General features: G+C 38.4%; 8 protein-coding genes and 1 long non-coding RNA gene across 11 annotated transcripts; 8 read left to right on the top strand and 1 right to left on the bottom strand.

Moving 5' to 3' along the window:
* Positions 1–35,038: 35,038 nt before the first annotated feature.
* On the top strand, positions 35,039–40,842 carry ripply2.1.L (ripply transcriptional repressor 2 L homeolog). Its single transcript, XM_018263427.2, has 4 exons — positions 35,039–35,497; positions 37,019–37,100; positions 38,502–38,569; positions 39,871–40,842. The coding sequence occupies exons 1-4, from the start codon at positions 35,427–35,429 to the stop codon at positions 40,019–40,021; spliced, it is 372 nt and encodes a 123-aa protein (XP_018118916.1). The 5' UTR covers positions 35,039–35,426; the 3' UTR covers positions 40,022–40,842.
* Positions 40,843–59,640: 18,798 nt separating this feature from the next.
* Positions 59,641–64,009, top strand: ripply2.2.L (ripply2 homolog, gene 2 L homeolog). The gene is made up of 4 exons (XM_018263426.2): positions 59,641–60,024; positions 60,940–61,003; positions 61,673–61,740; positions 62,776–64,009. Exons 1-4 carry the CDS (start codon positions 59,735–59,737, stop codon positions 62,948–62,950), a joined length of 597 nt encoding a protein of 198 aa, XP_018118915.2. The 5' UTR covers positions 59,641–59,734; the 3' UTR covers positions 62,951–64,009.
* LOC108716889 lies at positions 61,459–67,125 on the bottom strand. Its single transcript, XR_001935786.2, has 3 exons — positions 66,484–67,125; positions 65,600–65,738; positions 61,459–61,733 (listed from the first exon to the last, which is right to left on the bottom strand). It is a non-coding gene; the product is annotated as an uncharacterized LOC108716889 (long non-coding RNA).
* A 14,850-nt stretch (positions 67,126–81,975) lies between these two features.
* LOC108716888 (DNA damage-regulated autophagy modulator protein 1) lies at positions 81,976–84,918 on the top strand. Its single transcript, XM_018263424.2, has 7 exons — positions 81,976–82,106; positions 82,191–82,258; positions 82,341–82,483; positions 82,613–82,790; positions 82,950–83,008; positions 83,704–83,790; positions 84,048–84,918. Exons 1-7 carry the CDS (start codon positions 81,976–81,978, stop codon positions 84,150–84,152), a joined length of 771 nt encoding a protein of 256 aa, XP_018118913.1. The 3' UTR covers positions 84,153–84,918.
* A 15,089-nt stretch (positions 84,919–100,007) lies between these two features.
* Positions 100,008–125,325, top strand: cyp3a4.1.L (cytochrome P450 family 3 subfamily A member 4, gene 1 L homeolog). Its single transcript, NM_001090039.1, is given in 13 exon segments — positions 100,008–100,111; positions 103,427–103,520; positions 107,868–107,920; positions 112,152–112,251; positions 112,813–112,926; positions 114,063–114,151; positions 115,224–115,372; positions 117,027–117,154; positions 119,727–119,802; positions 122,193–122,353; positions 122,647–122,873; positions 123,441–123,603; positions 124,537–125,325. Coding segments are annotated over 13 exon segments (1,515 nt in total). The 5' UTR covers positions 100,008–100,040; the 3' UTR covers positions 124,627–125,325.
* Positions 125,326–140,263: 14,938 nt separating this feature from the next.
* On the top strand, positions 140,264–165,929 carry cyp3a4.2.L (cytochrome P450 family 3 subfamily A member 4, gene 2 L homeolog). 2 transcript variants are annotated; one of them, XM_041562021.1, is made up of 13 exons: positions 140,264–140,414; positions 142,610–142,703; positions 143,793–143,845; positions 147,508–147,607; positions 153,300–153,413; positions 155,603–155,691; positions 156,830–156,978; positions 158,721–158,848; positions 160,524–160,599; positions 161,840–162,000; positions 163,727–163,953; positions 164,504–164,666; positions 165,608–165,929. In XM_041562021.1, exons 1-13 carry the CDS (start codon positions 140,365–140,367, stop codon positions 165,695–165,697), a joined length of 1,494 nt encoding a protein of 497 aa, XP_041417955.1. In that variant the 5' UTR covers positions 140,264–140,364; the 3' UTR covers positions 165,698–165,929. The 2 variants fall into 2 exon arrangements, with proteins under 2 accessions (XP_041417955.1, NP_001091350.1); NM_001097881.1 differs by having other exon boundaries at positions 140,323–140,403.
* LOC121393716 (lamina-associated polypeptide 2, isoforms alpha/zeta-like) lies at positions 147,641–152,972 on the top strand. 2 transcript variants are annotated; one of them, XM_041563043.1, is made up of 2 exons: positions 147,641–148,520; positions 148,598–150,091. In XM_041563043.1, exon 2 carries the CDS (start codon positions 148,598–148,600, stop codon positions 149,879–149,881), a length of 1,284 nt encoding a protein of 427 aa, XP_041418977.1. In that variant the 5' UTR covers positions 147,641–148,520; the 3' UTR covers positions 149,882–150,091. The 2 variants fall into 2 exon arrangements, with proteins under 2 accessions (XP_041418977.1, XP_041418976.1); XM_041563042.1 differs by having other exon boundaries at positions 147,643–148,520; positions 148,598–152,972.
* Positions 165,930–171,983: 6,054 nt separating the features above from the next.
* Positions 171,984–176,983, top strand: LOC108716173 (cytochrome P450 3A27-like). The gene is made up of 4 exons (XM_041563040.1): positions 171,984–172,115; positions 174,801–174,894; positions 175,885–175,937; positions 176,839–176,983. Exons 1-4 carry the CDS (start codon positions 172,045–172,047, stop codon positions 176,945–176,947), a joined length of 327 nt encoding a protein of 108 aa, XP_041418974.1. The 5' UTR covers positions 171,984–172,044; the 3' UTR covers positions 176,948–176,983.
* Positions 176,984–179,286: 2,303 nt separating this feature from the next.
* On the top strand, positions 179,287–180,670 carry LOC121393092 (cytochrome P450 3A30-like). The gene is made up of 2 exons (XM_041563756.1): positions 179,287–179,396; positions 180,348–180,670. Exons 1-2 carry the CDS (start codon positions 179,287–179,289, stop codon positions 180,508–180,510), a joined length of 273 nt encoding a protein of 90 aa, XP_041419690.1. The 3' UTR covers positions 180,511–180,670.
* Positions 180,671–265,166: the final 84,496 nt, after the last annotated feature.

Below are 265,166 nucleotides of genomic sequence, written 5' to 3'. Positions count from 1 at the left end.
TTTGTATGTAACAATGTGTAAATGGTTATTTCAAAAAGCCACTAGGTGGCAGTAGAGTGTTATAGTTAGCAGCAGTTCTGTGTTCCAACCCCTAGAGGGAATTTCCCCAAACTGAGTATAAAAGGGCAGCCACACCCATAGTCAGAGGCTTTTTGATGGGAGGAGGCAAAGTGATGCAAGAGTGTCGCTAAGAAGAACAACACCAGCCCGGAAACAGGTAGTTTACTAGATAGGAAGTTTCAGTAATAGCTGGCACTAGGTGTCAGAGATAGGGAGCAAGAAAGGGTAGTCTTTTGCCCCGACAAGGAGCGTAGTCGGATTAGGATCCGGGGAATAATTCCCAAGATAGGGTAATAGTGCTGAGGTTGTTAGGCAAGAGAGGGTGGAAGTAGAAGACTTCAAGTCCAGGTGGATGGTACCCGCCGGAGTGGTCAAGGGGCACTGGTCGAGTGCCGGATGATCGAAGCGGGGGACTGGTGGAATGGTGAAGGGGTGTAGTGGTACGCCGGATCACCGAGCCAGACCGATGAGGACCAGCAGGTTGTGAGTAGAAAAGTAACCCTATTCTAAACGCTGGGTAGTAACGCACAGACTACTAAGTCGGAAAGCAATCGAAAGTTTAAAGTGGAAACGGCAATTGAAAAGTCTGTTGGAATTTGTATATGACTGCCAGTGACGTATCAGAAAAATAAACAAAGTTCATTTTTTAAGAATTGGTGTTTCCGACTTCTTATGTTTGGGGACTGTGTCAAGAAATTCCCCTTACAAGATTAGGGGTTGTCAAAAATTATCCAGCAGAAAATGAGGTTTGTCTGTAAAATAAGCTGATGCTATAGGGCAGAGTATTCAATTCTGATGCTAATTGCACTGGTTTCTGTGCTGCCATGTAGTAATTATCTGTATTAATTACTAATCAGTCTTATATTGTGACATTTATATTCTATGTGTACTGTATATTGTGAGTGGGTCCCTAAGCTCAGTAAGTAACAGCAGCACAGAGCATGTGCAGTGAATCAGCAGAAAAGAAGATGGGGAGCTACTGGGGTATATTTGGAGACACAGATCTTTACTGCTAAAGGATTGTGGTTACCTTGGGCTGGTACAGAATCACAACACATAATGTGCAATTTGGTCTAACCAAAGTTAAAGTATGTCCTGCTGGCAACTTGTATGTTTGAGGCATACTACCTGCCTTCTTCAGTTCTTTACTAACTTGCCAATTCAAGCTTGCAGCCTTTGGGATATCTTTCACAAGTGCTTCTACCTATAAAATTTGATCCTAGATTTCTTTGAGATGCAACTGGATGTAATTTATTGTGGGGCACTGGGGAGACAAAGGTAGGAAGGTCTTTCAGGCAGGAGCTGTTTGTGCACACAGGACATGGAGAGAAAAGGACAGGATCAGGGTGATGAGGGGAAGGGTCAGAGCCAGGAACAGGACTGGAGTGGCTGTAAACAACTTGATGGGATGGAGCAGATGGAAAACTGAAGTGGGACAGTGTGAGTGAAGTGGCAGGAAAGGTGGAGAACAGTGGCAGAACAGCAAGGGATAGAGCAGACAAAGACTCTGGGACAGGATGGTGCAGATGTAAAATAAGGTCAGGATGGGGGTTGATAAGCAGACAGGACTGAAGTGGGAGCACTGGAGAGCAGAGCAGAGCAGAGCAGAGAGGACTGGGGCTGGAGGACTGCAGAGCAGAGAGGACTGGGGAGCAGAGCAGACAGGACTAGAGCAGGACAAATGGAAAACAGAGCAGAGAGGTCTGACAAGGCAAGGCAAGGTATAGGTGATAGATAATGAGCAAGCCTGCTAGCTGGTCACCTGGCCAATGATTAAACCATAGAGCTCAAGACCCAAAGGTCCCTGACTCGAATCCCAGTAGAACCATACAGGGCCGCCATCAGGGGGTCACAGGGGGGACAGTCCTCCCGGGCCAGGAGGATTCTGAGCTGTAAGGGGGCCCGGCTGCGACGCACGTAACTGGATCGCTGGACCCCCTTTTCATTGGCGTCTTCTTATAGGCTGTGTCCCGTGCGTACGCATGACGTCAGTACGCATGGGCACAACTCTATTTAAACCACCGGAAGCCTGCGCCTGCAGTCAGAAGACAGAAGATGTCACTGGAGAAGGGCCTGCTTCCTGGAAGTCCCCGCCGGAGGAAGGAGAAGACCCTGCAGGAGAAGACGCCGCAACTGGAGGAGAAGAAGTCGCCACTGGAGAAGAAGGCCGTGGAAGATAGACCCCCTAGTTGCAGGTAAGTGCCACTGACCACCAATGCGGCCCCTCACCCCTGACCACCAATGTTTACTTTTTCTATGCTTGTCCGTGTGACCTTTGTACTGGTGGGAGGGGCCTGGTTAGGGGAGGGGCATTTTTAGGTTGAGGGGCATGGTTAGGAGAGGTGTGGCAAGGGGCCCCAGAAAATTTTGTTGTGTGGGGCCCCGTGATTTCTGATGGCGGCCCTGGAGCCATACATTTAAGACAAATTTGTGCCATTCTATAAGGTTCTTGCACCTAAAGCTGCTCCTTGCATTTAAAGAGATACTGACACCAGAAATAACCTTTTTCATATCTATCATAACATTGTCTTTGGATGCTATTTTATTTATAATTTTCCCATAAAAGTATTTGCCTGATGGTTTTATCTTACCTTTCCTACCCCCATGATCCTCTATGACGGGGCTGCCATATTTGTGCAGCAGGAGCATTATAAACTCTAACTTCCAGGTTAAGGGACAGTCAGGTTGGCAAAACATAGTTACATAGTTACATAGTTACAGTTACATAGTTAAATTGGGTTGAAAAAGACAAAGTCCATCAAGTTCAACCCCTCCAAATGAAAACCCAGCATCCATACACACACCCCTCTCTACTTTTAATTAAATTCTATATACCCATACCTATACTAACTATAGAGCTTAGTATCACAATAGCCTTTGATATTATGTCTGTCCATAAAATCATCCAAGCCATTCTTAAAGGCATTAACTGAATCAGCCATCACAACATCACCCAGCAGTGCATTCCACAACCTCACTGTCATGTTCTTTTCTTCTAGTCAGGTTTAGAAACTTCAAGTAACAATTACTTACAAAAGCAGAACTATCAGTGAAAAATGACCAATGTGACCTATAGGCAACTTTTAATGTATATTCAATTTTTATTTCAGTATCACTTTAAACATAGTTGTGCTTGGCACTACCACGTCTGTCCCTCCTCCTCTTGCAATGTGCCAATTGATGCAGGGGAGCTGGGCTGATGAGAATCGTCTTAGGCTGGACCCCATTGGGCCTGGGCCCACTGGGATATCACTCGGTAATCCAGTCTGACCCTGAACTGCTAAAATGACATTGAAAGCTGTTATTGTGTTTGCAAAGGTAATAGGCAGAATAATAATAAACAGTGGCGTAACTAGATGTTACTGGGCCCAACAGCAAATTCATTTTATGGCCCCCAACATAACCACATGTTGCCCTTTTTTACCAATATATATTGAAATTGCTCATTAATTAGGGCCTCATGGGGCCCTATACCTCCTGGGCCCCCCTGCAGCCGCAGGGTCTGCTTCCTCTGTAGTTACGCCCCTGATAATAAATAACCATCCTTTATGTTAATAAAATCCCACTCTATCTGCCATGAGGTGAGGTGAGTCAGGTGGAACACCTGCAGAGGAAGCAAGAAGCAATCCAACAGTGAATAAATTGTCTGGAGTACATGTACCTTTCATTTCCTTAATATTATATCTTTAAATTAGCCACCTACTTAAATTGTACTTTTTATGGAGCAAGCAATTTATTACTCCTGTGTATCCTAACACATGGCGCTGCTTATATTTGTTATTGTTCCTATCTGAACGATTAATGTGTTGTATGAATATACAATTAGGACTATAGAAAAATATGCATACATACACTTTTAAAGGAGCTCACCAAGTATATTGAAAGACACCAGTGGTCTGTGCCAGTCGTGTGGCCGCCACATTTAGGCACAGCCTGGATCACCCTTGGTCGCACTTTATATGATAATTCTCCTTAACTGGCCATTTTCAGAACTCACCATAGTCTTGTTGCTTACAGTTGAATTCACTAGGTGGCAGCACTGCTCTGCTATATATTTTGCAAAAATATCTAACCACCCAAAATGGCTTGTTTTTTTTTTAAAGAAATGTACATGAAGCAGGTATATTTAGAAATGTATTGAACAAAAATGTATTGTACTTTATTTCCAAACTTTTATTACTGCTAAAATGCTGTAGAACTGGTAAAGGACCAGTAACATCATAAAACAGGATGCATGTAAAATTTGTATGTGTCCAACCAGCACCTACAAATACAATATTTCGTGGCAAATAATGTCCTAGTCTATGTGTATAAAAAGGTTTTAATTCTATATTTCTGTAGGCAGAAATTAATTACATTTGACCTCTGTTTATCTCCATGGCTATGGGTTAAACCATTGCAATCTACAGAACCTACCCATTATTTACTATAGTAACGTACCCTCTTGCCCTATTTCAAGTTGAAAGGTAATCATTCTGTCCTTCCTATATTTAGGCTTATTTTAGTAATCTTCATATTGTACCCTCTTGCCCTATTTCACGTTGAATGGCTGTCCCCATGGCTACAAAGCATCTTTGTTATAGGAACTACGTAAATGGGTAATCATGGGCAGGGCCGCCATCAGGGGGGGACAGGGGGGACAAGCGTACCGGGCCCGGGCATGAAGGGGGGCCCGGCAGCGCTGCATTTTTTTGAAGATCCGGGCCCCCCTTACGAGCGCCCGAGCCGTACGTCTTGCCTCTTCAGTGCCGAATGCGGAAGTGCCGAAAAGCCGAAGCCGATGCGACGAAAAGACCCGAAGTCACGGAAAAAGCCGAAGTCCCGAAGTCACGAAGCGCCGAAAAGACCCGAAGTCACGAAAACAGCCGAAGCCGAAGTCCTGAAGCAGCGCAAAGACCCGAAGTCACGAAAACAGCCGAAGCCGAAGTCCTGAAGCGGTGAAAAGACCCGAAGTCACGAAAGGAGGCGAAGTTGAAGTACTGAAGCCATGAGTTCAATTCTACTGAACACCAGTTTGTGTTTTTTTTTTTTTTAATCCCCTGGCCACCAATGTATTATTTTAATATTCTATAGGCCCCTGCCACCAATCTTTTTTTTAAAACTTTTGTTTTTGGGGCCCCAATTTTTTTTTTAACTCGTAAGGGGCCCCTTGCCACCATTGTTTTTTTTTGGGTTTTTTTTTTAAAAAAAAAATTAATTTTCTTTTTGGTGGCCCCAAATTTTTTTAACTTGTAAGGGGGCCCCTGCCACCAGTTTTTTTTTTTTTTTCAAAAAAAAATTATTTTTTTTTTTAAATTTTTTTGGGGCCCCAATTTGTTTTTAACTTATAAGGGGGCCCCTGCCACCAATGTTTGTTTATTTTTTAGTTTTTTTTACATTTTTTTTGTTGGGGCCCCAAGTTTTTTTTAACAGGGGGCCCCTGCCACCAATGTTTTTAAAAAAAAAAAAAATTTAATTTTTTTTTTTTTGGGGCCCCAATTTTTTTGATAAGGGGGCCCTGACCATCAATAGCTTTTTACAACTTGTGTGGGGGGGGGGTTACTTTTTTAGCGCTGATGTCTGTGTGGTCTTTTAAACTGCGATGTGGGCGGGATATGGGGCGGAGCTTGGTCGTCAGTGTGGGCGGGGCCCAGGGGGCCCCAAAAATTTTGTTGTACGGGGCCCCGTGATTTCTAATGGCGGCCCTGATCATGGGTAATCATTCTGTCCTCCCTATATTTAGGAACTATTTTAGGTAGTTTTATATTGGCCAGGGGTGTTGGGAGGGAGTTGGCAGTGCCAGAGACAAGAGGCATCAGCAGAAGATATGAAATACAGGAATAGATAATATAAGGCCATGTTCTGTTGCACATTAAAGGAGGGAGAGACAGGCTGAGGATAGCTTGTAAAGAAACCAAAGGCTCAAAGCATCGCGTGGCAGCGTAGAGACTCATCAGACAGGATCACGGATATAGAGATAGCAATAGACATTGTTCTCTAGAGACTGAACACCTGTTAGTGAGTTAAACTGCTGGCTATAAACATCCTGAAATAACATCTAAGAGCCTGTTGATGAACAAATAGTCAACTGTGTTGAGTAGGACAAGGAAAGTTCTATAATGAGGGGGTCCCAATTTGCTATGCAACACCCAGTGAATATAATTGCTATTTTGAATATTGGCCTTTCTCTTGCTTTGTATACACTGCCCTTTCCATCAGCACACTAGTACTGGGGGTCATTTATCAACACTGAGCAAATTTGCAACTAGACAGTTACCCATAGCCAGCAAAAAATTACTGGAGTTTTGTATTGCTACCTCTCCTTCTCCTTTAAGTGTATGAATAGATGCTAGACATTTCTGCACAGCAGCACAGTAGTAGCAATGTCGTTTGTGTGGATAAAACTAGTACATTTTCATGAACTACTCATTACTAGAGAGAATTCTAAGAAGAGGGGAACATGATATGCATAGTAACTTAACTGCAAGTGATAAAATATTGGGCATTAGTGATGTGCAGGCCAGCCCAGGACCCTCAGGTTTACTCGTGGGTTGGGTGGGTTCGGGCCAACTCCTGCACCAAATCTTCTGGTCGTGGGTCGAGCTCTTCTCCTGTTCTCCCCGCCCACGACCTAGCACTTCTGGCGCCTAAATATATAGACTTGAGGCCGCCCCTGCCCCTTTTGTGACGGGAGGGTCGGGTGCGGGTCTATAAATAGCGGGACAATAGGCCAGGCCGGGTGCAGATTGGGAGGGGGTGGGTTAGGGCCGGGCATGGTTCAAGAATGTCTCGACCCGCACATCACTTTTGGGCATAATGCTAAAAGTGCACCAATAGAGGGCATCAGTATTTCACTTTGTATACAATCTGTGCTCTATTTATGTGATCAGTTAGAATCTAATTGAATTCCAGCTATCCTTTCCCTATAGCAATATACATATGAAATATAGGTGTTCTAAACTATAGCTGTCTAGAAATATTTTTTCCAAAGCTCCTTTTAAAGATCTCTGGTGATTGCTACTTCTGAAGTGGCTACATTTTCAATTGCAAATAAATGGCTTACCGGCTAATCCTCCTGTGTAAAGAAGTATTGCTCCCTGTTATCAACTCTTTTTTGTTTTCACTGTTGAAAAGGAGATGTAAATTTAATTGGATTGCTCAGAAGAAGACTTTGTGCATATTTACTGTACTGTACTTATATTTTGAACGTTTTTCTACCACTTTAATAGGAACTGGTTTATGAATTTGGAAAACCATTGTTATATACCCTTTCTTAGTAAGTAAAAGAAGGGTACATATATTACTCAGAGATATTTTATTCAAACGTGAAAGCTTGTTAAAGCTAAACAAATATATATATATATATATATATAAATATATATATATAAATGTATATATATATATATATATATATATATATATATATATATATATATATATATATACTCAAGAAAGATGCTGCTGCACACCAGGGTTTATTGTGAAAAAGTTAGTCCTTTATTTGATCGACGTTTCGGTCCTCACCTTGGACCTTTATCAAGATCTTGATAAAGGTCATCTTGATAAAGGTCCAAGGTGAGGACCGAAACGTCGATCAAATAAAGGACTAACTTTTTCACAATAAACCCTGGTGTGCAGCAGCATCTTTCTTGAGTGAATATTGCATCTCTGTATTGCACCCAGGTATGTAAACTCCTTATGTGTGTGCCCTAGCCTTCCCGTTGCATATATATATATATATATATATAACTTTTATTCATTTTCTTTATAGCAAATTGGAAAACGTTTCCTCTAAGGACAGCTCCCTCTAAATATGGGCAGTGCAACCTAAATCAATATGACTAAAAACTGTAAGGCCCAGGGCCGGGCCAAGGGGTAGGCAGAATAGGCACTTGCCTAGGGCACAAAACTGAGTGGCTGTCAGGCTCTGCGCATGCCCGCACGGCGATTCACGCTTCCGTGCATTCACACACGCTGATGTGCGCGAGCATCAAGTACCAGTTCATGCATTCGCACGCTCAGCCTGTGCCAGGCTGGCCAGGTTGCCTAGGGCACCTGTCCGGTCTGGCCCAGCTCTGGTAAGGCCTGTGGCACAAAATGCATTGATGGCTATCTCAAGTCTCTTACATGCTTTACTTGCCTATACATGGGCAGATTAGGGACAGATTAAGTCTGCAGTTTATTGCCCAGTATATGGGGCACAAGATTTAAAGCACTGCGTATCTTGACAGCGCTATATAAATAAATGATGATGATGATGAAGATCGGATCAGCCTGATATCGCCCACCTCAAGGTGGGCATATCGGGGGGAGAGATCCGGTAGTTTGGCGACCTCACCAAATGAGTGGATCTCCATATGTATGGCCAGCTTTACACCAAAACTCCAGCAGCAGGAGAGTACACTGCAGTTTTACACAGAATGAAGTGTGAAAAGGAAAATCTAAGATTTGGTTATTGTAAGAATGGCCTTGATAATGTAATGCATAGAGAAGAGATTTTCTTACAAATGGTGCATGGCATCAAGGTCAGACATATAATTATGTATATGATTAACCTGCATATAGCAAGGATAGCTTGCTGAATGCATATCACTTTACGAGGTTAGGTGGATGCCTCAACTGATGACTTGAGTATTTATATACAGTGAATATACATGCAGTGAATGACCCAGTGGATGAACTGGAATAAATGGCCAGCCTCACCCCATTCCTTTTTAGGGATTTTTTAAACCTGTCTTTCTGGTCTAGATGAGAGACAGTAGAGAAATTCTGCAGAGCCATACCAATACCCTATGATAAAACTTTTTCCCCGAAGTGTTGTGTTTCCTGGGGTGCAAACTCAGTCTGCAGACCCTCGGCAGTGACAATGGAACAGTGTAAGCCATGTTGCTTTTCTTTGTGAAAGTATGTGGCAACCAGATTCCCTGCCAACATTTGTACCCCCCAAAATGGAATTCATATAAACCTAAGGAGGAACCCAGAGAAAGCTTTATAAAGCATTAAAAAAAACAATATAAATAGACACAAGAGAACACTTGTAACGCATGGTGTTCTGACTGCTATAAATACTGATAAGGAAAAAACTAAAATGGGTACAGGTATGGAATCTGTTATCTGGAAAACCTTTTATCCAGGTAGCTACAAATTATGGCAAGGCCATATCCCATAGACTCCATTTTAATCAAATAATTACATTTTAATGATTTCCCTTTTCTCTATAATAAAATTCTGCCATGAACTTGATCCTAAATAAACTATAAAGAATCCTTATACATTTCCCCAGCAAATGTGGGCTGTGACCCTCTCTCAGACTAGTTTAAAATTTGCTGAAAAGTTGTGAATGTGATCTGGGCTGTGAATTTAAGAATTACAGGAAGACTTCACTTGCTAATTCTACATAACTGGGAATTTTTGGAAATCATCATAGTCTGGTTGCTTACAGATGAATTCACAAGGTGGCAGCACTGCTCTGCAATATATTTTGCAAAAATATCTAACCAGTAACCACCCAAAATGGTTTGTTTTTTAAAAAAGAAAATGTATGGAGGGCATCAGTATTTCACTTTGTATACAATATGTGCTCTATTTATGGGATCAGATAGAATCTAATTGAATGCCAGCTTTCCTTTCCCTTAAGCAATATACATATGGAATATAAGTGTATATACCTGCCTAGAAATCTTTTTTCCATAGCTCCTTTTAAAGATCTCTGGTGATTTCTACTTCTGAAGTGGCTACATTTTCATTTGCAAATAAATGGTTTACCAGCTAATCTGCCTGTGTAAAGAAATTTTGCCACCTGTCATTCTTTTTTGTTCACGCCACTTCATCAGGAGCTCCTGATGAAGTGGCGTGAAGCCACGAAAGGCGTTGAGCACATGGCCCCTATCATGTTTGGGCACACTACATTTGGATTTTAAATATGCCTAATAAATATCTACTTTTTTAATGAACTACTTCAGGCCTCCACTGGTGCTCCGTATTCTACAATCGCTGGCTCTAGGGCCAGCCATCATATCAGCCTAATTTGGCCCTCTGTGTAGGTGGACAAACCATTCCCATATATGCTTGTTCGGCCAACCTTGCTAAATGAGCTGAGCTGCCAGTGAATGGCCATCATTACAGCTTCTGGTAGTGGGGGAGGGTAAACAGCCTGATGTTAGCATATGGGGCAAATTTACTAAAGGGCGAGGTGGCGAATGCTAGCGAAAATTCGCCAGTTTGACATCATTTTGGAACTTCGCCGATTTACTAATGGCCCCCGGCTTAAATTCGCTAGTGAAGTAGACAGACTCTAGCGGTACTTTGCACCCTTACGCCAGGCAAAGTTGCGCTCTGGCGAAGGGACGTAACTACGCTAATTCACTAAGTGGTGGATTTTACTGAATGTTACCTCTTGCGCCAGACTTGACTTTGTCAGTTCAGACCAGGCGAAGTGCAATAGAGTAGATAGGAGTTTGTCAAAAAAAAAAGTTGAACATTTTTCAAGTCCCAAAAAACGCTGGTGTTTTTTACTTTTTACTGGGTGATTGGCTGAAAAAGATCAAAAAATTTTTTTTAGGGTACCCTCCTTCCCCCTTACATTTGGCACCTAAACTATACAGTGGGCACATGTGTAGGGCAAACCTCTACATAATTTTATTAGGTTTCCCTGGCCTTGAGTAGAGTAATGTAGTTGCTGCAGCATACACGTCCATTGTACTTTAACTGCACGCCATATGCTAATTAGGCATCGCTAGCGTAACTTCGGACTGCTTATCGTATTATCGCTAGCGCAACTTCACAACCATTCGGTAACCTGTGCGCAACTTCGGATCTTTGTGAATTTGCACAGCCCTGGCGAAACTACGCCTGGCGAAGTGTGGAGAAGTGTGGCGAAGTGTGGCGAAGCCGGCGCTAGCGCATTTTCGACCAATAGTGAATTTTCCCCATAGACTTTCTGCTCTATATATGGTGTATACCAAAATATAACTATTGCACAACTTAAATAAAAAAATAGTTGTGGGTTCTATATAGATTTTAATATAATTGAAATAATAAATAATAAAAGGGTTCTATATAGATTTTAATATGGTTGAAACAATAAATAAAGACTTTTTTTAGTTATATTCTGGTACTGTTTTTTTAGTACCCATTTTGGTCATTTGGGGGATTTAATGCACAATATCTACTCAATATGTAAATTGTGGGACTCTCTGTGGTCATTATTTGGGGTCTGGGCCAGCAGGGCCCACGAGGGCTGGGGCCCATCAGGTTTTTTCCCAGCGCCCCGCCGGCCCAGTCCGACGCTGTATGTTTATGGGTTAATATGCCCAGTCACAATCTCCCCACATGTTGAATAATGTAGGCACAAGATACAACAATATGTATAACACTTCTGTTCTATTGTTCTAGTCAGTGCATCCAATGGACTCCAGCACCTGTATCATTCCCCTTACACAAAAAGCCTGTGAAATTGTATGCATTATTTCAGTGCTGAGTTATGACATTTGGGGGTCATTTATAAACACTGGGCAAATTTGCAACTGGGCAGTAAACCATAGCAACCAATCAGATGATTGCCTTCAGCGTTCAACCTGCAGCTGGCTAAGAAAAGCTAATCATTGATTGGTTGCTATGGGCTATTGAAAAAGTCAATATTTTGTACCATAAAAAGACACATTTAAGCATAGCTTGATTTTCATTCACCCTGCGGTCTGATTAGTTGGTGAGTCCCCAAACATAAATATCACCTCCACCTATGATATTTTGTACGGCAAAGCAGTTTTTAATGCATGTATAAATCATTAATAAAATCATTAAAAATTATTTGACTGTATACCTTTAAGGATATTATGTGTATTTATAAAGTGAAAACTGAAGAGAAAAGGAAAAACAAATGTTATTGGTAAAGTGTTTTTGCAGCAATAGCTATATAATAGGATAAAGAGTAATGGAACATACATGAATACATTGAATGCGGGCCCATACAAAGTTCAGTTTTTAATGCTGCATTTACTGTACATTTGTAGCACAGTTATACTAGTTGAAGAGAAGTAATGCAAAGTTGATTATGAGATAAAGAGAGATAAAGAGCCCCACAAGTGGCTGTTCAGTGCAGAAGATTTACGGTAAGTATTTTTCTCCAAGGCTTCAGAAACCTTTAAACAGTATTTACTATATTCCCTCCATGAAGTACCATTACAAAAATTATAATTAGGTTTACAGGTATCTGCAAACATTAACAGCATATACATTTTATTTCATTTTTTCTTAGAGAAATTCAAGGCCAATTAGAATGCAAAGTTCTGTTCACCTACTTCCTTGTGTTTATTTAGCATTTTACAGTTTTCTTCTGGCAGGTGGACTCTGTTTCAAATAGGGACTATGGGATATGAGACTTATCCTGCCTATGGTGGTGGACACATGTGACATTGCAATTTAACTTCGTTTTTAGGGGCACCAAATGTGTCCAATTCAAAGGTCATCCTCTTTGGGCAATACTTCCTATTAAGAGAGGTTGTTGTTTCTGTACCTTATACGCCTGTGATTTTTTTTTATATTTCTGTGCTTCTAAGCTTCTGTTCCTGCCTATAGGTATTTGGTGTATTTATATAATGACAAAGGGCAAACAATATAACAAAAAGGTGGTATAAAGGTGATACCTTGGCTACCTGGTCTATGTGAGCGGACGTTCTTCTGAGGGACTCCGCTGCTCCGGACCCTTTTGCTCATGTTATTTGCCTAACTACCTGCTAAACAGGGGGCTTTTGGCTACCTTTTCGCTTGGCTGTCTTCAGTCTATAATATGGGACCAAAAAATGCCATGGAAAATGCTGCTAAGTTGGAAAAGTTCGCCAGAGAGGAAAAGCCCAAACACGATGGCGCAGCTCCGCATCGCGCCCTTTCCTCAGACTCGTCACCTCCCGAGGGCCCTGCCGGTAATCCGGAACCTTCCTTAACCGATTTGCTAATGGAAATTAAGGCCAACAGGGATATTTCGACAACTCTTATTACGACGAAAACAGAGGAGCTGAAGGTGGAGTTCTCCATATTAAAGCAAGACATGCAAAGGCTGCATGAACGTACTGTGGAAGCTGAGCAGCATATTAACGTGCTGGAGAATGCCTGCAATCCTCTTCCACAGCAGTTACATGATTTACAGCGCACAGTTTCGCAGTGGCAGTCTAAGGCTGATGACTTAGAGAACTGCCTAAGGCGTAATAATGTACAGCTAGTCGGCTTTCCGGAACGGACCGAGGGTGACAACGCTGAGCGCTTTGTGGAGGAATGGCTGTGAAAAACTTTTGCTGTAAATAATCTCTCCTCTACTTTTATTATAGAGAGTGCACATCGTATTCCTATGAAGGTCCCTATCCCGGGGGCCCCTCCTAGAGCCTTGAAAGCCCATATTCTGAATGCCAAGGATAAGGATGCAATACTTTCAAAGGGAAACTATTTAATGAGAACATGAAAATTGCAATTTACCCTGACTTCTCACTTGAAGTGCAAAAACAACAGCCAGATTTCAGTAAATCAAGCGAAAGGTTCTGGATCAAAAAATAGTTTATTCTATGCTCTAGCCAGCGTGCCTCAGGGTTCAGGTGAATGGAACTACGCATTTCTTTACTACGCCACAAGATGCCTCTGCATGGCTGGAAGCCGCAAATGTTTAAAGCATTTCTCTGTCGGCAGGTTGGATGGAGCGCTGCCCACCTGTCACATGTTTATACAAATTGTTTTGGAAAGCTTAGCTGCTCAATTGGATCGCCATAATTGCCTTTAAAGGTTATTATATCATACCAGTTGATGATTGGTTCTACGTGTGTGCTACCTTGTGGGCAGAAGTATAGCAATTGCTCAATTCTTCTCTACCTACATGGAAGTTTCTCTATGATAAAGGCTGCAATTTGTTACACCGAGCTGTGCTTATTTTGCCAGCATTTTCTATGGTCTACTTGCCTCACAAGTTATTGGGTTTCCTTGTTTTTTCTATGCCCATGATTGTTCGTTATTCTGAATATAGATCCTTTGTTGTATATGGGGACTTGTTTTTTTTTTAGCTGTTGCTATATATGTATGTGTTGGGTCTACTGAATATTCACAATGCTGATATTGTATGTATATATTGGGCGATGTGTGTATCTATATGGTTCTGGTTATAGTGGTTTTGAAGCAGCAGAGCCCCACCCCTCACGATTCTACCTTCTCGACGCCTGTAACGGTGTCCCTACCCAGGTTTGCCTCCCCCATTGCTTAATACAGCATTATTGTTGCTACTGTTGGGTTTTAGGGTTTAATTCTGCTCAAAGTTGGGTCTGAGCGGAAAGGGTGGTAATGTTTTCCGTCATTTTGGCAGTTGGCATGGGCAGGGCTGTAAATAGTTCTGTAATTTTTTCCTCAGGTAGCTCAGGCAGCAGACACGTAATGGTCATGAAACTTCTGATAAGCTGTTTAACTCATAGGAACAATATAGATTATGGCTAAACCTTTCAATTTTAACATGGAATGTTCGAGGCCTTTAATGACTGTTTGAAACGAAAGCTAGTGTTAGATTTTGTCAAAAAAAATACATCAGAGGTAATTATGTTATAAGAAACTCACCTGACAGGGAGTAATGTGTTAACTCTAAAAAGACCGTGTGTTGGTTGGGCCTTTCATTCCTCCTTTTCTACATATATGGGGGGGGAGTAACTACACTTATCAGAAAGTCAGCGAATTTTCGACTCATTTCTGTACGTTCAGATCCACAAGGGTGTTTTGTTTTTATTCACTGCTATCTCAACATGAAGGAAACTATCTTGGCTAATATTTATCTTCTACCACCCTATTCTGACAAATGTATTATTCAATTATCCGAGGGCCCAAGTAATAGCCTTGGGTGATTTTAACGTTGTATTGGATGATTGTATGGATAGACAGCATATCCGGGGTACAATCCAGGAGATTAGATCCACTAACCTCTCTACGTTAATGTTTTTCATGTTTTTCAGCCTCTCATATGTCCCTATTTAGGATTGATATGGCTTTTGTCTCTAGTGACTTACTTTCTAACATACGTACGGCCGTTTCAGACCATGCCCCATTGCAAGTGATTTGGGATACTGGGACCCTTTTGCATCCTCAGACTCAGCCATGGTACTTTAATCCTATTTGGTTGGACATTATAAACAATGATGAGGGATTAGAATTTAAAATAGAGGATTTCTTTCACCATAATTTAACTACAGATAATATTGAAATAGCTTGGGATACCTTTAAGGCCTATTTGCGAGGCTTACTACATTCTGAAATCACTGCAATTAGAAAAGCTTCTGCACGGGATGAAACTAATTTAGAGCAGCGAGTTTGTCAATTGACTGTACAGAGTCATATTGATCCTAGCCCACAGAACCTCCAACTTTTAAGACAGGCTGAAGTTGAGTATAATTCCCTGTTGCAACAAAAAGCTAAGAGAGGTTTATTGTTTAATAGAGCAAATTATTTTGAACATAGTGAAAGAGCAGAAAAGTTACTTGCTTATCTCTCTAAAACACGACACTCCTCCTATAATATCTGAACTTTATGATGATCATGGCCAGCTCATCACACAGACTAGTCTAATTAAAGAGACCTTCGCTAATTTCTATAAAACACTATATATGTCCAATTTGCAAAAAAATTTCACAATTTCTGAACGAGGCCCAGCTCCCGCAGCTCTCACAAGAACTAAATCTTTCTTTAGGTCAGGATATGTCTGAACTGGAAGTATATGAGGCCCTTAAACTCTTCCCCTCTCATAAGGCATCCAGACCTGATGGTCTCCTGTTGGAAATTTATCAAAGATTCCATAAAGCCCTAGTCCCCTATATGATGAAACCTTTTAATAAAGCCATAGCTACAGGTCTTTTGCCACCTTCCTTATATAATGCTACAATAGTGCTGCTTACTAAACCAGGATCATAAATACTGTGATGCCTATAAACCCATTTCCCTGCTGACAGCAGATATAAAAATATTTGCCAAGTTATTAGCGCTCAGTTTAGGGCGGGTCATTTTAAATTTGGTGCATGAAGATCAAACAGGGTTTATGCCGGATAAATCTACTGCTTTCAATATCAGACGTTTATATGTGAATTTGATGCATATGCATGATAATCCTGGTCAACATACAGTAGTAGCCTTGGATATTGCCATTAATATGGTCGAGTGGCCGTATCTTTGGTCGGTCTTGGAAAAGTTTGGACTAGACAAGAAATTTATCCATATGGTGCAGTTGCTGTATAAAGCCCCTAAAGCTTCTCTTAGGATAAACGGCGAGCTCACGGACCTCTTTCCCTTAGGACGGGGCACTAGGCAGGGTTGTCCCCTTTCCCCGCTTTTGTTTGCACTGGCTATGGAGCCGCTGACACAACATGTTAGACTACACGCAGATATAATGGGCTTTAAGTTTGGTCATTTGGAAAAACGTATTCAGGTGTACGCTGATGATACTCTTCTATATGTAGGGGATAAAGGTTCCACTATTGGGAAGATAGATGAGCTGTTACATCGATTTGGATATAATTCTGGGCTAATCACAAACAATTCAAAATATATGGCCCTTCTATTAGACCTGGCCAGGCCCTGATGAAAAGTTGTCCTTATTTCCCTATAAAATAGTAACAAGAATGACTTATTTGGGCATAGTTGTAGCACTGCCTGTTACTGACTTTGTAAATTTAAATATAAGACCTATGCTATATTGGCTCCAGTGGAAAGTGAGTTCCTGGGCAGTACTTCCTTTGGGCCCAATGGGACGGGTACATATGGCCAAAATGTTAATATTCCCTAAACTTTTATACACTCTGCAACAAGCCCCGGTTTGGGTGCCGAAAGCTATTTTTACGCAAATTAACTCCAAATTTAAACAACTGGTATGTGCTAATTCTAGGTGTAGATTGAAATTAGTAACTTTAATGAGATCTAAAACCAATGCCGGGATATCATTTCCTGATCTGTTTTTATATTATTTGTCAGCTCAGCTGTATCATTTCAGTACTTGGCTAGATATCACACACCACCAAACTTTAAAAGATAAAAGAGGAAGCTTGGTGTTGCAGGTGGAGAGGAAGTCATCTTCTAGTTTTGCCATGAAGAGATTGGCATATTGTGGTGCAAAGTGTGTACCCATACTGGTTCCCATCCTCTGCAGATATATTTCTTGTTTGAATAAGAAGTAATTGTGTGTTGAAGTAAACTCAGTTGTATAACCGTTTGGGATGGTAGGCCATGCTTATCCAGAAATTCTTTGCAGGCAGCTATACCATCCTTGTGTGGAATTTTTGTATACAGTGATGCCACATCCATTGTTGCCAAAATGGTGCCCTCTGCTTGACCCAGCCTGATATGCCCTCTGTCAGAGTGACTATTAGTGATGTGCGGGACCAAATTTTCTGGACTGCAAAACCAAGCCTAACCCACCCTCACTCAACCCGCACCTGGCTCCTCCATTTAAAGAACTGCGCCCAACCTGCCCAGCAGTGACATCACAAAAGGGGCGAGGCAAGCAAAACTAGAAATGGAGGAGCTGGAAGTGTTAGGTCGCGGACGGGGAGAGTGGAAGGAACCACTCAACCCAAATCTGCCCGCCACCCAAAGACTTGATGTGGCAGCCGTCCCAAACCCACCCGACCTGTGGGTACATTACTCGTACCTATCACAGATACAACCAGTCATCCAGGTTTACCATCTTGTGAATTTTAGGAAGCATATAGAAGTTGCCTATTTTGAGAGTCTCTGGTAGCAAATCTAACTGATGTGATTGTGTGGCTGGGAGCTTCTTGATTAAGTTTTTCTATAGGCCATTATGGGGTCAGTATCTAGTTTAGTGTAGTGGTTGGGGTTTAATAACTGCCCGTGGACCTCTGTAATGTAGTCTGCAGTATTACTAATGACCAATGCATGCCCTTTATCAGCTGGTTTGATGATGATGTCCTTGTTGTTCCTGAGGCATTTAATAACATAATGGGTAATCAAATTGTGGTTTTGCTTCTTCTGCTTGGCCAAGATAGTTGATCTAACCCTCTCCCTAAATTAATCTATGTATTGATCTAGTTTGGGATTAAGGCCTGCAGGAGGTGTCCACTGGACTTTTTTTCTTGTAATTTGTTCCTGTTGTATGGAAGTGTTAGAATCATAAAGACAATGCACATTAGTATGTGTTTCAAGCCCCTTTGTCCTGAGAGCTTGCAGAAATTACTAATTTATTTAGCTTTTAATGTATCACATTGAGAACATATTGCAGGATTCAAATTGGCCCAGTTTCTCTTAGCTCACCGAAATAGGCAACCCTAACTTTTATCAAGTTATCAAATGAGTCCAATGTCACTTTTTAAGTTTGTTACAACTGATTCTATTTTTTTCTGGAAGGACAGGACCCCCCCCCCCCTGCCGCCAGCAGAACCTTGTTACAAGGAACTTGCCCTAGTATTAAATAATGATTTCTAACATTGCATGCTCAATGTGTATATCAGTATGTAATGGTGAGACATTTATCCCCTTGATATTTTAATTTTTGGTGTGATAAAGCAGGTTGGTGGATAGTGAGGTCATTTAGACAACACAGGCCTTAAATTGCATAAAGTAGGACAATCCTTAACCTACAATCCCATTGTAAAGTCAATGCATCTGATGCTTGGGGAAGAGGATTTCTACCAGGGAGTGAGTCACCAGAGTCTATACAATGTACCAAAGAGCATATTTGAGCAAATAACATTGTATACAAAAACATTATTTTTTTATTTTCATAAAATTGTTTAATTTCAGTACATATGTGCATGGAAACACAAACACATTCACACATGTACAATACACACAATACACTAACAAGCACACCAGATAAGTTCTAATTTGCATAAAGCCCTTCTTTTCATTTAATACAACTGCCATTGGCTGTCCTTTAGTAGGCTGAGATAACCTTGGCTTTAAATATGTAAATCAGGGTTGAGATATACCCTCTTATTTGATCTAATATATGTGGAAAAATTCAATATTCAATCATATCTGAAAATGATGCATTTGGTGTTTGAAACAGTTCGCTGCTCATGATTATTCAGCAACATTAAGCCTGTGCATCTGTTTCTGAAATCTCAGGCCCACTTTGCATAAATATATGAAAATATAACCTATTTTTCATTAGTGAGTATGTTCAATTAACTTCCTAGAAATCTTTAGTAAAACATATTCCAGATGGTTTTTCTGCCTTCTTTTTGTCTAAAAATCTAAAATATCAGTGATTTTCCAAGATGATTTTAATTCTTTCAGAACCAAGTTAGTTTATAATTTTGTTAAATGTCTTTCATTATGCCTTGCAATGCTGAAGAAAACTAGCTAAAATTAACCAGGTTTTCTAAGTTTTTGATGGACAAGGATGTAAAACCAGCTCTCTAACTACCCACTAGCCATCTTCTCCTGGGTAAGGAGACCATCTTAAAGTGAACCCAACAAAAACTAAACAAATAATCTGTTCACCTAAACATGTCCCTTATCCGTCCCTGTCACGAACTACCCCCATGTGTGAGGTTGGCAGGTTGGAGCATGTGCTGTGTAACCAATAGTGATGGGTGAATTTGGTTGCTTCGTCGAAAATTTCCCAAATTTCATGCAAAATGGCGAAAAATTTGCGAAACTGCGTCAGCGTCTCGGTGTCCTAAACAACGGACACCAGCTTCCTTTTTTTGACGCTGGCAAATTTTTGCATTGAATTCACGCCTGGCGAATAAATTCGCCCATTACTAGTAACCAAGGTTCGATAAAAAGCCAGAGGCCTTATGATAGTGAGCAAATATATTTAATGTAATAACAGAAGATGAAAATAAAGCCAATACTGACCAGTGATTAGAAAACTAAAGGCAAAATAACACAAAGTCTTTCAGTAGGCGAATATCAGGTAATGGGCAACCAAGAGCGGATCCGTGAAGCAGGTGGTGGTCAAGACAGGCAGCAATCCAGCATAAGTCCATGGAACAGGCAGAAGTCAGAGCCCGGAAATCAAAAAGAACAAGGATTTGGGCAGAGAGGGAACCTAGGCTGAAGCAGGAACATAAACCTTTTTACCCGTGAGTCACATTCAAAAATAAAAAAGAGTTGGGGAGCAACACAGGCATGCAAAAGTTCCAAAGGGCTGTGATTGGCTATTTGGTGGCCCCTATGTGGACTGGCAGACTACAGGAAACTCTATATAGCAGTACACCTGGTTTTTATGCAACCAAAACTTGCCTCCATGCCAGGAATTCCAAACTAGGCAACTGCTTTGAGGCCACTGGGAGCAACATCAAAGGCGTTGGAGAGCAACATGTTGCTCGCGAGCTACTGGTTGGGGATCACTGATCTATATGGACAGCCTCAAAGTGTGAACTCTGAATGCCTCCAGTGGCTCAGCAGGAGAGTACACTCTCTGGTTACCATTCAGACCAGGGATTGAATCGCAAAGAGTCAAGCAAAATAGTATTTCTGTCCAAGGCATATGACTTGGCCCTGTGCATTGTCATATGCCTACCACTACTTCTGGTCCTGCTTTCATCTAGAGGAGAGGTTGATCCCAATTTAGGAAAAAAAATCCTACAATGAAAAGGCCTTTTTTCCAGGTGTGCAGTCTGTGAAACTTTGGAAAAATGTATCCATCTATTCAATGGTTAGACTATCTGGATTCAAGTCCATTGGGATTGAGTTGTAATATGAACAACATGTTGCTACCAGTTTAAACAGACTGGTGTCCGATAGTCTGGAAATATAGAACCCCCCCCCATTCTTTGGGCAAGGACTCCAGTGGCGTGTTGATGCGGTCCTTTATCAATGGATCTCAATGGGCCCAATTTATGATATGATTGTTATTCAGGTGCCAGATGATGCCAGTTTTGGCTCACTGCCTTGGAGACCAAGTCGAGTAAAGATTTGCTCATTTGGCTCACCAAACATGCAGATCTCACCTTGTATGCCCCACTTATGGATGCATTAAAGGGGCAATTTAACACTTTTCTTTCAGTAAAGTACTATGAATAAATGCTAACTTGAAAATGATCACTATGGTTATGTATGAATAGTTGCCAGATATCACATGACCTGTCAGAGCAACACTGACTGCTAGGCTTTGCAAACCTGTGAATGTGTCATAAATGGAAAATGCATGAAAAGTTTATTCCCATATCCCAGCAACAAACAGATGGGTATTTTAAGTTTCCCTGGGCAATTTAATTTATGTGCATTTTTAAACACAAGTGTATTATACAGAATAGTATGCACGAGGATTGCAATTCTGTGTTAAACAGACAATTACAAAGAGAAATAAAAGACAAACTAAGAATTAGTTATATCTTAGTTTAGATCAAGTACAAGGTACTGTTTTATTATTACATATTATTTTAATTATAAGATTAAAATGGAGTCTATGGGAGATGGCCTTACCATAATTCAGAGCTTTCTGGATAACAGGTTTTCAGATAACGGATCCCATACCTGTACATTTTGCCGTGAGTATCAATTCATATTAACTTGGCAAAACCTGCAGCCTCTGGAAAATCTGACTTATATGATGTGATATTATATCTTAAAAGGGTTGTTCACCTTTGAGTTAACTTTTAGTATGATGTAGAGAGTAATATTCTGAGACAATTTGCAATTGGTTTTCACTTTTTATTGTTTGTGTTTTTTGAGTTATTTAGCTTTTTATTCAGCATCTCTCCAGTTTGCAGTTTCAGCAATCTGGTTGCTGAAAAACATATTATACTTGCAACAAGCAGATTTTAATTAAGGCTAGGGGAGGCTAAGCCTCCCCAAATCTTAGTCCTTTGTAAATGTACCCTAACTTTCCTGATATATTGTGCTGTAGAAGGCTTCTAATTAAATGCAGCAGGGGCACTGGCTGGTTCTGTAGGAAGGGTGTGAGAGAAGTCATGTGCAAGAGTAAGACAGTAATAATCCATCCTGTTCAGAAAGCATTTTAGGACATCCTCAGGGGAAATTTCTTTCCTGCATGCAATCTCCTACAGCAGAGGTATGCAGCATTGCCTGCTTTTTCTCTCACCCATCCTGAAAGGCTGCAGTCGCACCTCCGTCCTGGGTCCTCCATACTCAGCCATCAGCTCTTCCTCCTCAGGCCTCCCTCCTCAGGCATCAGTCGTCAGCCCTCCCACCTCGATCCTCAGTACAAACGCTCTCCATCCTCAGCCCTCCCTCCTCAGCCATCAGCCTGGCTGAGGAGCTGAGGTCTGAGGCGGGAGAACTGAGAATGGAGAGCGTTTGTACTGTGGGCTGAGGAGGGAGGGCTGAGGACTGAGGAGGGAGGGATGAGGAATGAGCCACGAGGAGGGAGATCGCAACAGCATATGTGGGCAGCACGGAGTTGTGACTGCAGCCTCTTGGGATCAGTGAATATAATAAGAGGCAAGTCTGCATACTTTTTCGTTAGGAGAGCGCACGCAGGATTTTGTGTTCTTCCTTGGTCCCTAGGCTCAGAATCTACTGCTCTTCCCTGTCCTGCTTCTCAGAGTATGTGCCCGGTAAGAAGGGGGAGGGTCTACACGGAGCTTAATCTGCTGTGCAGAGAACAGCAGGTGTGGAGTATATCCTATAATAAAAAAAAACACCCTGCTATTAATTTATTAAACGTGGCTGCATTTCAACATATAGAATTTTGTTGTATATTGGAGCTGAAGGAATTGTTTTCTTTGCAAGGTTTTGCATAGTTGTAATGAATCGTGGATTTATATAAAACCACCTACTGTACCAATGGAGAGACAAGACTGAGGCTGAGACAGTGGGCGTTTCATGGCTTTAAGAGTTAAGGTGGCCATAGACGAAAAGATCCACTCGTTTGGCGACATCGCCAAATGAGCCGATCTTTCCCCGATATGCCACTAACGGGCATATCAGATTATGATGAGAGCGCAATGGGCTCTGGCGGGATCGACCAAACGACCGATCTCCGTCGGATGAAAAATGTCGGGACTCTCCACACACGGTCCGAAAATTGTACGAATCCTCGATTCGTACGATAGGATCTTTGTGTCTATGGCCACCTTTAATCTTGCTAGAAAAGGAGTGTTGGGTAGCAGGAATATGAATTCAACCGGGGCTCATGGGGGTACAGTTTAGCTGGATGGGGTTATTTTGGGGGGGCTTAAAAAGTTTTGTAACTGCAGCAAATAAAGCTGAGAGAGATGATCTGTGGGATAAAAAAAAATGACATACTGGGAGCTGAGTGTAAGCTAGCTGTAAGCATTGAATTTATCTAACATTTAGGGGCCGATTCACTAAGCTCGAGTGAAGGATTCGAATGAAAAAAATTCGAATTTCGAAGTATTTTTTTGGTACTTCGACCATCGAATTGGTTAAATTCGTTCGAATACGAACGAAATCGAACGATTCGAACGAAAAATCGTTCGACTATTCGACCATTCGATAGTCGAAGTACTTTCCCTTTAAAAAAAACTTCGACCCCCTACTTCGGCAGGTAAAACCTACCGAAGTCAATGTTAGCCTATGGGGAAGGTCCCCATAGGTTTGCTAACCTTTTTTTGATCGAAGGATTTTCCTTCGATCGTTGGATTAAAATCCTTCGAATCGTTCGATTCGAAGGATTTAATCGTTCGATCGAACGAAAAATCGTTCGATCGATCGAACGAACGTTTACCGCTAAATCCTTCGACTTCGATAGTCGAAGGATTTCAATTAGAGGGTCGAATTTCGAAGTATTTTTTACTTCGAAATTCGACCCTTAGTGAATCTGCCCCTAAGTGCTCTTACAAAAAGAAAGCAATACTAATGAATGAAGATGAAAAAATATATTTTATATTAACCTGCACTGCTACAAAGTACATTTTTCTTTTAAACATTTCTTTTGTAACTTTTAAAGTTATGAACATTTTTCCATGACACAAAACTATAAAACAATTGTTAAGTCTATTGTTGACTGCCATTACATATAGATACTTAGCCTTTTTTTAGCCTCCCCAAACCAAAAAATCACCATCCGCCTATGCTGGCAACCATGCACTGATTTGAATAAGAGACTGGAATATGAATAGGAGAGGGTCTGATTAGAAAGATGACTAATAAAAAGTAGCTATAACAGAGCATTTACTTTTTAGATGGGGTTAGTGACCCCCATTTAAAAGCTGAAGAAGAAGGCAAATAAAAAAACTATAAAAAATGAATTTGGTTAGAATTGGTCATTCTATAAAATACTAAAAGTTAACTTAAAGGTGAGCCACTTCTTTAAAGGAATAATGAACCTGGAAAGACATCTCTTTATGGCTATATTAGAAGAACAATTATGAAGCGTCTTAAATAGGCATAGTCTTACATTATACAGGATGTACATAATATAAATATGGAATTAATCAAAAAGATTGTCCATCAGTATGTGCAATATTCAGGTGCATTAAGTCCTTGCCACAAAAGATGACGTTTTGGAGTCTGTTGTTAAAAGCAGATGGCACTGAGCATGCTGGGGAAAGCATCTTTACTCCACTGGGTTATTTCAGCAGTGCTAAGGACACAGCAGGGAATACAGAATGCTACAGAGCGTGACTCTTGTCACATACGCTTTGAAGGCGATATACTTTTTCACACACATCAAAACTTGGCACCCGGTCTACTATTTCATAGAGGTGACTGTAATATACAGTATGTTACATTCTTTGAATTCTGCTGAAATGCTGACCTTAGTTCAAGAAAATTGCTTGACTTTTACCCAAGGAGCTAAAAGATTATTTTGTATGGGATCCAGCTTTAAGACAAGGGTTTTTCCAAAACACAAAGCAACATGCAATAAAGCTGCTAAAAATGTTTAAAATAGCATTGATTTGTCATCATCATGGATTTAAAAATGTTTAGGAGTATCAAAACAAGATACAGGTATGGGATCCGTTATATGGAAACCTCGTTATCCACAAAGCTCTGAATTAGGGGAAGGCTGTCTACCATAGACTCTATTTTAATCAAATTCAAATTTTGAAAAATGTTTTTTTTTCTCTGTAATAATATAACAGTACATTGTACTTTAAATGTTTTTTTTTGTAGACTTAAGGTATGAAGATCCAAATTACAAAAAGATCCCTTATCCAGAAAACCCCAGGTCCCGAGCATTCTGGAAAACAGCTGCCATACCTGTATTATATTTTAGCAAAGGCAAAGCAGATCAGGACCTTTTTTAAAGGGGTGGTTCATTTATAGGTTAGCTTTTAGTATGTTATAGGCAAGTTTTGAAGTTACAGGCATGTTATGAATGGGCAAGGCTAAGCAACTTTTCAATTCTTCATTATTTATTTTGTATAGTTTTTGACTTCTGACTCTTTCCAGCTTTCAAATGGGGGATCACTGACCCTATCTAAAAACAAGCCTACAAATTTATAGTTATTGCTTTTTTACTGATTTTTCTATTCTATTCATATTCCAGTCTCTTATTCAAAGCAATTGCCTGGTTGCTAGGGACCCCAGCAACCAATTTGCTGAAATTGCAAACTGGAGAGCTGCTGAATTATTAAAAAAAGAAAATCAATTGCAAATTTTCTCAGAATATCACTCTCTACATCATACTAAAAGTTAACTCAAAGGTGAACAACCCCTTTAAGGTTACCTATGGGAAATAGCAATGAGAAATCGTGGAGTTAACACAGTTAACTGTGGCTCTTTAGTGATCTGTGTGTACTTATCCTTACACACGTCTTTTCCTTAAAGGGTTAATGTTTGTTTATAAGAAAAGATAATGGATAAAAAACATTTTTGAGTTGAAAGAACAGTGATTCTATTGTTTATGTTTGCATAGTTGTAACAATAGCCACTGGCTGTTGCTAAACCAAAGAGAGATATGAGAGTACTTAGAAGTGTAAAAATCAAAATGGTGGAAACCCAGTTCTCTAAAGTGCTTTAGGGGGTGCGGACAAAGGGGCTCCTTCCTGCACACCTGGTGGACCTGTACAGTAGCTCAGGAATTTTGGAATATGGTGGCAATGTTGCTCTCTGAGTTTCTGCACTGCACTAAACAAGCAACTCAACACACATTTCTCTTAGGAATGAAGATCAGAGCCATACACTCAAAACAAACCCGCAAATTAGCCACTCACATCCTCACAGCAGCAAGATCTCTATTGGCAGCAAACTGGAAAAGACCTAAAATCCCGGGCTTACAATCACTAATAACAAAGGTAAATTGGATCAGAGCAATGGAATCCATACAAAATAAACTTCAGGATAGAAGCTATGAGGGGGAGCTGGAGTGGTATCTGTGGGCCCAGCACCTGTAGATACTGCAAGCTAGAGGTACCATGCACTGAGCGGGAGAAACAGTGTCGGACTGGGACACCAGGGGCCCACCTAAAAACCTTAGACCAAGGGCCCACCAAAGAATAGACCAGGGGCCCACTCTCAGTACTATGATTTTTCTTCTCCTCACTCAACCTCTATTTTCCTAGTCTCTATTCTTTACATACTATAATCTATTATTCCATCTATTTAGCCTCTCTGTTCTCAAAGAAATAGGAAATGGCCATGAAATATACCAAATCTTTTGCAGTACAAGGGCCCACTGACACCTTGGCCCACCAGGAGTTTTCCTGGTATCCCGGTGGGCCAGTCCGACACTGGGGAGAAACCGTGTCCCCAGACCTAGCCAAGACCTGACCATTCTTCTTCTTCCTCCCCCCTTCTCTTCTTCTTACCCCCCTGTCATACCCTTCCCTCCCCCACTTACCCAAAACTCCTTTCAGATGCACAAGGATTCAATGTATTTATGATATAATGAGACATACCATAGCATAGACGTTAAGGAATTAACAAGCAATACATTACGATACCGCCTGATAAGGAGCATAGACAATGGTATTTTCTGCTGCATCTTTGTTGTACTTATTATTCTTCTTTGCAAACGAAAATCAATAAAATTTTAAATTTAAAGAAACAATCTAAATGGAAAATAGTATTGTTATATTACTTTTTATAAGTGGCTTGATAATATTTAAAATCACAGTATTAAAAAAAGCAATGTATTTTACTGAGACAAGCAAAGGCTTGCTATTGTGTCCCAGCACCCACAAATCTGACCCAGGGAAGTAGAAACATAGCAGCCATTATTATTTTTTTATTGAAATCATTCTTTATATGTTCTGATAGAGGTCACAGCAGCAGGGAAAAATAGAAAGGGTAACATGAAAAAACTGTACATCTTTAATGCAGTTGAAAAGGAATTGCTAATGTGATTTACTAAAGAAGTTCTTTTCAATCATCTGTTAATTATGAGCTAAAGAATAGGCAAAATGTACTAAGTGCCGTCCAATTTGTATCATGAAATGGGCTGGGATTTGAAATATTACTTCTGTTAAAATTAAAACATCAAATAAAGAAGTCTATGGAGCCTGTAGAAACTAATGATCATTTGTAGGGCCACTTCCAGCTCATGGGATGGAAAAACTTGGAACAGAACTTAGTAAATCATAGGTATACTTCACATAGTATGATTAGAGTGGGCAGAGCTGAGCTACAGTGAGGCATGCTCTGAAATACAGGAGGAGTCATTTACTTATCGCAGTACAGTTTGCAAAGTGCAATTTCAGCCATAATCTCCATGGTTTTTTCCCACAATGCAGTTTTCTTTTTTTAAAGAGGTAGTTCGCCTTTAAGTTAATTTTTATTACGTTTATAGAATGGCCAATTCTAAGCAACTTATAAAACTGGCCTTCATTTTTAATTTTTCATAGTTTTTTAATAATTTGCCTTCTTCTGACACTTTCAAGCTTTTAAATGGGGGTCACTGACCCCATCTTAAAACACAAATGTTCTGTAAGGTTACACTTATATTGCATTGTTACTTTTTTTTTTAGCCCTCTCCTATTCATACTGCAGGCTCTTATTCAAATCAATGCACAGTTGGTAGGGTAATTTGGACCTTAGTAACCAGATTGCTGAAATTGCAGAACTGGAGAGCTGCTCACTAAAAAGCTAAAAAAAAACCTCAAACGCACAAATAATAAAAAATGAAAACCAATTGCAAATTGTTTCAGAATATATCACTCTCCACATCATACTGAAATGGCCTGAATATAAAAATAAGTAATAAAAAGTATCAATAACAATACATTTGTAGGCTTGTTTTTAGATGGGGATCAGAGATCCCCCATTTGAAAGCTGAAAGGAGTAAGAAGAAGAAAGCAAATAATTTAAAACTATAAAAAAATTCTGAAGACCAACTGAAAAGTTGCTTAGAACTGGCCATTCTATAACATACTAAAAGTTAACTTCAAGGTGACCCACCCCTTTAAATAGCAGATAACAGATAATAAAGGGTGGAACTAGAGGTAGATAGAAAAGGCATGTGTCTATGGCACAATGGTGCTAGGCATATACTTCTTTCTCCCTTAAATGGAGTAACAATAGTAATGTTTCTGAAGCAAATACAGTTGTTTTACCAGTGCAGGGCAACAATATATTATATTTTGGTAAAACACACATTTTTTTGCTCTTTGCACCAGAATACGATGGTTTCCTGGGCTTGTTCTCAGTGACAGGAGGATTACAGTCCTGTCAGTGTCCACACAAATGCTGCAAAGGGGGAACTAATCAGAGTTTTCTCCCTAAGGTTGGAAGCTGAAGTCCTACTACATCAGGGCTGCATTCTTAAACGGGGTGAACACACTGTTTGTGCAACCAATCTTTATACAAATGTAGAGACATAATGCAAATGGGCCAGGCCCTCTCTCCACAAAGGATATTCCCAGCTCCACCACTTGAGCACTTGCCCATTGATTGTCAGTGAGTGGCTATAGAGAAAACTAATTCTGTAGAACTCCCCCCCCCCCCAATTCCCCGTGTGTGCTTCCTCTAAGGGCAGTGGACGACGGAGAGATTTGTCGTCCGCCATTATTTATGCACGACTGTGAACACATCTTCAGAAAATGTGTCTTCATTGGATACAACTTACGGTAGTTGTTTCCAACGGAGACGCATTTTCAGGAGATTTGTCGTTTGCTGAAGCGCTTAAATAATTGCGTGCGACAAATCTCCCCGTCGGCCACTGCCCGAAAGTTACGCCACTGTCCAAATGATGCTGGACAACAAATCACTGTATACACCTACATTTAGAGATGTAATCTAGCACACAACTTCTCCAGTCTCCGGGGAGCATTTACGGTAAGGAGAACCTTGTTCCTGGTTTGTGTAAACTTGGCTCTTGGTTCTTTCATCATTAAAGTAGGCATTTACATTTCAGATAACAATGCAATATCAGCAGCCAGGCAAACTCCTCTTCTTCTTCTTAAAAAATAACCAGCACAGGGAAATGTATTAGTTCTACTAGGAGTCCCCTGCTCCTAATCAGATGGAAGTGTGGCACTTAACAATCAGTATCTGCTGGACTGGTGCATTTATTGAAGAAAGGGATATACCACTTGGGGAAGAAGGTAAGGGACTAGAACCACTCAGGGGGATCTAATAACTTGCCCCACACCAGTGATTTTATCTTTCCTTCTCCTTTAATTCTAAAAGTCGTGGTGACCTTTTCTGCTTCTATGGCAAAGTGTATTTAATACACGTTTAGGCCCACTCACTGCTCTGTACATTAAATACTGCCATTGCAAACAAAGCCAAAAATAAATCCGAGGGAATGTTTCTGCCTTGCGGCTATTCTGTATACTATACTCAAAACTGTCTGCTTAAAGGGGTTACTCACCTTCCAACACTTTTTTTCAGTTCAGTTGTTTTCAGATTGTTCACCAGAAATAAAGACTTTTTAAAATGACCTTCTATTTGTGACCATTTTTCTAATACTGAGGTTTAAAGTTTCATATTTTTGGTGAACAATCTGAAAACAACTGAACTTCTAAAAGTGCTTGGAGGATGAATAACCTTTTAAAACAGAGCAAGTGAGACCTGTATTTTTTACATGCATAAAAACTGAATATTCTATGTCACAGAAAATAGCCTGAGCTAAGTATTACATGTGCTTATTAAATGGAAGAATGGAGAATGGAAAGACATTATCCATTTAACCTATCAAACCTACATACATTTTTTTTAAAAAGTTGTGTAGATAGAGCAAACATTGGTGATGACAGTTGCCTTTTTAATTGAAGTTGCCCGTTACATACTCCTCTGTGCTGGTATTTTTCTCTCATTAGACACATGTGGAACTAATGATCTTTAATATATTTGCTTATGCCATCTTGTTATTTGTTTTTGGATTTTCTCTTGATGAATCCTGATGACTACATGCTGACAATTCCCGGTGAGTGTTAATAAGTGTATACTCAAAGCATTAGTCCTGCTGGGGCAGTCTGACAATGCGCAATGGCTTGTGGAGGTGACAAATGCCCCTGAATCTATTAATTCGGGACATATGTGATGGACTAGTCTTCCAATCTGTATATAGACAAATTACTAGTTTTGGTGCCCCTGGTAACCTGTGGTCGCTGCTGTCTCAGGCAAGGTTCTCACCCACACTTTTCTACAACTGTCATTCAATCTGTTGAACCTCTAAACACCCTACACTGGAGTTTATTCTTGCACAGAAACAGCCATGTAAATAATTTGTTCATTGGGGAAACACTGTTGGTGTTGTCTATGAAAAGCTCTTATTCTAATGCAAATTGATATAGAAAAGGAATTCTCTGTGCACGGTCCATACCTGGATTGGCAATATGTGGATTCAGTCAAATGCCAGGGGGCTGCTGTAATGCAGAGAAATGGGTATTGGTGCATGGGAGTTTATGTGCCATATGTTAAGAAATGTAGGGGGGAAGCCGGTTACCCCCCAAAAAAAAATTACGCTCTTTTGCAGTCTATCCCCCTGAAAAAAGTAAAAGACGCTAGCGTTTTTTGGGGCTTAGAAAATTTTTCTTTTAGGAAGTCCTATCTACTCTATTGCACTTCGCCTGATCTGAGGTGGTGAAGGCAAGTCTGGCGCAAGAGGTAACGTTAAGTAAAATCAGCATCTTAGTGAATTTGCGTAGTTACATCCATTCGCCAGAGCGTAAATTCGCCAGACATTAGGGAGCAAAGTACCGCTAGAGTCTATCTCCTTCGCTAGTGAAGTTACCCCAAAGTACCGAAATGACGTCACGCTGGCGAATTTTCGCCCGCGTTAGTCACTTCGCCCTTTAGTAAATTTGCCCCCAAGAGAGGGACAATTCCATAAATACACCAATTTTAGGAAATCTAGTGTTACCTGTGGGATCGTGGTAATCAATTTCATTTCACAATCCCTTTCTGAGAAAAAATGTTTTGCCCCCCCCAGCTTATTAATTTCATTGTTATATTTATTTTCCATCATATCAACCAGAAACACTGTCAGACATTGCATATTAAATTACATTATGTTTGTTAGGAAAGCAATCTCCTGTAGGCGGATGGCAAGTGGGCTCAAGAACAGTCGCAGGCAGATCTAACAGAAATGCAATTGCAATATAGTACTCATGGGGATGGTTTCTCCTTTAGGCATAATAAAGGTACAATTGCTTTGCAGTACAAGTGGATTTCATAAGGGATGACACTTGCTGAAACCATGTCTGATATCTTTCCTTTCTTTCAAACTCAGGGCTGGGATTAAAGAAGTCTAATCCCAAAAAGTCCAAAAGCAAGTATTTTAGGACCCCATCCCTAGTTTTTGGTGAACCACAACTCCCAGAATCCTCGAACAGCAGTATGCAATGAAAATGCTTACATTTAGAAATATCAGATTAAGAATTTGAGATTTATATTTCAAGGTAGGCAAGGGTCAATAAGCTACTTCTCTACAGCCTTTAAAAAGCACTGAATGTAACTGAAATGCTGTGAATGGCCCCTTTGCTGCCTTGTTTTGCATGTGTTTCTGAGAAAAGAACTCATAAACAATGGAACGTTCATGCAACCAAATGCTCTACATCTCCCAATGATGTCAAAGTGTTCACATACTGTAGGCTTTATTTAGAGCTTTGGAAAACAGATGTGAGAGAAGACATGGTCTTTTTCACTTCTGCACAGATCTGTTCCTTCAGATCACTGCCCAAATAGTATGAACAAAGCTAGTTGGCACTATAACTGACTGTGCAGCCCACAGACCTATTCTTTAGGAAGATATAAAGCCAATAGCATATAAATCAGTAGTTCGCCTTTAAATTAACTTGTACTATAATGTAGATGTTGTTATTCTGACTATTTGCAATTTGTTTTTTTAATTATTTTGCTTTTTGTTCAGCAGTTCTGTTTAGGATTTCAGCAGCTATCTGTTACCACCGCCCAGTTGCCTTAGCAACCAGACAGAAGATGAATAGGAGAGAGTCTGAATAGAAAGTTAATAAAAAGTAACATTAACAATAAGATATCAGTTGTTTGGTTGCAAATAGTCAGAATAACATCATCTACATCATAGTACAATTAAAGGTGAACTACTGATTTATATGCTGTTGGCCTTATATCTTCCTAAATAATAGGTCTGTGGGCTGCACATTTGGTAAATTAAGATGGAAAGAGGCTATTCTACAACAAAGGTGAACTACATATTTAACATGTAGCCATAGAGATAGAGGTTATATGAAACTTCTATGAGGTTTAAATGTTCTCCCTGTGTTTGTGTGGGCTTCCTCCAGGTACTCTTGTTTCCTCCCACACACCAAAAACATACAGGCAGGTTTAATTTACTCGAGTGTGAATGTGATAGAGGGACCTTAGACTCAAGGACTTAACTACAGAGGAAGTATAGAGGCCCCATAAGGCCAGAATTATTATACAATTTCAATACATATTGGTAAAAATCTAGACATTTTGGGAGGCCTGAACAATAATTTGCTGTGGGGCCCAGTAATATCTAGTTACGCTACTGCTTAGACTGTAAGCTGCACTGGAGCAGCACTGATGAGAATGATAGATCATCTCTGTACAATGTCAGTGTTATAAGAATAAATGATAATAACTTTTTAAATATTCCCTTATTATTATAGATCTCTCCAAAGTTGCGGTTAAAATCATTCTAGCCCCCGTTGTCTGTGATTGTCAGGCTACATTTTTAGTTTTTTTATTATTATTATTTTCACTGCTAATTTTCTGCTCAGGTTCTGCCTCATCCATCCGTCATTCTGACATTCAAACAAATGCTCTGTAATAACAGTCATTGTGCCTAGATAGTAGGCTATGTCCCAAACTGCAGAGCCAAAGGTGAAAAAAAAAACAATAAAAAAGGAGGCCAACTGCTAAGTATAAAAAAATAAATGTCTTTCTCTCTTCATTTTTCTATCAGTAGCAAATGCTTTAAATTTTTGTAATAAGACAGTGCAGTCACCATGGGAAAGAGATAATTTCGTACAGCGACACTGTTATTCCCATGTAAGTACCTCGCATGCAGAAGTACTTTGGCAACTTCCCTGACAGACATTATTATAAGGTACAATTTCTCCTTAGGGGTGTTATGAGAGTTCCAGAAATATAACTGTGTGCTTCCCGATTGACTTTTATTTTTGCATTCGTCAGAATCTGCTATCATACATTCCAGCAAAAAGATTTTCAAAGCATCACAGTTAAGACTTTCTTTCTCAGGCCTGAGGTGTTATTAACACTCCTCCATTAGGCACCTTTGTGGCCCATTAGCAGGGGCAGATTAAACTGTGTTTACATTAGCACTTACAAACTTGGTCCTGAGCTGCATTCAGATTTTATTGGGTGCATAGACATCAGGGCAAAGTGTCAGTGTTGACTGAATCTGCCCAATGTACCCTAATGGACTTCATTTTCTTCATTATAGTTCCCAGCATTTTTCACACTCGTACTTGACAAGCAGCAAAGTGTAAGCACAGAAACAGCAAATGCAACACTTGCTGGATGGGTTCCCATGAAAAGTAGCAGGTAGAAAGATGAGCAATGGGCTGGGTAATATAAGGATGGTGGGAAAGTACATGTAAGTAGCACATAAACTCAAGGTTATGAACCCATAGTGACCCTTACATATGTCCTAATACAGCCAGTAAGGGTATAGGATATTTATAAAATATAACCATATTGATATTGTATTTATAATACATAAAAGCCATCTTATAAATGATATCCTTATAAATGGTGAGTTCTGATGTCATCAGTTATAAACGGTGAGTTCTGATATAATTTCTGTCACATGGCTCACTGAAATTTGTGTATTATAATAAAAAAAGTACCCCCTGCTGCAAAATATGAGGATATTAGAAGTTACCTTGGAGTTATATGACCTGGACCTGGAACTCCTCTGTAACTTTTAATATCCTTATAATTTACAAGAGGAGGTACTTTATTCACTATATACCCACCCGTGTCCATTACAGATTAAAGTTGTTGTTCGCCTTAAAATTAACTTTTAGTATAATGTAGATTTGTAGAGAACGATATTCTCAGAAAATTTGCAATTGGTTTTCATTTTTTTTATTTGTGGTTATTTAGCTTTTTATTCAGAAGCTCTCCAGTTTGCAAAAGTACCCTAGCAACCTTTCCCCATTCTTAATGTCATACTGGAATATGAATAGGAGAGGGCCTGAATAGAAAGATGAGTAATTAACAATATAAATAATAATGCATTTGTTTTTTTAGATAGGGTCATGAAGAGTCAGAAGAAGGTGAATGATTAAAAAACTATAACAAAAAATAGATAATGAAAACCAATTGAAAAGGTGCTTAGAATTACTATAACATACTCAATGTTAACTTAAAGGAGAACCACTCCATGACTGTGAAAGAGGTGTTGGCACTGAACTATCACAGTAATGATAAAGGTGATATTTCTATTCACTTCCCACAAGGTTAAAGTTCTGTTTTTGTACCATTAGGTGAGTTAGTGGTGGGCACAGAGCAGCTGGCACAGGAGTGGTAGGGGGAGAGAGAAAGAATGGTTTAACGATGACCCCCTCTCTCATGAGACAAGGGGTACTATGGTCAAATATTATACCTCATAGAAGGCTTGAAACAAAATAGTGTGAAAAGCTCTGTCCTACGCAGTGACTGCAGTGATATCGCCTATTTTATGTACCCCCTTAACCATTTCACTGCTAGCCGTCAATAGCATACGTCATATCAGGGACACAAAACGGTCAAATTCGGCAATACTGCAATTAATCTAATACGACCATACTATGAAAACAACAATCATTTCTTGGACCGTGCCAGTAAAGAGTCGCGCCAGATTAGCGTGGGGACTGGGAGGGTGAGAGTTAATGGTGGCAGCAGGAGCGCAGTCCCCCCCCCATCTGTACCATCTGCCGCGGCAGCAGCACGTGTCCCAGCTCTGTGGGTGCGCACATTCACACCTGCCCATGTGTACGCAAAGGTTACTTTGTCACCTCACTGATGTCGTCCTCGGTCGCAAGGGCATTGCATTCCAGTGCTCTTGATAAAAGTCCCAAGTTCCTGAGGACAAGTTGCAGAGAGTCGGTGAACTCAAGACGGAGATAAGACCGAAAGGTTGTACAATGGAGCCAAACCAACAGAGGAGCTGCGCGTCGGCGTCAAGTACTAGTGCGTCAGGCGCTAGTCACAGCAGGTTTGTCTGCGCTGCTTATTATTGAATACAAGGACTGCCTAGGGTAGCTAAAAGTCTTCCATATGGATGTCCAGTAGTACACATGGGATTGAGTTTGAGCCAATAGCTTTGTGTGTGGGTCTGGGATGATGGATCTCTTGGTTACAGGCCACTGTTATGTTATTAGAGGTGATTAACTTTTATTATGTTATAGAACTGCCAATTCTAAGCAACTTTTTAATTGGTTTTAATTATTTATTTTGTATAGTTGTTTGCCTTTTTCTTCTGACTCTTTCCAGCTTTCAAATGGGCGTCACTGACTCCCTTCTAAAAAACAAATGCTCTGTAAGGCTACAAATGTATTGTTACTTTTTATTACTGATCCTTCTATTCAGGCCTTTTTCCTATTGATATTCCAGTCTCTTATTCAAATCAATGCATGGTTGCTAGGGTCATTTGGATATACAACATTCGGGAGTTGTGGGAGCACTCTAAAGGCTAAATTAAAGTATATTTAAGTATAATGGAAGTGCTACTTACGATGCACTTCCCTGGTCCCCTGTCTAATAAATAATTCAGTATAAATGCAAGTGCATGTGTTTACAAAACAGGGGTTTTTAGTTACAAAGTTATGATCATAAAGTTGAAAAGTCACCATACTACGTCAAGGTAAACCCCATATTGCGGTCCCTAACTTGTTTACCTCAGGTCCTAGTATAAAAAGACTTAAGGTGGCCATAGACTCAAAGATCGCCAAACGAGCGGATCTTTCCCCGATATGCCACTAACTGCATGGCTATATCGGGGGTAATGCGAACGTTCGGCCGTATGGCCGAACGATCGAATTACGATGCGCCAAGGGGCTCCGATGGGTCAGTCGGGTAAAAATCCAACCTTCCCGATCGATATCGTGGCCAGATATCGATCGGGAAGACCCGTCGGAAGCCCCCATACACGGGCAGATAAGCTGTCAAATCGGTCCAAACGACCGATATCGGCAGATTTATCTGCCCGTATATGGCCACCATTAGTTCTCTGCATAATAGCATTACCTGTATTCAGTGTGTGTATACTAAAAACCCCTGTCCTTAAACACATGCACTTGCATTTATACTGAATTACTTATGAGACAGGGGCCCAGGGAAGTTCATTGTAAGTAGCACTTCCACTATACTTAAATATAATTTAATTTAGCCTTAAGAGTGCTTCCACAACCCCCCGAATTTTGTATAGGGTAATTTGGACCCTAGTTACCAGATTGCTTAAAATGCAAATTGAAAAGCTGCTGAATGAAAAGCTAAATAACTCAAAAAGCCTTCAATAATAAAACCTGAAAACGAATTGCGAATTGTCTCAGATTATCACTCTCTACATCATACTAAAAGTTATCTCAAAACACAGTGGCTGCCAACTGTATTATAGGGTTTCTATGGTTTGCTTTGTATGGCTCATTTAAATATGGCTTTTATGTTAAAGTGTATCTCTGTGAAACCACTGGTTTTACCAAAAGGAATCAAATGTGCTTATTGTACTTTATTCCAGTCATGGGCCAGTGTGGAGACCTTGGCATGATGCTCCTGGGACACATGTGAATGTGCAGAACTCACCAGTAGTGCTGCAGCAGGTAACCCATTTCTTTCCATTTCAATTATTTTGTAATGCTAGCAACGTTTTGCTATTATTGGTACAGGTATGGGACCTATCATCCAGAATGCTCGGGACCTGGGGCTTTCCAGATAACGGGTCTTTCTTTAATCTGGATCTTAACTCCTTAAGACTACTAGAAAATCATGTAAACATTAAATAAACCCAAAAGGCTGGGTTTGCTTCCAATAAGGATTATTATATCTTAGTTAGGATCACGTACAAGGTACTGTTTTATATTATAACAGAGAAAAAGGAAATAATTAAAAAAAAATTGGATTATTTGATCATAATGGAGTCTATGGGAGATGGTCGTTCCGTAATTCGGAACTTTCTGGATAACGGGTTTCCAGATAATGGATCTCATACCTGAATATGATAGCAAAACAACCTCAGGTGGTGTCTTATCCTTTTCTAGTTTTCATAGAGTGTTTGTTGTGTCTTGTAAAAAAAACAACTAACATTTCTGTTTAGCTGTAGATGAATTACAGAGCCTACGGTATTGGGGAAAATTTTTTTAAAGTATTTTATAAGTCATTGGCTGTTTTTGTATGTAATACGTATGTTCCATGTATACACCCATGTATTAGATATCATTGCAGAATATTTTAATAATAATAGTACAGTGAAACCTCAATTTTTACGTTTCCTGTTTCTAAGCTTTCCTTCATTTTATATTTTATTTTTTCTTCCCACCTACAGTATATATTATGCATAATACATTTCCCTGATTTCCAATTTTCCCGGATTTTATGCCATTTTTGTCTGGTCCCCTGAAAAACGTAAAATGGGGGGTTCTGCTGTAATAATAATCTGTCGCTTTTTCTCACATAACCAGTTTATCTGCTACATGAACATGTGCCTTTTTGCCCCAATCAACTTCAATGGTTGCCCACAGGGCCACACAGCATCTTATGTCTATAAACTGTAATTAGATACATGTGCAAAATATAAGTCAAATATATGCAATGGAAAGAATGACTAGAAGATGATCTCCCAATTTTTACTGACATCTGGTCACATTAGATATTATGAAAGGCCTGGTAACATTTTTCTTTGCCCCTTTTTCTTATGTTTTTCCTTTTCTCTCTTCTTCCTCTTTGTTTGAAACTTCTGGATCTTGTAATACAAAATGTTGGTTGTCTTAATCTGTGAAAAGTTAAGAATAAGGTAAAAAAAAACAAACATATGCTATCTGCAGTGCATAACATAGGTGCACAATCAGTTCTTTGCCATTTGTTACCCACTTGTAGTAGGCTGTTCAAAACAAATTGCCAGTTAGTGCTACTGGCAAATGCAAATGCACATGTGCAAGTTAGTACGTCTGGTAAAAAATCATTTTTTCTGCCATATTTATTAATGTATCTGTTCATATTTCTAGTTCTACAGTGACAACCAGTCCTACATGAATGACAAAGGGAAACTTCCAGCTTTTCAACATCCCGTTAAGTAAGTACTTGTGAAATTTAACTCACACTTCAAAACTTTCCCAGAAAAAAGTGTTCTGAGGCTAATTGCAGACATGTTGGATCCTCTTACAGCATTTAAACATACACATAACATTGCCTTAAAACCAAGAGCCTCTCAGGGTATTTTGGTATAAGTCTATGGTGGGCTGTTTTTTGTGCTGTAGCTCTTCTTTTTTTGGGCTCCTTAAAGGACCAGTAACATCAAATTTTTTAAGTATACGACAATAAAAAACCACAAAGCCAAATGAAACTTTAAAATTGCTAAGTCTTTATCAATAAATTACTTACCGAAACTCTGCTTTCCCTCCTCTTCAGAAAAGGCGTCAGGGCTACAATCCATTGTGCTGCACTCAATTTATCCTCCCTGCCTTCCTTATAGGAGATAGCCAGGGAGGAGAAATTGAGCGCCACACGATGGATCGTCGCCCTGTCACCTTTTCTGAAGAGGAGCGAAAGCGTAGTTTCGGTAAGTTATTTCTTAATAAAGACTTAGCGATTTCAAAGTTTCATTTGTCTATACTAACGAATTTTAAAAAAAAAATTGATGTACTGGTCCTTTAAAAATGTGATGATTATAGCACTCATAACATCTCTGTGTGCCATTACCCTTAAAGGGGTTGTTCACCATCATGTAGAGAGTGATATTCTGAGATAATTTGCAGTTGATTTTCATTTTTTATTATTTGTGGTTTTGAGTTATTGAGCTTTTTATTCAGCAGCTCTCCAGTTTGCAATTTCAGCAATCTGGTTACTAGGGTCCAGCTTACCCTAGCAACCATGCAATAACAATAAATATGTAGCTTTAAAGAACATTAGTTTTTTAGATGGGATCATTGACCCCCCATTTGAAAGATGGAAAGAAGATGCAAGAAGAAAGAAGGCAAATAATTAAAAAATATATTTAAAAAAGAAAAAGTGAAGGCACATTGAAAATTTGATTAGTATTGGCTATTCTATAACATAATAAAAGTGAACTTAAAGGTGAACCACCCCTTTACGGTGTCCATACAGAGACTGACCAATATTTAATTCTTGGCCCATGTATAGGAACAAAATGAACTTAATGGGAAACTGACTGGTATACAGATTAAGCAGAAAAAAAACTTTCAGATGAGGATGCCATCTTTTGTCCAAGACACTAAAGGAAACCACAGACTTGTAAATTAACAATGAATTATGTATGTAACTGTTCACTGGGAATGAAAACTAGGATAGTGAAGGTATTGATTTAAGCTTTGGTTACTTTGTACAAGGGTAACACTTTTTCTTCTTCTCGTGCAGGTTATTTTGGCCCAAATCAAGGTGCTATGACTTCATGTATCAGGAAGCCGAAGAATTATTGAGACATTTCCCTGTTCAAGCTACAATATCTCTGTACCAGGAGACAGACAGCGACAGTGACTCTGAAGAGGAAGAAATTTGTGATAATTAAAACCTTTACCGTCACAGATCATAGTTTAATGCAGTGGAGGAGAACTAAATGCCTTTTATGTAAATTACAAGTTTCATGGTTATTTCTACTCAAGTGAATTGATGCCTTCAATGACCTGTTACCTCTCACACTGGACTTTCTTAACAACTGAAATTACCTCCATGTTGGATGCAAATCCTTACAACTTTATATAATTTTCAAACCTTTGAGGTCTATAAAGCTGTTGCTAACTTATGAATGAACTAAAGCCCTCTTTTACAAATCTATAATGGCGACTGACTGTATTTTCAAGAAAAGCACTTTTTTCCTTCAGAGAGATTAATTTATTTCATTTGTTTAATTTGTACTGCTGTAAGATACTATTTATAATAAAAAGCCCAAATACATATTTATAACCTTTCTACTCTATCATATAAGCCTTCTTAGTATTAGGAATCACACTCTGTATATTCAGAGGGTTCTCCTACCTGTCTTTATTAGCCTTTTTTATACTATATACTGTAGGTCTATTTCTTATCCTTAACTGGAAATACATTTATGGATAGCAAAGTGAATGATGTCCATTCCCAACAGTAGGTTTTACTATGGCTGCCATCAATTGTACAAGGGTATTTCAGTCAGGGGTCTGTGGGAGGAAAAGCACAGGGTTTGGGTGGTTCATGGGCAGATTTTTCGACATAACTTGGGTATGGCCAGGCATTTTTTTACATTGTTGCCCCAGTTTACTTGTTGGCAGGGCCCACCATTCAGGGGGACAGGTTGACTGATAAACTAATAATTGTGACTCCATGGGGGATGGCCCTGCTAACTAGATTACTGATGGTGGCCACAAGCTGTACACAAAATCATCTGTATAGTCTGTATAATGAAAGGTATTTTCAAATTTGTGTTTTGCATTGGTGAACTTTTTGTGAAACTGCAATATTTTGTTATTTGCATGGGAAGCAACTTCACACAAAAGACAAAATGTCCCCTGTGACATTACACTTGCAAACAACTCTAAAAACATTTAAATGTATAATGGAAAGTTGTTTATACAGGCATGGGACCTGTTATCCAAAATGCTCAGGACCTGGGGTTTTCCGGATAGGGGATCTTTCTGTCATTTGGATCTACCATAAATCTACAAGAAAATCATGTAAACATTAAATAAACCCAATAGGCTGGGTTTGCTTCCTATAAGGACTAATTATATCTCAGTTTGGATTAAAGGCGTGGTTCACCTTTTGAGGTAACTTTCAGTTTGTTATATAATGTCCTATTCCTAGCTACTTTGCAATCGGTCTTCATTATTTATGTTATACTTTTTTAATTATTTGCCTTTGTCTTCTGATGCTTTCAAATGCTCTGTAAGACTACACATTTATTGTTACAGCTTCTTTTTATTACTATTTTTTCTATTCAGACCCTTTCCTATTCGTTTTCCAGTGTCCTATTCAAATCAGTGCATGGTTGCTAGGGTAATTTGGACCCTAGCAACCAGATAGCAGAAATTGCAAACTGGAGAGCTGCTGAATAAAAAGCGAAATACCACAAAAACCACAATTAAGGAAAAATGAAAACCAATAGCAAATCGTCTCAGAATATCACTATCTACATTATACTAAAAGTTAATTTAAAGGTGAACAAACCCCTTTAAGTACAAAATACTGTTTTATTATTACAGAGAGAAAGGAATTGCCTATTCTGGCATAACAGATCCCATACCTGTAATTACAATTTTCAATGTTTTTGAAAAAAATATTGTGGTGCCGTTTTCCTGTAGGTTCATTAACTTGCATGGAATACCCTCTTTCCTAGCAAGCTGTTTTTGTTTACTGACTGCTCCTTTTTATAGTGTGACAAAAAAACCTCCATCTAAACAGAAAAGAATCCTCTCACTCCTCACAACGACTGCCCTTTTCTAGCAGAATACAGATAAAATGGGTTTGTTTTCCCTGCTATATTTCTGCACTTTTCTATATATGGTTGGAACAACATTTTTTATAATACTGCTAATGAAGAACATATTAGAGATGTAATGCTCTGCTAATGGGCAGCTAATGGGTTTTATTTCTAGGTTTTACTGGATCAACCTAATAGTTTTTCTGAGGATTGAATGTTATTTGCAGTTCTGTACATTCCTTTATAAAGAGGTAATGTATAAATATTATTGTTATAATGGTGTAAAATTAGCCAATTGTCAGTTTTCTTGAAATGTACAAAGATAAAAGGAAAATGTACACTATTTATAGTTTTATTTTTCCATTATGTGTAAGAATACTGCCATCACATAATGTCCCTTACATTTTTTTAATCCAATTTCAGTTTTAGCACCAACTTAGAGACCTTTATTAGATATCTGCAACTGTAATAGAACTGATCAGCCCATCACAGACAGCCCAACACACATTTCCGATGGTGCAAATCACATGGATATAATTTGGATCTGCCAGCATAAGGTGAAGGCCATGTATATCAATAGTCTTATTAAGAGAGAGGGGCACGTAAGATAGGTGAACTGAAAAACAGAAACATGTTGCACACAAGGGCATGTTTACAAACACTGGGCAAACTTAAATCTGGGAAGTAACAACCAATCAGCCATTATCTTTTTCAGTCAACTGCAGGTATAAGTTTAAGGTTTAAGGCATAATTAGAAGTGAATCCAACAAAAAACATGCAAATGTCTTCTTCCTTATGTGACTAGCTTCCAACACAATGAACTGATAACTGTAGGTTTGTGATGGACTCTTGGAGATAGCTAAGCTGCCCAGTAACCCCTACACTGATGGGGCCATTTACAAAGTGAGGGCCAGGTTGAATAATGCAAAATATGGCATGCAAACAACCATGTTTTTTGCACGTTTGCACTCTCCCCCATATTTTTCAATCTTGACGCAGAGTTCCTGCATTTCCCCCTTAATACAGCATTTTCAGGGTTTGGCAGCAATGTTTACATGAGGGCCAGGCTTGAAGAGTCACATAGGTATCCTCTATCCTTCCTCCTTACATTTCTTTTAGGAAGCTCTGTCCTTACTTTCTGCTCTATAGCAGGCACCCCCAAGAGCTATGCTCTGCACCTCACGGCAAATTTTGAATCTGGTGACTAGAACAGAGCATAGCAAGGTCCTGAACGCAAGTACTTAGTGAACGAGCACTACGAGCCACGATTTTGCACCCCTTGGTGCTATAGCGCTTGGGTTAAAGGCCTTCATAAATGAACCCTTGACCTCATTACTGATTGATAATTGGGTAGATGGTAGATGGCATTAATAAGAAATGGGGATTAGCATCTTGTTGTGAGAAGAAAGATAAAGATTCCTCCCTTAAAATAGCTACTTGTTTTTTGAGCTCTGGCTATCATGAATTCTGTATACCTTCAAGGAGGCACAACTTGAAATGATGTATGATGGATGGAACGGATGAGTCCTGGCTCATGACTTGTGAAGCAGCTCTGAGTTGCCAGCGATCAGGCCTCACTGGCTCCGTCTGGTCCCAGTACTGCAGAGCATTTGTTTACATGAACTTTATTGTAAAATAACTCTGCTGCTACCGCTCCTTGGATCTCTCCCATCTTTCCCACATAACTGCACAGCATGTGTTTATGCAGGGAAGACATGTAAATTCCATGGACTGTCACCTCTGTGGATCTGGTTAACACATGCCATGAAGATAAGAGACCAAATGTATAAGCTCTGCCGTCATACCTTCCAACCCCTCGGGACTCCTATTTTACCTCACAGGGGCAAACAGGATTTTTTCAGCACAGTTTTTCCCCTCAATGTAAAAAGGGCAAGCCTTGGAGTAAATGTACCTTATTTAAAATCTTAAATGAGACAAAACATAGAATATTTTTTACAGTGAAATATCTTTGCTTTCAGGACCTATTCACATACTGATAATAACATCCTGTAAGTCATATGTATTACAGTTGTATAAAAGGGGAAACAATGCTCAGCATGCCAGGTAGAGAGCAACCTGAATAGATATAGTGAATGAACCAGGGGTTAGTTAGAGAGGTGGCTCAGGCATTGGAATGAAACAGAAAATGAATGTGTGTGTGTGGCCAGCTTTACTGTTATTGTACCCTTTGGTTTGGTGTCCACACTCTCATTAGCTGAGTAATCTAAACATCTTCTGAATAGGATAGATTACTCTTCTGCAGAATCCCCACAGGAGAAAATGTATCAATTAATTATCCAACTTCATTACATCAGTTTTTTAAGTATAAAACCCTAAAATGTTAACTATATTTCTGTATTTGAGTCTCTTGCACTCAAATCATTTTGATGTGGTATAGGACCAAGTAGTGGAAGTTTGGACTGATTTATAAAGGTTGAAATAGTATTGCTTATAATGGGGTGCACTCCAATGGTTTTTGTTGATGTTGGAATTGCATTTTAAATAGGGATGCACCGAATCCTGGATTCGGCCGAATCCAAGCTATTTTTATAGCTGAGCCAGAGATAAATAAAAAAGGTTAGTGAAATCTGCTTCTGAATACTGTTATCCACAAAATAAGAAAACACTTCATATTTACCCTTTTATTGTACATAATCCAGGGGTGGAGACTGATGCAATTATAATTTATGGACAATTCAGGCATGAATTTGTGAACAGTGCCACAGCTGAAGCTTTATTCTTTCATGTAACTAGTTTTTTTTTTACAGATTTATGCCCTCCTCTAGTAACACACGGTTTTGCCTATTGCTTCATATAATTTGATCATTTCTAATTAAGGATTATTATCACCAATCTGTGGAAGCAGTTTCTCAAACGCTGTTGTGCACTTGGTCAGTGACCTAAAGTAGAATAATAACCATCTGCCATAAATCTGCCTTTTACTACTGTTTAATGTATTTGACATTGTATTTTATTCTTATAAAGTCCTTTTCGAAAAGCTTACACATATTTGGTCTCCAAGCTGTAAATTACAATATTTTCTTGTGGCCTTGAAATCCAAATAATACTGCCACTGTCATTTTCAAAAATACACCAGCTAAAGTGATTTTCAATTTACGTTACTATGTCAACACTTAATGAATAACTAGCTAGCAAAACAAATGGTTTATTCAATTATTGTAACATCTATCATTTCACAAACCCTTCATCTTACCTTTTTACATTTTCATATCTATTGGCATACTTGAATACACTTTAGGCACTATATAACTGCAGTTAAATGATATGTTCTGCTTCTGAGAGGGATTAATCAGCATCTTATTTATCTCTGGCTCATTAAGTCCAATATAATTGTTAAATATGTATTTTCTTGTGTCTAATAACTTGTATGGTGAGTTTAATAAAGAAGGACAAATGCTCCCAATTAATCAGATGTACCATTAACGTTGATTTTTTAAGATCTTTTTCATGTTTGCTCATAAGGAAATCAGCCGGTATTGCATGTTTTTCTATTGTGCTTGGTAGCTACAATTCAAATAGAATTAACCTGGAAATGGTGTGGTTTTAAGATAAATAAACCCGTTAAGGTCTCCTTTAATTAGGGTCAGCAAACAAATAATACTACAGTTATGCACTGGCACAGTTAACATAAATTATAGGAAATTAAATGAATACAGTATGCCTTACAAAAAATGTGTCAAATTATTCTGATTAACCTTAATGATCAGGGAAAACTAAATCAGGGAAATGACATGGATGTCACATATTCAGATTTCACTAAAAGATTTAATGTTATTTTGCCAATCCCTTTTTAATTCTTTGGAGTTTTGTTTATCATTGGCTGAGCTTTCAAAGTAGCAACTTCTTTAATTATATAACATGCCTTATGGAAACAGTAGAATTTCAGGACTGACACTAAATTTATTGGATTAACAGAAAATATGCAATATGCATCGTAACAAAATTAGTGTCGGGATCCAGAAGATCTGGCTCAAGCTGAGCCGACATCTCCCCAGGCCTGTGCTTCCACTCCGGCGTTTGTTGCGGTTTCGAGCGCGTGTCCTGATGCGCGCGTGTGTTTGGACGTGGGCGCGCATTTACGTGCGCGCGCGCGTTCCGACGCGGGCGCGCGCTCTGACGCGGGCGCGCATTCACGTGCGCGCGCGCGTTCTGACGCAGGCGCGCGTTCTGACGCCAACATGCGTCCAGGGGTTAAAAGGTCACTCCGACCTAGGCCCAGTGCGAGGTGATCGTCTTACTGACACTAAGCGTTTATTACTGATGTTATTCTGATTTCGACCACGGCTTGTTACTGACTACTCTTCTGATTGTCCCTGGATTCTGTATTTGCTCGTCTGACTTCGACCTTGGCTTCGCTGACTACTCTTCTGGATTTCCCTCAACTGGTACCTGCTTATTGATCCTTCCCTGTGTATGACCCGGCCTGTTCCTGACTTCGCTTCGTCTCCTGCAGATAAGTGCTAGCCCTTATTACGAACTGTTATTTTGTGGGCTCATCTAGCACTCCTGCTATTCCTTATCTGGGAACGTCCTGTCTCAACCCTCAGGGCGTAACTCAGTGGGAAGCGTGGGGGAGGCTCTTACCTTCGGACTCGCCTCGACTCCTGACAGTATCACCTCGCCATGGAGTCCGAAGAACCAGCTCTTTCCCCTTTAGAAATTGTTGCTCAGCAATTAGCTGGTCTTACTCGGGCTGTTCGTGATTTACAAGGGGGCTATCAACAACTACAGACCCAGATGCAAGACATGACTGTTGCTGCCGCTCCTTCTCCTGGCCCCCCAGTGTCGGTTGCTTACCCAGGAGTAGTTTCTTCGTCCACACATCTGACGCCCGAGCCCAAGATACCACTCCCTGAACGCTTTTCTGGAGATCGAGCTAAATTCAGGGCTTTTGAAAATGACTGTCGACTCATGTTTTCCTTGAAAAGTCAATCTTATGCTACTGAACAAATCAGGGTGGGAGTGATTATGTCCCTACTATCCGGAGAACCCAAGACTTGGGCCCATCGTCTGTTTGAAACCCAAAGCCCCCTATTGGCGAGTGTGGACATATTTTTTTCAGCTATGGCTCAAATATATGACGATCCTAAGAGGTCCGACACTGCTGAAACTATAATCCGGACTCTAAGTCAGGGCAAACGCCCAGTTGAAGATTATGTGACTGATTTCCGCACTTATGCCACCGACACCGAGTGGAACGACAAGGCCCTCAGACATCAATTCCGCTTGGGTTTGAGTCCTACTCTGAAGGATGAGTTAGCCAGAGTAGGAATACCTAATTCATTGGAGGCCTTGATCGACCTGTGTGTGCAGATTGATCGTCGTTTAAGGGAGAGACGCGCAGAGAGAGCTGCAACACCTTCTTTTGGAGCTTCCTGGGTACTTCCTAAAGCTCCTCTGTCTTCATATGTCTCTGCAACTTCGTCATCCATTTCCTCCCCTGCTTCTATAACAACTGTCCCTGAACCCATGCAGATTGGACTTATGAGAACAGCTATCTCTGCCCAGGAGAGGTCCCGCAGAAGGGAGAACAATTTATGCCTCTACTGCGGTCTGTCTGGCCATTTCTTGAGGAACTGTCCTACCCGACCAGGGGGTAAGCATATTCTTCCGACTTATTTTCCATCCTCATCCTCCTCCTCTCGAGAATTGCCTATGCTCATTGTCCCTATTTCTCTACAGTGGCCCCAAGGGTTCCTAGAGAGTAAAGTCGTCATAGACTCAGGAGCCTGTGGTTGTTTTGTCGATAAAGAATTTATTAAAGCTCATAATATTCCGACCCGACCCAAGACTCAACCATTTCTGGTGAGGACAGCAGATGGCTCCCAACTCTCCTCCGGACCAGTGTTGTTAGAGACCACACCACTGATTGTTATCACTGACTCTAATCATGTTGAGACTTTATCTTTTGATGTGGTGTCCTCTCCTCTTTTCCAGTTAATTTTTGGGTTTCCATGGTTGAAATTGCACAATCCTTCAATAAATTGGAGCACTGGGGTACTGCAATTTTCGTCTGTGGCTTGTGTTTCTCATTTCTTCATGCCCAAAACCACTTCTAAAGCATTTGCTTTGTGTTCATCTCAAGATCCTCGTTTACAGGCCATCCCTTCATTTCTTCAGGACTACATAGATGTTTTTGATCAAAAGGGAGCTGACACACTACCTCCTCATCGAATTTATGATTGTCCTATAGATTTGCTTCCAGGGGCTCCAATTCCTTTCGGACGTATCTACCCTCTGTCTGAGCCCGAACTTTCGGTCTTGAAAGATTATATCAACGAGAATGTGGAGAAAGGGTTTATTCGTCCTTCCACCTCACCTGCAGGGGCGGGTATTTTCTTCGTAGAGAAAAAGGATCATTCCTTATGGCCCTGCATTGATTACAGACACTTGAACCAGATCACTGTAAAAAATCGTTACCCGTTACCCCTCATTCCTGAATTATTCCAAAACCTTCGTGGGGCCAAGATTTTTTCTAAATTAGACTTACGAGGGGCGTATAATTTGGTAAGGATTCGGCAAGGAGATGAGTGGAAGACGGCTTTTCGAACCCGTTTTGGACATTATGAGTACCTCGTTATGCCATTTGGTTTATGCAACGCTCCTGCGACTTTTCAGCATTTTGTTAATGATATTTTCCAAGATTTTTTGGATCAATTTTTGATTGTCTATCTAGACGATATTCTAATTTTTTCTTCTTCCAAACAGGACCATGAGATGCAACTAAGGAAGGTTTTTAACCGTCTGCGAACTCATCTTTTATATGCCAAACTGGAGAAATGCGAATTTTGCAAGTCTTCAGTGGAGTTCCTGGGGTTTGTGATCTCTTCTGACGGAGTTTGCATGGACAAGAAGAAGGTGTCCGCTATTCTTGATTGGCCTGTTCCTTCTTCTCGGAAAGCAGTACAAAGTTTCGTCGGGTTTGCGAATTTTTATAGAAAGTTTATTAAGGACTTTTCTAAGATTATTGCACCTATCACTGATTTAACCAGTTCCACTAAGCACTTTCAGTGGACTACACAAGCTCAAGAAGCATTTGATCAATTAAAACATCTGTTTACGTCTGCTGCTGTCTTAAAGCATCCTAACCCTGTTCTGCCTTACATTCTAGAGGTTGATGCATCTGAAACTGCTATTGGTGCTATTTTATCCCAAAGGACCGGCGATAACAACGCTCTTCATCCTGTGGCTTTCTTTTCTAAGAAACTCTCCACCTCAGAGAAGAATTATGATGTTTCTGACCGAGAACTCTTGGCCATTAAAGCAGCATTTGAAGAATGGCGTCATTTGCTGGAAGGAGCATCACACCCGATCATTATTTTTTCAGACCATAAAAATCTGGAGTATTTACGAACCGCCAAACGTCTCAAACCAAGACAAGCCAGGTGGGCATTGTTTTTTTCTCGTTTTAATTTTCATATAACCTATAGGCCTGGCTCTAAGAACAAGAAAGCTGATGTTCTTTCACGGTTACACAGTCAGGAAGAGGAACCTTTTCCCCCGGATACGATTCTTCGTCCCCAGAATTTCTTTCTTCTTCAGAGTGAACTTTTTTCAAAGATCAAGGAGGCATCCTCTTCTTTATCTCCACACGGGGAGATGCAAGCTTGTGATGGGTTATTTTTTTTGAAAGACAAAGTCTTCATTCCAGAAACACTTCGCTTAGAGACCCTAAAATTTCTTCATGATCACCCATTGGCGGGTCATATGGGATATGTTAAGACTTTAGATCTTGCTCAAAGGTTTTTCTTCTGGCCTCACATGGCTAAGGACTGCAAGGATTATGTATCTTCTTGTGAGACTTGTGCTCGGTTTAAAGATTCACATGTTAAACCCCTGGGGCTGTTACGTCCTTTACCAGTGCCTACTCGATTGTGGGGTTCCATTTCCATGGATTTTATTGTAGAGCTTCCTCCCTCGCAAGGATACAATACAATTTTTGTAATTGTGGATCGACTCTCCAAGATGGCACATTTTGTTCCCCTCTCCGGAGTACCTTCTGCACCTTCTACGGCTGAGGTGTTTATTAAGGAAGTCGTCAGACTCCATGGAGTGCCAGACGAGATTGTGTCGGATCGGGGAGTACAGTTCACATCTAAATTCTGGAGGGCTTTGTGCAAAGCTTTAAAGATCAAGATGGCTCTTTCCACGGCTTTTCATCCACAATCCAATGGGCAGACAGAGAGGACTAACCAAACGTTGGAACAATATCTACGTTGTTTTTCATCTTTCCTCCAGGACAATTGGAGTGAGCTGTTACCATTGGCTGAGTTCTCCTACAATAATGCCCTTCATTCCTCCATCAAGCAAACTCCTTTTTTCGCTAACTATGGTTTCCATCCGCACGTGCTTCCTAATCTTCCTAAAGGTATAGAGGTGCCCGCGGTTCAAGAAAGACTTTCTTTTCTTCTGGATAATACCCTAAGAATTCAGCAAACAATGGCCCAAGCACAGAGCAACTTCAAGGATTTTGCTGATCGTAAGAGAAGGAAGGGTTCTGAGTTTCGAGTTGGAGACCTGGTGTGGTTGTCTACCCGGCACATCAAACTTCCGTGTCCGTCTAAGAAGCTGGGTCAACGATTTCTGGGCCCCTTTCCCATTATTCGTCGTGTGAATGAGGTAACTTTCAAACTTAAATTACCTGCTACTTACAGAATTCACCCTGTTTTTCATGTAGCCTTATTGAAACCTGTGGTGAAGAACACCTTTTCGGGAAGAGACCACAGTCCTCCAGCTCCAGTAACTATTGAAGGTGTTGAGGAATTCGAAGTGGAGGCCATCTTGGATTCTAGGTACCGGCGAGGTCGTCTTCAATATTTAATCCAATGGAAAGGTTTTCCTCCAGAAGAGAATTCATGGGAACCCGTGAGTAATTTACATGCTCCTCAACTTATTGAGTTGTTTCATAGATCTCATCCTAACAGACCGGCTCCCACATGCACCCGGAGGTTGCATTTTGAGGGGGGGCAATGTCGGGATCCAGAAGATCTGGCTCAAGCTGAGCCGACATCTCCCCAGGCCTGTGCTTCCACTCCGGCGTTTGTTGCGGTTCACGTGCGCGCGCGCGTTCTGACGCAGGCGCGCGTTCTGACGCCAACATGCGTCCAGGGGTTAAAAGGTCACTCCGACCTAGGCCCAGTGCGAGGTGATCGTCTTACTGACACTAAGCGTTTATTACTGATGTTATTCTGATTTCGACCACGGCTTGTTACTGACTACTCTTCTGATTGTCCCTGGATTCTGTATTTGCTCGTCTGACTTCGACCTTGGCTTCGCTGACTACTCTTCTGGATTTCCCTCAACTGGTACCTGCTTATTGATCCTTCCCTGTGTATGACCCGGCCTGTTCCTGACTTCGCTTCGTCTCCTGCAGATAAGTGCTAGCCCTTATTACGAACTGTTATTTTGTGGGCTCATCTAGCACTCCTGCTATTCCTTATCTGGGAACGTCCTGTCTCAACCCTCAGGGCGTAACTCAGTGGGAAGCGTGGGGGAGGCTCTTACCTTCGGACTCGCCTCGACTCCTGACAATTAGACAGGTGCATAAATGTAGGCACCCCAAAAGAGATATAGCATGAATACTTAGTTGAGCTTCCTTTTCAAATGTAACAGCCTCTAGATGCCTCCTATAGCCTTTGATGAGTGTCTGGATTCTGGATGGCAGACCATTTGTCCATACAAAATCTCTCCAGTTCAGTTAAAATGCAGTGCATGGACTGCCTGCTTCTAATCATCCCATAGATTTTCGATGATATTCAAGTCGGGGGACTGTGACGGCCATTTCTATATTATTGTACTTCTCCCTCTGCATAAATGCCTTTGTAGATTTCCAAGTGTGTTTAGGGTCATTCTCTTGATGGAATATCCATCCAACCTCTGTGTAACTTCAACTTTGTGATTGCTGCTTGAACATTATCCTGACGAATCTGATGATATTGGGTTGAATTCAACCAACCGTCAACTTTAAGAAGGGCCCCAATCCCTGAATTAGCCACACAGCCCCACAGCATGATGGAACCTCCACCAGTAGTAGGAAGCAGGTGTTTTTCTTGGAATGCGGTGTTCTTCAAATTTTTGTCTCATCAGTCCAAAGCACTTTGTTCCAAAATGACTGTGGCTTGTCTAAATGAGCTTTTGCATACAACAAGTGGCTCTGTTTATGGCATGAGTGCAGAAAGGGCTTCTTTCTCATCACCCTGCCATACAGATGTTCTTTGTGCAAATTGCGCTGAATTGTAGACCAATGTACAGATACACCATCTGCAGGTCTTTTTAGATGGCCTGCCAGACCTGGGTTTTATAGCAACTGTGCCTGTGGCCTTCCATTTCCTGATTACATTCCTTACAGTTGAAACTGACAGATCTTTTGAGAGTTGCTTTGAGGATCCCATATTGTCACTCTTCAGATTAGAGTCAAACAGAAGCACAACTTGGCATTTGGCTAACTTATATACCTTTTTTCATGATTGAACACACCTGCCTATGAAATTCAAGTCTTAACAAGCCAATCCAACCAATTTGGTGTTGCCAGTAATAAGTATTGAGCAGTTACATTCAAATTAGCAAAATTACAATGGTACCCAAATTTTTGCACAGCCAGTTTTTCACATTTGATTTAATTTCATACAACTGAATACTGCTTCACTAAAAATCTTTGTTCAGAAAACACCCCAGTACTCAGATTTTCCTGGGAAATGAAAGACATACCACTGTTATCTTTTTTGTTGAAAGTGGAGTAAATGGTTATGCAGGCTGAGAGGGGTTCCCAAACCTTTTTCATATGACAAGCATTTAGAGGAAATAAGGTTTCACATTCAGTATAAGAAAGCTTTTCTACACTTAGAGGGTTTTGACCAAAAAAAAAGTAAAAATTTGAGTTTGAATTTTCACCTCGACCCTTATTAGTATGCCCCGCACTGTTATCAAGTAAGCTGGTTGAAGTGATAGCTATAGAGCACAAGGAGCCCTGAGTGGTTCTTCATACCATTCTAGCACTGACTCCTGATATGTAGCTGGGTTTGCCTGAAAGTTTTAATATGCTCACTTGGAAATTTTTAGGACGATATATTATTATTATTATTATTAACATGTATTTTTAGAGCACCAGCATATTGCGCAGTGCTGTAACTGCAATATGTATAACCGATGATCTGGTATATTAGCTATTTTGAATTTTATTATGATTTTGCTATCATGTGAACTGCATATTTTTACCTTTTGCATTTTTAAGCCAGGGCAAAGAAGAGGCTTTCCCCCTGTGCTATTTCTAGAAGTGCCTTGAAATGTTCTGATTGCAATGCTGAGACCAGACGGGCGAGCGTCAGCTGAAACACTTGCCGGGTTGCCTTGTTGGTTGCTTGGGAAGCACCAAAATCCAGTGTCCACTGATGTCCTCTTGTTAACTCATGAAGCTTATAAGTACACTGTAATAGTTAGATGTGCAGCCAACTGTTTTGATCCTTACCATGATATCAGTATTGACAAAACCAACAACCAAACTCAGTGCTGCTTGCTAAGACTAGGCATAAATATATTCTGTATGGGGTGGGGGTCAATTTTGTGGCACTTAGCTCTTCCACACTTACTGTACCTAACACTTGGGAGATTTTTTTCCTCTAAAAATTCAGATTTTTCCCCTTAAAAATCAACCAGAAAACTTTGAGGCTTAACAAATGTATGTTAAATAAGGCCTTCTTATTTACTAAAATGTACATTACAAATCTTCCAGCCTAGTTTTTTTCCATCCTGTTCTTCAAACCACAGCCTGGTTTCTAGAGCTATTTTCCTAAAAAAGAAAAAAAAAAATCAAGCAAAAAGGCACCGTATTAAAAAATGAGAATGAAATGCAACACATAGAAGATAATTATAGATGGGACAGTGGTGATTACCAAGATGTCCAGAGGTGTCACCCTGTCCAGAAGAGAAGTGTGTTGCATGTTGTGCAGAGAGAGAGGTGCCTCATTCTACACCTTGGCTTGTGACCCGAGTCCCCTGGTGATTTATTGATGATGTGTCCATTTGGCAGGGACAGACAGGTCAACCTCGGTCAGACTGTCACCTAATGTGAAAGAGAGTGAGGCGGCTTGCTCATTATGGACATTATATATGCATATGAAATGTTTCACTGACCTTATCAACAAATATACTAGTAGTAACAAAGTACTACGTTTTATCATACACACATCATCATCAGGCTGAAGATAAATTTAATATTTACGAATCATATAAGGATCAGATCACCTCTGGTGATTCTTGGAGTGCCATCAGTGCTGCTTTTGCCGTGAGACAAGCTAGGGTGAATACCAGAAATGGCCTTGTGTGGGGTGGATCACCAATTTTTTCCTTCTTTATAGATTTTGAATTATTTACCTTCTGCTGATTCTTTCCAGCTTTTAAATAACGCAAAAACTGCTAATAATACAAAATCAATTGCAAATGGTCTCAGAATATCACTTTCTACATCAAACTAACAGTTAATTTAAAGGTATACAACCCATTTAAAGAGGTCCAGTTTTGCACTGGGCCTTTGGCTTCCTAAAATATTTTTTTTACTCAAATCAGATGATAGATGGCCATAGACATGCAGATTATGCTTTATGTCGGACAAACGATAGTCCGGGACAGTCTTCCAATCAGCAACTATTCAAGCATTCACATTAATATGAAGTAGTAAAGAGAACAAATTACACAATGCTTGGACCATAAACAGATAACAATTGTACGAAAGTTGTGTCCATCAAATAGTAGTGACAATTTCCCATTAATATAGGCAGAGATTTTATTGGTAGCTACTATAAATCTTTTAACCTGTCCAATCGACTAAACGAACATTCGCCATGGTACGTAAAATGTCAGGACGATCCACACACGGTCCAAAAATCATACGAAATAAATAATATCTTTGCATCTATGGCCAACTTAAGGAAGGCCCTAGCCCATCCTTTAGTTTTATCATTGACTGCTAGCAGTGAGTAGTTGGTGGGAAATTTTTATATTGCTATCTCTGCTAAGGTAAATTTAGAGCATCCAGTGGCCAGTTTTTAATTAAATGAAGCTTGCCTGGCTTTAGACAACATTAAGAACATCATCAATTCCAACTGAACCCTGCCTAACAATGACAACACCATGTCTGATCTGAGATTTGACACAAAGACCCAAATAATGCACACAGACCCAATATAAATCACTGTCAATAGAAGCTGACAGCAACCCCACAGGAAATTGCCAAAGGGGTAAAGGATTGATAGCCAGTCAATTTCCTAGTAATTTAAAAGGGATATATATGTGTAGCCAGGGAGACGGGCATATTGACAAACGCAGTTCTCATTGGGAGGAATGCTCAGTCAAAATGCTCACTGTTCCATAGTCTATAGAGCAATGTCACATTGTGAGTATCGCAAACCACAAAAAAAATCTACAGTGCTTGCTCCCCTGAAATTGGTCACATCATTGTTTTCTTTTAGGATACAGTCTCTCTTACAATATTCTCTGTACTATGGTTAGGAGCATTCTGTGAAGCTGTAAAAGAAAGACAGGAGCACTTTATTGTTTACTGCAGTGCTGTCAATTAAGGGCTTGTGTTTATTCAGTTAATAGAGGGGCAAGCGGACGACAGCAAACAGACACAAGTCAGTCATTAGAAAACAGAAAAACATACATTTGCATAACATTTAGGCAAATGGAGCATTGGTGGTTCTCAATCTGAAAATGTGCATTAAAGGCTATTTAGGCTGATAACTACCTGTACTCTCAATGTCTGGAATGGGCAGTTTCAGCTGTTTCTCCACTATCTAAAAAACACCAGAGGTTGATCTGGCATATGGCATTTCAAGTAAACAAAGGCCCAAACAGCCCCACACTGACCCAATACACCGTGTATGGCAGCTTACAGTAGTACTTCCAGTGTTTTGCACTGTTTATTCAGACACTTGACCAGTTCTCTTTTTTTACTGGATGATATACACTGTAGTGCTGATTTGTGTCATGTTTTTATTTCAAAGCACTGAAACACAAACATTTTGGGGGGAAGGAGTTCCCACATTCCAAAAATCATGATAAAATTTGATAAAATGAATGCTCATGATAAAATTGACAATAGTGTTTGAATGTGATAGCGACATAGACTGTAAGCTCCTTTCGAACATGGATTGACGTGAGTGATGTATAATCTCTGTAAAGCATTGAATAACTGATGTCACCAGGCCCAGACGGGCAATCTGTGGATTCTGGCTAATGCCAGAGTGGTTGCAGTAAGTTGCCATAGACAAACACTATTTATTGAGCTGGTGGGGGACTGTTTGGGCCTCTGTGTACCTGAAATGGCAGAGCCTATTTTGATTCTCAGACCAGACCTGCATGTCACCACTATATATAATAGGACAATAACAAAAATGTGATATTGCGAGGACCTAGTGTACCTTGTGCAAGGGGTGGGAGGCATAGCCACATAGGTGTCCCCTCTCCTGCTCCCTAACTTATTTTGAATCAGGCACAATGTTCAGGGTGCAGATATACTGTATCCTGTATGCAAGTGCTTCTTGAATAAGAAAAGAGAGACTGCCACCAGAAATTAAACTTCTTTTTTACATCTATCATAACTTTGTTTTTGCATGCTACTTATAGTTTTGCCATAAAAGTATGTGCTCAATGCTTTTATATTACCCATTGACCCCCCATGTACCTCTGTGAGGGGGCTGCCATATTTGTGCAGCAGTAGTCTGTTAGCATTAGAAACTCTAACTGACAGTCTGAGAAGGGACAGTCAGGTTGGCAAAACAGTCAAGTTTAGGAACTTTAAATAACAGTTACTTACTAATGCAGAACTATTATTAGCAGAAAAACTGTCAATATGACCTATAGGTAACTCCCTACACTCCATAATTTATTAAGAATTCTACTGCTCTATTATACATTTTTTCACAGGGAGTCTTCAAGACTCTGAACGAGTTAGTGTCATAAGTAAGGGCAATGGAACACAAGGAGATTTGTTGTCCTCTGTAAAAACATGTTTTCCCATCAGTGATTTACATTCTTGCAGGTGGGCAGGGCTGGGACTGGGGTAGGCAGAAGAGGCATATGCCTAGGGAGCAAAGGTGGAGGGGTGCCAGGCACATACTTGTTCTGCTGCCTTCCCCAGTTCCGATTCTTGTGACTCCCATCTGCGGCAGCAATTTATGTATCCTGGATTTGTGCGCTCTTCCACACATTTACTCGCGCTTGTTTGTGCGTGCACACAAGGAGGGGCAACTTAGGGTTACCTAGGGTTTCAAGCCGTATTGGCCCACCACTGCTGATGGGAAACCATTTTCGGGATTTTAGTAGCCTGCAGTAGCACTGTTTGAACACGGGTGACAAATCTCCCTGCATGCCATTGCCCTAAAAGAGTGGCAAAAGCATCCCCCTGCATAGCCTCAGCTCTGATGCCCTTCAAGCTGAAGCTATAACTAGACACTGTAGATTTAGAGAGACATCCATAATAATTCCCTGCCTGTTTAATGCAGCTGTGCAATAGGTCAGATAGATAGACTATTCTGACAGACAGACAATAGCATCAAGAATGGAAAGGCTAGATTGGACTTTGCTAGATTTAGAGACCATCATATGGTGCCTGAAAGTCTTCTCTTTGGCCATGGTTAAAGGCTCTATGTAACTACAGAAATAAGCAATACACTCAGAATTACTGTGTGGCTATTATCGGCCCAATTCTACAGGTAACAAAAGAGATTGAGCTTGCATATATATACTAATGAGTCTGAGCTTCATAAAATGACCTACCTCCAGTGATAACTCCTTTTAACAATGGGAAAACAAAAACAGAGTGTGAATTGATCTTAATGAGTTCATTAAGATATTTACATAAGAACAATGCCAGGTGAGTCCCTCACAGTTACATATTAAAAGCATAAAAACCTGTACTTTAGAGATAGAGGATGAGAGAGATTCCTCCATAATAAATCTCTGCCTGTTTAATGCAGTTGCGCAATAGGTCAGATCGACAGAATATTCTGAGATGACTAATTGATAGATGATTAGACAGATAGATGATATGATAGTTAAATGGATAGTTAGGTAATGGATGGATACATAGATAGATGATAGATAGATGATACAGATAGATAGATAGATAGATAGATAGATAGTAGATAGATAGATAATAGATAGATAGATAGATAGATAGATAGATAGATAGATAGATAGATAGATAGATAGATAGATAGATAGATAGATAGATAGATAGAGGGAGGGAGGGAGGGAGAGAGATTCCTCCATAATAATTCCCTGCCTGTTTAATATAGTCGCACAATAGATAGATACATGTAGATAGATGATAGATAGAATATTCTGATTGATGATATGATAGATGTTAGATAATGGATGAATACATAGATAGATGATAGATAGATAGATAGATAGATAGATAGATAGATAGATAGATAGATAGATAGGGAGGGAGAGAGAGATTCCTTCATAATAATTCCCTGCCTGTTTAATGCAGTTGCACAATAGTTCAGATAAATAGAATATTCTGAGATGACTGATTGATAGATAATACAGATGATAGAGATAGATGGATGAATAGATGATGGATGGATGAATAGAGGGAGAGATTCCTCCTTAATAATTCCCTGCCTGTTTCATGCAGTTGTGCAATAGCTCAGCTAAAGGTCTGCACACGCATTTACTCCATGCTGGGGCAGAGGCAAGTCATTTTGTGCTGAGCTAACCCAGAGAAGCCTGCTGGGAGTCTTGCCTGAGAAGTTCCCAGGCCCAATTGTGATTAGCACTGAACTGCCAAATCTCTCCCTAAGCCATTTGTGTGCACATTCCTACTCTGCACTCCAGCAGGCCCAACTGATAAGGATTCCCTATTTGCTTTGGCAACTCCCAGACATCATGGGGAGGTGAGAAAAGAAGAGACACAAACCTGTTTCACAGCTCCCACTTTATGCCCTACTATAAAATTGTTAGCTAATGGGGTTGGCATTACAAATAGTCTGAGCAATAACCCGAGTTTAATGAAAATAAAATGAGTTACATGTATCTGGTTGACATCATAAAATGGCACAAAGGTAATGACATGTCACATGCGATCCTGATCTTTGTGTGTTGCATTGCAAATACCTGCCTCGTAGTTTACATATCTACCTTATTGATACTCAATTTCATTCCCATAGCAGCAGGCAGTGAGCCCCCCATGAAGCTTGATGACACCATTCATTAGATAAATGAGTCTTTAGATAAGCCGCGGTACTTTATCACACATGCAATCTTTTTCATTAGTATGTGTTAAGCTAAAGCCTAGATGTATGTTTAGTGTTGTTTTGTTTCAATGGCTTATTGTTTATACCCAGTGAAAGGTTATCGGGAAGGACACATCAAAACCTCAATGGTTTGTAGGCAGGCTGCCCCAGAAGCACTACTCTAATACATAGCAGCGCCACTGCCACATGTAGCAGAAGACTTCATTCATCTGCTGCCTATTGATTGAGTTTATAGGCAGTAATTATAAAATATTATACAGCACAAGTAAAAAGTTTGAAAAAGCATCAGGCAAAGGACTGCTTTTAATTATAGCGTCAAATTAGAGGCAGTACTTGCGATCTATGGGGGCCCATCACCTGTTAAATGTTCCCATGGGTTTTGTAGGGTAGGGTCGCTTAGATATATTGGAAAGGGATAGGTGAGAGCCAGGAGTGTAGTGTTTCATACACAAATGCGGTGCACAGGGAGCAGTGAAGGTGTCATTAGCACCTACTTGTTACTTCTAACCCCAAGCCATTTGCGACAAAGCACAAGCCTACACATTGCATGAAGTCCTCATGGCTGCTCATCCCTAAAGTAAACATTGGCTTGGGCCGCCTCTGCCCAGGGATGGCTATAAAGCCTGGGACATACCAGATGAGACATCAGTGCAAAGAACCGTGCAGAGATAATCGCTTGTTGGGAATGGAGAAGATCAACACTATGGACATTGGTGGGACAGCTAGTGGTTTGCTTAGTTCGGAGGGCTCCAGCTGCAAGCACCTCAGGCATCGCAAGTCCTTATCTGAGAGGTGGAAGTGTGAGCCCAGAGGACCAGCCAAGACAGAGTCTCAGCGGTAATTACACAGCTCCATTCTGCTTATTATGGGATGCCCCAGGCAAAGGCCAAGGGGAGTCTATTGGAATTGTGCTGCCCAGTACCCATGCCCACAGCTCTTAACTCCTGAGCTTCTTGGTCTGCCTCTGTCACAATTCGTGTTCTTAATTTCTACAAACTGATGACATTGCTGCATTTGAAATTCCAGAAATTGATGTCCCCTATCATACATTTAGTATTGGCCAACTTACAATATTAACATACAGTAGGACTGCAATGAAAATGTGTTTACCCTACAGTTCAAGCTCCAGTAATGATCATGATAATTTCATGTGCCATGTCTGCAGGATGCTGCCAAATTAGATAATGTTTCCTAATGTTACAGCAGTGCATTGGGGGCCATCAGAGCTAATACTGTATGGTGTAACAGTGGGATCAAGGAAAATAGACCATCTTTTTGTTGTGTTTTGTAAACATGTGTTAGAATTAATTTTCAAAACCTGCTGGTGTTGTAATACTACAGCCAGCATTATAGTGAGCTTTGTAGTTCTACAACAACCAGAGGGCTACTGGTTCTACACTTGCACAAATTACAGCTCTTCTTTTATATACAGTACTTAGACTTGTATCAGCTGAAGTCATGAGAAAAGTATCAGCAATAACCATGTTGTGTGTGAGCTGTATAAATGTTATAACACTGTTATGTTAGTAATCTGTAAAATAGAAATAAACAGGGTTATGTCAGAGAAAAAGTCAGTGATCTGTTGCTGCACTACTACTCCTACAGCTCCCACAACATTTATTGTTTCAGCAGCAGCTAATGGGGTTCAGACAAACCTGTCGTTATCAGAGCCAATTCAGGGGTATCAGGAGCTGGCATTGCTATGCAGGGTATTTTCATTACTCATCTGACTGTCTCCTTTCATCTCTGCAGACCTCACATGTTGTTCTGGAGACCTTGGCTTGTTAAATCCCATAAACCAAAGACCCATATCCATGTAAGTACCATCAGATATTAGCAGACATATATCTTGTTTTTTTCTCTAGGTAAAGGGGAACTATAGAAAGACTTAGCCAAATTGTGCTTAGCTTGCTGCTGGGAGACAAAAGTTGAAGGATTCCTTGTCCATATGCTGTAAATATCTGCAGATATATCATTGAGAAAATAATAGCTTTTATGCATGTGCGGGATTTAAATCCTATCTGCTAAGCTGTGCAGGCTCACTTTCAAGAAGGTTATGACATCTCCCTTTCAGGTGGCATTCACTGGTCATTTAGTAGTTAGGGTTTAAGGAGCAACCAGCTTGGGGGTCTTTCAAATCTTAGCCAGTGTGAGAACACAAGGAAAGTGACCAGTGACAGGCAACAGATGATTGGCCTCTACTTTGTCTTTATTTTTTATTTATTATAGGCATGTTATTGTGCAACAAGATTAAATACATCCAGTCGTTGGTGCCTGTGAAATTCTCAGACATTTTAATGAAAATGATTTGCTAGATGCATTACAGAAAATATATTGTACATGATCTCCCTTTGATGAGGCCGGTGCTAAAATGTTCCCTGGGAATCCAATATCCATTGGCAGTGACATGCTAAATGGCACAGAGGCAGCTCTGTAATGTAATAAGCAGATCCTCGGCGGTAACCGTTCTCTTTCTTTATCCTAGCCATATGCCAGAGGCTTGTGTGAAAATCCTCAAGTACAGAAGCCTGTGGAGTACAACCATCCTGTGAGGTAAATGTGTTACAGTGTTAGTCGTAGTAAAGCACAGTTTATGAAATAAACACAATGGAAACCAGATGTTAATGGGCCAGCATAGCCTTCACTTATACCCAGAGCTTTTGTGCTAAAATGGCTTCAAATGCACGCTGGGGTGTGCAATGTGTTATTCTTTACTAAATAGGAGCATGATCCATTCCACACATTAGGGCTCATTTAGTAACAGGAAGGCAGTGTGTAAATTGCAAACATTCTGTCTACCATTTTGCACTTTGCACACTGATATACTGTATATATATATATATATATATATATATATATATATATATATATATATATACATACACACACACACATATATTTAATATTATATGTGGTTTGGTTTTACCCTGAGTTCTTGTACAGCATCTTATAATGTACGTGTGCCAATGAGCATTTACCATATAGATTATTCCAACACCCAGAAGACCACGTGCTCACCTTCACTCCAGATATGTTGTTCCAATTCCAAAGCATTAGGTATGTAGGTAGTAGATAGATCCCATTCCAAGAAATACATTAAAACCTACAGAAAAAGTCTTTGCTGCGTTTTGTAGAATATAAATGTAATATATGTATGTACAGCTGCAATGCTTTCTTCATATATAATCATTTGTGAATTCACTATGAATAAATAGCTTTGTCAAAGGTTAAACGAATGGTCTTGTAATAGAATTGCAGCCATACAAGGCCATATCATTCAGTCATATGTATGTATAATAATGTGTGTGTACATATATATATATATATATATATATATATATTTTACAGGAAAGATCCATTTATTTGCGTTAGGCGAAAGTTCAGTACGTCAAGTCTAAAGGGTGGCATTTTGTCCTTTACTCTTTTTTTCTTTTCCATGCTTGTTTCTTTTTTATGTTGTTATACACTGTAATTATATACAAGAATAGCAGATACAGTATAATGCAGTGTAGGTGTCAAAGATTGAAGTTGTATGTTTAATGCCTGTCTCCAGAAGCCATGAATGCATTGTTTTGTGTTATTTTTCAGATTATTTTGGCCCAAATCAAAGTCATTGGCTCACACCTACCAGGAGGCAGCAGATTTGCTTAGAAACTTTCCTGTTCAAGCCACAATATCTTTCTACAATGACTCAGAGTCAGACACGGACAATGAAGAGGACAGCAGTGAGGAGGAACATGACTCAGGATTTGAATCAGAATAATAGCCCACATTATTTTGCAGAAGAACTATTGGACTACTACTTGTGTATATCTATACATTTGTACACAGGTAAAACCGAAGCTTGCAGAATGCCACTGAAATAAATACAGTCCAGACTCTGGCCCTCAAACTCCAGCAGTTTAGTATCTGTTGGTCCTTGGATCAGAAAGCTGTTATATGTATGGCAATGTTAAATTTGGACTTCAATGATGTTGGGGCCCATGAAAATGAACTTTTGGGGGGTCACACTATTTATATAAAGTAGAACTGTCATATTGATGGCCCTTTAGGAGTTTCCAAACAGCAGTGCCCAGCAATCCCAGGATCACCAAAAAGTGAAAGGCTTTAGGATAGAAACAGTAATATAAAGTGGTACCTTCATCTTGCTCTATTGTTTCTACTATATCTTCTGGTTATATATATATATATATATATCTGGCAGCCTCAATCTCTTTCAAGAGGCTAATATCCTCATGAGCTGCTACAATGCCTGCACACTGTAGAGAAACATTTGTAGGGTTTTCAGTCTTACTACCTTCATCTTCTGCTGTGTGGTAACCCACAAGGGGGCTCCATGCAGTTCCTCCCTGTTTGGATACCCCCTAAGCACCGTTCTAAGTGTGCACTTTATGTGTAGAACTAGAGAACATTTGGCCCATCTGATGACTTTGATATACATTTGTATGGCCACTCATACAGAGTAGCACATGGTTTGACCCCCGTACAATCACCTTTACGTTACATATTGAACTGCCATGTGAAATGTATAATGAAAAGCTTCAAATGACAGATGAAGTAGGGGCTTAAAGCAGGAAAGGTTCTCAACCAGAGCACTTTTCTTTTAAAAGAATGAAAGCAGCAAGGGTGTTTCTGCTCTTGCAACGAGATGGTTGAGCATCATTCTCTAAATGGTATGTGGGAAAATTTGAAGCACCTCTTTAATATATATAATGTAAAAATGTAAGATATGATATATATATATATAAGTGAAATTATTTATTTGTATGATATGGTATGGCATTTTCTATGACTTATTAATAAAGTTGTAATGTTAAACGTATATATGCTTTGCAATTCATTCCATTGTGTCAATGATTTACATATCTGGTGCCATTTATATTGGATGGGATCAAGGGATTGAAGCTGGCCATAGACACAACGATCCGATTTTCGGGCCGTGTGTGGAGAGTCCCGACATTTTTCGTCCGGCAGAGACCGGTCGTTTGGCGAATCGGGCGGGTTAGAAAATTTCTGTCGGCTGCCGATAATATCTCAACATGTATTGCTGATCGTGGGAGACTGTCACCGGCTTTGTCAGACATAACTATCGTACGATTGCTGTCAGGGGCAGAACATTGGCTGATCTGTTCTTTTTCTACTTTATTTGATCAGAATGGTAAGATTTTGATCTGAATGGTTAGTAGGGGTCGGGAGATAGGAAAGTGATTTGTACGATCGGATCTTTGCGTCTATGGCCAGCTTTATCCTCCTCCTATACAATTTTTATAGACAGAAACAAATGCACTTTTGAAGAGTTTAAATTGTTCATTCTACTGCTTGATTATGCATTTTACCTATGAATATAAACAGCACTGCACAGATCAAATATAAACCTGAGCACCTAGAATCTATGGGGCTGGCACACGGGTAATTGCATGTAATTGCATGTCAGTGCCGTAGATTCTATGATCTGTGATACATAAAGAATTAATTATGACTTGAAATGTATTCCAACTGTGCCTTTCAATAAATTTTAATTAATTTGATTTGTTCAAGATATTTCCTCTGCTTGATGACAGATATAAGCCCAGACCAATTAGTATGAAGGGAATGGGAACATGCATTTTATTCAATCACATTTTAAATGATATTATAAGAACTATCGTGGGCTGATTACATTTTATACTAGGGATTGAGAGTCTGCAGAATTTAGGCTCTTAGTATCTAACTACAGCTTATACTTTATTTACAGCTGGAGGAAAAAGTTGGGCCATGCCTAGTTATTTTCATAACTGTAGTTATTTCAGAGTGGTTTGCAGCAATCAAAAGTACGTGTGTGCAGTAACCATCAACAGCTATTCTTTTAAATACAGACCAGCTGTGTGGTGTAATAAGGGCTTCATTTCTCCAGGAAACCATTTCATAATAATATGAATATGGTTCAATATTCTTACTTGATACCCCCTGCCTAATGCAAATATCTTCCTCCTAACATGTTTCTGAAGGCAGCCTGGAACAAAAGTCACTGGGAAAATGCAGAGTTACTAAAATCTCACCCATAAGCTGGAGAGAAGGGTAATATAATGAGGGTAAGATTACTCACAACACAATGGAATAAAGGCAGCGCACTCCTGGGTTTCAAAAATTGATCGCTTGTCTCCAGGTTGGTTAAAAAAACGTTATACTTTATTTAAACATAGTATCAATCTAGTAAACATAGCGTCTGAGGTCTGACGCGTTTCGTGATACAACACTTCCTCAGAGACCTCATTTCCTGTTATGACACAATAGATTTAAATACCCCCCAACACAACTGTGTATTAATTAATTAATCATACAATTTCATGTTACATATTTAAATACACATCTGTTAAAAAATCACGTCAGTTTTATCAATTATGAGAAACATTTAAAAACAAAGATTACTCACATGCAGTATTGGAATAGCAACGATGAGCTGATGATTTCTCTTTTCTCCTCACTATAACAGACACAAATGCAGCTTTTTTTCCAATTGCAATTTACATCAGATAGTGTCACATCAGGCAGTTACAGTTACCAGTGTAGTCCTTTTAAGGATAAAAGAATATTGTGTTATTACAGAGGAGGGAATGGTTGTCTTAATTAATTACAGTATTTCAATGTTCTGTTTTTTTGACATAACTTTATTTATTGACATTTAATTGTGTATAATGAGCCTAATACGCTTTGTGTCTCCTTTTACTTTCTCCTCTGCAAAACACACTGCTTTGCTAGATATATTATTTTAAAAGATTTTACACTTGATATCAAGGAATTTTAGCTTAAAGTGTCTGTTAAAAAATAGGGTGTTTAATGCAAGAAAATGTAAAATCCAGGTATATGAAAAGAATCGTTCAACAGGGGACAAACTAATGAGCATCAGAAGGGTTATTGTCCTGAGATCACAAAGAACTGTGGGTGTTAATATGGCTCTCAAGACCTGGCTTGATTTGTTTCACAGTACACTATACTGTGCAAATGGGACATGTTTTTCCAGTTGTTACATGAATATGAATCAGGAGAGTATTGCCATTCACTCATAATTGCGATACAGCATGTGAGTCAGCAGGAACACACAATTCCAATGTTATTCTATGAACAGAAACTTTGAGGCGCTTTGTCTCTATTCCAAGATTACAGGTATTACATATCTAATTTCTTTATGAACAGGAACAGCTGGAAAATATATTATTAGTCATGGGACCCTTGTCCTCTCTTTGGCCTTACATATGGATCTTATTGAACAGGGGAAAGGGAATGCAAAGACATATGTCATAGAGACAAAATACTCACCTATCCCTCTGGTGTCAAGGCCATTTGTTGATTTGTCACTGACTTCATCTGTTTTCCTTTGTGCTAAGTATTCAGGCTTTCTCCATGTACAATAAGTCAGCAGATTAGATGTTGTGTGTTACTCCCTATGGTCCTACACACTTTCTAATTTGACTTGTAGCTTTTACTCTGGTTCCACACATTTCCTTTATGGTGTTTGACTGTCTAAGATGTGCGATCTACGCAGTATGAAATCATTAAAGGGGATGTAAAGGCAAAAAATTTCAATCCAATTTTTACTTTCTTTAATGAAAAAGAAATCTATCTCCAATATACTTTAATTAAAAAATGTGTACAGTTTTTACAATACACCTGACTGTATGCCGTGAAATCCCCACCTTGGTTTTACTTGCTTACTAGCTTTGTTTGTTTCCCTGTAGAGCAGCCAGTGACCACGTAGAGATTTGTATCCACAGGTCCAGTGCAGTTTGCATATTCTGATTATTAATCAGTTTAAATGTATCAGCTACTATAGCAGAAATTATTTGGCTTGTGGTGTCTTGATCATTTATGACGATCCCTTAGCTTAACCTCCCAGCAAACGTCCAGACCACAATGAGCATATGTGTGGTCTTGCAAAGATGTTTAACATAGTCAGGGGCGATCCTGGCCCCTCCGCTGCCTGAGGCAGCAGCAGTTGCTGCTGCCCCCCCTCCCCCAGAAATTCGCTCTTAAAGTACCAGGAGCAGCATTTTTGCTGCCCCTGATACCTAGTGGGGCGCTGCCGCCTGAGGTGATAGCCTCAACTTGCCTCATTGGTGAAGCACCCCTGAACATAGTCACAAGATGATGACTCTCTGCAGGCCAACTTTGAAAGCATAAATCGTTTGTTTAATTAGGCTTCTGGTGCAGTAAGTTCATGTTTTATGTTTAGCATACAAAATACAGCATTTCCAGCATTATTCTATTTTAGACTTTAGTGCTCCTTAAATTAATAAGCATATATATATATATATATATATATATATATATATGTTATTTTAAGCATAAATAAGCATATCCGAGAACTAAAATGTGCATTTTGCTATGTGCTATCTTTATTAGACAATTATTGCAATGCAAATATTAAACGCTGGCAGGGCATTTTCAGGACCTTCCTGAAGGTGGCATATGCTTTCTTAGTAAGAAATGTAATTGCATGTATTGTATAGCAGAGCAATATAACATTATAATATTTGCAAGGTTTGCAAACCCTATATCGAATTTTTTCAGAGGAAAACCTTTTCACACTACCCATATTTTATCAGCAATTACTATATTACCGCGCAGAGTCGCTTTACTCTTGGTGCACCCGTTCCTAGTGTTCTCAGCTTGGTTGACTTCTGCCTGATTCTGGCCAAACTTCTATCTCCTACCCTGACCTTTACCTGATCCTAACCACCCTTCTGACCTTTGTCCATTTATTGCCTACACTTCACTCCAACCTCAGAGTGTTCACTTGTGTGAAAGGGGAGAAAGGGGAGTGAAAGTGGTCATCCTCAGCACTGTGGACTCCAACAACCTCCTGTTCATGGACCTGACACTCCATATGAAACAGTTGTGGGGAATTTGCAGTTGTTGGGTCTTAAATTTAAGCTAATGTCACACTGTGCATTTTCTTTGCCAGCAGAGAAAGTAGTAGCAGTAGTAGTAATTGGCATGAAGGGTATTTGCCTGCCACTAAGTACTTGGGGCAGATTCCTATTTCCTACAGAATAATGCACTTGAGTGTTTTTTGGCTGCAATGCTGCCAAGCTAGGCGTGACTACATTGATTTCTTTGTTACAATTTAAGCCACTGAGAAAGGTCATTTAGCAGAGATGTCTAATAGGTTGAAATGGAAAGGTTGTGTGGTTGGGTATAATAACAGTTATAAGACGCTATGTGAACTAGTAACATGGGTTAAGGCGACTGATGAGCTGTCATATCAGGGGAACTTGTGTTTAAATTATTATTTTCATCCAGTCTTCCTACTTCAGTTCCCACAATGCCTTGTGTATTCTGTGATTAAAGGGGTAGTTCACCTTTTAGTTAACTTTTAGTATGTTATAGAATGGATAATGCTAACCAATTTGTGAATTGGCTTTAAATTTTTTTCCAGCTCTAATTTGGGGTTAGTGACCCTATCTAAAAACAAATGCTCTGTAAGGCTACACATTTAATGCCATGGTTACTTTTTATTACTCATCTTTTTATTCATGCCATCTCCTATTCATATTCCAGTCTCTTATTCAAATCAATATATGGTTGCTAGGGTAATGTGGACCCTAGCAACCATATTGCTGAAAATGCAAATTGAACAGCTTCTGAATAAAAAGCCAAATACCACAAATGATAAAAAATACTCATACTAAGGGGCAGATTTACTAAGTAGGAGTGAATAGTTCGAATCAAAAAATATTCGAATTTCGAAGTAATTTTTTGAGTACTTCGACCATCGAATTGGTCAAATTTGATCGAATTTGATCAATCGAATGATTCGAAGTAAAAATATTCGACCATTCGACAATTCGATAATAAGTACTGTCTCTTTAAAAAAAACTTCGACTTCATACTTCGCCAAATTAAAGCTACCGAAGTCCAATGTTAGCCTATGGGGACCTTCCACAGCACTTTTCTAAGTTTTTTTTGGTCAAATAAAAATCCTTCGATCGATCACTTAAAATTGTTCAATTCGAACGATTTTATCATTCGCTCGAATGATTTGTATTCGATCGTTCGATTGAACCTTTTGCGCTAAAATCCTTCAAATTCGATATTCGAGGGTCGAATTCGAGGGTTTTTTAACCCTTGAAATTCGACCCTTGATAAATCTGCCCCTAAAAGTTAATTTAAAGGTGAACAACCCCTTTAACAGATCTGTAAACAGGGAAGATCACAGAAATGTGCAAAGAATTGTGGGGATTCAATTAGAAGTACATTTTCTTTGTAAGGCAAATTTGTATGTGTTTTGCTTGCGTTGTGCTGATTTCTAGACCAGGTCACTAAATTGTTAATTGCAGATAAAAATATAAAGGCAGAAGGAAATATTTCTACTAATATTATGCTCAGGTTGAGTATGATGAAAGGAAGCAACTTTATAATTGCTCTTCAATTTTGGAACAATTTTATTTTTCATACTTCTATTTATTCTCTTTTATTTATGCACAAGAACATTTTATTTCCATAAAAACAGGTACAGTCAGTCATCCATTGCACAATCGTGTTATAATAGCATCTTAGTTTAAGATGACAACTGGGATTACAACATTAACATAACAATTTGGGGATGGGGAATATTAGTAAAGCTAACCAAAGGAGATTTCATGAATATTTAACATTAACCCTGACAACACTGTAATGCTATAAATGTATTGTTTTTATTGTTTTTGTCTTTTTATTTTGGCCTAGCAACCACTTGAAACTGAAATTCCAAACTATGCAGATACAGAACAATAATGTTGATTCTAAACACACTAAAATAAATGAACACTACTGAATGTTGTTTGAGAACATTATTGTTTAGAACCCTACTTCATTCTGAGAGCTTTGCCATTATACGCAATTCTCTGGTATATTTTTTCACTTATTGCAACTTATTATGCCTTGCTGATCCTTGGAGGGGAGTCCATTAGTATACTTTACTGATCATTATTAAAACATTCAGTTTTCCCCCAGTTTATAGTAAGCTGGAGGCAGAGAGGAAATAGGGGGCTTATAATGCTATTTGAAGTTACATGTACCACTAATGTGCCTTTTATTCCAACTGTTTCTGCCATATGGGAAATTCCATTAACTTCCATCAAGTGTACATAGTTAAATTCCTTTTCAGTTTATTTAGAATAAAAGCGTAAACGTGGTAGTTGTCATAATGCAGATCCCCCCTCCATTCCCAACAAAAAATACAACTCGAAAACTCAAGTAACTTTATTAAATCTGCCCAAAAGTGTGTTAAAGAATGGCTAATTATAAGCAACTTTTCAATTGGTCTTATTTTTTTCTTCATAGATTTATTTTTAATGATTTGCCTTCTTCTGACTAGCTTTCTAGCTTTAAATAGTGGTCACTGACCTCATTAAAAATGCTCTGTAAGGCTACACATTTATTGTTTTTGCTTCTTTTATTACTCATCTTTCTATTCAGGCCCTCTCCTATTCATATTCCAGTCTCTTGTTCAAATCAATTCATGGTTGCTAGGGCAATTTGGACCTTTGGAGAGCTGCGGAATAAAAAGTGAAATAACTCCCAAAACCACAAATAATAATAAAAAATGGAAACCAATTACAAATTGTCTCACTCTTTATATCATAATGAAAGTTAAAGGCGAACAACCCCTTTAACTTTGACAGATTGGGTGCAATTGTGGTAGGCACAAATCATGCTGTGGATAAAAACACAAGGCAAATTGCATTAAAAATTGCACTTTGCACACGGAAGTTTGGTTCATAAATGACGCCAGTTAGATAAAGTACTCTCTTGCATAAGAGAAAATCAAAGAAAACAGGAACCATACCTTTAGACTTGAGGAACTAAATATATATAAATGTGATCTGGGGAAATTTGCCTTGATGCGTTAACATTAATCTTTCTGTAAAAAAATAAACTTAACTTTTGTCCTATGCCACAAATAATTGGCAGATTACAGAGACACAGGGAAAATCACTTCTCAGGCACCACCAATTTCATTCCTCACCAGGGACATGGATTTTCCCAACTGCTGTCTTGCTGCTCATACAGGCATTCAGCAAGCTTCAAATTACTGGAAGGCCATCTCCCATAGGCTCCATTTTATCCAAATCTTTTTCTCTGTAATGATAAAACAGTACCTTCTACTTGATTCAAACTAAGATATAATTAATTGTTATTGGAAGCAAAAGCAGCGTATTGGGTTCATTTAGTGTTTACAAGATTTTCTAGTAGACTTAAGGTATGAAGATCCAAATTACACAAAGACCCATTATCCGGAAAACCCCAGGTCCTGAGCATTCTGGATAACAGGTCACACATCTGTATTAATATTTGAGAGAGCTCTACTAGTATATCATAGGTCTAAGGTTCTATAAATCAATAGCCTTTTATTTTATATATTTACTCACGATTTCTGTCATGTATACATGTTTATTCTAACAATGTTCAGCTTAGTCTAAACTAATAATAAAAAGTGTCAGCACAATTTTAAGCCCAAGGCGTTTTTACATTACAAGAACAAAAGATCTAATCATTATCCTAACTTGATGCTTTTGGCCCACAAAAATTGTAAGTTGCGTTCAATCTCTAAAGCCCTAGGGAATGTAGTTTATTGTGCACACACTTACTAAAACTGCCCATCAGATTGAACATCCTATACATACAGCATCAACTCTCTGTCACACCACCAAAGGAGGTATTGAGTGTGTCAAATCTAGCTTCTTTTTACCTTTTTTTCAATTAAAAGGGTAACTATTTCCATTTTATTACGCCAGACGATTACTTCACGTTTTCCCAAAGCATTGAAAAGTATAATTATCCCAAACTATACTTCTTTTAATTCAGGGGCAGATTATAATGAATGATTGGAGAGGCTAAGCTAAACAAAATTTGTTTGAGTATAGAATTTTGTTCCCAGTAAGCAAAAAACAAAAGACACCACTATTCCCCACAAAACAACTGGAGAGATCACATTTCGAAGACTGAACCTCCTACTACCTTCAGATTGGATAGAAAGCAGAAAAAAGGCAGAGCATCCTCATGCTTTGCAATTGGCTGGGCATCGAGAGAAACAACCTTTTTACTGTTGCTGTTTAATCGGAGTGGGGTAGGAGGGATTTCGTTTCTTTCTGTTGCCAATCCGAAGTAGCTTTGCTTCTTTACTAAGGGAAGCCAGATACCGCTTGTATTGCTGCAGCAACAATGGATAGACTACTGGTAAAGAAAGTTCGGGGCAACTTGTATTGGCCACCAGCAGTTTGTTGTTTTTTGCTGAACAGAAATCATCTGTGCCAAATAGTCACCACTGCAGGACAAAGCCACATATAGTGGGATGCACTGGGCAGAAAAGTGCTAAAGCCCACTGCAATTCTCACAATGAATGCATGGTTCACCCGGCATTTACTGTATATGGGGCTTATGAATCAGTTCGTGCCTGAGAGATGTGCTGTTCTGGCCCCCACAGAATCATTGCCTTTCCCTAGGACAGCTCACCCATTCATTAATAAAAAGCCCAGAAAGCTGAGTAAGTAAAACTTTACAAGATATTTTGTTTTATTACTTTATTTGGCTTTTTTTTTTTTTTAAATGAATAACATAATTTCAGTTTCTGTTCTGGGGGTCCTATTGCTGCAGCCAAGTGTAAAAAAGGATAACATAAGCAGGACTGCCATCAGAAATCGCAGGGCCCCATACGACAAAATTTCCTAGGTCCCCTGGGCTGCAACCACCGCAAGCCCCACCTACAGGTCCGCCCTCCCCACCCCACAGGTCCGCCCCCCACCATACAGTAAAAAAACAAAAAAAATATTGGTGGCTAGGGTTCCCACATGTTAATAAAAAGATATTGGTGGTCAGGGCCCCACATAAAAAAACATTTGTGGCCAGGGCCCCCCCATTAAAAAATATTGGTGGCTAGGACCCCGCATGAGAAAAAAAAAATTGGTGGGCAAAATTGGTGGCCAGGCCCCCCCCCCCCCACATTATGAGAAAATTGGTGGCCAGGGCCCCTTAAACGTCCTTGCCTTCCCGAAGTCAGCAGCTCTCAGAAAGATGGGGGGCCCGGCTAATCAAGTAAGTGTGGCATGGCCGGGCCCCCCCTTACCCTCGGGGGCCCCCTACAACGCTCCCCCCTGATGGCTGGCCTGAACATAAAGCAGATTACATGTTCGATATTCGAAGTCGAAGGATTTAACTTCGTTAGTCAAATATCGAGGGTTAATTAACCCTCGATATTCGACCATAAGTAAATTTGCCCCTTAATTTCTCATATGCTCTAATGCCATTATGCATGGAATTGGTATTATATTTTTTTCTGCTATTTGCCCTAGGTATAATATTCAATATATGGTTATGATGGTCTTATTCCCAAAGTTTAAAGGGGTTGGTTGTTCACCTTTAAATGAACATTTAGTATGATGTAGAGAGTGATATTCTGAGACAATTTGCAATTGGTTTTAATTTTTTATTATTTGTAGTACAGGTATGGGACCTGTTATCCAGAATGCTCGGGATCTGAGGTTTTCCGGATGACGGATCTTTCCGTAATTTGGGTCTTCATGCCTTAAGTCTACTAGAAATTAATTTAAACATTAAATAAACCCCGTAGGCTGGTTTTGCTTCCAATAAGGATTCATTATACCTTAGTTGGGATCAAGTACAAGCTACTGTTTTATTATTACAGAGAAAAAGGAAATCATTTTAAAAAATTTGGATTATTTGAATAAAATGGAGTCTATGGGAGACAGCCATTCCGTAATTCGGAGCATTCTGGATATCGGGTTTCCAGATAAGGGATCCTATACCTGTATTTTACTTTAGCTTTTTATTCAGCAGCTCTCCAGTTTTCAGTTTCAGGTGGTACATGTAACTTCAAATAGCATTATAAGCCCCCTATTTCCTCTCTGCCTCCAGCTTACTATAAACTGGGGAAAAACTGAATGTTTTCATAATGATCAGTAAAGTATACTAATGGACTCCCCTCCAAGGATCAGCAAGGCATAAGTTGCAATAAGTGAAAAAATATACCAGAGAATTGCGTATAATGGCAAAGCTCTCAGAATGAAGTAGGGTTCTAAACAATAATGTTTTCGAACAACATTCAGTAGTGTTCATTTCACAATAATTAACATTATTGTTCTGTATCTGCATAGTTTGGAATCTCAGTTTCAAGTGGTTGCTAGGCTCATCTATGAATAGTTGAAGGCCAAAATAAAAAGACAAAAACAATAAAAACATTTACATTTATAGCATTACAGTGTTGTCAGGGTTACTGTTTTGCTTTAAAAAAGTTTATGAAATCTGCTTTTCTTTCATTATCTTTACTAATATTCCCCATCCCCAAATTGTGAAGTTAATGTTGCAATCCCAGTTGTCATCTTAATTGGATGCAATGAATGACTGTACCTGTTTTTATGGAAATAAAATGTTCTTGTGCATAAATAAAAGAGAATAAAAAGAAGTATGAAAAAGAAAATTGTTCCAAAAATAAAGAGCAATTATACTCAACCTGAGCATAATATTAGTAGAAATATTTCATTCTGTCTTTATTTTTTATCTGCAATTAACAGTTTAGTGACCTGGTCTAGAAATCAGTACAACACAAGCAAAAACACAAACAAATTTACCTTATAAAAGAAAATGTACTTCTGTGTTCTTCCCTGTTTACAGGGGTTGTTCACCTTTAAATTAACTTTTAGTAAGATGTAGAGAGTGATATTCTGAGACAATTTGCAATTGGTTTTCATTTTTTATAATTTGTGGTATTTGGCTTTTTATTCAGAAGCTGTCCATTTTGCAATTTCAGCAATATGGTTGCTAGGGTCCAAATTACACTAGCAACAATGGATTGATTTAAATAAGAGACTGTTATATAAATAAGAGAGCCCTGAATAGAAACTGAGTAAAATAAAGTAGCAGTAACAATATATCTGTAGCCTTACAGAGCATTTGTTGTTTAAATGGGGTACGTGACGTCATTTGAAACTGGAGAGAGTCAAAAGAAGAAGTTAATTCAAAAACTATAAAAAAATAAATAATGAAGACCAATTGAAAAGATGTTTAGGCCATTCCAGAGGCGGGCCACGCAGTCCAGGCGCCCTAGGCAAGCCGGGCAGTAGCGGCGCCTGTGCGAATCTGCGCATGCGCAAACTTGCGCTCGCGTGCGCATGCGTGAACCTGCATGCGCAGAATCGAAGAAGATCGCCGGAGGGGAGACGGGGTAAAGCACTTGAGGGGAGGGAGGCAGGGAGGAACGGCGGAGGGGTGAAAGGCGGGGAGAGCAGCGAACATAACTAGGGGTAGGCAAAAGTCAGGTACCTGCCCAGCGCCCCCCTTTTGTTGCGCCCTAGGCAGGTGCCTCTTCTGCCTACCCCTAGTTCCGGCCCTGGGCCATTCTATAACATACTAAAAGATAACTTGAAGGTGAACCACCCCTATGCCATTGCCACTGGGTATCATACAAAAAACTGGCATTCTGTTTATTCTGCCAAATGTTCTCAGGGGATTATCCATCAAGCTAGCAATAAATTTATTGTGCAGTTTATTCATGCGGCATTATACATGGCATTGGCACTGCATAAATTATGCCCAGTGGCGGATTAAGGACATGTGAGGCCCCTAGGCTACACTTTCCACAGGGTCCCCTTCTAGGGTACCACATTTTTTTGTGCGATCCGTGCTACATTTTTTTAAAAAAAAAAAAGCCAACCACTGTGTAAATACGATATCGGTTTCAAGCTTAGGCAATAGCATATTTTCGTTAGCGTATTTACGGGGCGGTCGGCTTTATTAAAAACCATGGTGCAGATTGCGCCGAAAACGATGCGATGATCTGCAATTAACTTCCAAATGATCAAAAAAGTTATTCAAAAATAGCAGATTAGCAGGTAGATAAGCAGCTACTGCCTGGGGTGGGACCCCAATGCAATGCTGATCCCAGTGGAGCACAGCCACTGCCAGCGGTACCTGCTGATTCAGCCTGTGTTTGCTTTGCTGGCCTGGCTGAAGTTTTTAATTCTTTAAAAATAAAAAATAGATTTTTCTGTCCACTGACAGTCTTGCAGCAGGCTAACAAGCACATAACTGCTGCTAGACCGGGTGCTGCCCCCCCCCATGCCTTGCTTTCTAGTGAGACAATTTAGGCAGGATTCAGCCAAGAAGATAGATAATAGCTAGATTTAGGCAAGAAGAGACTGCGTGTCTGTTCTTTTCGGACCGCGTGTACAAGTGCATGCTCAACTGTCTAAACTAAGCCGCGTGTGCTTTGGCGCACACCAGTCAGTAGTGACGAGCACCAATTCTGACAAAGACAGCCCGGCTTAGAGAGATTGCACGCAGAGTCACAAAACGCATGCGTATCATGCACTGTGACGCACATATAGAAGTGATACATGATGTACCTGACATGCCTTGCCTAAATTTTCTCCCAGTCCCAGGCAGTGCCACAGCAACCATCGGCGCACACGCGCGGGGGAGGGGACAGGTCAGTGGACGCCGGTTGGTGATTTTTTAAAAAAAATAAAAACATTGCCAAAAAAAACCCCCATGGGCCCCTAGGCTATAGCCTAGGCGAGCCTAGGCATTAATCCGCCCCTGATTATGCCACATTTAAGGGGTGATACACCTGACATTGGCACTGCATTAATGAAGTATTCTGAGGCGTAAAACATTATAAAAACAATGCGTTTATTCAACTTTGGTGAATTTCTGTGCAATTTCACTATGAAACCAACAGTAGAGAACATGTCTTTAACTAACAAACAAACAAAAAATCACCCTCCGCCTATGTCTTAATTGCAACTGAAAGTAGTTTATTTTTCTCTTCTCTAGTTCTGACTCTTGAAAATAGTACAGGTATGGGATCTGTTATCTGGAAACCTGTTATCCAGAAAGTTTCCAATTACGGAAAGACCATCTCTCAATTATAATCAAAATGTTTAAAAAGATTTCTCTTTTATAATAAAACAGTATCTTGTACTTGATCCCAACTAAGATATTTTTAATCCACATTAGAAACAGAACCAGCCTATTGGGGTTATTTAATCTTTCCATGATTTTCTGGTAGACAAGGTATGAATATCCAAATTACAGAAAGATCCAGGTCCCAAACATTCTGGATAACAGGTCCCATACCTGTATTAATATATGAGAGAGCTTTTCTAGTATATCACAGGCCTAAGGTCCTATAAATCAAGTCTTTTATTTTATAACTGTATTCGCTATTTCTTTCAGGCAATGTAATGCCATGATCTGTAGTGGAATCATTAAGATTTGTCTATGTTTATTTGTACAAGCAAAAAAATTATATTGTGTAACATTATTTTGACAGGGGGGACATGTTGCTTTGGGTAGTCATACTTAGTTCTTAAATCCATTGAAATGCAAAACCTCAGTTGTGTTCATTCAAACCTCAATTGTGACAAAAATATTAAAATAGCAATATGTAAATGTGAAATAGGACAAACAAGATCCAATACTGAAGCTACAGCTTACCATAGCCCAATATGAAAATATATATGAAATCTGATTATTTGAGTGCTGTACCCTTTAGCTGTTTTTCTCTCCATGTACAGGTTTTCTCATCCATGTCATGTTTCTGATATTTATCTTTTTTTTTGTAAAAAAAAAAGCTTTAGAAAAACCAAAATCAGTTGCAGCAACTGCCCTTTCTTTTATCTAAATCCCTTCTTACTTCTTCATAAAAAAGATTAGTTGGACATGACTTTTTTTGTAAAAAACCATGACAACAGTTGGAAATTGCTTTATTTTTATGATGTAGTCTTGTTTGCAAATTCTTCACATCCCTTCCAACTACAGGTGTCGACCTTACAGCTGAATAAGTGTGAGATCTTGATCCCTGTTCAAATATTATTGCCATATCCTCTTGCCATCAATCACTTGTTAATGAGACAGAGGATATCAAGTCTATAAATATTAGCATGATGAATCCAGAAAAGCAGAGCCTGGCTCCCTTGGATAAATGTCATCATGCCTTATTTATTCTAGATGCATATAATGCAAGCCTTCTTGTCTGGGTATTAATTTCAGTTTATAATGAATGAATTGCATATAGCACAAATCAACAGTTAATTGCCCATGCTTTGTTGGTGACTATTAATCACTGAATTCTCTCTTATTGGAGATCATATATGATACATATATATATTGTGGGGTATAAGCTTTTGGGGATCTTTCCTTATGTTTGCTCTGCCCGAATGGGAACACACTGTATCTTTTGGCAGGAGGAACGATCAAAACAAAAACAGCCCTTTAAGGGCTCTTACAGACGAGCGTTTTTACCTGCGCTCCCCGTTCCGTTTTTCTGCGTTCAGCCGCAGGGGAGCGCAGGAATAGACGCATTACATTTTTTCCAATGGGGCTGTACTCACACAGGCTCGTGTAGGCGCCGAACGCAGGTTGAGCCTACATGTGAGTACAGCCTCATTGGAAAAAATATAATCTGTCTATTCCTGCGCTCCCCTGCGGCTGAACGCAGAAAAACGGAACGCAGGGGAGCGCAGGTAAAAACCCTCGTCTGTAAGAGCCCTTACTGACAAAGATCAACTGACAAAAGTTAATTTGAACCACACAATGGAAATCCATCCGTTTTTATTCATAAATTGATTACAGCTACAGACTCTCAGCTAACATATCCGCAAACTCTACTAGCACCAGCCAGTGATTATAGGAGAGAGGGCCACATCACTCCAGCTGAACCTGATACACAGTCAGCTGGAATCGTTGTGATGGTTAAGAGTTGGGCTGCAACAATGGTGAAATTGCATGTTGCACAATACATTTGATTCATTAATAACTAAGGGGTCATTCTTGACCCTGGGGGGCCTAGGGTTGCCACTTCACCCCTTTAATACTGCCATTATATTGAATCCACATCCTGCTTGGCTAGTTTAGCAATTAACTTACATGCTACGTGGCTGCACATAAATCAGTTCAGTCTGCAGCATGTAACCAAATGTATTCCTAATTAACCATACAGGATGTGAATTCAATATGGGCCAGTATTAAAGTGGTCAGATGGCAACCCTACGAGGGGGACACAAGTGCAGAGCAGTAAGGGGAGCGAGAGTGCTTATTTTTGAAGCACTTGCGCCCTCTGTGAGACATGGTGGTCTGCACTGAATGCTGGATGAAAAATCTGGTGCTCAGTGTCTAATATAGCATTAGGAGGTGCATCAAACACGTCCTGTCCATAGACAAGCACTGGATGGGCAAATTTGACCCATTTCGCCTCTCCAAAAATTTGCTGAAATGCATTAAAGTCTATGGGTGACAATTTTTTTGAAGCGCAACATTTTTTTCTCCCCTGATTGGACCAAGAAATAACAAATAACATAGATAGCAAACATAGATGTTTCTTAAGTAAGATAATATGCAAAAAGGTGTTATACTCCCCTTTAACAACCCCTTAGGGCCCTTACTCACGGGGTTTTAAACTGCGCTCCCCTGCGTTATGGTTTTATGTGTTCAGCGCCGATCCGCGCCTTTATGCCGCCTGAGGCAGCCTTCCGTTGCCGCCCCGACCCCTCCTCACGGCGCTCACATTTTCTGCGCAGGAGGGGGTCGGGGCGCTGCACGACGCTAGTGCAGAGAGCGCAATTGCGCTCTCTGCACTAGAAGAGCCGAATTTCCGGGTTGAAAACCGGAAATTCGGCTCTTAGTTACCAGGAGCGGCATTTTTGCCGCCCCTGGTAACCAGGGGGGCGCTGCCGCCTGAGGCGAGTGTCTCAACTCGCCTCATTGGTGGAGCGCCCCTGTATGTGTTCAGCCGCAGGGGAGCGCCGGAGTAAACGCACGCCATTACTGTCAAGGGGGCTGTACTCACAAAGGCGCATGTATGCGTCGAACGCAGGTAAAATGCAACATGTTGCGTCTCAACCTGCATTCGGCGCTTACATGCGCCTGTGTGAGTACAGCCCCCTTGACAGTAATGGCGTGCGTTTACTCCTGCGCTCCCCTGTGGCTGAACACATGAAACCGTAACGCAGGGAAGCGCAGCTCAAAACGCCGTTTGTAAGGGCACTTACCAGTCTCTGTTGGAGGGACACACAAAGGAAGCATAACACTAACAATTATTCAATAAAGCAAAAATATTTTTTTTGGAGGTTTTCTTTACCAAATAACAACAACAAAAAATCATATGTTACCATGGTATGAGCAGTGTTGCCGAAATGTTTTGTCAATTAAGAAAAATTGCTATTATATGAAATGCATTTGTTATAACTGGGGGGTCCAGCATAGTCTCTTACCTAAATGTCTGCACTATTTTTATGTCTACTATTACTATTTTATATCCTTTACCACGTTGCTAGTTCCACAGTTCTTTATTAGCAAATTAATGTTGGGCAAGTTGCATTCAGCAATCATTTCCATTTTGCAGTATTGTAACTTTCTATTCATGCTCCAATTACATTCATGTATGGCATCAGAATTTTTTGGTGACTAATTCAATACTTATATATTTTGTTTTTTTACACTTAATTCCTCATCACGTCTCTGTCCAGATCAGCATCTTACTGAATATTTGCCTTTATACACATCTTTAAATTGGGTTGGGCAAACATGCTTTGGATAACAAAGTTAATTACTGCACCCAGGGTTTCACTGGGCTGGTAAGACACCAGGAAAAAACAACGTGAGCCTTGGCCTTCATGGGGCCCTAGATCCTGGTCACTCCCCATGGTGCTGCAGATGCTCCCCCTGCTGCTCCCTCTTGCCCAATCAAAGTGGCAAGTGAGTTGAGGAATGTGGTAAAACTTACATGACAGCGCCCACAGGAGTGGGGTGGGAAGGGTTCATTGTGAGAGAGGACCCTTGATGCTGCAATGGGAGGGCTTGTGAGTATAGCCCAGTCTGATGTTGCCTGCACCCCTACCCAGAAATAGTGTTTCTAAGCGGAGAGCACAGTTTACTGGGTGGCTTTTGGCCATATCTGTAGCAGAAGTAGGGAATTTGTTTAAAAAAAGCCATCTAACAATATACGGTGATCTGATGCAGTGTGTTTAAATAAGGTGCTAAAAGGAGAGTAGCCGTATCTTGTTATTCATGAGGAATCTCTGAAATATCCTGGTAACTCCCAAAAAAGCTGTGATACTTGATGGATAATTTAAATATATGCTGCATATCTAAATAACTAATAATAACTATCATTCTATAGCACAATGGGGTTTGCAGTTGTCCTGCAAATACCATACTGGACACTAAACATAAGAGTGTTACAGCATGTCAGTCACCCAATGGCACCAGTTAACTCAACTGACACAACTGTACTCATGTCACCTTGCAGTGGTTAACTCAACTGACACAACTGTACTCATGTCACCTTGCAGTGCATCATTAGAATTAGAATTCTATATCTAACAGGGTATTTTAATAAAGCCATAAGCCTGTAAAATGGAAATTAATTTATGAAGGAGGCATCCTTAATATCAGGAAGGCCACATATCAAGCTACTAGGTTTTTTTAAACTATGTTTCCATTAGATTTCTACTTTCCATGCTTAGATATTGTTTCCCATTGACAAAAATATAAACCCTTTAGGACCCAGAATCCACAAAGATGCAGTGACATCACAATGATCATTGTGATGTCAGGGACAAGTGAACATTATGATGTCACTGCACAATGCTCATTGTTCACTGTGATGTAATCTACTAGATTATATATTGAGCTACACTGGGAAAGGTATTCATTGTGTTCTTTGCTAACGGACACAGCAGACATCTTTTTGTTGTCTGTATTTATAACTTCTATTTTATTACTTTTGTTTTTTGATTTTCTTTTGACTTCATCATGAAAGGAATTCAAGTACCTTACCTAGCTTTTGCACCATTTACCTTATCTTCATGTGCTTTTATTGGTCTTTTGATATATAACTTATTTGCATTTTTCTCTGGATCTGATAAGTTTGCACCCTATACAAGGTAAGGAAAATACTATATTGTGTGTTTGTGTGATAAATGGCAAATCTAATAAAGCAATAATCATATATTTTATTTCTTTTGCAGTGGCATGTTGGGCTTTCCAGTGGCCAATGTTGCTTTAACAGTGGTTCACATAATCTGTGCCTATGCTGGTAAGTGTTACAAATATTCCTACTTTCCTACCTCATGAATTCTAAACACCAATGAGCTAACTGAATTTACCCTATTTCTTAGGATCTGCCACAATGTACGCCAGATATACTGTGCTGAGAAACCGTCAGTCTGAATATGTTAAAACACACACCTGGGCCAACATAATCCTATTGGCACTTGGATTGTTGGCCTCCCAAGGATACGTTTTGGAGAATAACTTTCCGGTAAGATGCTCTTCAATCCCAAAAAGTGTTAAAAGCAAGAAATAAAGAAATAATAGCTTTTCCGATCTCTCTTGCTTATTTCGTGGGACAAAGAGGCCAATGGACTGACTGATTTCTTTGTTTGTTTAGGTGTTGGTGTTCCCTGAAGTGCACATAGCAGGAGTGCTGACAGCCACTGTATGTGCAAGTGCCTATACTCTAATAAATACAGTGATATCGTACAGGACGCCAGAGAAGAAGGACAGCCGTTTCACATGCCATGTGCGCTTGGTTATATCAATAACCACCATATTGACATTAGCTCTAGGTATCCGTTCACTGCTAATGTTACTTTTCAACTAACAGATGCTCTGTACTAACTGGTTGCTGTATCTAGTCAGGGTGGATAGATGGGTGTAGGGGAGGAGTCAGGATTAAAAGATTACTTTTAAAATATTTATTATATTCATATTTCCTTCTGTTTCAGATTCAACATTTGATTTTATCTTTGTCTGGATCATACAAGAAAATGCACAGATTTATGAGGTATGTTATGAATGGATTTGATCATTGTTCTCTATAGCATTATTAAGGGATGCACCGAATCCCCGAATCCTTGGTGAAAGATTTGTCTGAAGACCGAACCAAATCCTAATTTGCATATGCAAATTAGGGTCAGGAAAGGAAAAAGTGGAAAAAATTCTTCTTTTGTGATGGAAAAATCAAGTGATTTCCCTACCCGCCCCTAATTTACATATGCAAATTCGGATTTGGTTCGGCCAGGCACAAGGATTCGGCCGAATCCGAATCCTGCTGAAAAAGGCCGAATCCTGGCCGAATGCCCGGATTCGGTGCATCCCTAGTATTATTGCTTTAAGGCCAGATTTGGAGCATGAGCTACTATATATCTTGCATGGGGGCGGCAGCTATAATGTGAACAGATAGGGCAGCTTTAGAGTAGGTCACAGGATTTCCCATGTAACATCCCCAAAAGGCCCAAGGTGATAGACTGCACAGGGAATCACTAACGTGCAGCCTATTGTCTGTGAGGCCAATCATTAGTTCTCACACATCTTCATCATTAGCTTTGTTCTAGAAAATGTGCAGCTCATAGCAAGGCACAGTTTAGCTCTTTTGGTGGAAATTGTTCTGGAAAGGGAATGCATGTGTATGTCAGTCCTGTCGCTATGTAAACTTCAATAATTTCCTTGTTAAAAATAAACTTGTATCTGTTTTTTTAGATCATCAATATTGCAAGGGTTATCAGCGAATGGCTCTCAACCATCACATTTTATGGATATTTGGCCACATTTGTGCCGGACCTTATAGTAAGTACACAGTCTTATACAATTGTATTATATAGAATCAGTTGCTATGCATTTAGAAGCTGAGAATTTCAACATTTTATTGAACAATGATCTTGTAAGCAAATCTAGAAGGAATTAAATTGATCAGGGATTTAAGGGAATACTTGTACAACTATATAATCATTATATTGATATTATTTTGTCTTGCTGCAGATTTACAACTAAACAATTATATTATTGCAAACTAATGTGTTAATGTTGCCTTTTGTCTGCTACAGATCTACGGTTTCAGAATACCCAAGAATATGGAGGAAGACTGCTTTTATATTTTACCATCACTCGATGATGTAGAGGCCAACATTCAAAAAATGGAAGGCAGTTAAATAGAAGAGAGAAGGACCATAACATTAATAGGGTTTATCCATCAACAGTAACATTGCCTCTAGTAACATTGCACTTGTGGCCTGGAGAAGATATCAACCAATGGGATTTTTCAGTCTCCTTAATCAGATATCAGTGAAGAAGATGAGTCCAAGATCTGTGAAGAAGATGAGCCCATACTCATTTCAAACATTTGTTACATCTAAGCCACCTACTCGGCTCTTACCAATGATATCTTCAGGATCTCCTATTTGTTGTTATGGACCTACCATACTAACCTATGGGGTTAGTTTATGATTTTAAATAAAAATGACTTCTATAGTGAAGGTGTAAATTCTCTGTTGTCCTGTTTTTAAATCAGCTGATACTGAATTGATCTGACCATGTTTGGAAGCTGTCCTGAAGTTGTTTCATTATATGATTAGGTGTTGATTTCTGTTTTTTCATGGGCACATTAGCATAATATGCATTTAACCGTTACAGCACTCCATATTGCAGATTGAGTGCCATTTTGGTGTAGACCAGTGGATAGCAGTAATTTTTATTTCAAATCTGCCTTTGGCCAGGTCCTATTTGAAGGTCCAACCTTTGGCCAAGCCCCCCTTAGCTCATACATTAAAGGGTGTACTTATTAACATAGTAAGTTAGGATGAAAGAAAACTCATCCCCCCAAGTTCAACCTTAAATCTGTTTATATAACCTGCCTAACTGCTAGTTGATCCAGAGAAAGGCAAAAAAAAAAAACATTTGAAACCTCTCCAGTTTCCTCAGAGGGGGGAAAATTCCCTCCTGACTCCAAGATGGCAATCAGACCAGTCCCTGGATCAACTTGTACTATAAGTTATCTTCCATAACCTTGCAATCCTCCACTTGATAGAAAAGCCATCCTACCCCTATTTAAACAATCTAATTTATCAGCCGGTACAATTGATTCAGGGAGAGAATTCCACATCTTCACAGCAACATTCAAAAAAACGGAAGGCAGTGAAATATAAGGGAGGATTGTACTATTTATCCATCAACAGTAGCAATTGCCTCTGGCTGGAGAAGACAATCAGATATAAGTGAAGAAGATAAGTCCAAGATCTGTGAAGAAGGATGGATGTCACTACTCATTTTAAACATTTGTTAACGTGAGCCACCTGCTAGGCTCTCACCAATGATATGTTCAGGATCTCCTACTTGTTGTTATGGACCTACCATACTAACCTTTGGGGTTTATTTTATTAATGATTTGAATGATGTTTTGAATGATTTTAAATAAAATCACCTTTATAGTGAACGTGTAAATTCTCTATTGTCTTCTTTTTTTAATCAGCTGATACTGAATTGATCTGACTGTACTTGGAAGCTGCCCTGAAGTTGTTTCATTACATCTTTAAGTGTTGATTTCTGTTTTCATTTGTAGATAAGCATAATATGTTCTTTACAGTTACTGCAGATTGAGTACCTCCTTTTGGTGCAGACAAGCAGTTCTCAGTAATTTTCATTTCAAACCTGCTTGAAGGTTAAGCCTTTGTACAGGTCTCAGTTGAAGGTTCAACCTTTGGCCAGGGCCTCCTTTTTATACATTAAGGGGTGTATTTATTAACATTGGAGACAAACAGTCACCTATAAGTTAGAAAACAAACGGAAAGATGTTGGTTGCTGGCATTATCACCAGCGATTATAAATATACCTCTTGGTACAGATTGGTGGATCAGTCATGCATATATGTAAGAGAGTAGCAGGATCATGACAAACTGGCAATCTGGGCAGCTAAGTGGCAGATGATATATAACAAAAAACACAATAGGACTTCATCCTCCCAAAGACAGATAATAAGATAATTAATTGGTAATATTAAATATAATTAAAATGGCAATGTTTATTGGTCAACCGTTCAAACGCATACATATATTAAAAACCCTAAGGCCCTCCCTTCTATGACACAAACAATTATATTGAAAAGTAATAATGTTATCACACTACTGTAAATAACTGCTGTTAATATTGAACTAAAAAGTCCACAAAAAATTAATACAATGTCCGCAAAATATTGTCATTCCTACTTGTAAGCTTGATATATATATATATATATATATATATATATATATATATATATATATATATATATATGTAATGATTCCAAGTGGGCAGCACACCGCCTTTGCAGCTTACCTCAGGTGCAAGGTAAAATAAATAGATAATGTAGTAAAGATGACCAGCAACACCGAGTTTTTTTGAAAAAAGCAAGTTGTATTCAAGTTACATGCAAAGCCGACGTGACGTTTCGGTCCACTCCTTGAGAAAGGTCCCTGAGTGGACCGAAACGTCACGTCAGCTTTGCATGTAACTTGAATACAACTTGCTTTTTTCAAAAAAACTCGATGTTGCTGGTCATCTTTACTACATTATATATATATATATATATATATATATATATATATATATATATAATATATATATATATATAAAAAAATAAAAAAAAGTGAGGTGCACACCAGGAACGTTTTTTAGATGGTTAAAAAAGTTATTTTATTTATTTAATGCATTTAAAAAGGTCAACGTTTCGGTCTGTGTCTAAGCCCTTTCTCAAGACCATACATGCAACATTAAAACAGCTCAATGAATAAATAGCTAAAAACATTTACACTCACCCAACCCCGTGCTGCCACATACCCCATGTGATTAAAAAAACCACTCCCCTCCCTCGGGGGGGTTGTAAAACACACATGAACTCCATCAATGGACTAAATTGAGACCTAAACATTCCTTATTGCAAAAGCCATTAAATAACCTATTCCTGAATTAATCATTGTAACAAATTCCCAGGTAATGTTTCAAATATCAACACTGTGACAAAATGTAAATAGATACAATAAACACTCCTATATATATTAAACATCCTACCCCGCCGGTGCCAGGGTTGGTCAGCCAACACTTTTTTCCAACAGGAATCACCAAAGATCTCAGACATTCCAGTAAATGAGGAGTGTCTCTCAAGTATGTAGGGGTATTCTGTACCACAGGCTGTAATATAACATCCAAATATATACCTATTCCTCACTCCTCATTTACTGGAATGTCTGAGATCTTTGGTGATTCCTGTTGGAAAAAAGTATTGGCTGACCAGTTTAGACGTAGTTAGCCTTTATACCTGTATCCCACATGGGGCTGGGATTGAAGCGGTGAGGCGCTCATTGGAGGAACATGAGAATTATATAGGCCCTCCTATCCCGTTTATACTTGAGCTGCTAAGACTAGCACTGACCATGAATTACTTTCGGTTTCAGTCTGACTACTTTTTACAAGTGTCTGGCACGGCGATGGGGGCGGCCATGGCGCCCTCATACGCCAATTTGTTCATGCATCAATTCGAGCAACACTACATTGTGCCCAAGTATGGGGACCGGATTCTCTTCTTCCGTCGCTACATAGATGATGTCATTATTGTCTGGAGTGGCACGGAGGAAGAGTTTCAGTTGATGGTCTGTGAATTGAATGCTTTAGACAGCCCTGTAAAATTCACACACGAGATACACTCTGAGACAATACATTTTTTAGACATTGAAATTTCGAAGCATGAAGATCATATTGAATATACGCTATTTCGTAAGTCCACTGATAAAATTGTCCTACTCCACTTTAATAGTTGTCACCCAGGCCATATGAAAAACTCATTGCCTATTTCACAATTCTGTAGGGTGCTTCGAAACAACTCAAATCCAGAAGTGGCTGAGCAGCAACTAAGCGGCATGAGGTCTCGGTTTCTTGACCGTGGCTATCCAGCGTCTGTCTTGGAGCAGGCACTGACATTAGCCAGACAGCGGGTAAGCATACCACGAGCACAGACAAATACCCCTCCTAAATTTATCTATAGTACTAAGTACACTACCGGGTCTCACAAAACCAAGAATTTGGTAAGTAAACACTGGAGTATTATCCAGGCAGATGCGGGTTTGAAAAGTGTAGTTCCAAAGGACCTGATGACCTGTTATCGACGAGGCACTAACCTTAAAGATCTTTTGTTTAAAACAGATCCTGTAGGTTGTTACCAGAAGGGACAAAATACTTGGCTACGCAATGATTTACCGGGGTGCTTTAGATGCCCGAACTGTACCTCTTGCAGATTTATGACCCCGGGTAACAGTTTTCTGTATCCACAAACAGGTAAACGGTTCTTGATTAAACACCATATAACTTGTACAACCACTCATATAATATACCTAATAACATGTCCATGCGGACTATCTTATGTCGGGAAAACCGACCAGACATTACGTCTACGCATGGATGGACATCGCTCAGCCATTAGAACGGCGTTTCGTGATGGCTACACTAATAAACCGGTGGCGAATCACTTCCTGGCAGTCGGACATAGGTTGCCTACATTTCGATATATAGCCATCGACCATATCCCCCCTCCTAGGAGAGGGGGTGATAGGTCGAAAATTCTACTACAGAGGGAAGTGTTCTGGATAAGAAAGTTGAATACCCTGGCACCGGCGGGGTTAAACGAGCACTGTTCCCTCGTATGTTTCTTGGAACAACGCTGAAGTGAGTCGGGTAGGATGTTTAATATATATAGGAGTGTTTATTGTATCTATTTACATTTTGTCACAGTGTTGATATTTGAAACATTACCTGGGAATTTGTTACAATGATTAATTCAGGAATAGGTTATTTAATGGCTTTTGCAATAAGGAATGTTTAGGTCTCAATTTAGTCCATTGATGGAGTTCATGTGTGTTTTACAACCCCCCGAGGGAGGGGAGTGGTTTTTTTAATCACATGGGGTATGTGGCAGCACGGGGTTGGGTGAGTGTAAATGTTTTTAGCTATTTATTCATTGAGCTGTTTTAATGTTGCATGTATGGTCTTGAGAAAGGTCTTAGACACAGACCGAAACGTTGACCTTTTTAAATGCATTAAATAAATAAAATTTAACTTTTTTAACCATCTAAAAAACGTTCCTGGTGTGCACCTCACTTTTTTGTTTTTTGTATACTGCTAATGAGAGTAGCACCTGGGTCATTATTTTTGTCAAGGTGTGCTGAACATTCATGGACTATGTGTATATATATATATATATACACACATACAGTGTATATATTGTGTAACAAAGCAGCTGGGTTAGTTATAGATGGGCGATATGTTTCTCCCAAGGTGTTATATAATACAACACCCTGGAACATGGATTAATTAATACAGACCAAAGCTGCAAGGTAATTGCTGCAGCTAAAGTACTTGACTGACCTTGGGAGGAGGGACCCCCCCACCTGAGAGACCCCCCACCTGAGAGACCCCCCCACCTGAGAGACCTTGGGAGGAGGGACCCCCCCACCTGAGAGTGAGAGAGCAGGAGCTGCACTGCATAGGGAAGGTATTGGTTACCACTGATTGTGTTATATATTTTGATTATTTTGCTTTTAGGTTGGTGTTGGGAAAGCCACCCAACTGTAGTTAGGCTGCCAACTGTGTTTAGCCAGTGCTCTGGTGCAAGGGTTTATTTTTCCTTGTTTTGACTTCTTTGTGTGCTTGTTACCAAAGACTGTGTAACAGAAAAAACTGCAGGCACTTGCCTTTAAGAGGAGTGACTACTGTGACTGCTTTGTTTACCCTAAAAGACTGTGGAAAAGCAGCCCCAAGACACTGACCCAGGTACCCCTACAGGTCTAGTTGTCACACGATGCATCAACTGCAGACTAATTTATGTATGCACCATTGTGATTAAGCTTGCTTCCTCAAGAGTGAGTGTTCAGTATGTCACAAATAATGTATACCAAAATTGGTCTCCTATTTGTAAAACAACTCCAATTGTGGTGCTTATATTAATACAAAAGAGGGGGGTTGTGGGTGCACTCCTAAGGCCAAATCATAATATATTTAAGTACAATGGAAGTGCTACTGGCCTTGCCAGTTAATCAATGCACATTCCCTGGTCCCCTGTCTGAATAATTCAATAAATATGCAAGTGCATGTATTTTAAAAACGAAAAAACAGGGTTTTTTGTTACAAAGTTATAATCATAAAATTGATAAGCCAGGTGCACAGATTTTCTATTATGTGAGTTATAGTTCAGTGTTTAGCAGCATATTGAATAAGATCATAACATATAAGTGACAGAAGAGATTTAATGTTGATAAAAATAAAGTCATGCACCTGGGATGTAAAAATATGCAAGCCACTCATACCCTAAATGGGACTTCACTAGGTATCAAGGGCAAATTACATCTTGAGCTGTATTAAAAGGGAAATAGATTCTGCCACTATACAATGTATAATTATTTTCTACCACATGAATATTTATACTCATTATATACTTGTAAATAATTTTATGTAGGTTTATAATATATGGATACAACCAGATTACAATACAATTACAACCGGTTTACAATATGCATTTGCTTCTTGCAAGAGATCGATCATAGCATAAAAGCCTTCATACTGAGTCTTCCAAACAGTTCCAAAGCTAAGCTGGCTGTATGTGTCCACTCACTGAAACATTTGGCTTAACTATGTAAGTAACAGTAACCCTAATGAGGGGAGTATTGCTGTCTTTAGAGGCTTCTTGATCTAATGAACTGAAGATGTATTATCCCATCAGATTGAAACAGCATGCCTTAGGGTACCTTCAAGTCTTTCTGAGGCCATTTAAAGGGGTGGTTTACCTTTAACTTAACTTTTAGTATATTATAGCGTGAACAATTCTAAGCAAATTATCAATTAGTCTTAATATTTTTATAGTTTTTGAATAATTTGTCTTCTTTCAGGGTCGGACTGGTGAGGGCAGTGCTCACCAGGAGCCCCGTACCCCCTTACAGAGGCATCTGTCACCTGCCCTACCCTGAGCGCGTTTAAATTAAACTGAAAATTCCAATCTCTTATTCAAATCAATGTATGGTTGCCAGGGTAATTTGGACCCTAGCAACCAGATTCGCTGAAACTGGAGAGTTTTTATGAATAAAAATCTAAATAACTCAAAAACCATAAATAATAAAAAATGAAAACCAACTGCAAATTGTCTCAGAATATCACTCTCTACGTCGTAATAAGTTAATGGGTGAATAGGTGAACAACCCCTTTAATGGTCATGATGACATCTGAAGAGCGTTATAATGTATGACCCTTTTGAGGTGGCCGCAAGATGGCTGTGCATTCCACAGTGCAAAAGCAGGACAGTTACAGGCTATACTGAAAGCATATAAAATATTTTTTGTGCCACAGTATAATATAAGAATTTCAGTGTCCATTTATTTAGGTAAAGGCAAAATCCCTTGGCCGAAGAAATCATTTTTAAAGGACATACATTTGTACTTGTAGAGACATACACATAGTTAGTATCTATAAGTTTACACTGGATTTTGCCTGAATGCAAGGGAATACAAAGTATTTGTGAAAAAGGGAGTATCCCAAAGCTGCACATAAAGGTGCAACATTAATCTAATCAATACCCAGTATGTAAGGGGAAATACCCCATGAGCTCCCCCAAGTAATATTAGTATACTTTTGAAAGAGAATCCGTATAGCGGAGAATTACTTAAACAGGGGGTCTCATTACTGGCAATAGATATAAAAAAAACACACACTTTATTTTTTCCACCCGACCCACACATCACTAGTACCGGGTACTTGTATTACTGTGACATCATCTGACGCTTATTTATACAAATGGAGTGATTCCACACCTAATTCATTGCTGCTAAGTCTACTTTTCTTAATATGTCGGTGAATGTATTTTAAATTTGAAACAAATGAAGCATCTATTCCCTGTAGTGAGACCCCCTTTTTAAGTAATTCTCTGATATATGAATACAAAGTATTTGACTAAGATTAATCTTAGCCAGTGATGTAATGTGATGTTACTGGGCAAATTATTTTTAGGGCCCCAAACATATTCGGAGGTTGTCCTGTATTACCAGTATATATTCAAAATGCTCATTAATTAGGGCCTCATGGGGCCCTTTATACCCCTGGGGCCTCCCTGCAGCCGCAAGGTCTGCTTCCTCAGTAGTAACACGCCTGATCTTAGCTGAAATTAATATTGCTGGGATTCGGCCAATATCTAAACTAATTTCTGGATTTCTTTCCTTGTCACTGGGGAGACTTTGTATGGAAAGTTACCTAAAACCTGTCATGTGGTGTCACGGCAAGCCATTTTGTGTTTCAATAGATTTTTATTCAAGTGTCACATTATTCTCATCAATAATTATCTTATCACAGAGCGGGAACTGAAGATCATTCCAAACAAATAACATGACACCAGGTATAAATGTTATAAAGTATATATCAAAACATATCAAATAAAAGAGCATAAAAAAAGAAAAGGAAAAATATACATATAAAGTAAAACTATAAATGAATAAGTATAAAAAATAAAAACTGGTATTGCCCATGTATACGTTTCCTAAAACAGCCCTATGCATTTAGCTAATCCCTCAAGTACACAGTGATATATGGTTGACCCACTTAACTCTAGTTCTTTACAAGGAAAGCAAATATCTTAGTAAGGAACCCGGATATCTGTAATCTATCCACAGTTGCCATATTGCACAAAATAATTGGTGTTTACTAAGGTAATATTGATCAATTTCTCATTGGAGAAAATCCAATCCAGTTTTGCCCTTACACAATCAACTCTAAGAAAGTGTGATTTCCATGCCTTAGCTATTACTTCACGGGAAGCCATTTTTTAATCCTTAAACTAATTTCTTATTATTGCTTTGGCACTGTTGGAACAAATTACTATATCTCAAGTACAAAAAAAATCATTTCATATTCAGTAACAGAGAACTATTTCACCCAGTCAGACTTTGACCATATCATACAGTCTGCAGTGGCATAACTGCAGATGAAGCAGACCCTGCGGCTGCAGGGGGGCCCAGGTGACATAAGGGCCCCATAAGGCCCTAATTTATATAAAATTTCAATAAATATGGTAAAAGAGGTCAACCATTAGACATTTTGAGGGCATGAAAAATAAACAGCTGAGGGGCCGGTTATATTTAATTACACCATTGGCATATTAGAGTTAATTAGAGTTGATATATTGAATAGGAGGTCCAAGTGTTTCACAAACCGTATTCCAGTATTCCTCAACAGGTAGCAACCCCCGTGTCAGATTGCCAGCATTCAAAGTAGAAATAACATATCACCCAGAGAGTACGTACGCTCTGGTTGATATGTTAGGGTGTAACTTGTAAAGAAGAGAATCAGGGGCCCCAGGGAATCATTCTTAAAAACAGTGGGCCTGTTCACTAAATTTAGTAAAAAGCATTGGAAGGCCCAGTAATATTTTGAAAGAAAAGACTTCTGGGCATGGAAAGATATGAAGTAAATTAAATTTGCTTGCACAATGCAGCATTGCAATCTAATCAATGTGGAGTTTGCGCTTGACTAGCGACAAATAAGCTAGCAGCTGTATGTTTGAAATAACATGTTCAAAAGTGTTCATGTATGTGTAATGTAAGATTAGACAAACATTGGGTTTCCAGACTGAAAATCAGGCTGTGACCACAAAATACATATACACAAATACAAGAGGTCCTCTGCACTCAACCCATTATCAATATATTTAAGACAGAGACATTTTGTGCATTCAGCTACTGAAAAATGCCTTACCCTTTAAATAAAACAGGGATTGTTTGTCCATATATTGCAATATATTTAAGCTGGTCAACTATGTCAAAGTCATCCCATATCTGGCCAGTCCTACACTCAAATTGCATCTTGATTCTAAGAATTCTATTTCTTCATTTTACATTCTACAAAAGGACTACGTTTTACCTGCAACTTACTAGCTGCATTCAAAAGTAAAACTCCCAAACTTGGCTGCCCTTTTATTGGCCACCAGTGGGATCACCTGACTATAGCTGGGAAGGGTGGGAGCTACAACATGGAGCTGGTCACTGCTCCTGTATAACTATAACAAACAAGGGAAAGTTGTGCTCACCACTAATTTTGAAACCATTAGGCGGGGGTGCAATGAGGCTGTGACCATAAAATACATATAGACAAATACAAGAGTCCTCTGCACTCCACCCATTATCAATATATTTAAGACATTGATACATTTTGTGCTTACAGCTACTAAAAAATGCCTTACCCTTTAAACAAAACAAACTGGGATTGTTTGTCATATGTATATATATATATATATATATATATATATATATATATATATATATATATATATATATATACATGCACAAATAAGATCCGCACTCGCAGGACTTATGAAAATTATAGAAAATTTATTGCAAGAGTCTAACGTTTCGACCTCATCCGAGGTCTTTTTCAAAGTAACAAATATTAACACACAAATGCTTTAAATACCTAGATTGGCGGGAGAAACAGGCTCTTGGCCAATTAGAGATGACGTGTCCACCTCATCATTAAAGCACGACAAATATACATATCCCAGACAACATAATAATTATAAAATCATTACACAAAAGTAAATTAAAGTATAATTCAATTATACTTTAATTTACTTTTGTGTAATGATTTTATAATTATTATGTTGTCTGGATATGTATATTTGTCGTGCTTTAATGATGAGGTGGACACGTCATCTCTAATTGGCCAAGAGCCTGTTTCTCCCGCCAATCTAGGTATTTAAAGCATTTGTGTGTTAATATTTGTTACTTTGAAAAAGACCTCGGATGAGGTCGAAACGTTAGACTCTTGCAATAAATTTTCTATAATTTTCATAAGTCCTGCGAGTGCGGATCTTATTTGTGCATGTGGAGATTGAAACTATTGATACTGCACCCAGGCATTTGAAACTATTTATCGAGAGTGCTGGCTCTTTGGAGGACTATATATATATATATATATATATATATATATATATATATATATATATATATATATATATATATATATATATATATATATATATATATATATATACATATTTCATTTGGTGCTACATAAACTAATACCTTTAACACCACTGAAAATGTTTACTTCATGTATATTTGAAAATTGCTTAGAATTACATTTTCTTTCTTTATGCGTGTGACTAAAGTATGATCTAACTGGTTTACAGGTAATCAACTTGGAAAGAATAACAGATAATTCGGTTAGCACTCGGCTACATTTGAAATAAGCCATAAAAAACATAACTGTTCACTATTCACCTTCCTATACTAAATAAATCTGCACTGAGTAGGTACATTGCATGTGTGCACATAATAAATGAGGACAAAGTACAACTGAAAGCCATTATTTGCTGTGTTACTATACATAGTGGTTCTTTTCCGTGAAATAGGAGATAAATAATGTGATAGGCAAGTTTTAAGAGTATGTCAGCCACTTAGGGTAATGGCACATGGGTGACATAGCCTTTGAATATACATTGTCAACGTGATAAAGAGCATACGCCTTGGGTAAAATGTTTGTCCATTTACAACTCCATTTTTGTACAATTCAAATGTTTTACTGGCAAAGACTGCTGTTCATCTGTATGGCAACGTTTTTTTTCAGGTGGTTTGTCCAGCGCCGGATTTCAATGTGCGGCGCCCCTAGGCCGCGCGGTCCGACCAGGCGGCCGCGCGGTCCTAGCGCCCACCTCACCTCCCCTTCCCAGCACGCCGGCGTTTTTTTGCCGGCGCAGCTGCTGTAATTGAATGGGGACGCAGGCGTCCCCATAGTGCGGCTGGGCGGCATGCCGCCCCTATTTTTTTGCCGCCCTAGGCCCGGGCCTATGCGGCCTTGCCGCTAATCCGGGCCTGGGTTTGTCGCCTTTGGGGAGTGTGATTTCCAGTGAGTTACTAAACACCCCATATACAGTACCATCACACTTACTCAGGAAGAAACTTTGGGCGACTTCGGAAAACGAATCGCGCCGAGTGCCATCCCGCCAACAATTTACATTTTAGCCGGCGGGAAGGCAGTTCGGGGAGATTAGTCTCCCAGAAGAAAAGATTTGTCGCTGCGCAACTAACCTCCCTGAATCTGCCTGTGTGCCCTGTTCCTGAGGCTCAACATGGTTGATATCACACTGATACTAATTATGAATATGCCACACCCCTCTCCACAAACTGACAACCTAGGACAATTAGTGTAACATTTTTAGGAGATATTCCCCCACCCTGAAATCCCAATGATGCCTCCAGCTACAATGCATTCTGAGAAATAAGTATATACAGCACACTCCCTAGAACTGAACTTCCTAGCCAGATCTGTATTATAGTACAGGTATGGGACCTGTTATCCAGAATGCTCGGGAAATGGGCTTTCTTGGTAACGGATCTTTCTGCAATTTGGATCTTCATACCTTAAGTCTACTAGAAAATCATGTAAACATTAAATACGTTTGGATCATGTACAAGGAACTGTTTGATTATTACAGAGAAAAATGAAATATTTATTTTATATTTGGATTATTTGGATAAAATGAAGTCTATGGGAGACAGCCATTCCGTAATTCGGAGCTTTCTGGATAACAGGTTTTTGGATAACAGATCCCATACCTGAACTGTTTTGGAAATAATTGAATGGTGTACATAGACTCCAGAGATACTCTTTTTAAATCGCCAACCCCTTTTATTGCCAACTTCCAACTTGGTATTATTTTTGGGGGTCCCATTAGTGTCAATCATGTTATTTGTTCACTGATAAAAAACACATTGTATTTGGGGACCCCAAGAAACATTTACAAAGGGGAAGGGGGGGTATGGTATACCAAGCATTCTAATTTTTGGGCAGTGCTCTTCTTCTAGTTGTATTTTTATACTATGTAGGATTTGTGGTAGGCCAAAATAATAGACTATAGTAACAGCATTTAACTACATATACAAATGTTTAAATGTGGAACAAACATTTACATTGGCCATTTGTAATGAACTAATAGTGCTTAGTCTAGGGTAAGCTCTACCAAGCATTCTAATTTTAATAGTACCACTGTGTGGGCTGCTGTACCTGTTACGAGTGTTTTGCAAGAGAGGATGGACAGTTTCTGCTTTTATGTCTGAACCAAATGCCCCAGCCAACCCAGAGAGTTCCCAAGAGGAATATTGAGGACCTGTCTTGCCTCAATACCTTAGAGTACCATACTGTTATGTAGCTTTCCTGAAGTCTCTCCCCCAGTGAACCAGTATTGACAAATGTCATATTCTTTTATATAGTATCAAATGGCTTCCTGCACACACAGTAGATAGACTGGAGCTGCTCCATCCACCTTTCCTACTCACTTTCCAGCCCAGATATCACACATAAGCCTGAGAGCAAGGGATGGGTGACAGTACACACGTGCCAAGGCACAGTTGCCTCTACACACTTTTCCTAACCTCCTATCTCCTTATAAACTGAAGACTTAAAAGATAACTAAACCCCCTTGCTAATAAAAACCCCTACCCTCCATAGCGCCGCATGAGCATGGAGCAGTTTCCGCTTTGTGATAACTACGCATGCGCTAAAAGTGACGAAAATTGCCAAAGGGAAGGAAGAAGACATGAAGATTCCTGAGGTGCCGGAAGATGGGGCCCGTGAGCTCCGCTGTGCTGACTGTGTAACGAGGGGCAATTACAGGCTTAGGGGCATTTACAGATGTTAACACCTGTGCAGGGGGACTATGGGGGATAGGGGTTTTTATAAGCAAGGGGTTTTAGTTCTCCTTTAAGCCCTGCGTGTAGTTTTCCTGAGTTAAAAGAGCCAAAACCAGGAGGTGACACACATATACAAATCTGGAGGGTTCGTAGCTGCACCTTTAGAATGCGCTTATGATGTTGCAGATCTGAACCCTATCATACAGGATTACAGCATGCCCATGTGCGACATTTCTTTATTCAACACAGCTCAGAATCTTCCACAGACAGTGACAGCACACGCATGCCCACTCAGATTAAATACAGGTATGGGACCAGAATGTTATTGGGATCAACATACTTTAAAACTACTAAAAATCAATATAACATCAAATAAACCCAATAAGATTGATTGTCCTACAATAAGGATTACTTGTATATTATTATATATTATATTAATTATAGTACTGTTTTATTATTACAGAGAAAAAGGGAATGAGGAAAAAAATTTCAATGACTTGCTTATAAATCATGGGAAATATCATTTCCATAATTTGTAGCTTTCTGGATAAAAACAGATGTAAAACCAAATAATCCAAATACTTATTCTAAAAAAAAAGTATTCTTTATTGCTCTTTGCATAAACAAAATTAATTAATTTAGTAAAATGACTGGCCAGCTAGAATATACATCAATAGCAAAAAATTCATTTGTATCATTAACGGAACACTTACTAGAAAACCAATAGCAGCTTTATTCATTAAAATGTTTTCACTTCCCAGTTCACGATTTGTAGACGTGAAAATGTAATTTGTTGAATTCTAAGATTGCACGATTTTAAAAATGTTCATGCGGTTCCAAAAACATAAAGGCTGTCACTCAGTTTGTAATCACAGAACGGATTCTATTATTGGAATCAACAACTGAGGTAATATAACGGACAAAAGAATAGTATTATGTTTTTAGGTCTCTCAATTAATTACATAGTAGAAAAGCACATATCCACTGCAGCTAATAGCAGTCACAGAAATTGTACTAGTGCATTAAAAAATGGAGCTGATCTGGACACTGTTAGGGTAAGTAGTTATATATTGGGGTATCCTTCGCCTCCCTGTTTATAAAGGTGTTACCTCTCTAGTATCACACTGATACTAATTATGAATATGCCACATCTCCTCTCCACAAACTAACCAACCTAGAACAATTAGTGTAAAATGTATTCTTCACTGCTCTTTGCATAAACAAAATAAATTAATTTACTAAAATGACTGGCCAGCCAGAATATACATTAAGAGCAAAAAATTTATTTGTAGCATTAAAGGAACACTTAAGGGTAGAACTCCACGGGGGATTTCAGGGCGATGCGCAAGAACGCAGGAGTCAAGTCGGAAATAAGGTAAGCAACAGGAATGTCGGATGGTGTCACACTATTAGGGTAAGTAGTTATATATTTGGTCATACTTCTCCTCCCTTATTATACAGGTGTTACCTCCTGTTTTTCTAATTTCATCCATTCCTTATATAGTTTCACAATCCTTTAATTACTTCCTGGAAAATCGGTTTCTGGATAACAGATCGTATAGCGGTATATGTAAGGATGCACAGCAGCTCTAGCTTCAGGTGTGATATTCCTCTACTAGAGCAATACTTTTTAATGAAGATTCAACACTATATCACACTATGGGTACTACTCTCTTACTGGTTGTATATTTGTACTGCACTATGTAGGTTTTGTGTTAGGCCAGCCAAAATAATAGACTGTAGTAGCAGCAAACCCATATATCTATACACTAATGTGACAAGATCAGTGGAAGGACTTCTAAAGAGAACCAGATGAACTAAATATTTATTCATTTAACTACACATGCAAAGACAGACAAGCCTGACCATTAGCTAATGGAAGCAGTTATTTGCAGCAATAAACTCAAACATACACCAACTGGTTACGCTCTTTAAAGTATAAACCACACAGAATAAGCGGAATAATAACTGATCCTCTACTATTTCAATAGTGAAATGTGCCAATTCATGCTTGATGCCGTGTAAGCTAATTACGCAAACTAGCAAATACTCTATAGCAAAGATAAGCTACTAAAGTATAAGATACCTAAGAGAAAGACTATACTTTGTACCTGAGTTTATATGCAGGCGGAGAATCGTGCCCATGAAAGGCTGGATGATGCCATTCATATATAGTGCATTTGTACAGTGTAAACAAATCTTGCATAACTCCTTGTAATGTCAGGAAGGTTGTGCAACTCCAGCCAACCCCTGTCATCATGTGACTGCTCTGACTCACCCAGCAGCAGAGACACAGGGAAAACCACTTGCACAGAGAGGGGAGTTCATTGAGAAGCCTGGAAGTTCTCAGGCATCATGAATCTCATTCCTCACCTGTCAACAGGGACATGGATTCTCCTGGCTGCTCTTTTTCTGCTTATATTACTGTGAGTATGAGGTCGTTTTACTAGTATATCAGTGTGCTGACTTCTTGCAGGGCTGTACTATTTTATATAGAGGCCTGAGGATGAAGTATCATTTCCCTGATGTTATGGGTCTCACACCTGTGAGTGACTGACATAAAGTAACATAGGAACCAGGGTCTTATTTGTTATGTTTCTCCCCTGTTAATAGCATTGGCAGTCAGTATTGTTTCTGCCGACCTAATAGGCACCAAAGCAATACACAGTAGTCTGGAATTTATAGCAATGTATAAAGTCACACAAGTCTTTGCTGCGGTTACAAGAATCATGAAATTAAGTAGTTAATAAATAAATATAAAACTAATTCTGTGTAAGTATTAAGTGGAACTGAAATACCAGTCATAGTGGACTATATGGATTTGATTTATTCAGGTACTTTTCTACTCTTTAGAAAAGCACATCGAACTGGCATAATGGGTGCCTGTGTGGCTCTCGGCTCCCCAGGCTCTGAAATTGCACTATTCTGATTAAGGCTAAAATATATTATACAAGTATGGGACCTGTTACCCAGAATGCTCTGGGTTTTCCGGATAACAGATCTTTCCGTAAATTTGATCTTCGTACTTTGTCTCCTAGAAAATCATGTAAACATTAAATAAACCCAATAAAATGATTTTGCTTACGATAAGGATTAATTATATCTAAGTACAAGTTACTGTTTTATTATTACAGAGAAAAAGGAAATCATTACTACAAAATTTGATTATTTGAAAATAATAGAGTCTATGGAAGATGGCCTTTCTGGATAATGGGTTTCCGGATAATGGATCCCATACCTGTAATGAAGTTATGTTATCAGTTATTAGAATAGGCCAGTGGATTCCCACATTCTGGGTTCAGTGCATTCCTAGTTATTAACACTTACATTAAAAAAAAGTGAAACATACATATTTTATCATAAAACAAGCTATTGAAGAAGTTTTGTGAATCCCCATTGTGTGATATGAATTTTACATGGCTGCTTTAAGATATTTGTAATTGCAGCCAGTGTGAATAGTGAGATAGGGAACTGCTAAGCTAAACAAATGCAGTGTCAGGAACATGCGGCAACACTTTCAAGCAGTTACTATTCTAGTTCAACTTGAAGTTCGAATGCAATGACTTTGTTCCTGCTTATGGAGCTACAGGTATGGGACCTGTTATCCAGAATGCTCGGGACCTGGGGTTTTCCGGATAATGGATCTTTCCGTAATTTGGGTCTTCATGCCTAAAGTCTACTAGAAATTAATTTAAGCATTAAATAAACCCAATAGGCTGGTTTTGCTTCCAATAAGGATTAATTATATCTTAGTTGGGATCAAGTACAAGCTACTGTTTTATTATTACAGAGAAAAAGGAAATCATTTTTAAAAATTTGGATTATTTGGATTTAATGGAGTCTATGGGAGACAGCCATTCCGTAATTCGGAGCTTTCTGGATATCGGGTTTCCAGATAAGGGATCCTATACCTGTACAAATAAACTGTGTGACAAAATGTTTATAGTTACCCCCCCGCACACTTATTCCTTAAAGGAAAACTATACCCCCCAAACAATGTAGGTCTCTATTAAAAGATACTGAGTAAAACAGCTCATGTGTAAAACCCTGCTTCATGTAAATGAACCATTAGCATAATAATATACTTTTTTAGTAGTATGTGCCATTGAGTAATCATAAATAGAAAATTGCCATTTTAAAAAATAACGGCCGCCCCCTGAGATCGTAAGATTCACTGTGTACACATACAAACCACATGTAAGGTCACATGAGCCAATTAACAGACAGAGTTCTGCTTTTTGCTTCCTCACTTCTTCCTGTTACAGTTAGTGTTGTAGTATTTCTGGTCAGGTGATCTCTGAGGCAGCACAGATAGAGTCACGAAATGGTGGTTCAAGGCAAGAGATGTAAAAGGGCAATATTTATGTAAATATATATTCCAGTTTGTTAAGATTCTTTAATATGTCATTCAATTTGATATAAACTATCTGTTGCTTAAGTATTCATTTTGGGGGTATAGTTTTCCTTTAGGCTCTTGTCAGCATATTTTAGTTGTCATTCTGATCCTGCCTTTCTTTCAGGCCATTTACACATGCAAGTGCAGGTACTTTAAATTGGGTTGCCACCATTTTTGAAGAAAACTAAGTTACCTCCCTATTAATAACATTGACTTTAATTATCTTTTTTTTTTACCAGTCAGGCCAATAAAACACCACCCAGGTGGCAACTATAGCTGGAAAATGGAGAACACATATTTATGCAATCAATTAAAGAGGGTTTTCACTTTATAATAAGTTTTAGTAATATGTAAAGCATCATATTCGGAGACAACTTTATTTAATATATGTTTATAGCGTAATACATAAGATCCATGAATATCCTGTAAATTATATCCTTATAAATGTTGCTTAGTGATATCACCAGTTATAATCGGAGCTCAGTGATGTAATTTCTGTCACATGATGCCGAAACTTGTGTATTATAATAAATAAAGTAGAACCTGTTGCAAAATATGAGGATATTAAAAGTCACCTCAGAGTTCCATGACCTGTATAAAAACACTCAGCCTTTGGTCTTGTGCTTTTATATGGTTATGGAACTCCTTGGTAACAAGAAGGGGTACTGTATTCACTATATAATTTATTATTTGTGGTTTTTGAGTTATTTAGCTTTTTATTACGCAGCTCTTCATTTCAGCAATCTGGTTGCTAGGATCCAAATTACCCTAGTTGCCATGCATTGATATGAATACGAGACTGAAATATGAATACGAGACTGGATTATGAATAGGAGAGGCCCTAAATAGAAAGAAAGATAAAAAAAAAAGTAGCAATGACTGTAAATTTGAAGCCTTACAGAGCATTTGTTTTTGGATGGGGTCAGTGAATCCCATTTGATAGCTGGAAAGAGTCAGAAGAAGAAGGCAAATAATTAAAAAAACTATTTAAAATGAAGACCAATTGAAAAGTTGCTTAGAATGAGCTATTCTATAACACAGTAAAATAACAAAGTAAAAACAAAGTAACTTAAAGGTGAACGACCCCTTTAAGGTACTTGTCCACGCATGCTCCTACACTTCCACAATGTCTCTAATGTCCTGGTGTACAAATGTGCCAGATGACACTGAGAAACCCTGGTAAAATCGGTTGAGCAGAGATCTTTTAGGCAACAAACAAATGATATTTCAGGCACGTTGTCTCCTGCTGTGTTTGCTGATTTCTTGTAGACAACAGAGTCCCATCTGCCATCACCCTTAGAAAAAGAGATATTTCCAATAAATGGTATTTTTTTTTTCTTTTTAGCTATGGAATTTGGCCATATGGACTTTTTAAGAAAATGGGAATTCCTGGACCTACTCCATTGCCCTTCATAGGAACATTTCTGGAATTTAGAAAAGTGAGTAAATAAACCTATCCTATCCAAGTGTAACTTGATGATTTTTATTTAAAAAGCTGATTTTATTAAAACAGTTTCTGAATTACATTTGGGCTGAATAATGATGATTATGTCCCATTTAGTGTATATTACTGTGTGCCATAATCCTTAGTTTCAGTACAGTATTTTCCTCACACATTAAAAAACAGCATTTTCTTGAAACTGTGTATTGTATCCGACTATATTTAAAGAAAATCTTTTAAAAAATAATGCAAAAGCCTTAAGGATATGCCACATAATTATTATCCAGAGATAACTAGCCACCATGCATTCATTTGCCATTATCCAATAGCTGCCTGACATAGAGATTATAAGTAGTAATAGTGACACAAGCTGCATGGAATTTACTAAGTAAAGTGTGAGTTTCAATGATCTAGCTGTAGCCACAACCACCTATCAGATATTGGTAGGTAGGCCTTTGTTTTATACATCATAAAACAAAAGACCCACATCACCTATATATGGTGGTATTTAAATCCCCTTAATCAAGTCTTGAATTCATTGACTCATTGTTTATATACTGTAGATAACATTAGGGACATCATCTGGGTGGACTGTGTTTTTTTTTGTATTGCATATTTCATTTATATATTAGATATATTTCACCAGTTTAACTACCCAAAACTTATTTTCAAATAGTAAACCTGTTATCCAGAAAGCTCAGAGTCTATGGCTGTCTTCCATAGACTACATTTTATCCAAATAATCCAAATTTGAAAAAATTATTTCATTTTTCTCTGTAATAATAAAACCGTGCATTGTACTTGAGCCACACTAACATATAACTAATGCTTATTGGACGTTAAGTCAGCCAATTGGGTTTATTTAACGTTTAAAGGATTTTCTAGTAGACTTATGAAGATCCAAAATACATAAAGATCTGTTATCCAAAAGACCCAAGGTCCCGAGCATTCTGGATAACAGGTCCCATACCTGTACACTGTATATAATGCCTTTTTTAATTCCCACACTGACTTTACATTTTCCTGGATTTTACAGCATTTTTTTCTGGTCCCCAAAAAATTTAAGAAATGGAGGTTCTACTGTACAGGTATAGGATACATTATCTGGAAACCAGTTATCCACAAAGCTCCAAATTAGGAGACAAGCCTGTTGGATTAAAATACTTTTTTAGTAGACTTAAGGTATGAAGATCCACCAGAGAACCTCACACCGTGGGCCCACCAAAAAACCTTTGACCATGGGCCCACTTTCCAAAATATTATTCCTTCTCTCCTCAATCAACCTTTTTTATTCTCCTTTTATATCGACTTACTATATTCTTCCATTATTAAGCATTTTTTCCCATAAAAAAAAAGGGAATGACCATAAAATATGCTAAATGGTTAGAAGCAAGAGGGCCCACTGACTCCTGGGCCCCCCGGAAGTTTTCCTGGTATCCTAGTGGGCAGTCCGAACACTGGTTGTGTATCATTTTTAAAAACAACAGGTATAGTAGCATTGAATAGTATGCAGTGTAAGTTAACACATTATAAAATCCATGTAAAACATGACCAGATAATGTCATATTTAGTCCCCCACCCCCAGTGTGACCATCCCTGGAATTCTACTCCTATCACCCCTACAATTAAACACTAAGGGGGTTATTTATTAAGCTCCAAATGCCAAAAACCCGAAAAATTTTTAGTTTTTTTTTCTATAAAATCCAAATTTTTAGTGGGAAAAAAAAACCGCAAAGTTTTAGGGATTTATTATACCCCGAGGATGAAAAAAGTCAGAATCTGAAAATCTGATGAGGTTGCATATAAGTCAATGGGAGAAGTTTCAAAGGTTTGATTTGTTTTTTTCACAATTTTTTGGGTTTTTCCCACAAAGAATTTTTTTTTGGGAAAGTGTATTAACAAATAAGGAGAAAAAAAACCCATGTGGATTTGGTCGGAGTAGTTTTAAGAAAATAGATAAATTCGGACTTTGATAAATAGGCCTTCCCGTGGCAGATTTATTATGTGGTATAAAAATGGTGGAATAATTTCCACCAAAAAAAGTTCTAAATTAAAAACTTGAGTGAGCTTTCAAAAACTTGAGTGAACTTGAGTGGCAGTAGGGACGGAACTAGGGGTAGGCAGAAGAAACACATGTCTAGGGTGTAACAATAGGAGGGCACCTTTTACTTACCCTTAGTTCTGGTTCTTGGTGAGGGGAAACATCAGTACTTACATCTGTAGAGGTGTGTGTCTTGCCCTTCCTCCATTTGCTACTGTCATCTTGTGCACAAGCCCATGTTGGGGGCGCTGAGCCTTGCCTTGCACACAGGGAGCTGAGACCGACACTGAAAGATACAATGCCTTGTATGTTCTATCCAGAATGTAAGATAGCTTCTACTATAGTAAGATACTTGTACTACATTCCTTCCCAGGGTTGGACTGGACATTGGGGGCCCATAGGGTTCCAAACCTCTAGGAGCCCACCGTGTGCATGTGCGGACTCTGGGCCCCCGTGCACATGCTGAATAGCGGCACACATGTGCAGACGCTGGTGCGTTTTTTTGGGGGGGGGGCCTGGCAGATTGGGGGAGGTCTGACCCTGTTCCTTCCATGGTTCATGTATTAAAAAAAAAAAGCGATGCAGGGAATAGCAATGAACAGGTACATTTCCATAGCAACTATATTTACAAATAACTATAAAACCAAGGACCAATCTTCTTCTTAGTGAATTACTTTTGACCTTGGAATGCAGGTGTTGTTTAATATAGAGAGAGAATATTGTTATATAGGATTCACTAAAGGGAAGGCTAGTCCTTGGCTTAATACTAAAAAAAGGTTGTTATAGTTATATATTAGGCACAGAGGAAAAACTGTTTATGCTTAATTTATGGAGTTCACAATGTTTTTAAGCAGACAAAAAAGTTTTTCTAAAAACCAGGGTTTTGTATATTTTTACCAGTGCAAAAATGAGCTTGACATTCGTAAACTTGGCATCCCTAGGCCAGCAGCAACTCATTCAGCCTGTTCAGCACCCAACACCCCCCATGTGCACTCATTGGCGCCCATTCATTCTTTTGTTTCTTTCTTGTTTTTCTTGTATTATACACCTTTTAATTGCATGTGATGCAGACTGTAAGTTGTACAACAGTAAGTTCCTATGAGCAACACACAAAAGGAACCATGTACTTACTGCCTGCTTAAAGGACAACTATACCCCCAAAATGAATACTTAAGCAACAGATAGTTTATATCAAATTGAATGACATATTAAAGAATCTTACCAAACTGGAATATATATTTACATAAATATTGCCCTTTTACATCTCTTGCCTTGAACCACCATTTCGTGACTCTATCTGTGCTGCCTCAGAGATCACCTGACCAGAAATACTACAACACTAACTGTAACAGGAAGAAGTGAGGAAGCAAAAGGCAGAACTCTGTCTGTTAATTGGCTCATGTGACCATACATGTGGTTTGTATGTGTGCACAGTGAATCCTACGATCTCAGGAGGCTGTCCTTATTTTTTAAAATGGCAATTTTCTATTTATGATTACCCAATGGCACATACTACTAAAAAAGTATATTATTATGATAATGGTTCATTTACATGAAGCAGGGTTTTACACATGAGCTGTTTTACTCAGTATCTTTTAATAGAGACCTACATTGTTTGGGGGGTATAGTTTTCCTTTAAGGCAAAATATGCAACGGTGCAAACTGGCACACACTGCTAGTATAGTCAAATAAGTGTGAATACATTTTGTATGCCATTCTCATGGGTGCAATTCTGTGCCTATATTATTGCCTAGAGATTATAAATGATGCCGTACAAGTCATTTACAATTTGAAAGGCAGGATATAAAGTGCAAAAAATGGCTGCAAACTTTCATGTTTTTGCACTTTTCCCCCTGCCTTCCACACTAGATGTATTGCCATAGGCCTCTGTGCTCCATTTTGGTGTTTTCAAATCACCCCTTTTTTATCTATAAATCTTATGAGATCTGTATTTTATAATAAAATCTAAAAGTATGGGATCACTTATCCAGGAAGTTCTGAATTACAGGAAGGCTGTCTCCCATAGAGCCTATTTTAAGCAAGTCTTTTTTAGAGAATTATTTCCCTTTTCTCTATAATAATAAAACTGTACTTTGTACTTTGTACTTGATAGTAACTAAGCTGTATGAATCCATTTTGTTGGCAAAACAATTCTATTGGGTTTATTTAATGTTTAAATAAATGGAGATCCAAATTATGGAAGGTTCCCATATCTGGAAAAGCCCTGGTTGTATTTACTATAATAGATCCTAAACTTGTAATATATTTTTTAAAATATTTACTTTAACTTTTCTTGTTTTGCAGGGACTGGTACAGTTTGATACAGAATGCTTCAAGAAATATGGGAAGACATGGGGGTGCGTACGTCAACCAAAACAATTAAATGTGCAAGAGAATAAAAATATTTGGTGTGAATTCTGTAGTATCATAAGGTCCCCATATGCATGTGTATACAGATGTCTATTATGTTATATTCATCTTGAGAAAATTTAAAGGAAAACTATACCCCCAAAATGAACACTTAAGCAACAGATAGTTTACATCATTTTAAGGGGCATATTAAAGAATCTTACCAAACTGGTCTATATATTTAAGTAAATTTTGCCCTTTTACATATCTTGCCTTGAGCTACAAATGGTCTCTGTGCTGTCTCAGAGATCACTTGACCAGAAATACTACAACTCTAATTTGTTGATGCAAAAGACAGAACTATGCCTGTTAATTGGCTCATGTGACCTAACAAGTATGGTTTGTTGGTATGTTTGTGTGCACAGTGAATCGTACGATGCCAGGGGCGGCCCTAATTTTTTAAAATGGCAATTTTCTATGTATGATTACCCAATGGCACATACTACTAAAAAAGTATATTATTATGAAAATGGTTTATTTATATGAATCAGGGTTTTACATATGAGCTGTTTTATGCAATATAGAGATTTATGTTGTTTGTAGGGATGCACCGAATCCAGGATTCGGTTCGGGATTCGGCCAAGATTCTGCCTTTTTAGCAGGATTCGGATTCGGCCAAATCCTTCTTCCTGGCCGAACCGAAGCCTAATTTGCATATGCAAATTAGGGGCGGGGAGGGAAATTGCGTGACTTTTTGTCAGAAAGCAAGAAAGTAAAAAATGTTTTCTCCTTCCCAACGTTAATTTGCATATGCATATGCAAATTAGGGTTCAGATTCGGTTCGGTATCCGGCTGAATCTTTAACAAAGGATTCGGGGGTTCGGCCGAATCCAAAAAAGTGGATTCGGTGCATCCCTAGTTGTTTGAGGGGGTATAGTTATCCTTTAAATGCAATATTAGGGGTAATTTATGAGCACAAGTGCAGTTGCAGTAACCCACAATTCCCAGAAGTGAATTACTTGTGCCAAATTCACTCCTTGAACTTCTATATAGTTGCACTCAGTCCCAACATAGGCTGGAGGTAGCTATGACGCTAGTAGGTGCTTAATCAGTTACCTAGCATGCAGCATAGTCAGGACCGCCATCAGAAATCACAGGGCTCCATACGACAAAATTTCCTGGGCCCCCCTGGGCTGCGCCCACCGCAAGCCCCACCTACAGGTCCGCCCTCCCCACCCCACAGGTCTGCCCCCCACCACACAGTAAAAAAACAAAAAAAATATTGGAGGCAAGGGTTCCCACATGTTAATAAAAAATAAAAATATATTGGTGGTCAGGGCCCCCCATAAAAAAACTTTTGTGGCCAGGGCCCCCCCCCATTAGAAAATATTGGTGGCCAGGGCCCCCCCCCCCCACATTATAAGAAAATTGGTGGCCAGGGCCCCTTAAATGTCCATGCCTTCCCGAAGTCAGCAGCTCTCAGAAAGATGGGGGGCCCGGCTAATCAAGTAAGTGTGGCGTGGCTGGCCCCCCTTACCCTCGGGCCCCCTACAACTCTCCCCCCCTGTCCCCCCCTGATGGCTGCCCTGAGCATAGTACTTGTTTATCCAACCACCAGCAATTGAAAAACCCAAGTGAATATGAAGGGTACAAAGATTAGACTTTTATCACTACCATGAGCTTCTAAAAATTATTTATCATTTTCACCATGACATTTGAAAAAAAATCATGCTCTTTCCTAAGAGGATGTTTGAGGCTTTGGCCTAAACTGAACCTAACAAATATAATTTTCTCAACATTAACTAAGGGGATTGCATCGCATGATGATGACGATTAATTATGGGGCACTTCAGAAACAGTTATAGCTGGTCTTACAGCTCATGTGGTACAGATTTTGCCCTTTGATTAAGGGAATGACAGTTAATTGTACATGTACGTGTATTTTTTTGATGTGCGTCCGTCCAGAAGCCGCTCGTTTTGACACTCATGCATCAAAACGTCACAACTTGATGCACCCCTGCCCCTGTGCGCAGCCATCTTGCCTGAGGCGCCGAGGAAAGGCGCACCATCGGGCGTTCCTTACAGTTACTTTCTTTCAACATATGTCCCTTTAAATGTGTAAGTGGCTTGCACATTTTATAATCCCAAATGCTTAATTTAACATTTTTACAAGAATATACAGAAATAACATCAGTCCAGCACCAACCTTCCATGTAGCACTTTATTATTATGTACTAGTAACCTTGAAAGTTGTTTTTTTTTTTTTTAAAAAAAAAGTAGTGATTATGTTGTCAGATGGATTATGAATTGCTTATCAAACATAAAAGCAGATAAAAGCCTCACATTTCTTACAATAAAGGGGTTATTTATCAAAGGTTAAATTTTAGAAGTTTTTTAGACCTCAAATGAACTCACAACTTGAATGGTTTCTAACTTAAGAAAAAACTAGAATCAATGATTTCTGAGGGACCTTTGCCATTGACTTCTACATGACTTCGACAGGTTTTAGATGGTTTATTTTTGGATTCAAGCTATTTCCAGGGTTTTTTTTAAAAAAAACTTGAAATATGATTTTTTTAACCAGAAAATCAATTTCTGCCTCAAAAATAACCTTGAAAACTTGAATGCTTTGTGGAAAACACAACTCGTCTATAATAAATATGCCCCTAACTATATCATCAGGGCAGCCATCGGGGGGGGGGGGAGGGGGAGAGTTGTAGGGGGCCCCGAGGGTAAGGGGGGGCCCGGCCACGCTGCACTTTCTTGATTAGCCGGCCCCCCATCTTTCTGAGAGCTGCTGACTTCGGGAAGGCATGGACCTTTAAGGGGCCCTGGCCACCAATTCTCTCATAATGTGGGGGGGCCCCTGGCCACCAATTTTTCTTTTCTCGTGTGGGGTCCTAGCCACCAATATTTTTTAATGGGGAGCCCTGGCCCAAAATGTTTTTTTATGGGGGGCCCTGACCACCAATATCTTTTTATTTTTTATTAACATGTGGGAACCCTAGCCACCAATATTTTTTTTGTTTTTTTACTGTGTGGTGGGGGGCGGACCTGTGGGTGTGGGGAGGGCGGATCTGTAGGTGGGGCTTGCAGTGGGTGCAGCCCAGGGGGCCCAGGAAATTTTGTCGTATGGGGGCTGGGGCCCTGCGATTTCTAATGGCGTAGATGTTGCAGTGAAACAATTGATTGCTAATTCAATGCTGCAAACTTTTGTGTTTTGTACCTTTGCGATTCATTTTTTTCTATATTACACCATTTATATGACAACAAATGCTAAAGGCATCATGATGAGTTCAGTGACATTTTCTGAACAAGTAATAAAAAACATAATTTAATATAGCACCTATCATACTATTTCTAAACTCTATACATTTATGGTACTGTAACAATAATAATCAGTGCCTGCAGTCAATAATTGTATTGCTCAAAAATAAAAGTGTTGGTATTCTAATATTTTATGTAGTGCAAAACATACTATTTATTGAATACATATCTTCTGCTGGTTGCAAAATTTCTTCCTAGAATGTATAGATTTCAGTCAAAATGAAAATAATGAGGACACTTTGGTGATTAGTCCATTAGTCTAAGTGCAATGTATTTCCAGCAAAAAATAAAGTGCATGTAAACTTACTCCAGAGAGCATTTAACATGACCTAATTTTAGTCCCCACTGGCCTGCAGGTGAAAGGTACTCTCACTTGTAAGAATATATATTTCCCCTTTAATCCAGGGTACTTTAAAACATGATTCAACTTGCTGGTCACCTGATAACTAGGGTTAGAAGATTGCTAAGCACTGAGATGGGACAAGAACAGACATTGCAACCATTATGCCATTAAATAAGCAACATGAATGTTTGTCAGTATGGAATAGCAGTTTTTTTAGTAGTCCTGACAAATGTCCTTTTTTGTTTTTTACAGGAATACCAAATATGCACAAAAATGTACTTTATTAAAAAGTTAAGTAAATAAAAATACTGACCTTTTATATTTTACACTTATATTTTTACACTTCATAGTTTTCAAATTATTTGTTTCTGCCTCTTTCCAGCTTTCAAATGAGGTTCACTGACTACACTTAGTACAGGCATGGGATCTTTTATCTAAAGAATTTAAAAAAAAAATTGCTATAATTAAAATATCCTTCTAGCAAAACAAGGCATTTTAGAGTTAGATAAACACAGTAATAACACTAGTAGTAAACGTGTCGTGACCAAGTTCTAATTCTATATTTGCAGACTGTATGATGGGAGACAACCCGTGCTTGCAATCATGGACCCAGCTATAATTAAAACTATTCTTGTAAAAGAGTGTTACACGAATTTCACTAACAGACGGGTAAGATGATTATGAAAATGATACTCTGGTGTATTACTAAAGGCATATTGAATGTGCAGGAGAACCCACTTTTTATGTCTGTGAAATAGAAATGGACACTGGAATAAATTGTGTTCTAAAATCAAAATCTATTTTATTGGAGCATTAAAAATACTTGGTGAAAACAGAATCTAACGAATATGTGCATGCACTTTTTTGTGTGAAGGGAAGAATTTACTGAATATGTGTTTGGGTGGTACACTCATATTCTTCCAAACTCAGGTTAGGAGTCCATGCTCTCCTAACCTGAGTTTGAGGTGGGGGGGCAGCTTGTAGGCATTCCCCTCTCTTGTCAAAGGGTGCCGGCCCTAAAGAAGCCCTATACTTACCATCTGCCTATGGCAAGCAGTAAGGACAGGGCTGCTGTGCGTCGCTTGTGCGGTGCTCTGCACATTTGTGCTTTTGGAATTAGCCCCTTAGTGCTCTAGCACCTTACAGTTGCAATTTGTCTTTTAAGCGTATGAATTATGTAAATGATCAAGGCCAATTATTAACATACATACTATTAAACATATTTAACAGAATTTTGGTTTGAGTGGTCCCCTTGAGTCTGCCATCACTGCTGCAGAGGATGAGCAGTGGAAAAGGATTCGAAGTGTGCTCTCACCTACATTCACCAGTGGGAAACTAAAAGAGGTAAACATTTTAATTTATATTCAGCAATTTATGCAGATAAGAGTTTTTTTTAATCTCTTTCTGTCTCCTTTTATACTTGGCTATGGACACACAGGCTGAAGGCTACAGCTGAGCCTGCATATTTTTGAAGGCTGAGAGAAGTGGATCTGCTTCCTGCCCTGATCTATAGATTCGAATCTGATCAGCATGTGTGCACTCACACACAGAGGAGCTGAAGCTGATGAAGTCAGCATGAGGAGGCATCCCCATGCTGACATCAGCTTCAGCTCGACAGATTTTGGCTCAAAATCCAAAGTCCTGTGTTTCTTCGCCAAAGTCTGCTTGCGCCGAGCAGACACAAGGTTTCCAGACACAAACAGACAGGGAGATTTGGCTAACAGTCAGTGGCTGAAATCAGCCTGTGTATTTCGGCAGGCTGATTTCTGCCCCGTCTGGCCCTAGCCTAATGGCACAGAGGATGTGGACAACATTTCACACTGGCTAACATTAAAATTGCCAGCGGTGAAACATTTGCAGTGTAAAGTCTCCCAAAGTTTCCTCGTGAGCAAAACTAAAACTAGCAGCTTTTCAACTGACCTTTTATATTTTACATTTCATAGTTTTTCAAGAATTTATTTCTGCTTCTTTACAACTTTCAAATGGGGGTTACTGACTGTGGCAGCCAAAAAACGATTGCTCTGTGAGGCTACAATTCTATTGTTTTTGTTACTTTTAAATACTAAAATACTGAGATCTTCTTCTTCTATTTATCTTCCACTCTGTCCTTAAAACCACTCTCTGATTGCTAGAGTGAACTGGACCCTAAAACCCAGATGGTTTCTGAAATTCTAAGTTGAAAATCTGATGAAAAAAAAAGAAAACTAATTAAAAAAATAACTGCACATTGTCTCAGAATTCCACTCAAAACAATCCTATTTGGTTTATTTATTGTTTAAATAATTTTGGGCGGGTTTAAGGTATGGTGATCCAAATTACGCAAGGATCACTTATCAGAAAATCTCAGGTCTTGAGCATTACGGATAATAGATCCTATACATGTATGCTCAGTAAAGATCAGAATATTTATGCTGGTTTTATTTAAGAGGACAAATAATGACAATAATGCTTAATGAACGCCACTGTATTTGATGTTTCAGATGTTCCAGATAATGAAAGATTACTCAGATATCCTTGTGAAAAACATCCAGGATAATGTGGACAAAGATGAGCCATGCACAATGAAGGAGTGAGTTGTATATTTAGAATATGTTTAAATATCTAAAAGAAACTGCAGTTTGAGTAGTGAGAAACAAAAAAATTCTCCTGGTGCTAATGTATTTAATATATATAAAAATCGGAGCCACAAAACGTTGCAACAAAATCGAGCGTCAATTTGTATCGTATGATTAACTCTCTGAAAACTCGACTTTATTGAATTTTCGCAGTGAAAACTTGACCTTTTTTAGATTACCGGACGAAAACCCCGACTTTGACATGGAGTATTTTCGGATTCAGATTTTTAGCAACTATGGCGTATTACAAATCTCGTTTTTTCCCACAAAAAATTTGAGTTTTCCTCTTAAAAACCTCGACCAGAAAAAATCAAGGTTTAATAAATTGGCCCCTTAGGGTATAGGTAAATCTTAGGATTTTTATATATTTTACTTACTGAGCACACATTTAGGGGCACATTTACAAAGCTCGAGTGAAGGATTCGAATTTAAAAAACTTCGAATTTCGAAGTGTTTTTTGGGCTACTTCGACCATCGAATGGGCTACTTCGACCTTCGACTACTACTTCGACTTCGAATCGAACGATTCGAACTAAAAATCGTTCGACTATTCGACCATTCGATAGTCGAAGTACTGTCTCTTTAAGAAAAACTTCGACCCCCTACTTCGGCAGCTAAAAGCTACCGAAGTCAATGTTAGCCTATGGGGAAGGTCCCCATAGGCTTGCCTGTGATTTTTTGATCGAAGGATATTCCTTCGATCGTTGTATTAAAATCCTTCGAATCGTTCGAACGAATAATCCTTCGATCGTTCGATCGCAGGATTTGCGCTAAATCGTTCGACTTCGATATTCGAAGTCGAACGATTTTAGTTCCTAGTCGAATATCGAGGGTTAATTAACCCTCGATATTCGACCCTTAATACATCTGCCCCTTAGACTCATCAAAGAACTTGTGCAGAATCTATGAAATGGTAATGTCACTCCCTGGCTTTTGAGACCAGGCAATTTTAATGCATGTTTGAGCATTTACATCATAGTATTATGATGCTGACATTTACATTAATTATTTTTTTTGACTTTCTAGTGTGATTGGCGCATACAGCATGGATGTTATCACCAGCACCTCATTCAGTGTGAATATTGACTCCCTTAAAAATCCTTCCCATCCTTTCGTTGTTCATATAAAAAATCTGTTGAAAGGTGGCTTGCTGAACCCATTGATCATCTTAGTGGGTAAATTATTTTAAATGACAGATATGTTTCTTTGATCCTTCATCAATTGCATATCTGTGTTTAACAGTGTTGCCTTCTTTTTACATGGATAAAACTGGCCTTTGGGTCGGAGCGTGGTTGGTGGGGTGATGATGTCACTGGGCAGGGAACAGGATGGAGTGGGTGGGGAAATATGCACGGAACAGGTATAGGTGATCCTACCTGTAGAAGGGGTTTGCTGTCAGCGAAGAAGGTCAGGTAATGGGGGGATTTACAGTATACTGTGTTAGAAATATACTTGATAGTTCCGGCCCTGGCCTTAGATGGTGATTTACTGGCTGGGCTGGTCAAATACCGGCTGCGTGGCAACCGTAGTAGTTAACTATACATGGTTTAGTATTAGGCAACTTTGCTTTCCTAAAGTATTCATCTCCAGTGTGTATGGTTTTAATTTGTAATGGATATGCTATATAAGGGGTCATTTACAATGGCCCTCACAGTGTGCAAAGTACAGAAAAGGCCCTAGTCAGGGAGGCTGCATGGGGAGGCACATAGGTGACCCTCGCCCACCCCCTAGCTTGTTCGACATTCAGATGCACAAATTAGGGTTTTTTTTAAATCCAGTGCTCAATGCAAAGACCAGCAATCCCAGGGCACTTGTGCCCCAAGGTGAAAGAACATTACCCCTACAGTATCTAGTAATAAAGCAACTTAATTTTTGAGAAATCTTAGAAAAATTCCTATACTCATTTGAGTGTCTTCTCCAGTTCTACTGTATGCAAGGCAATTCCCCAGAATGTTAAACCCTTAAATGAACAGCAACACCAAAGAGAAAGTGTATTAAAGTAATTCAATTTGCACCTGGGATGATGCAGTGGTTCCTGGGTACAGGCAATGAAGAAGGCTGCTGCCAGTGTAGGGGCTGATTCTCAGCTTGCTACTGTATTTACCGCAGGCCAAGAAATCACCATGTCTGACATTAACCTAAGGGATTTGTCAAATGGGGTGTTTTTACACTGCAGTTCCAATGTGGCATACAAATCCCATATGAGAATAGCTATAGGGAACATTGTAATATACTTGTAAAACACACACATTTTACATGCAGATATCTGCCAAAAAAACACCAGCATGTGTGTATTCATTTAAAATAAATGTATTATGCCTATATTGCTGGTACATGAGGCATATAAACATAGTGTACTTGAAGATAGTTGCTTTGTGACATAGCCCTAATAGTTTAAGGGAATTCCCTACTACTTTTATTAAGAAGCCCAGCTGCTTTTGACTAATCATTTTGATATTCCGACATTCCAATGTTCAACTGACCATTTTTATAGCTGACAGTCTCTGATTCCAGTAATACTTTTCACATCCTGGCCAGTCTTACACACTAGGACTGCTTTTCAGGGTTTGGCTGAATCCCAGGGTACGGATTTGGGTAAATACTGAACCGAATCCGAACTCTTGTGCTGAGCGGAAATTGCTGTCCAGCTGACAGAAATACCAGATACACAAGTTGTGCTGCAATTTTTTCAATTATATAGGGTCTGGATTTATACTAAAAATAGCGTGGATTTGGCCAAATCTGGGATAATTCACACTTTTGCCTTCTTTGTTCAGTTACTGTCCTAATAAATAAGTGTATGAAAAATGTTTTTTATTTTCTTTACAGTGGTTTTTCCATTCCTTAGACCCATTTTTGAGGGTCTAAATATAAACTTTTTTCCAAAAAATTTTACTCAGTTTTTTACGAATGCTGTCACAAGCTTCAGGGAGAAGAGAAAAAAAGGAGATCACACGGTGAGAGCAAACTGAAACCATATATATAAGAATGTGTTTCCAAAAAAATCTCTCTCTCTATATATATTTACATATATGTGTCCTAAAACTCATTAAGTGCCAACAGAATATTGTGTTTTATTTGCATTCCATGCTAAAGCTAACACATTTATAGTTTGTCTAAGAAAACACTATATTTTTTTTTTTGCAGGACAACCTAAGCATTCAAATTTGCCTAGATTTTTGTGTAATTCTACTTTTGTATTAAGATATTGGGCTCTAATACCTAAAAAAATTATGTTTATAAAACAAGGATGTATAAGGCTATGTTATGAGGAAAATACAACTAAAATATGACGCGACTCATAAATACATTACCAGATTTTCAAAGTACAGCAGGTTTATCCAAGGAAACCATAGGGCTCATTTAAAATACCTTACGCAGTGTGAAAACCTGCAATTAGCCATTTTTTGCACTTTGCCTACTGCGTAGAGCATTGTACAAATAGCCATTTCGGAGCGCCGGAAAACCAAGAGATCTGAAAAGCAGGAAGTAGTGTTCTGGCTATTATCTTAGACATCCAGTCACTTCAGCCTTTATACATTACATTTTTGGCTAACTAACTATATTGAAATCATTTTTTATTTTGTACAGCCTATCTATTTACCCAGTACCTGAACAATTTCTTTAATAGGTCTTCTGCCTACCCATAGTCACTCCCCTCTGTCATTCTCCCTCCCCTTCCCTCCCCCCTGTCACTCTCCCCTGCCTCCCCTTCCCTCTGTCACTCCCTCTGCTGCTCTCCCCTGTCCTCCCCTCAGCCGCTCAGCCCTGTGCCTCTGGGGGGGCATGGTGGCCGGCCAGCTTGCCTAGGGCTTTTGGTAAGCTTGGCCCAGCTCTTACCCCGGAATCATAAAATGACCACTCATATATTTCAGCAAGATACACATTCTTACTAATACAAAATGGGTTGAAATACCAAGCTGCTATGCTTTGCTACATTTAGCAGAGTTTAAAACAATTTCTAAATATTCTGAAATCATATGTCCCACATATCCTAAAGTACCAACATACAACATATTAAATATATATTCCAGGGGTCTTCTAAACAGTTTCATACTCTGAATGCAAAGGATCAAAAACTATATATGCAATACAAATGCAATAAAATCACTAAAAATGCAAACGCAAAAAAACACACAATGGGTTTTTACTGTGTATGTAGGTGTACACTTCAAATTGTGTGTTGAATGTGTGTGTGTGTGTATATGTGTGTGTCCTTTGAGTGTGCAAACCACCTTTCTCTTAAAACAGTATATGTGTAAGTGTTGCAATGGTTAGCACTGCTGGGATCATGGGTTGAATTCCAGCAGGGGCACTTTCTGCAAAGAGCGTTTCTCCTTGTGTCTGTGTGGGTTTTCCCCTCACAATTTAACAAAAAAAAGCCACACTTATAGGGACTGAAGTGCATGAACATTACTAATTTTTGAAGATTCCAAAAAAGATTCACTGGCACTCCAAGGCTGGTGCAAGCAGAGACAACCCTTGTGTGTTTATTAGCAGAAACAGCAACATTTCGGGGATAGGGGTATATCCCCGAAACATTGCTGTTTCTGCTAATAAACATGCAAGGGTTGTCCCTGCTTGCACCAGCTTTGGAGTACCAGTGAATCTTTTTTGGAATTCCATTTTGGAGGGTGGCGATCCCTCTATCACTGTGCACCAGGCATCCATTACAGAAGGCCAGGGTGTGCAAGTGCTGCCTTGTATTATATTTGAAGATGACACTACCCAATGGACATTTCCACCATTTCCACATCCAGAATGCTTGTTTTTTGGGGGCACATCGGGGGACAACTGTCTTTTCTTTGCTCTCTGAAGTGCAGTGTAACATAGGATCTATGTGCTGTGCCATTTAAAGGGTTAATGAGTGCCAGTATGTTTTTTAAAAGTATAGTATCATTAATAAGAAGGCACCATCACAATAATTTTAAGACTATTGACTTGTTTACTAAATATTATGACACTGCTTCTAACTACCAAGGACTGGGGAAAATGAATGCCTTCCTGTTCTACTTAAAAATCTAAAACATATTCTGCTTTAAATAAAGTCTATTATACTGGCCACATATTATATGGAGTTATCATTTTTTCAAATGGTAGGAAGCTTAAAGGAACAGTAACACCAAAAAATTAAAGTGTTTTAAAGTAATGAAAATGTCTCGTACTGTTGCCCTGCACTGGTAAAACTGATCTGTTTTGTCGCAATTACTACTATAGTTCATATAAACAAGCTGCTTGTGTAGAAATGGCGGACATTGAAAAACGGATATATGGCACAGATTAAATAGTGGATAACAGATAACACCATTTTGTTTTTTGCTTGAGCTTATCTGCTGTCTGCTGTGTAACCTGAGCCTTTTCTCCTTTGAATGGCAGCCCCCTTTGCTACACAGCAGCTTATTTATATAAACTATAGTAGTGTTCTACAGCAAACACATCAGTTTTACCAGTGCAGGGCAACGCTACATTATTAATTTTTTTTTTATTTTACTGTTCCTTTAATGTTATTGTTCATTTGTTTATCAACAGGGACGTGTGGATTTCCTTCAGCTTATGGTGGATTCTAGTGTAACAGAAGGAAATGATTCAGGCAATCAGCACAAAGGTATTGAAAAATGAATGCAATTATATCTTCCAGAAAGTTCTGCTGAAATAGCATTTGATTTTTATGTTTTACATTGGTGGAGAAATTTCGTTTCAAAGCTTCAAGGCTGTTGCACATAGGAAATGGCACAGGAGCTCTGTGCAACACTTATGCTATTGTGTCCCAAGATGTGGCACTTCTCTCCTGCTCTGAAAGTCAAGATTTGCTCATCTGTAGTTTTGAACAGTTTTTTGCTTTCCTAGACATTTTTGGATATATAACAGGGTGACTTGTATGACAATCATTTTATATATTAATACAGTATCCTTTTTAGTGAAGTAAATGGCACCCAGGCAACATTTTGGACCACAAAGGGAAACTAGGATTCAAATAGTAGAAATATCACTATTTACAGTGTGTGCTTCAAACTTTGATATACTGACACTCCGCTAATTCAAGTAAATGTGACTATGAAAATTATAAAAACGTGAGTAAGAATTTATTTTTATTCACATATAATAATTTAATATCACTTCCTATTTAAAAATCGCAATAGCAGGGTAAAGCAGTTAGAATTAAACTAGCAACTTTTAGGGGCAGATTTATCAAGGGTCGAAGTGAATTCGAGGGAATTTTCGGGGTTAAAAAAATCAATATATAAAATGATTGTCTAAGTAATTTTTTGGATACTTCGACCATCGAATAGGATACTATGACTTCGAATTTACTTCGAATTAGATTCGAAGTAATAATAATTTGAATATTCGACCATTCGATAATCGAAGTACTGTCTTTTTTAAAGACTTTGACTTCAATACTTCACCAAATTAAACCTGCTGAAGTGCTATGTTAGCCTATGGGGACCTTCTACAACCATTTTCTAAGTCTTTACTCATCGAAGTAAAATCTATCGATCATACGCTAAAATCGTTCGATTCGAACTATTTAATCGTTCGATCGAATGATTTTACTTCGATCGTTCTCTGAAAAATACTTTGACTTTGATATTCGAATTTAAAGTATTTTAATTTGATGGTCGAATTTCGAAGTATTTTACACTTCGAAATTCGACCCTTGATAAATCTGCCCCTAATTGTTTAAAGGGGACCGTCACACAAAAAAATATTCAAAATTATATTTTATAACATTAGTCAAGCAAAATGAACTTTAATTAAACTATATAAATTATTTGAATCAAGTTTCCATCAGTCTTGGAATTCATAGTTATAGCAAGCAGACAGGAGCCATTTTGTGGACACTGTTATTAGGACAAGCCTTGCATCATCTCAGAATCTTGTTTGTGCACCAGAATGGGGGACCCGATGTCCATCCCCAAGCACTGGCTACACAATTAAATGGTAAAGAGAAACGGGGAATGGGTGGAGAGCAGTGACGTCTAGGAAGTGCTGAATGGAATCTGAAAGTAATTGTCTGCCCTGCCTCTTTGTTACCAGTCTGTATCTATGATGAATTTTTTTTTTCATTTAAAATTGTATTCATTTTCAATTGCCAGAGAAAAGAATATTGTCAACAAATGCAACAAAGGATTAACGTGCTAGGCATAACATACATAACTGTAGTCTGATTGCATCATTAGTCAGTATCATGACATATTATTCACACATTATTATCCATCTATGATAGAGTGAGTCTCCTCTTGTCCCAATTCTCCTGATTCAGCATACTTTGTGTCTCTGTTTATTTTGGGGGGGGGGGGAGAATCGGAGAGAAAGAAAGGAAAGGAAGAAAGAAAGAAAGAGAGAAAGTTATCAGGTTCTAGCTAAATAAAAGGTAGAAACATCTTGCACTCAACAAGTGGTACCTCTAGCCTGCAGGTTATCCAGGTACTGGGCCATGGATGCCACTCCAGCTCCCCTCGTGGTTTCTGTCTTGAAGACTGTTTCTTATGGATTCCATTGCTCTGATACAGTTTATCTTTGATATCAATGCTTGTCGCCCCTGGAATGTTTGGCTGTTTCCAATTCGCTGCTAATAGAGACCTTGCTGCTGTGAGAATGTGATTGGCTAATTTGCGAGATTGTTGAGTGCATGGCTCTGATCTTCATTCCTAACAAGAATGTGTGTGGTGTCGCTTGTATAGTGCAATGCAAAACTTCAGAGAGCAGGGTCGCTACTATTTTCCAGAATGCTTGAGCTATTGTACAAGTCCACCAGGTGTGCAAGAAGATCCCCTGTCTCCACACCCTCTAAAGCAGTTTGAATTACCTGGGATGCCACTTAATTTGCTAATGCGTGTTGGAGTATAGTACCAACGGAATATAATTTTATAAGTTCTTTCACATATGGATGTTTTATCTATGATGAACTTTTAATTTATAGAAATGAAAGTTAGGTTCTGCTGTATTCCATAGTTACCTTTATTAATATGTCACTATATTTTTTCATCATAGCTCTGACAGATGTAGAAATAATGGCTCAGTCCATTATATTTATATTTGCTGGATATGAAACAACAAGTACAGCACTGTCTTATCTGTTTTATTGTCTTGCCACCCACCCTGATGTCCAGCAGAGATTGCATGAGGAGATAGATTCATTTCTCCCTGACAAGGTAAGGCACTATTGCTGCTATATTATATATGTAGTGAATAATGTTGTTCAGAGTCCAGTGTAGCACATAATAAATTGTTAGGAAGTTCTTGCACAGCATGCATTGTATCTGAAAGGGACTGCTTTGGTAGCTCATATTATTTTACAAGTTCCTGGGCAAATATATAGAACTTTCTTTGTGTTGCTGTTAACACTCTGTGCATCTTTCCTATTCTATTGCTTTATTTTGTATAAACTTTGAACTGTATATATAAATAAAGTTACTTCCTTTTAATAAGTTGTGTTTTTTCATAGGCCAGTCCTACTTATGACATTCTGATGCAGATGGAATATCTTGATATGGTCATTCAGGAGACCCTCAGGTTGTATCCCCCTGCAGGACGGCTAGAAAGAGTCTCAAAGCAGAATATTGAGATTAATGGTGTTAGCATCCCCAAGGGGACAGTCACAATGATCCCAGCATATGTGCTACAGCGGGACCCTGATTACTGGCCAGAGCCTGAAGAGTTCCGCCCTGAAAGGTACATCAAAATGACTTTGCTCATAATCATAAAGGGATGTAAATATTCAGAACTAATACTCATATAGAAAATTCTGGTTGATTAAACAATCTTCTAAACGATGTCATCTGAGCATTCAGCACAACCTACCATCTTTCCAGTCTCCCTCCAGACAGAGTACACATTTGCTTAGCCTCAGACTCTTCCTCGGTTACACTAATTCCTTGAATATATATTAGAGGGGAACTCTTCCAATCATTTCTATATCACCTGGGTCCAATAAGTGATCAAATAAAGAAAACAGGGTACAACATTAAACAGGAATTTGTGTAGAGGAGGACATAATAAAAAAAATATTTTTGACATGAGAAAATGTGGTGAGCAAAACACCTAAACTCCCCTCATGTGCCATTGCCCTAAGCCTATGGAAGGACTAACAGAACAAAGGTTGCACTATTAAATAATAAGATAAAAAAAATTTTATTAAGATTAAAAGACATACTCACTTAACATTGACTTTAGCCTAACAGCTCAGTGGGTAGTGACTTCCCTACTAATTTTTCTTCTGAATGTTCTCATGTTTGCCAGGTTCAGTAAAGAAAACAGGGAAACCCATACTCCATTTACCTTTCTGCCTTTTGGAGATGGTCCCAGGAATTGCATTGGAATGAGATTTGCTCTCCTGAGCATGAAAGTGGCCATTGTCAGCATGTTACAGAACTTCAGTGTCCGGCCTTGTGCAGAAACTCTGGTAAGAGAGCATTCAACGTGCCATTAGACAGAAAAACTTTATTACAGGGCTAGCGTGATCAATTTTTTTCTTTGTGGCTGAGAAAATTAAACTAACATATAGTAATGTAGGCATGGAAAATGTTATGCGGTTTTATTTTTTAGAAGGTTATTGTCAGTGTTTTTTATTCCATGAGACACTTCCTTAATGTTATTTTATTATCTGTCTAGCAAAAGAGCTTTACTGTTATGATTTATAGATAGGATTCCTAGTATAGAATAACTCAAGCTTTCAAGAATGATAAAGCCAGAGACACGTTTTGCAGACAATCATACATACAATTCATTGATTGTATGTAAACCACAACAAATCATTATAAAACTGTAGAACTGTTTCTGCTACACAGGCAATTTATACACTAGCCAAAGGGCCAGATTTGATTCTGTGAGAAGAGGGTTTATCATGTAAAAAGTCAAAGATGAGATTCAATTTGAGATGCAATTTCAATTCAGAAAACTTATCTCAAGGTTTCTTACGTGAAAACTCTAGTGAAGTCTATGGGAAAAAACTGGAAATGAATTTGGAGAAAAGTTTTTTTGTCCTCTAATTGTATCTCCTCCATCACTTTTCACGTGATAAACCATGAGAACTTTTTCTCACTGAATTGACTCTGGTCCATAGTGAGGTGGAGGTGCTGCACAGCTATTAGTATAAAGACATCACTTATGCTTCAGAGAGGGCACTAAAACTAATGGCAATAAAACCAAAGCTCTTGTTGTGGACGAGTCAAAGAGTATGAAGCACAGTGAGCAGGAAGCACAAAAGGTAAAGTCTTGCGTTTTAGTGGACATAACCTATAACATAAAAGGTTCATCAGAATCAGCCATAAAGCATTTTTTTGTTTAGATAAGGACAATATATAAGCTAATTCTAACATTTCCCTTTTTTCTTCAGATTCCCATGGAGTACAGCACCATAGGCGTATTACAGCCAAAGAAACCCATTGTTTTAAAATTTCTCTCCCGGACATCAGCTCAAGAGTAACATAACAGTATACAGTATATTTACAAGGAATTTCTCTTGATGGATTTGATCCTGAATACTGTCTGAATGAGTTTTCTAACTATATTTTTCCATTAATGAATACATGTTTATTTATACCAAATATTTATGTTTATGCCAAACCTCACACAATGTTTAGTAACGTGCTTAAAGGAACAGTAAAACAAAAAATTAAAGTGTTTAAAGGAATATCAATATAACATACTGTTGTCCTGCACTGGTAAAACTGGTGAATTTGCTTCAGAAACTCTACGATTGTTTATAAAAAACTGCTGTGTAGCCATGGGGGCAGCCATTGAAAGCTGAAAAAGGAGAAAAGGGAAGTAAATGGGATTCTTCCCCATGGCTACCCAGTAGCTTGTTTATATTATATAAACTAAGTAGTCTTTCTGAAGCAAATGCACCAGTTTTACCAGTCCAAGGCAACAGTACATTATATTATCATTCATTTAAAACACTTTTTGGTGTTACTAAACTATTACATGCTCCACTGTGATAATGTTTTAGCTAATATCTCATTCATTTTCATAATACCTGAAGGATTATTTAAAATTGTTAAAAAGAAAAGGGGACATTGTTTTAGTGATACATGGGATAATGTGACAAAGATTATAATCGTTTTTTTCATTGTGAGGTGGTGGATCGAACATGGTTCCAGTAATAAAATAGATCATGCCAAAATAACTTGTTTTATGTGTAGGCATGCCTGAATTGGCAAATAATCACGAGCTGCCATTTGATGTGAATCTTTCCACTGATGAGGGAAGTGTAGGAAACCTTTCTTAATATTTGCACTGCACACAAAATTGCCACACATGTGTGGGACTAGACGTTGTTTGGGCACCACAGCAAATTCTATTTTATGGCCCTATCCTGACCCATATTTTGTGGTGAAAGAGTTCACCCAATATGTAAGCCAACCCTCAGTGAATTCAATCACAAAGTTATCACAAAGGTATAAGCTAGGGTTCCCACATGTTAATAAAAAATAAAAAGATATTGGTGGTTAGGGCCCCCCATAAAAAAACATTTGTGGCCAGGGCCCCCCCATTAAAAAATATTGGTGGCTAGGACCCCACATGAGAAAAAAAAATTGGTGGCCAAAATTGGTTGCCAGGGCGCCCCCCTCACATTATAAGAAAATTGGTGGCCAGGGCCCCTTAAACATCCATGCCTTCCCAAAGTCAGCAGCTCTCAGAAAGATGGGGGACCCAGTTAATCAAGTAAGTGCCCCCCTTACCCTCGGGGCCCCCTACAACTCTCCCCCCCTGTCCCCCCCTGATGGCTGCCCTGGTAGTTACCTTAGTAAACAATCAGTGACTTGAAGGATTGACTGAAAGTTGAACGGTGGGGCCAGAGGACAATACAAGATACTTTCAACAATAAATATCTAGCCTAATAATAAATCTGTTGTTGCTTGTTGTTGAAAGCACATATATACTATAATAACGGTTAAATATTCCTTGTCCTTATTGCCATTTCCCACTGTACATTAGTTGGTTAAAGCAAAATGTGGAGGATGAGGCAAAATGTTTCCACAAGATGAAACCCAGAAGTGACAACACAGGAAAGGTTTGGTGCAAAATGTGCACTTTTTATTACATTACCCCTTTTAAATGGGTTTCTATTTATGTACTCCTCAGTTTATGTACAAAATCGATTATGTAATAGAATAGAATATATCCCTAAAATATAATCTTCATTTCATAACATTTTCTCTGTAGAATGTCACCAATATACTATTATTATGTATGTGCCTTTGTTTTCTTGCACCTAGTGACCATTGTGCTTATAAATGTGAATGGGCTGCATCACACCAAGGTATAAGAAAGCCCTGAAATGATCAAGTGTAAGGTACAGGTCCTTATTTGTGCATTTTGATAAAATAGCATTCAATTGAGGGGCATTTTCAAGTATATACCTGTGACCCACCCACTTAACTCCCATTATGTGAAAGCTGCAACAAGTCTAGTTGCACAACACTTATTAAAATAAATTGGCATGTAAAAATATTTTGTGTGGATTTGTGGCTGGTGCAATAAGACTTGAATTAAGGGAGAAATGCACACTTAACAAGTTGGTAGATGAGGCCCCATATATGTGTATATATTGTGGGGGTTCACTCGCTGGTAGGCTGCAAATGAGGCGACTACACACACCAGGATCGGTTTAAGGGCTTCCTGCCCGCGTTTATTTTCCAGCGGCTGCAGAAATTTCCCCTCGCAGGGGGAAGGTGACCGAAAAACAGCAGTTTAACAGAAAAATCCAACCTTCTGGTTAACACAAAACAAATGCTTTGCTTTCTCTCCTAAAGCTGAGAACACCAGCAGTTTGTCTCACACACATTCAGCACTGCTGCTCGGCATCAGGTGTACTAAATAGGCCTAGGGCCTCTTGAAAACCAGGCCTACGGATTTGGGAATCTGTCCCACCCTACTCTTGCGGATTCCCAGCGGAGCGCTGGCGCAAATTCGCCTGGCGAAGTGCGGCGAAGAGCAGCGAAGTTGCGCCTGGCGCAACTTCGATTCTTAGTGAATTTGCCCCTCAGAGTTCCCAATGTAGTTCACTATGGGGCGGGCATGCCACCCCTAAAATTTCACCACCTTAGGCCTGGGCCTTTGTGGCCTTGCCACAAATCTGGGCCTGTGCACCTGTTTTGAAAACTTTAGCAGAAATGTGTGTTGTTTTTTGTTTTGTTTTTTACATCAAAACAACAATTTTGATGCACCTTCAGCTTTGCCTGTTTTTTCTCACTTCATTAGATTTCTAAAAAACTTTAACACAAGCTTATCAGTGAAATTAAGAAGCAAGCCGTGACTGTGTCACTGAACAACAACAAGCAAACGCTATTGAAATAAATGCTAAAACAGCATGTACGTGTACATAGTGCACTTAATGGTAGGCTGGAAAATGAATCTCAGTGGACTTGAATAAAAAGCCTTTGTCACTGCAATTTAAATATAAACATTAATTCAGAATACATATGCTGCAATAAGAATACATAGTGCCAAGACAAATGTAATTTTTAGAGGTCAATACGGCTCACACCAATATACAGATTATTTATTTCTGTTATTAAAACTGACACTGACTTGTGTTAGTTTTGTAGACCAGTCTACTTTTGATGCAGACGGAATACCTTCATACGGTGATTCAGGAAAAACTACTCCCATTGGAAAGACTACAATTTACAATTTCATTGAGTTTCAATACCTAAGGGGTACCCTCACATTTATCATATATATCTTGATATATATATCATATATATCATTCTATGATTCTAAAAAAGTTCTACGTTTTTCTCTTGTACCTCAATTCATTAAATCACATTTGGCACAGGGCCTCAAAAAAAATCTTGAGCACTAAGGGGCAAATTCACTAAAGCGCGAAGCGGCTAGCCCAAATTCGCCAGCGTGACGTCAGTTTACTAACGGGTGCTGGCGTAAATTCGCTAGCGAAGGGATGTAACTACGCTAATTCTCTGATTTGCACATTTTACTGAAGGTTACCTCTTGCGCCAGACTTGTCTTCACCACCTCAGACCAGGCAAAGTGCAATAGAGTAGATAGGGCTTGCTTCAAAAAAAAAGTTGAAACGCTGGCTTCTTTTACTTTTTTATGGGTGATAGGCTGAAAAAGATTGTACATTTTTTTGGGGGTACCCTCTTTTCCCCCTACATTTCCTAACATATGGCACATGTATAGGGCAAAATAACAACTCTATTTTATTTTATGAAGCTTTCCCAGGCTTGTAGTGTAATGTATTTGCTGCTACATATACGTTCATTGTACTTTAACTTGGCGCCATATGCAAATTAGGCATCGCTAGCGAAACTTCGCTACCTTTCGCTTCCCTGAGTGCAATTTCGGATTATTGTGAATTAGCGGCACCCTTGCGAAACTTCGTCTGGTGAAGGTGTCGCTGGCGCATTTTCAAAACGTTGTGAATTTGCCCCTAAGATTCCAAGTACCGGTAATGCTTGAAAAGGCAAAACTACAAAATATAAAATAGTAAGGTTGTTCATGTTGTTATCTTGGCAGCTAAAACTAATCTAAGGCAGCTCAGCTGGTAACATAGCTAAGAGGCAGAGAGAACACTCTTGGGGGATTATGTTAAAGGTTGGAAAAGCATAACTCATTTTTATAATACCACCATTTAAAGGAGAATGAAAAGTAATTTTTAATACCTACTTATAATCGTTGCTTGGGCGCACCCCTCTTGAACCGCATCATTTCCGCAGCCCAATTCCGTCTCCCTCACTGATACCGTGCCTTTGAGTTTTCACACTTTACGGTCTTTGTGGCCGCCATTTTATCCAGTTGCGCGTCACGTCCTGTGTCTGGCTGTTGGAACTGCACATGCGCTAAATTGATTCCTCCCCCATGACCTCTCACGTCACACATACAGCGCGTCACAAACTCTCTGCTGCGTATCTCTCCATACCAATGTAAAAACAGACCTCAGACAGACTGATCGAAATACAGACCTCAGATAGACTGAATGATTATTGATAAGTAAAAGACGCCAAACGCTACTGTCCCAGAGAAATATAAAAGGGTTCTGTCCATAGAAAGCACCAGATATGACAAGGAACTATTGCATTGCTATAGCAACGCATAGCGACCATTCCTATTGGTGTTGCAGCGTGAAGGGAGGAGAAGGATGACGTAGCATTGTACCACCTGACCTAATTTTTGACGATCGTATGGGGAAGTAACGGTTACTGTACACATGCGCAGGGCTTACAAAAATTATACTGCACATGTGCGAGCCCTATTAGAGACGATTAGGCTACGGAGAGGGATGGCTTTTTTATTATATGCAAATGATTCTAGTAAGTATCTCTCCACTGTATGGCCAATCTACACAACTTTATTTATATTTTACCTTTCCTTCTCCTTTATTAATGGTGAACTATTATGTTCTCACTGACTATAAATATTATTTACCGCATAAGGAATTGTGCTATATAATTTGAATTTATTGGAACATAAAAAAAAATCTGCAGTGCTGATTTCATGTATGTTTATTACATATATGTGGCTACCTCCATTACAGATAGTTTACAATATGGGTATGCTCCTTTGCATAAAAGCATGGTGGTTCCCAAACAATTCCAAAACTAAGCAGGCTGTATGTGTTCACTCATTGCACTCGTCAGAAAAATATTTGCCTTAACAGTGTAACAGTAATCCAAATGAGGGAAGTATTGCTGTCGCTCAGTCTTTAGAGGCTTATTGATGTGTTGTACGGAAGCTGATGTCTATCACAGCTGATTGATACAGCCTTCCTCAGATACAGTACCTCCAAGCATCACTTAGGCTTCTTAATTGCCACAATGACATTAAACAGTTGTCTGAAGAGAGTTATGGTGTATGACCCTCTTACAGTAACATGTATGTAATCATATAACAATCTATTTTTATACTAGTGAAGTCTGTCTATTATATGGGTGCATCTCTGCTAGGCCCTGAACATAATTTAATATAAACATACAATATTTAGCAGTTTCACATATAAAACAGTTATTAGGTGCATACAAGCAAAGCCTATTATAACATAATATCATTCAAAACAGCAGAGGCGTTTCAGAACTTCATGACATCTTAGCTCCTCCTTCCTAACTCCTAACCCATTCATTTATGAACTAGATATTTTTCATATATAAAAATCCAGAGGTCCAACATTATTTTCTATTATTCTTGCATAGCAGTGCAAAATTGCATAGTAGTACAACAAGAACACAGATGGTAAGCTCCCTGACCAAGGAGCCGAAATAGAAATTAAAAGACATCTTTTGGTGGAAAAGTTTTCCCCTACCAGAGGTGCAGGTTAGTGGCTTGAGTAAACAATACCATTTTGTGCAAAAAAGTATGCTCTTCTTTTTTTTTAATTTAATGCTTTAACAGTTACAACAAAAAACAAGTTAGGTGAGAGGGAAGAGAAGAATAGAAGAGAGAGAAAGTAAAGCTAAGTAGGCTTTTGCAAGTCACATCTATTTATACAGAGCATTCAGCCAAATGAAGTGTCCTAAATTGCATTGAGCTAAGCTTAGCTGGGCATCCTCTTGACAAGTATACCAGTTTTTGTAACACATCATGAATTAGTTTTTTCCAGAGGGTGAATGCTGGAGCAGATGTGGATTTCCATGTCAACAGTATGGCTTTCTTTACATAGAACAATAGCTGGAGGTATGACGAGAGACCCAAGTCCTCTGACCAAAATTTTGGTCCCAAAAGACGTGACAAAAAAGTGCCCACCGCTAGGTTGTATTTGGGGAATGTATCTGCTACTTGGGGGTACAGTGTGGCCAACCTGTGAGGTGTTAGGAAGGCCCGTTAATTAATTTAATTTGGATGAGCTTGTCCCTGACTGACATTGTAATATCTGGGACTTGCTTTAAGGCATCTACCCACATTTCATCCTCCAGGTCTGATGTTTCACTCTATCACTTCCCTTTAATCTTAGCCAATGGATCATGGTTGGCTTGCCACAGCAGCGTATAGAACCACAACAGTGATTTTTTTAAGTCCTAACTATGGAGGCATGTAGAGCTGCAGCCTCCAGCCTAGTTGCCAAGTTGTCCTTCAGAGACGAAATGGGCAGCACTCCAGGATAAAGTTAAAAAATTGCCTTTATTTACCAACAGCAGGGCAGCATAGCAATGTTTCGAGCCTCGCACAGCTCTTTTTCAAGTTGTCCTTCTCCAGTGCGAACCACCAGTGGGCAAAAACTAAAAATTATAATATAATTTATTATATTATTATATTATAATAATATGCTTAATAAGGCTATGCCACATGCATTGGGAGTGAGCTCCTATTGCAGGCAACCGTGTTGGGACACAAGCAATGTTTAGTAGTAATGTGCTGTCAGGGAAAAACTCAACTCACACTGGCCGTAACCTGCAAAATGTTGCTATTGTAAAACCCACACGAGACTCGTAACCGTGTCATGTTGCCCTGTGCACGCCTCTGCCAAGGGCGCTCCAAGTTGAGGCACTCGCCTCAACTTGCCAGGGGCAACAAAAATGCCACTCGTGGTAACTTTAAGAGCCGAATTTCCATTTTTTAAACGGGAAAGTTGGCTTTTCTAGTGCAGAGAGAGCAATTTTCCCCTCTCTGCGCTAGCGATGTGCCCCCTCCGGACCCCCGTCGGTGATTTCAAGGTAAGCGTGATGGGCGGGGCTGCATTTCGAACGCTGCCTCAGGCGGCGTAACAAGCTGGAGAGCATCCAGAGGCCAGGTACTGCAACCAGGAGCCCTGAAGGAATGTACTTTCCCTGTCTGACCCACACCCAAACCTAACCGGTAATGGCTTGCCAAATTTCAACCCAAACCCACACAACAGGTGTTCAACCCGCGGGACACAGTGGGTTTTGGATCAACCCACAAACCAAATCAGCAAGCGATAACACACCATTTATGTCCATCTGTACAACAGGCTTTAAAAGCCTCATTCATTATGTTTTAAACAAATGAAACATGACACAAACTGATTTCAATATTATTATTAATACCCTTTTTTGACACCACTTAAATGATAACAAACAAGTCAATAATTCAAATTATAAATGTAATTTTGTTCTTTGTAACTTTATTAAACAATAATACTGTTTCAAGCAAAAATATCTAACAAATCATGATTTAACTGTGTAAGAAATTTTTTTAGCCATTTTGGGTATGCCATTATGTTTTTACATATGTATTTGTTTGTGGCCTTGTGCATATTTTTGTGTTATACATTGTCAGCCTTCCAGGTAGCTTACATTCCACGTCACACCCTTACCCAAATTTCTATATCAAAGTGTTGTCTTGGAATTGTAGCTGGTTTCTACAGAAGCTATAAAACCGATTTTGTATGAAAAAAAAACTTAATCAGTAGGATGTGGGCAAGTTGGGGTGTTTATCTCGGCATCTGGTGAGTTGAGAGGTGAGGTTAGCTGTGGGGGCAGGTGTCACAAACCAGGATAAAAAACTCTGGACAGTAGTGGGAGGATCTGAAGAAGAGAGGAGCCCGGAGAAGATACGGAGAAGCAAGACAGCATGTGAGGACTGCAGAGGGAAGCCACAATGAAGCTGACCTCTATTCCATTGTAGACTTATATTAAATTTGTAATTGTAAATACTGTGCGTATTGTTTTAGTCTAATTGTAATTGTTTAATTGTTGTAACAGTTCATTGATTTACTATTCAATACACCAGGGCTGTCCAACTGGCGGCCCGCGGCCCGCATCAAAGTCTGCCTGCTGTGTCTGCTTACCATATGTTAGATTTAAAAAGTATCACGACAGAGATTGAATGGCCGCTGCATTGTTTAAACCTCAAATTCACACTGTAATCCCCTGTATTGTTCACATCTGTGATCCCCCTGTATTGTTCACACTTGTCACACCTCTATTGTTCACACCTCTAAAGCCTGTACTATTGTTCACACCTGAGACCCAGACTGAAACTGCCCACATTGTTCACACCTAAATCAAAATTCTAATGGGGCACCAGCACTGTGTCACTGTATGTAGTACATATTAGACTGGTCCTGATTTCTGTCTTCTGCTCTGTTCTGCCTTCCCTATGCTCCCTGTGTGTGCCATACTCTGTCTGCCCTATGCTCCCTGTGTGTGTCATACTTTGGTATTCGTTCTGGGGGTTTGTTAGCATTTGAAAATTATTGTTAGTGGCCCCTAAGGTGTTAAATCATATGCTGGGGTACTGTATTAAACACAGGGGAGGAGGAGGCATATGGATTTATGGGTATGTCTTAATATGACAACTTTTCACATATGAGTGACATCCTTGCCAGTGCTGGGCAAAGGTAGTTCGGCACCCTAGACAAGAGCTTCCTGCATTACCATTTCCCTCCTTAGCATGATGGTTTTTAAATAAAGAGAGCAAGAAAGTGTACAACATTTTTTCATTTATATTACTACTACCTATACCTGTACCAGCAAGCTCAGCAGCCATTCATCATACAGCCCTCCTGCAGCCATCATGTTGCCCCCAATCTTTACCCAGCAGCAACAACAAACACATGGCCCCCAAATCTGTACCTGGCTGTGCCAGCAGGAAGCTTCACACTTTACAGTAATAGAAAGAATGTCTTCAGTTCAGTGCAACTGTGCAAGGCTAAGAGCAGCAAAAGCGAGCCACACATCAGTGACATCATTGACGCGTGTACGCACGTCAAGCTGCTGCCATGAGGGAGAGGGTGAAGAGATGGATTCCACCCAACTGGGTGACCATGATTACTGAAACAAATTATTAAATAAACGCTTGAAAAAAACAAAACAAAAAAATTTAAAGAAGAAAAAAAATCCCCTTAAAAGTGTGCCCCTCAATGATGGCACCCTAGACATGCGCCTACCCTGCTTGCCCCTAGTTCCGACCATGATCCCTGCAGTGAGCACCAACCATTTGGTTTTTTGGTGTGCTATTAATGTGGACATAGTCTTGTGGTAACATGGGTGTGGTTTACAGTGGGTGTGGTCTAAAACAGGGAGTGGCTAACACTGGCTTCCTTTATTGCCCCTCCACCATGTAGATTAGAAAAATTCCGTCCCTCTGTACCATAGAAGTTGTACAGCACTGCAATACACAATCATTTTACTATACGCTTATTGGTGTGGATTCTTTGTCTACTTTCTCAAAAGAACCGACACCCTAGTAAGAGTGGTGAGGTGGTATATTATTATAATATACAAAAGCCATGAATATCTTGTAAATTATATCTTATAAATGGTGAGTAGTGATGTCATCAGTTATAAACGGTGATTAGTGATGTCATTTTTGTCAAATACTCACTAAAACTTGTGTATTATAATAAAGAACCCCATGTTACAAAATATGACTATATTAGAAGTTACCTCTGTGTTCCATGACCTGTATGACCTGTATAAAAACACTCGTCCTTCAGCCTCGTGTTTTTATATGGTCATGAAACTCCTCTGTAGTTTATAATATCCTTATAATTTACAAAAGGGGGTACTTTATTCACTATATAAATATATTATAATCTTACAACTAGAGATAATTTCTCATGAGAAAGAAATCATGTGCTACTGCAAGATTGTGAAATCAGAAAGCAGTAATTGCAATACACCTCACCCTCAAAAGCTGATGTAATGTATTTGAAAGCCACCCTCAGAAGCTGATGTAATGTATTTGAAAGCCATCCTCAGACCAATTTTCGTTCAGTTTTCCTGTATGATTTAATGGAAACTGAAGTGAATCATGTAGGAATATTTGTGTTGGGGATTCAAGTATAACTTCTGCCCCTAAAAAGAACATAGAGGAATGAAATACTAAGGAGGTTATTTATCAAAGGTTTATTAAAAAAAAAAAAAAAAAGATTTTTGACTCAAAAATAACATTGAAAACTCTTTGTTTGGAGTCAAATTAACCTTATCTTTTCACCTCAAGTATTTGTTGAAGTTCCACAACAGGAATATGAATAGGAGAGGGCATTCATTAAAAGATAAATAATAAAAGTAACATTAGCAATAACATTGTAGTCTCACAGAGCAATAGGTTTTGGCTGCTGGGGTCAGTGAATAAATCAAGGGTCTCCAAGTAGAAAGTGATTACTCACCACATAAAGGAAGAGGCCCAGGTGCACTGCCCTGAGCCCTCAGCACGGGGAGCGGACAAACCGAAAATTCTTTGGAGCATTCACTCAATGAAGGCAATCTTCCACCAGGCAATTAGTTCAAAGTGAAAAAAGTTTATTGTGTCCACAGCCTTACGCATTTCCTTTTACAAACACTTAATCATAGACTCAGGGTCAGGGGTCAGTGACCCCCATTTGAAACCTAGAAAGAGGCAGAAAACGAAGGCAAATAAGTAAAAAACTGTAAAAATAAATTCTGAAAACCAATGGCAAAGTTGCTAGGAATAGGCCTATATATATTCTATAATATGCTAAAAGATAACTAAAGAGAAAACCACTGCTTTCAAGAAGGAATCAGGGACACCAGGAGGCCTGTTCATTGAATTGAGAAGACTTTGCAAGACAATACGTTAGAAGAAAAAAATTCTGGGCATGGAAAGATATGAAGTCAATGAAATGTTCTTGCACAATATAGCACTGCACACTAATCAAGCCAATCTGGAGTTTGCACTTTGGCTAGAGAGGAAAGAGGCTAGCAACTGTATGTATAAAACAGCACATTCAAATTGTTAATGTACAAACATCCGGTTTCCAGGCTGGAGGTAAAAAAAATATGTATGCCAAAAAAGCTGAGCCACATGAAAATTTTGCAAGAGAACCTGTTCCAACTTCCAAAACAAAGTTAAAGTGGTGTGCCACATGGACAAAAAGGCGAATGTCCCAATCTAAATCCAACTGAGAATATGTGGCTTCATTTGAAAACTGAGGTGCACAAGTGTTATCTGACTAAAATGAACAGCCTGGAGCAAATCCACCTGGTGGAGTGGACCAAAATCATTCCTGAAAATCAGGGCAGGAACTAGGAGTAGGCAGAAGAGGCGCCTACCTAGGGCGAAAGATAGCTGGGCAGCTACCTGTTAATATGTCTTCTGCCTACCCATAGTGGACCCCTCTGCCTCTCTCACCTCCCTCCTGTAATGTTGTTCCATCAATTCCTGTGATGTTAAATGTTCATTTTAACATGCATTAGCAGCTTAGCACTAGGTGCAGTAATGAGAAAGGCTATGGATACAGGAAGGGGAAGTGAAGGGGGAGGAGCAAACAGTGTTGAGAGAGTAGTCAGGAATAAAGCTGACTTCTACCCTGCAGTCTGGCATTTCTGTGTGCATTCTTCTAGTTCCACAACACCCTGCACTGGGTTATCACACATCCCCTCTGTCACTCTCCCTCCCCTTCTCTTCCCTCTGTCATTATCTCCATCCTCCCCTCCAAAAAGACTAAAAGGAACAGTAAAAGTGCTTCTATCCGATCCGCTGCGGACCTCGGAAAGACTGCTATATGCCCGTTCCACTTGTTTATATGTGAGTGTGATTTTAATTTATGCATATTTATTAAAGAAACGTTTTTACACCATATGAAGCGCTTTTCCTTTAGAAAATTCAGACAGCATTTGGAATAGGAGCGTTGTATATATCTACAGAGAGGCCTATAATCACTTTAAACGTATGTGAGTACCCACCCTCCCCTGATGGTGATCCTTAAAGAATAAGGTTATTTTTGGTGGATGTGGGAGTGGGTTTCACAAATAATATATAAGAGGTGGCTGATTACCAAAAAATATACTACACTATATTTCCACCATTTCTTTTTTGTTTTGTCTTTCCCTGAGCTTCCTTGTGAAGCGCTGTTTCACAGATTGTTTTATTTAAAGTTTTTACCGGTTGGAGAATGGGACAGAAACGGCTACAGGGAAGAACGTCTGGAAACCTTAAAGAACCTTTTTTTCCTGGAACAATGTTGCAAGCCAGCTCATTAAAAGAGAACTGGTCCCTGCTGCATTATTTTAAAAAGAAGAAAGAGAAAAGAAATGAATAATGGTGATTTCATTCTGAGCTACATTTACTAATAACTTTAAGACCACTGAAAATGTTTCATTAATGTTTATTAGAACATTGCTTAGACTTACATTTTCTTTGATTATGCGTGTGACTAAAGCAGGGGTCCCCAACCTTTTTTACTGGTGAGCCACATTCAAATGTAAAAAGAGATGGGGAGCAACACAAGCATGAAAAAGTCCCTTGGGGTGCAAAATAAGGGCTATGCTTCGCTATTTGGTAGCCCCTATGTGGACTGGCAGCCTACAAGCAGCTCTACTTGGCACTATACATAGTTTTTATGCAATTAAAACTTGCTTTCAAGCTTGGAATTCAAAAATAAACACCTGCTTTGAGGACCCTGAGAGCAACACCCAAGGGGTTGGAGAGCAACATGTTGCTCACGAGCTACTGGTTGGGGATCCCTGGACTAAAGTATGATCTAACTGGTTCACTGACTGACAGAGCACTCAGCTACATGTGACATAAGCCATAAAAACTAGCCGACATAAAAATTATGTATTTTATTCTAAAAACTAACCATTCATCTTCCTACACTAAATACATATGCATTGCATGTGTGCAGATCATAAATGAGGGCAAAGTACAACTGAAAAACTCATGATGTGATTCTGTAAATAATGTTCCTTTTACATGAAATAGGAGATAAACCATGGCAAGTTTTTTTTTTAAAGAATATGTCATTCACTTAGGGTGATGGCACACTGGTGACAAAGCCCCTGAACTATAAAGAACAACAGTCTCCATGGGTAAAAAAAAAATAAACTGTGCAATTGTGAGGAACTGCATTCTTTCACATTACGACTTCTGTGTTTTTTCCACGATTACACAATTCAAATGTTTTACTTGAGACAATTGCTGTTCATTCTTATAGCAAGGTATATTTGATGTGCTTTGTCATCTACTGGAAGTATGATTTTCTATTGGTTACGGAACATCCCATGCGCTATCATGCATAAGGCTCAACCTACAGGATAACATCACACTGTATGAATGTGCTGATGCTAATTATGAATATGTCACTTTTCCTCTCCACAATCTGACCAACCTAGAAAATGAGTGTGTTTGCTATGGACTCTGCCAGATGTGAGATTCCTCTTCTTTTTAATAAAGAAAAAGATCATACCTTCCTTCCTGTTGGTGTATGTTGATACATAGTAGGGATGCACCGAATCCAGGATTCGGCCTTTTTCAGCAGGATTCGGATTCGGCCGAATCCTTCTGCCCGGCCGAACCGAATCCAAACCCTAATTTACTGATGCAAATTAAGGGCGGGGAGGGAAATCGCGTGACTTTTTGTCACAAAACAAGGAAGTAAAAAATGTTTTCCCCTTCCCACCCCTAATTTACATATGAAAATTATGGTTCGGATTCGGTATTCGGCCAAAATAGTGGATTTGGTGCATCCCTAATACATAGTAGTGGTTAACAAAATAGGTTACCAAACATAGAAAGAGTAAAACAGATCCCAAGTGGACAGAGGATTTTTTTTATCCAGTGTGAAGTACAGTACTTAGACAGACCCTGAGAAATAGGCAACTTGTTTATATCAAAGGCAATAAAACTTCTGAAGTAATCATACACGTTGTGCAAGTGCAGGACAACAGTGCATTATATACTGATGAATATCAAGCTATTTTGTACTGGTGCTGTTAGCCCCTTTAAGTGGCATTTAATAATATTTATGTCTATACATGGCTCGTGTAGCTGTACACTCCATATTCGATGCAATATACCAATGTGAAAAATTATTTCCAGAAATGTAATTTTAATAAAAATCAAACAAAGACTTTAACAATGTGTAACATCAGTACTATACAATTAAATAAAACCAAATGTAAGCAAATTGTCACAACAAGTTAGACCAACACCCTTTAGGGCAGTGACCCCCAACCAGTAGCTCGCGAGCAACATGTTGCTCTCCATCCCCTTGGCTGTTGCTCTCAGTGTCCTGCTTATTTTTGAATTCCAGGCTTGGAAGCAAGTTTTATTACATAAAAACTAAGTAAAGTGCCAAGTAAAGCCTCTTGTAGGCTGCTAGTCCACATAGGGGCTACCAAATAACCAATTATAGGCCTTATTTGGCACCCCAGAGACTTTTTCATGCTTGTGTTGCTCCCCAACTCTTTTTACATTTGAATGTGGCTCCCGATTAAAAAAGGTTGGGGACCCCTGCTTTAGGGCAATGGCCAGTGCCAATAATGTGACATTGTCGGTGGGAAAACTAATGTGACGTAAAGTAGCCCAAAGTTTCCTCATGAAACAATTTTAGGTTATTTTGGAAAGTGGAATTGACATGTATGTTTTCCCACAGGCGATTCACATAACAGGTAAGAAGGAAAGAAGCAAGGGACATTTTGTTGCACACTGTAGATTTACCACAAGCAACAAAACATTATGTTTTTATGCTTGTGAAACACTTTACATGCGGTGATCAGCTGTTATAAAAATGGCTTGCCACAAGCAATGTGTTTTATATGTGACAAATCAAATGTACGTAAGGCAAAAAGCATTTTGGGAGATGTCTCCTGCAGTAAGCACAGATTTCTAGCAGCCAATTACTCTCCCCAGGAGCTGCCATGTTTTACATAGTTTCCAACATCTGAAACCAGCTGAAAGCTACACTTTGCTTTATATGTGACTTGCTCTGAAAAGAAAAAGGGACATAGTATGTATATCACACCCACCCATACATGGGTTTAATATCTGTAAAGCAAGTCTGAAAAAACAGGACATTTTCAAGGGATAGTCATTGGAACTAGGGGCAGATTGCAAAATAGGCCTTATTGTTTGATAGCAGTATATGCTGTTTTATAAATAAAACTGTGGCTTTTCATTTATATTTAATTAAATTTGCCTGAGGATAACGCTCTTAAGCAAATGCATAATAAAGATAATGTCAGGCTTGGCATTTCTGAAGAGCTCATTTGACACCCGTCACCCAGCCTGCACCTTTGTTTCAGGAACAGACATTGCTGCAATTTGATCAGGGCCCATAATGCCATTCATATATAGTGCATTTGTACAGTGTAAACAAATCTTGCATAACTCCTTGTAATGTCAGGAAGGTTGTGCAACTCCAGCCTACCCCTGTCATCATGTGACTGCTCTGACTCACCCAGCAGCAAAGACACAGTGAAAACTACTTGCACAGAGAGAGGAGTTCATTGAGAAAGTTCTCAGGCACCATGAATCTCATTCCTCACCTGTCAACAGGGACATGGATTCTCCTGGCTGCTCTTTTTTTGCTTATATTACTGTGAGTATGAGGTAGTATATCATTTTACTGAATTCTTGTACTATTTTATATATAGGCCTGAGGAGTATCATTTCCCTGATGTTATGGGTCTCACACCTGTGAATGACTGACATGAAGTAACATAGGAACCATTGATGCCAGTCTTATTTGTTATGTTTCTTCCCTGTTAATAGCATTGCCAGTCAGTATTGTTTCTGCCGACCTAATAGGCACCAAAGCAATACACAGTAGTCTGGGATTTATAGCAATGTATGAAGTCACACAAGTCTTTGCTGCGGTTACAAGGATCACAGACTTAAGTAGTTAGTAACTAAATATAAAACTAATTCTGTGTGAGCAGTAAGTGGAGCTCAAATACCAGTCAAAGTGGACTAGATTGATTTGATTTTCTTCAGGTAGTTTTCTACGCTTTATAAAAGCATGTCAAACTTTCATTATCGTGCCTGTGTGGCTCTCGGCTCTTCTCTTCCAAAAGTATGTACCCTAGCTCTCAAATTGCCCTATATTATCAGTTCTAGGTTTTGAATAGGACCGTGGATTCACCAAATTCTGGATTCAGTGCATGTACAAGTGTATGTAAAAGTAAAAGATGAACATAGTTTATAATGAAAAAGCTTTTAAAGAAATTATTTTACCCAATAATATCATTATTATTATTGATATTATTATAATATTATTGTTATTGATATTAACTAACAGTACTTGCCATCCTCCACAGTTTTTGTCATCATACTTAGTTATTTTAGGCCACTGTGTCATCTGAATTTGACATGGCATTTTTAGGATATTTATAATTGCAGCCAATATGTGAATTACATATAACTGCTAAGCTAAACAAATGTGCACCTGCACTTTCAGGCAATTACTATTCTAGTTCAACTTGGGGTTCGATTGCAATGGATTTGTTCTTGCTTATGGAGCTACAAATATACTGGGTGACAAAATACTCATAATCACCCCATGCACTATTTCCTTAAAGGGGATCTAAACAATAATCCAAATTTCTTTTCTATCATGTTAGTTGAGCAAAATAAACTTTACATACACTGTATTTATTATTTAAATTTTGTTTCCTTCAGTCTTGGAATTATACTATCACAGCAACCAGGCAGGAGCCATTTTGTGGACACTTGTTAAAAGAGAAGGAAAGCTACGGAGGCATTTTATTGCCAATAAATTAGCTGCAATAGTGCAAACTAGAATGCTAAATTTATTCTGTAGATTGTTTTACCATACCTGAGTAAAAATCTCTAGAAGCTCTCTGTTTAGAATAGCAGCTGCAGTATTAGCTTGGTGTGACATCACTTCCTGCCTGAGTCTTTCCCTGCTCACTTATAGCTCTGGGCTCAGATTACAGCAGAGAAGGGGGGAGAGGAGCAAGCTGAGCATGATCATGCTTAGGGCAAGGAGGTTTAAGCTGAAGGCAGGAAGTCTAATACAGAAGCCCATGTGTACACAATAGAAGGAAAGAAATGCAGTGTTTATTTTGACATAGGACTCAGAAAAGCACTACTTTACTGGTATATTTAGATGGACCTTTCTGATAAGGCTTACTTAGTTTTAACCTTTCCTTCTCCTTTAAGACCAATTCTGTATCACTCCAAAATTTTGGCCTCAGGCATAGAGGCGGGGCAGATAATATTTGATTGACAGCTCAGATATTTAAATACATTTATAACAGGTATGAATATTTTAATGATAAAAAGAATTTGTGTTCCATGTTTAATTTGCAAAGGACTTTCATAATGCAGCTTTTTAATGTGTAGTTGACAGGTCCACTTTAAGGTTTATGTCATCATAGTTCAGTTGTCATTCTGCTGCTGTCTTCTCTCAATAAGGGTCATTTACAAATGCACACACAAGTGCAGGTGCTCTAAATAGGTTTGCCACCTTTTTTCTGGAAACGTTTCTATGTTTTATGTTTTTTCCCTATTAATGACATTCATTTTTTACTGGACATAATAGAGAATGCTTATTTCATAAAGGTACTTGTCCAGACATGCTCCTGCACTTTCACGAGGTTGCTAATGTCTACAATGTCTTGCCTCTTCTGATTAGGGTTACCACTTTTTCTGAAAAAAAATACTGACTCACAGCTTAAAGGGCAATTCACCTTCATTAGCAAAACTGTAATAACTGAAAAAAAAACACAGAAATGTGTTCAAACTTTCATAACCTGGATAAGTGGTAGTTTTTTTCTTTTCAGCTATGGCATTTGGCCATATGGATTCTTTAAGAAAATGGGAATTCCTGGACCTACTCCATTGCCGTTCATAGGAACATTTCTGGAATTTAGGAAAGTGAGTAAACAAAACTATTTTATGTAGATGTGACTTCATGGTTTTTATTTAAAAAAACTGCCTTTTATAAAGCAGTTCCTGAATTACATTTGGCCTGAATATTGATGATTTTTTCATATACATACTGTGAGCTGTCAGCCTTAATTCCAGTATTTTCTTCACGTTAAAAAAAACAGCCTTTTAAAAACTATTTATTGTATCTGACTGTATAAATATTTCTAAGAATATTTCTAATCCTATGGATTAGCCTCCTGCAAGCTACCATGCATTATTTTATCATTATCCAACAGTTGGTTGATATAGAGGAAGCTGAATGGATTTCACAAAGTAGTCGATTTTGATGCGAGTCTGTTGCAAAATACAATGTAAATCCCTGCCAGCACTGTATCTAACTAGTCACAACCACCCATCAAATATTGGTAGGTAGGCCTTTATTGCATACATCATATAGCAATAGCTACATATCATGTAATTGCAATTTTTAAAATTCTGCATATTGCAAAAAAATTCATACATTTGCTCATGTAAGCATCTGATTCATATTCCAGATGTTTCAGGAAATCAACCCTTTTTAAAGAGTGAACCTGAAAAATGGCAACCACACTTACAGAGCTTTAATGAGAGGGAGGGACTATACATCTAAATGATAGAAACAATTTAATAATTAGGAAATTGAAACCAACTCAAAAAAATACATCATTGTTTAAAGTGTCGGAGAATGGAGTCCGAATTTATCTCAATATTTTCAGAAAAAAAACTGACCAAATCCGCAGGCGTTTTTTCGTCTTATTTATTAATAAACTTTCCAGAAAATTTTGTTTGCCGGAAAAAATCCAAAAAAATTGTACACATTTTTCGGAATTTCGAGTTGTATGTTCATTCAAGGTTTAAAAAAGCTCTCATAGCTCTAAAATTCGACCTTTGATAAATAACCCCCTTAATGTTTAAATGGTTTTTAGCAGACCTAAGATAGACTTACCAAATTGTGAAAAGATCAATTATCTGGAAAACTTCAGATCTCAAGCATTCTGGATAATAGATCCTAAACCTGTAATCTACTTTTTTTATATGCTATTCTTGCTTTTCCAGGGGATGGTACAGTTTGATACAGAATGCTTCAAAAAATATGGGAAGATGTGGGGGTGAGTAAGAAAAATCATGGTTTGCATTCTGTGTTATCATGTGTCATTAATATTCTACCGTTATTAAAATTATCCTGACATACTCCAATGCAATATTGTCTTTAAGAAACCATTTTGACTCACCACTATTGAGGGGCGAATTTCTCCCGCCTCGCTTTGACGAAAAATTTATGAATTTCCCGCGAAAAATTCTCAAAACTTGAATTTTGACGCCGGTCAAATATTTTTTTATGCCAGCGACAATTTGATGCTGGCGACAATTCTGACGCCCATTAAAGTTAATGGGTGCCTGAAATTGTCTCCAGGGACAATTTAGACGCCGGCGACAATTCTAAGCGCCCATTAACTTTAATGTCAAAAATATTTGGACGCCCGCAAATTTTCGCTGGCGAATTTGTGCCTGCCGAATAAATTCGCCCATCACTACTCACCACACACATGAAATTATATCAGTGATAAAGCTGAATAAAAACATTGGCAGCATCATACTGTACATGTGTTTCAGACACTCCCAGTTTGATTCATATATACATACATAGAATTCATTTTTATATTCTTGAGCCCTGGCACATTTTTAAAAAAAGAGAACTCCTACAGAGACCCAGACATGATTTGTTGCAGAAAAAAAAGAGCACATAAATGAAAATGCCATTGTTCTGTTCATTCTCATTTTAAAAGCGACAATGGAATGATTGCAGTTTCCTTAGGGACGATAGTCCACGAAATTGGAACCCCGATCTTGTCCTTAAAGATAAAACCTTCTTTTCATCTCAATGGATTACCTTGTGTCTACTGGAAGTTTTTACTGATGATACCTTGCAGACCTTGTTTACTAGAATTTACAGAGGAACTACAGTCCAGCCCCCCCCTTCCATGTAGCACTTTTTGTAGAGTTTGGTTTTTGTTTGCTCTGGTAAACTTCAAAGATGACATTATAACACACTGTAGTGATTTTGTTGTCAGCTGGATTATGAATTGTTTATCAAACATAAAGGCAAAAAACACTCACATGAACTACAGTATATCCCTGTTTGGTGTTATATTGGGATGTAGTAGTGAATCAATTCACTGCCCTAAGCTGCAGATGTGTGCTATTTCTAATGGCATCTATTTATGTAATTACATAGTTCCATAGTTAAATTGAGTTGAAAAACGAAAAAGTCCATCAAGTTCAACCCCTCCAAATGAAAACGCAGCATCCATACACACCCCTCCCTACTTTCACATAAATATATACTCATATCTATACTAACTATAGAGTTTAGTATCATAATAGCCTTTGATATTATTTATGTCCAAGAAATCATCCAAGCCATTCTTAAAGGCATTAACTGAATCAGCCATCACAACATCACCCGGCAGTGCATTCCACAACCTCACTGTCCTGACTGAATAACCACCTACGTTTCTTCAAATGAAAGTTCTTTTCTTCTAGTCTGAAGGGGTGTTCTCTGGTACGGTGATCCACTTTATGGGTAAAAAGGTCCCCTGCTATTTGTCTATAATGTCCTCTAATGTACTTGTAAAGTATAATCATGTCCCCTTGCCTTTTTTTCCAGAGAAAACAACCCCCAATCTTGACAGTCTACCCTCATAATTCAAGTCTTCCATCCCTCTAACCAGTTTAGTTGCACATCTCTGCACTCTCTCCAGCTCATTTATATCGCTCTTAAGGACTGGAGTCCAAAACTGCACTGCATACTCCAGATGAGGCCTTACCAGGGACCTATAAAGAGGCATAATTTATTATGTTTTCATCCCTTGAGTTAATAACCTTTTTATGCAAGACAGAACTTTATTTGCTTTAGTAGCCACAGAATGACACTGCCCAGAATTAGACAACTTGTTATCTACAAAAACCCCAAGATCCTTCTCATTTAAGAAAACTCCTAACACACTGCCATTAAGTGTATAACATTTAATTATTTAAGCGCATAACCTTGCATTTATCAACACTGAACATCATTTTCCAGTTTGCTGCCTAGTTTCCTCTGCAAAGTGGCAGCATCCTGCATGGAACCTATAGTTCTGCACAATTTAGTATCACCTGCAAAAATAGAAACAGCACTTTCAATGCCCACCTCCAGGTCATTAATAAACACGTTTAAAAGCAAGGGACCTAGTACAGAACCCTGCGGTACTCCACTAACAACACTGGTACAATTAGAAAATGTTCCATTTACCACCACTCTTTGTAGTCTATCTTTTAGCCAGTTCTCTATACAGGTACAAATACTATGTTCCACGCTAACATTCCTTAATGTAATCAGTAACCTTCTGTGTGGCACTGTATCAAATGCTTTAGCAAAGTTTAAGTAAATCACATCCACTGCCATTCCAAAATCAAGGTCCCTACTCACCTTCTCATAAAAAGAAATTAAGTTAGTCTGGCAAGATGTATGATAAAAAACTTTTCTTTAATACCTTTTTAAAAACAAACAATGATGCCACTTTACTGATTAGTCCATGTCTAAGTCACAGTAAAATGTAAAGCACATGTAAACCTACTCCAGAGTACTTGAATGGATTTAACATGACCTAGATTCTACTGGCTCTAACATGAAAGAGTAGATTCTCCCTTTAAACAATGATACTTTCATACACTATTCAACTTGCTGGTTATCTGATCACTAGGATTATTAGCAGACTTCTAAGTACCGAGAGGGGGCAAAGACAACCCTTACAACCTTATAGAATAGAAAAATGCAATAGAATTTTGCCTTTAATTGTCCTATTTCCCATTTTGCTTTTCTTACATGAATACCATAAAACACATTTCCCCGCACATGCACATAAAGTCACTTTTCCATAAGTAAAGTAAATAAAAATGTTCCTAAACTACCAAACTAGTACAGGTATGGGATCTATAGTCAATAATGCGTGGGACTTAGGGTTTTCCAGATATGGAGCACTGTGCCTTCAGGCTTCTAAAAATATTATGTATGTATATTTACGGTATGCTAACTTAGTTATCACAACTACAAGGTCTTATTATTTATTCAGAAAACGAATTAACTATGGGAAATGGCTTTCTGGAAATGCGGTTTCACAATCCAATTACTGCATTATATATTGTTAAACCATTTAACTGCCAGAAACTGGGGATGCACCGAATCCAGGATTCGGTTCGGGATTCGGCCAGTATTCGGCCTTTTTCAGCAGGATTCGGATTTGGGTCGAATCCTTCTGCCCAGCCGAACCGAATCCTAATTTGCATATGCAAATTAGGGGCAGGGAGGGAAATCGCATGACTTTTGTCACAAAACAAGGAGGTAAAAAATGTTTTCCCATTCCCACCCCTAATTAGCATATGCAAATTAGGGTTTGGATTCAGTTCAGTATTCGGCCGAATCTTTTGCGAAGGATTTGTGGGTTCGGCCGAATCCAAAATAGTGGATTCGGTGCATCCCTACCAGAAACGTAGAAAGTTGCTGGCAAAAAAATCTACAGAGCACCGGCAGTAAACATTCTTTGTTTTATATTTCATTCATAAGAATAGAAAAAGGCATTGCCGGGCACAAACCCCTATTTTTAAAGGGTTAATGTGAAGCAAAACTGTTTTTATTTTAATGAAAATATGCTTTACACAGAACAGCACATTTTAGAACACTGCTACAATTTTTAATTTCCATTTTTGGACTTTCCATTTTGTTTATTTGCAGAACTTATGATGGGAGACAACCCGTGCTTGCAGTCATGGACCCTGCTATAATTAAAACTATTCTTGTGAAAGAGTTTTACACAAATTTCACAAACAGACGGGTAAGATGATTGAATATAATGCTCGGGTGTGTTACTAAAGACATTTTAAAGATGTGTAGGAGAACCCACTGTGAAACACAAATGGAAGTTAGAATAAATAAGTTATATAAATCAAAATCTACTTTAATGGCACAGGATGCAAAGAAGCCCAGTACTTACCATCTACCCAGCAGTAAGCAGTAAAGAAAGGACTGCCTTGCATCACTGGTGCTTCACTCTGTGTGCATTGGTTTGTGCAGTATGCAGCAAGAACACAGGTGCAAGTATTTGTAAATGAGCATTATGATGGGTGTGATTTTTCTCCCCTTAATGCGTTAGCACTCGCGCTCATAGTCATTATTTCCCTTACGTCCGTAACGGCAGCACCATGAGATTTATTTTGCTTTCCCTTACATGTAGGACAAGTGAGAAAAAAAGAGTTAATTCTCCCCACCCATAAATACCAGCTACTCAAAACCCCCTCTAGTGTTTTTTTGTCCTACCTTCGTAGGCAGGTGAGTGTATTATCCGCGTAAAGGTGGATGCCATATTAACGTTCTTTCTGGTTTTTTCCTAGATTAAAGATGCCAGGTCCCTAGGGGACTTGAAGACCGCAGACTGCATTACCCAAGAGGTCTTTCAGTCGGAGGTGCGAGTGGCCTCTTAGGTTTTGCCGTCGCCGCAATAGACTGTGCAGCCGAGGGTTGCCCATAAACAAAATGGCGACGATAACCTATGACACGCAACCTAGAGTTGACGTGATTGGTTAAGAGATGTTTACACTGATGATGCGGATCAGGTGTGCTGAAGTAGGCACCAGAGGATCTTTAAAGCTAATCACGCTGTGTTCAGACGCTCCCCTTGTATAGGAGTGTGATCAGCCTGCTGCTTAGACGTTGCTGCCTGGGTTGCAGCCTCCTTATTCAGCACTAAGGTACAAGGTACTCTGTGGGCATGCTTTTTACCTAAGATTCCTTTATAATCTATGTGTAAATTTTCATGTTTTTTCAGATGTCTACCCTAGAGCCACCACCTGTCAAAAGACACAGGAAGTCAAAGCATCTGCAGTGTAGAGCATGTGACATACTTCTCCCAGATGACTATGGGAAAAGGTTTTGTAAGGACTGTCTGTCCTATCTGGCTCACAAGGATGTTGAAGCACTTCCTGAAGCTTCTTCTTCGTGGATTAAGGAGTTTATAAAATCAACTATGAAGGATATGTTTAACCAGTTGCAACCTGGCCCAGTCCCTATTGCGGATGATATTGTGAATTCTCCTACAATAGTTAATCCTATATCTTTAGACGGATCAACTCAGGATTCATCCTCGGATGAGGAAGAAATCTTAGCCTTGTTTCCGGTGGAAAGCACTGCGAAATTGATCAGGAGAGTAAGGTTAACGATGGAATCTCTGGAAAGCGAGGATTCGCAGGCAACCACTTCTCAGGTAGCTAAGAAATCTAAAGATTTTCCGGTTCACCCAGTCATGAAAGATTTAATGACTAGAGAGTGGAAAAATCCTGAAAAGCCTCCGTCTATAACAAAAAGACAAAAGCTTTTGTTTCCCATTCAGGAAGAGGAGATACAGTCCTGGGGGACTCCTCCGAAAGTAGATGTAGCCATTGCCAGACTGTCTAATAAAACACTCATTCCTGTGGAAGATGGTTCAGGATTAAAGGATCCTATGGATCGCAAGATGGAGTCCTTACTTAAAAGAGTTTATAATACGGGTACAGCTATTTGTAAGCCAGCCTTGGCTGCCTCGGCAGTGGCTAGATCAACCAGGCATTGGCTCAAACAATTCACGGAGGATATCAACAACAACATATCCCGTGTGGAGCTTCTGGAATCCCTGGAAAAGGTCAATATGGCAGTTGAGTTCTTGTGTGACTCATCCATTGAAAGTATTAAGCTAGCTGCGAAAACTATGGCTTTATCTACAGCATCCAGAAGAGCTTTATGGCTAAGAACCTGGTCAGCTGATTCAGTATCCAAAAACAGCTTATGTGCCATGGCATTTGAACCAGGTCGTCTCTTTGGATCAGAGCTGGATAAACTTTTGGAATCTTTGTCAGGCTCTAAGAATAAGCGTCTTCCTCAGGAAAACCAATCAAATAGGAGCAAAAATTCCTTTTTCCGGAATAGAAGAACATCACCTAAAAGAGATAACTACTTTCAAAGAGACAGAAGAAGGAACGATACAAATTCCTTTCGGCCCAATAGAGCATTCAATTCTTCCAGAGGGGAGAGAGGATTTGGGAAAACCTTCCCACCAAAGAAAAGGCCATCCTTCTGACGCCAGAAGTTTACTGCCGGTAGGGGGCAGATTAATTTTTTTCTTTCCAGAATGGAAAGAAACCATTGCAGACGCATGGATACTCCAATTAATTGCAGAAGGCTACAGAATAGAATTTCTGAGTCTACCTCCTCAGAGGTTTATTCTTACTCCCTTAAATTCTCCAAACAAACAGCTGGCTCTCGAGCAGGCCATCACAGAATTTGTTTCAGCCAGAGTTCCCGAACCAGTGCCTCCACTGGAGATTCATCGAGGAACCTATTCAAAGGTCTTTTTAGTCCCCAAGCCAAATGGGACTTTCAGAACGATTGTAGACTTAAGACAAGTAAATCAGTTCATCCACAAGAAGACTTTTCGTATGGAAACCATCAAGTCAGTGATAAACATACTAGACAGAGGCGACTATATGGCTTCTTTGGATCTCAAAGATGCTTATCTGCATATTCCAATTTTTCATGCTCACAAGAAATTTCTTCGGATTGCTGTGTTCATCAAAGGAGTTCTGCACCATTATCAGTTCAGAGTTCTTCCTTTTGGGATAACAACGGCACCTCGGGTGTTCACCAAGGTTGTGACCTCGATAGCAGCGGTTCTAAGAGAAGAAGGGATAACTCTTATACCTTATCTAGACGACTGGCTGATTACAGCAGTGTCAGCAGCGCTGTTAAAGAAACATTTAAACAGAACCATCGAGCTGCTTCAGTATCTAGGATGGATAATAAATTGGGACAAATCAACCCTAGAACCATCCAGAGCAATAAAATTTTTGGGACTCATCATCAAATCTGCGGAAATGAAGTTATATCTTCCCCAGGACAAGATTTACAGTTTGAGGGAAGCTGTTCAAGAGATAATCAGAAACCCTCTTTCGACAATCAGAGGCTTAATGAGAGTCCTAGGTCTCATGACGGCATCAATAGAGGCTGTCGCTTGGGCGAAGTTACACATGAGACCTTTACAAACAGAGATACTTATGAGTTGGAATCGGAAAGTTTCCTCCATAGATATGAAGATATGTCTCAGCGCAGAGACACGATCCAGGTTGGAATGGTGGCTTCAGGAGAATCACCTAGTACAGGGTCTATCTTTTCAACAGCCGGAATGGATAGTGCTAACTACGGATGCCTCTCAATGGGGATGGGGAGCCCATCTGAGCCATCTAACGGCACAGGGCATTTGGGATCCAATGGAAAGCTCCATGTCCTCAAATTTCAGGGAATTGAGAGCGGTCTACAAAGCCATTATGAGTTTCCAAAGACAACTAAAAGGCAAAAGCATAAAGATTCTTTCAGACAATTCCACCACAGTGGCTTACTTGAACAAGCAGGGGGGGACCAGAGTTCCCTTGTTGAATCAGGAGCTATTCAAGATCTTGAATTGGACAGAGAGACACAGTCCTCGTCTGATGGCGGTGCATATAAAAGGAAAGGAGAATTTCATAGCGGATCATCTCAGCCGGAAAAAGATTGCTCCAGGGGAATGGTCCCTAGATCAACACATATTCTGGAGAATTACAGATCGATGGGAATGCCAGAGATAGATCTCATGGCCAACAGGAAGAATCGCAAAACACAGAGGTTTTGCTCCTTAAACAGACTAGATCGTCCGGATTATATAGACGCCATGTCAATCAGGTGGAAATTCCAACTAGTTTACATCTTTCCCCCAATACCTATGATTCCCAAGGTTTTACAGAAGATCAGATTGGAGAGAGTGCAGACAATTCTCTTAACCCCATTTTGGCCTCGGAGGAGTTGGTTCTCTCTGTTAATGAGAATGTCCAGAGGACAGTATTGGATTCTCCCGCACTTTCCGAAGCTATTGACCCAGGGGCCTCGGGCATATCAGCATCTTGCGAGATTGAAGATGACAGCTTGGAGACTGACAGGTCCATTTTAGAGTCGGAGGGACTCTCTAAAGAAGTAGTAGACATACTGATTCAATCCAGAAAAGCTTCTACTATCAAGTCCTATTCTAGAGTCTGGAAAAGATTCAGAGACTGGTGCAAGAGGAAACAGATTTCGGAGACTCAACCTTCTGTGCCGGTGTTGTTAAAATTTCTTCAAGAAAGTTTTGATAAAGGGTTATCGGTAAATACTATCAAAGCGCAGATCTCGGCTTTATCTGCTCTCCAAAATAGATCTTTGTCCACTCTACCGCTTCTTAAAAGATTTGTCAAGGCTATTTCAAAGATCAGGCCTAGACTCATTCAATCCTCTCCTACTTGGGACCTACCTCGGGTGTTGAAGAAATTATGTGAAGCACCTTATGAACCTCTGGAAAATATCTCCATTAAGTGTCTATCTTTCAAGACTTTATTTTTAGTAGCCATTACTTCAGCTAGAAGAGTTGGGGAAATCCAGGCTTTATCAATAAAGGAGCCTTACTTGACATTCCTTCCAGACCGTGTTGTCTTGAGAACCCTTCCTAATTTCAGACCTAAGGTTGTCAATACATATAATATCAATCAGGAGATTGTTCTACCAAACGTTCAGGAAGCCCAAGGCCACAGCTCTCAACTGGTCCTTTTGGATGTAGGCAGAATTCTGAAAGCCTACCTAAGGAGTACAGAAGAATTTAGATTATCTGAAAGTCTATTCATCAGTTTTTGCGGAAGAAATAAGGGGCTAAAGAGCTCGAAACCGTCATTAGCACGTTGGATTAGAGAGACTATCCAGACGGCCTACATTAAGGATAATCTCAATCCTCCATTTCCTGTCAAGGCACACTCTACTAGGAAAATTTCTGCTTCATGGGCAGAGGCAGCCAATGTATCCTTGGATCAGATATGTAGAGCGGCAACCTGGAGTAATCCAAATACTTTCATCCAGCACTACAGGGTAGACATCTCGGCTTCACAGGAAGCTTCCTATGGCAGTAGCATACTACAGAAGGCGATATGAAGATACCCTCCCTTGTTACTCGTTAACTCTCATGGTGCTGCCGTAGGGGACGTAAGGGAATAAGTAAATTTATACTTACCGTAATTTACTTTTCCCTTAGTCCCTTAGGCAGCAATAAATTACCCGCCCTAATAAAATACTTAAGCATCGGTCTGTGTGTCTTATTAAAAAAAAAAAAAAAAACACTAGAGGGGGTTTTGAGTAGCTGGTATTTATGGGTGGGGAGAATTAACTCTTTTTTTCTCACTTGTCCTACATGTAAGGGAAAGCAAAATAAATCTCATGGTGCTGCCTAAGGGACTAAGGGAAAAGTAAATTACGGTAAGTATAAATTTACTTAATATGACCTCCATGTGAATGAATATTCAAGAAAAATGAGTGATTGTAGGATAAACTGCTTTATAAGATAGCATTTACACTTGCAATTTATGTTTTTCAAACTTTATATGAGAAGGAAGTATGTGAAGCATCCAGAACAATTGCTAAAATACAGAACTATTAAACATCATTTACAGAATTTTGGTTTGAATGGCCCCTTTGAGTTTGCCATCACTATTGCAGAGGATGAACAGTGGAAAAGGATTCGGAGTGTGCTCTCACCTACATTCACCAGTGGGAAACTAAAAGAGGTAAACAACACATTTTACTTGTGTTCATCATTTAATGCAGATAATAATTCTATTGTAGTTTTCTGTCTTTTATTACACATCACCATGTCCTGGCAACCTGGGAGATTCACTTAGGAACACAATGGAGCAGATGCAATAGAGTCTCAAAAACTCAATTGTCTGCTCTAAGTCCTGGTATTAGCCAAGGGTAATATGGCCCGTCAACATCAGAAAAGCATCTGCACCCAGAAAACTGGTAACAGTGATGAGAGAGCTAAATGCACTGTGAGTTTAGATATACAGGGCAGATTTGCTGCTTTGTACTGGGAGACCTCATAACAATAGATTCTTAATGATTAAAGCAATAAGCAAATAGTATGCTGGGCATAAGCCCTATTCATTGAACTCGTGATGAACAATGGGTATATGGCCCGTTTATAAGGGTCAGCGGGCCACAGATTATGTTTAACGTTGGTTATAGTTTGACACAACGTTTCCTCTATAGCATTCAAAGGGGGCTGCACAGAGGCACGAGCAGGAGCACCTATGCGCTACCATCTGAAAAATTTTCTGGCGGGGGGCCCGGTGTGCTCTTGTTGCACCACTGGTAAATGTGTAGGCCTTGTGGTCAGGTTCCTCAGTGGGCCTCAGTCCAACACTGTGTATACTTTAAAAAATATGCCATGGAGGCTGTGCTGAAATATCTGTTCCCTGCATCAGAACATCTATTTAATAGGTGGCCAGATTAAAAGGGAAGGTCAAAACCACATAATGTACAATGTAGGCCACAATCAGCCATTTTTTAAAAAACTTTGCTCACTGAGTGGGGCATTGTACATAGCCGTAGACCTTTGCATTCTGTTTCTAAGGGGGAGCAAGTGCTTGGCAAATGAGCACTAAGGGGCATGCTCCTGTACCCATAAGTGCTCTTGCACTTGCATCCTCAGGGATCACAATCTATGGTGTGCAATTCATTGCTGCTCTGGAACCAGTGCAGTCTGCACTAATCTGATATGGTTTATATGTTTCATTTTCAGAAAATGTAATAGGCTGGAGAAAAGCAGATTGTTGAATGGTGGAACACATCCACTGATTTGCTTATAACATCACAAAGGGCCAGATTCAATTTGATAAGAAAATCTTATCTCTCTATTCAATTCCAGATTTTCTCATAGAGGCAGATGCAGTTAAATGAGAAAAATTATCTCACTTTTTATAACATAACTGGGCACATTTACTAAGGGTCGAATATCGAGGGTTAATAAACCCTCAAATTCGACCCTCGAGGTAAAATCCTATGAATTCGAATATCGAATTCGAAGGATTTACCACAAATCCTATGATCGAACGATCAAAGGAAAAATCGTTCGATCGAACAAAAAAACCTTTAGAAAACTGATGGGGAAGGTTCCAATAGGCTAACATTGTAGCTCGGAAGGTTTAAAGTGGGGAAGTATGTAGTCTAAGTTTTTTTTAAAGAGACAGTACTTCGACTATCGAATGGTCGAATAGTCAAACGATTTTTAGTTCGAATCGAAGTCATAGTTGAAGGTCGTAGTAGCCTATTCAATGGTCGAAGTACCCCAAAAAAACCTTCCAAATTCGAAGTTTTTTTATTTCGAATCCTTCACTCGAGTTTAGTAAATGTGCCCCAACAACTGTATTAAAACTAAACTTAATTAGGAGAAAAGTTTTCTCGTACACAGAAACAACCCTGGGTGACCAAATAAATTGTAAAACTGATATTACTGAAAGAGATCATTTGAAAGATACAATTTAAGGCTTGACTGGAAAATGGAGTTAACCAATCACCCAATTAAAAAAAAGTAGCTATGACTGTCCTAAAACTGCACTTTTGCTGTGTGATGCAACTGGAAAATGATTTATTGGGTCAGATAATTTTCATTGGTCATCTACATGTATATGTGTTGGACCATACTGAACTAATATACAGTGGATAATCACATTAGGGGATCAGATGGATATCTGGCATCACAAACATATGTGGTCATCTTAATCCACCCAGGTATCCTTTTGTAGAGGATTTTTATAGCGCCATTTGGAGAGAAGAGGTGACAGTACAAATCTAATTTCTGTCCTATGCAGCATGTTTAATTGATGGGTGGCAGTATGGTACAAGAACAGTGTTCTAGTGATAATATATTTATTAAATGACAATAACGTATCTCTCAATGAACCCGATGTTGTAGATGTTCCAGATAATGAAAGATTACTCAGATATCCTTGTGAAAAACATCCAGGGTTATGTGGACAAAGATGAGCCATGTGCAACAAAGGAGTGAGTCATGTTTAATAACGTTCCTTGTGTTCTATTTTTAACATGAGTTTAAATCTAAAAATACACCTACAGAGAAACAGAGAGGCATTTCCCTGGAGCTAATATATTCAAAGTCAGCTAAAAATATTTTTTTTAATTTTAGTTTTCATGAAAATACCCATGCACTGCTATTTATCACTTATTTATAGCAATGGAAGGCAGCTTTGATAGGAACTTTCATGATAATAGAATCAGCATAATAGCAGAAACTTAAAGGAACAGTTCAGTGTAAAAATAAAAACTGGATAAATAGGCTGTGCAAAATAAAAAATGTTTCTAATATAATTAGGCCAAAATGTAATGTAATAACGACTGGAGTGACTCGATGTCTAATATAATAGCCAGAATCCAATTTCCTGCTTTTCAGTTCTCTAACTCTGAGTATAGTAACTAATCAGTGAGTTTGCAATTTGAACCTCAGCATTCAGCTCAGATTCAAAAGCAACAGTTATGGCCCATGTGCCCCCCCCTCAAGTCGCTGATTGGTTACTGCTTGGTCACCAGGGTAACCAATCAGTGGAAACCAAGAGAGCTGCAAAGAAGGAAGTAGTTTTCTGGATATTATGTTACACATCCAGTCACTCCAGCCTTTATACATTACATTTTTTGCCTAACTAACTATATTAGAAACATTTTTATATAGCACAGCCTATCTGTTTACCCAGCATTTATTTTTACACTGAACAATTCCTTTGAGGATTGTAGAGCAATCAAATGCCCATGCACAACCCTAGGTTCTGTCCCTTCGGAAAGACAAAAAGCCCTAGATGTGATCCAAAGATATTTCATGGCAATGCTTTCATGTCATGTGACAAATTCCTAGTGCATAGTTAATTCAGGTGATTTTCAAATATTTTACTTACTGAGCACAAATGTATACTCACCAAACAAAGTGCCCATCATCAAGGTTCACATCTTTTAAGATGTTATAACATCATATCATCTAACATCTATAAAATATCATATAACATCTATATTCTATAATGGTAATATAACTCCCTGTGTTTTTGAGGCCAGGACATTTAAATGCACGATTGGCCCTTTACATCATAAGTACCTGCAGCTGAAATTTACATTGATATTTCTTTGGACTTTCTAGTGTGATTGGAGCATACAGCATGGATGTCATCACCAGCACCTCATTCAGTGTGAATATTGACTCCCTTAACAAACCATCAGATCCTTTTGTTATTCACATGAAGAAGCTCTTGACAACTGGCTTGATGAGCCCAGTGCTCATCTTAGTGGGTAATTTGTTTTTAAATGATGATTTCCCAATCTCCTACTTACTAACACAAAGTAAAATTAATAGATACTGCACTGTATGAATTTTCTTTTACTAAGTTTTATTGTTTCAATGCTATATGAATATGGTGAAAGAATGAAGTCTCCGATATTATCTCTGATATTATATATATATATATATATATATATATATATATATATATATATATATATATATAGATATATATATATAGATATATAGATATATAGATATAGAGTGGGAGATGAATCCGGCCATTTCTGACAGGTGCAATCCCTGGCATTGAGTTAGGGGCTGACACCTTATCGGATGGCAGTGATGGACGTAATGAGGCCGTGCCTCTTGACGCGATTGGAGCCTAGTGTGGGGGTGTGGTGGCTTCCTCTAATCGGCAGACAGAGGGGAGGAGCCACAGAGGAGCTCCGGCAGCGCGTGAAATGTTGGTGCATCACAGTGTGTCTGGTGCTGGGGTGCGCTTACTGAGCGATCAGGTGCGGTTGTCCCTTGCTTTCCATGGCAGCGGAGGTAACTGCACGGAGGGATAGAACGGTATTGAAGGGCGTGGTGGAGTTGTGAATGCGAGCTGGGGGTAAGTAATTTCTAGCGAGATGCCTGTCACTAGGTGATTGCGGTTTTAATTTTAATGAATTTTTCTTTTGTCACGATCGCAGGGATCACTCACTGGTTTCACATGTATATATTGGCCCTTTTAGTCCAGGCATTATGGGGTTCACTAAATGTATTTGACACTTCGTCCATCACATGACTCTTGGTAATGGTGGGCGCTTGTTGATGATGTCACAGGCTATTTTTGGCGCCAACTCTTCACTTTAAATATGACCACACTTCTGTAAGGTTTGTTTCTTCCTGAGGACGGCTAGAGTTGTAGCCGAAACGTCGGATCAATAAATCACAGCTTTTGCGGCTTTCTTTTGAAGTCCTGTGAGTGCGGTTTTTTGTTATATATATATATATATATATCCAAAGGGTGCACACCATGTGTAAAAACAAAACCTGGGTGCTAGTAGAAAACAATGTACACTGGATCAAGGACAGCACTCCTAGGATGTATTACTCAGAAACCTTTCTTTTTGTGCATTTATATTTTTTGTATGTGATTCTTTATAGATATATAGATATAGATATATAGATATATATAAATGTGTGTGTGTGTAAACTATTTCTATATATGTGTATGCATAAATGTAGCAGAATATGTTCAGCAAGCCACCAGCTGGGGGATCCTTCTGTCAGCAGGGCCGGATTTAGATAGTGGGCACCCCTAGGCCCACTGCAATTTGTCGCCACTGTCTACTCCCCTTTATTCGTGCAATTTTTCATTATTGGGACCAGAGCAATGGGAATTGATGCATGGTAAATGTAAAAAATTATTGTATCTCCTGTGCATCCCCAGTGTTTTTGAACCAATGTGGGCGTGGTTGGGCAGCATGCCGACCCCTAAAATCCTGCAGCCCTAGGCCTGGACCTTGGTGGCCTTTCCACAAATCTGGGCCTGTCTGTTAGTGTTCTTGTTGCCTTCAGTTTCAGTGCAGGCAACAGGCATATAGTAAATCCTTGTCTGGCAACAACTAATTGAAAAGTTAAAAAGAATAATCAATTTATAGGAGTAAACATATAAATATAAATACACAAATCACACATTTGGCTGTTTTGTTCAATTCATGTTTGCAAAAGTGTATGAAAAATGTTTTTGTTGTCTTTTCAGTGATTTTTCCATTCCTTAGACCCATTCTTGAGGGCCTGAATTTGAACTTTGTTCCAAACGATTTCACTCAGTTTTTTATGAATGCTGTCACAAGCTTCCGGGAGAAGAGAAAAAAAGGAGATCACTCGGTGAGAGTAAAAATTGATCTATTAATGTGTTTTAAAAAAAAAAAATTTATTCTGCTCATTTTGAGTAAAGCAGGGCCGGGTCAAGTCACTGGCGCTCACAAGGCAAATCCCTCTTATAATCCTGCCCCCAGGGGGATGCTTGGTTGGTGGGTAGGAAAGAGTGATGCGCCAGTGAGGTTGGGTGTGTGAAAATCCTCTGCATGTGGGCTAGGGATTAGGGGCAGGCATGTAGAAGAGGCATATGCCTGTCATACCCTCACCTTTGCGCCCTAGGCATGTGCCTCTTCTGCCTACCCCTTGTTCTGGCCCTGGAGCAAAGGTGTTTTAAAGTGTATACTTTAACATCAAGAACAAGTGTATGTTATTGCAGAGAACAAGGTAATCAGATATTAAATATAAAGTATCTACTTAAAACTCTCTTACAGATGACCTCCTGATTGTTTTCCTCAAATTACATCACATAAATATATCATTTGCACTGTACAAATCCAAGTGCTACAGTACGGTATATTTACATTTATATATAATAATTCTAATAATTTCCACCAAAATACATTTTATACACTACACATCTCTTACTGCAAATGAGGGAAATAAAATGAAAAAAAACCCCACTGTGTTATACATCATTAGGCATGATCATTATCTCCATTCCATATTACTATTGCACATTTATATGCAATAACCTATGGGACAAATTTACAAATGGACGTATATGTAGCAGCAAATACATTACACTACACAAGCCTGGGAAACCGTAATAAAATAAAATTAGTTGTTATTTTGCCCTATACATGTGCCCACTGTATAGTTTAGGTGCCATATGTTAGGAAATGTAGGGGGGGGAAGGAGGGTACCCCCCAAAAAAAATTACTATCTTTTTCAGCCTATCACCATTAAAAAAGTAAAAGACACCAGCGTTTTTTGGGACTTTGAAAAAATGTAAACTTTTTTTGAAGCAAGTCCTATCTAATCTATTGCACTCCTCCTGGTCTGAGGTGGCGAAGTAAAGTCTGGCGCAAGAGGTAATGTTCACGAAAATCCGTAACCTGGCGTAAGGGTAGTGCGAAGTAGCGCTAGAGTAGGTCCACTTCGCTAGCGAATTTACCTCAGCACCCGTTAGTAAATCGGTGAAGTGGAAAAATGACGTCATGCTGGTGAATTTTCGCTAGCGTTAGCCACTTCGCCCTTTAGTAAATTTGCCCAAAAATGTCTACTCTTGTTCTCCCATTTTTGACAACATTCTTAAAACTGCTTCAGTCCTTGGCTTCTACTGTATATACAATTACAGAAAACTGTAATTACTCAGAAGGGAGATAGCCAGTGTACGAAACAGAATCTTAGATAATAAATAGGATTTGATAGCTGCCATTCTCCCTAACCATGACATTGCTTTAAACCTCCATTCTTGTAACAGTTTCTCAAAATTCACAATAATAGATTCAAAGCTGACTTGCAGACATACAATACAACAAAAAATGAAAACCAATTGCAAATTGTCTCAGAATATCACTCTCTACATCATATTAAAAGTTAACTCAAATGTGAACAACCTTATTATTCTACTGTAAATGAAATGAATTATACCAGCCTCAAATTTTATGTAGCTTTACTTCTTTTCAAATGTCTAATGGTAGGAAGCTGCATTTGTTATTGTTCATCTGCTTGTCAACAGGGACGTGTGGATTTACTTCAACTTATGGTGGATTCTAGGACAACAGAAGGAAATGATTTAAGCAATCAGCACAAAGGTATTGATGAATGAATGCAGGTTTAACTTTAAGACAATTCTGCTGCAATAGTGTTTGACTTTTATATCTTTTACATTGGTGGGGAACTTTAGTTTCAGGGCTGTTGCATATAGGAAATGGAACAGGACAGCTATTATGAAAACTGTGGCACTGCTTTCCCGGTCTGAAAGTCACTTAGAGTGAGATCCAGGCCCAGACTGGCAATCTGTGGCTTCTGGCAAATGCTAGATGGGCTGCTGTGAGTTGCCATAGACAGTCTGGGGTGAATTCTTGCTTACTGTGAATATCTAGAAGCCTGAAGGTCAGTTAAGATTTGTTGTAAACACTTATTTGCTATCCTGGACATTTTCAGGAATATAGCAGGGTGAACTATATGACAATAATTTTGCAAAGAGTACTCTGACTAAATAGTAAATAATAGCTATATTTATTCATATTTAATAATTTACCATGATGTACAGCATGGAGGTAACAACAGTCACCTGCCAATAAAAAAAATCATGCCTTCACATGATTTTTTTTATTGGCAGGTGACTGTTGTTACCTCCATGCACCTACTCTTGTAGATCAGTACTCAAGATGTATCTGCCGCACCCAAGAACACAACCTAATTTTTAAAGGGGTTGTTCACCTTTGAGATAACTTTTAGTATGATGTAGAGGGTGATATTCTGAGATAATTTGCAATTTGTTTTAATTTTTTATTATTGAAGGTTTTTGAGTTATTTAGCTTTTTATTCAGCAGCTCTTCAATTTATGCAATCTGGTAACTAGGGCCCAAATTACCCTAGCAACCATGCATTGATTTGAATAAGAGACTGGAATATGAATAGGAGAGAGTCTGAATAGAAGGATCAGTAATAAAAAGTAGCAAAAACAATACATTTTTAGCCTTACAGAGCATTTGTTTTTTAGAAGGGGACAGCAACGCCCCTTTGAAAGCTGCAAAGAATCATAAGAAAAAGACAAATAACTATAAAACTATAAAAATAAAATTGAAAAACCAATTGAAAAGTTGCTTAGAATTGGTCGTTCTATAACTTAATAAAAGTTACTTTAAAGGTTACTTTAAAGGTAAACCACCCCTTTTAGTCCAAAGTGGAAAACAAACAGGCCTGGCTTTGTTTGTAACTAGCTTGTGTGTGTCTATAATGGATTTTTAATTTGTAGATCGGTAATTTAGACTAAAATGTATTCCCTGCTTACCATTAGTAATATGTCCCCTTTTCTTTTTATTATAGCTCTGACAGATGCAGAAATAATGGCTCAGGCAGTTATCTTTATAGTTGCTGGATATGAAACCACAAGTACAGCACTGTCTTACCTGTTTTATTGCCTTGCCACCCACCCTGATGTTCAGCAGAGGTTGCATGAGGAAATAGATTCATTTCTTCCTAACAAGGTAAGGCACTTTTGATGCTATATTTAAGTATTTTTGCAGCAACTCCGATAAAAAGATCATAGATAGATAGTTATGTGTGGCTATAAAGATTTATGAACAATAAGGTTCTTTCTATTGAAATTAATTTAATTCCTACAGCTTTTCATTAAATTCCCACAGCTTCCTTGAATTCTAAGTGGGCCACAAGTTCTATCATTTTGAACCTGTTATATATGTTCTGTATCTGCTTTTAGATCAGTGATTTTTAATGGCATGCATGGCCTTGAAACAAACCTAGTAATTTGTTGAAATATATGTTGTGAATATTAAATATTGGACAACATAGCTATCTATATATCTATAGCTATCTTTGCTATACATTCTGCCAAACTGATCTCTTAGTGGCCCTATTCATCCATATTTTTGCCATGTGTGTACTTGCAGTCATTTTTGGGATTATTTTTTCTGTCTGTATTATTTTTGTTTTCTTTTTTTTAAAATATTTACTATATTTTGTCATTCTACAGTTTTTTCTGATATTCAGATTTTTTTTTAGGTATTGATTCCATCTATTAACAGTTTAACTGACTGCATTCCTGCAAATGGCAGGTGTCCAGTAGGGATGTAGCGAACCGCCGCCGATGTGTTCGCGAACGCCGTTCGCGAACACCGGCAAAATTTGCGAACTGTTCGCGAACTGTTCGCGAACTTCGATCATCCGAAAATCGTTCGATTCGAACGATCGAAGGATTTTAATCGTTCGATCGAACGATTTTCGTTCGAATCGAACGAAAATCGTTCGATTTTAGCGATCGAATGGTCGAATGGGCGACCGATTTTGACGCGAACGCCTATTGGCGAACGTCGCGCGACGTTCGCGAACTTGCGGCGGACGCGAACAGTCGAAGTTCGCGCGAACTAGTTCGCCGGCGAACAGTTCGCTACATCCCTAGTGTCCAGCACAGTGCAGGCTTTTACCCAGCAGTACTGCACATATTTTTTTATTTGCTGTAAGGTTCAGGGCACAGCCACTGCAAGTACTGCATGGTGAAACAAGGTAATAGAATGTTTTAACTATATTGTACCTTTAATGTGCTGACATATAAGTTACATACCAAACTATGGGTATCAGATATATAATACACAAAAGCCATGAATATCTTGTAAATTATATCCTTATAAACGGTGAGTTCTGATGTCATCAGTTATAAACGGTGAGTTCTAATGTCATTTCTGTCACATGACTCACTAAAACATGTGTATTATAATAAATAAAGTACCCCCAGTGGTAAAATATGAGGATATTAGAAGTTACCTTGGAGTTCCATGACCTGTATAAAAACACTCGGCCTTCAGCCTCGTGTTTTTATATGGTCATGAAACTCCTCGGTAACTTATAATATCCTTATATTTTACAAGAGGGGGTACTTTATTCACTATATAATCAACAATTCTTGATGCAAAGGCTTTCCTTTCAACCCTGCTGGAACTGTACATTATTGCATCCTGAAGCCAGATGTATTTATTCACAGGCAGAGAATCACCCCCGTGTGGCTGTAGCCATAATGTAATTTGTTGTTCAGATCACTTTGCCCTGCTGGAAGAGAAAGCTATAAATTTTAAATTTTACAAGTTCCCTGGCAAATATGTGTAACTTGCACTGTTGCTTCTAACACTCTATTTATGTTTTCTTTTTTATAAACTTTGAATAGGTCATGTCAATAAAGTTACCTCCTGTTTTTCATAGGCCAGTCCTACTTATGACATTCTGATGCAGATGGAATATCTTGATATGGTCATTCAGGAGACCCTCAGGTTGTATCCCCCTGCAGGACGACTAGAAAGAGTCTCAAAGCAGAATGTTGAGATTAATGGTGTTAGCATCCCCAAGGGGACAGTCACAATGATCCCAGCATATGTGCTACAGCGGGACCCTGAGTATTGGCCAGAGCCTGAAGAGTTCCGCCCTGAAAGGTACATCAAAATGACTTTTCTCAAAAGAAGTGAATACTTATACTCATATAGGAAATTGTGGTTGATTCGAAATAAAGTCTACTAAACAATGTCATATAAGAATTCACCTTCCAATAACTCTCCCTCCAGACAGAGTAAAGACTTTCTTTGCTTTAGACCCTCCATTTTTGCCACAATCCCTTATCATATATCACAGAGAAGCACCTCTTCAATTATGTGTGCATTATAAGAGTAAACAAACAGAGGAAACAGGGTACTACACTAAGCAGGAATAAATGACTAAAATTGTAATAAAAAGCTTAATTGTAATGGCATGTCAAATGTTTTGCCTGATAAGAGAAAATGTGGTGAGCAACACACCGGAAATCACCTCATGTGCCCTTGCCCTAAGAGTAAGGAAGGGCCAACAAAACAAAGGATGTACTATTAAGTAATACAATTTAAAAGGGTTCTGAAGATATGCTCAATTACCAATCATTTTTAGCCTTACAGCTCAGTGAGTAGTGACTTCCCTACTAATGTATGTTCTGAATGTTCTCGTGTTTGCCAGGTTCAGTAAAGAAAACAGGGAAACCCATACTCCATTTACCTTTCTGCCTTTTGGAGATGGTCCCAGGAATTGCATAGGAATGAGATTTGCTCTCCTGAGCATGAAAGTGGCTATTGTCACCATGTTACAGAACTTCAGTGTCCGGCCTTGTGCAGAAACTCTGGTAAGAAAGCTTTAAATGTACCATTAGATGGCAGAGAAAATTAAACTAACATAAAGCAAAATAATCATGAATAATGTTATTTTATTTTGAAAAGGTTATTGTCAGTTTTTGCTTCCATGAGACACATCCTTAGTTACTCTATTATCTGTCTAGCAAAAGAGCTTTATTCTTATGATTTATAGATAGGATTCTTCATATAGAACCAGTCAAGCTTTCAAGAATGATAGCAAAACAGGAGACACTTTTTCTGTAGGCCTTGGGCATTCATTTGATTGTATTTAAACCACAAATGGTGAGTAATGCGCTAAAAACATGTACAAGGCATTGTGGTAGAGTTAAGAATGTATAAACTGAGTAATCTAATCTACTGTTTTCTGTAAATATATTAATGTAAAAGAATGAGATTTTTGAAATGATAGGAAAGGAGTAATTGTACTTGACAGTATGCCCTTGAAGGCAGATCAAATCATTATAAAACTGTAGAACTGTTTCTGCTACACAGGCAATTTATACGGCAGCCAAAGTGGGTGGAGGTACTGCTCAATTGTTAGTACATTTGTAAATGGATTCGGGGAGGAGGAGGCTCAGAGCAGAGAAAAGGTTGCAGATTAATAATAAATAATCAATAACATATCTATATCAACAATAAAGAGCATATTACGGTATAGTACATAAATCTAAACACATCACTTCAAGTTCAGAGAGCACACTCATTGTGATGGCAATAAAGCAGAAGCTCTTGTGGTGGAAGAGTGGACATCTGGCATATAGTAAGTGTGAAGCAGAGTAAGGAGGGAGCACAAAAGTTAAAATCTTACTCTTACTACAGTAAGGACATTACCTGTAACATATAAGGTTCAGTAGAATCAGCCATGAAGCTTTGTTTGTTTAGATAAGGACAGGGTACAGGTTAATTCTAACATTTCCCTTTTTTTCTGCAGATTCCCATGGAGTTCAGCACCATAGGCTTTTTACAGCCAAAGAAACCAATTGTTTTAAAATTTCTCTCTCGGACGTCAGCTCAAGAGTAACCAAACAGTATACAGTAAATTTACAAAGGAATTTCTCTTGATGGATTTGATCCTGAATACTGTCTGAATGAGTTTTCTTAAATATATTTTTACATTAACGAATACATAAATATTATGAATATGCAATGGAACATATAATGCTGTGCCTTAGAGATGTACAATCAAATGTACAGACAGAGCAATGTGAATACAAACTTGTTTATGTTATTAAATGGTGCCAAACCTCAAACAATGTTTAGTAACTTGTGCTATTCTTTTTCATAACACCTAAAGGACCATTTAAAAGAGTTAAAAAGAAAAGGGGACATTGTTTTAGGGATGCATGTGATGAAGTGACAGAGATAATGATACTTTTTTCATTGTGAGGCTGGTGGATCGAACATTCTTCCGATTATAAAACAGATCATGGCAAAATACCTTGTTTCATGAATTGGCAAATAATCAAGAGTTAACCACTAATGAGGCAAATGTAGGAAAGCATTCTTAATATTTGCATTGCATACGAAATTGCCACACATGCATGGGACTAATTATTTATCAAAGGTCAATGTTTATGGTTTTCCTGAAAAATTTGAGTTTTTTTAGGGTAGTTTCAGTAAAAACAGCGGTTAAATTATTAGAGTTGAAAAATTCACCCTAAGTGCAGTAACCTATAGCAACCAATTAGCAATTGCATGCAATCTATAGTGACCTTAGTAAATAATCAATGATTTCAAGAATTTACTGAAGTTGCCATACAAGCAGATTTTGCTCCGATAAGCCCACCTTTAGTGGGTGATATTGGGCTTATCCAATTGTGGGCCCTAGGGCTGGCTGAGGAAATATGAGGTCATCGATATACAGCATTTGTTTGTGTTCAGAAAACGAAGGAAACAAGTAATGCACGGAGTTGTCATAGTAGTAGACGGAGTAGTCATAGTAGAGTTTTAAGCTGGCCATAGACGCAAAGAAAAAGTTACACAAAAATTAGTTTCATGCGATTTTCAGATTGTCCCGACCATCGTGAACGGTCGTTTAGTTAATCGGACAATTAGAAGACTTCTATCTGCTAACCATATGTATGTATTGCCTATCTGATGATATCAATGGGTGACAGTCCCTAGTATTTGTAAGACTTTTGTATGATTGCTGTCATGGACAGAACCTTGTCTGATTTGTTCTTTAACTACTCTAGTTAATCTGAATGGTTAGTTGCAGGTTGGAAGAATGCACCGTACGATTTTGTACAATATGAGGCTAGAATCTACATGTCTATGGCCAGCTTAATATAGAACATCAAGAGTTACAGGGAGTAAATATGATACTAAATGGTCAAATGTATCGAAGGAATAGCAGTGGTAACAGTGGGAACACTGACTTGTGCATAAAATATATAGATGGCACTTTGTCACAGTAAGGATTTTGAACCATAGCCAGCATAGCATGACAAAAAAGCAAAGAAATCACTGTATCCCTTTATTTAGGTAAAGGGAATAATGCCTAGGTTGAACAATTTTCACTTTTTTACTGTACATTCAAAGTGTATTTGTAGAGACACACATATGAGTCTCTTTAAGTGTACATCAGGACAAAAAAATGGTTTTTAATGAATGCAATCCATTTAACAATAATTGAGCTAGTTTCTTATGGCTGCAGCAAAAACTAATTATTGGGAGAAACTACTATACCTCGAGCACAATAAGCAATTTAATATTTCAGTAAAACTTGCAGCAGAAAACTGTTTAACCCTATTAAGATAGGAGCTGTGATTGCAGAATGAAAAAGTTGGCATGGTCATGCAGTCTGTTTGGGTGTTTAAAAGGTACACAGAATACTTTTAAAGGGGTTGTTCGGCTTTACATTTAAATTTTAGGATGATTTTTTATTTTTTTACAATTGTTTAATTATTAAGCTTTTTGTTCAGCAGCTCTCAAGTTTGGTGTTTCAGCATCTGGTTGCAAGGGTAAATAATAAAAATAATAAGGCAGTGGTTTGAATAATAGATGGTAATATGAATCGAAAAGGGCCTGCATAAACAGATAATGAATACAAGTAACAATAGCAATAGAATTGTAGCCTCGCAGAGCAATTGTGTTTGGCTGCTGGGGTCAGTGACTCCCATTTGAAAGCTGGAAAGAGGCAGAAGAGAAAGGCAAATAATTCAAAAACTGTAAAAAAAATGAATTATGAAAACCAATTGAAAAGTAATTTGATCATTCTTACAAACCATGGGCCTGTCTGTTCACTAAATTTAGACAAATTTGTAAGGCAATACTTTGGAACAAAAAAAAATGGAAAGATAAGAAGTAAATGAAATGTGCTTGCACAGTACAGCATTGCACTCTAATCGAGACAATCTGGAGTTTGCACTCTCAGAGGAAAGAGGCTAGCAACTGTATGTATAAAAGAGCATATTCAAATTGTTAATGTACAAACTTCCGGTTTCCAGTAGAAAAAATATATATGGCATAAAATCCGAGTCACTTAAATGACTGTAATTAATAAGGAGAAAGAATGAACAGAGTAGGGATGTACCAGGATTCGGTTCGGGATTCGGCCGAATCCTTCTGCCCGGCTGAACCGAATCCGAACTTGCATATGCAAATTATGGCGGGGAGGGAAATCGCGTGACTTTTTGTCTCAAAACTAAGAAGTAAAAAATGTTCTCACCGTCCCTAATTTGCATATGCAAATTAGGATTCGGTATTCGGCCGGATCTTTCACGAAGGATTCGGGGGTTCGGCTGCATCCCTAGAACAGAGCAAATGTTTGCACGAGAACCTGTTCCAACTTGCTGAAGAAATGTAGCTTGAGTGAAATTTGATTCCTCAGCAGTGATCCCAACACAAAGCTAAAATGGAATGCCACATGAACAAAATGGTGACTGTCCTACAAGGCCGAGTCAAAGCACCGATCGAAACCCAACTGAGAATATGTGGCTTCATTTGGAAACTGAGGTGCACAAGTGTTATCTGACTAACCTGAACAGAAATCCACCTGGAGGAGTGGGCCGAAATCATTCCTCAACATTGTGCAAAGCTGGTACAAACTTAACCTGAAAGACTTCAACTGTTGCTGTAAATAGTTCTAGAAAGTTTTAAAATGTCAGAAAACAAGGTCACATTGAAATACAAATTTTAAATGGGTCACCCGGCCAAAAGCTGTTTTTGGCATATCTACATTAATTATACATTTTCAGTGGCTTTAAAGTTATTTGTAAATGTATCTGCTTTTTTTTTTTTTTTTTTTTAAGGTACTGTATCTGTTTACATTTTTAACAATGTTGGCTCTGACTCCTGGAATAAAGATGCAATCCAGCTTATTAAAAGCCCTGGAAGAGAATCGACTCCTGTTACATTGTTTAAAGAAACGCTGATTTCATTCAAAGATGCATTTACTAATAACTTAAGGGCACTCACAGGGTAACACACAGAACGCCAAGCATTATTCGCAAGCCTTGATTCCCTCTGGTGTTCCGTCAAGTCACCACAAGAATACTTCAATCATGGGATATGGAAATCAGAGGCAAACAGCAGAATACCTACTAATCAGTGCTTTATTGTGCGTCCACACGACATGTTTCGGGCAGCAAAAGGCCCTTTTTAAAGTGTGTACAAATCACAGTGAAAGGTTGCTTTAAAGATCCACACAGGAAGTCCCACCTCTTAATTAATCAATCAATGTATCACATTTAACCCTTAAAATTATTACAATTGGCTCTTAACAGTATCACCAATGCCTATCTGGATATATCACATATAAAAAGTGTTGTAAAATCCATAGAAAAAGTGTTGTAAAATCCATAGAAAACGTTTAACTTATTTTACATCCACCTTCCTACACTAAATATATATATATGCACTATGTGGGTACATTGCATGCGTGCACATAATAAATGAGGAGAAAGTACAACTGAAAGAAATCATGATTGATGTGACTGTAAATAATGTTTTCCACTAAAAAATGGACTTAGGGTCATGCACATTGGATGACAAAGCCCCTAAAAATACCTTACCATAAAGATCAATGATAGGCTCTGTGGGTAAAAAAATGTGGTCTTCTTTATTTACTTTCAATAGTTTTTTTAATTATTTGCTTCTTCTTACTCTTTCCAGCTTCCAAATGGGAGTCATCAACCCAATCTGAATTATAAATGCCCTGTAAGGCTACAAATTTATTGTAATTTCTACTTTCAATTACTCACATTTCTATTCAGGTCCTCTCCTATTCATCTTCTAGTCTCTTATTTAAATCAGTGCATGGTTGCTAGGGTAATTCAGGCCCTAGCAACCAGATTGCTGAAATTGTAAACTTGAGAGCTGCTGAATAAAAAGCTAAATAATTAATAGCTAATCTAATATTTAGCTCTAGATGCTGTAAAATTCAAGAGCTAAACTATAAAATCCTGAGCAGATGGTATTACACACACCTTAAAGAAATTGTTTAGTGTAAAAATAAAAACTGGGTAAATAGATAGGCAAAATAAAAAATGTTTCTAAAATAGTTAGTTAGCCAAAAATGTAATGTATAAAGGCTGGAGTGATTTGATGTATAACATGTCAGTCTGAACACTACTTCCTGCTTTTCAGCTCTCTTGGTTTACACTGACTGGTTACCTTGGTTACCAGGCAGTAACCAATCAGAGACTTGAGGGAGAGCCACATGGGTCATATCTGTTGCTTTTGAATCTGAGCTGAATGCTGAGGATCAATTGTAAACTCACTGAACAGAAATGTACCATGTGGCCCCCCTTCAAGTCGCTGACTAACTCAGAGTTATAGAGCTGAAAAGCAGGAAGTTGGATTCTGGCTGTTTTATTAGACATCTGTTCACTCCAGCCTTTATACATTACATTTTTGGCTAACTAATGATATTAGAAACAGTTTTTATTTTGCACAGCCTATCTATTTACACAGATTTTATTTTCACACTGAACTATTCCTTTAAACTAAACCAAATCTACCCTGCTGTTGGAGATGTAAAGCCAACACAGGCTCCCTTCTTCATATTTTTTAGGGAATGTCCTAGTCTGGTGGAATATTGGGCAACGATCCTACAACTCTGCTCTAGAATCTTATGGAGGAAACTATCTGATTCACCCACTCAAATCCTATTATTTTGGGAGGCTGGGAATGAAGAGGGAGTCCCAGACACCATCCTGGAGCGGCACCTACTAAATGCCGCTAAGATACTCATTCCACGGCTCTGGAAATCCTCCAGCCCACCGTCTGCTAAGGAATGGGCGGGAAAAGTGAATGAGATAGCTAAATTTGAGGAGTTATCCACCTTTTCAAGTAAGCAATACTCAAAGTATAAAGACACTTGGTTGAGATGGCTACTGTTTAGAGATACAGATGAATACAAACACTTAATGGAGGCTTGATAGGGAAGGGAATATAATAACTGAGTCCCTAAAACTTTTTTGAGGGCTGGTCCCCTCATTATGAGTCACGATACCTCTGACACTAGGATACCATAGGTATAGAATTATACAGGTTGTGTTAAGTGTTCAGTTTACTGTTATACTTTACTGGTGATATCACCTATCTGTGAACGTATCTGTACTGTATTAATATGTTAAAACATCGTAAAATTTGACTACTTTGGATGTAGACCTCTTCCCCCCTTTTTTTCTTCTTTCTGTATCCCCCCTTTTTATTAAATTAATTAATTGTTTATTTTTTTCTTCTTCACAAATCAATAAAAATTATATTGCAAAAAAAAAAAGCTAAATAATTCAAAACCCACAAAGAGTAAAAAATTAAAATTGCCTCAGAACATCACTCACTGAATCATACTAAAAGTTAACTCCAAGGCGAAATTTAATTTAATTTCATTCATTTACATCATTAAAGCAAGTCAAGTTCTGTAAAGCAAAACCAGGAGACATTATCAAGGACAGGTATATCCTGGGGTAGTCATTGGGACTGGGGCAGATTGCAAATTAGGCCTTATTGTCTGACAGCAGTATACTGTATGCTGTGTTAAAAACAAATCTGTGGGTTTTTATTTATGAAGGAAAGTTGCCTGAGGATAATGCCCTTAAGCAAATGCATAACACAGTTAATGTGTCAGGCCTGGGATTCATAAAGAGCTCATTTAACACCCTGCTTGTGTGCCATTGTTTCAGAAACAGACACTGCTGCATTCTGATCAGGACCCATATGTCATTCATAATATATAGTGCATTTGTACAGTGTAAACAAATCTCACACAACTCCTTGTAATGTTAGAAACTTTGCACACTAAACTCCAGCCTACCACTGTGATCATGTGACTGCTTTAACTCACCCAGCAGCAGAGACACAGGGAAAACCACTTGCACAGAGAGGGGAGTTCATCGAGAAGCCTGGAAGTTCTCAGGCATCATGAATCTCATTCCTCACCTGTCAACAGGGACATGGATTCTCCTGGCTGCTCTTTTTCTGCTTATATTACTGTGAGTGTGAGGTTGTTTTACTAGTATATCAGTGTGCTGACTTCTTGCAGGGCTGTACTATTTTATATAGAGGCCTGAGGAGTATCATTTCCCTGATGTTATGGGTCTTACACCTGTGAGTGACTGACATGAAGTAACATAGGAACCAGTGTCTTATTTGTTATGTTTCTTCCCTGTCAATAACATTGGCAGTCAGTATTGTTCCTGCCGACCTAATAGGCACCAAAGCAATACACAGTAGTCTGGAATTTAAAGCAATGTATGGAGTCTTGCATGCCTGGAGTGTTTTTCTGTAGTTATAACAGAATCACAGAATAAAGGAGCTGAATAAATACATGTAAAATTACTTCTACATAAGCTTTAATGGAACTCAAATATCAGTCATATTTAACTAGTATAATAAGATGCAATCATTTTAATTGAAATTAAATTGTCTTTTTCATATAGTTTTCTAGTCTATTTAGAAAAGTCCGGTCAAACGGGTGGGTGTCCCGCGTGACTCTTCTCTGACTTATGACAGAAGGATTCCAAGCTCCAAATTATATTGCATGGGCTGCACCCCCTCAGGGCCGGCTGCACGTCCCGCGCCAGGGCCCGCCCCCCTCTAGTTACGTTACTGAAGTCGGAAGTACTATGCAAGCACATTCAAGGCAAACTGTGGAACACTGATTCGATGCTCAAGGAGAGAGACAAAAAAGGGAGTATATGGCGTCGCTCAATCTATTGGCAAACTTGTATTAATGGATGTGTCCTCCAAAATAAAGTGATCAACTAATTCATCATAATTGTACAAAATAGATTCTGTGAATTTGTGAGCGTCAAATTTGTGGTTATTGAGTAGAATAAATAAATTGAAAATCTTGTGAATTCATTGTGAATTAAAAACTATTAAAGTGCAAAGTACTTGTTGTGAACATTGAAACATGATTGAACCCATGACTTATGACTCCAAATGAGAAACATGGTAAAATATAACTTTTATTTACTCCTTAAAATTCATGGACTGTGAGAGGGAATTAATTGGTAAAACTTGAACATCACATGGTGCTAGTCTTTTCAGAAGTTGGCCCATCAAGTAAGTTAAAAGGAAAATAAAGACAGAAAAATAATTTGGTGTTCTTTTATTTTGATAACCCTGCAGCCAAAAGTTTAGTCCACTAAAATTGGCCAGATATTTATTAGTAAGGATTGCATTGTGCTGTTAATGTGGTCCTACCCCAATTGGTCTGTTTAGGCTTCCAATGTAAACCTATTTGTTGGCCCAGGCCAAAGCATTGTATCAGCCCAATATAATGTGAATTTGGCTGGCTGCCCGCGGCCCGCCCCTTGCTGCAAGCCTGCAACTGAAATCATTCAGCAGTGGCTGTGGCAGAAGTTATTCCAGAAAATGCGGGGGGGGGGGGCGGCACAGTAGCTGGGCCTAGGGGGGCAAGAAGGGTAAATCCGGCCCTGCTGGTCAGCCACTGTACAGTACGGTGTGCACAATTGTTTTAACTAACACTGTGTCCTCTCAGAGGCACCTAGAAGGTTTAGCCTATTCCCTAGACACTAAGCAAGCAACACCTTGTACTGACAGGTTGGCTGTGCGTGTGCGCATTAGGAATCCAAACCCCCACGTGGTAATTTTACCCTCCGTTCTCCCCCCTAATTTCTCATTCCCATTGCGGGCTACCGTTCCAGTCCTCTTTCCCCTATCCAGAACCACTAAAGACAAGCGGCGGAGCTACAGTGCCTGACGCACGTTTCGCCGATTATAGGCTTTTTCAAAGGCCTAAGGGACCTCCCTAGGGAAAGACATTTGGTTAGAAGGTGCGGCAAATATCTATTTCTTTCAAACTGTGGAACACCTTCACAAGTATACACCTATTGCAAGTAGATCCCTCTTAGAGGGTATTGCCGTCTATCTTGGTGATTTTCATCGCTCGCGCATGCGTGGTGACTTTGCTCTTATGCGTACGTGCTGGTAGAAAAGTGAATTAAGGGTAGGACTACACGGATGTTTTTGGTGCGACAAAACGCCGGTGACAAATCGCTTGTGGCCGAAATAAGGTAAGAAATCGATCCACGATACGTCTGCATCCGACATTGGTGTCGCGTAGGATCAACGCTGTGACTTCATCTGACATTTCTATCTCTTACCTTATTGCCGTTGCATGCGATTTGTCGCCGTCGTTTTGTTGCAGCGCATCGGATCACGCCAAAAACGTCTGTGTAGTCCTACCCTTAGACATAGGGAACACATTTTTTTTCAGTTTTTTTCTTCTTCGGTTTTTCAGGCTGTAATGCGCATCAACCCTTTTAAAGGAGAACTAAACCCCCCTTTAGCCAAACGTCCCCATTGCCCCCCCTCCCTGCCTCCCCCTGTAAAGTCTTAGCCCTGAATTGTGTCCCCTCTAGAAATACTGACTGCACAGCAGAGCTTACGGGCGCCATTTTCCGGCGCTTCGGTATTCTTCTCGCCCCTTTGGCAATTACCATTACTTTTGCCGTATGCGCAGTTGTCACTAAACGGAAGATTGCTCTAACTGCATGCGGCAAGACAGCACCGAAGATGGTGCACCTGAGCTCCACTGCGCTGACTCTGCATGTGTGGTCAGTAAGTGCCCCTTGTGCCATCACCCTTAGAAAACTAACCAAAAAGACTGCGATATTTCCAATAAATGGTAGTTTTTTTTTTTGTTCCAGCTATGGAATTTGGCCATATGGATTCTTTAAGAAAATGGGAATTCCTGGACCTACTCCGTTGCCATTCATAGGAACATTTCTGGAATTTAGGAAAGTGAGTAAATAGCCCCTGAATTACATTTGGCCTGAATAATGATTAATTTTCATATAGTGAGAATAATTGTGCACCGTCAGCCTTAATTCCAGTTTTTTCTTCACATGTTAAAAAAACAGGTTTTTAAATAACTATTGTATGACTGTATAACTATTTCTAAGAAATAATTAAAATGTATTAATCTAACTGTAAAAAAAAAACCTTAGGGATATGCTATCATGCATTATTTCATTATTATCTAACAGTTGGTTGACATAGAGGTTATAAGTAGCATTAGTGATGCATGCTGCATGGATTTCACAAAGTAGTTCCGTGTGGGTTTTAATGTAGGTCTCTGGCAAAAGACCCAGTGACAATGATGGCAGAGAGGCAGGTATCAGTTTTTAAATCACCAAAAGGGCAGGGTATGGAAGGTTACATCACAGGGGTGATGGAGTATGGTTGGTGATGTCACCAGTAGGTAGGGTTTCCTAGCTGGTACAATACCAGCTAAGGCCTGTGCTGGTATTATGAATTTACTGGCAATGTACTGCCAGTAAATTTGTAATAACTAGTCCTCCGCTCCCAGTCAGCCTCCGATCTGCCACCAGCCCTATCCCAGCTTCTCCTCTCTCCCACAGAAAATAAAAATACCATACCAGCTAAGGTCAAGTATGTTGCTAGTATAGATTTTGTATGCCATTTTCAAGAGTGCAATTCATTAAAAACGATTTCCTTTGTCTATTTAATAATAATTATTTCTTTGTACTTGATGGTAACTAAGATGAATGAATCCATATTAGTGGCAAAATAATCCTACTGGGTTTATGTAATGTCCAAATGGTTTTAGCAGACGAAAGGTGATCCAAATGACAAAAATATAAATTATCTGGAAAAACCCAGGTTCCAAGCATTCTGGATAATAGATCCTAAACATGTAATATACTTCTTTTAAAAATAAAATAAAAATATTTATTGTGCTTTTTTTTTTTACTGACCTTGCTTTTTCAGGGAATGGTACAGTTTGATGCAGAATGCTTTAAGAAATATGGGAAGATGTGGGGGTGAGTAAGAAACATGGTTTTAAAATGATCTTGACATACTCCAATGCAATATTGTCTTTAATAAACCATTTTGACTCAACACACACACAGGAAATTATACGGGTGATAAAGCATCCGCATAAAAACATTGGCAACCTTAAATACGTATCTTGGGAACTCCCACTTTTACACATATAGTACATATATGATTTTTTTTTTATTCTGGAACACTAGCAGATTTAGGAAAAAACTTAATACTTAAATGCTGCAATGGAATGATTGTAGTTTCATTGTGAAAGGTAATCCAAGATATTTGCACCCCAACCATTTCTTTAGGGGGGGAATTCACTAAAACTCTACTGTTTCAAATTTTTTTATTGAAACAAAGTCAACCTAACTTCCATCCACGAAATATGGATGTTTCCATTATTTGAAGCACTGTGCCTTCAGACTCCTAAAAATATTAAAATAAAATAGTAATATTTATACTTCAGTGTAGATCTATGCTAGCTTAGTTATCTTCAAGTTCTTATTATTAATTCAGAAAAAGCTAATTGATTAAACGAATTAACTATGGAAAATTGCATTGCCTTATTTCAAAGCTTTCTGGAAATTTGGTTTCACAATCCAATTACTGCATTATATAATGTTTAACCATTTAACTGCCAAGATTATGTTGCTAGCAAAATAAATCTACAGAGCACCAGCAGAAAAGATTCTTTGTTCTGTATGTCATACAAAAGAATAGTAAAAAGGCCAGGCAATTCTTTGCATTTATATTTTTAAAAGGGTTAATGTACAATAAAACTTTTTTGATTTTAATCAAAATATGCTTTAAACAGAATAGGACATTTTAGAATTAAGCTCAACAGAACACTGCTGCGATTTCTAATTTCCGTATTTGGACTTTGTTTATTTGTAGAACATATGATGGGAGAAATCCCGTACTTGCAATAATGGACCCTGCTATAATTAAAACTATTCTTGTGAAAGAGTGTTACACTAATTTCACAAACAGACGGGTAAGATGATTATGAATATAATGCTTGGGCGTATTACTAGACATTTTGTATGTGTAGGAGAACCCACTTTTTATGTCCGTGAAACACAAATGCCAGTTATAATAAGTAGGGATGCACCGAATCCACTTTTTTGGATTCGGCCGAACCCCCGAATCCTTCACGAAGGATTCGGCCGAATACCGAACCGAATCCGAACCCTAATTTGCATATGTAAATTAGGGGTGGGAAGGGGAAAACATTTTTTACTTCCTTGTTTTCTGACAAAAAGTCACGCAATTTCCCTCCCTGCCCCTAATTTGCATATGCAGATTAGGATTCGGATTCGGTTCGGCCGGGCAGAAGGATTCGGCCGAATCCGAATCCTGCGGAAAAAGGCCGAATCCTGGCCGAATCCCGAACCGAATCCTGGATTCGGTGCATCCCTAATAATAAGTTATATAAATCAAAATCTACTTTATTGTAGCATAAAAATATAACCAGTGAAAACAGAATCTAACAACATAGTAAAATATATTTTTTGTGAATGTGTTAGTATAAATACCATAGGGCTTGTCAAATTGTTGGGAAATGAGGAGAGCACTCAGCAAGCATATCAATGTGGTTTTCCTTTTATTAGCCGACTGAGTAGTCAGCTAATAGAAGGAAAACCACAGCATTGATATGCTTGCTGAGTGCTCTCCTCATTTCCCAATAATTTGATTTATATATATCAGGAGACTGATAACCTGATTGAGGAAAGTTGCGCTAGCGTTCATTTCTGCCTAGCGCAAATTCGCTAGAGGTCTTGTGCTCAGGTTAATTTGCATATGGTGGGAAATTTAAAGTTGAATGGACATATATGTTGCAGCAAATACATTACATTACACAAGTCCAGGGAACCTTAATATAGAAAATAGAGTTGTTATAATGCCCTACACATGAGTCCTCTGTATAGTTAATGTTCCATATGTTAGAAAATATATGGGGGAACCTGGTTACCCAAAAAAAATTTCAAGGACTTTTGCAGGCTATCACTGTGAAAAAGGGAAAAGATAGCAGCGTTTTTTTTCGAAACTTTTGTAAAAAACAGAAGATTTAGGAAGATCTATGCACTCCAATGCACTTCGCCTGGTCTGAGCTGGCAAAGGCAAATCTGGCGATTTGAGAGTAACGTTCAGTAAAATCTGCATTACATTGAATTTGTGGAGTTACGTCCATTCACCAGAGCAAATTGTCACCTGGCAATAGAGTGAGAAAGACCGCTAGCGTCTATCTCTTTCCCTAGCGAAGTGACACCTGTGCCCATTAGTAAATCGGCGATGTCCCTATGGGTGGTAATGCTAGCGAATTTACACTAGCGTTGGCCACTTCGCCCTTGAGTAAATCTGCCCAAAGTGAATAGTACTAGTAAACTCCTGAAATGCAAAAATATTTGGTGCAATTGTGGCTGTTTGCAATAAAGTTCATGTGCAGTTGCACATGTTGTTAATTTCTTAGCATATTAGTCTCAGTTGTCATACAGTTATACGAAGTATAGAATTTCATGATCAGGGCCAGAACTTGGGGAGGTAGAAAAGGCACATGCATAAAGCACAACAGTAGGGGCGGTAGGCATGTTCCTCTTCTGTCTACCTGCCCTTAGTCCAGGGACTTGTCTTCCCTGATTCCAGAAGATGTGAACAATAGGTTTAGATATACAGGGCAGATATACACTGGGAGACCTCACAACAATGAATTGTCACAGATTATATTTATTGTTGGTTATAGTGTGACACAACATCTTTTTGGAAATGTAAAAGGCCTTGTGGTGGGCAGCAATCCAACACGGTGTATACTTTAAAAAATATGCCAAATCTGTGTTTAAATCTCTGAACCCTGCATCTGAATGATCTCTTTAAAAGATTGTTATATAAATATATAAAATGCAGCTAAAAGGGTTGCTTTGGAGTTTATGCATTTACATTGAAACTGACATTACTGAAAGGGATCTTTTATATGGTCCACTTTAAGGCTAAATGGAAAAACAGAGTTAACTAATAACCCAATTCAATGTGTGTAGCTTTGACTGTCCTAAAACTGCACCTTTGCTGTTTGAAGAAACTGGAAGATGACACATTCAGTCAGATAATTGCCATTGGTCATCTGGATGTATATGTGTTGGACCATACTGAACTATTATACCGTGGATAATCACATTTGGGGATCAGTTAGATATCTGGCACCACAGACATATGTGGTCATATTAATCCACCCACTTTATGTAGTGCCACGGGAAAAATCCCTAAGTTCTCTGATATCCAGCATGTTTAGCTGATGTATGGCAGTATAGTACAAGAACAGTGTTGCAGTGATAACATTAAATTACAATAATGTATCTCTCAATGAACCAGATGTTCCAGATAATGAAAGATTACTCAGATATCCTTGTGAAAAACATTCAGCGTTATGTGGACAAAGATGAGCCATGTGCAACAAAGGAGTGAGTCATGTTTAATAACTTTCCATCATACATAAAGCATGTGTTCTATATTTAAAGGAGAAGGAAAGGCATCCAGCACTAAGTGATTGTATTGACCTGAAACCCCGGGCCTGTGCTCCTATCAGCAGAAAACTGCACCAGCCCGGGGTTATACTAGTGAGCACCACGGAGTGCTTCTTTTCTGTCTTCCGCTTTCCTCTCACGGCTGCGCATCCCCACAGTATGAAAAGCCAAACTTTAACTAAAATGTCGGCTATTTCGTTCAACTGCGTATGCGTCTGCCCACGGGAAATTTGAAGAAAGAAGAAGCCGGAAGAGGATCGTTCCGTGGTGCTCATCGGTATAACCCCGGGCCGGTGCAGTTTTCTGCTAATAGGAGTGCAGGCCCAGGGTTTCTGGTAAGTTAATACAATCACATGGGGGTGCCTAACATTTGTCACCCCAAGTGCAGGATGACTTTCCTTCTCCTTTAAAAATATCTAAAAATAAACGCCTACAGTGTAAAAAAGAAACAGATGCATTTCCACTGGAGCTTATAAATTCAAAGCCAACTGAAAAATAATTCTTAATTTTAGTTTTCATTAAAATGCCTATGCACTGCCATTTACACTGCCATCTTATTTACAGCAATGAGAATTACTTTAGATAGAAACTGCACCTGTGATGATAACAGAATTAGTAAAATAGCTGAAATTGTAAAGCAATCAAGTGTCCATGGAAAACCATGGGTTTCTGCCCCTCTGGAAAGACAAAAAGCCCTAGATGTGATTTAAAACACTAGTAAGCAATCCATGGCATTTCATGGTAATATCATGATAATATTCCCAGTGCATAGTTAATTCAAGTGATTTTGAAATATTTTACTTACTGAGCACAGATGTATACATGATTGGCCCTTTACATAAGTACCTGTAGCTGAAATTGACATTGTTATTTCTTTTGACTTTCTAGTGTGATTGGAGCATACAGCTTGGATGTCATGACCAGCACCTCATTCAGTGTGAATATCGACTCCCTTAACAAACCATCAGATCCTTTTGTTATTCACATGAAGAAGCTCTTGACATCTGGCTTGCTGAACCCATTGATAATCTTAGTGGGTAATTTGCTTTGAAATTTCCCAATCTCTTGCTTACTAAGACCAAGCAAAATTAATAGATACTGCACTGTTAAATTTCTATTTTAACTATGTTTCAATTCTCTATATGAAAATGGTAAGAGGATACATTTTCTATCAAAATAAATTTTAAAGTACGTCTATATATATATATATATATATATATATATATATATATATATATATATATATATATATACACACACACACCCACACCCACACCAATGTCTATATAAATATGTGTGTGTGTGTAAAAATGCAGAATATGTTCAGCAAGCCAGCAGCTGGGGAATCCTTATGTCAGTGTTCTTGCTGCCTTCAATTCTAGTGCAGGCAACAGGCATATAGTGGTTCCTTGTCTGGCAGCATTATGCCAGTGGGTCTCAGGGCCGAATTTAAGAACAGTGCAGCCTTTGCCCCCCCCCCTCGCATCCAGATTCGAACAGCTGTCAAAATCTCCTGCCCAGTGCTCTGTGAAGATGCAGCCTGGGCCTGGTGTGTCTTCTTCTGTGCTAAACCAACACACTCCCTCTTATCCCCATATAGTACTAGTAATCAACAGGCCTGAGTATTCTCTTATCCTACATCAAGTACCAGTATAGGAAATGTTATCCAGAAGGCTTGGGACCTTGGATAACGGATCTTTCCATAATTGGGATCTTCATACCATAAGTCTATTAGAAAATAATTTAAACATTAAATAAAACCAACAAACTGGGTTTTGCTTCCAATAAAGATTAATTATATCTTAGTTTGGATCAATTACAATGTACTGTTTTATTATTACAGAGAAAAAGCAAATATTTTTTTTTAAAAAATTGGATTTTTTGTTTATAATGGAATCTATGGGAGATGGCATTTTGTAATTTGGAGCTTTCTGGATAACGGGTTTCCGGATAACGGCTCCCATACCTGTATATACCTGTATACCAGAATATGATATACAGTATCTAGTATTGATAAGTCTACCCATACTTTTCTTGAAAACATTTTAGCACTTATCCGATTGACTTAAATTCACAAAGTGGAAGGCACTTCCCCAGCATACATTAACAAAACTCCAATCACAATGTATTGCATTAGTACATAACTATGCCTGGAATGATGGCAAATGTGGCATATAAATGAAGTGTATGTAACTATGGCTGCTGAATTTATGCAATCATTTAGTTCCACTTAAGGGAGAAGAAAAGGTTAAAATGAAGTAAGCTTTATCAGAAAGGTCTTTATAAATACACCAGTAAACCCTTAAAGTAATGCTGTTCTGAGTCCGCTGTCAAAAGAAACACCACATTTCTTTCTTTCTATTGTGTACACATGGGCTTCTGTATCAGACTTCCTGTTTTCAGCTTAAACCTCCAGGGCACGGCATGAGCATGCTCAGTTTGCTCCTCTCCCCCTCCCTCCCTGCTGTAATATGAGCCCAGAGCTATGAGTGAGCAGGTAGAGACTCAGGCACCAGTTTGGGCCCGAAACATGTTGTGTCAGCTAGTCTAAAATAAATCACACTTTAGCAGTTATCTGCTTGTTCGAGTGCTCTCCTTACTACTACAGGAGAAAGAGCAGGGAGAGACTCCGGCACACCAAGCTAATATGGCAGCTGCTGTCCTAAACAGACATATAGAGCTGTTTACTCTGGAAAAGCATTCTACAGAATATCTTACATTCTATCTTACATTTTTCTATCTTACATTATTGTGGGTAATCTATTGGCAATAATATCAATTGAAAAGATCCATTGAAAAGTCAAAAAGAATAATCAATTTTTAGGAGTAAACATAATATAAAATCATCCCTGGTCCTACACACTAATATATAAATACACAAATCAAACGTCTTTTTTGTTCAATTCCTGTTCTCTTAAAGAAGTGTGTGAAAAATATTTTTATTGTCTTTTCAGTGATTTTTCCATTCCTTAGGCCCGTTCTTGAGCGCCTGAATTTTGACTCTGTTCCAAAAGATTTCACTCAGTTTTTTTTTTTTTTTTGCAACTTTTATTAAGTTTTCAAATAAGCAGAGAAAATAAAATAAAAAAGGGGGTACAGAAAAGAAAAAAAAGAGGGGGGGGAAAGTACATACAATTCAGAGTTACAATCTGCAATGCAAAATATAGGCCAAAATATTGTCATACATGAAGGCAGTAAAAGGGTGAACAGGGTTAGGGGTAAGACAGAGGGTGGGAAACCCACACTTTATACTGAGGTTCGTTTATAAAAGTCGGACTCCTTAAAGGAGAGCCATCGCAACCACTTTGCAGCATAAACATCAGAAGTATCAGACAAATAAAGAGAGAGCTCCTCAAATTTATGCAATTCTTCCACTTTTAAGTACCAGTCACGGATTGTCGGAGCTAAGATTTGTTTCCATTTTAAAGGAATTAACAGTTTAGCAGCATTAAGTAAATGTGGTTCAATTGTGGAAGTAAAGGTACCAAGAGATTTATCCATGTGAAACAACAGGACGTAAGTCGGGTCATCTGGGATGTCGAAATGCAAGATTTCGCGTATAGCTTGTCTCACATCATTCCAGAAAGGCGTAACAGATGGGCATGACCAGAAGATATGTAATAGGGAACCCTCCTCTGTACCACATCTCCAACACCTGTCACTAGTATTATGGTAAATACGTTTCAGCCTGGTCGGGGTAAAGTACCAGAGTGACATTATTTTGTAATTGGTTTCCTGTATTCTACAACATCTGGTACTCTTAAATAATTTGGACATGATAGCACTGAGCTGTTTTTCCGAAAAGTGTACATTGAGATCAGAGGCCCATGAGTCAACAAATGAAGGGGTAGTAGAAGCTGTAGAGTGGCGTAAGGTTTTATAAATTCCCGAAATTATATGCATGGGAGAGAGTTCCATTGAACACAGAGACTCAAAAGGAGTTTGATCTCTGCCCAATACGGTAATGCCACCCAGGGAATGGAAGAAATGTTTAATTTGAGCAAATTTCAAATGATCCATTTTCGAGAAAGGTTTGACAGCGTGAAACTTTTCTTTATCTATGAAGTCACCCTTATCTAGAAAATGAAACAATTGCAAATTGTCTTCTATCAGCCAATGCGAAAAATATTGATGGTGTTGTCCCAATGGAAATGCCGGGTTATTGATGATCGGCATAAGTGGAGAAGGGTATTGTGTCAATTTAAATTTTTGGCGGCATTTGTCCCATATCGACAAAGTATGGGAAAGTAAAGGGTGATCAGTAAACCGAATACGTCTGTGTCTAGTATCTAGCCATGGCAAATGAAGAAGGTAACTGTATGTTGCCTGTTGTTCTATCTCAACCCATAGTTTGGAATCTGTGTGATGTGACCAGTCAACAATTCGACCCAATACTGCTGCATAGTAGTAAAGTTTACAATCAGGAAGAGATACTCCTCCTTTTTCTCTAGCCATAACAAGGGTTTTATAGCTCAGTCTACTCTTTTTATTCTGCCATATGTATTTGGTAATAGTGGTTTGCAGAGCGTCTAACATATGGTCCTGCACCGGTAAAGGGAGAGTTTGGAAGAGGTACAGAATGCGAGGAACAATATTCATTTTGATAACATTCATTCGACCAAACCAAGAAAGTGGTTTATCAAACCAAGAGTCGAGGTTTTTAGTAATAGTTGTCAAAAGATCTTTAAGGTTTCTCATCATCCATTCGTCATAGTCCTTGGTGATTTTAAGGCCTAAATATGTAATATACTGTTGGGACCATCTATATGGAAAGTTCTGTGATAAGGCTTGTATAGTTCTAGCGGATAAGGATATATTTAATGCCATAGACTTAGAAAAATTTATTTTAAAGTTACTAAAATAGCCATATTGCGTAAATAATCGGTTTAATACTGGGATAGAGATTATAGGTCGTGTAATAAAAAAAAGAAGGTCATCGGCGTATGCCGCAATTTTATGGTGTAGTTTATTGACAGTCACACCATTAATGTCAGGGTGCAGGCGAACATGACAGAGGAAAGGCTCCAGAGCCATGATAAATAGAGTAGGGGATAAGGGGCATCCTTGTCTGGTGCCATTGCATATATTAATGTAGTTAGACATCTGACAGTTGACGCGTACTCTGACGATTGGATTATCATATAGAGCGTGTATCCAATTTCAAGTTTTCGGACCAAAACCAATATACTTCAAACAGGTAAACAGGTACGTCCAATTGACACGGTCAAAGGCCTTTTCCGCATCTGTGGAAAGTAACATCAGTGGTAATTTGTGAATTTTCGACCAATGTAAGATATTTATCAGTTTGTTAGTGTTGTCGCGGCCTTCTCTACCTCTCACAAAACCAACCTGTTCCGGATTTATTATTTTATGAAGAATGTTATTCAGCCTAATTGCAATAATTTTCGCTAAGAGTTTAACATCACCGTTCAATAAGGATATAGGCCTATAGCTGCTCGGGTCATGTTGATTCTTGCCAGGTTTCAATAGAAGGCTAATGTGCGCCTCTAGTGATTGTTTATGAAAGTGGGACCCTTGTTGGATACTTTGAAAAGCTTTGAGTAGGTTAGGGAGAAGGCAATCTTTAAATGTTTTGTAGTATAAGATGGTAAGGCCATCTGGACCGGGTGCTTTCCCCACTGGTGTGTTTTGAAGGGCTGTCGTTAACTCATCTAAAGTCAAATCTGCATCTAAAATATCAGCTTCAGTGGAGGTGATTTGCCGCATTTTAGAGGATTGTAAGAAGTCGCGTAGGGAGTGGCCATATTCAGGCATATCATATACAGAATTATCCGGCAGTTGATAAAGATTCCTATAAAATAGTTCAAAGGTTTCTGCTATTGATTCTGGAGTATGTGTAAGAGCACCATTTACTTTTTTGATAGCAGGGATAAAGTTTTTAGTTTGTTTATGTTTTAAAACCCTAGCCAAGAGCCGACCACATTTGTCTCCATGTTCATAAAACCTATGTCTGGAAACAGTAATTGCTTTAAGGGTAAAAAAGTCAAAATGAGTTGAAAGGGCTTTTCTGGCTTCCGTTAATTGTGTAAGGGTGTTGTCACAGTGTGACCGCTTATGGGTTTGCTCTAATTGTTGTATTTTACAGATGAGATTGTTTCTAGTTCGCTCCTTGTCACGTTTTCGTTTGGCGCCATGTTTGATAAGGTGTCCCCGTATTACGCATTTGTGTGCCTCCCAACATGTTAGGGGTGAAACGTCAGGTGTGAGGTTCTCAGCAAAATAGTGTTGAAGCTGAGTTGATATGTCCTGACGTATTGTATCATCCGTCAAAAGTGATTCATTGAGACGCCAAGTACCTTGTTTGAGTGTGGGAATAGGTGTACGCAGAGTAAGAGTCACCATAGAATGATCTGACCATGTCCTAGTGAGGATGTTACCATCTAAGACATCACTGAGCGCCGCATGAGATAAAAAAATATAATCAATTCTAGAGTACGTGTTGTAACGATGAGAGTAAAACGAATAATCCCTTTCATTGGGATATAGAATGCGCCAGGGGTCAATTAGTTGAAGAGAATGCAGCGTTTGTTTGCAACGCGACAATTGACGGGGCACTATACTAGATTTGCCCTTAGAGCAGTCTAAGTGTGGATCCAGGGGTAAGTTGAAATCACCTCCCAGTACCAAGGTACCCTCTGTAAAGAGTGATAATGCGTCTCGTATTCGCGTGAGTTCCTGGTCTTGTTCGCTATTAGGTAAATATACGTTTGCGAATGTGTATCTCCGGCCCATGTATAAGCCCTTCACAAAGACATACCTTCCCAACGCATAACTCTTTCTATCAGTTACAGAAAATCCAAAGTTACTGGAAAAAGTAATTGCAACCCCGCGTGTTTTAGTAGGCTGAGGTCTACTGGTGAATAGTTCCGGGAAATGTTTGTTATTCCATTTAGGCACTGCATCTTCTTTAAAGTGAGTTTCCTGTATAAAAACGATGTTGGCTTTTTGTTTCTGAAGGTCAGAAGAAAGTAAAATCCGTTTTTGAGGGGAGTTGAGACCATTGGCATTAATGCTAACAATCTTAAAAGAACTTGTTGTACCTCGAGATGTGGTGCTTAAGGCAGGCATTTATTATCTCTCAAATGGGAGTAGTAAGAAAAGCAGGTGGGATAGACAAAAATGGAGAACAGAGGGAACAAAACAGAAAAGGGAATGGGGAATCAAAGTACGTCGCTACGAGGGGTAGGCTCAAGGCACTACTCCCGCAGGGTGGCTTGAGACGTAATAGCAGGGGGAACCAGGCTGTGGGTCTAGAGTTTGGCAAGAGATTAAAGGAGGGGGCTCCCGCTCCTCAACCTCAGGGTCAACCACTGAAATCTCGAACCCAGAGAAACATGCATAGAAATAACATCAAAATAAGCTAATACAGTGAATAATATAACAATAGCATGGAAACATTAGCCAAACGTGACATGCGTAAACCAGATTTTTTCTTTTTTTTTTCCCCCTTTTTTTTCCCTCTTCATTTCTCTACTTTTTTTTTTTATTTTATTTTTTTTATATTTTTTGTATTTTTTGTGTTTATTTTTTATTTTTTCCTTTTTTCTCCTTAGTCATCCGATATGGGCATATAATTAGAGGGGGAATCAGAGAGTAGGGAAGGATAAGTCAAAAAAAAAAAAAATAAATAAAAATTGTAGGGGTGGAGAAAGTAAGGCACTCTTAGGAGGGTTATAAACAGAAACTGGGGGCATGGAAGTTGCCTATGATAAAAGAAAAGTCCAGTGCAAGTATATATAGCAAGAAGTGTTAATTTCCAGCTGAAGCCACAGGGTGCAGATGTCTAGTTGCTTCAAAGGAGTTGTCCAAAAAAAAAAAAAAAATTAAATAAATAAAAGAGGGGGGGGGGGAAAGCAAGAACAACTCAGAGTCCCGTGATCAAAATTAATGCAAACCAAAGCCATAAGGTGTACAGTCTGTCCATATGTGATGGTGAGGCTGTGAGTAGCAACAAGTAGAACCCATCGTCAGACTTGAACCAAGAATGTGTAATCATCAAAAAACAGTAGAAATTGGGAAAACATCAACAAGAGGGACTCATGAAGTTTCAGACCATATATCAAGCGGCCTGTATGGGACATTACCAAAATGGGAAGTATCAAAGAGGTATAGCCGCAGAGTTATCGAGTAAGGAGGTGTAACGGCTGAGTAGGGTAAAAAACCAGCTTACCAACGGAAATGTAGCGGTGGTAGAAGTTGACCTCACATCTCCGAGGGCGCCGTAGGAATCGGTAAAGGTGCCATGGAGCCGTTATAGATGGCAGGGCAGGCAAGAGATGCATCTCCGATGGCGCTATGGCAAGCCGACGTACCATGGCCTCAGGTGGGGTGGGGCGGCTCCTCTGTATCCGATCTTTTCTCGGCGGCAGTTGGTAATGCGCTCCGTTGATCCAGGTCGAGCGGGGGTCCGTCTGGATAGACATATCTTTGCCATTCTTGTGTATCCACATTCACTCAGTTATTTATGAATGCTGTTACAAGCTTCCAGGAGAAGAGAAAAAAAGGAGATCACTCGGTGAGAGTAATAATTAATCTGTTATTGTGCTTCCAAAAAAATATCTCTCTCGCTCTCTTTATCTATCTATCTATACATATATTTGTCCTATAACCTTTAAGAACCAGCAGAGATATGTGTTTTTTTTTTTTTTGCACTTTGTGTTCTCTCTATGTTTATGGGGATTTCCTAGGGTGTTATTTTGTCTGCAGGACAACCTAACCTTTTAAAAGCCTCTAAATACCTAAAAATAATATTGCTCATAATACAGGGACATATGTCATAAAGATATTTATTTAGATATATGAGGAATATATAAATTGGAAAGCCTCATAAAACCACATAAATTCCAAAATCTTTATGTCAAAAACTCCCAGGAATACACTAACAGATGTTCAAAGCACTGTTTTCAAACGCCACAAATTCCACTAATAGGTTTGCCCCAGTAAAACCGTATATTTTTGGAAGGTACACATTTTCTCAAGCACAAAATGGGTTGATTTTCTCTACACTTATCAATTTTTATATATTAATTCTGAAAATTATAAAAATCACATGCATGTGGTCCGCCAGTTGGACAGCCCTGTTCCAAAACAGTTTATTGTCCCGTATGCATAGATATAATGCACACTATATTTGGGGCAAAAACAAGTATTTAAGCACTATACAAATGTAATAAGTGTTGCAATAGTTTGCTCTGCTGCTTTGCACCACTGGGGTCATGGGTTTGAGTCCAGTGAGGGCAACAAGAGTTTCTTCCCATGTCTGTGTGGGGTTTCTAGGTTCTGCAGTTTTCACAAATTAACAAAAAACCTAATAGGGACATGTTTGCATGGATTTCACTCATCCTTGAAGATGACACTACTCAGTGGGTTATATTTCCACACCACAAATTCTAATTGTGCTCAAAACGTCAAGTAAAGATATTCTTATTCTTCATATGAGTGTGTGTTGGTATAAAAAGTTTGCTTGTGTTTGACACTTGTGTGCACAGGCAGGCAGTCTGAAGAGGCACAGGAAGTACATGCAATAGCAGACAGGGGCCTGCACTTTTCCGGCCTCCCTGCTTGTTGGTTAGGGGCTGTAGAACTATTGGGGAACAAAAGAGCAGTTTTAAAACTACAGACCTCCAAGGATTGCAGCAGGGTTAAAGGGGAACTAAAGCTTAACTAAAGAAGTAGGCTAGAAATGTTGCACATTATGTTTAGCAGTAAAGGTATGTGTCTGCAAAGATGCCCCAGTAGCTCCCCATCTTTTTTTCTGTTGATTCTTTGCACATGCTCTGTGCTGATGTCACTTACTGAGCTTAGGGACCGAATCAAAATATATAGTATATAATACATAGAATATAAATGTCACAACATAAGGCTGATTAGTAATTAATAAAGATAATTACTACATGGTAGCACAGAAACCAGTGCAACTAGCATGATAATTTAATAATTAGCTCTGTAGCATCAGTTTGTATTACAGGTCAACCTCATTTTCTGCTTGATATTTTGCAACAATCCCTTAGCTCAGCTTCTCAAGAGCTGCTCACAGCCCACTGAGCATGTGAGTGTCGCAGACACATTCCAAGATGGTGACCCACTGTGACAAGTTTTAAGTCCTAGATCATTGTTGCTATTGAGAAGCTAAAACATTAGGCTGCTGCAATAAGTTCAGTATATAGAATATGGCATTTTTAGCCATATTCATTTTTAGGGTTTAGTTCTCCTTTAAAGGAGAAGGAAAGGTTAAAACTAATTGAGCTTTATCAGAAAGGTCTATATATAAATACACAAGTAAACCCTCAAAGTAATGTTGTTTTGAATTTAGGCAGGAAGTGATGTCACAGCAAGCTAATATGGCAGCTGCTATCCTAAACAAACAGAGACAGTGTATAGAGCTGTTTACTCAGGTATGGAAAAGCATTCTAAAGAATAAAAATGGCATTCTAGCTTGCACTGTTGCGGCTAATCTATTGGCAATAAACTGCCTTGGTAACTTTTCTTGTCTTTTAAAAAATTCAGTTAACAAAAACATCTGACTTACTTACATTCCCTAGTAAAAGGCAGATTTTAACAATCCAGTTGATCTTCAGACAGAGCAGGCAAAGCAATAGCAGATAAGAAAGACTGGATACCATAACAATTCTACAACCGAGCATAGTACTTAGTGAAATTGTCTGCTATATGAGCTGGATTGGCAAATATTTTACCCTTTGGGGTTTTAATGCTAAGAATCCTAGACCTTTCAATTTAGATGACAGCAGTAATTGTTGATGGTTGCTTTGTAATCATCAACTGAAAAGCAACTTGCTCTAAATTAATTACATTTACTTTTGAGTAACTCAACCTTTTGGGAGCATGCCTGTGTAGATTAACATTTGAGTTCTGCCAGTTCACCAATTAAATGGTTGTTAAAGGGTTTGTCACCTTTGAATTAACTTTTAGGGGCAGATTTTTCAAAATGTAAGTTTAGATTTTAATATTTCAATAAATAAAAACTCACCCATGTTCTACTCATTCCTATAGGATTTTTGGAAGCGTGTTTATCAAATGGTGAGTTCTCACGTTAACCCATTGGTAAATAATAATAAAAAAAAAAAAATATATATATATATATATATATAAAAATATATATATCTATATAACAAACAAGGGAAAGTTGTGCTCACCACTAATTTTTAAAAACATTAGGCGGGGGTGCAATGAGGCTGTGACCAAAAATTCAATATAGACAAATGCAAGAGGTCCTCTGCACTCAACCCAATATCAATATATTTAAGACAGAGACATTTTGTGCATACAGCTACTAAAAAATGCCTTACCCTTTAAACAAAACAGGGATTGTTTGTCCATATACAGGTATTGCAATATATTTAAGCTGGCCAACTACGTCAAAGTCATCCCATATCTGGCCAGTCCTATGCTCAATTTTCATCTGATTCATTAAGAATTCTATTGCTTCATTATACATTTTACAAACGGACCTGCAACTTACTAGCTGCTTTCAAAGTAAAACTCCAAAACTTGGCTGCCCTTTTATTAGACACCAGTGGGATCACCTGGGAATGGTGGGAGCTACAACAAAGTTTTAGAAAAACAACCTCACTCACAGGTCTTGTGAAAAATTATATATATATATATATATATATATATATATATATATATATGTATAGATATATGTATATGTATATATATATATATATTTTGATGAAATATCTGTAAAATCACATAAAAATTTCCACTTTCTTATCTCCCACATAGCATTAGGTACCAAGATAATACATCCTAAATATGAATGGCAGGGGTCTATTGAACAGTTTGATGCCCCATATGCATAGATTTACCAAACGATGTGGTGTATATATAGCAGACAAAATTTCCATGGGCAAAAACAAGTAACAAAAAACAGGAATCCAATAAAATCACTAAAAATCCAATAAAACCACTAAAAGCAACAAACTTTTTTTTCACCTAGTGTAATCAGCAATCAGAATAACAGTTTGAATATTTTGGCTTGCCAAATAGGTTTCACGGGAAGAAACATGTGAACACATACACAGAGCTGAAAATGTAATTAAATGGTTATAAATGCAATAAATTGGCTAAAAATGCACCAAAATCACCAAAACTGTAATATAAACACCGAAATAACAAGGTATTGCACAGTGTGGTTAGCAAATACATTGCAATGTCAAAAAAAAAACAGCGAGTAAAGTTGGCCATAGATGTTTAAAAGATCAGATCCAGATCGTGAGACCACGATCTTCTCAGAACGATCGTACGATCGTATGAATTTACCATCAACTAAAAAGACCAATTTGCCAGTGAAACAAAGGGGAGCTGCCTGCTTGGCCCTGCAAACATAGATAGATTGCACTGGAACCGACAAAGATTTTTTGACCGATCAATTTCCTGACAGATGTCGGCCGAAAAATCGTAAGATGTACGATCGTTCGAATCCCACTAACCGCACGATAATTTCGAAGGATTGGTCGGACTTCCCTAAAATCGGTCGTTCAGCGTGTGTGAGTGCTGTATGTGTGAAACCCTCCAATATCCCAAACGTGTGTGTAAGTGTAAATGTAAGTGTGTATTAGTGTAAAAAGTGTGTGTGTTTGTAAAAATAAACTTGGGTATAGGCTCCAAAATTTCAGATGATGTCTGACGAAAAATCGTTAGATGCACGATCGTTTTTTTTTTTCAAGTGCTCAGGTGCAAAGTCCGGAACTAGTGTCTGCAACAGAGCCGGGATTTCTGTGGCGAGATCTGAAATAGAGTTCAGAAGGCCTCTGATGCATATATTGTTTCACCTCAATCGTTTTTTTTCGGCGTCTTTGGATTGTCTTTTTCAAAATGTCGGTCCATCGGCCCACTTTGATCTCTGCCTTGAACTGTTTAGTAAAGGATTCCAATTGTAACAGGGCTTTAAACTTGCTCAATAAGACCAATTTTGGCTTTATCAGAGTCTGTCATCTTGGGACTGGAAGGCTGAGTGCATCTTTTTGAAAAGTAAGTTGGAAGCGTGCTCTGGTTTTGTTTCTTTCACTGTTGGACATTGTTACCTCCTTGGGAAGGAAACAATTGCTACCTCTTTTTTTTCAGTGCATCATTATCAAAATAACTAGTAGGATAACATAGGTGGAACTGTAGATGTAAAGTGAGTCTCTTGTAGACATAAGAAATGTATCTAGTTTTAGCCTAAATTGATGCTAGCCTCTTTTGTGGGGAATTCAGCAGTTCAGTGTAAAAATAAAAACTGGGTATATAGTTCAGTTCTGACTCTTATTTTAGATAATCACTCCAACCTTTATAGATTGGGTAACTAACTCTATTGAAAACATTTTTTATTTTGCAAAGCCTATCTATTAATCAGTTAAGGTCCTCTCCTATTCATATTCCAGTCTCTTATTCAAATCAAGGTATGGTTGCTAAGGTAATTTGGACTCTAGCAACCAGATTGCTGAAACTGCAAAATGAAGATCTGCTGAATAAAAAGCTAAATAACTCAAAAACTGCAAATAATAAAAAATGAAAACTAATTGCAAATTGTCTCAGAATATCACTCTCTACTACACCATACTAAAAGTTAACTCAAAAGCGAACAACCCCTTTAAAGTTGAATGAGGCAACATGGACCTTTACACACAGCAAAATCATTTAACTGCCAGATCAAAAGACCAAAGCAGATTTACTCATCACTACTTACTGCTCTATTTATACTGTAAGTTAAAAGCAAAAACATATTATTTGTCATTTGTTATTTTTCATTTGTTTATCAACAGGGACGTGTGGATTTTCTTAAGCTTATGGTGGATTCTAGGACGGAAGGAAATGATTTAAGCAATCAGCACAAAGGTATTGATGAATGAATACAACTTTAACTTTTAGACAGTTCTGGTAATAGTGCTTGACTTTTATAAGTTTTACATTGGTGAAGAACTTTAGTTTCAGGCTGTTGCATATGAAATGGCACAACAGTCCTGTGCAGGACAGCTATTATGCTAGAGTCTGGCAAACTGTGGCACTGCTGTCTCGGTATGAAAGTCATTTAGAGTGAGATGTGGGGTTAATCTTACTTTCTGTGAATATCTGGAAGCCTGAAGGTAAGTTAGGGTAAGATTTGTTGTGAACACTTATTTCCTATCCTAGACATTTTCAGGTATATAGCATGGTGACCTATATGACAATCATTTTATATGTTTATACCTTTCATATGAGGCAAAGGGTATCCTGACTAAATATTAGGAAAATCACTATTTGCAGTGTGTGTTTCAAACATTGAGGATTATATTTAAAAATAATAGCTATATTTATTCACATTTAATCATTTATCATGATTTCCCAACATGGTGGTACAACCATCACCTGCCAATAAAAAAATCATGCCTTCACAGTTGCACCTCCTCTCGTAGATCAGTACTCAAGATGTATCTGCTGCACCCAAGAACACAACCTCATTTTTAAGTCCAAAGTGAAAAACAAAAAAACCTGGCTTTGTTGCTTTGTTTGTAACTACAGTAGCTTAAGTCTGTATCTATGATGAATTTTTAATCCGTAGATTGGTAATTTAGGCTAAAATGTATTACATGTTTACCATTATTAATATGTCCCCTATTCTTTTTATCATAGCTCTGACAGATGAAGAAATAATGGTTTAGTCTGTTATATTTATAGTCGCTGGATATGAAACCACGAGTATAGCACTGTGTTACCTGTTTTATTGTCTTGCCATGCACCCTGATGTCCAGCAAAGATTGCATGAGGAGATAGTTTCATTCCTCCCTGACAAAGTAAGGCACTTTTGATGCTATATTCAGATCTTTTTTTGCAGCAACTCTGAAAAATATTTCATAGATAGATAGATAGATAGATAGATAGATGATAGATAGATAGATAGATAGATAGATAGATGTGGATGTATAAATATATGAAAAATAGTGTTCTACCTATTAAAATTGAGTCCCACAGCTTCCTTGAATTTTAAACAAGCCACAAACCTGTTAAATATGTTCTGTAGATATTTAAATGCATTTCCATCTCTTAATATTTTAACAGGGTGTCCTTTCTTTTCTTCATATTGCTACTAATAGCAGGTGTTATGCATAGCTCAGGTTTGTACCCAGCAGTGCTATGCACATTGTGCCATATTTTGGTATCTTCTGCAACGTGCAGGGCACAGCTGTAGCCCTCAATGCCATTGCTCTGTGCATGGTGAATCAAAGCAACTGAACATTTTAACTATATTGTACTGTTACTGTTCTGACATGTTACATTCCAAACTATGAATAGCACATTTAATCAACACTTCTTGGAGAAGAGGTTTCCTTTTCAGACCTCCAAAAATGGCATGCCCTGAAAGATGAGTAATACAAATGATGGGCACGCATCAGGGTCGGACTGGAGCTTTGGGGGCCCCCTGGGGCTGAAAAGCAAAGGACGTTCCTGGCAGTCACCGGGGGCCCCCTCCCAACCACCAAACTCCCGCTGCGCATGTGCAAACGTGTGAACAAAGCACCGCACTCATGCACTGAAGCCGATGCCCGCCGATGGGCCTGCTGATCAGGGAGCAGGTCTGGGCTGGTGAGGGCCGGATTGGGTTTTTTTTCCAGTGTTATGCAGGCTTAGTCCGACCCTGGCACACATATCTGCTGAAATACTGACATTCATACTAAATTCCCTGTGTTTCTCAAATCATGTATAATAGAAGTTCTTTTTACACACCGCTCAGTCACTTCGTGCAACAACTTGAATTAATACATTCTATAGAACTGTACGTTATTGCATCCTGAAGCCTGCTGTATTTATTCACAGGCCGAGAATCAGCCCAGTGTTTCCGTAGCCATAATGTAATTTGTTGTTCTGAAAACTTTGCCCTGCTGGAAAAGAAAGTTATACATTTTTAGGACATTCTTGCACAGCGTGGTTGTGGCACCACAACCTGCATTGTACCTCAAAGGGACTGCTGTAGTAGCTCATTTTATAATTTACAAGTTCTCTGGCAAATATGTGTAACTTCCACTGTGTTGCTGCTAACATTCTGGGTGTTATTTTCTAATATCTGGGTTTTTTTCTATTTTTTTTAATAAAGAAAGCTTAGCCAAACGCCCATTATTTCTCAGTAAAATAACTAGAAAAAGTCAGGTCGGGAAAAAACTCAATAAAATCCCAGTGCAGACTAAGTCATCTTCAAATTGGGATAGGGACATTTGCCATTGACTTATACTTGACTGTGACAGGTTTGAGATGCCATGTTTTTGGGTTTGAGCTATTTGCTGCATCGGAGTACAATACATTTTGAAAAAATCAAGTTTTTGCCCCAAAAAGCCAGACCAGAAACAATTTCATTTTAGTAAATAACCCCCTCTGTGTATCTTTTCTTTTGTATAAACTTTGAACAATACATATCAATAACGTTCTTGTGTTTTTCATAGGCCATTCCTACTTGGACATTCTGATGCAAATGTAATATCTTGATATGGTCATTCAGGAGACCCTCAGGTTGTTTCCCCCTTTAGAGCGGCTAGAAAGAGTCTCAAAGCAGAATGTTGAGATTAATGGTGTTAGCATCCCCAAGGGGACAGTCACAATGATCCCAGCGTATGTGCTACAGCAGGACCCTGAGTATTGGCCAGAGCATGAAGAATTTCGGCCTGAAAGAAATATGATTTGGTTTATTGAAGGATGTAAATGCTCATAACTCATACTCATGTAGAAAATTGTGGTTGATTAGAAATAAACAATGTCATATAAACATTCATCTTTCCAGTAACTCTCACTCCAGGCAGAGTACAGACTTGCTTTATATTAGACCCTTTTTTTACAGAGTTCCCTTGCATATATAATCACAGTTAGGCACCTCATCAATCATGTATACATCACTTGGGTTACAAAAGTAAACAAATAAAGAAAACAGTGTTCTACACTAAATAGAAATGAATGCAGAGAAGGGCATGCTATGGCACTTAAATTATGTAAAAAAAGGGGAACTTATCGTGAAAATTAACATTTAATGTAAGCTTCCTCATAGTGAAATAAGAAACTTTATAAATACAATCAATGAATTATTCTGCATCATTTCTATAATAATCAAGTGTATCTTCACTATTCCTCTCTCAGCATCTGTTTCTCTTCATTCTGTCTTCATGCAGGAGTTGAATATCAGATAGTCATTGACAGTTAGATCCAATATATCTTTCTTTTCCTTTCCTAGCAGATGTATTAGAGCTCACTCAAATAACTGATTCCAGTACAAACAAAATCTAACAAAAAAACTGCCTTTAGCACAATGGAGATATGATGTCTGGTGATTTTGATAGAGTGAGCTCTAATACATCTTCTAGGCAAAAAAGTCCCCCCCCATAAGATATATATATAACTGTCAATGACTAGCTGACACCCAACTGCTGCATGAAAACAGAATGAAGAGAAACAGATGCTGAGAGAGTAATAGTGCAGATGAACTTGATTATTTCAGAAACAGTACAGAATTTTTAATTGATTTCTTATTTCAGTGCAATGAAGCTTATATTACATTTTAATGATATTTCCCCTTTAAGGGCAATGTCTTGCTGTCAGTTACTGATCTTAGGGACCCACTCACAATATACAGTACACACAGAATATAAATGTCACAATATAAGGCTGATTAATAATTAATACAGATAATTACTACTTGGCAGCACAGAAATCAGTGCAACTAGCATCAGAATTTAATAAACAGCCTTGTAGCATCAGTTTATACTACAGACCAACCTCATTTTCTGCTTGATAATTTGCGATGACCCCTAAGCTTAGCTTCTCAACCACTGAACATGTGTCACAGACGCTTTCCAACATGGTAACCGCCTGTGACAAGTTTGAAGTCATGGATCATTTCTGCTATTGAGAAGCTTAAACTTTAGGCTGACCCTAAATTCAGTATATAAAATATGGCATTTTTAGTCATATTCATTTTTAGGGTTTAGTTCTCCTTTAAGAGAAAAGGACATACACACTTATTTTTAGCCTTACAGCTCAGTGGGTAGTGATTTCCCTATTAATGGTCTCTTGTTTGCCAGGTTCAGTAAAGAAAACAGGGAAACCCATACTCCATTTGCCTTTCTGCCTTTTGGATGGTCCCAGGAATTGCATTGCAATGAGATTTGCTCTCCTGAGCATGAATGTGGCCATTGTCAGCATGTTACAGAACTTCAGTGTCCAACCTTGTGCAGAAACTCCGGTAAGAAAGCATTCAATGTTCCATTATTACAGGGCTAGTGTGATCAAAGTTATTGTTTGTGGCTGAGAAAATTAAACTAACATACAGGAATGTAGGCATGGAAAATATTATGCGCTTTTATTTTGAGAAGGTTATTGTCAGTGTTTTTTCTTCCATGAGACTCTTCCTTAGTTACTTTATTATCTGTCAAGCAAAAGAGCTTTACTATTATGAGTTATGGATATGATTCCTAGTATAGAATAACTCAAGCTTTCAAGACCTTGGGTATTCATTTGATTGTATTTAAGCCACAACAGGCGAGTGTCAAACTAAAATGTGTGGTAGAGTTAAAGGGGTCCTGTAACCCAGACATAAAAAGCTATATAATAAAAGACCTTTTGGAATTAAACATGAAACACAAATTCTTTTTCTTTTTTAATTAAAACATCCATTCCTGTATATATAAACTCATTTAAAACTCTCAGCTGTCAACCCTTGCCTGCCACTTCTCTATGCCTTAGGAATAGAGGTGGGACATGCAGTTAATTTCACTTTTCATTCTGTGCTTCCTTGATATCACTGCCCTCCTCACATTCCCCTTCCTCCTCTGCATCTAATTGTGTAGTCAGTGAATTGGCATGGGTATCGAGTGCCCTATTCTGGTGCATAAACAAGATTTTGGCATATTGCCTTAATAACTATGTTCACAAAAAGGTGCCTGCCTGCTTTCTGTGATTGTGAAGTCCTAAAGACTAAAAGAAACAAGATAAATAATTTATATAGTGCGAATGAAGTTTATTGTGCTTGTATAACATCATACAATATGATCTGGAATTATTTCTTAGGGTGAAAGGTACCATTTAAGAAAGCTTAAACTGTATTTTTGCAAATATATAAATGTAGCAAAACAGGATTCTTTATTATAAAAAGATTACTTATTCTAAACAATATGCCTTTAAATACAGTTCAAATCATTATAAAATGTAGAAATGTTTCTGCTACACAATGTATACACCAGGCCAGGCCAAAACAGGCCAAATTCAATTCAGTGAGAAAAAGTTATTTTATGGCTTATCAGGTGAAAACTCATGGATGAGTTGATTTGAGGAGAAAAAACTTTTATCCTAATTCAGTTCCAGTTTTTCCTCATATACTTTACTAGAGTTCTCACATGATAAACTGAAAAGTTTTTTGAATTCAATTCCATCTCAAATTGAATCTCATCCATGACTTTTTGGATGACAAACCTTTTTCTCACTGAATTGAATTTGGCCTGTCTGGTGTATGAATTGTGTAGCAGAAACAGTTCTACATTTTATAATGATTTGATCTTCATTTAAAGGCAGATCAAATCATTATCAAATTCAAATTGCATCAGCCTAAAGTTCCCCACTATGTGGGATGAGGGTGCTGCACAATTGTTAGTACATTTGCAAAGGCAAGGCATGCAGGGGTACAAAGTCTCTGAGCAAAGAAAGGGTGGCAATTTTCCTGCAGAATTTACAATAACATGAGCATGCATGCACAGTACAAGATCACTTCTGGTGCAGAGATGGTTATAAAGCTGAAGCTCTTGTGGTGGAAGAGTAGACATCTGGCATATAGTAAGTGTGAAGCAGAGTGAGCAAGGAGCAAAAAGGTCAAATCTTACTCTTTATGTGCTTGCCGTTTTAATAGTCATTACCTGTAACATATAAGGTGCATTAGAATCAGCCATGAAGCTTTGTTTGTTTAGATAAGGACAGGGTACAGGTGAATTCTAACATTTCCTTTCTTTCTGCAGATTCCTATGGAGTACAGCGCTGTCGGCTTTTTACAGCCAAAGAAGCCAATTGTTTTAAAGTTTCTCTCTCGGACATCAGCTGAGAACCAAACAGGTATGGGATTCGTTATCCTGAAACCCGTTATCCAGAATGCTCTGAATAAAGGCCGTCTCCCATAGACTCCATTTTATCAAAATAATAATAATTTTTAAAAATGATTTCTTTTTTTCTCTGTAATAATAAAACAGTACCTTGTACTTGATCCCGACTAAGACATAATTAATCCTTACTGGAAGCAAAGGCTCCGAGCATTCTGGATAACAGGTCCCATGCCTGTACATCTGAAATTCTCTTCATGGATTTGTTTTGAATCATTTCTGGATGAATTTTCTAAAACACATTTTTTTTACTAGTTTGTATGTAAATATTATGAATATTCAGTGGAACGTATAATGATGCTGTGCCTTAGAGACATTCTAATCTACAAGATCAGTGTGTGAGTAGATTTGGTGAACAAACAGAGCGTGCTAATAACAGCTTCTTCAAGTTATTAAATGGTGCCTGATAACAAACACAGGGGCAGATTTATTAAGGTTCAAATGGTAACTTCAAATTTTCAATTGTTTTTGTTTCAAAACTCACAAATTCCAATTTAAAAGCACCAACCCGACTATAAATTCGAATGTGAACTTTATCACACCACAACCATGGAAACAGTTCAAATTCAAATATTCGCCACCTAAAATCTGCCGAGTTCATTTACAAATCAATGTCCGTTAAACAATTTGAATATGTTAATTGCCTTCCTGACATTCAATTTTTTTTTTTTTTGGAGGAAAACTCGAATCGAATTTAATAGGATTTTTCGGGTCGGGACCATTCAATCAAATATTGGACAATATTAACGTTTTTTCATAAATAACCACCCGTTCAAGTTGTGAGTACATTGGAATTTACATAGTTTAGAGAGTAAAAAAATTCACATACATTTGACCTTTGATAAACAACCCCAACAGTGTTTAATAACTGTTTAAAATAGCAATTGTGAAAATGGGAAACCATTACACTGATTGTCATAACACCTAAAGGACCTTTTTAAAAAGGTGAAATTGTGACAAAGATACTGATACTTTTTCCATTGTGAGGGTTGTGCATCAAACATGGTTCCAGTAATAAAACAGATTGTGTAAGATTATATAATTATTTTATTTATATAATCTTGCACATTAGATACAATGTATCAGTTTATTGGTTATTCCTGCACTGAATAGCACTTTTGAACAGAATTGGACTTTAATTGAAAGGAATATATAAAAGAATATATAACTGAACTACGTTTATAGGTTTTTACCTTTTTATCTTTTTGTATACTATCCATTGGATTGGATGCTGAAGATCACCTGGGTGGGAGGGGTGTGTTTAAATGGTTCACTTTCTATCTGTGTTTTTTACACTTGAGAAAGGGCATCACTAGCCCGAAACATGTCGTGTAAAGCAGCATGAATAATAAATAATCACTAGCAGTTAATCTGAGTCTGAGTGCTCTCCTCTCTTTCATTGAAAAAAGTGGATATCTCTGGATGACTGGTACATCTTTGTGAGAGGATTGATGCATTTACAAATACGTGATCATTAGGCCGAGCGCGGATCTTCACAGCTTCCCATGAGATAATTATTTCACTATCTTTATTTTTACATCGCTGTTGCTTACAAGGTGTTTTCTTTACTGCAACTTACTTATAATGGTAGGACTGATCAGACAGGTATTAAATCTTTATCCAGAAACCCAAAATTCAGAAAATTATCTATTATTTAGTCCAACTTAAGCAATTCATTTGGTTTTTTATAATATGATTTCAATTTTCTCTGTAATAACAAAACAGTACCTTGTTATTGATAGTAGCTAAGCTGCATCAAATTATATTGATTCATACTCCAGATCAGGGTGGCCACTCTTGCAAAGTAGACACATGAGCAGTAAGTAGATGATATGATTAGAAACACTATGTCAAACTGCACTCTTTATTAATAAAGCAAAATATGTAGCGGATAAAACAATATACAAAGACCATGTCCTAAAGATACACAGAAATTATAAAACAGAAATAAATATTGCAGAGTAGAAAGTTGGGACTCTTTTATAAATACTGAAGAAATGTACACCTGGGCAGTAAACCATGGCAACCCAACAAATGTTTTCTTTATTTTTTCAACCTGCCTGGAAAAAAAGCCAATAAATTATTTGTTGCTATGGGTTATAGCCCATGTGTAAATTTGGCCAGTCTTTATAAGCCACGTGTGGAAAAAACAGTATACACAATATTCAAAATAGTAAAAATAGAGTTTTGATGTATGCAATAAAAGCATTGTCTATGATTTTATTGCATATGTGCAAAAGCTATTTGTGTTATATTGAATAGAAATCCATTGCTTTTAGTGCAGAAGCTATTTGTATTATTTTGAATGCTGTGTATAATGTTTGGTCCACACTGTGTCTACTCTCATTGTTATCATTTCTATGTTAAAGGAAAGACATGATGGGCATGCTACGTCTTTGTATACTGCTACATAGTTTGCTGAAGCAAAATGCACAAGTATGACCTTTTAAGAGGCACAATAATCAAGACCAAAACTGATGCAGCTATCTGAAACCTAGTACTGTACTTGAATTGTAATTGTTCCTGGAGCACCTTAAACAGGGCACAAGATTTTGTGACTATCATATGTTATCTTACATTGCATTAATGTTGGATTCACAATGAGATTATTCTTTCTTTTATACCTTGTATGTTCCAGAGAGAGAAATTACACAAAGCAAATTCGATTACAGAGGTAATTTTATGTTCTTAACCTCATTTGGTACGCAACCATTTCTTTCTAGATTTTTATCTTTAAACTACACATTGTAAATGTATCTCTATAGGATTTTTTTCACATTTTGCACATTTATATTGCATGTAGGTAGGTATCTGCAATAATTTAAAAAAATATGCAGGTAAATATGTTTTTCCTGGACAAATATATATCTATGTTTTGCAGTATATCTATGCCATTTTCTAAATACAGTAATGTACTGTATACAGGATCCCTTACAGTTTCAGTTGAAATGTATTCATATTAGGAATGAGTCGTCTGTTTGATATTTGAAAGCGACAATAAAAATTGGACATATTTTGTTTATAGGAATTATTCACAAAACTATTTGTTCACGATTTGAAGCACTTAAGTAACTTAAAGTCTTTTCAAGTAACTGCTGCAGTGCATTAGCATACGCTTATCCTATCCCGTCTACTGCAACCTTCCAATAAAAACAAAACAATGATCTGTTTGTGCTTTATAAATAGAAAAGGGAAATATAGATTTTCAGCACCTGTTTTATTTTATTCAAGCTGAAAAAAGTTTGGATTTAAAATAAAGTGTGCCAACAAAATCTTTTTTTCAGTGAATACATTTCAACACTTCATACACATTAGTAGAGTAACTACTATTTAAGTAATTTGTATGCTTGTATCAGGTTTCTAGGTCGCTTTACCTGGATTCCTGGATGTTGTGTTGTTCATGAATTGTACACTTTCATAGCAACTGAGCTCTATGAAATTTTCCAAACTTTCAAAATGAATACTTCCAATGAATTTTAACAAGAACTTGTCCTTTAGATATAAGTCATTCAGTTGATCAATTTTCACCACAGCTAAGAGAATGTTTGCTAATGCGAAAATAATTTGCCCAATTTCTATTTTTTATTAAAGCATGCGTAGCTGTTGTAAGATCATTTAAAAATCTCAGCTGTAAATAAAATACTGTCTACCTCTTCTCTATACCTTAGGCATAGAGGCCGGGCAAACAATTACTTCCACTTTCCATTCAGCACTTCGTAGATGTCACTGCTCTTCACACATTTCCCCATTCTCTTAAAGGGGAAGGAAACCTAGTCGGCGCAAACCCCCCACCCCCCCTCCCGTTTGTTGCCCACCCTCCTTCCTCCCCCCTGGCTACCCGTCCCGCTGGCAAATGCCCCTAACTTTTTACTTACCCTTCTGCGCAGGTCCAGTCCACGGAGTTCACCGATGACATCTTCTTCCACGCGATCTTCTTCCTGCTGTGAACGGCGTTTTGGCGCATGCGCAGTAGGATCATTTCGCCGGTACGGATCTACTGCGCATGCGCCAAAAGTCACGCGCATGCGCAGTAGATCGTACCGGCGAAATGATCCTACTGCGCATGCGCCGTTCAAAGCAGGAAGAAGATCGCGTGGAAGAAGATGTCGTCGGTCAAAACAGGAGGGGGGGTGGGGGTTTGCGCCGACTAGGTTTCCTTTACCTTTAACTGTTTAATTGTGTAACCAGTACATGGGGATGGACATCGGGTCCCCCATTCTGGTGTACAAACAAGATTCTAAGATGATCCAAGGCTTACCTTAATAACAGTGTTCACAAAATGGCTCCTGCCAGCTTGCTATAATTATGAATTCCTAGACTGAAGGAAACAAGATTCAAATAATTTATATAGTGTAATTAAAGTTTATTTTGCTTGACTAATGTGATAAAATAGGATTTCGAATAATTATTTTAGTTGACGGGTCCCCTTTAAGTTCTTTATTATTTCTGAGCACAGTGGGTATTTTGCAAAAGGATCTAACAACAAATCAGAGAACTCAAACGAAGGAGAAAGCACTTGTCTGCAAGGGGTTGTCATCTGTCAAACTTTATTTTATGCCACACTAAAATCCATTAGTGTGTTTGGACTGTGGGAAATCAGATGCCCAAAGCGGGCATCACCAAGCACATTGGAGAAGTCACACTATTCACTATATTCCTGGTAGCCATTGAGAAAGCTTAGGGGGTGTCACAATGTTGCCCATAGCAATCAATCAAATTTTTGCTTTTGTTTTTTAACTTGTAGATTACTGTTCAAATCTAAATGGTAATGTATGAGCTAAGGAGGGTCTTGACCAAAGGCTGGACTTTCAAATGGGAGCTGGCCAAAGGCTGATGGTTTAAGTGGCTTTGAATTGAAAAGAACTACTGCTGGTAAAACATGGTCAGATCATAAAAATAAAAAAAAAAGAGGACAACAGAGAGTTTACGTGTACATTTTTATTTTTTTTTACATTTAAAATTATTGAACCCGCAGGTTAGTATGGTAGATCAACAACAATATGTAGGAGATCCCAAACATATCATTGGTGAGAGCCTAGCAGGTGGCTCAGATGTAACAAATGTTTGGAGTACTAAAGTCCATCTTGGACTCATCTTCTTCACTGATATCTAATTAGGGAGACTGGAAAATGGCTTCAGGTCTTAGATGTTACCAGAGACGATGCTACCGTTGATGGATAAACCCTGTTAATGTTATGGTGCAAACCGCCTCTCTTATATTTAACTACCTTAAGTGTTTTGAATGTTGGCCTCTACATCATCACATGGTGGTAAAATGTAGAAGAAGTCTTCCTCTATATTCTTGTATTCTGAAACTGTACAAGAGTTGAAGGGCAACATTAACACATTAGATAGCAGTAATATAATTGTTTAGTTGTAAATAATATCAATATAACAATTGTATAGTTGTACAGCTTTTCCCTTAATTTCTTGGTCAAATTTAATTTCATCTGGATTTGCTTGCAAGATCGTTGTTCAATAAAATATATCTCAGCTTCTAAATGCATAGAAATTCATTCTATTTAATAAGATTGGATAAGACTGATGATGGTTGAGAGGCATTCGCTGATAACCCCTTACAATTGATGTTCCTTTGTAACAAGGAAATTATTGAAGGTTGCATAGCGACAGGACTGACATACACATGCATTCCCTTTCCAGAACAATTTCCACAAAAAAGGAAAAAAGTGCCATGGCTGTGAGTTGCACATGTTCTATAACAAAGCTAATGATGAAGCTAATAATGAAGATTGTTATTGATAATAGGCTACATGTTAATGATTCCCCATGCAGTCTATCACCTTGGGCCTTCTGTGGATGTTACATGGGAAATTCTGTGACCTCCACTAAAGCTGCCCTTAATGTTCTCACTATAGCTGCCCCTCCATGCAAGGTATAGCTCAACAAACAAGGGAAAGTTGTGCTCACCACTAATTTTTAAAACCATTAGGCGGGGGTGCAATGAGGCTGTGACCACAAAATACATATAGACACATACAAGAGTCCTCTGCACTCAACCATTTTTCAGTAGCAGTATGCACAAAATATATTGATAATGGGTTGAGTGCAGAGGACTCTTGTATGTGTCTAAAGGTATAGCTCAAGTCACCTGTGTGGCCCTAAAGCAATAATACTATAGAGAACAATGATCAAATCCATTAATAAACTGTCCATTTTCTTGTATGATCCAAACAAAGATATAATCGAAAGTTGAATCTGAAACAGATGAAAATATGTACATATGAAATGTTTTAAAGTAAACGAATCTTTTAATCCTGAATCCAACCCCTACACCCACCTAACCACCCTGACTAGATACAGAACCCAATTGGTACAGAACATCCTGCTAATAGAAATATATGCCATGAAATATGTATGCACTAACTTCATTTTATGGTCCCTATGCCAGATACTTGGTAATCCTAGGCACAATGGGCATCAAATCGTTTGGTTGACTCCTGGCATTTATATTTATGTTTTTTTCTTGGTATACAGATTAGATGCAGGAAATTGGAAACTTTAATTTTCAGGTATTTCATCAAAACGGCCCATATTGTGGGAAAAATAAACTAGTGAAAGTTTTGAGGTGAATTTTCATAAATTTTTATTGGAAAAAAAAAAAAGTTCAGAAAAGCTTTGATGTTTGGAAATTAGGAGTATGGAAGCAAGTAGTCGCCACAGCGACTGTTGTACCTGGGTATCCCTAACCTGTGGGTCACTGACTAATCTCTGAACTCTTGTTAATTGACTAATAGGTATCGCCTCTTTTGTATGTGTAGGGTGAAAACTACTGAAATGCAAAATTTGATTCCGGTCAGTCGGTTTGGAAAAAAGTTTAGTCTGTAGTCCCTTCTCCCTATAGACCATTACATCCAAGAAAGAGATCTCTCTCTGATTACTAGAGAAAACTTTATCGACCAATGAAGTCTATTGAGTCGTTCGTGGAACCGCGATAAAGAATCCAGGTCACCCCCCCATAGCACAAAGACATCATCGATGTACCTCCACCATGCACAACAAGAGTGAGTGCTGTCTATCTTTGCATATTATATAACGAGGGAAGACCGGAAAACCTCAATGGGACGTGCACCACAGACAATAAAAGAAGAGAACATAGCGTGAGTGCTGTTACTAACCAATACAAGTGGAATTATATATATATATATATTTATACCAATGGGAAGTGGCCATAGAAGAATATGCACTATTGAAAGAAGATAAGTAATTGCTGTGGCGACTACTTGCTTCCAAACTCCTAATTTCCAAACATCAAAGCTTTTCTGAACTTTTTTTTTTTTTCAATAAAAATTTATGAAAATTCACCTTTTGCTACTGTTTTATTATTACAGAGAAAAAGGAAATCTTTTAAAAATTTGGATTATTTGGATAAAATGGAGTCTATGGGAGACAGCCGTAACTATTAAATGAGTAGCCATTGTTAGTCTACGCCGTACTTGATAAAAAAATAGCAGCAGTTGTAAAGCTAAAATAATACTTCATCAAAAATGATAGCATTTGCAGTTTATGGTATTCAGCATCCCAACTGTTTATGTGATTGGATGGTTTTAAGTCATTGAGGCAGTCTATGAGCATCCGCAATTAATGAGTTAATGTATAATGTTAGTGATTACCGTGTTCTTATATTTAGTGCAAAAAATGGAAAGTTGTGCTCACCCTTAAATCTTTAACCATTAGGCAGGGGTGCCTAATGTGCTCACAACATTCATTCAAAGACAAGAAGTTCTCTGCACTAAACCCATTATTAAAATATTAAGGACATTTTGTGCATTATGCTACTAAAAATGTCTTCCCCTTTAAACTACACCTAGATTGTTTGTCCATATATTGGAATATATTCAAGCTGGCCAACTATGAATTCTACTACTTCATTATACATTTTATACAGGTTTTATCTGCAACATGCTTGATCTCTGGACTTGCCCCTTTATTAGTCACCACTGTGATCACCGGACTGTGGGCCGACCCGTTGCCCACGGGTCAGGCAGGTTTACCCGCACTGCTCCTCGCGGGAGCCGGCTTCTGGGTTCCGGTTTTATAGTCTCGTGTCTGCTCACCCCACCCCTTTTGTGACATCATTGTGGCGTCATCGGCGAGGCAGCGCGGGTCTATAAAAGGACCCTGGAAGCGCGGGCTGGAGCAGGGCGGGTTAGCGTCGGAAAACCCTGACCCACACATCACTACCGGACTGTAGCTTGTCTTATATATAGAGTAGCCGCACTAATTGTATATGTAAGCACTGGTATTAGTTTTTAAGGACCTGTGTGTGTGGGGGGGGGCACTGGAGACAAGCGTGGTCCAGATCGCAGGGTCAGCTTTCTCTATAGCCTGAAAATTCCCCCATTCTTTTCCATTCTAACATGGGTACCAGGAAAAAAAGCATTCCTGTGCTCATTACATCTTCACGGTCCCCTGCTTAAATAGGGGTCTGGTATTTGGGGTATCACTGGTGTAGGACTGTGATGCGCATTGATTTGACTTGCTTTATTTGGTCCATGTGTGCAGTGGGGGCCTCAGGTCTTGGGTCTGCTATTCCTATCAGTGCATGCGGGGGAGTCTACAGTTTTTGGGGTCTGCTATTTCTTTCATGAAGTGCAGCAGAGGGGCACATGTCTGCTATTCTGATCAGTGCATGCAGCAGGGGAGGGGGGAAAGATGTGGGGTCTATTTCTATTAGTGTGAGGGGGGAGGCCATAGGTCTGCTATTCCTATAAGTTTGTTCAGCAGAGGGTGTATTTCTATTAGTGCTTGCATGGTGGGGCCACAGGCCTGGAGTATTAGTGTGTCCAATGGGGGGGGCACAGGTCTGAGGTGTATTTCTATTAGTGTGTGCACCCAGAAGCTACAGGTCTGGGGGTCTGCTAATCCTATCAGTGTGTGCAGTGTGGGACCATTTTCGGTCTACTATTTCTGCAAGTTCCTGCAGTGGGAGCCACAGGTGCACAGAGTTTGTGTGTGGGGGGGCACAGATCTGAGACAGCTTTGCCTCCAGGGGCCACAGATCTAGGGTCTGCTTTGTCTGTTAGTGCATGCAGCAGCGGGGGGGGGGCACAGGTCATGGGTCTATTTCTATCACTGCACACAGCCCTCCTCCCCTGCATGTTGGACAGACATCCTGGATCAATATCTCAGTGCCATGGATTTTGGTTTGTCCACTGACTCGGCAGGTTCAGACAATTTGGTGTGGTTGTTTTTTGACTCTCACTACTGTATAACAATACAAAGAATTTAGGGGCAGATTCCCTAAAGGGCAAAGTGACTAACGCTAGTGAAAATTCGCCAGTGTGACGTCATTTCGGAAATGTGTAGATGTACACAAGATCTGGTGTTTAATATGGATCTCTTTACCACAGTGGGGATGACTAAAAAATTTGCCAGGTGACATGTATCTACATGTAGTTCACCCTGCACATTTATAGCATCCTTTCTTTAGTTTACTAAGAATCCCACCACTAGGCTTATAGCATTTAATATGATCCATTTGCATTAAAAATCTCTTAGATTTGGTCCCCGTTTATAACCCCACATAGCTTTTTGAGTTAAGATTCAAGAAAGTTTTTTTATTGTCTGTTTTAAAGGGGTTGTTCACCTTTCAGTTAACTTTTCGTATGATGTAGAGAGTGATATTCTGAGACAATTTGCAATTGGTTTTAATTTATAATTATTTGTGGTTTTTTTTGATATTTCGTTTTTTATTCAGAAGCTCTCCAGTTTGCCATTTCGGAAATGTGGTTACTAGGGTTAAAATTACCCCCATTTAAAAACTGGAAAGAGTCAGAAGAAAAGGACAAATAAAAAAAAAAAAAACTATAAAAAATAAATAATGAAAACCAATTGAAAAGTTGCTTATAATTGGTAATTCAATAACATTCTAAAACTTAACTTAACAGTGAACCACCCCTTTAACTGCAGAAGAACCAGTAGCATAAGAAGATGTCACAATGTAACGATTTTGCTCATTAGAAACCGATTTAAACTAGGTGGATGAATACTAGTGGAGTATAATAGTGTATTTCTGTTTGTGGGCTTCCGATATAGCTTATAACTCAAACCATTATGTTGCTTAAATATTGCATATCATATGTGACTGTGAATTTAACTGGAGAATTTAAGGTATTGAGGCTTTCAACCAAATTCAACAACTCCTGACCCCGCCACTCACATAGCACATCATTGATATAGAGTAAATATAAAGAAAATGAGATTCTCCAAATTGGGGTACAATGTTATGCTGTTCATAAAAAGCCATATAACAATTAGCATAAGCAGGAGCCATTGAAGCACCCATTTACGTACCTTACTTTTGTAAATAATACTGTTTCACAAAATGAAAATAATAACATTTTAAAGTTAATTCTAAAAGCTGACAAATAGTCAATGGGTGGGCCTTCATATACAGCAGAATTTTGTAATGCCAAAGTACTACTTCTACTCCTTTTTGGTGAGGAATTATCGTATATAAACGACACATCCAGACCAAGCCAATATGAGCGGGGTCGAGGGAGTGCAGGGAGCGGGTCTGGGCTGGCGGGACCTAAAAGAGCTGGGGCCCACCGGATTTTTTTCTGGTGTTCTGCGGGCCTCCTCACGTAAATTATATTTATGTAGATCCACTTCCCTGAGTCTACATATGCTGATCAAAAACCATGCACTACACTGATGTGGACCAGTAAGAGAAAATCAGACTGTGGTTGGTGACTGATCAGCAACCCCCCTAACTGTGCTTTAAAACCCAGTAATGCAAGGTGTTAAACAGGGTACTTGGAATCAGGAGTGTGATACAAGACTATATAGGTAGCTAGGGTTTTGCAGGGAATTTGCAGCAGAGAAGTTAATGAATGAGGTAGATAAGTTTTTCATCTTAAAATTAACTTTTAGTATTATGTAGACATTGATATTGTAAGACCATTTGCAATTGGTCTTTATTTGTTATGCTGCAAAGACAGAAAAGTAAGGCAAATAATTAAAAAAAAACTATAAAAAAATACATCATGAATACCAACTGCCAAGTGGTTTCTATAACATATTAAAAGTAAACTTGAAGGTGGTCCACACCATTAATTGGCATTTTTTTTATTTTATTGTAATGAGTGACTGAAAGGCCAATAAGAACTGTTCCACCACCAAAAATTTATTGGAAAGCCCCAAGAACTCCTATAAATAGGAACTGTACAGTGTCGAATTCTTTTTTTTACATCTAACTGTGTCTATCACATGTGAAGCCCCATTTTGATAAGAGGTCCAAACATTATTAAAGTGGTACTTAATACTGATACCAACACTTTTACTTTAGTAGCTTCTTAGGACTCGTATTCCAGTAGAACTAAACCCTAAAAACAAGTATAGATGGAAATGTAGTATTTTATAGACTTAACTTGTTTCACCAGAGTAAAGTTTCAGAATCTCTATAACAGCAATATTTCAGGTCTTCAAAGTTTTTCACATGCACATGCTCGGTATGGTCTGGGTAACTTTTGAGAAGCTAAGGTTAGGGGTCATAGCAAAATATCAACAGAAAATGAGGTTCATGTGCCATATAAGCTTATGCTTTAAGGAGAATTCAACCCTAAAGTTAAAAAACCCCTAGCCTACATAGACCCTCCCTCCTCCCCCCCAGCCTAAGTGTTACCCTGGGCAAATGGCCCTAACGTTTTACCTACCCCTTGGTGCAGATTCACGGGCGTCATCTTCTTCTTTTCGGAAATCTTTGAAATGAGACCGGCGTTGTGGCACATGTGCAGTTGGAGCAATTTAATGTTCCGCAACAATTTCGCATTCGGCGCCGGTCTCATTACGAAGATTACCGAAGTGGCTGAAGATGGCGTCTGTGAACTCTGATGCCTGAATCTGCAGAGAGGGGTAAGTAAAACATATGGGGCATTTGCCCAGGGTAAAATTTAGGCTGAGGGGGAGTAGGGAGGGGGGTCTATGTAGGGGGGTAGGGTTTTTTTAACTTCTGCTTTAAGAATTCTCCTTTAAGGCTGATTCTGATCCAAATTGCACTGGTTTCTGGGCTTCCATGTAATAAGATTCTGAATAAATCAATAATCAGCCTTTATATATACAGTATATTGTGAGTTGGAGCCTAAACTCTGGTATGTATCTAGTTTACTTTCACCTATTTCAGTTATTGGCCAAGAGGTGTAATGACCACTTCCTGCTACACTTTAATATAGTGTATGGAAAGGGGTGGATCTTCCTCTTTGGCTTCTGGTGTCCAAATCATCTGGATGTTCCCATTGAGCCTGGGTACACCAAAGGCCCAGTAAAGCCCTTTTGCCCTAGAGGGACCAGTACCTCTAGTGTCTGAGTTGGGGAGCAGGGACACCGTGAACGAGGTTAGCTAGAGACAGGATTAGATCTGTTATAGTACTCTGTAGGAGAGTAAGATAGAGAGGAGAAAGAGAGAGCAGTTTTGTGCTCCATCAAAGATCTGTATCAGGGAGTAGGTTCCCAAGGCTCATAGAGAGTACTTTAGTGAAGGGACCACAGTGGATAGAGTGTCAGGCTTAGACTTCTTCTCCCTGACCAGTTCACTGGGTGGGATCCGGTCCACTTCAAGGTATATCCGCCTGGAGGTCTGCCTTCCTACTTGACTACATCCTTATGGGAGTCACATTCTCAGCTGTCTCATCTGCCTTTCCTAGTCTGCTGGTATTTTATACTGCATGTGCCTTAGTATTGTAAGTAACCCTGTGGATCATTTTTCTTGGACAAATAAACTGTTACTCTTTTGTCATTTACCCTGCTGATGGAGCTGGCCTCTTTTTGGTTGGACAGCGTGACTTCTACGTTTTCTCTGCACAGTTCAGCTGCTCAGAAAATCTGGGCAAATTGTAATCCTGTGCCTATTTGTTAGTGATACTGGCATTTTTTCCTAGCATTGCATTGCTTATTCTATATTAAGTTGCTTATCAATATTAAACTTCCTTATGGAACAAAATCCCACATATCTTAAGAGATCAGCCAGTTTTGCCAAAAAGGGTACCCAGTTACAAACATCCATATTTCAAATATTCAGCCAGCCTATGTTTCTTGTCTGTTAGGTTCAATTGGGATTTAGATTTTACATATTCATTATTTGCCCTTAAAAGCCTTACCAGAAAATAAAATCATCACTCTTTGTCGATATGATGCTGAATTTTCTGACTTGGAAGACCAAGCTTTTGCAGGTTGGCTGACTTGTTATAGTGTTATGGTCTAATCACTTGATTTGATGTAAGCATTTTAAAATAGCAGTTTCTTTAAGTTTAAGAACACGTTACAGATGCCTAGCTATACTTGCATCTATCATTGAAAATGATTGCTTTCTGGTTGAAACACCTGAATTATTTATTAGGTAGCTTGTTTTGTGCAGAAAGCTGTTAATTAGAAATACCTCCTTGTTAAAGTAGTAGTGTTCATGTGCTTCAAAAGCTAGTCTTCCAAGGAAAATTTTGTTGACAACAGTAACAAACCACAAATAGATTTGGCTAGTGGGAGCACAGAAAAAGGCAAGATAACTTGCAAAAAGCTTTTATTAATGTGCCATACACAAGATGTTTTGGGCTCCTACATGTGCCTTTTATTGGCGTCAATAGTAACAATATTGTTACTGTCAATAGTAACAATATTGGCTGAAAATCACAATATTTTTATGCATCAAACCAAAGCTGGCATAAAGTCATATATGCTGTACACCAGGGCATGCAAGACACTATGAGGAGTTTTCCTGGCAGGGATGAGCAAATTTTTTCTCAGTTTTGCAGCTGAAATGACACCCATAGACTCCAATGGGAGAAAAAAAGAGTCAGTGTGTGACAAAAAAATTGTCTATGGACTTTAATGCATTTCAGCGAATATGCGCAGATGACGATTTTTTTGAGAAACTGGTCAAATTTGCCCATTCCAATTTGCAGGTAGTGTGAATTGCTGCAGATGAATTTGGATATTTTGCCTCCGTGACAAAATTCCCCTTCTGTTGTTGCCCTAACATGCAAGGCTAGGGGTGTACTCAAGATTTCTTAAACGTTTAGCTTATGGAACGCAAAATACATTCTGGACTTAGCTGCGTGACCCAAAATATATTTTTTTTAGCATTAATTATGAGCCTTATTTATATTGACTATTGTAGCAGAGGGTCATGGCGATTCAACATAAATGGAATGGGGACCTAGTTTTGGGTCCCGGCACATAGTTAAATAATCACTGTTTTAGCAGAAAGAGGGTTATGGTAGTACAGGTATGGGACCTGTTATCCAGAATGCTCGGGACCTGGGGTTTTCCGGATAATGGAACTTTCCATAATTTGGGTCTTCATGCTTTAAGTCTACTAGAAATTCATTTAAACATTAAATAAACCCAATAGGCTGCTTCCAATAAGGATTAATTATACTTAGTTGGGATCAAGAACAAGTTAATGTTTTATTATTACAGAGAAAAAGGAAACCATTTTTAAAAATTTGGATTATTTGGATAAAATGGAGTCTATGGGAGACAGTCATTCCGTAATTCTGAGCTTTCTGGATATCGGGTTTCCGGATAAGGGATCCTATACCTGTATTACTATCTTTCTGGACAACATCACTGGAGGACAATGGGTACAGCATTTGAGCAAGAAATAGGGTTAGACTAGTTAATGTACTTAAAGGGATATTTTTTACAGCCATAATAACATTGTTTTTCCATTCAATTTATAATTTTTCCATTAAATTATTTGACCAATGCTTTTACATCACCCATCTGATCTCCCATGTTCCTTTATGAGGCAGCTGCCATATTTTTGCAGCAGTATTTAAATTTTTCCTTTCTCTATATGATCTTCCAAAATGTAATCTCACCCTGTGATGATCTCCCCACGATAATGTCACAATAATCACCATCAGCTAGGCCGTGACTCCAATCCTTAATATTTACCTAGAATGTTCACGCATGGAAAATTAATGGAGATAAGAAACATTAGTGTTTTTATGTGAAAGGTCATGTGACTGTTCTATACAAACGCAAATGAAACATAATTATATAGATAGATGGTTTTGTAGAGGGCCTCATTATTTATCTGCATTGTGGGACTTGAATCCAATCCATTATTACAATTAGATAACTTCTTTTAGTTTGGTGATGATGACAGTTCTATATTTTCATTAACTGATAATCAGGTACTGTTGAAGCCTGGCAGGAGTCTTATGGATTGGATCCGACTTACAAAGAGTGGAAAAGATTTGACAGGACTGAGAGGAAGACTAATTGAAGTGACTGAAGATGAGCTTGCACTTCATAATAAGAATTAGGACTGTTGGGTTTGCATTCAAAGTAGGTTGTGTGGTAATGTACATTCATATATGAATCTTCACATTTAAGAGCAAATTTATACATTTTTTATTTCAAGGAGAAAAAAAGGAAGATTATTTCATACTTACCGAGATCTTCCTTTCCTAGACGTACTCCATGTCAGTACGTTACGGGATAGCCCCTCCTCCCTGCTCCAATTAGAAGGAACCTCCCCAAGCCTTTAAAAGGCCACCACACCCACCTACCGGCGTCTTTGTAACAAGCTCTTAAATTACCGGAAAAGAAAGGGCGGGTGTACTGACATGGAGTACGTCTAGGAAAGGAAGATCTCGGTAAGTATGAAATAATCTTCCTTTTTCCCTAGACGTACTCCATGTCAGTACGTTACGGGACATAGCAAGTTAACGTTATCCCATGGGAGGGAATATGCTTTAAGAAGAAACTGTAATAAGGAAAGGAGTATCTCTGACTAGATAGTCCACCATCATGCAAACTCCTTACCTTAATATAGAGAGTCCAGGTGAAAACCCCAGAATAAGTTCACCAGGCTAAGAATAGAGCTATAGTATAGCATATACTATAGAGAAAGAGAGAGAGAGCGCGAGAGAGAGATGTTAGCCCACTGAGAGTGAGGAACAAGTTAGCTCACTAACCACCACTTCACCCTCCAGAAGAGAGAGAGAGGAAGACAGTCCTGTAAAAGGCGAATTCAGCAAGCTGAAATACTTACTCTCCTACTCACCAAAAAGCATTCATCACATGTATGCCTAATTTCAGTGCACATTGCAAGGTACCTGTAAGAAACACTTGGTAGGAGTAAGACCCCAAAACAGACACAATATAGAAATGATCTGCTTAGGATATATCCATAAATGTAGGATATCCAATGTACCCTCAGGTACCCAAGGCCAGTACCATAAATATCTTCATATCAGAATGCATGTTAGTCAGGACTGTTCTAACAGAAAGCAGATCCTAAAGATTGGAGACAAGGGCACCTGAGAAAATAATTGGGATTAGAATTCCTTACCCTGTGTAAGGTCCTGTGATGAGGCAGACTCAATTAACTGTAAAGAGTTGAGCAACTACAGTACCTAAGAAAGAGCCCCTGTTGGTTGACCCAACCTAGTACTCTGAGAGGTATAACTGAATACCCCTAAGGTTACAGATCCCAATAACCACAGTGCAACTAAAGGACTAATTCCAAGATTTATGGAGGCAGATTATATGCCCTGGATAAATGTTTATAGTCACCCACAAACCTGTGTTCTCTCTACCCATAAGGCACCCACTTAGATGTGGAATCAACTATACTACATATTTAATCATTGAGGCTGACCTTGGAACTGGAGGGACACTATGGATGTTCCAGTAAGTGTCAGAAGGGCCTCTGATCTACTAGAGTAATGCTGGGTCATATGTATCAGGAGTAGCACAGGAATGTGAATCCGAGAACAAACCAGGATAATAGGAGTGTTGTATCTGGAAATTACCTGGACATTGAGCTCTGTGCGAATGTTTCAGACACAATTTTCAGCAGGTGTAAATGTAATCCCCCTAGCATAGGGAATAATGTGACAGACATGGTCAAAACAGACAAAAAAAATACTTCCAAGCCTCCCATTTGAAGCTAGACAAACCTGTAGGACAGATACATAAACTATCCTTAATTCATTCTCAATGAAATTAATGACTGGAAGTGGTAAGAGATTACACTCTACTGTAATGACTGCAACCGTCCCACTTAAGGGAAGACTATGATCCTGCTCAGAAGAGCCAAGTACATTTTCGGCCGAAGCAATAGGATAAGTAGCAACTGCAGTATGTAACTGAGGAGGAAAGATCCAAAACTGCTGGTGTTCCAAGAGGGCACAGACATAGAGAGGGAAAATAATTAACGCTCCTAGGATGCCTCCATCTGCTGTCCAATCAGTTACCTATCTGGTGTGGAAGAACAGCCGGCCCTGTATTCTAAAAAACCACTAACTAGGGGTTTGAGAATTGAAGAAAAAATAAATAAATAAATAAAATAAATGGGCCCAAAATAAGTGCCTTCTGGACACAGAGCCTTAAGTCACAAAGCCGTTTTGATGATAGTATAAGGTAGTATAAGCAGAATATCCCTATCCTGGGCCAGACTTGAACAGAGGTCATCTCTATGGACTAACAAGACACTTTGGAGGACTCCTATAGCCTGAAAACCCTTGGTTTGAAATATATACCTTATGCAAATTCCCAGTGGCCTGATATGTATGTGTACCCTGTCTCTATAGACACCCTGTATTGGCAGATAAAATGTCCCCTCTATCCTGACATTAAGAATATCAGTAGAAATAGTATAGGAATAACACTGGGTAGTAGCTCCCCTCTCTAATTTGTAGGAGGCACCAAGGAGTCACCCTAAAAAACGGTAGAAATACATCTGGGGATCCTTCAGCCAAGCATAGAGAACTGTATACCTTGTTCTTCCTTAAACCTATGAATATGGAATTTCCACAGGTTGCACCCCTCGAAACTAGCCAGATGTCCTGGCTGCTATAGTGAAATTTATGGATGAAGAGTTCAAGTACTGATTGTTCCAGGAATCTTCAAAAATACTATATGTTGCATAAAAATATAGGTTTATTGAGCCAACGTTTCTGGTTCCAAAAAAGAACCCATCCCAAGGACACAAATCATATATAGATATCTGTGCAAACATATATACACACTCATATACATGCCTTAATAATAAAATATATGCACCTGCCTATGGCCCTCTTATAGATGCAAACATATATGTTGCTTGGTAGACCAGTTGTATTATGGAGTTTATCCATTTATTGAGCATTTGTTCTGAAGGCAGTAGAATCCCCCTGCAGGATGTGGGCCATGGTGCAAGCATATATTAAAATATGTGATAATAATATGTACCTCGGTCAGAGTCCTAAGCTCCTGGTAGAGCACAGTACCCGACCCCAGAGCTCGAGCTGCGTGGGTAGTAATAGACTGCACAATTGACTGGGCAAAGCAATTATCTGGTCCTCCATTCGTTCAGGCAGTGATCGGTGATACAAGGCTGCTGAATCTGGAAAAATTTACATTCAATGGTCCCAAAAGTAGTACATACCTGTGGTTATTGTTAACCCAGCAATCCTTATGACAGACAGGCTTCAGAACTCCTGTAGTGCTTATCAAGACAAAGTTAAGCTTACCTGCCATCGGGAAAAAATATTGCCTAGTGTTTAATTTATTAAGCCATATCTTATCCCAGGAGCAATGCCATAGAATGAAAAGACCTTCATATGTAGGTATTCCTATCAGTACTCATCTGGATTAAACCTGAATGTACCCCAGAAACAATTACAACCCCATGTAATGCATAGTTTAGGTTAGCTGCAGTCAGAGCAAACCTATATCAGACCTTCATAGCCACCCAGTCCAGTGATGTACATCTATTAGAGCTACTGGTTCAAGGTGAGTAATAATTAGAGCATATCATACTGCAGAGAATAGGAGCATACAGATATGATCACAGCAACATGTAATACATAAAATATTAGCTACTGCTTAGGGCAAGCGTAAATCTGGTCCTAGCCGTTCCCAGGCCTGTGCTTTACATACCTTAGGGCTACCTATTCCAGGTGAGCCATAGCCAGGGTATATACTGCAGAAGAAAATATAAGCACAGATTCAATCACAGTAACATGAAATACATAGTTTATATGAGCTGCTGCTTAGGGCAAGCATATCTCAGGGCCTAGCAACTCAAAAGGCCTGTGCTCTACATCCATTAGGGCTACTTGTTCCATGAGAGAAATAGCCAAATCGTAAACTGCAGAAAACATGCAATACATAATTAGGTTAGCTGCTGCTTATAGCAAGCATGTATCAGGACCTAGCAGCAAGACAGATCTGTGCTCTACATATCGCAGGGCTACGTGTTCTTTGTGAGCAATAGCCAGAGCATAAGCTGTATAACAAAATAGTAGCACAGGTACAATCACAGCAATATGAAATACATAGTTAGATTAGCTGCTGCTTCGAGCAAGCATGTCTCAGGGCCTAGCAGCCAGCCAGACCTGTGCTCTACATCCTGTAGGGCCACGTTTTACCTGTGAGCAATAGCCAGAGCTTAAGCTGTAGAACAAAATAGGAGCACAGGTACAATCACGGAAACATGAGGTCCATAGTTTAGATTAGCTGCTGTATAGAGCAAGCTTATATCGGGCCCTAGCATTCAGCCAGACCTTTGCTCGACCTCCATTATGGCTACCTTTTCTATGTGAGCAATAGCCAAAACATAGAATGCAGAACAAAAATAGCGCAATACATATTATGGATTATCTGATGTTTATAGCAAGTATATATCAGAGCCTAGCAGCCCCCCCAGCCCAGTGATCCATATTCAATAGGGCTACTGGTGTCCTATTTGTAAATGGCTTGTGCTTTCAGGCAGGAAACAATCATAACCAGGCACAGTGCAGATAAGCATATGAATATATAGCATGCAAGCAGTTAGTTAGACTTTAGTACACTGCAGAACAGCATATGGACACACTCCTTACCTGCTGCTCATTATGCAAGGCTGGAAGCTGACCCTTTAATGTCACAAATTGCAGGACACTCTATTGTTAACAGGAAAACAGGCCTCACAAGTTTACTGACAACAGCAGGACTTACCTGAGGCTGCAGCTTCCTAGCTTGCGGAGTTAGAGAGTGGGCGGAGCCATCTCCACTTGCTTTAGCTGGACCTGATTATACTCAGCTGGTGTCTGCACTCAGTGGGGGGTTGATTATACTCAGCTGGTGTCTGTATAGGCAGGGAACCCAAAGCAACTGCGTGGGTTATACTGAGGCAAATTGGATAATTAGTGTTGGTGCTTCCTGCACAGGCCCAAGTTTGCTATAATATGAAGCCTATAGCGAAACTTTTTTATATTTTTTATTTTTTTATTATTATTTTAACTACCTCCACCTTAGGAAAGTCTGTTGAGGGAGGCAGTTGGCCATGACCTGCCCCCATTAAAACAAAAATAAAACAAAGGTAACAGGGGGCAGTAAGGTTCAGACCCCTAACTAATTAGCCTAAATTAACTGCCACCTCCCTCGCCCATTCGTAAAAATGGGGTGTAGGGGCCACATACACCAGTGCCGCCTGAGGCCCTCTGGGCAGGTCGGGAGGGCACACGAATGGGGGGACAAGCACCTGCCACCCAATGCTCTTGATAGCAAAGAGGAAGGCAACTGAAATACAGGCAGACAAGGAGTAGCAAACATTGCACCTCAGTGCCTTACCTGATTCAGGAGCTGAAGTTCAGAAGACTCCAGGTCTGAGGTAGTGTGCTGGGGGGAAAAAAGGTCCCATGGACCAAAACCCCTGTCCCTAGGACGCCTTCCGGGCAGGCCTAATGCTTTCCTAGGCATAAAAAGAGAAAAACAAAAATTTGCTTCTAATGATTGAGGCCTTTGTTCAGAGAACAAAGCCAAGAGCATAAGAGAAGGAAAAAAAAGACGCCGGTAGGTGGGTGTGGTGGCCTTTTAAAGGCTTGGGGAGGTTCCTTCTAATTGGAGCAGGGAGGAGGGGCTATCCCGTAACGTACTGACATGGAGTACGTCTAGGGAAAAAACAAGATCAGAGCAAAGTAAAATCTGCGAAAAACTGATATTCTGGTCACATTTGTCTCACATAAATGATAATCACATTGTTCCATTTACTTTCAATAAAACTTAACATTTGTAATCTTTTTACATATTTGGGGGAAAAAACTTCAACAACAATTTCAATTGACTTCTATAGAAACCTCGCAATTCTTATTAAATCGTGACTTTATTTTTATAAACCTGGTACTTTTTTTGTAGCTGTAACCTGTTGCAACCAGCTGGAATCCAAGTGTTGGTTAAAGAATGGAACTGGAGCTTTCCATATAAGGGATCTTTCTAAAAAAAAAATCATTTAAATATTAAATAAAAGTAATAGGATTGTTTTGCCTCTAATAATGATAAATAACATCTTAGCTGGGATCAAGTAGAAGGTACTGTTTTATTATTGCAGTAAAAGATCAGAATAAAAATAATATTTTAAAATTAGAAATATTTGTTCTGTGGGAGATGGCCTTCCCATAATTTGGAGCCTTTTGGATAATCGATTTTCGAAAAACTGATCCCATAAATGTACCAAGTTGCTCAGAATAGGTCCACATATAAAGTGCTACCCGCCATATGTAACAAGAAGTTTGCCCAATTGCAGCAACCAATAAACTGTATTCATAAATGACCAGTAAATACTAGCTGCTGATTTGTTGCTATGGGTGATTAGACCAGCATGTTGCAATTAGGGTGAATATCTACCTTTAACTAGTATTTTGTTAGTTTCAACCAATTCAACACTAACAGCACCTGTTTAAGGACACATATATTACTGGGTTTATTTCATGTTTAAATGATTTTTGGTAGACAAAGTATGGAGATCCAAATTACAGAAAGACCCCTTATCCCGAATACCCCAGGTCCTGAGCATTGTGGATTACAGGTCCCATACCTGTATTATTATTTTTCCTGTATTTATATAGTGCCAGCATGTTTTCAAAGTAGGAGATTTGTTCATTATTCCCATCTGGCCTTGCCCAGTGGAACTTGAAGTCTCAGGTCCCCATGACATTCAAAAAACACACCCACACTAAGTCAATATGTACATTTTACTCCAACTTTTAAAGTTTTTAATAAAAATCCTCCCCAGCATTTCTTTCATCGTTCATAATAGAGTGTTTATCAACAGGTATGCTGTTTTGGCACAGAACCCTCGAAGCATTTCTTTCTGTAAAGCTGGAATTGTATAGCTGTTAATGTGAAAGGACGTATTTACATAAATTGGTACATAATTTGTCTTCAGAGATGCATTTTTCCATTCTCAATAGAAGCAGCTTTATAAATCCAAATAAAAGACTCTCATTCAAATAATTTAGGGACGTATACCCTGTTTTTTTTTGTAGTTTATATTCACTTTATTTTCAGGTCCATAAAACGTTGTTTTGTGTTTTCAGGTCCTGTTGATTTTCACCTGGGCAGTAAACCATAGCAACCAATAAGAATTGCTTCCAGTGCTCAGCCTGCAGCTGCCTGAAAAAAGCTAATCACCGATTGGTTGCTATGCTTACTACCCAGGACCAATTTTGCCCACTATTTATAAATGAGCCCCAGGGTGCAATCCTTCCAATGGATAAATACCCCATTAGCCTTAAACACAGCATCTACTTAAAACATTTGTTTCCTAAAGCCATTATTGACAGTTCAACATTTCTTGAAAGTTTCTCTTAGTGATATTTTATTAGGGCACTGTTTAAGATTTATAGTAATTGTGGTGGAATCTTGACCATCTTACTGACATGTGTGATTTCTGTGTGTTTAGACTGAAATAGCGTAGGACAAAAAAAAAATATTTCAAACATTAAAAGATAGACTTTGTTAGAACGTTGGCCTCCAAAATTTTTAAATGGCGGTAATGTATGGGAAGTGGATTTTATTTTTCTTACTGTATATTTTTAATATGAAAAGTGAATATATAAAAACAGAGTTTCCTGGAAATGCATAGTCATTTTAAGGATTACAGGATTACTTGTTGTTTTTAGTATGTAATCAAATGTAGAGTACATATGGTCATTCGTTCTTTCCATAGGATACAATAATAGAGTTGATGCTTTTCCTTTACACTTTGATCTCCACCTCTCTTGGTTGTAAGTGTAGGTAGCTCTGTAACTGGACAGTCCTTGCTGCAAAGAAAGTGGAACCTCCATTCCTCTGTATGTATTTGGCACTTATACTGTAAAAGCTTTGGATCTCAATCCAGGACCCATTTAAAGATTTACATTGAAGAAAACAGGCAGACCTGAATGATTTTAGTATTATTAATAACATGTGTTTATAAAGCACCAACATATTCAACAGTGCTGTACATGAAATAAATGTATACACTGAACATTCACACCTACAAAACTCCAACCACTCAAAGCCCTGCTCAAAACAGCTTACAATCTAAATCTAAGTCTATAAGCTGGTTGCCGTGGTGTCTCTCAGCAACCACCTTATAGAACTCTAAAACATACATTGAGCTTGTCAAAAGGCATCTCTTAGCAACTGGTTTATAGAAATTCCAAGTATACTGTAGGTAGCGCATATCCCGAGCATGTCTTAAAGGAGAAGGAAACCCTTTTGCAGAAAACCCCGTACCCCCCACCCCACCTAGACCCTCCTCCCCCAGGCTAACTACCACCTCGGGAAAATGCTGCATACTTCATACTTACCCCTCGTCGCAGATTCTTCCAACGGAGTTGCACGCATCCATCTTCTGCGTCCTCGGTAAGCTGACTGGGAGATTTGCAATTTCCGTGTAATTCCGCGCATGCGCAGTTTGCACAAACCGGCAAACTGCTCCAACTGCACATGCGCAGAAATACCGATCTCCCAGTCAGCTTACAGAGGACGCGGAAGATGAATGCACGGAACTCCACTGGAAGAATCTGGGACAAAGGGTAAGTATGGAGTATGGGGAATTTCCCCGGGGGGGGGGGGTAGTTAGCCTTTTTTGCAAAAGAGTTTCCTTCTCCCTTAACAACCACTCATAACTCCATATTTAAACAACCAGTAGCTCAACATTGGCTACAAGCTAAACATCCAGCTTCATCCTTTAAATGCATGCCGATAGATTGCATTCTGGACACCCCAAGAGGGGGGAACATTGATCGTTAGTTGCAGCAAAGGGAAGCTTTTTGGACTTTTGACTTAGATTGTGTGGCCCCCAGGGGCCTGAACGGGGCACTGCAACTGAGTTGCTTCTTACAGGACAGATAATGCATTATATTAACTGAGTAGTATGGCTTATTTACCCCACTACGCTTATATCCCAATATTTTTTAATGCACAGCTCTGCCTCTAGTGCAGCAGGTGTTAAACAGCTTACATTGATTTTTATATATATATTCGTGGCAATATAATCAAATAACCATTTATTAATATCCTAGTTTAAGACGTGTCCCTTGAACATTATGTTAGACAGGATATAAATGTAACAAATTTTATTATATTATATTATATTTTTTATTATATTTATTGCACTATGCACCTTAACATTACTGTTAGCACATACAATTCAACATATAGTTGCACTGTATCCTAATCACCTTTTAACCATTAATGGTGTAGCACTAGCATTTTAAAATACTTGAATGTATTTGATTATAATGTATATTAAATTAGTCACTTTAATGGGGTGATGCCACTTCCCTAGAGACAGAATGGGGTGTGGTTGCCTTGAGAAAGGTCCTGGAGTGGACTGAAACACCACTTTGGCTGTATATTTACTTGTAAATACAACTACTGTGTGTGTGTATATATATAGTAAATTAAAGTCTAGTGCACTTAGAAAAACTGTAACGGTGTTGCCTTGAATGTCTTAGAGTAGTGTTATGTAGTTTTGAGCCAGTGGAGCATAATAACTGCTATGCATAAACCCTTAGAATAAATTAAGCCATACCTTTAAGAAGCAAGGAATAATAATACATGAAAAAGTAAACAATCACCTTCAGTGCAGATTTCCAGCTGTGTTATCATGCTTTTGTGTAGAAATGTACTCATTAATACGCATTTAAATTCAAATTTGATTGCTGACAGTTATGCAGATTATTTGAGATATTAATAATCAGAAGAATGGCATTATAAGCTTTGCCTTCCTGCAGTTTATTGCACCGATTGTTCCCCCAGTGTGTACTATTATGTTTTTGAAAAAATATGCAGCACTGTGCATGCTACAAATGCTATACAGCTGTGCAACCTGTTATCCAGAATATTCGGGACCTGGGGTTTTCTGGTAAAGGGATCTTTACAAAATTTGGATGTCCATGCCTTAAGTCTACTAAAAAATCACTTAAAATGTAAAGAAACTCAATGGGTTTATTTTACCTGGCAATAATATATTCAATTATATCTTAGGATCAAATACAAGGTACTGTTTTGTTATTACAGATCCATCATATATAAAATTTGCAATAGATTATGGACAATAAAAAAAACACTCAATTTCACGTTAGCCTTCCATGTAATTAAATTGCTGGAAATAGGGACACTCGGAGGGGCTTGGTCTTCACTGTTGGCTTACTTACACTGCATGTATTAAAAAAACTCCAGCACACGGTTAGAAGGCGTAACAGGGATTTACCCTGTGTTTAATTGTGCCAAGATAAACAACATTTTGGGGGCGGGCCCCTTCATCAGGTGATCAGTAAAAACCCACCAAACATCTTAAATGTTCTCAAAAGCTCCTCCTCCACAATCATTAAACATACATCATAGGGCAAAAGTATATGTTATAGAAATAGTCCCAAAAACAAAAGTCAATAGAGTCAGTCTCTCCAAAGGAGGTTTGTAGTTGAACAAGATCATGTTACTGAACCTGGTAATTTTCAAGCTTCCTAGGGAAAGGGTTAGTAGACAAGCAAAATAAAAAACAACAAATAAGAAAATTAAATTTCCCTTATTTAATACATTTACTTTTCCCTGGTGAAGTCAATAATTAGGTGAAGCTGTAAAAAACAAAAGGGATAATTACTGATATTGAAATATATTACAAAAAACAAGCAAAGCTAAATTTTCATTTAATCCATGTGGTATTTGTGTCTGCAACAGCCAAATTCAATAACTCTCACCAATTTTAATTGAAGATCCTAGCCTGATGTCACTTTTTCAAGAATATGCCACCTTAACTGGGAGACCCTAGGCATTTCCTTATAAAAGTTACTATATAGAAGGGGTTCCTGTTTTTTTAATCTTTTTTTGTTGTTTTTTTTTGTGTGAGTGGTTTGTTATTTTGGATAGCAGATATTTATGTCAAAGCTATCTTGCAGTAGGATAGTATAAGGCTTAGTCCACACCAGGTGATTCGGGGAGATTTATCGCCCTGGCTGCGTGTGTCATAACGCAGGCGACTGTCATTACAGCCGGCACAGGAGAAGGGGAAGCGGTTCGGGGAGATTAGTCGCCTCAAAGAAGAAGCGATTAGTCGCCAGGTGCTAAATCTCCCTGAATCGCCTGGTGTGGACTAAGCCTAAAACCAGCTAAGTTGTTTAGTAAGGTCGTGCTTTCACAAGTAATTCTCAAGTTTGGAGTGCCTTCAAGAAATTGAGTTTGGAAGGCATGTGTGAATTTGAAGAATCTGAATAACATCCGGTTATGTAAGATGAACTCCGCCTTAAGCGGAGTGAATTGTTTCAGCCTCTCAGCCTGTACCACATCCCCTAGGAGCTTCACCCCATCCCATAGCCCATCAATTCAGAATGTCCTGAAATGTGAAAGTGTTGTTACCCTACAGTGGGGTCCATTTAGGCAGAGGCCCTATAGACAGATACCGCTTTACTGTTTTATGAAAAACCTGGGTCACTGTTTTCATGGGGTGTGTCAGGGTATATACAGTCATATGAAAAAGTTTGGGAACCCCTCTCAGCCTGCATAATAATTTACTTCACTTTCAATAAAAAAGATAACAGTGTTATGTCTTTCATTTCCCAGGAACATCTGAGTACTGGGGTGTTTTCTGAACAAAGATTTTTAGTGAAGCAGTATTCAGTTGTATGAAATTAAATCAAATGTGAAAAACTGGCAGTGCAGCAATTTGGGTACCCTTGTAATTTTGCTCATTTGAATGTATGTAACTGCTCAATACTGATTACTGGCAACACCAAATTGGTTGGATTAGTTTGTAAAGCCTTGAACTTCATAGGCAGGTCTCAATCATGAGAAAAGGTATTTAAGGTGACCAATTGCAAGTTGTGTTTCTGTTTGACTCTCCTCTAAAGAGTGACAGCATAGGATCCTCAAAGCAACTCTGAAAAGATCTGAAAACAAAGATTTTTCAGTATCATGGTTTAGAGGAAGGCAACAAAAAGCTATCTCAGAGGTTTAAACTGTCGGTTTCAACTGTAAGGAATGTAATCAGGAAATGGAAGGCCACAGGCACAGTTGATGTAAAACCCAGGTCTGGCAGGCCAAGAAAAATAGAGGAGCGGCATATGCAGAGGATTGTGAGAATGGTTACAGACAACCCAAAGATCACCTCCAAAGACCTGCAAGAACATCTTGCTGCAGTTGATGTATCTGTACATCATACTACAATCCAGCAAACTTTGCACAAAGAACATCTGTGTTGCAGGGTGATGAGAAAAAAGCCCTTTCTGCACCCGCTTGTTGTATGCAAAAGCTCATTTAGACAAGCCACAGTCATTTTGGAATAAGGGCATGTTATATATGAAAAGTAAGTTATTACTTTGAAAGCTCAGCCATTGATAAACAAAACTCCAAAGAATTAAAAGGGGTTCCCAAACTTTTTCATATGACTGTATATTGAGGGAAGTCCCCTATGTGATTGATTAGCTAGGGCTTTAAACGAGGAGATTACTGCAGCCTCAAGGACCATGGCCTGGTTATTGTGATCAGGATTGAGCCACCACCAGGCGTATGCACCGTGTAAAGCGAAAGTTTTTCTTCTAGTCTCTGTATACTGAGGCCGGCAATATTATGATTAACGTGAATTTGAATAGCTAACGGCTTGATGGCCAAGGTTCCCCTCACCAAGGGCAATTCTTGGGAAAGTTTGCATTGATCAGAATCCTGGGCCTGTATAGACTAGGGATGCACCAAATACAGGATGCGGTTCTGGATTCATTTTCAGCAGGATTCCTCCTTTTTCAGCAGGATTGCATTTGCAAATTAAGGGCAGGGAGGGAATTTTTGCACAAAACAAGGAAGTAAACAATTTTTCCCATTTCCACCCCTAAATTGCATATGCAAATTAGGATTCGGTTCGGTATTCGTCCGAATTTTTCGCAAAGGATTCGGGAGATCGGCCGAATCCAAAATAGTGGATTCGGTGCATCCCTAGTATAGACCCACAGTAAAAAGTTCTTACCCTGGCAAAACGTTCTAGAAGTGCCCACCGATAGGGCCACTCCACAGTATCAAAGGCCTTTTCTGTATCAAGGGAGACTACTACCCTCTCATCCCGCTGTTTGGTGTGTGGCCCAAATATTAGTGAAAAGATGCCTGATGTTAGTCATTGGCCCTATTTGGAATGCAACCAGTCTGGTCTGGGTGTATTATGTTGTCTATAACTAACTTCAGTCTCTTCTCTGGTACCTTGGCCAGCACCTTAATGTCAGTATTTAGGACAGGGATGGGCCTGTATGACTTGCACCTTTCAGGAGGTTTCCTTTCTTTTATAAATAGGGAAATGGTAGCCAGTCTGCAGCTGTCTGGCAATTGAGCCTCTTGTGTGTGTGTGTGTTAAAAATGGAGCAGAGTCTGCGCACTATTGTATTGCTGTGAGTTTTATACCATTCAATGGGAAGGCCGTCCAGGTCAGGAGCTTTACCACTGGTAAATGCCTAAATATGCTCATTTATCCAGGTCATGATACTGTAGGACTTTTTCCCTTTTTTATGATGTCACTTACGTTTCTTCCCATTTTATATGAAAAAATGAGAGGTAAAGCAAACAATTTTCCTTCATTATTTTTTTTTAAGATTCCTAATAATTTAGTATTGTTTTATGTTCTTGGCATTGGTATCACAGGTAAAAATAAAAGGGATCCATTGCTGTTTATTAATTACATTAGACATTTTTTTTATTACATTTGCTCAAGCTAATTTACCAACCTCGTCGCGTATTTAGTCGAATGTATTCTTGTCATAGACCTTTGTGATACATTTTTTCACAATTTATTCAGATTCATCCTTATAGAGATTGTCATCAGAAATAATTCTCCTGCCCTGCATTAATTGACTTCTAGGTAGATCTTTAAAGACACCTGGGGCGTGAAAGCTGTTAGAACTCAACAGATTATTTCTCTCCTGAACACTGTACATCCACATCAAGGAAATGTACGTCTTATAGTTTAGAAAAACTATAAAAAAAATGAAAAACAATTACAAAAGTTGTTGGGACATTCTATATATTACTAAAGTTAACTTAAAGGTGCATTTTGCTTTCTGTGGCTAAAAAAAATTGGTTAAACGCACTAAGTGGGTTATTTATTAAAGTCCGAATGCCAAAACATTTTTACTACAAAATCCAATTTTTATTAAAAAAAAAACTAGAAATTTTTCTGCATTTATTATACCCTGAGGATGGAAACAGTCCAAATCCGAAAATCCAACATCTCCGACCTGCTGAGGTTGTATATAAGTCAATGGCAGAAGACCCAAAGATATCTTGATTTGTGCTGGGTTTCATGCAAAACACAGAAGATTTGATGGTTTTCAGGCAAATATCCTAAAAAGAGTTTTCATATGATTTTCATGATTTTACAAGTTTTTTCACGCACTGGAATTTTTCAGGAAACTGTATTGATAAAAAAGGGGAAATAACCCCATGCGAATTTGGTCTGAGTATATTTCAGAAAATGAGATCAATTCGGATTTTGATAAATAACCCTCTAAGAAGCTTCAGTGTGTGTGTGACTCCTGTTGCCAGCAATTTAGGCTATTTACTGCCATACCAGGCAACTAGGAAAAGCTGTGTGCCCGAGAACTATACAACATTGCAGTTTGTACAATGGTCTGCAACAAAAGGGACAGGCACTAAAGCATTTCCATCTCTTTTTTTTTCCTCTTGATAACACATATCTGTGAATTGATGTTTTGAGGTATGGCTTATTTGTTTCCAAATCTGTGTGAATGTCCTGCATAATCTCATTCAAAGCACTTTAGATTCTGTGGCTGATGTATCCATGGTAATAAGATGATGGGAGCAGTTGCTTGATTAGTGCTCATTATGTAGTAAGTATTTTTGGAAATGTTGAGGAGTTGGCGTGATGCCTTTTATATTCACAATATATGCTTAACCTTTTCTGAGTTTCTGTTCTGTCAAGCAAACATTGGTACTGACTTATACATTTTACTCAAAGCTAATAAGCTTGTGCTGATCTAATCAGTGAACAAAGATCAGTGATAAATGTATATTTCCGGTTACCCCATAATACAGCAACGATGTTAGACACCAACGGAATCTTAACTAGCTACTTATAAACAATGTAAACACTTTTTTTGTGTAAAGTTACCCCATTTTCTGTACAAAACAAAAAAAATGGGGTTCCCTATTTTGGTTATCTTCCCCTATTAATAACATTGGCATTGGGTATAATTTTTACCTGCTCGGCTGCTGAAATAAACTCTAGTTTGAAGCTCTAGTTAATTGTCTAGTCATTTCCTACTGAAACACTTCTGAAATTATCATTTAATTGCAGTGCTTCTCTTTGCAGTAAGCACTTCATACATTATGATAATGCTACTCAAATTATCACTTAATTACTGTGGTTGTATTTGCAGTAAGCTTCTTTGACATATTATGAAATGTATCTGAAATTATCACTTAATTATGATGGTTATCTTTGCAGTAAGCTAATTTTACGTAATACTGTATTTTCAATACAGGTTATCAGAAATGCAATAAAAAACATTGTCCTTTTTGCCTGTCTAGAAGTACAGGGCTCTATTTTAGTCTGTTAATAAAAAGATAGATATAAAATGGGAAATCTCTCCTCAGATAACTGTCTAAGGTGCTGCTCCCCAGGAGTTGATTTTGGCAAGAGGTATCCACATATGGTGAACAGATGGCTGACAGATGGATTAATTTTGAGCTGGAAACGTTGTAATATTATTATATATTGTTGAAAAACTGTTGTTGGGAAAACTGTCAAAGAATCTGTATTCATTATTCTTATTCTATACGAAACTGCATAATGACAACAAGTTTTATTAAGACATGTTTAAAAAAAAAAAATAGACATTATTTAGAGATGCACCAAATCTCTAGTCAAATCCCCAAATTAATTGTGAACCTGGGTAATTTTTAGTCGTAATTGTGCACAGTTACTTAGGGGCCGTATAGGGGCAGAAGTGTAGGGCTTTATTGTGGTCAGTAAATATATGAGGAGCATTAATTAGGGACGGTATCACATTTTTTGCAATAAAAAAAATAATAAACATAATTCTTACTACAGGTATGGGAAACCCGTTATCCAGAAAGCTCAGAATTACAGGAAGACTGTCTACCACTAGACTCTATTTTATGAAAATAATCTAAATTTTCTTTGTAATAATAAAACAGTACCTTGTACTCGATTCAAACTAATAAATAATTAATCCTCCTTGGAAGCTAAACCAGCCTATTGGGTTTATTAAATGTTGACATGATTTTCTAGTAGATTTAAAGTAGGAAGAGCCAAATCACAGAAAGATCCATTATCCAGAAACCCCAGGTCCCTAGCATTCGGGATACATGTATTATTTGCATATTTACATTAGAGAACAGGACTGTGTGATCTATGAACATTAACATTTGGTTTGCAGTTGTCCAGTGCTTGAAAAGATTAGAGGTTTGGATTGGGTTTGTCAGGATATTAAATCTTCATCCCAATTCAGTCTTCAAAGAAGTGATATTTGGGCAAACCTCTAAATGAATCCTGTAATATGTGCATCTTTAATTTTAATAGTTCACAGTCTGGGGATATTTTAGCTCTAATAAAAAACGCAGTCAGGCAGTGTTTCTCATTTATGAATACTGTTCAGATTTGCACCTAAACAATAACTCATGGCAACCAATATCATTTTTTTCTTTCATTGTGAAATATGCAGCTGGCTATAAAAAGTTAACAATTGATTGGTTGCCATGGGTAACTGGCCAGGTGCACAGTTGCCCATTATTGATTAATAAGCCCCAATAAATCGGGGAGTATTTTCTCCTATTTCTAAAGCTGCACCTGTCTGCAGAACAAGCATATTTAAATATAAGGAAACATTAACCAGTATGAGCTCTGGTAGTGGTTATGGATTATTTTTGATGTACTTTGGGTGGGAACCTTGTAAACCCTCATAAAGCTTTGGGGGAAATTGTCCTAAAGAGATACTAACACCAGAAATAAACCCTTTTTTTTTTTTACATCATAACATTGTCTTTTTATGCTATTTATAATTTTGCCATAAAAGTATTTTAGTTCCTCTATGAGGGGGGCTGCCATATTTGTGCAGCCGTGGTCCATTACCATTAGAAAGTAAAAGTCAGGTTGGCAAAACAGTCCACTTCAAGTAACAATTACTTACAAAAGCAGATCTAGCAGTGAAAAATACTCCAACATGGCCTATAGGTAATGTATATTAATATTTTGTAGTGTCAGTAAATAAAAGTAAAATTTGTGATGTAGGGCCCCAAACCCACACATTATTAATACTGATGTAGAGTTTGCCTTTAGGTCATTACATGGGAACTGTGCAAAATCATTGCCTGGAGGCCTAATTAATGGGATTGTATCATCCAATCAATACAGGCATCACAACTGGCTCAATAGGAGGCTGAGTCAAGAGTGGCTATGCATGCAACCAGAGTTTCCCCATGTTTATTTAGAACCATACCACCTTTAATTTCACGCTTGAATTAATTTGCCCTACAAATGACTAGAGTATTCAGGGAGGCCTATTTTTCAAGAGGAAAAAAAATGCAAGCACCAAAAAAGTGGTAATACTCTCATATGAAAAAAAGATGCACACCATCAAGAATCACATTGTTTCATTAATTTTAACGAGGTTAAAAACCTAGAATGTTTTAATGAGAATAAAGTTGTTAGAGACAACTTCTAGTGAATCCTGGCAGCTTTTACTTGCTGAGTTTTTTTTGATGACTTTTTCAGTCATTTCCATTAACAAATCCTGACTATTTGTGGTTTCAGAACATACTCTCGCATTTTTTTTCGCATCTATGTTTTTTTCTTTACGTTTTTCTCGATTGGGAAAAAAAGTGTTCACAATTTTTGGTGAATCCGTATTTTTACTTGCACAAACACACACTAAAACCTACTGAAACGTGTACTTTATGGTTTACTCTGTATCTTCAGATGTGACGAAATCCCCCCAAAACTAGATATTTAAAGGCTTTTTTTGCTTTTAATTGCAGGAATGGTGTATAATATTACTCCATACATGGAATATCATCCTGGAGGAGAAGAAGAGTTAATGAAAGCAGCAGGGACGGATGGCACTGACCTTTTCGATCAGGTGAGACCGTTAATCATGCTTTTTGGGGAGGCACAACAAGTTTTGTGAGCTTGGGAAAATGTGTCACAAAGAAGAAAATCAGTAAACACAATTACATCACAAAATGATGATTTCACACCTGACAAATTTGATTCAGTGGTTGTTGTACCACTATAGGTGGCCATACACGTTGAGATCTCTCCTCGATATGCCCACATTGAGGTGGGCGATATTGGGCTGATCTGATCGTGGGCCCTAGGGCCAGATATTGAGCAGAAAAGCCCGTCAGAGGGCCCTACACACGGGCTGATAAGCTTTTGACTCGCTCTGTCGGTAGCTTTTATCGGCCCGTGTATGGCCAGTTTTAGATTACATACCGTATATACCCGCGTATAAGCCGAGTTTTTCAGCACCCAAAATAAGCTGAAAAACGCTGCCTCGGCTTATACGCGGGTCAGTTAAAAAAAATTACCTGTTTGACTGATACGCGATGCGCATGACTGTTCCCTGCTGATCGCTGCGCTTCCGACCTGCAGCTGAGCTCTGACCTGCTTACGGGTAAAATCTTTGGCGCGTCTCTCTCTCGCTGTGTGCATTTGACTGATGCTTGATGCGCGATGAGCGATGCGCGTGACTCTACTCTTCCAGCTATTAACTACTTATGTCCCAAGGCGTTGCCTAGTTTGCAGCATGACGCAAGAGCTGAGTGCGTGCCAGAAGATGGCCGCCCTCCTACCATCCCTCCTGCATGTAGTGCTGAAGCAGGCACCATTTCAAACAGTGATCACACAATGGCGCTTTTAAAAGTCTATTATGCCCTGAGTCTTATGATAATTAGCCCTGCCCCGGAGCTACCGGTAGCTAATACTGAGCCACGCAAAGAGACTTTTAAGTATAGCCAAGATAAAAGGATGCATGAAAGCTCTTACTAAAAGTAAAGCAATTGCTGGATTTATAACAAGAAAAGAGCTGTTTAAATATCAGCTAAACATTAGGAAAGGAAGAGATCCACACAGTACCTTGCCTGATAATTCCTACCATCTACTCTTTAGAAAACTGAAGCTGACATCACATCAGGGAGCAAAGCAGTCAGACAGCAGCTGGGCAAGGCAACCAACCAGCACACTCAAAGAACAACTATTTGCATAGGGCCCGAGCCATAAAAGCACAGAACATCTTTCATTATGCAGCTTGCTTTTAAAGGCACAGTTATCATTACTGACAGAAAAGGCCTAACATTGACGCATTGAAAGAGAACAGAAAGTTATTTTTTATTTAATGTGTAAAGATAAGTTTGCCGTTGCTGTAAGGATCACATACAACAGCAAGATTAGCAGATGATTCAGAAAATATAAAATCTGTGATATAAATACAAGTTGAGCAGAGCTCCACTGATATATTATGATCCAGTAAACCTTGGAACACATATGGCATTGTGCAGCCTTTGCAAAATAAATGAAATATACAAAAATGTTGTCTTTTTTTTTACATTCATTTACCTGGGTTAACATCATAACATTACTGAAATAATTGGCTGCCCCCCCCTTAGCTACCGTATCTGTATAACAGAGCATTCTGTCCCAGTGGCTGCGCAGATCCTATCTGATCCCCATTATAAGCAGCAGTCCTGCCTGGCTTTTTGTTGACACACATTAAAGGCTTGTGTCTATAGCATAGCCATGTAAGGGGTGAGTTTCTCTAGTGGGCAACCAGTGATACATTAGGAAATTCCTAACCACCAACTGAATTCATAAATATATACCGTACATGGGCTGTTTTATAAGGTTTTTTTACTGTATATATGGGGGGACTGACTTTTTTTTTTCTTATAGAAATGGATACCGATACCACTAATCCTAGACCAAAACAAAAACGCAGGTCATACGAAGCTAGTTTCAAACTGAAGGTTGTGTCAAGAGCAGAAGAAAGCAATAACAGTATTGCAAGTAGGGAATTTTGTGTTGATGAAAAACAAGTGAGGGAGTGGCGGAAAATGAAGGCTGACTTGGAAAAGATCCCAAAGGCTAAAAAAGCTCGACGTGGTTCAACAACTTCTTATGGGGCTTTAGAGACTGAATTGCATAAATGGGTTATGGAGTGTCGTCAAAATGGTTACTGCGTAACACGCATGGGAATTCGCTTACGTGCCCTTCAAATGGCTATGGATGACAAATATAAAGTACCAGGCATTGAAAATTTTGTTGCGTCAGCAGGATGGTGTACCCGCTTCATGAATAGGTTTGACCTATGTTTTCGACAGAGAACAAAGATTTCACAGAAGTTGCCGCAAGACCTTGAAGAAAAAGTGATGTCATTCCAATCATTCATCATAAAACAAAGAAGGATTCATAACTATGACCTGGGAAATATTGGGAATATGGATGAAACACCTATGACTTTTGATCTTCCAAGCAACAGAACTGTGGCAAGTTTAGGAGACAAAACTATTTTCCTCAGAACCACAGGAAATGAAAAAAATCATTTCACAGTTGTTCTGTCATGTAGCTGCGGCCTGTCATTATTTTTAAAAGAAAGACCTTGCCTAAAAAGGTAAAATTCCCACCAAAAATTACAGTGCGTGCACATGTTAAAGGCTGGATGGATGCAGACGGAACAAAAAAATGGCTGGAAGAAATTTGGAATGCACGACCAGGAGCAGCCTTAAAAAAGAAACCATCATTGCTAGTTTGGGATATGTTCAGAGCCCATACATCTGATGACATAAAACAATTGGCAAAGTCTTCTCAAGTTACTTTGGCTGTTATTCCAGGTGGGCTTACATCTGTATTGCAGATCCTTGATGTGTCTTTAAATAAACCTTTCAAAGACCGTGTGCGAAAGATGTGGCATGAATGGATGTCATCTGGTCAAGCTAAACTGACAAAAGCTGGAAATCTAACAAAGCCTGACATTGAATTAATAGCAAAGTGGGTTCGAGATGCATGGGAAGATATTCCAGAGGACATGGTGCAACGCGCCTTCCAGAAATGTGGCATTAGTAATGCTATGGATGGCAGTGAAGACTGCGCATTGTATGAGAATGACAGCAGTGATAGTGATGCCTGCGAACTCAATGATGATGACAATGTCTATGCTGACATCCTCACACCAGCTGAAATTGAAGCTCTGTTTGGAGAAACAGATGATGAGGAGGAATCCAGTTTTGAAGGATTTTAACTTTTTGTGATTTAACTTGGTTGCTGATTGAGCTCAGGTGGTTGTACTTTTAAAGTATCATTGTTGATACCATATTGACCCTTTCTTCACTTACAGAGTTACAGTAGTTTACGGTTTTTATTTGAAATAAAACCATATTCAAAAACATTTAACCCACTCATGCCTCAATTTTTGATTATTGAAACTTACCAGTAGCTGCTGCATTTCTCACCCTAGGCTTATACGCGAGTCAATAAGTTTTCCCAGTTTTTTTAGGTAAAATTAGGTACCTCGGCTTATACACGGGTCGGCTTATACACGAGTATATACGGTATTCTGTGGTTGTATTTTCCATTAGTATCTCTCCATACATTTTAAACCAGCGTCTTTCAAATTTAGTGGATCTGTTAAAAATCAAGTGAAGGCTTAGTGGAATTCTAGCCCCAAAACAGATCATATTCCTCCAGGACAAAGATCCCCAACCTTTTGAACCCATGAACAACATTCAGAATTAAAAGGGGTTGGGGAGCAACACTAGCATGAAAAATGAACTTGGGGTGCCAATTAAGAGCTGTGATTGCCCATTTGGTAGCCCCTATATGGGATGTCAACCTACATTGAGGCTCTGTTTGGCAATGAACCTGGTTTTTATGCAACCATAACTTGCCTCCAAGCCTGGAATTCAAAGATAAACTTCTGCTTTGAGGCCACTGGAAGCAACATCCAAGGGGTTGGGGAGCAACATGTTGCTCGCGAGCTACTGGTTGGGGATCACTGCTCCAGGATTTGGGGGGGGGTGAAAATATTTTACTTTGGGGTCCAACAACTTTTGTCAATGAAACTGTGCTTCATCACAACCAAAACATCTTTACAATATGCTGTATTATATACAATCCAGAGCATTATTTATGCAAAGTGTATCCTACCTCTTATCTATAATCAGTATTCCCTTTTTTGACACTCTACAATTATAACTGAATCTTATAAGCACCAAGTGAATATTCCCACTTATTTTTTATTCAGTGTATCATTCCAACCGTGCTTCTACTCACACACTCAGTTGGATAATATAGCATCCAATATATTGCTGCACTGTCACACTCTGCTTTCAGAGGGTCTCAAACTTTACAGTACCTTTAAAATAATGGTAAAATAAATGAGTAAATAGCATACTCATGTGTAAAATAATTTCAATCCTTTTAAAAGTGCAGATATATTTTGTGCCAATGTGCCAAACAAGTCTGAATCTCTCCGTATCTCGGCCACTTCATTCACATAGGGATTATTCCGATAAGGCTTTTAGCACCTACTGCTTGGAGATTCTTCTCACTGATGTCCTCATGTCACTGTTCTTGTTCTTGAAATTGTATATGTTAGAACACGTATAGGTCTATTTACTCATGTTCAAGAAAAAAACCTGTTGAGCCAAAAAAAAAACTGCATCATAACACAACAGAATATTTTTCGCAGGAAAAAAGTTGCATGCCAGTGAGAATTACGTTATTCCATTCATTTTCAAGGAGGCTAAAAAACTTGAATGTTTTAATGAACTATAAAAAGTAAGCTGTTAGAGACAATTCCCATGAACTTCAATTGAACCTTGCCAGCTTTTACTTGCTAGTTTTTTTTCTGGCGACTTTTTTTTTCTTAATATTCACTTCCAGTGACTTATATTTTTCTGTATTCACGGTGTTCTCTTCCTGAATGAGCACTTGCGGCCCCCAGGGTCATAAATTACCCCTTCTATGTTCTCCCTGTGTTTGAGTGGGCTTCTGATTCCTTCTCAAATAAATATATAAGAAAGGTTAATTGGCTTCTGATAAAACTGTCCATAATGTCCGTTTGAATGTGGTGAATGAAAGCCTATAATATTTAAAGATGCTTTAAATAGGGCACTCTGCATCACTAATAAAATTGCACTTCTCATATTTCTCCTTTTAATACAAGATACACAGTAAGAACCTGCCAAAGGATTTCATTTTCAAAGTCCAGGTATTCCCTCCTGACAGGAAAATTGGAGTGTATTTAGTTCTCCTAGTCTTTTATTTAAAACATGCTTGTGCTGTATATGGTTGGTTTAAGACAGATTACCGATCTCAGGTTTTGATTAAAGATCAGTTTCTCATATGAGTCTTGGAGGTTATTTTCTAAGGTTCAGATAAGATGCTCTTCTCTGACAGATGATTTTATCAGACTAATATAAGACATTGCCTTACCAAAACTATAGAGCACGGGGGTTCATTTCATTTAAAGGGATGCTGTCATGATTTTTATGGTGCAGTTGTTAATATATAAGACAGTGTGTCTTGCAAAGAATTAATTCTACTATTCAAACTGTTATTTTAAAACTAATCAATGTATTTTTTAGTTTTATTTTAAGGGGCAAATTCATCAAGGGTCGAATATTGAGGGTTAATTAACCCTCGATATTCGACTGGGAATGAAAATCCTTCGACTTCGAAAATCGAAGTCGAAGGATATGGAGCAAATACTGCGATCGATCGAACGATTAAATCCTTCGAATCGAACGATTCAAGGGATTTTAATTCAACGATCGAAGGATTATCCTTCGACCAAAAAAACTTAGCCAAGCCTATGGGGACCTTCCCCATAGGCTAACATTGGGTTCGGTAGCTTTTAGGTGGCGAACTAGGGGGTCGAAGTTTTTTCTTAAAGAGACAGTACTTCGACTATCGAATGGTCGAATAGTCGAACTATTTTTAGTTCGAATCCTTCGATTCGAAGTCGTACTCGAAGGTCGGAGTAGCCCATTCGATGGTCGAAGTAGCCAAAAAAACACTTCGAAATTCGACGTTTTTTTTTCTTCTATTCCTTCACTCAAAGTTAATGAATTGGCCCCTAAGTGTGTTGCTTCATATAAAAGTCATATAAATGATATACATTAACAATGAGAGGTAACATAACTCTTAAAAGCATTATGTTACAAATCAAGGTAGAATAATGTAAATAAAGGTAGAATAATGTAAAGTAACAATGTTGACCTAAACAGACCTACGCATAACAAAATAAAAAAGGAAAACCACACATAGCTTTAAAATAATATATTAAAACTCGGGTAGAGCTGGTTTACCAGGTAAGTATTCTATATGTCTTAGGAGGAGGGATTCACAGGGTACAACAGTGAGGTTGCATCCAAATTATTCCAAATTTTAAGTGCTCTATAGTGTCATTTTAAACCAAGACATGACAGGGTACAAGGTCATTAAGCCCATGACACAAAGTTTGTAGTCAGTTCCATTGTGATTCTTGCAGTATTATAAGTGAAGGATTAAGTTTAAAGATGTTTGATGGCAATTCTCTAGTTGCAATATAAAGTAACATACAATATGAATTATCATTTAGAGTGATATTTTTAATTTTTCTGAATGCAGACAAATGATTTGAACACTAAACTAACCTAAACGTAATGATGCTTGTATGATTGTAGAAATTCCACTGGGTTGCTGAAAATTTGTAATATTCTATTATAATTGATTAGTACTTTTTTAGCAATAAAAATTATAATAATAATTATTGCCCTTTTAAGGACTATTCATTGTATTCTTCTTTTTTTGTTTTGGTTAACTGTAGAATCTTCACCTGATTTTATGTAGTGTTTTTTGAAATACTTGTTAAACAAAAAGGCCTTTCTTTGTCATATATTACAAATATTTGATTTCATACATATCATTACCGAGGATTGCATGCATATGATACTCAGTTGATGTCTCTGCACATCCTTCTATGTGATCCAGTTGTTGTTGGCTGAATAATCACTTCAGCTTGATTTGGCAAACCACTTGGTCAAATATTCAATCATTTTGTGTCCTCACAGTCATATGACAAATGGGTATTGATACTTTTTTTGCATCTAAATACTCAGCTATGTTATAGACAGACATGGGCACACTATGTGGTGCCAGGTAGGCATGTAATATTATATAGTATAAACTGTGTTGTTGCATCTTCAGATAATGAGAAGGATTTAAACGTATACTTGTTGCAGATTATGGAGCTACTTGTTTGTACCTGTGTTTCATTAAATATGATCTAAACCCAAAAATGAATTGATGTAAACTCTGAGCACTTTTTCAATATACATTACTTCTCTGTTTTAAGTAATTTCTGTCCCGCTTTTCTTGGGACAGTACAGATAATTCCAGCCTGCTGTCCTGGATTGCTGTTTAAATACATAGCCCTTTAAATATCCCACTCCTCAGCTCCTACTAACTGTGACATTAGCTTAAATGACCTGCCCCCACAAAAATGTAATTAGTGAACAGCCTCTTTGAAATCTTTAGATAACTGCCACTCTGGTTGTAAAAAAGTTAACAGTCAGGCTGCAGCATCCTCTTAATCACTTTATCACTAACTAGTGAACACTGATGAAGAGCCATGCGGTCCCGAAACGTTTGATCTTGTGAACAGTGTTGAGAGCACCATGGAATAAAGCTTGGGATCACCCCGTTTGATGCATAAGAAGGTATCGGCTATTTTCAGTGTTGTAATTCCTCTGGGTACATAACAAGTCTTTTGGTTGATATATGCAAATAAAAAAGGATTTCTTTTTTTGTAAAAACCTTGACTATCATGAGTCCTAAGATACCAAATATGTAGTGGTAGCCCATTTTCCTGTCCAGGAGACAACCCCAAAATACAGCTGTGTTTTTACCCTAAAATGGTATAATCTTTTGGTTCTCGTAGAACAGTGCTTCTGTGGTACAGAGGGCCGAAATTTTCCTGAATACAGTACATAGTGGAGGGCTGATAATGGAAGCCAGTGTTGACCACTCCCTGTTTTTAAACCACACCCACTTTAAATCACATCCATGTTACCACAAGATCATGTCAACATTAATTGTGGTTGCACACCAAAAAACCAAATGGTTGGTGCTCACTGCATGAATATCACTTATCACTCATATGTGAAAAAAGTTGTAATATTAAGACATACCATTAAAAATCCATATGCCTCCCCTTCATCTTGAATAACACAGCACCCCCAGCACATGATTAACACCTTAGGGGCCCTTAACAATAATTTATTTTCAAATGCTAACAAACCCCCACAACAAATACCAGGCTTATGTTCCACAGGCAGAGCAGGACACACACAGGCAGAGCAGGGTCCCACAAAGAGTAGTGCTACACAAACACTCTCGCCGCTTTTTGTAGCGTCGGGTGCCGTCTGTGACTCTGTCTGCCCAGATCTGATTCAAATACAAGAAGATATTTCAGCAGCACTCCGATTATGGTGAAAAAAGTGTAATCTTATTCGTGCCTAAGCTAAGCTTACCTTGAGGCACGAATAAAATTACACTTTTTTCACCATAATCGGAGTGCTGCTGAAATATCTTCTTGTACAGGCAGAGCAGGGCACACAGGCAGAGCATGGCACACACAGGCAGAGCATGGCACACACAGGTAGAGCAGGGCACACAGGCAGAGCAGGGCACACACAGGCAGAGCAGGGCCGCCAGTTGTACAGCCCTGATGTAGACTAACGAACATGTAAAACATAAATAGCCTTACAAGTTTGGTATTTTTTTAGAAATGGCAATCTTTTTTAGATGTGCAGTCAATGTTACTTAAAATGTTGCTGTTGTTCTGAAGGAAAAGTCTTTATTTTGCCTGTAGTGCTGCTGACAGAAAATAAAAACATTTTAATTTAAAAGTTACTCTGTTGGAAGAGTACTAGCAGCTAGAGAATTAGTCCTGTGGAGAGGATGTCAACTTCCCCTTCAAAGATTTCTGAATGGCTAAACATAGTAGAAGAATTCAGGAAAATATTAAAGATTAATTCTGTTATGAGGAATGAAAGCCAGGTTTATTGATCTGTGTGTTCTCCCTGGATTAATTATATCCAAACAAACACACCAGGATAACTTTCGAAAGCCCTAACATAATGTTCACATGACCACTTAACAATACAACAACACAAAGAAAATGACTCTTTAGGGATCTACCATATCCCTTGCACAATAGGAAACGTTATACGGTAATTGGCCTTAACTAGCCACAGTGTAAATGTTTGTGCCCTGTACAAAAAACCTTGATTGTGCCACCCAAAATTATAAAAGATCTGCATGCCTCTGCTCCACCTTGACCCATGGATTTGACGGTCAGTAGCACAATCCTTTGGTAGCTCATTACTCCTTGACTGAGATTCATTTATTCAGACAGCTACATAGTTTGGACTCCCCAGCCAATGCCACACTGTAACAGGGAAAGCTAACTAGCTAAGAAGCATCAATGAATTGTGGGGAATGGAGCCAGGACAACTAATTTCTACTAATAGAACCAGAGTTAATAGTTGAGAGTAGGAAGGGAAGGACAGATACATTTGCAATTAAAGGACCAGTAACATAAAAAAAAATTAAAAAAATTTTTTTTCTAAAAAAACACCAAGTCACTTTTAACTTTAAATTCGCAAAGTCTTTATTAAGAAATAACTTACCAATTCTCCACTTGCGCTCCTCTTCAGAAAAGGCGACAGGGCAATGATCCATCGTGTGGGGCTCGATTTCTCCTCCCTGGCTATCTCTTATAGACGGCAGGGAGGAGAAATCGAGCGCCGCATGATGGATTGTCGCCCTGTCGTCGTTTCTGAAGAGTAGCTCAAGCGGGGAATCAGTAAGTGATTTCATAATAAAGACTTTGCGAATTTAAAGTTAAAAGTGTCTTGGTGTTTTTTTTTTCATTAAGTAGAAACTTTTTTTTACATTTTTTTTTATGTTACTGGTCTTTTAACATATTAAAAAAAAATAATAATAATTTGAATAACATTTTCTCTCTCCTTAAAGGTATTTGGCAAATTAATTTGGTTACCTAATATTTTGGTTATTATTTGCCGTCATTTATGCAATTAAATGCAACAGTTACTTAAGAAATTTTGTAAAACGGATCAATATCTTCTGGCATACAGGTTCATCGTTGGGTCAACTACGAAACAATGCTGAAAGAATGTTTAATTGGAAGAATGGCTCTAAAACCTGTGTCTATTTCCAAAGGTAACATTATTATATAAGTTGCTGAACAGCTTTTTTTTATACAATGTCAATGTTATATTACTTCAATTCCTTTGAACCACTAACATTGGGGTGATAATGGTTTAAAGTTTTACAAGGAATAGAAGTAATATAACGTCACCAATGTTTAACTGTGCTAATCTTCCACAAACATAAGGAAGTAGCTTCACCAGATAGTAATGCAATAAAGGGGGTTATTTATGAAAGGTCGAATGTTAGAGTTTTTTTTTTTCTAATGAACTCACAACTGAAATGGTATCTTATATAAGAAAAAACTTGAATGGAAAAAAACTCGAGTTTTTGGCAGGAAAAAACTTGAATGGCTCGATTCATTAGAGTTTTCAGCAAAATCCTCCGAAAAAAAAACGAACATCATGCAGGCTATTAACATCTTCTGTCCTCGGATCCTTGAAAGACTTTAAGAACATACGACTGGTACAAAAATAACTTTCTTTATTGGTAACATCATCAGGATAGGGAATCAGGAACAAAGATGATGAGTTTTAGCAATATTTGTGCGATATAAGTGCAGTAAGTAAACGTAGAATGCGTAGAATGTGCTAGAACTATTTTCGCCTCATAGGATCTTAAGGGCAGTTTCTCTACTCTGTCATGCTCTCTGAAGATTCTGTCTCTAAGATGGCTGCTGGCATGTCTGGCTAGATTCTAGAAGATCTCAGAGTGAGGCTGGGTTCTGATTGGACTAGACTGTCAGGTGGCTGGAGTACTCAAATTAACCCTGTAATGTCCTGTGCTTAGCTGGCTGTTACTCTACACACAAATGAACTTTAACAGCAGGAATAACTTTTCTGCTTGCCATACAACAGAGCGTATAGAGGTATATATTGTTCTATACTGCAAACTAGTGCTAAGTTGCTATAAACTTTTCTTATTAACAGTCACAAGGAATTATGCAGTTCAAATGTTAGATTGGCTTGGGTGGGCAGCTACAACCTCTGCCACTGACTCCTTCATGACCTCAAGAGGTTTTAGATGGTGTATTTTCGGATTCTAATTATTTCCCTTGTCAGGGTATAATAAATCTTGAAAAATATGAGTTTTTCTTGTGACCAAAAAAAAAAATGTGAAAACTTGAATTTTTGTGGAAAACACAACTGGAAACATAATAAATAACCCCCTTACTGTTCATATCGCAATGAAGTCAAACCCCAACAGATGGAATTCTATTGGTTGAGGTGCATGTTGCAAGCCACTGCTTTGGTCTATTTAAATTCATAGATTCAAGGCATGTATCTAGAATGACATGGACAAAACATGATGGGAGTTTGGAGGATGCTACATCTAGCCATTTAGTTGGTACCTGTACATTTTTCTCTCTTATGGAAACTTGAAAACCCATACACGGGAGAAAAAGTAGCAATGAACAACGTTGCCTTTATTTTGAAGAATATATGTATTTTTTAAAAACTGAGTTAGTTGCAATCTTTTCGAATTTCAAAGTGAAAAAACTACATCGAATAGGTGTAGTATGATAGTCGAAGGTTTTTTCCTTAAAATTAAAATTGTTCAGTCGCACAATGAAATCCTTCGAATTGTACGATTTAATCTCAAAATCGTGTCGAAGTTTTTTAAAGAGACAGTACTTCGATTTTTGAATGGTCGAATTTGTGAGGTATTTTCAATTCTAATCGAATTTTGGCCTATTCGATGGTCGAAGTACCCAAAAATTACTTCGGAATTCGAAGTTTTTGAATTAGAAAATTCACTTCAACCCTTAGTAAATGTGCCCCTAATTAACATTTATTGCTATTGTCTCTTTAAAAAAATTTCCACACCACTATGCATTTGAAGCTTCTGATTTCTTCCTCTTTTTAAGTGTTGTTTTATGTTGCGGTGGATAATAATTTTTACGTATTATTTCTTATTTTTTATTTTACTGAACATATGCAACATTGCTGCCTGTTACCTGTTGTAGAAGCTTTTTTCAAAAAGATGTTAATTGGTTTATGGGCAATAGTAGAAAATATGACTGAAGAATGACAACATGGATCAAGGATTAACCCAGGAACAGATGGAGCTTGCAGCTCTTGTTCCCTCATACAAATAAGCTTTTCAAATTCTTCTCATTTCTATTCTTAGTTTGCCATTCACCTTTAGCAATCCTCATTCATTTCTGCTATCTGCACTGAACAACAAATATAGCTTTGAGTCCTGAGTTATAAGCCTGTGAAGTGTGGCATACTTCTCACTAAGAGTTGAGAAGATGGGTGCACTGGAAAAACAAGAAATGGACTCATCTCATTAGCATGATTTCTGCTTAGCTTGTCTCTCTTTAGCAGGGTCTTACTTTTCAGATAAGATATTAAAATGTTAATCTGTATAGAGGAACGGATTTTTGTGAAGTCAATTGTACTTCTGTCCAATTGTTTAGCATAAGAAACCGAATTTCTCTGGCTTTTTGTCATTTAAATCACCCAAGCTAATAACATTTTTAAATATCTTGAAAACCTTGCATGGGCCAAATCAACTAAGCACTGTTGAGTTGTGACAGCAATACACTAACACTTATGCCACTTATTAACCAGCATATTTCATCCTGTTGAAAAGCATCTGAGATCGCCCTCCATGCATTTGCCATTCAAGTCAAAGGAAACTGTTGAAAAATAATCACTTTTTGGACTCAATTATCCTAATGAAAAGTAAAGATCTTTCATATACAGTTCCTATTAGTATTGCAGTACATTTTTTTGTTTTATGCATATTTAGACTTTAAAGGTTTTTGTCAACATTTATTAACCCTTTAAGTGCCAGCAGAATTTCACATTTCATTTGCACATTTTGTGCTCTCTTATATTTGGGGGATTTTTAGTTTACCCAGGTTAACTATATGCATTGTATTTTTTGTATTGGAGAACCTGAGCTTTCTTATATTTTGTGTATTTCCACTTCTGAAACAAGATTTAGAGCTCTAAATAACAAAATTTAAATTTTCACAATTTAAATTTTCACAATATACCAGAAAAGATGTTATTTTATGCACAAAAAATCAACTGATTTGAAAAGCAAGTGTCTCGAACGTGCCAATACCATATACAGTTTCGACAAAAATTTGTGAAAAGGCAAAAATGTGCCAAAATGCATTAAAGTCTATGGCCGTGAAAATTGTTTTTGACAGGGATTTTTTTTTTTACGGGGATTTTTTTCTTTTGCTGAATGTAGCATTTTTTATGAAATCTCTGCCAATCATCACAAAGCTTGCATTTTACCCCATATTATGCCCGCATTTCATAACATATCCAAATGAAACATCCTAAATTTGAACACCATGGGTCTATTAAATAAATTATTATGTAGCGTCCAGAGACCCCCTAAATGAAAATAATGCATATGAATTTTCAATGCTGCAATATAAACACCTGGTATGTTTTTTATGTTCAATAACACCCCCTAACAGCACAGAAAACAAGATATTTTCAGAAAGTACACATTCTGACACATCCAAAATGGGTAAATACGTCTTTCTACTGCAAACTACCAGCTGCAAAGCTATGCCAAACGTAGCAGTTTTTATGAAATTTCTGAAAAGCTTGCATTTTACCACATTATATGCCCCACATTTCATAATGTATCAGCATAAAACATCCTTAATGTGAATGCCAGGGGTCTACTAAACAGTTTGATGCCAATATGCATAGATTTATCAAACTATGTGGTATACAGAGGCACCCAAATGACAATAGTACATATCAATTTTCACGACTGACACTCTGTCTGCTGCAATATGAGCACCTGGTGTGTGTATTATGTGCCATAAGGCCCCCTAACAGTATGGAGACCCAAGAAAACCATATATTTTTGAAAAGAACATATTCTGATCCAAAATGGATAAATATGTGTTTCTACTGCAAACTACCAAACTGCAAAGCCATGCTGAAGGTAGCGCTTTTTATGAAATTTCTGAAAATCGTCACAGAGCTTGCACTCTATACCCCATTATATGTCCCACATTTCATAATGTATCAGCATAAAACATCCTTAATATGAATGCCAGGGGTCTAACTGAACAGTTTGATGCCCAATATTCATAGATTTACCAAACGATGTGGCGCACAGAGACCCCCAAAAGGAAATATAGCAGACAAAATTTGCATGGGCAAAACGAAGTGTGAAATGCAATAAAATCACTAAAATTCAACAAAACCACAGGAATCAATGTTTTTTTTTGCCTTGTGTAATCAGCAGTCAGAATTACAGTTTGAATATTTTATCTACAAAAAATGTCACAAAATAGAGTGTGTGCATGTGTCCCGATCCCCAAAAATTCATGTGTGTATGTAAGTATGAGTGTAAATGAGTATTAGTGTAATAAGTGTTGTGTGTGTGTGTGTAACATTAAAATGGATAGAGGCTGAAAATACAGCAGGGGAACTGGAGGGGGTCCCACGAAGAGTAGGCAGAAGACTTTGCCCAGGATCTGGGGGGGGGGGTGGTATTCTGTGTCCAGTAAATGCAGGTAGCAGCAGGACATGTAGAATTAATGTGCCTGCTGCTGCCTTGGGACCCCTGGGCGATCATGCCCCAGGAGCCACATGATCCCCCATTCTGCTTGTTGCCAAGGTGCGGGGGAGTGAGCGGCTTACCCAACCTGGGTGCTGCAGATCATTGAATCTACGTTCTGTGGCACTTTTATCCACAGAATGTACCGGTAGATTCTATGATCTGTGGCATTAAAAGGGTTGGTTCGCATTTAAGTTAACTATGCTATAGAATGGCCAGTTCTAAGTAACTTTTTAATTGGTCTTGGTTATTTATTTTTATATAGTTTTTCAATTTTTTGCTGCCTTCTTCTGACTCTTTCAAGCTTTCAAAAGGGGGTCACCATCTAAAAAACAAATGCTTTGTAAGGCTACAAATGTATTGTTATTGCTTTTTATTATTCATCTTTGAATGCAGGCCCTCTCCTATTCATATTCCAATCTCCTATTTCACAGCCGATGGGTTAATCAGTCGGAGAGCGTTCTTGATGGACCATGTATGGCCGCCTTTAAATAGCCAGCTCCACTTAACAGAGTAGGGATCCAGATACTTTTGGCCGGATAGTGTATTAGTTATCATAAGGGCTTTGAAAAATCTCTCTATATATCATGAATTTCATGTTAAACTCTATTAAAGTTAATTTACATAGTGCCAGTGGAAGGTCAGGTAGATAAAGTGGAAAGACTGCAAAATGTATTCTTGGAATTTGGAATATAGATAGCAGATTATTATTATTTTAAGAAAGTTAAAGTATCCTATCTTACTTATGGTCCTTTATGCTGTTTAAGTTATATAAATGTTTTATTTTGTTGTAATAAATAAAACCAGGTAACTTCCAAATAATTGGAATCACAAGTGTCTAGTTTAAGAATGCTTGAGCTTTCGAGTACTAAAACCAGACGAGAGTTCCTAAACTCTTGCATGGTTTCTTACTTCTAATACCCTGGCTTCCTGCTGAGCCTGAAGGCTCAAGCATTCTTAAATAGGGCCCTTAGTGTATATAATACATTGAGAGCAGATTATACTATGTTTGAGGCTTTTGAGTTAACTAAAGGTGTGGTTCACCTTTAAGTTAACTTTTATTGTGTTATAGACTGGCAAATTCTTAACAATATTTTCATTGTCTTCATTATTTATTTTTTATTTGTCCTTTTCTTCTAACTCTTTTCAAATAGGGGTCACAGACCCCATCTAAGAAATTCTAGTCTCTTATTCAAAGCAATGTGTGCCCCATCAGATGTGTGTTTTCCTTTATTTTGATATCTGGAGGGAATTCATCTTTATAATTACCTTTATTATGGTATAGTCAGGGACAATTTGCAGTTCCTCTTTATTTTATGTGTGTGTTTTGTTTTAATGATCTGGTGTTTTGTTCAATGCCTCTCGAGTTTGAAATGTCAAACTCGATAGTTTACCCTAGCAACCATATTAATTTGTGAGGCTGGAAGATGGATAGTTGAGGGCCTAAATAGACAGATAAGTAACAACAAAATTGTAGCTTCGCAGAGCAGTAATTTTCTGGCTCCATATTCAGTGACCTTCTTTTGAAAAAACTATTTTAAAAAAAGACACCAATTTAAACATTGTAAAGAATATCACATTCTGTAACATATCAAAGATAAATGAAAAGTGAACTACCCTTTCAAATCATACATTCTATGGCATGTACAGAAAGTACCTATTTGTTAGTACTGGAACATTTTGTAAGGATCATTTTAAACAGCTTGGCAATTTTCTTATAGACCAAATGCAATGTTTGGACATTGACAAATGCACTTCTTGATTTTCGCAGGGTCAGTTGCTTCTAGCGAAATGTCAAGAACCAGTAGCAAAGAATGTCATCCTAGGTGAGTTAAATTTGAAATGCATGATAATACAGGAAGAAAAATCATATTATAAGTATCTCAATATTCTAAATAAGTTTGAAAACTTTTTAGAATTAGAGAGCTGTGAAATAATTGAGGTTGATACAGAATATTTGAGTTATGGGGAATGTAATAAAAGTCACACAATTTGGCCAAGTATAGTAACTCAGCACCCAATCAGATGCTTTTAAACAGGTGAACTGTACTTTCTGCTCATTGTTTAACTACAGGTTTTGCGATGATGTTCCTTTCTTAGAAAGCCTTTCCCAGTTAATATGTTGCAGAGATGCCCTTATACTAATAAAGAACTAGAATTGGAGGTCAGGTATAATAATTAATTTATTTTTGTTTACACTTGTGTGCATGCAGTTGGCACAGTAAAAGCAAAATTTCATTATCAGAAGAAATTTAAAGGGTATTCCAGTTTTAATTGCACTGTTCAGCATGATGTTGCCAATTACATTTTATACAATTTTTGTATTCTCTCTTACAGACAACATAAATATTTTTCCATGTACAGTGTGCATGCAAATGGATACTACATTTTCTAAACCAGTGCAAAAGGAGGTTCTTGCAGCAAACAACAAAATCACTTTTATTTATCAGAGACAAATGATCCACAGGGTATACTGACAATCCGCAGAGGCAATTGCAGATAAAATGTTAGAATGCCAGGCAGTTGAAGCAAAGACAGTAAACTGTGACACAATGTGGCCCCAGCTAGGGTAGTTTAAGGTACACCTCTAGGATTGAATGCCCTGTTGGGGTCTGGATCCCATACAGTGGAATGATCAGGGAGAAATATTCTAAGCCTGATTCCCTATCCAGCTGCGGTCCCTTACGCAAACTCAGAACCTAGGGGAGAGCTACTCCCTTCTACAAATGCTTGATAGAGCACAGGCTGCTCGTTCTAATTAACCTCTTTATCTCACTATGAAAGATTTAACCTGTCACTGGCTAGTGGCTCATGTGGTCCCTGCTCCCCTACATTTCATTAGATATACAGGTCCCTCTATGGCAGAATGGCTTTACTGGGCCTTGGTGTATCCATGGAAAACATCCAGCTGGGTCAGTAACTGAAGAATAAAGAGGAAGATCCAACCCTAACCAGACACTATGTTAAAGTGTGTCAGGAAGTGATCATAAGGCCAGTTGGCCAATAGTATAAATATGTACCTGATAAACTAGATATATTGGCATCTGCCCAGAACTAGGGAGATAAACATATGGGTCCCTACAGTACCTTGGCATGAGAGGAACATAAACTTATATGCAGTGGTGTAACTAGCCTTTGTTGGCCCCCAGCATTAATACACTTTTGAAGAGGCCAGCACACACCTCTAAACCACCGATCCTCCTCCCGCCCTGCTGTGACTGGCACAAAAATTTTACTTTAAGAACATGGCAGGGCAGAAGTCCGGCCCTCCCCGAGACCACAGGGACTGCTGCCTCTTTAGTTATACTCCTGCTTATATACCCTTCAGTTTCACAAATCTATAGTGCTCAATAGCCATAGAGAGCCATAATGCTTGATCCAGACAAATGCTACAGGGCTCCTTTGTGCCTTTAAGACCCACTTGTTGCCCCTCATACACTAATTGAGGTTTATAAGCTACACTGGTCCTAGGTACACAGCACTCTGCTTCAAAGTGGTGGCTGTGCATGATTCTTTAGACACAAATCCCCTTCGCCTATCAACACAGCCTGCAGTTGGGAACCCTGGAATTACTGTCAGCTCGAAGGGTTCCAATCCATAAAAAGGTGAATTTGTCCACGGTTTGGAACATTAGGTGAGACTGAGGCACTAGCGTTAGAATGGTGTAATTTCGACTGTGTCCATTTTTGCGTGTCTGCAACTGCAATTGTAAATTAGCCCTATTATTGTACTCTTACCTAACTTTAGTTTAAAGTATTTTGTTTTTAGTATTTAGACTGCCTCTATGTTCAATAATTACATAGGGGTCAGCAGTCACTGCAAGAATATTGCATATTCCTGTTCAATGTCGCAGCTTCTGTCCCACATCCTACTGCAAAATGTGCATAGTTAACCTACTGGCACCCATGGTTATTCTGGAATTTTAAAAGATTTTTCTTAAAGGAATACTGTCATGGGAAAACATGTTTTATTTTTCAAAATGCATCAGTTAATAGCGCTGCTATAGCCGAACCTGCACTGAAATCCGTTTTTCAAAAAAGCAAATGGATTTTTTTCATATTTAATTTTGAAATCTGACATTGGGCTAGACATATTGTCAATTTTCCAGGTTTCTCCAGTCATGTGACTCGTGCGCTGAAAAACGTCAGTCACTCTTTACTGTTGCATTGCAAGTTGGAGTGATATCATCCTCCTCCCATCCCCTCCCCCAGCAGCCCATCAGCAGAACAGTGAGAGGGTAACCAGATAACAGCTCCCTGGTAGATATAAGAACACTCAATAGTAAAAACCCATGTCCCACTGTGATTCCTTCAGTTATATTATATAGGAGAAACTATAATCTGTCAGAAAACAGTTCCATAGTGCAACAGCACTGGCACTTTGTGAAAAGCACATGACCAGGCAAAGTGACCTTTGCCTATAGCTGTGTATAGCTTCATACACACTAAAATTACAACTAAAAAAATATACTTGTTTCAGAAATTAAATTTTACATGGTAGAATTAATAGTTTGCAGTGTCAACAGTGTAATTTAGAAATAAAAACGACACCATAAAAAGCATGACAGAATCCCTTTAACAGCACTGGTAAGCTTAAGTACTCTATGGCCATATAAATCTCGTTTTTTTTTTTATTTATGTGATGTATGTATTCATGCACAAGTAAAAGTATGTTAAAGGTGATAGTTATAGTTTTTATAAAATTGGTCAGATTAGCAGGGCTCCAAATACCAGTTAATGTGTGTCTCTGTTATGTGCACTTAGGGGCCAATTCATTAACTTCGAGTGACGGAATAGAAGAAAAAAACTTCGAATTTCGAAGTGTTTTTTGGCTACTTCGACCATCGAATGGGCTACTTCGACCTTCGACTACGACTTCGACTTCGAATCGAATGATTCGAACTAAAAATCGTTCGACTATTCGACCATTCGATAGTCGAAGTACTGTCTCTTTAAGAAAAAACTTCGACCCCCTAGTTCGCCACCTAAAAGCTACCGAACCCAATGTTAGCCTATGGGGAAGGTCCCCATAGGCTTGACTAAGTTTTTTTGGTTGAAGGATAATCCTTCGATCGTTGGATTAAAATCCTTCGAATCGTTCGGTTCGAAGGATTTAAAAGTTCAATCGAACGATTATTCCTTCGATCGAAGTATTTGCGCAAAATACTTCGACTTCGATATTCGAAGTCGAAGGATTTTCATTCCCAGTCAAATATCGAGGGTTAATTAACCCTCGATATTCGACCCTTGATGAATTTGCCCCTTGATGAATTTGCCCCTTGATGTTTACAAAGCTAACATAAATCCATATTGATGCTCCCATAACATACAACACTACAGTACATTATGTAAACATCCCTTATCTTAAAAACCCAGTGTCCCAAGCATTCCAGATAATAAATCCCACTGTTGTACAAAAAAAGGATCTGGAATCATTTCTTACTGTGATAGGTCCCTTTTAAACAAGCCATAGCCACCTTGCTCCATTAACAAAATTAATGTGCTCTGCTGAGCAGAACAAAACCATTTTCTCACTGGTACCTGATTGTTTTGAACACATTAATCCACTGATATTTAACTATAGAACTCCTTAAGTGGTATATGCTCATTAAGAACATAACTAAAATAACCTGGGATACTGCATTTTAGGAACGGTGTTTATCACAAAGGCTGCCTTTATCTGTTAGCTTGAAATAATAATGTCGGACTGTAATGCCAGAGTTCTGTGAACATATATTTCTAGGCGGCTTTTATAAAGGTCACACATCTCCTGGGTAATGCTCATATTCTAGCTTTATTCCTAAGTATAAAGCTATTTTTATCCTACTTTTTTAAGAAATTCTAAGCAATATAGAAGATATGTTTTAATTGTACATAGTTCTCAGTATTGTATATCATATAGGTATTATAGCAGAGCATGGTCTGTAGATCATATTTTGTAGCACTTTAGCTGTATAAAAGTCCATGATGACACGTTAATCATATTCTCAAAGGATTACGTGTGGGTTTTCTCTTAAAACATTATAGGGGTTTAATTGAAAAGGCACATGCATTTGTAGAAATGGAATTTGCACCTGATGCAAGGTATAGTAATATATGCACAGTAAGATGTCTGTTGGCTCCCTCCATGTGTGTTAGATGTGTAGCAAGCACTTTCACACGTCATTCCTTGCCAGGTCAGCTTATAGGTTAAGTGGCTTCCTCTCACTTTCAGTCACATTCATTTGTTCAGGCAATCAAGCAGAGAAGTAGTCCAATGCTATCTTTTTAAGAACCATATTTATGTCCTCCAGCAGTTCCAGTACTGTATGTTACCTCTCAGGATTTCCCTTTCGCTTAAAGAGATACTGACACCAGAAATTGACCGTTTTTTTAAATCTACCATAAAATTGACTTTGCATGCTACTTATAATTTTGCCCAATGCTTTTTCATTACCTATATGACTCCCCTGTGTTTGTCTATGAGGTGGCTGCCATATTTGTGCAGCAAAGTCTGTTCGCATTAGAAACTTTAACTGAAGGGTTGAGATGGGACAGTCAGGTTGGCAAAACAGTCAGTCAGGTTTAGGAACTTTAACAATTAGTTACAAAAACAAAACCTTTTCAGCAAAAAACAATCAGCATGCCCTATAAGTAACTTTCAATGTACATTCATATTTTAAAAAGTAGTTTTTTAGTGTCAGTATCACTTTAAGGGCTACTCGTTGTCTTTAAGTTATCTCTAAACTTTGTCTTTAGGGTCTCAATAAACCTAGACACTCTGGTCTTCCGTTAGGGTAAGGTTACACTGTGAGATTCGGGGAGATTCAGTCGCCCGGTGACAGCTATTGAGTACACTATGTCCATTCTCTGTTGACATAGTAGAAGCACACATTGGGTTATAAGGCTAAGTATTGAAGAGACAATTAATTTATTGGTGCTATTGTTGTTTTTCCATAGCATTTTACTGATCAGAAAGAAGAATACACATAACTATTTTTGCAATTATACCTTTTTTTGTTTCTATTAGTAAGCCAATTTGAGTATGCTGTTAATTAGTTCTGTTACATTACTTTCACAGGTATGATTGGTTCCAGACAGAATCCTTGTTTACTATTACAGTGTATACCAAGATGGAGTTATGTCAGAAACAATTATTCCTTCTGTCCTAACAATTTAACCCAGGTATGACTACCAGGTCTTTATTTAGATATAGACCAGTCATTGAATGAATTGGTTTCAAGGCTTACTGCCAAACTCTAGTACCTTCAGCTATATATATGAACTACGATTAAATTAACAGATCAAAACCTTTAAAGTTGGCCCAATTTGAGCAATATTTTTAGGCAGTCTGGGGGGCTTATTTATAAACCTTGGGCAAATCTGCACCTGGGCTGTAACCCATAGCAACCAATCAGATAATTGCTTTCATTGTTCAACCTGCAGCTGTGTGTAAAAAGACAGTCACTGATTGGTTGCCATGGGTTACTGCCCAGGTGCAGATCAGTGTTTATAAATGAGCCCCTGGTAGTTTTGACTTCATTTTGTAACCACCACCTTAATCTGGGCTGCTGTGCCTAGTTTTTGCAGAGTATGAAAATGTCATCATCAGCCTGCCATCATTGTAAAACTGGTTTCTATGTGTCACCAAACCAAGAATGTACAGGAGCTCCAGCTCTTTCTCCTACCTTCATGATCTGAATCTGTAACATAATACTTGATGATAAATAGTAATGATGTCCCATCTGTCACGTGACTTATGAAATACTGTGTATTTTAAGAAAAATGTACCCTCTTCTATTAAATATGGGGATATTGAACGTGTTCTCAGAATTCTGTGTCCTGTATAAATGTACTTGCCTGGCAGCCTTGTGCATTTATATGATCATGGAACTCTTTAGTGACTTATAATAATATCTTTACATTATTCAATCCTTGTTTAGTGATTTCATTTTTCTTCTTATTAACTTTCTGAATCTATTTATAACCAGTATGTATCCCTAACACAATCCTCCCATAATACTGGTTGGCACAGAACCCTCTCCACTTTTCCCATCTGCACCAAAAGATACCCAAGAGACTAGTCCCATACATATATGTAAAAGGCAGACCTGTAGGTGGGGTGTCTGGGCGACCTAGGGTTATTGTTTGGCTTTAGTTCTCCTTAAAAATGTATAGTGCCCTCTACTCTATATTTAGATTATTTAATAATCAAAATATAAATGTATGAAAAATTGTAGTATGATATTGATTTTCTAAATAGTAAAAAAAATAAATGAAACCGAAAATTTCTATTAAATATACCCAGTATTTCTTGCTTCTGGGGACCCTGTATGTACTAGAACAGTATTTGCCAAGGGCTTTGCTTGTAACTGTTGGCACTTGTTTTTTTTTTTTGTTGCTCATTATCTGAATATCTGACATATTGTAATAACAGTGTGCAACAAGAAACTGCTCCAAGAAAATGTGATACTGAGGATTGTTGACTTTTTAGTCTGATATGTTTATGTTTTGCTGAGTGTGGCACTATAATTTCAGCATCCTGTAGCATATAAGACAAATATATACATATTGTTGCCCTTTAAAATAAAATTAGAATTCTCTGCTGCAAGGAATTTACCTTGGGCAAATATTATTTATCTAACACATGTACATAGCATTTCTGAATTCTAAAAATTATCTCATCTAGAACATTTGCTCGGAGTTGGTCATCGCTGATCATGTAGAAAATATACTAAGAGGAGAGATAATTATTGGAGACTATTTGTATCTTTTACAGTCTGGTATGTTGCTTTGAGCATTTTAAAATACAAATATATCTTGGGGCAATATAAAGCTGACTTTCATAAATTAATTTGCTTGTTTTGCACTCAAAAATAAAAACTACCGCATAAACTGAGAAATGTATGCCCAAGTATAAAATCAATGTTTGCTGTGCTATGTTGTCTATAATAACCTTGTTATAATAAGCAATTTTAACTATGCACCAATTACGGTATATTCATGTTTAATTTCAGGCATTGTTATATCACACATATATTCATGTTTAGATTATATGGGATAATGAAACAACATAAAATATTTTTAAAACTTGAACCAGAGATTCAAGTGTTCGTGACCTGCAGCCTCTATCACACAAAGTGCTATGTTGAGCACACAAGTGTTGCTTTTTAGTAGATTCAGCCTATCAGCCTGTATATCGATCAGTCTGATATCACTCATGGATGGCCAGTGTGCACCAATCCTTCTGATTGACCCATGCCAATTACTGTGCGGAACGCTGGATTCATATATTTCCAGGATCATCCACACAATGATCAACGCTAATATGCGCTAAAATCCCAAACTGTATAAAACCGCTTGTGGCAGTATAACCTAAAGGACCATGTGTTTGTTATTCCAGATTTAATGGAACTACATAGACCTAGATGCATTTTTTTTCATAAAATGAGTTGAGAAAATACCTAGTGCCTATTTTTTTAATCATAAATAATCCATATTTTTTTCTCTTTTTTTTATTAGAAATGGAAATTTTTCGTATTTCACACCTACTGCCTACAATTGCTAAGTAATGGTGATATTCAGCTCTGTATAAACAATGCCCCCATCTAAATTATATTTATTTGTCACATAAATATGAATTTTCATGGCTGCAAAACAAAACATGGGTAAAGACGAATTAAGACATAAATAACTATACAGGTCTGGGTTCTCAACTTATTTTTTTATTGTGTCTATTAAGTTTATAGTAAAGATCCGAAAAAGTAGCCAGCTTTTAATATTTTTCTTATTATTAATTATTTGCTTCCAGATAATAAATGAAAATACTAAAATTAGTACTACACAGGGTTCATGTCTTCATGTGAGTGACAGGTTTGGGAAAGCTTATTAAAGCATATGTATTTTTGTATTATTAGGATTATGGGAATGATACTGTGGATCTTGTTTTTAATATAAGCGTTTGTTGTTTGTTTTGTGTTAACTTTTCACAAATCACTTATATCACATTTATAGCCAACACAAATTGACTGTACTGGAATGATGTTCTAGTTTTTGTGTTTTTTAACTTGTCACATATTGTGATGGCACATTTTGCTTATTCTAAAAAGAGATAGCCACACAGATATTGTTGTCAAATACAAGGTGTCCTAAAATAATCTTTGTATGTGTTAAATAAAACAACTGTTCCTGTAGTGAGAGAGGTTAGAAAAATTACAATAAATAAAGTACAATATTTAATATCTTGTTGCTGATTTATGACTTTCAGATTCATAAATTCATTCAGGTTGTAAGACATGTTAATTATTCATCATTTCATATCTGAATGATCAGTTATTTGACCTATCTACAAAAATATCTTGCTGTGTATAACCAGTTTAAAATTTTCTTTTTTTTAAGTATTCATTACCTTATCTAGCCATACAACAACCAGGAACTTTTATATATATTTGAGACTTTGATTTCACATAGCTTGTAAGTGTTGAAAGCAATCCTTTAGATCTTTAACATCTCTACTTTCTTTGCCTGTGGCATTCTTCCTTTTATTTTTTTATTTATTATATTTTCACTGATAATTATTTAAGTCACATACAATGAGAGGCACATACAAAGAGAAAACTTTATCAAAGAGTAAAAATAGAGTTCACCAGAGGGGAACTTTCCAGCTTTGTATTTACTAATATAGGATTTTTCAGGCAAAGATAATGTGCACCACAAAATAATGATATACAAGTTAATAAAGATCTGAAGAGATTCTTTTGGTCAACTGTGCCAAGAACTATTTTAACTCCCTGATTATTGTGCTCCCAAATGTCATAAATTGTGAACAGTCCATTGCTATTACATTGTGTGGCTGCATATTATGTTTTGGGCTTCTTAACTAGCCACAGACAAGGCTAATAAGTAATTAATTCAGATTCAACTCATAACCAAATGCATTCTGCATTGAAAATCAATTAGCCTTGTAACTTTAGTTTCTATAACAGGCAGACCTAATGTTTTTTTAAATGGGGGACTTCCAACAAACCCTAAAATTTAATTCTGAATTCTGAAGAGCACACTGAGCACATACAATGTCACTTTCACTAAAAGATTGACTTAAAAGATCCAAGATAGTGAGCTCCTTTGAACTTTGAAGGCCTGGTTCATTACTATCGTAGGGATGCCTAGTCTTTCTGCTTGTATAGTAAATTCAGTATACAAGTATAGGACTGTTATCGGGAAACCTGTTATCTAGAATTACAAAAAGGCCATCCCAAGGACTCCATTTTATCCAAATAGTTTTTTTTAATTATTTCCCTTTTATGCTGGTTTTGCTTCCAATAAGGATATTTAATATTTACATGAATTTCTAGTAGATTTAAGGTATGAAGATCCAAATTATGGAAAGATTAGTTATCCAGAAAATCCCAGGTCCCGAGTATTCTGGATAACTGATCTCATACATTTATAAATACAGAATTCCTGTTCATTCCTTTAAGAATACTTCAGTTGCTTTAGAAGTGAGGACTTCCTGAGGACGGCTCAAGTGACTATAAATAAACGATATTTTTTCTTTCTTACCTAAGTCCTGTGTGTGCGGACCTTTTTTGAAACTTGCATACTATTGTTGTTTAGTTCCAGCACCGAGGCATCCATTTTGTGTTCTGAGTGCACCGACCCCACGCTGTGTATATATATATCACTGCTCCTGTATAAACTATAACAAATAAGGGAAAGTTGTGCTCACCACTATTTTTTAAAAACCATTAGGCGGGGGTGCACACCCTCATTGCACCCCCGCCTAATGGTTTTTTAAAAAATAGTGGTGAGCACAACTTTCCCTTATTTGTTATAGTTTATACAGGAGCAGTGACCAGCTCCATGTTGTAGCTCCCACCCTTCCCAACTATAGTCAGGTGATCCCACTGGTGTCTAATAAAAGGGCAGCCAAGTATGGAGGTTTACTTTGAAAGCAGCAAGTTAAGTTGCAGGTAAAACCAAGTCCCTTTGTAAAATGTATAATGAAGCAATAGAATTCTTAATGAATCAGATAAAATTGAGCATAGGACTGGCCAGATATGGGATGACTTTGACGTAGTTGGCCAGCTTAAATATATTGCAATATATGGACAAACAATCCCTGTTTTGTTTAAAGGGTAAGGCATTTTTCAGTAGCAGTATGCACAAAATGTCTCTGTCTTAAATATATTGATAATGGGTTGAGTGCAGAGGACTCTTGTATTTGACTATATATATATATATACATATATATTATATATTATTACATATCATATACTGTCTATAATACATATACATAGTTGATAAGCAACAGGGAAATTGGAGAGGAATTAGGGAAGAAGGGAGAAATAAGAGGGTTTAAAATAATTGCAACCACGAAAGGGTTAGGTTGCTGCAAGAAACCAGATTTTTATGAAGTGGAGGGCATTATGGACTGTAGACCTGTCAAATGCATGTGAGAATTATTTAATTATTCATGACTCCCGGACCTCTGTACTTTCGATATCTTACTTTGGCTCTTATTTAAGAGTGTTTCTTCTGGATCTTTTCTTAAATGTATCTGTAATACTTAATACAGGAATTGATCAACTCTGATCCATAAATGCTTAACCTTCTCGCTCTGCTGCTGTATACTCATGACTCATTGTTCTGGAAATATTACACTCACTGAATCCGTGCCAATTAAATCCTTGCACCAATTTAGCTTTATAGCTAGGAACCAAATCCCATCTACTATAAGAGGTTTCTCGGGTTGGAATGTCAATAGAGTCCTCTCTTTCCATATGTATACCTATTTTTCTCTCACTCTTTCAATCTTTTGTATATTTTATTCCACTCCAGTATATTAGTAGTTTTCTGTCTGTAAAAACACCTACCTTTTAGGAGAGGACAGTTATGGGCAGATTTATCAAAGGTCGAATTTTAAATGTATGTGAATTTTTTTTACTCTAATAAATTTGAATATACTCACAACTCAAATAGGAGGTTATTCAGGTCCAGACCCTGAAAATTCAAATGAGTTTTCCCTCTGAAAAAAACTTGAGTGTCAGGAAGGCAATTAACATACAGTATTCAAATAGTTCAAAGGACCGCTGCCATTGACTTGTAAATGAACTCAGCCGGTTTTAGGTGGCAAATATTCAAATTAGAATTGTTTCCATTGACAAGATGTGATAAATCTCATATTCAAATTTACTTGAATGTGTGAATTTTGACACCAAAAATTGTTTCTCAAATTTATGAAAATAAAGTGCACTATGGAAGATCATTTATTTCGCACAAAATAAATGGATTGCGATGGTTGGATTTGTTGTAAACAGCTATAATAGGTAAATATAGAATGTGCAGATTTTGAGGATAACAGAATAATAATCCCCCCAGAATGTGAAAATAAGAAAACCAGACAACTGTACAATAAATGCAATGGGTAGCATCTGCCTACAGATGACAGTTAAAGCTATATAAGTGAATGAGATCTCCCAAAGACAGAGTGTAGTGTAAGGGGCACATTTACTATGGGTCGAATAGCGAGGGTTAATTAATCCTCGATATTCGACCATCGAAGTTAAATCCTTCGAATATCGAAGTCGAAGGATTTACCGCAATTCGTTCGATCGAAGGAAACACGATTAAATCCTTCGAATCAAGGATTTATGGGGACCTTCCCCATAGGCTAACATTGGTGCTCGGTAGGTTTTAGATGGCGAAGTAGGTGGTCGGAAGTTTTTTTTAAAGAGACAGTACTTCAACTATCGAATGGTCGAATAGTGAAACGATTTTTAGTTCGAATCAAAGTCGTAGTCGAAGGTCGAAGTAGCCAATTCGATGGTCGAAGTAGCCAAAAAAATACTTCTAAATTCAAAGTATTTTTTATTCTAATCCTTCACTTGAGCTTAGTAAATGTGCCCCTGAGTGTAACAATAAGGAAAAAATAAGGATTAGAATCAAAAAATGACCTTTGGTTTTGGCAGCCTAAAGATTACTTGTACTATTATTTCTTTCTTTAAATAATTCCCATAAAGGTTACATCACAGATGTTCAAATAATAAACTAATTATGTTTGGTTTATCTATATCCATTTAATGTGTATATAACTTTTTTTTTCATGAATAATCTTTTCAGTTACACAGTACAAAAAGACATTGAGGGTAAGTTCAACACATATGGTTTTATTTCCCAATATCTTTTAAAAGTGTTCATGATGATTTTATGCACAAAACTCCTCAAAGGGATACTATCAAGTTTGTTTATTGCATAATATCCCATATTTTCTAAGGTTCAATGGACTACTATACTACTAGACCTTTGTTGGAATTAAGGGGGGTTATTTATCAAAGTCCGAATGTATCTCAATAGTTTCTGCTACAAACTCCAATCAAATTCTCTTGGGTTTTTTGCGCTTATTTAATTATTATGTTTTCCCCCAAAATTTGCTTTGCGGGAAAAAAAAATCGGATTTTTTCGGATTTCTTCATATTCTTCTTCATTTTTTTTCTGATTTTTCACCCAAAAACTCTGATTTTTGCCCAAAAACTTTGGGGTATTGCCCGAAACCCAGCGCACATCAAAAAATAATTTGGACATCTTCCATTGACTTATATGCAACCTCGAAAGGTCTGAGATGCTTGATTTTCTGATTCAGACTTAAACCTCGGGGTTTAATAAATTCTGAAAAAAGATTTTTTAAAAGTCTGATTTTATAAAAAAAAAAACCCCACACATTTTTCATGATTTTTCCATTCTGAGTTTAGTAAATAACCTCTTAAATGTAGATTGGGCACAGCCATCTCTGGCGCCAATCATGGTTTGTAAGATTTGTAGGGATGCCATAGTAGCTTTGTTAACACTACTTTTTTGCAGGAGTTTGTTTCTGACCAGGCACTGTAAGGAATTTGTTTTCTCTAGTATTCTTACCCTAGCACATACCTCCCAACTGTCCCGTTTTTAGAGGGACAGTCCCTCTTTTGACAGCTCAACCTGCAGTTCCTCATTTGTACTGGAAAGTCCAGTTTTTCTCTGCACTTAACAGCTAGAAAAGGAAACAACGTTTCTAACTTAATTGGCTTTTGGCAGAGAGCCCACAACAGCCACAACAGAAGATAAGATACATTTGTAACAAATCAAATGTATTTAGATAAGCAATTTAGATAAGCAAATAAGTAATTGTAACAATATAAGATAACAGGTCCCTTGGGAAAAGTTAGACTCACATCTTAAAGTGCAATTCACCTTTATTAGCAAAACTGTTTTTATAACCTGCAAAATTTTGTAAAAGGAACATGGTAATTAGGGGGTGTGGCCAAAATGGGCTTGGTCAAATTAAAAAAAATCAAACTTTTTTGTCCGTCTTTTTATTTCCAAAATGTTGGGAGGTATGCTAGCAATCTCAGTAGAGAGGTAGATATTAGATTGGATACACTTATTAAGTCAGACTAGTACAGAGAAAACCAACATGAATATAGCACAGAGTAAGTGGTCTGTATAACGAAGGTTGCTGTAGCATGCCGACAAACTGGGGCTTTTATTCAGTTTCCTTTCTGTCAGAGCCTTGCAATAAATAAAAAATATGCACAGTATCACAGAAGGAAGGAGGTGGATGACTTCTGTTTAAATGGTCTGTTTGAAGAAGACAAGGCGGATAATAGTTCCAGAGGTCAGTAATGGAAACTGATCAGGGTTATGGAGAGAACTAGGTTTCTCTTGACCAGAATAGAATTGCATCATCTATTTAATAATAATAATAATAATAATAATAATATCTATGAGAGAACAGTATAAATAACAGTTATTTTATACACATTTGTGATAGTCTAAATATCAATGCTTTCATATTACAGAAACTTTAAATGCATATTTGCCTCAAAATGCGGTACAAAAATAACGCCTGACATCCATAAAAACATGCCTTTCTTTTTAATTGTCACTTGCACAGTGTATCGAGCGAATATTGCCTGGTGAATTGTGCTTATAAATGCTGTTTTCATTTGAAGCACTAAAAATTACAATTGTTTGTACACTAATGCCTCTGTTGGCCTGGAGGTTGTCATCAGCCTTTGATGTGGGATCTCATTCTAGAGACCCTGGTTTGACTCCCTATGGCAACTCCTTGTGTCCCTGGACAAGTCCTTTATTCCCAGCAAACTTGTTTGCTTTAAAAAGCACTTTGAGTCCCAGAGGAGAAAATGAGAAATGATTCCCTTTTTTCTGGTGTATGTAGACTTATAAATGCAAACATCTATGGAATTGTTTTGTTGGCTCTCTATGGCTCTTGTGTGTTAATTTACATTATTTTAAAGATATGTGTAGTCGTATTGATTGTCTATCATTTCTATAACTTTTATTTATTTTATTTTTTTCATTAGTGAAGGTTAATGCAAAATCTGGTAAAATAGAAATTACAATGCAGAAGAAGGAGCCTGTTTTCTGGAAGTCTTTGGGTCAGCCTCTGGGTGGCCATAATTCGTTCAAAAAGAGGTATGTATTTCCAGTTTAGATGTTACTGAAGGAAATAAAGTATAATTTAAATACATTTCACAAATGTAAAAAGTTTATGTAAGGAATGTTTGCTGCTTATTCTTTGCTTTGATCTGCATTAGCCTTCCGTTGTACCATAAATAAGCACATCCTTGCTCTATGATAGATATTTTGCAATAATATACTATATAAAACGTATAATCTGTAGTTTCTGGTAAATTCAAGGATGTGTTTCTCCCTGTAGACTGAGGCATTTTACTTGTTCAGTGGTTCATTATTGTAGTTTGTGATTGCTGTCTTATGGATCAAGAGCAATACATTTTACTGTTAACCCACAAGTAAATCAGCAAACCGTGTTTGCAAGTTGTGTAAATGGATGAAATTCCATTTCTAGTTCCAGTTCTAGTAGTATTTAGAAGCAAAAATTTCTAAATGCTCTGAGAAGGGATTGTTTTGCTTCTGATGCATATTGCAGAGTGCGCTGGTTTCTCTTGAGCTGTCTACTTATCTTTCCTGCATCATTGGGATTTTATGGGTGTATGTTTTCAAGAGGCAGATGTGCCACATTATGCCTTTTATAATGGAAATCTTGTTTTTTTGAAGGTGCACTGTTTTGTGTCATCTTTCTGAAATTGGAACAATCTTATTGACAAGTAACATCAGTGTAGGGACTAATGGAATAAAGCACTAATAAATAAATCAGGCACATTTATAGTTGTGAAAAAATTCAGTGCATACATCCATATGTACCCCCTGTAGTCCTTACAGTAATATTGGAAATATGTGTATCCTCTATATATCAGTGTCTCCAAGGAGCAGACGTTTTGGTGATTAATGAGTTATTTACTGTTTCCGCCTCTGACCTGATGGATGTTCTGTGCTGCTTAGGAAGAATTTACGCCTCCTGCTCCACTGTCCGAAAGTACAAAAACTACTTTTACTTGGCCTTGTAACAGACAGAAGCTTTGATGAGAAAACGCAGCAGAGCAGGAGGGAAAATTGTTCCTAAGGAGGACAGCCAGCTGCCATCATTATAAATTGCTGTCAGGTCAGAGAAAGAAATAGGACAAATGTTAGGGTTTTTTTTTTAAAAACT

This window comes from Xenopus laevis, chromosome 5L (genome assembly GCF_017654675.1).
Source record: "Xenopus laevis strain J_2021 chromosome 5L, Xenopus_laevis_v10.1, whole genome shotgun sequence".
In the NCBI taxonomy this organism is placed as follows: domain Eukaryota; kingdom Metazoa; phylum Chordata; class Amphibia; order Anura; family Pipidae; genus Xenopus; species Xenopus laevis.
This window is presented reverse-complemented; position numbering and strand designations above follow the sequence as displayed.

Coding starts and splice junctions, on each gene's coding strand:
- LOC108716173 (XM_041563040.1), top strand. CDS start 172,045: ATGAATCTCATTCCTCACCTGTCAACAGGGACATGGATTCTCCTGGCT. Junction 172,116..174,800: donor CTTTTTCTGCTTATATTACT/GTGAGTGTGAGG, acceptor TTTTTGTTCCAG/CTATGGAATTTGGCCATATG. Junction 174,895..175,884: donor CATTTCTGGAATTTAGGAAA/GTGAGTAAATAG, acceptor TTGCTTTTTCAG/GGAATGGTACAGTTTGATGC.
- LOC121393092 (XM_041563756.1), top strand. CDS start 179,287: ATGTATCTCTCAATGAACCAGATGTTCCAGATAATGAAAGATTACTCA. Junction 179,397..180,347: donor GAGCCATGTGCAACAAAGGA/GTGAGTCATGTT, acceptor TTGACTTTCTAG/TGTGATTGGAGCATACAGCT.
- ripply2.2.L (XM_018263426.2), top strand. CDS start 59,735: ATGAAGTCCTCATGGCTGCTCATCCCTAAAGTAAACATTGGCTTGGGC. Junction 61,004..61,672: donor AACCAAAGACCCATATCCAT/GTAAGTACCATC, acceptor TCTTTATCCTAG/CCATATGCCAGAGGCTTGTG. Junction 61,741..62,775: donor GAGTACAACCATCCTGTGAG/GTAAATGTGTTA, acceptor GTTATTTTTCAG/ATTATTTTGGCCCAAATCAA.
- LOC108716888 (XM_018263424.2), top strand. CDS start 81,976: ATGAAAGGAATTCAAGTACCTTACCTAGCTTTTGCACCATTTACCTTA. Junction 82,259..82,340: donor CATAATCTGTGCCTATGCTG/GTAAGTGTTACA, acceptor CCTATTTCTTAG/GATCTGCCACAATGTACGCC. Junction 82,484..82,612: donor TTTTGGAGAATAACTTTCCG/GTAAGATGCTCT, acceptor TTGTTTGTTTAG/GTGTTGGTGTTCCCTGAAGT.
- ripply2.1.L (XM_018263427.2), top strand. CDS start 35,427: ATGGAGCCAAACCAACAGAGGAGCTGCGCGTCGGCGTCAAGTACTAGT. Junction 35,498..37,018: donor TCAGGCGCTAGTCACAGCAG/GTTTGTCTGCGC, acceptor ACTTTATTCCAG/TCATGGGCCAGTGTGGAGAC. Junction 37,101..38,501: donor CACCAGTAGTGCTGCAGCAG/GTAACCCATTTC, acceptor TCATATTTCTAG/TTCTACAGTGACAACCAGTC.
- cyp3a4.2.L (NM_001097881.1), top strand. CDS start 140,333: ATGAATCTCATTCCTCACCTGTCAACAGGGACATGGATTCTCCTGGCT. Junction 142,704..143,792: donor CATTTCTGGAATTTAGGAAA/GTGAGTAAACAA, acceptor TTGCTTTTCCAG/GGGATGGTACAGTTTGATAC. Junction 156,979..158,720: donor CCCAGTGCTCATCTTAGTGG/GTAATTTGTTTT, acceptor TTGTCTTTTCAG/TGATTTTTCCATTCCTTAGA.
- LOC121393716 (XM_041563042.1), top strand. CDS start 149,933: ATGGAAAGAAACCATTGCAGACGCATGGATACTCCAATTAATTGCAGA.